This window comes from Ictalurus furcatus, chromosome 8 (assembly GCF_023375685.1).
Source record: "Ictalurus furcatus strain D&B chromosome 8, Billie_1.0, whole genome shotgun sequence".
Classification (NCBI taxonomy): Eukaryota; Metazoa; Chordata; class Actinopteri; order Siluriformes; family Ictaluridae; genus Ictalurus; species Ictalurus furcatus.
This window is the reverse complement of record NC_071262.1, coordinates 16,651,113-16,899,208: the sequence shown is the minus strand read 5'-3', so window position 1 is coordinate 16,899,208 and position 248,096 is coordinate 16,651,113. Positions and strand designations below refer to the sequence as shown.

The 248,096-nt window shown below is 38.5% G+C and overlaps 17 protein-coding genes across 22 annotated transcripts; 10 read left to right on the top strand and 7 right to left on the bottom strand.

Annotated features, from left to right (window-relative positions):
- Positions 1–721: 721 nt before the first annotated feature.
- On the bottom strand, positions 722–12,500 carry hapln3 (hyaluronan and proteoglycan link protein 3). Of its 2 annotated transcripts, XM_053631118.1 has the most exons (5): positions 9,340–12,500; positions 8,528–8,681; positions 6,394–6,765; positions 4,265–4,570; positions 722–2,188 (listed from the first exon to the last, which is right to left on the bottom strand). In XM_053631118.1, exons 2-5 carry the CDS (start codon positions 8,646–8,648, stop codon positions 1,902–1,904), a joined length of 1,086 nt encoding a protein of 361 aa, XP_053487093.1. In that variant the 5' UTR covers positions 8,649–8,681; positions 9,340–12,500; the 3' UTR covers positions 722–1,901. The 2 variants fall into 2 exon arrangements, with proteins under 2 accessions (XP_053487093.1, XP_053487094.1); XM_053631119.1 differs by lacking the exon at positions 9,340–12,500 and having other exon boundaries at positions 8,528–9,119.
- A 3,821-nt stretch (positions 12,501–16,321) lies between these two features.
- On the bottom strand, positions 16,322–36,795 carry mfge8b (milk fat globule EGF and factor V/VIII domain containing b). The gene is made up of 10 exons (XM_053631111.1): positions 36,669–36,795; positions 30,119–30,244; positions 29,884–30,003; positions 24,356–24,469; positions 23,858–24,039; positions 21,445–21,600; positions 21,201–21,345; positions 19,593–19,777; positions 18,421–18,576; positions 16,322–18,107 (listed from the first exon to the last, which is right to left on the bottom strand). Exons 1-10 carry the CDS (start codon positions 36,748–36,750, stop codon positions 17,964–17,966), a joined length of 1,410 nt encoding a protein of 469 aa, XP_053487086.1. The 5' UTR covers positions 36,751–36,795; the 3' UTR covers positions 16,322–17,963.
- A 5,898-nt stretch (positions 36,796–42,693) lies between these two features.
- Positions 42,694–43,747, top strand: abhd2b (abhydrolase domain containing 2, acylglycerol lipase b). Its single transcript, XM_053631907.1, has 3 exons — positions 42,694–42,910; positions 43,247–43,430; positions 43,558–43,747. Exons 1-3 carry the CDS (start codon positions 42,733–42,735, stop codon positions 43,652–43,654), a joined length of 459 nt encoding a protein of 152 aa, XP_053487882.1. The 5' UTR covers positions 42,694–42,732; the 3' UTR covers positions 43,655–43,747.
- A 4,363-nt stretch (positions 43,748–48,110) lies between these two features.
- rlbp1b (retinaldehyde binding protein 1b) lies at positions 48,111–52,021 on the bottom strand. The gene is made up of 7 exons (XM_053630679.1): positions 51,915–52,021; positions 50,706–50,865; positions 50,352–50,556; positions 49,994–50,172; positions 49,671–49,829; positions 48,665–48,775; positions 48,111–48,546 (listed from the first exon to the last, which is right to left on the bottom strand). The coding sequence occupies exons 1-7, from the start codon at positions 52,019–52,021 to the stop codon at positions 48,418–48,420; spliced, it is 1,050 nt and encodes a 349-aa protein (XP_053486654.1). The 3' UTR covers positions 48,111–48,417.
- A 2,498-nt stretch (positions 52,022–54,519) lies between these two features.
- Positions 54,520–59,405, bottom strand: isg20 (interferon stimulated exonuclease gene). The gene is made up of 4 exons (XM_053630544.1): positions 59,175–59,405; positions 58,162–58,757; positions 57,824–58,018; positions 54,520–56,786 (listed from the first exon to the last, which is right to left on the bottom strand). The coding sequence occupies exons 1-4, from the start codon at positions 59,227–59,229 to the stop codon at positions 56,589–56,591; spliced, it is 1,044 nt and encodes a 347-aa protein (XP_053486519.1). The 5' UTR covers positions 59,230–59,405; the 3' UTR covers positions 54,520–56,588.
- Positions 59,406–61,761: 2,356 nt separating this feature from the next.
- ckmt1 (creatine kinase, mitochondrial 1) lies at positions 61,762–70,660 on the top strand. The gene is made up of 10 exons (XM_053631330.1): positions 61,762–62,023; positions 63,072–63,270; positions 64,595–64,793; positions 65,994–66,089; positions 66,315–66,536; positions 66,805–66,890; positions 67,403–67,526; positions 69,283–69,417; positions 70,060–70,185; positions 70,299–70,660. Exons 2-10 carry the CDS (start codon positions 63,122–63,124, stop codon positions 70,410–70,412), a joined length of 1,251 nt encoding a protein of 416 aa, XP_053487305.1. The 5' UTR covers positions 61,762–62,023; positions 63,072–63,121; the 3' UTR covers positions 70,413–70,660.
- Positions 70,661–75,490: 4,830 nt separating this feature from the next.
- pdia3 (protein disulfide isomerase family A, member 3) lies at positions 75,491–81,284 on the top strand. The gene is made up of 13 exons (XM_053631107.1): positions 75,491–75,800; positions 76,856–76,934; positions 77,060–77,177; positions 77,547–77,654; positions 77,777–77,906; positions 78,131–78,247; positions 78,326–78,451; positions 78,692–78,874; positions 79,124–79,232; positions 79,328–79,456; positions 80,289–80,368; positions 80,594–80,651; positions 80,752–81,284. Exons 1-13 carry the CDS (start codon positions 75,664–75,666, stop codon positions 80,866–80,868), a joined length of 1,491 nt encoding a protein of 496 aa, XP_053487082.1. The 5' UTR covers positions 75,491–75,663; the 3' UTR covers positions 80,869–81,284.
- Positions 81,285–82,550: 1,266 nt separating this feature from the next.
- Positions 82,551–102,728, bottom strand: si:dkey-234i14.6 (uncharacterized). The gene is made up of 5 exons (XM_053631109.1): positions 101,749–102,728; positions 89,126–89,302; positions 87,162–87,380; positions 84,205–84,418; positions 82,551–83,094 (listed from the first exon to the last, which is right to left on the bottom strand). Exons 1-2 carry the CDS (start codon positions 102,220–102,222, stop codon positions 89,204–89,206), a joined length of 573 nt encoding a protein of 190 aa, XP_053487084.1. The 5' UTR covers positions 102,223–102,728; the 3' UTR covers positions 82,551–83,094; positions 84,205–84,418; positions 87,162–87,380; positions 89,126–89,203.
- A 10,534-nt stretch (positions 102,729–113,262) lies between these two features.
- On the bottom strand, positions 113,263–120,099 carry nudt7 (nudix (nucleoside diphosphate linked moiety X)-type motif 7). 2 transcript variants are annotated; one of them, XR_008386625.1, is made up of 4 exons: positions 119,856–120,099; positions 117,872–118,030; positions 115,803–116,784; positions 113,263–114,722 (listed from the first exon to the last, which is right to left on the bottom strand). XR_008386625.1 is itself a non-coding variant. In XM_053631614.1 (3 exons), exons 1-3 carry the CDS (start codon positions 120,006–120,008, stop codon positions 116,443–116,445), a joined length of 654 nt encoding a protein of 217 aa, XP_053487589.1. In that variant the 5' UTR covers positions 120,009–120,099; the 3' UTR covers positions 114,749–116,442. The 2 variants fall into 2 exon arrangements, 1 of the variants encoding a protein (XP_053487589.1); XM_053631614.1 differs by lacking the exon at positions 113,263–114,722 and having other exon boundaries at positions 114,749–116,784.
- A 1,529-nt stretch (positions 120,100–121,628) lies between these two features.
- On the top strand, positions 121,629–125,252 carry LOC128611804 (transmembrane emp24 domain-containing protein 6-like). The gene is made up of 4 exons (XM_053631601.1): positions 121,629–122,018; positions 123,824–123,950; positions 124,471–124,619; positions 124,853–125,252. Exons 1-4 carry the CDS (start codon positions 121,806–121,808, stop codon positions 125,084–125,086), a joined length of 723 nt encoding a protein of 240 aa, XP_053487576.1. The 5' UTR covers positions 121,629–121,805; the 3' UTR covers positions 125,087–125,252.
- Positions 125,253–126,706: 1,454 nt separating this feature from the next.
- LOC128611704 (transmembrane emp24 domain-containing protein 6) lies at positions 126,707–130,764 on the top strand. Its single transcript, XM_053631430.1, has 4 exons — positions 126,707–126,967; positions 127,478–127,604; positions 127,839–127,993; positions 129,124–130,764. Exons 1-4 carry the CDS (start codon positions 126,728–126,730, stop codon positions 129,343–129,345), a joined length of 744 nt encoding a protein of 247 aa, XP_053487405.1. The 5' UTR covers positions 126,707–126,727; the 3' UTR covers positions 129,346–130,764.
- Positions 130,765–131,073: 309 nt separating this feature from the next.
- LOC128611702 (mixed lineage kinase domain-like protein) lies at positions 131,074–143,357 on the top strand. The gene is made up of 11 exons (XM_053631429.1): positions 131,074–131,398; positions 136,151–136,603; positions 136,798–136,914; positions 137,023–137,200; positions 137,384–137,484; positions 140,359–140,494; positions 140,662–140,746; positions 141,149–141,288; positions 141,399–141,448; positions 141,596–141,739; positions 142,101–143,357. Exons 2-11 carry the CDS (start codon positions 136,156–136,158, stop codon positions 142,148–142,150), a joined length of 1,449 nt encoding a protein of 482 aa, XP_053487404.1. The 5' UTR covers positions 131,074–131,398; positions 136,151–136,155; the 3' UTR covers positions 142,151–143,357.
- A 788-nt stretch (positions 143,358–144,145) lies between these two features.
- LOC128611528 (FYVE, RhoGEF and PH domain-containing protein 6) lies at positions 144,146–161,003 on the top strand. Its single transcript, XM_053631102.1, has 21 exons — positions 144,146–144,698; positions 147,144–148,560; positions 149,044–149,161; positions 149,266–149,324; positions 149,412–149,442; positions 152,924–153,075; positions 153,292–153,448; positions 153,707–153,794; positions 154,759–154,809; positions 154,967–155,025; positions 155,143–155,214; positions 155,478–155,546; positions 157,414–157,497; positions 157,586–157,665; positions 157,876–157,981; positions 159,047–159,193; positions 159,344–159,452; positions 159,578–159,669; positions 159,862–159,990; positions 160,555–160,697; positions 160,801–161,003. The coding sequence occupies exons 1-21, from the start codon at positions 144,683–144,685 to the stop codon at positions 160,835–160,837; spliced, it is 3,216 nt and encodes a 1,071-aa protein (XP_053487077.1). The 5' UTR covers positions 144,146–144,682; the 3' UTR covers positions 160,838–161,003.
- A 24-nt stretch (positions 161,004–161,027) lies between these two features.
- On the top strand, positions 161,028–168,635 carry hic1l (hypermethylated in cancer 1 like). 4 transcript variants are annotated; one of them, XM_053631104.1, is made up of 3 exons: positions 161,028–163,144; positions 164,415–164,521; positions 164,738–168,635. In XM_053631104.1, the coding sequence occupies exons 2-3, from the start codon at positions 164,484–164,486 to the stop codon at positions 166,152–166,154; spliced, it is 1,455 nt and encodes a 484-aa protein (XP_053487079.1). In that variant the 5' UTR covers positions 161,028–163,144; positions 164,415–164,483; the 3' UTR covers positions 166,155–168,635. The 4 variants fall into 4 exon arrangements, with proteins under 4 accessions (XP_053487079.1, XP_053487080.1, XP_053487081.1 ...); XM_053631105.1 differs by lacking the exon at positions 164,415–164,521; XM_053631106.1 differs by lacking the exons at positions 161,028–163,144; positions 164,415–164,521 and adding an exon at positions 163,154–163,330.
- A 2,695-nt stretch (positions 168,636–171,330) lies between these two features.
- On the top strand, positions 171,331–203,960 carry adam19b (ADAM metallopeptidase domain 19b). Its single transcript, XM_053631101.1, has 23 exons — positions 171,331–171,632; positions 171,772–171,869; positions 172,548–172,618; positions 186,347–186,425; positions 187,601–187,677; positions 192,655–192,859; positions 193,106–193,171; positions 193,537–193,608; positions 194,357–194,523; positions 194,680–194,764; positions 194,860–194,999; positions 197,332–197,509; positions 197,595–197,684; positions 197,762–197,957; positions 199,188–199,296; positions 199,380–199,593; positions 199,715–199,792; positions 200,248–200,356; positions 201,305–201,443; positions 201,553–201,640; positions 201,724–201,960; positions 202,136–202,224; positions 202,316–203,960. The coding sequence occupies exons 1-23, from the start codon at positions 171,509–171,511 to the stop codon at positions 202,344–202,346; spliced, it is 2,742 nt and encodes a 913-aa protein (XP_053487076.1). The 5' UTR covers positions 171,331–171,508; the 3' UTR covers positions 202,347–203,960.
- Positions 203,961–205,923: 1,963 nt separating this feature from the next.
- On the top strand, positions 205,924–236,327 carry slc30a9 (solute carrier family 30 member 9). The gene is given in 33 exon segments (XM_053631100.1): positions 205,924–206,028; positions 206,324–206,438; positions 208,030–208,083; positions 208,369–208,481; positions 208,587–208,655; positions 209,448–209,503; positions 209,679–209,741; positions 209,894–210,089; positions 210,950–211,097; positions 211,178–211,366; positions 212,381–212,502; positions 212,636–212,746; positions 212,859–212,957; positions 213,095–213,146; positions 214,185–214,452; positions 218,544–218,674; positions 218,952–219,152; positions 219,254–219,301; positions 219,394–219,493; positions 219,694–219,786; positions 219,889–219,971; positions 220,203–220,261; positions 220,696–220,763; positions 221,162–221,264; positions 224,162–224,217; positions 224,352–224,487; positions 224,586–224,625; positions 224,773–224,844; positions 225,026–225,133; positions 226,518–226,683; positions 226,780–226,909; positions 227,029–227,142; positions 229,404–236,327. Coding segments are annotated over 33 exon segments (3,429 nt in total). The 5' UTR covers positions 205,924–206,007; the 3' UTR covers positions 229,449–236,327.
- A 1,322-nt stretch (positions 236,328–237,649) lies between these two features.
- Positions 237,650–246,719, bottom strand: grxcr1a (glutaredoxin and cysteine rich domain containing 1 a). The gene is made up of 4 exons (XM_053630710.1): positions 246,100–246,719; positions 241,564–241,803; positions 240,563–240,628; positions 237,650–237,949 (listed from the first exon to the last, which is right to left on the bottom strand). The coding sequence occupies exons 1-4, from the start codon at positions 246,505–246,507 to the stop codon at positions 237,695–237,697; spliced, it is 969 nt and encodes a 322-aa protein (XP_053486685.1). The 5' UTR covers positions 246,508–246,719; the 3' UTR covers positions 237,650–237,694.
- Between the last annotated feature and the right edge of the window lie 1,377 nt (positions 246,720–248,096).

Here is a 248,096-nt window from a genome sequence, read left to right as displayed (position 1 = left end):
GTGTAGTAGGAATGGTACACACTACACCATCATGCCATGTTATATATAACGAGTAAATGAATAAAATATGATTAACAATCAGCACTATAAAAGGGTTTTAAGGGAAAAAAAAACATTTATTATCTAAAATGATAGTTAATAAGACAATAAAACAACAGCATGTTGTTGTTGTTTTTAAACAAGATAGACTGTAAACATGCATGGACTATGGCATAAACACAATTAGTGAAATTAAACACTATATGTACGTAGGATACTACATATGCAAAGCTTTCAGTCATTTGAGCAAAAATATATCACAGAACTTTGGGGGGGAAAATTAACTTCCATTATAGTTTGCTTTGTTGCATCTATATGTATGTGAAATTTAATGTAAATAGTTTATATATGCACATATAGTACATGGCTGTAGTACATGTGATGGTAGAACACATTGTATGTATTATACAGTGAATGTCCATTGGTTTAGTTGATGTGAGAGAATTTACCAAGGGCAGTTTTTGCAGACCTATTCCCTGAGTGATACTTTAATGCTTAATTCTATATACTGGTGCAGCTAAAAAAAATGGAATATCGTGGAAAAGTTCTTTTTCCCCCATAATTTAATTCAAAAAGTGGAATGTTCATATATTCTAGATTCATTACACATGAAGTGAAATATTTCGAGCCTTTTTTTTTTTTGTTTTAATCTCGATGATTACGGCTTACAGCTCATGGAAATCAAAAATCCAGTATCTCAAAATATTTGAATAAAGAATTTATAATACAGAAATGTCGACCTGAGAAGAGCTCTAATCAGCTAATTAACTCAACACCTGCAAAGGTTTCCTTAGCCTTTAAAAAGAACTGGACCATTGCGCAGTGGTCCAAAGTCCTCTTTTCAGATGAAAGTAAATTTTGCATTTAATTTGGAAATCAAGGTCCCAGAGGCAGGAGGAAGAGTGGAGAGGCACAGAATCCAAGCTGCTTGAAGTCCAGTGTGAAGTTTCCACAGTCAGTGATGATTTGGGGTGCCATGTCATCTGCTGGTGTTGGTCCACTGTGTTTTCTCAAGTCGAGAGTCAATGCAGTGTCTACCAGGAGATTTTAGAGCACTTCATGCTTTCATCTGCTGACAAGCTTTATGAAGATGCTGATTTCCTTTTCCAGCAGGACTTGGCACTTTCCCACAGTGCTAAAACTACTAGTAACTGGTTTGCTGACCATGGTATTACTGTGCTTGATTGGCCAGCCAACTCACCTGACCTGAACCCCATAGAGAAGCAACCAATGAGAGACACCAGTCCCAACAATACAGACAAGCTGAAAGCCGCTATCAAAGAAATCTGGGATTCCTTAACACCTCAGCAGTGCTACAGGCTGATTGCCTCCATGCCACGCTACATTGATGCATTAATTTGTGCAAAAGGAGCTGAGTGCATGAATTACTGAGTACTGAGTGCATAAATTAACATACTTTTCAGAAGGTCGACATTTCTGTATTATAAATTCTTTATTCTAATATTTTGAGATGCTGGATTTTTGATTTCCATGAGCTGTACGCCATAATCATCAAGATTAAAACAAAAAAAAAGGCTTGAAATATTTTTCTTTATGTGTAATGAATCTAGAATACAGGAAAGTTATACTTTTTGAAATAATTATGGAAAAAAAGAACTTTTCCTCAATATTCTAATTTTTTTTGATGAACCTGTATATAAAATCAGAAAATGTAACAGTGGAATCCAAATCAGTCCATTTAATCAAAACTAAACTGCTTGCAGATTCACAGGAACAGCTCGGACACCCTTCATTTGTATTACAGAAATTAGAAGATGAATCATCAAACCATATATCATCTGCCAGAATTCACATTTGTGTTGACTGAATTTTAAATTGATGACCACAGTTGTGTCAGAATCTTACCATCTGACTTTGTGACAGTAAACTCCATATTTTAAATGCTGAGGCAGGAAGCCGAAGCTCCGTACACCAGGATCAGGTGGGCCGCAGTTGGCTCTGGGTTTGGTGATGGGATAACGCACACTGCCATCAGCCAACCACCCAGCATCACACTGATCTAACCCTGCAAACCTCCATGCTGCGTACAGCTGACCCACTTTAGCAATCTGAGCACCATCCTGTGCACACTCCTCCACTGCCTCAGAGAAGTTCAGCTTGAGCTGGTGCTGCAGGAAGTAAACCTCACCTGAAATCAGGAACAGAACAATCATTCAATTCCTTTTTTGTCAGTCATTAAAGCAAAGGTTGCACTGTTAACTTCTAATACAGCCATTCGGAGCAACTTCAAGAACTTCTCAGGTGAGTTGGTAATATTGTAACTTATTATAAGGTCTACCTTTATTATAATATATTACATGATTTTATTACATTATATTCTTTACATAATGGTAATAGTTAGATAAAAGTTAGGTATGTAGTTAGGTAATAGTATTAAGGTCTTGTTAACTTTTCTATAATCTATTAATTAATACAATAACTCACAGTATTAATAAAGATCATTTACATTATGAAGAGTCTGTCTGGAAAAAAGGTAGGTTAACCAAATTATAGGCTAGAATAATCACCCTCAATTCTCAACTTATCATGTTACAAATACAAATGAAATAGATATATAGCTGCATTTTTACCTGTGGTATAAAAACACAAGTTTTTAATGAATATATCGTATATGGTCTATAATGCATATAGTGTTCTTACATCAACTCTGCACACAACTTTAAGGGACAAATACCCTCATATCTTACTATTATAATAACCGTGTGCTGGAATGAATTTATTGAACCTCTAGTGAGATTGTCAGCACATCCACTTTAATAACCCCATGCCAATTAAGTGGCAACTTTTTAGTGGTGCTTTGAATTGTGAATTGTCCCAAGTAAATGATTTTTTATTAATACTAGTCACAATGCTCATTTACAGAAATCTGTTAATAATTGACTATTATCATTATTATGGGTATTCATATATGATTCACAGGTGTGTCTTAATGCCTGTGCTTCATTATTTCCATTATATGCTAAGGATTAGTGCATGTATTATTTCATCATTTTGACAGCATTAGTTAATTATAAATATATACTTATTTGTGTACCTTACATAGTAAAAATGTGCAGCTGTAGTCTATCAAAGACAAGAGAGTCAAGCCATCATTTGTAATAAAGTGAATTCTGTCCTTGACCATGTCCAAAACACACAACTCCTGAGCTTTAAAATGGATTGCTTGTCAAAGCTCTAATGATGTGTTAACATTAGACTAATCAGTTCAGGAAGAGCTACAAACCAGAGACAATTCCTTAGAGACAATCTGAGAATGCTTTTGTCTTTTAAGACTGAGACTCGTGAGAATTTTAGCGATCAAAACCAAGGCCAGTTGTATTTTTGTAATCACTGAAGGCCAGCGTGTATTTGGTATGCATGATCTGCTGGCTTCATCAGAACTGCATTTGACTCTCCAGTGCAGCCCTTATAACACAGTGGAGACATGTCATTTTGTCACAGCTGTAATGAATCAAATGCTCCCTTGGAATTTTGCAACACCCGTTGGTGTTTTTACAGTGTGGAAATCCTCCCAGCATTTTCTTTTCAAGCTTTTATTAGAATCCTTTTCCAAACTCAGTACTTATCTACTGCTCAGATGATTTTTGCAGGTAAAAGAAATATTAAAGTCAAGGTTTATAATTAGTATGTGTATTGGGTGATGAACAGTGTTTCCTTATCAGACAAAGTTCCAAGTAGAAGCTAAGAACACTTAATTATTGACTGAATCCTTAAGGAACCCTTGATGAACCCCATCTTTCTAAGAATGTATATTACATAATTATATACACTTACTGGCCACTTAATTGTAACAGCAGCGCAAATGTATAAAAACATGCAGGTCAAGAGCTTCAGTTAATGTTCATGTCAAGCATAAGAAATGGGAAAAAATGGCCACTATGAATTTGACCGTGGTTGTTGGTACCAGATGGGATAGTTTGAGTATTCCAGAATTGCTGATCTCCTGTCATTTTTGCACACAATAACCTTTGAGGTCAGATTGGTTTGAGGTGATGCTTTACCAATATTCAGCTGTCTACTTTCAGTGAACCTGTGCCCACCGTAGCCTCATATTCCTGTTCTTGGCTGATAGGAGTGGAACACACATGACTGGCTGATTGTATAATTGCATGAACAGGTGTACAGGTGTTCCTAATAAAGTAAATGGTGAGTGTGTAACATAATGCCATTTGTACAGTTGTAAGAGGTAAAGCAAAGTGATCACCTTTGATTGAAGAAGTGAAGCAGAATGTATCAAATCGGTCGATAGATTTGTGGCGTACGCCGTAACTCCTGACGCCCGGTGCCAGGTCTGTACCACCACAGGCATCTCGAGGCACTGATACAGGGTACTGTGCTGTCCCATCAGCCAGCCAGCCAGCATTGCACCAATCAAGCTTTTCTTCCTCCCAGGCTGCAAACAGCTGCTCAAAGGTGGCCAGACAAGCACCCTGCTCCTCACATGCCTCTTTAGCTTCCTGGAAGTTAAACTGGTAGCGACCCATGGGAGAGAAATATGGGAACACTATACCTGTGGGAGGCAACCAAACTGAGCTGAGTTCAGGTCATGTTAAAAACATTACAGTTACACAGGTACATACTAACATTTGTTGATACAAAATGATAGCTCAGAATTTTCCGATATTTTCAAGTCATGGATATATAGTGACATTGTGGAGAGGTGATGTATCTGTAGCAAAATGCAAATCAACTGTCCTAAAACAGTGTCTGTCACAAAACTACAAGCAGGTATTGTCTTTAGAATTTACAATATAAACACTTGAATATGTGACAAAATGGTACTTCAGCAAAGTCCAAATAAAAAACACACAGTGGCCACATCATTACATACACCTACCATGAGCAAACTTTTTTTTCAGTTAAACCTACCATGTAGGTGCAATTGTAGGTATATAATTACTGATTGTAGCCCATCTGTTCCTATGCACAGTCTGTCATCAATGGAAATGGAAAGGGACCACCATTTGTACCATGGACCACCACATTCCTGATACACTCATACCACCACAACACTCACTACCATGTCACTAAAATCAGCCTTGAGTATTGAATATTGATAAATATCCAGATTTATATCCAGTGTGTGATAGTTAGTGGAAAATATCAAATTAAAAGATTAAATAATGGAATTCTTTCAACATGTTGGTCTATTCTCACTTTTTGCTGCTCGATGAAAGTGGTGGAACTGGGTATTAGCCTTCTCTTCATCTCTACCTAAAGGGAGGGATACAGGACAGCTTTAGTCCTTTAATCTGTCTAACTCTCTCATCTTTACATCTGCAATCTCTGCTCAAACACAACTGGTTCCAAAGCTTTCATTCTAATACCGCCATCCTCAATCAATGCCATCATGCTTGTCATCTCCAAGATTGCTAGCTTTCAAGCCAAGCCTCCTCTTAACTTAAGGCAACTGCATCGAAGAGCTGCATTTTGGAATTCTTACTCCAATGTTTGCTGTCTCCATTAATTCTACAGTGGCTTTCTCACTAATATGACATAAGTGGAAAATGGTGAGTGAGAAAAGTAGCTTTTGTTCTGTGCCTTTAAAATATTACTGTTATCACTTAAGTTTGAGATCATTTAAACATGTTCTCCTATTGTGGCTCCCAAGTGGTGCAACAGAAAATCATTTGCCCTGTTATCCGGAGATCTAGAGCTCAGTTCCTAACAATGTCACTGTGGCTTGGAGTCCAACAAGAGCAAAACTGGCCCTGCTCTCTGGGTGGGAAGAATGGCACACTCTCTCCCTGTCAATCACAGCAACAATAGCTAATAGTGGGTGTCTGTGAGCTCGTGTATGCAGAAGTGAGTGGATAGCACTCTCTGAGAGTGTTACACTGCCCTGATGCACTGATACAACAGTTGGCTGGCTTCATGTGTCTTGGAGGAAGCAAGTATTAGCCTTCACCCACCCTAGCTGGTAGCTGTCGCATGATAGAGGAATGCTGACCGGTGTAAGAGAACTGGCCAAGGCCAATTTAGGGAGAAAATATTGTACACCATTGTAACTGCACTACAATGTCGCCCTGTGACATCAGTGCAGCCCAGAACCACCAACATCTCTCTGAAATAAAGAAAATACAGCACCAAAATCACTAAGCAAATCACAAATATTTGTGAAATAAATACATTTAATGTGTTTCAGGGTGAACATTTCCTTTAAGCATAACTACAAATGGTCTAGTCAGTAACTATATACCTACAAAGCGACCTATACGGTTGGTGCACCTTAAAAATGGTCAATAAGTGCAGATGCAATGAAGTATACCCAACGCCTAGAAAAATGGCCACATAGTTTATGTTCCAAATGTGTTTTACAGATGATTACGTCACCCCGAAACTGAAGCTCCACAGTGATGCTCTCGTCCTCCAGGCCGTCTATAATCTCACAGCGGTAGCGCCCAGTGTCGTCGCTCAGCAGCGGGTTGATGACCAGAGACGCATCGCCTGGAGCACTCCGGCGCAGACGCACGCGACCCCGGAAGTCACCGTAACTCCTGTGTCGGGACCCAAAAGCCACTATGACGTGCATCTCTTTGGTTTCACCTGTGTTCGGCTGCCAGAACCACTTCACCCTCGTCTTGCGAGGTGCACTGACCTCCGGCTCGTACCGGTACACACATGGAAGAGTCACGTTGCCTCCTTGTACAGCAGACACCAAAGTTTGAGGAGATTCCACGTGAAGACGCACACCACTGAAGTATACTAAGGAAGGTTGGGGAGTGTTAGTAAGGTCCAAAAAGCTATTATATAAGACAAAAGTGAATATCTGCAAGTAGTAAATACAGTGCATCCAGAAAGTATTCACAGCGGTTCACTTTTTCCACATTTTGTTATATTACAGCCTTATTACAAAATGGATTAAATTCATTATTTTCCTCAAAATTCTACAAACAATACCCCATAATGACAATGTGAAAGAAGATTGTTTGAAATCTTTGCAAATTTATTAAAAACAAAAAAAGCACATTTACATAAGTATTCACAGCCTTTGCTCAATACTTTGTTGAAGCACCTTTGGCACCAATTACAGCCTCAAGTCTTTTTGAGTATGATGCTACAAGTTTGGCACACCTATTTTTGGGCAGTTTCTCCCATTCTTCTTTGCAGGACCTCTCAAGCTCCATTAGGTTGGATGGGGAGCATCGGTGCACAGCCATTTTCAGATCTCTCCAGTAATGTTCAATCGGGTTCAAGTCTGGGCTCTGGCTGGGCCACTCAAGGACATTCACAGAGTTGTCCTGTAGGCACTCCTTCATTATCTTGGCTGTGTGCTTAGGGTCGTTGTCCTGTTGGAAGATGAACCTTTGCCCCAGTCTGAGGTCCAGAGCGCTCTGGAGCAGGTTTCCACCAAGGATGTCTCTGTACATTGCTGCATTCATCTTTCCCTCAATCCTAACTAGTCTCCCAGTTCCTGCCACTGAAAAACATCCCCACAGCATGATGCTGCCACCACCATGCTTCACTGTAGGGATGGTATTGGCCAGGTGATGAGTGGTGCCTGGTTTCCTCCAGACACGACGCTTGCCATTCAGGCCAAAGAGTTCAATCTTTGTCTTGGTCTTGGTCTGAGAGCCCTTCAAGTGCCTTTTGGCAAACTCCAGGCGGGCTGTCATGTGACTTTTACTGAGGAGTGGCTTCCGTCTGGCCACTCAACCATACAGGTCTGATTGGTGGAGTGCTGAAGAGATGGTTGTTCTTCTGGAAGGTTCTCCTCTCTCCACAGAGACACACTGGAGTTTTTGGTCACCTGGCTGACTAAGGCCCTTCTCCGATCGCTCAGTTTGGCCAGGTGGCCAGCCCTAGGAAGAGTCCTGGTGGTTCCAAACCTTCGATTTATGGATGATGGAGGCCACTGTGCTCATTGGGACCTTCAATGCTACATAAACGTTTCTGTACCTTTCCCCAGATCTGTGCCTCGATACAATTCTGTCTCGGAGGTCTACAGACAATTCCTTGGACTTCATGGCTTGGTTTGTGCTCTGACATGCATTGTTAACTGTGGGACCTTATATAGACAGGTGTGTGCCTTTCCAAATCATGTCCAATCAACTGAATTTACCACAGGTGGACTCCAATCAAGTTGTAGAAACATCTCAAGGATGATCTGTGGAAACAGGATGCACCTGACCTCAATTTTGAGTGTCATGGCAAAGACTGTGAATACTTATGTACGTGTGCTTTTTTTTTTTTTTTTTTTTTTTAAATAAATTTGCAAAGATTTCAAACAAACTTCTTTCACGTTGTCATTATGGGGTATTGTTTGTAGAATTTTGAGGAAAATAATGAATTTAATCCATTTTGGAATAAGGCTGTAACATAACAAAATGTGGAAAAAGTGAAGCGCTGTGAATACTCTCCGGATGCACTGTATAATTAATTTAAGTTGGAAGCTGCAAAAAAAACAAAAACTGAAATATTATTAATAGATACAAGTTTCATAATGTAAAATAACAAGCAGACATACTCTCTCCGTTTCCGTTGCCATCAGGTGATAAGTCCTGATAGTAGTAACTGTTGGAGTAACGCAGCGCCTGACTCTCCAGCATAAGGTGCAGCAGCAACAGTAGAGGGCGCTTCATCCTCATATTCACCAGACCGCTGCTTTCCAAAACAACATCCTACACAAGACAACGTGTAATTCTGCTTATTAGTAATATTTTACAGTCTGATTACAGTTTGCTGTATCATACCTTACTATCATACCTTGCACCTGCATTGCACTCATATCCTTACAGATATGATGTTTACATTCTGATATTTTGCACAGATTTATTTCTCAACATTAATTTGCTGCTATTGATGGCTACAATAGCCACTGTTTCCTTTTTTTCCCCCCAGAATGCTATAATGACAATAAAATCTACTTGACCTGAACTTATTCTAACCAAACCTAACTTATACTAAAGCTCTTAAAATCATGGCAAATAAAGTGTTTTTCATTTTGCAATCTGCTATGTGCAAAATGTTCCAAAAATAAAAGGAATTATTCATTACAGTTTGTATTTCAATGGATTTTTACGTTCTTCTGCACTGTGGATGCATACGCAAACAGTAACGTCGCCTTAAATGCAATATCTTTGATTTTATTATTATTATTATTATTATTATTATTATTATTATTATTATTATTATCTTTAGTTTTTATTATTATTATCTGTTTTACTCAAAACTGCATCCAAAAATAAACGCATATCGCAAGCGTACTCATGTCAATTTGCTAAATTGCCAAAACGTGCAACAAAGATGACCTCATTTGTTTATTTAAGAGCTGCTTACCGATTGAAGACGATGCTGTGCTCGGTGCGTTCTCTGCACAGTTTTCTCATGTGTTCACATGTTCACACTCCGCCCGGGTTTAATAGCCTACACTCGCTCCCCCTCTGCGTGTGGCTGGAGAACTGCGATGACGTCACGGAGGCATCCTCGCTGCTGAAGAGCACGAGCTTAACCTGTAACATCAGCACAGGAGCTTCACTAATTTTACAGAAATATTTCCCAAAATGTTTATTTTAAAAAAAAGAAAAAAAAACTTGGGGAGGGTGTTTAGAATACCCATAATGCAGCCTACTAAGCAATTCCAAAAAATTTTAATCACACACAAGTCAGTAGAGCAGAATCCTAAAATGTCTTTTCATCGTTTCATTCATTCTTTCAGCACTGGTTATGGCTTTATTCTGGTTAGGGTCACAGGGAATCTGGAGATTATTCAAAGAACACTGGGGCGAAAGGCAGGAATACACCCTGGATGGAACACCAATTCATTGCAGGACGCCACTCACACACATGTTACATACAAACACACACACACACACACACACACACACACACACACTTTGGGAGGTGGAGAAAACCAGACAACCCAGAGGAAACCCACATAGATAGATGGAGAACATGCACAGGAACAGGGACATGCAGACAGTTCCTCAGGGGCAGGGGCTCAAATGTATAAAAATTTTAAAAAATTCACAAAAAGGGCTACAGTGGGGGAAATAAGTATTGGACAAGTCAACATTTTTTTTAGTAAATATATTTCCAATGAGGCTATTAACATGAAATTTTCACCAGACAGCGGTATTAACTCAAGAAATCCGGAAATATAAAGAATTCACAACATTAAAGTCCATAAATAAAGTTAATAAAGTTGAATGACACAGCAAAACAAAGTATTGAACATGCTAACTGGAATTTATTGAATACTTAGTGGAGAAGCCTTTGTTTGTAATGACAGCTTCAAGATGTTTCCTGTATGAATAAATTAATCGGCCGCAGTATTCAGGTATTTTGTCCCATTCTTCTAAACATATTGTCTATAAATCTTGTTCAATTGGATTCAAGTCAGGTGATTGACTGGGCCATTCTAACGTCCTGATTTTTTTTCTCTGAAATCAATTGAGAGTTTCCTTTGCTGCATGTTTTGGATCATTGTTCTGTTTGAAGGTCCATGCACGTCTCATCTTCATCATTCTGGAGGATGGCAGCAGATTCTTCTCAGGAATCTCTCAGTAAAGGGCTCCATTCATTGTTCCTTCAATTATATGAAGTCTGGCAGTACCATGTGATTAAAAACAGCCCCACACCATGATGCTTCCACCTCCAAACTTCACTGTTGGTATAGTGTTTTTAGGGTGATATGCAGTGCCATTTCTTCTCCAAACATGATGTGTAGTATGACAGCCAAAAAGTTCAATTTTGCTCTCGTCCGACCAGACTACACTCTCCCAGTATTTAATAGGACTATCCAAATGAGTTGTAGCAAACTTTAAACGAGCTTCAAGGTGCCTTTTCTTTAGTAATGGAGTCTTGTGGTGTGAGCATGAGCAGTGGCGTGCACTGCCTATTGTTTTCTCTGTGACGAGGGCACCTGCTGCCTCCAAGTGTTTCTGGAGCACTTTCCTTGGCTCTTGGGCTACTCTTCTGACTATTCTTCTGAATCCCTGGTCAGAAATCTTGCGAGGAGCTTCTGTGCATGGCCGGTTGATGATGGAGTGATGTTGCTTCCACTTGCAGATAATGCCCCCAATGGTGCTTACTGGAAGATTCAGCAAATACGCCTGTATCCGATTCCATCAATGTTTCGCAACAATAAGGATCTGAAGGTCTTGGGAGAGCTCTTTGCTTTTACTCATTATGAGATGTTTCTGGTGTGATACATTGGTAATGAAAAGCCTTTTTATAGACCATCAATTTACTAATGCAACTGATATTAATTTGCACAGATAGGAGGGATAATTACTTAATGATCTCAGCTGGTTCCCTGCCTTACCTTGCCTTGGAGAACTGCTTTTCTTTTTTTCCTGTCGTTCCACTTTATTACACATAACTTCATTTATGGACTTTAATGTTGTGAATTCTTTAAATTTCCGGATTTCTTGAGTTAGTACCAATGTCTGGTGAAAATTTCATGTGAACAGCCTCATTGGAAATATATTTAGTGAAAAAAATGTTGACGCATTCAATACTTATTTCCCCAACTGTATATCACCAAAGAGCTAATTTAACTACTTTATTACTTTAACTACTTTAATGACTTTAATTTAACTACATATTATCACCTTGGTAGACATTGTAAACAGACTGTGTGTGGTCACAATAATGAATATGAGAATGACAGTACTAACATGGCCTAATGTTATTTTATATTTTCATTTATAGAAACAATTACAACAAAATGGCAACTTTTATTGGAGAGATGAATCCAAAGAATCTTTCAAAGAAAATGTAAATATTATTAAATAAATTCAGTAAAAAACTAAAGTTTTCCCATCCACAAATGTAGTGACATGCCCACTGTATGTGACTTACTGTAAAAGTCAGTAAAACTTAAGCATTTAATTTCACAATTAAATTTACATTTGGCAGCAGCACTCTGATTTCCATAAAACTGCATAAAATTCTCAGACTTTCTTGTGATTCATTTGCTGCTGTTTTGTGCACACTCTCGTGTTTATTTGAATTCAAATGCTTTTTACATAATATAATTGTTTATTAATTAATGTTGAGAGGGACACTTTTAAATAATGTAGAAAAAGAGTAGGGGCTCGAGCCCACAGAGCCCCACCTTCTGCACACCCCTGCACAGGAACTCCACACAGACAGTAACCCAAGCTCAGGATTAAACCAGGGACCCAGGAGTCAAGAGGCAGCAATGCAATCAGCCATTTATATTTTGCTTTTCATGTGTAAAAATCCTATTCATTGTGAGAAATCTGCTGCACTACTATAAGGGTAGACATTTAAAGGACTCTTAAAGCTTCTATATTGAACCCTACAACAGAGTGTTTCCTTATCAGAGTTTTTCAATTCAATTAAATTTTATTTGTATAGCGCTTTTAACAATGGACATTGTCTCAAAGCAGCTTTACAGAAACATATAAATACAGGATACAGATTTTAAGTGTGTGAATTTATCCCTACTGATCAAGCCGGTAGCGACAGTGGCAAGAAAAAACTCCCAAAGATGATATGAGGAAGAAACCTTGAGAGGAACCAGACTCAGAAGGGAACCCATCCTCATCTGGGTAACAACGGATAGTGTGAAATGTAAAAGAAAGTTCATTATGGTTTTAACATGAAGTCTGTTTGTTGAACTAGTCCACTGTTCACTAAAGGAGACCCGAGTGCAAAATTGTATGTGCTAATTGCAGTCCCAAGGCCATAGTAGCCCCAAGGCCATAGTATTAACCGTAGTCCAGGCAACCAAAGTGAGAATGTCCATGTGGAATTGAAGTCCAAAACCATTTCCATGGTACTTCAAGCAGTACCATCCTAAGAGAAGATTCTACTATCAAAATTCCCCTTAAAGAAACATGTTTATTCAAAGACTGCATTATTAACCTTGCTTTTAAAAGCCATTGTATTGAGTTGTAATGTTGTGAATTTATAAATAAGCAAAGATATCTGCTAAGCTATGGACTTCTGTATATTTTTGTCATTAAAGAATTATTTAACAAACTTTAGAGTTTATTTTGGTGTAATTTACATACTTTAAATAAAGTAAACACAGCACCATTTATCAAAAGGAAAAACAGAAATCTGATCCGAAGTTACAGGCCTATCCCCCAAACATCCTGAACTCTGACACTGCTCTCAAAAATACAGCTGGTTATGGAAAAAGCTGAAACCAGAATTCCACTTTTCCCGAAAGGCCTGTAAAGCTGTTTCATTTTCCAGAGTCAATATATCATGGCATAGGTATTATCAAAGAGATGGGATTTCCCCCAACCCCCACTCTGTCACATGCACATAGTCTCTGAAGATTTGATAGAATGTCCTTTCATGCCACTCAGTCGCTTGGATTCAGTAACCTTCGCCATCTCTTCTTCCTAAATGTAGACTTCCCTGCTTGATGAAGATATTGTTTATTATCAGTGATAACCATGTCAGCTCACCAGTAGCTGGGGAAAGGAAAGGGCTGTTCAGCGGCCTTTGGTGACAGCAGGATGTTGGGCTGACTCCTTCACTCAGCATTATGACAGAGCAAAACACAGCTCAAGCCCTCCTTTGCTTATGATCTCATGCTTTTCACACTCACACATAAAAGACAGGAGAGACACATTTACCTTGTTGCTTTCACATATACCAAGACCCATTATTGATGTGTTTGAAGATCCCAGACAGTTTATTCCCAAAGCTAAGATGAAAGCTCTTGCCTGGGGCAAGGAATGCCAACTGCCTCTGAATAGCAGGGGACAGAAGAGGAGGATAATTCTGGCTGTTGACACCCAGCGGAGATAGCATTGTGCGCTAATAGTTTAGTCAAAATGAAAAGATCCAGAGTACTCTGGATTTTCCCTAAGCATTTGTCAGTTTTCATTGCAAATCAAAAGGGAGGTCGAGCAGACAGACATAAAATACATTTTAAAAAATGACCATTTAATGGGAAAACTTTTCTTAAAAAGTACTGACATCACCAATATCTTAGAACCTCTTAAATGCTTGTTACTGAATACATCACAAAAATGTTTAAATACAGTTAAATTGGCCATGAAACTTCAGTGCATCTTGCATACTGTTCTTGTACAAGAAAAAGCATATAATTCATGTTGCCAAAAAATGATATGAAGTGGAGGAAGGCAGAAAAGGTAATTTATTCTCACAATAATTACACTTCTCAGAGAGACGTTTCCTGACTTGGATAAACGTCAGTGCTCATAGGTTTAGAAATTGGCCTTTGATGATAAGGTCAGACCTGCTTTCCCTACTGCAATCTTTCATTTACTCTGTAAAACATTTCCTTCTAAGTCTTGTTTGATTGCAGGTGGTAAGATTGCAGAGTCTTGCTGCCTGAATATTTGCTTGTGCTTATTACAGATTTTTCTGTTGTTTGGGAAGATGATGTGGTGTTTATGTAGTGTATGTAGGATTCTCAATGAACAAGTAAGGCTACAGTGAGCATGGACTCAAAAAAAAAAAAAAAAAAAAATGGACAGTTGAAAATGGGGGGGGGGGGTGATGGGGGGGACTAACAAGCAACATTTTTTAATCTTCAACTGGCCATTCTCCTATGAACGCGGTCATCAACAAGGCATTTTAGCATGAAAAACTGCCTCTCTGTGGATGTATTTTGCACCATCCTGTGTAAACTCTACAGACTGTTGTGTGTGAAAATCCCAGATCAACATTTGGTACTCAAACCAACCTGTCTGGCACCAGCAACCATGCGGCCATCAAAGTCATGATGAGGACATTTTTCCCTTTTCTGATGCTTGATTTGAACAATAATTGATGTTCTTGACCTGTATCTACATGATTTTATGCATTGTGTTGCTGCCACAAGAGTGCCACATTGTGTTGCTGCCACAAGTGTTAGCTGATTGGATAACTGCATGAATGTGAAGGTGCACAGCTACTCTTAATAAAGTGGTCAGTAAGTGTATATAAAATTATATATATATATATATATAAATAAATAAAATATTATATATAAAATATGATATATATATATATATATATAAAAAATATATATATAAAAATATATATAAATATATATATATATAAAAAATATATATATAATATATATAAAATATAATATATATATATATAAAATATAATATATATAATATATATATATTATATTTTATATATATATATAAAATATTATATATATATATATATATTTATATATATATATTATATTTTATTTATATATATTATATTTTATATTATATATATAAAATATAAAATATATATATATATATATATATATAATATTTTATTTATATATATTATATTTTATATTATATATATAAAATATAAAATATATATATATATATATATATATATATATATATATATATATATATATATATATATATATATATATATATATAAATAAAATATAATATATAAAATATATATATATTATATTTTATATATATATATATATTATATTTTATTTATATATATATTATATTTTATATCAGCTGTGGCCCAGGTGGTAGAGCGAGTTGTCCACTAATCGTAGGGTTGGCGGTTCGATTCCTGGCCCTACATGACTCCACATACCAAAGTGTCCTTGGGCAAGACACTGAACCCCAAGTTGCTCCCAATGGCAAGCTAGTGCCTTGCGTGGCAGCTCTGCTACCATTGGTGTGTGTGTGTGTGTGTGTGTGTGTGTGTGAATGGGTGAATGAGACAGTGTAAAGCGCTTTGGATAAAAGCGTTATAAGTGCAGACCATTTTACCATTTATATATAAAATCAAGAAAAATGGTCAGGTTCAAGGAGTAGAGCAACATGTATCAAAGTTGGTTTAGGTTTGTTTCAAAATACAGAACGAGTTGAGCAAGTTTCTCCATGAATTTAACAATGGATGACTTCCTCTATAGACACATTTAGTGGTTTTCCAGCTAAAATATTGCCTGATAGTTGGTTCAGCATAACTTTGTTATTCCAGGAATTAGTCCTTCCTGGAGGTGCCATGCTCAAATTGACATTTTCCTGCCATTCTTTGGTGCCCCATTCTTCCTGCTTCAACCTTGGAACAAGGCTTCTATATACTGCACCTAGTTAATCAACATGACAGACAATAGAACACTGGGTCTTTTGGAAACCATGCCAGACAGAGAGATCTTTATATCCTGTTTGGTTCAGGCTTCTCTATAACAAGCTAAGGCAGTTATAGAGCACAGACAGTGACTTGAGGGGGAGGGAAAAAGAAAAAAAAAAAGAATGGAAAAATGACATTCACAACATGGGACCAATTCAGCCTAGTCAATTACGTGCCAAGGTCAATGTATGGAAATTGAGGACTCAACGAATAGCATTATCTATTTTAGCTTTTTATTCCTTTTTTTTTTTAGTTATTAAGAACATGAAATACGTTAAGATACACTGAAGAATTTAATCAAATCTTAGCATGTTACTCAATAGGTTACAAAAAATAAGACAGAAAAAAAAGAACATACTGAATTGGGTTAAAGTTTTCATTGTGAAGTAGAAAACCACTGATAAAAGCTTACACTAACATTGATGAAATACTCTGGATTTTTTTAAAAAATACTTCCAACTTCCTAAATACACAACCATTTTAATTGTCCTAATATTGTTCATTATTTTTCATCACCTACTAGTATGTCCAAATCCTCATCTAAAATAATAATAATAATTTTCTTGGCATTTCCCATTAATATTAATGCTTGCATCATATTGCACAAACCCATAATTTATAATTCATAGGGGTTGTTGGGGAGGGTCACATCACAACACCATGAGAATATTATGTAGATTGGGGAGGGCAGCACTTCAGTGCAAACTGTAGAAGTCATTGCAAAATTAGATTTCCACCCCTTTACTGGGGTCTGATTTTAATAAGAAGCTTCAGTTTTGCTGCTGAGCCACTACAAATTCAAATATTACTGATGCATGACTGAATATATTAGATACATGTAATTTATCAGACTGAATGTATAAGAACATTCAAAGCAGCAAGAGGACACGCATTCCATTTCATGGAATTAACATGAAAAATTCAATCACTTTGGTATTATGCGATTATAATATTCAGAGGTGATAAAATCACTCTGAAATAAGCTATTTATTTAGTTTTAAATCAGTAGCACATTGCAATTGATTCAACTCTACCTGAGAAAGATCCATGGCAGTGTTGGGCCAAAGCATTAAGGTACAATAATACTGATCAATTGATTACACCTTACTTTTTTCAAATGATATTTTACAATATTAATGTAATAATACTTTGAAAAAAATGTTTTTGTTAGAAAATTTCAAGGAATAAAGCTTCCTTTTAAAAAAAAAAAAAAAAAAAACCCACAACAACAACAAAAAACAACCCACACACGTGAGTCATTAAACACAACACATTTTACAGTCATTTAAAAAAAAAAAAAAAATCTTGCTATGGGCTACTCACAAACTTGAACACTTACAAAATTAAAGAACTACAACTGGCAATTTATAACTAAATAACTGACACACACTGCTGAGACTATTTAATATGTGACCCATTTATTCTGTACAATAACGCATTTAATCAAATATATCTTCAATCTTCTTCAACATGGGCCACTGTCTATACATCAGCCTAGATAAAGGAACATGAACATTTAGTTTCTGCAAAATTTTATACCACAAAATGTATTAATGGATCTTTTTGGGATTTCAGTTTACACCATCAGTTGTATTGGTCATGCCAAAAAAAAAACAACAAAAAAACAACAATTTACTGCTTAGTGAGTTGAACAGAACTTACATGGCATGGTTTGTCTTTATAAGCAGGACATCCCTGAAGTGCTGGTAAGCTCAAGTCCCTGTTGTTGTCATTAGGGTTAGATTTCTTCTTGTGGTCTTAGCGCCCTCTGGTGCTGGTAGTGAGGCAGTGCATTAAGTGGCTCAGGAAGGAGGGATGGAGGGATTGAAAGGAGAGAGCAGGGAGGGGGTGATTTAATCCTCACAGCCCAGCAACTCCATTCGCAGCGTGATGCTCTCATGCCACTCCCACGGGAGCACACGGACAAATCGGGCGTAGAAAGGCGGGTCAAACACGTTCTTTTTGTGCACATTGTTATCGCTGTTGCCAGGGAAGATCTGCAGGTAGAATGAAGAAAAATTAAATGCAAAGGAAAAGAAACCTAGTAACTTTGCTTGAAAAGGCTGTGTGCATGCATCTGACCACTGGCTTTCTTAGTTTCTACAGAACAGGTGGTTATTCAGAACAGAGCCAAATGGCCTAGGCATCAAACATAACGGGTCACATTTGTCTTATTCCTCCGTACGCATTTTCACATGCATGGAAAAACAGCACTTATGCTTATAATCATTAATAATTTTCCAACAGCCACAGAAAAGCACAAAATCTTGAAAATGAAATGGCCTCATGTGTAACAGATGAGTGTCTGACCTTGTCAGTGTTTTTTTTGTCATCCTTTACCACAGTCCAGTTACGGCCGTTGTCACTGTAAGCCACTTTGTAGGCTGAAACAAACTGCACGTTTCCAAAGTCTTTAGCTCCCTGAGTGATGATTCCTGTGATCCGCTTAGGGGAGAGCAAGTCCACCTAATGAAATTACAAAACAGTTTAACAGGACAGCTACACAGATAAATATTTAACAATGCACTATTTAAAAAAAATAAATAAAAAAGAACACCACATAACAATACTGATTAAGCCTATAATAATAATAATAATAATAATAATAATAAGTTTAAAGTATACAGTCAGTGAAGGTGCATATTTGCTTCTTATGGCCAGAATTATATTTGGGGTCTGTAGGTAAATACTATTGCAAGCACAATCCTGGTGTACATCCTGCTGTTCAACTTGTGTTTTTACCCTACTTACGAACTTGGAAGCAACAAACCAACAGGCAACAATTAAATTTTTATGAACTTGTGTGAAATTAATTAATTAAAATTCTCGGTTCCATATTAATTAGTTATGATGCAGTAAAAGTGAAAAATCCACAGTAAAATGAAAAAGACCACAATAAACAACAACAAGGGAAGTCACACAAAAGACAAATGACTTGAGCTTGTGTGAGTGTAATGTGAATGTTATGATAACATGGCAGTTATAAGCCTCTGTACTCAAGGGGGCACTAAATACACAGTGTCAGTAAACCAGAAATTAGGCCTGCATCTCTCACATTTTACAGGTTAAATGAGGATCAACACTTAATATTGCTGGACGATGGCTGTGAACTGTGATGAGTTTCTTCGTCAGGTCTCATGTGTGAGAACCCACCTTTCTTGTGCTACAGCGGCTATTGCTGCAACACATGCGTTGCATTATGAATTGTATTTTGACAGTTAACAACACTACGGTAAGTGAAATCAGTGTAAAGCATTTATGCTTGGATACTTCCATGGAATATGTTTCTGGCCTTAATGTGGCTCTATGATAATGATAAAATAATGTCATTTGTTCCATATGAAAACTGGGACATACTTCAAGCTATTGAGTTGTATCTATATTCATCCATCCATCCATACTCTGTCACATTTTCTCCACTGAAAACATCTCAAGTGGTTGGTGGTATTTTTAGTTATGTATGTACAAAGTGCCACGTTCACCTGTAGCCACTCCGATCTGCTGTTGGTGGCTGCAGTCCAGGCGTTGGTCTTGCCCTGCTTGTCCAGGCGGGCATAGTGTGGATGCCAGGTGAAGGCCTCAATGCCCCACGTGCGGAATGAGCTGGAGCTCGAGAGCTGAGCGTCTCCAATCAGCCGTGACTTGAAACCCAGTGGCTCTGAGCAACCTATGACATTAAAATAGATTTGCCATGTTTACATGTAAAGATTTATCAATCTGAATGAATTCATTCTGATTGCAGACAGTGAATATACTGTCTACGTATCCTAAACTGGGTAGTCTGTATAAAATCTCTGTTTGTATGAATGTTATAATTAATCTGATCAAACGTTATGTGGATGCAGGGAATACGGTTGTCAATGTTACCATAACAACTACGACCATGCGAGTCCAATCTACATCCCATGTTCCATATTTCTGTTGAATGTCTGTGAAATTCCAATGATGTGCCGAATTTACTGAGGTCAGTTTGCACCCTGCAGCTCCTTCAAAATTTTAGTTTGATGCCATTTCAACTGCACAATTATTTTAACTATGTTCATACTGGACAGCTTGAAAAGGTGAACGTTGTGAAAGCACATACAAATTCCAATAGTGAAAGTAAATCAGATACAAAGGATTACATGACTATTATTCTTCTATTTAATGGATTACTAATATAATTACCTAGTCATTCTATCAGATAGGAATTTCATTTCGATTGGCCACAATCAGTTTACTCTATTCCAAAGTGAGGTGCACACATTGCACAATGTTTTTTAATTCCAAATGAGCAGTTAGGATAAAGTAAGAGATACAGGGAGGATGAGATTTAAAATAAAAAAATAAATAAAATAAAATAAACAACCCCACACACCACAATGTGAAGCATATCAGCCTTGCGAGGACAGATCAGAAGGACAACAGCTCCGGAAGTGTTTCAAGCCTTTATACAGATTTGCAGCGTTAGCCATATGGGTGTTGGGGTGTGTATGAATTGCATGCATGCGAGAGCAAGTATTCTTGTGTGATGCATGCAAATAAGCACATAACGAGACAAAACTGCTAAACGTATATAAATGTACTGGTGTCCTATAACAGTAATAACCATAATGATTATGTAGTGTTTGTGACCAGACATTAGCAATAAATGAGCAGCTCTGAATAACCATAATGGAATGTGCCTCACGTCATAAGATGCGATTTATTATACCCAGAGGTTAGGTTTGTTCCAATATTTCAGCCATGTTCTCTAAATAAATGTAATGCCTGACAATTTTTGTGCTCATAGAAATATTAGCTGGCTAGAGTCCCAGGCTGGGCAAAGTCTCTGCTTTTGAACTGGCTCCTCAGGCCAAAGAACCTCTTAACTTTAATCACACTGTCATGATGGCAAATGAGGAAGAGTTTCATGTCAGTTTGGATTTCACGTCGTATAATTTTGTTTTGGAAGTGGATTTAAAAAAAATATTTTTTTTTTTTTTTTTTTTTTTTTTTTAAATCACATTCCCTATGATTTAAACAACTTCCTAACATTTTCTTTGGGGAACTGTGCATTTGTAATGTTTACCGCATACAATGCATGGATAGAGTGTATTGTTTTAGTATACCGCTGAGTTCGCAGCCCACTAGCTCCATTCTCAGCGTGCAGGCTTTGCGGCACACGATGGGCAAAATGCGGATGTACTGAGCGATTATGGGTGGTTCGAATAGATTGGTTTTTGTGCTGTCATTGTCCACATTCCCCACAAAAATCTGCCAGGAGAAAACAGATTCGGGTTAGAGATATGCATATGTAGTTGATCTTCAGAGCACATCACGGACTAGAGAACTGTGGGTGAATGTTTAGCTCACCACGTCCTTCTTCTGACCATTGCCTCTGTACATACTGTACGTGTGTCCATCTGAACTGTAAGCCACCTTAAACTGTTTGATGAACTCCGCAGTGCCAACACGACTGGCACCCTGAGTGATGATACCAGTGAAACGCATCAACCTCTGCATGTTGAGCTACACAAACACACAACCAAGGATAACAGTCATTCATTGTAAAGTCAGGTAAACCCAAAGGGCCTCATTTACCAAGCTGGATATGAATTTATTTATTCAAAAGTCATTTAACAGGGACATGTACATAAATATACTATTACTGACAACCCAATTAGTTCAGAGAAATGTTCGTATACTTTGTGAGCTCCACAGTTTGTGTAAGCCTTGACTGACAGGCTATAAATCTTCTACTTGACAGAGTTAGTGTAAATTTCTATATAGTTTATGTTGACAAGTTTAATGAGCTTATTTTTTTCCAGTTACACAAACATAAGTCTAGCCATTCACTTAGGACAAACTAAACTATAAAAGGAGTCAGAGTTACAGCACTCTCCACTTATATTGGCACCCTTGGTAAATATGAGCAAAGGCAGCTGTGAAAAATAGTCTTCATCGTTTAACCTTTTGATTGCAAAAATAAATAAATAAACAAATATAAAAATTCACAAATATACTCTTCTCTCATGGATAAACAATTGCAAAAAAAAAAAAAAAAAAAAAAAAAAAAAACTTATCCAAAGATAAATAAATAAATGAATAAATAAATACATCTCTTTGTTGCACACTTATGTTTAACAATTATTGGCACCCTGTTATTCAAAACTTGCTGCTACCTTGGCAAAGGGAGGTAGCAAATTTTCTTCTCCTATAATGCCTGATGAGGTTGGAGAATACATGGCAAGAGATCAGAGACCATTCCTCCATACAGAATTTCTCCAGATTCTTCTAATCAAAAAAGTCCATGCTGGTGGACTCTCCTCTTCAATTCACCCCACAGGCTTTCTATGGGTTTCAAATCAGGGCACCGGGATGGCCATGGCAGGACCTTGATTTTGTGATCAGTAAACCATTTTTGTGTTGATTTTGATGTATGTTTTGGATCATTGTCCTGCTGGAAGATCCAACCATGGCCCATTATAATCCTTCTGGCAGAGGGAGTCAGGTTTTCATTTAATATCTGTTGATATTTGATAGAATCCATGATGCCATGTATCCTAATAAAAATTTCCAGGTCCTCTTTCAGAAAGACAGTCTCAAAACATTAAAGAGCCACCACCATATTTAACAGTGGGCATGAGGTACTTTTCCATATGGCTACCACTCTGTGTGCACCAAAACCACCTCTGGTGTTCCATCTTGGTTTCATCTGACCATAGAACACGATCCCATTTGAAGTTCCAGTAGTGTCTGATAAACTGAAGACGCTCGAGTTTGTTTTGGATGAGAGTAGAGCCTTTTTTCTTGAAACCCTTCCAAACAATTTGTGGTTATGCAGGCAACTTCGGATTGCAGATTTGGGTACTTTCTGACCCCTAGATGAAACTTCTCAAAGGATCACAGATTGCAAATTGCAGATTTTTTTTGGCCACTCAAACCATCCTCTTCACAGTGTGCTGAGACAATATAGACACACGTCCAATTCCAGGTTCATTCATTACATTTCCAGTAGACTGGAACTTCTTAATTATTGCCCTGATGGTAGAAAGGGTCATTTTCAATGCTTGTGTTATTTCCTTATAGCCACTTCCCATTTTGTGAAGCTCAACAACCTTTTGCTGCACATCACAGCTCTATTCCTTGATCTTACCCACTGTTATGAATGAATAAGGGAATTTGGCCTGTGTTACCTCATTTATACCCCTGTGAAACAGAAAGTTATGGTTGAATAATTTCCTGTTCCTAGTCACCCAGGTGTACAAACATTTTTTACATTTCAATGAGAATATACTTCAAATATATTTCTCTCATATGAATTAATAAGGGTGCCAATAATTGTTGCACACCTATATTTAACAAAGATTTTTTTTATTTTGATAAACCTATATATTGTTTGCAATTGTTTGATATCCATGAGAGCAGAGTATTTTTGTGCATTTTTTTAAACAAAAGATTAAAAAAACCCTGGACTTTTGGCTTCGCAGCAAGGGGTAATTCTGACATTTTTAACACTGAGCTTTGCCTTTTATGGAGTTCTGTGGAAATCACTAAATGTAAATCAGGTGTGCAGTAATGCACTTGGTAATTTACAGGCGATTGGTATTTAACAACATACAAATATGAAGAAAATTTGTGTTACCAAATCTTTTGTAAATCTGGTTGGACTTTAGTTCATTTGGTCTATGAAAACATTTAAACACACCTTAAGAATAAATGATAAATAAGGCCCAGGGTCCTGTTTACATATCCAAGTCTCATTTTAAAAGCCAGAATTCTGCACCTCAATCAAAGGGTTCCTGTCATGTGTCGCCGAGGTCCATGCATTCACCAGGCCTTTGTTGTTGAGACGGGCCAGCTCAGGCCCCCAGCGCTGTAATCCCAAAATGCCATAATACACAGAGGAGGCGGTGATCTGAGACTCCGCAATGCCACCACCCTCCAACCCCAACAGAGAGATACAGCCTGCAAAACAAAATGACACATTAACAACCTGTTCACACACATAGGAGACAGACAGTGAAGCAGACAGATGGACTAACAGTGTGAGGGTCACACTCATGGGGAGACATGCAGTCACATACAGTCACATGGATGGATGATGAGGTCATCAGAAACTGGAGATGAGAAGCTATACATTTTTATTTCAAAATTACCACAATATTGAAGAATATTTGGAAACAGGAAAACAACAAAATTCTTGATCTAACCCTAATAACAAACTTCACTGCAAGTGTCCTAATGGAACATATCAAATAAAGCAGTGCGGAAGTCCACTCACGCAGGTGGCAGTGTTTCCCAACATAAGGGGATGGGCATTTACAGTAGAAATCTCCATCAAGATCTAGACATGAACCCCCATTTTGGCATGGCTGAGCAGCACAGTCATTCACATCTGTGAAGAGGAGATCACACACACACACACACACACACGTCTCATGATAGCATCAACACTGATATTGACAGAATATTCAATATTCATTAACATTCTTGACATTTCATTAGGTGCTGTTCTCCAGCTGAGCTACAGATGGCACTCTTGTCATCAGTAACACGCGTGATCCATTCCAGAGACTGTAAAATCCATTTAGACTTGCAAAATGGTTTAAAAGAAAAAAAAATCTAATCAATATAGTTAGATTTTCTGTTCAAATTATGTACTTGGTCCTCTGAAATGCTCGGAGGATCAGATCTGGAGTGATCATACATCAAGATAATGAGCTTTTGTACCGATTATGAAGTGAAATTATGGAAATTCAAACCACTGTGGCATCTCAAACTTACACACAGTGCTATAAACTCAAGACTCCAGTCGTCCCACTGTGGAACTGGGAAAATTAAGACTAAACTGGACAGAAAACCAACTTCATAGAGCAACATTGTTCTCTGAGCTCTGAGGGATATTGAGGGGACAGTCCATGAAGTACCACAGGAGGAATAAAAGAAGAATATTACTAGCATTTTAGTCATTTGGGGAACATTCATAAATGTTGTGAATGTGGCGGTGGCTTAGTGGTTAGCACATTTGCCCCACACCTCTGGGGTTAGGGGTTCAAATCCTGCCTCTCCCGGTGTGTGCAGACTTTGCATTTTCTCCCAATGCGTCGAGGTACACCAGGCACTCCGGTTACCTACCACGGTCCAAAAACATGCGTTGTAGGCTGACTGGCATTTCCAAATTGTCCATAGTGTGTAAATGCGTGTGTGAATGTGTGTGCGATTGTGCCCTGAGATGGATGGGGCACACTCTGGACAGGGTGCAAAAGTTCCCTGGGATAGGTTCCAGGCTCCACCGCAATTCTATGCAGGATAAGCGGAATGGAAATATATGGCAAGATTTTCACTGATGGTAGAATGATGTTTTAAAATAATTAAATGACACTTTTTGAATACCACCACATCTTCTACTACTGTCTGGATCCACCCAAAACACATGAGCATCTAACTTTCCATTTTAATTATCCAGATAACATGTGACTATTTAGAAAATTTCCTCATTCCCTTGAAATTATTTCCTGGCTACATGACAGAGTATTTAGGGATAATTTTACACAAAAGCAGTACATCTCACCATAATTCATGCAACACAACCAGCTACAGTAAAAAACATGCACTATTAACAGCCTTATCGCTCTACTGTCAATCCAGCAAAAGCCCACAATGATGAAAAGGAAATCGAAGGATTATGTGACCAAGCGCACAGATGGAGTGTTTGACCAGTCAAGAGCCAAGACAGCACAAGCTGAAAGCCACTCAAACTCTGAGGTCAAAACTGAAACAGTTACAGTTTCTAAAAAGGTGCCAATAATCCACAGAGAACATGAAATGAAACCAAACTTTCATGTCCTACCTATATAACAAAACTCAGATCATTGCACGCACAGAGATGCAACACACACACACACACAACACTTCTGTTCCTCAGCACCATGGTTACAAGATTTTAAAAACACGCATTGTATTTCTTTAATAGTTCATTAAAATGAACAATATTGCAATAAGGAGAAAAAAAAAAAAAAAAAAAAAAAAAAAAAAAATCTTGGATTGTAGTCATTTCTATGTTCAAGTTTTACAAGTTTTCAATGACCTCTAATTTTCCTGCTTTCTCGCTCATCTGGTTTTGACCTCTGTTTTTGGATTATGAATTTATCGCTGCTGAATTTGACTACCTGCGTTTTGACCCCAGCTATGGATTTGGATCACGCTTCTTGGATGGTTACAAATAAGGAGACTCAGCACTTCCCTTCCTGCTGACTCAGGTTCCCGTTTGTTACAAGTTTTATTGCTTGTTAGATAATATTGCAGTATGTTTAAGTTTATCTAAGCAGTTGTGGCTCGGAAATTCAGCCACTTGAGAGACTGTGCTGTTTATCCAGCATGACACTCCTTACATGGGTTTTGCAAAACAGGAACTAGTACTTTCACCATCATAGAAATAAAGTGATAGAACACATACATCCTTACAGCTCAAACCTAAAGCTCACTTTGCAGATACAGAACAGCTGCTTCACTGAAGCAGGGAATTTAACACACTGGTGTGTGAAGTCATTGGAGTGAACATCAATAGGAAATGTTGGACGATACATAATGCATAAAATGAAAGCTGATCCTGAGCTCATAATGCACTTTGACCCCAATCGATAGGAGACGAGGCAAGCATGCTTCTGCACGTAACGGGGAAGAGCAACGTCTGAGGGAACAGTCCAGCTGAACAGGCATTTACTTACTGGTGACAAAAGAAGAGGTGTATGTGACACACACACACAAACACACACACACACACACACACGAGATGTGACTAAAGCACAGTCTGGTTGTCTATAGTAAAAGGTGCCCCCTTGGGGAAAAGCTAGGAACAATAGGTTAACAGAATGACGCACATCTGCAATAAAGCTTTGAATGCTGTTGCTGCAGCGCTCCATTTCTAAACCTGGCAACCGACCAAAATCAGATGTGTCGTAAATCATCACACAGAACTTCCTTCTCACCTATAAAAATTTAAGGCTGGCTGCTGCTTTGGCTCTAAAGATCTTGGCAGGGCATTTTGTGAAACAGAAGAGAAGAAGAGGCACAGAGAGAAACAGGAAAGACAGAGCAAAGACAAAATAAACATTCCAAGAGAATCGCAAAGACCAAGTTTCTCAAACAGAGCCGGAGCAGCAGAACACAAGATTAGCTCCGCCATGGAGTCCAGTCACGCAGCCACATAAACGTCCTGGTAAAGAACTCATAGATGCCAAATTATAGATTTCTATTTGCACTCCAAAAAAAGAAATACATCATTTCCACTATTCCTCCACACTTACTTACATGAACACAAACTGCTTCCAAAACTGTACTAATGCCGACACTCTACAACAGGTTCCATCCTATTTTAGGCGAGTTAATATGGCTAATACTTCACCATATAAAAGCTTTTGACACAGATTTCATGGTCTCTCACTGAGCTTTCAGGGTAATTTCACACCAGCAATATAACGTTCCCATCAGCCAAGAGGAAAGACTGTGACAGTGTCAGAGTTGACTTAATTCACTCTTCCGCCTCCAACTCCATTTTACCCCAGCAACAAGGCGAGTGTGTGATGGCGTGGGTGTGATACGCAGTAGGCCTTTCCCTGTTGGCTGGACAACCGTGTGTGTTTTTACAGTGTGGATGTGTGTGTGTGTGTGTGTGTCACAGACATGTGTGTTGGCTTTGTGCTGGGAATAAGTTTGTATTTAAAGTACAGAGAGGTTTTGTGTGTGCACTCAGGCACACATTAGCTTTTATTCTTCAGAAATACGTGCTACCAAAACTGAGCTTAACATAACTGTGTACAAATTTTATAAACAGTAAATAATGCAGTATGGGTAAATTGCCCCAGCTCAGTGACTCAATATCAAAGGACTTGGTCACTCCAAATTCCAGTTGACCATCAGGCATTTATGGTATTGTTCTATGATCTGATCACCCATGAAATGGGGGGGGGGGGGGGCTGAGAACTGATTTCCATGAGCTGTAAGCCATAATCAAGATTTACAGGGCAGCTGTGGCTCAGGTGGTAGAGCGGGTTGTCCACTAATTGTAGGGTTGGCAGTTCAATTCCTGGCCCACATGACTCCACATGATGAAGTGTTCTTGGGCAAGACAATGAACCCCAAGTTGCTCCCGATAGCAAGTTAGCACCTTGCATGGCAGCTCTGCTACCACTGGTGTGCGAGTGTGTGTGTGTGAATGGGTAAATGAGACACAGTGTAAAGTGCTTTGGAAAAAAAGTGCTATACAAGTATTACCATTTAAAAAAAAAAAAAAAACACAAAAAAACAAAACAAAAAAGGGGTGAAATATTTCACTTTATGTGTAATAAATCTAAAAAAAAATATGAAAGTTTCACTTTCTGACTTAAATAATGGGAAATTAACTTTTCCACAATATTAAAATATTTTGAGATGCACCTGTAGATAACCTTAAGGCTAACATAATACTATTAAAGCCAAAAAACTTAAAAATTGATTTGGGACTTTAACATTGCTTTATTATGTTCGACACAAATTTACCCCACATTAAGCATAACATTTCCCATTTAATTATCCTTCCCATTATCTGTATTATTAACAATATGTGTAAGAAGAAGAAGGAGAATAATAATAATAATTATAATAATAATAATAATAATAATACCAATTAAAATGTCCCATAAATGCTATGCATTTAATGGCTCAATTGGGGCTTTAATATAAATTGGAGTTTAATGCAGATAACATTTATGGTAAATCAAGTCATATGAATATCGTTAATAAATAAGGATCTGGCATGTTTCTTCATGGCTGAACCTGATCCACCAATTAGGAATCAGCTTAAAACTATGCTTTGTTTTCTGCCAAAGAACTCTTCATTCTTGTCTTATCTGAAGACAAACACAACAGATGCTTCTTCAGTTACTTCTAAATATTCACCATGAAAATCCACAGCCTTCTTGATCTTCAACTACAGACGGTAACTACAGTCTAAGGATGAGGCTTGTTGTTTATACACCCACACACATAACGAAGCTCAATCAAATCATTATAATTGACACAACCAGATGGAAACTGGAAACAAATTGACATGGAAGGTCATTGCTCTATCATCAGTGCTGGAGATTTTAGCAAGCTTATGCTGTTAACTTAATAAATCTTGACTTGTAAATATAAATGCAAATAAGACTTTAAATTAAGAGAGCATTTCTGCCCACATGGTTTCTTCTCAGGGATAATCTTTATCCAAAACATGAAATAATTTAAGCAAATACATACAATAAATAAGGAATAAAAACATGGCAGGTAAACAAGTTACTTCCTGTTGTCACTTAGTTGCAGCAGCTATAAACTTGAGAATTGGTCATTACATCACAAGACATTCTTTCCTCTCTTGAAGTCAATGAGACTGCGATTATTTTTGCTGATGGTAGCAGCTTGGTTTGCCTCTGTCCTGCCCCTACACCAGCAATAAAAACCAACAGTTACTTAAAGTGAGGACAGGGAAATACTACTGTACTGCTACAGCTGAGGATTTGCCATCTACCACCGGAATATCCTGAGGCCCACTGGGTCAAACACAGGCCTCAGTATCTCACTGTAATCAGTCAAAATCTCAGGACAGGAACAGCTGCATCTGATTCTAGGTCCTTGTTATTCTACAAATATTCGTTTATACTGATAAGAAGGCTGTGCTGTTTGCATCAAACCCACTATGCTTCTTGTTATCAGCACTGAATGTCAGACTGCATTACTATGTTATGGTTTTCCTTATGGTCTATAAAGATGTTTAGGCTGGAAAAGAATTCTTACTGTTTTCACACTGGGTGCCATCAAAGCCTTTCGGACACTTGCACAAATACCCCCCGAAGACATCTCCTCTCTGCGGCTCACAGATACCATCATTTTTGCATGGGTTAGGATGACAAGGCCCTGTGAACGAAGGTCAAAACATGTGGAAGAACAGATAATCTGATAAAGTGAACACACCAGTCTGCTGATCTACATCTACCATGATTTCACAGTATGTGACTGTTAAATGCATTACCAGGCTCTGTCTCATTGCAGGTTTCTCCCGTAAAGCCGTCTGAGCAGATACAGATAAAGGAATCTTTCCCTGCTGCAGTCACACACGTCCCGCCATTCTGACACACATTCACCTTACAGGAATCACCTGTGAAAGAGGAAATAAAAGATTTTCGGTTCAGTTTACTTATGTTCCCCAGGTGAATATTTTCAGTACATGACTGCGGTGATGTGTGATGTGAGCGCGTAGTGACCTGGGAAAACCCTTCAGGTGGTAATTTTGAAAAAAAACATGTTAATAGTTTCTACTACACGTAGTTCTGAAAAATACAGATTTTTCTGAACTTAAATGTTTCTCTTTATGTATCTCAACCAATGACTGTATATATTAGTATGCGTCATGTCAGGGATTCAAAAGTAAAGCAAAAATGTGTCCTCTAGTGGCTGGCTGCTGTCCAACTTTTAATCCAACCAATCCATGTTACTGAATGGAGAGCATAACTTTCATTTTAAGTTACAGCTCCACAAATTATTTACAGGAATAGTGGTCTTTTGTTTTAAAGGTCAAATTCAGTTGACCTTGATAATCACATTATCAATGATAATCACCCTCAAATTATTCCTTATAATAGATGTGTTTTATAGGAGGCACGGTGGGTTAGTGGTTAGCATGTTTGCCTTGCACCTACAGGGTTGCGGGTTCAAACCCTGCCTCTGTCCTGTGTGCATGGCTGCATATTCTCCCTGTGCTTCGGGGGTTTCCTCCGGGTACTCCAGTTTCCTCCCCAAGTCCAAGGACATGTGTCATAGCCTAAATGACATTTCCAAATTATGTGCAATTGTGCCCTGTGATGGGTTGTCACCCTGTCCAGGGTGTCCTGAGTTCCCTGGGATAAGCTCTAGGCTAAGTACTATGGATGGCTGATTAGTTGATGGACGGCTTCAGCGATTATCAGCTATATCTACTGAACATTCACTGGCTTCAAGTCTCTACTTCCATTTAGACCCCAAAAGGCTTCAAAAATTCACAATGGGAGTGAAATTGCCATGTTGTCCACACATATGCACAGTCACTGATCTCAACCACTACAGCATATGGAATAAGGTTAAGTTCTAGCATTTTAAATGAACACCTTAACACCAAAATCACATTTAAGGATTTCATACTAATTCCACTGAAAGAAGCCCTGCCTACCACTACATTTTTAACTTAAAATATTAATGAAAAAACAACAAATTTTAAAGAACTCCAAGTTAACAATGGAAAATTAGTTAGTATTTTAATTATCAGCAACATCCACATCAGTCTCATCACCCGATGTAAAAGTCACTCACGGTCACTCAGTCTCTTTAAACAACTGCTTTCTGTTAGAACTAATATCTGTGAGGAAATAATTCATGATTAATGCAGTGAATTAATTCAGTGATCATTTCCATATAATTTTGGTAAAATATATTAATGTTTGCTTAAACTACATTACTGGCATAAAACTAAATTTTTGGCCAAAATCTAATTTTCCACCTATTCCAGATTTCAGCCACAGTGACATCTGGACACACACACGCACACACACGCACGCACACGCACGCACACATGCACGCACGCACGCGCGGTGGTGGTGAGCAACCGTTTACGTCGTAATTAACACTAATCCAGGGCTGAGCACTTTCTGTTTACCGGGAAAAGAGAAGTAAAATCAACACTAGTCATCACAATACACTCCAATGTTTGGAACAAGCCTGATGCATATGTTGCCATGAGTGCGGAGTGCTGACCCGAGTGCTAGATGCTTCCACAAAGACCACAGTATTGTGGCCATTGGTCAGCTGGTTAGTCAAAGTGTAGGCATGTTTATTAGAGACAAACAAAATGTGTTTTCTCCACCAGAAAATAAGTTTCATTTTATATTCCTTGAATATCTTATGCTTTGAGAAAATCCAAAAGTGTGTGTGTGTGTGTGTGTGTGTGTGTGTGTGTGTGTGTGTTTGATATTGAAGTGAAAGCAGATCCACAGACACTCTGACTCTAAAAGGTTTTATCTTTTCAGTCAAGGATGGGTGGGTATATTTAGACACCTTAATGCAGAACCTACATTCCCACAAATCCACCATGAATCTGAAACATCTGTGAAGAACTTCCTGTCCTCCCTTGGCAGACTCCCAAAATACCAGCATTTTAAACACAGTTCTATTCAAGGTAACATCCATGCTAAATTGTCATAATCTGTAAATAATTTGAGGCTTAATTACAGCTGCTGTTAACAGTTGACTAATTTTTCATTGCATTGCAGGCTCACAGCATTCTTTGGAGGTTATTCACTCTGGAAGGATGATATGACCTTGGACATAGCCATCATTAATCAAATGTTTTGCTTATTTCTCTGAGTCATTAAATGCATTGCAACACCCACAAGTCAGGGATGCGTTCCCCCTGACTCTATGGACAAAACACTAATTCTTCTGAGGAATGACTTCAAACTTATTTTGTAATATAATCACAAAAAAAATCATATAGGATAGGCATGAAAACCTCCTCTGACTCTCAATACAGACTCTCTGATACTTAAAAACAATAGTCTTCACAGAATTGTTGCTGGAAGCACAAGAGGAAGTGTGCAACGCTGGTTTAAAACTGATCGGCTAAATGCGATTCCTCCTTTACTTAAAACCGTGAAACTGTTTAACTTGCTTTAGGCTCAACACATTTCATGTACATAGGGCATTCATTCATTAATTCCTTCCCTGCATTGATAATTAATGCTTTTACAGTTCACAACACAGAAAACTAGTGGACATGTTCAAGGTCTGAGAAAATAACAGACATCTGAGATAAAAGAAGCAGCTTAATAATGACAAGTGTTACATAAACACTTTAATTAGTAATTCTACATATTAACTTAATTGAGCATGTCTTTCTCCCCATTCATTCATGTTCCTCATAGGATTTAAAGTCATTTAAAGCTACAGGCACCAGCAGTGCATTACAGCAAAGGTATCGGCTGGAAAATTGGTTTGATCAGATGGAACATTTGGTCAGCATGTTATCATCTGGACTGATCAGTCAAGAGAGGGAAATTCTGGATAGTTCCCTTTTCACCTGAATTCCCCTTCACCATGTGTTTTACCACAACCCATGGTAAGACACTTTTGCTATGGGATACATGTAAAGGCAAGCTTGCACGCATGAATACAACAGGTGTGTTCATTTCTTTCTTGGATACAGAATGGGACAAAACGGGTTGTGGTGGAGATCAGCGACACAAGCCCAGATGATGAGTAATATGTTCTTACTGTGCTGAGGAACCATTATGGTATCAAACCCTCTCACGCTATATGACTCATAATATCACTACTCCAGATGGAAAAGCCACGAAAAATACAAGGAACAATTCAAAGTAAACAAAGAGCTACTTAATATTATGGCTCTGTAAAAGATCCCTTTTTGTATTTTTCCAGATATTTATACTGCCTGTGAGTAAGAATTGATAGGTAATCCTAGCACACCTGACAGAATTTGTATAGTTCTTTGCCTTAGATTATCCATGGACTGCTGTCCTACTACAATGCAGAACATGTCTAAAATGCTGTTTCATTGGAATTCAGAATTACAAAGTAGCCTTCAGTAGCATTCTTTCCAGCTGAGGGCATCACGCATTCTTTACCCAAGAGAAAACCTTCCACCGTCACATTAGAACAGGTAGAAAACAAAAACAAATTGTGGGGCGCAGTATAAACATTATACACATCGAGAATGAAAGAGGACGCCCTTCCAAACACACTGCCAACATGCCAAGAGTAGAGACAGGAAATAGGAAGGCATGCTACAGTGAAGTCTGTAGTGAAGCAACAAGTTACACTGGAATAATTTGTGGGGAAAGGGGAGGGGGGTGTCTGGCCCAAACAACTGCTCAGCCTTCAAGGACCCTTAAGATGGTTGAGTGGTGACTGGTGACCTTGTTTCCATCCTCAACCCTTGAGTTGCTTCTAGAATTGTTTTCACATTAGACGTTAAGAGCAATAACCAGAAATCAAAGAGTTTTATTAGCACAAACAGTTCAAGACACTACATTTGGCTTGAAGGGTTTGTTAAAATTTTAATTTGTCTTTATGCCTATATCAGTACACTGGGAACTAAGAATTCTGTTGAATTATTATGATCAGCTTTGGTGTTGAAAGAACTGTGTGCTGAACAGTACAGTAGCTTAGTTGCATATATAGACAACGTCCTGAAATGCCACAGCCTACTGCCCGAGCTCGATCGCCCATTACCTCACAGAGCAGCTTAAAGCACCGGAGCACATGGAAGCTGGCTTTAAGATTCAGTGCCACAACACGTCCCATAATGGCCCACATCCAACACACTAGAAGCCTGATGCGTGTATGTAGAAACAAGTGAACAAAGCACGGAAATAATAGAGAAAGGCTGTAGAACTACATCTTCAGCTACAACTTCTGAACAGCATATTTATCTGTTCTGACAAACAACAAACAGCCCCTGAAATTGACAGAGATACCAACTCTTCTTAATGCAGCATATAAGCAGTTCATATACCACCTTATCTAGGCCAAAATAACAGAAGACGCACGTTAGTACTGGATCAAAATAAGAACACTGTCAAAGTTTGTGAGGCATCTGGAACATGGGAATAATCATTTAAAAATTCAGTACAGCAGATTGGAAAGTGGGACAAGAGACATAGACAGAGGGGGCTCAAAAGAGAAATGCCATGTTGCTGAAGCTAAAAAGGGAACACTGATTAGACACTATAGAAAATTAATCAGAAAGGAAGAAAATGCTGATTGGACTTAGTGTTGGAAGTCAATTCATCAGAACAAATGAGGTCATCCCCTGAGGACAAGACCCCTTTGCCAGATGGCAAAGGCCATGCAATAGTTTTGAAATTGCTGCAAAAGAGAGGCGCGAAAGACTGTATGGTCACTAAGTCTATATTTAGACTTCACTGTCTTCACTGACTGGAGAGGTTTCTGTTTGTTTCACCTCCTTCAACTATGTGAACAAGACAGGAAAACACAGCACAGCAGCATGGAGGATAGTAGCACTTCTCTCACCACATGTGTGAAGAGTGATAGCTCACGGCTTAAGACATTGGACTTCTGTTTGGAAGTTTATGAGTTCAAATCCCAGCACTGCCAAGCTGCCAGCAATGGGACCTTGAGCAACTGCTTAACCCTCAATTGCTCAGTTGTATAAATGAGATAAATCCAAGCTGCTCTGGATAAGGGCATCTGCTAAATGCAACACAACTGGGGGGGGGGGAAATATTGCTAAAGAAATAAAGAAAACTCTAAGTGCATATCCAAAGCATCCACCGTGAAGACATCTGTCTAAGTCATGACACAGATGAAGCTGTAAGAGCCAGCACTTGCCAACAACTCCAAATCTGGAGGGCGAGTCAGCCCACGCAAGTAGGAAGGACACAAAGTACACACAAGCACTGCTGCACTGGTCATTAGTGGTAGGAAGTGTCCAGGCTTTGTTGAGCTCCACTACATGTTTTGATGACCACCGCCATTGGAAATGACTCAGTGTTTTGGTCTCTGTGCCACACCTACAAATCCAAAACCAAGCCATGGCCTCAGGCATAATGGCACTTCCACACAAAACACAAATGCCTTCCAAATGCATGACCTCAGTCAACGCTGATGAATATGGAAAACAAAAAAACTTACACAAACATTACAAGGTAATCCTAACAGGAAGTGAGAAAACATTATTTTAAAAGAAATCTGCATCTGCTTTAAATCATATTCAATCATTTCTACCATAATTTACAAAAACTAAACTGTATCACTATCTGAATCTGGTCAGCCCAAAACTGGATGTAAAAGAACCTACACAAACAAACACGTCTGCTACACATCAGCCCAAAGAGCTTGTGATGGTCCTCCATGCCTTCAGGTCATTTCAATCCCAATAAAAATCAGGACAGTAGATTCCTTAGTCTAAACCTTTGAAGACTACTTAGAACGTTCGCACACATGCAAAGCCCTGGGTCAGGAACACTATGTCCTTGTATGAGCTCACACAACAGAAGATACTTTTATCCCTGAGAGTCAGCTACTATACATGTACAGATACTGGAGTTCTGTAATCCTTAAAAAGGTAGAATCCTTTCTTATAAGTACATAGTGCAGACAAATACATGAAGCACCATTTTCCAGGGACAGGACTGATTGGTTATTAATAGCTGATTGATAGTATTCCTAATAAAATGACAGTTTGTTCAGCTTAGGTTATTAATATTTCAGTAAAGTGCCTGTACATCTTAAAATATTTCTTTGAATGTGTGCAATGAAATACACAAATGATACACGTATTGTAAAGATATGTTGGCCCAAAACAATTTGTTGATAAATTCATGCTTCCACGTGGTGACTGCCTCCCAAACACACTTAATGTTTTGACACACTGTTTAAAGCGGATTTTTCTCAACATACACATCGGCTCCTCACACCAAGCTGCATTGTGTTTCTAGCCTGTTCACACACTACACTTCTACTACACCTCTCACATTCTCTCTAATAATTCCAAACGGGGGAAAAGCACTTACCTCTCACCGCAGAGAAAGAAACAAAAACAAAGCAAGCGGCAAAAAGTGGTAAAGAAAGTGAGAAGGTTGAGTAAGTTCTCATGGTTCTGCTTGCAGTCCCGCTCAACTCTCTTGGGTGTTGTTTTGCGCGTCGAGGTGAGCCTGAATTGCGTTACGCCTGAGCTCCAGATTAAAAAGCGCGAGGGGGCAGGCCGCGATACTTGCGCTCCGCACGTGTGCTTGTCCTTTTAGCCAATCACGCCCTGTTCTAAAAGTATAACCACGCCCACGTGGGCGTGACCAGTCGAAAAATAGCTCTGCGGCGCTACAGCAGCAATATGCATACACTTAGACTGATATCATACTGTAAACAAAACACTCAGACTAATTGATATATGTAACAACAACAACAACAATAATAATAATGATAATAATACAATATATAGACTACCTAATCAGGAATCACTTCATTCACCATATAAATTAAAATGTATTAGGATATTTTCTTTGTGTTTGGTCCCATCACATAACATCAAACTCAGTAAACATACACATTCACATACTCATATACACAGCAGGATGAAAAAAGCAGCTGTAGTGTAACTATTCTGTGCAACTGTACATAACAAATGGATTATCAATACTGTTTAGTGAAAGTGGCTTGTGCAAGAACCTGAGGAGGACCATAATAACAGCAGTGCAATTCATTTGTACTCATTATCATTGTACAAATCATTTTGTAATCATTAATAATTTTTTTTGTGATAGTTAAGCTATATCAAACCAGTTTGAGAGCTGGATTTTCTTATCTATTAAGTTGGGAGTTTGGACCATTTTCCTAAACATTTGAGTGCCAAAACAGATTACAATTAAACTACACCTACAACTAGTTCTAAAGGTCTGGGTAAAATGAGTGTTGGGTGGGCAAAATACTGCATAAGTATGATCTTGCACAATGATGAATATGTCCATTAGACCATTTTCTGCACCTCTTATCTTACCCAGAACCCCAGGGGAGCCTGGAGCGTATCTCAGGCAACTCGGGGCACAAGGCCCTTGGACACCCTGGACTGGGTGCCAACCCATTGCAGGGCACAAATGCACACACACTCACACACCATGAACAATTTGGAAATGCCAATCAGCATACAGTGCATGTCTTTGGACTGGGGAGGAAATTGGACTACTTGGAGGAAATCCCCTAAGCACAGGGAGAACATGCAAACTCCACACACAGCGGGCTGAGGCAGAATTCAAACCCAGAACACTGGAGGTGCGAGGCAAACGTGCTAGCCAATATAAAAAGTATTAAAACATAGAAAAAGTTAATCTACTTTAATATTTGTGTGTCAATATCCTTGGTTTGTGTGCAACGGCTGCAATAGGCTATATATAGCATACTAAAGAAGTAGAATCAAATCAACTCTGCGCACAAGAACAATTCAAGACAAGGAAAGACATAACGTACATGCACACTGCACTACCATTTAGTGCATAATGAAATTTGGTCCGTAATAAAAAAAGGGGGGGTTATTAATGTCATTAAGGTCACTACAGACTCTCTGGCTGAGTCGTTTAAATGCTCGTCCTCATTCAATTTAGCCAATCTTACTTGATTTGGTTGAATGTAAAGTGAGACTGATTGTCCTCCAACGGACCTTCTTTATCTCTAATAATATAATGGATACTGGCTAGGAGAAAATCCTGGAGATGGATCTTTTGTCGTTAACCATCTAGGATTGCACTGATACGATTTTTCCAGGCAGGGGTGTCCTGGCAAGGGAAACTAGGAACTTGTGATGATACATAAGAAGTTGGGATGATTTTACACTTCAAATGAGATCAATTACAGATGACCTTCTAACGCATATCGGTAAGTGTTGAGTGTTGAGCACACATCATGCAGAACGTTTGTAGGTGGTTCAAAATAGTCGTGGAGCAATTTCAGCTCTTTGCCTCCACCTTGTGGTAGCTATCCTTTAACGCATGTCAGGGAATTTAATCAGCAATGGTCCCTTTTCATTGATAGAGGTAGGAAATACTGTGCGTAGCAACAAATGGGCTGCAGACAGTAATTGTAAACCCGCCAAGTGCATATATATGGTGGGTGTAGAATGTGAGTATAAGATGGATGAATGCATCTACACCTAATAAACTGCCCAATGAGAGTATAATGCCCTGGCTGGAACATATCATTTACCACCTGTAACCTGCAGTATCCTACTTACCTGGTAAGCAGGACGCCATTGTGGCTTCAGCCAATCACCTTTAAAGGCGTAGTACTTGCCCGGCTCCAACCTGAGACGCCAGGCAGTTGCTAGGCAACCGTAAGGATGCCTCTCTGCACCTGAGTAATGCGTTAGTATTAAGTTTGCGTCTTGTATTACTGGAGACGAAGCAGGCGTCCTGTGATTAACAAAAAAAAAGTTTGACTAGGACTGTGCTGGCTCAACAAGAGGCTCTGAGATCTCTAAACGGTGCGTATTGATTTCATTAATTTACTTTAACCCATGTTGTCTGTGAAGGTGTAGATCATTTTGCTTGTCTAGTACTCAAAATATCTAGACTTCTAGATTCTTATCATAAACATGAGTCATCATTGGGGCACTGTGTGAACTGTGTAACTACACGTCTACAAGACATTAATCCTTTTTTAGTATCAGTTATACAAACCATCTATTTATGCATGCATTTCGACATATCTCAAGCTCAACCAGCAGAGCCTGGAGACCCATGAAGAACAAACTTGAGTCAATAAAATGGGCTAAATAAAACAACTGCAGACTTACTCTTCACTTATAGCCTCGTTGCAGGATGATACGTGAGGGCGTAAGAGATCGATTTAATGAGATTACTTAAGAGATGGATCTAAATCGAATCACTTAATAAGTGTTGCAGAGGACCTGCAACCATCAGGCACATTTCCACGCTTTTTTAAAGCTTGAAATACCCTAAATGAGCATTCTTTAATAGCACTTGTCAGATCTAGCAAAGGAAAAATATGTAATGACTGAGAGAGTTACAAATGAGAGTTTGGAGAGTTCATGGAGAGTTTCACCATGAGTGCCTGTAAGGACACTTTGACAGGTCAGATGGGTTCAATAAATTTAATTGCAGACAAATAAGCCTTACTTTTCACCTATAAGCCTCATTACAGGATGAGAGTGAGGGCTTAAGAAACAGATTTAATGCAAGCAAGCAACTGATACAGTATTTCTTTGCAAGTGTTAAAGGATTTGGGCCACCATCAATACAATCTTTTTTTTTTCAGAACTAAATACTACCATTTAAGAAGTGTAGCAGAGGACTTGCAACATATTCATAACCAACAGGTACATTTCAAAACTTTTTAAACATTGCATAAATGTAAGTTCTTGAGTGGCAAATGTCTGCTCTAACAAAGAAAAAAAAATGTAATATGATTTACAGGGTTAGTGGTTTCATCATGAATGCCCATGTGGAACAAAATGCCCAGACCCTCAGACCAGAGATGCCAGCCGTCTTTGATGGCATGAAGCTGGCTGCAGTAGCCACTGTGCTGTACATCATAGTGCGCTGCCTCAACCTAACAAGTCCTTCAGCAGCCCCTAAAATCACCTGTCAGAATACACCTCTTAATCACTACCTGCTCAAGTCCTGCTCTATTCTAACCAAACAGTGAGTATTCACATGTATTGCATATATTTCTCCAATATGTAGTTGATCCTTTGATGTTTAGTTGGTTCTTTGGAGTTGATACTCTGACATTAAGGAAACAGCAACTTGGTTAAGAAATAGTAACTTGGTTAAGTTAGGTTAAGGAAAGGGTATCAGATGAAATCAAACCTATGATCTTTAGCCAACCTTTTGGCAGCTGGCCTACAATTTGCTACATCCTACATCTACAATAATATACAGTATGTCTGTGTTCTCAGGTACGTTCCACCATTACTGTGGGGTAAGAGTGGACATTTTCAAACTGCGCTCTATGGAAAGATGGGCAGAGTGTACTCTCCTGAGCCCTGCGGCATGCGTTTGTATCTTCCAATGCATGATGGTGCTACAGCCACGTTTGACCTTTTTGAGCCCCTTGGTGATCATATAACAGGTGGTAAGTTTATTTATATAAACAGTAACAAATGCATACCATACACTGTTCTGGTATTTTTAAGGATTGCTTTAACATTCTCAGAAATTCAGAGGGTATGTGAGGTACCAGCCTAATGCTGAGAATTTATGATGTCTGTATGATGTACACACTGGTTCTTGGCCTCATTTCAGACAAAAAGAACCTATGCAAGTATTACTAATATACAAAAAAAGAAAGCAATTCACTAGGTATGGCAATTGAATAGCGTGTTAAACCTCATTTGGCTTCAGAACAGCATAAATTCAGCAGGGATTCAAAAGATGTTGTTCATTTCACACTTCTGCAACTTAGAGAGTTGCACAATCTAGCTGTGAATAGACCTTTCTACCCCATTCTAAAGATGCATAATAGGCTAGAGATCCAGGGACTCTGGATGAAAACTCATTGTCATATCCCTGAAAACATTTTGTAAGAATACAAGTACCTCCCTTGTGACATGGTGTATTATTATGTGGGAAGTGTCCATTTAAATGTGAATAACCTGTAGCCATGAAAGGATTATAGTGTTTGATATTTTTTGTACGTGTTTCCAGCCTCAAGCTTCAGAATCTGATTGACTCTCCACCTTTCATGGGATGCACACTTTAATGCTGCACTTTTCCAGCATTATAAAAAAATTGAAGACCACAAAATACTTTCAGTGTAAGATGTAGTCACTGGGCTGAAAAAAGTTCATGATGTCTTTAAAAGTGATTAAATAGTTTTGTTTGAAGCAGTTAGTTATGAGTAAACTAGATTTGCAGTTAAACAAGATGTGTTCTTGTCACGGGGCTACGGGAAAAGTTCTGTGGTTGACTATGTGCCATGTTAGTCAAATTGCCTCTTTCTGTAAAAGTTGCCAGTTCTTGACTATGTTTCTATAGCAAATGATAGAAGTCTGACTGTGAAGGGTTGAACTTAGTCAGCAACAATTTCCAGATATGTTGTGGCATTCATATGCCTTTCATGGGTATCAGGGGGTGCTAATACATGCCAAGCAATCATTCTCCACACCATCACACTGCCACCACTGGTTTCCATCCCAAACAGAATGACTCTCAAACAGAATGAATTCTGATCTTTCAGTAATCATGATGTAGAAGGAACCTGGATTTAACTGACCAGGCACTCCTCAATGGTTTAATTACTCCTCAAAAAGTTCACTTGCTCATGTAGGCATGTTTTCCTCTTCTTCCTGCTAACCTAAATGGTCTTTGCCTGTTGTGTATCCCATTTAAAGCAAAGATAGATGCATTCTGAGATGATATTTTGCACGCTGATTTTACACAATTCTGCTCATTTTCCTATTTGCACCATTCTTTGGACTGGGGGCAGTGGTGGCTTGGCAGTTAAGGCTCTGGTTTACTGATCAGAAGGTTGGGGGTTCATGCCCCAGCACTGCCACGCTGCCTCTGTTGGGCCCTTGAACAAGGCCCTTAACCCTCTCTGCTACATGGGCACTGTATCATGGCTGACCCTGCACTCTGAATCCAGCTTCCTGACATGCTGGGGTATGCGAAGAAAAGAATTTCACTGTGCATATGTATATGTGAGCAATAAAGACTCATTATCATTATCATTATTGTTGAAGTGTGAAAAGCCAACGACTACTGAGGAGATACTAGGAGATGCTAGAACTGGCCTTCCTAGCACCAACAATGATTGCAATGCTCAAAATTACTGAGGTCATGTAAGGCTCAGTTGAACACTAAAAACAGTAAAACACTATGCATCTGATACATACCACACAACACAATTGCATGATGAATGATTTGTTGGATTGTACAATTTCTATGAAGATGGCAGTAAACCTAAAATCCTTCAACTGGGTATATTACACCTATATGAACTCAGTTAAACTGGTCCATGATTTTAAGGGCTATAAACTGCCAATCATCAAGTTCAGGTGTGTTAGGAGGGACAATAAGGAATATAATGGGGACCTATGCTGCACATGGCTAACTGCTTTTGTGGTGTATGCTCACAGATGACATAACCATGGTGATCTGCCCAGGGATCGGTAACCACAGTGAGAAGCATTATATCCGTACCTTTGTGGATTACTCCCAGAAGCAGGGCTACAGATGTGCTGTGCTTAACCACCTGGGGGCCTTGCCAAACATTGAACTCACATCCCCACGGATGTTCACCTATGGTAAGACCAGTGCTGGTGTAATGAAATGCCTTCCCATGGAAAACAACTCTTTGGCAAGCTTTTACACCTATTTCATCATTGCGTTGGTGGACTGGCATTCTTTTTTGTCTGGGTGTCTGGCTATTTGATATATGCAATTGCACTGTCCGAAATGTTTGGGGAGGTAGTGATGTAACACTCTAGTAATAGGACTAACAGTCTTTATTTATATTACCATATATAGTTATCACACAGAGAAGAAAATTCTTGCTATTAGGAACACTTGTTTTGGGTTTTTTTTATATACAGCTAGGTCATTTCCAATTTTGGATATATCAATCTATTTCTGTGCTACAGGCTGTACCTGGGAGTTTTCAGCCATGGTGAGCTACATCAAACGTACATTCCCTCAGACCTGGCTCATTGTGGTGGGCTTCAGTCTAGGTGGGAACATTGTGTGTAAGTTTCTGGGAGAGAACCAAGCCAATCAGGACAAGGTGCTATGCTGTGTCAGTGTTTGTCAGGGCTATTGTGCTCAGAGGTCAGTTTTAATTCTTATAGTGCATTCCACATTAATCTCTGTTTAAGCAAACAATATGACTCTTGTTTTCATCTGAGTTATTGTTTAGTTCATTTTATATTCTTGTTCTCTTTTTTTTTGGTTTCAGGGCCCATGAAACATTTATACAGTGGGACCAATGCAGGAGAATTTATGACTTCTTCATGGCTGACAATATGAAAAAAATCATCCTGTCCCACAAGTAATCACTGATAAATAAGGAATAAAATGCAAGATGGCATGTTATAGAAAAATAATCAACAGATGATGCAGCCTGATACAAAGTAGAGTTACTGTTATCACACTTAAGCTGATTATTTTGCTATGACAATACTTTCTAATGTGTTTTATTCCTTTTATCCCATAGCAAGTTGACAACATTTACTAGTTTTATTTAATAGACTGACATTTCATTCTTTTTTTTATCAGTTTACAGCTACATTTAATGTTGTCGAACATCCATGAAACAAGCTAGTTCCTGTTATCACTTAGGCCATAACAGTTATAAACATTCATTCCCTCATGACCCTCTCTTTTTTCCCTAACTTTAAGTTAATACGACAAAAACTACACACCTTGACATGTTACAGAGAAAAGGCAGATGGTAGATCCCTCTATTCTGAAGACTTGCGTTAAACAACTTAAAGTTAAAAGTAACTTTAAAGTTACCTCTGATGATTTCAAAGCACTGAGGCTGGAGACTTAAATAAATGTTTCCTTACAGAAATCTTTGCCATATCGACCATTATAAGTTTTCTTTGTTAAATAACAACAAATTTTAAAAATTTGTTTATTATTAGTTTTTGATTATGTTTAGCATCTGCCATACAAGTCCCTGTGAATTAGCTGATATTATGGAAACCATAGCATATTAGAACAAGCATATTAATTTATACCTTGCAGCTGGCAGTACTATTTGAGCTATTGTTATAGAAAATGAATCATATTCTGACAAATCAAATTTGGGAATTCAACAGTGCTGTAGTATAATGAAGTGTAGTAACTGAGAAATGTGTAACTGTTCTAGACACTGAATATGATTAGAAGCATTCACAGAAGTAATGTTAGTGTGTTCACTTGTAGAAAAAGCTTGTTTGGAGCACAGTCTGGCAAACTGGATGTTGAAGATTTAAGGTGTCTCTACATGGCCACATCTCTTACGCAGATTGATGACTGCATTATGAGGTACAATTTGATTAAAGCCAATTTAATTACAAATCTTTTTTTTCCAATATGTGTTTTGAATGCATCGGTGTCCTGTTTTGTTTTGTGTGTTCGTGTCAGTTGTAGCTGTACAGAATATTTGAAGTTAGTCTTCTGCAAGAACAGTTTTACAGTAAGGGGATGATTTATTAAAGCATTTGGAATAAGGAAAACTCCTTTGCTGAGATATTATTGGCATTATCATTATCCAGTCATGGCCATGTCATGTAAAGAGAATGTGCCAAAGGCTCTGATAGCTTTGCCCAAGCCATAATGTACCCTTTTTCAAGTTGTGTACGCTACTATCTGTCCACTTATTTTTCCTCAGAAAGTTCCATGGTCATAATTCTTTAAAAGAATTCTATGAGAAGGAAAGCTGTGTACATTATATTCACAATGTAAGTCAGATGTATTATTAAAAAGAGATCATAGTAGTTATACTTAACATTACTGCAAGTCATTTAAATTGCATAACAATAATGCTTGTGTAATTTATCTTGCACCTGTCAGGTTAATGTTCCTCTTCTCATGATTAATTCATCAGATGACCCGCTTGTCCATGAGTCTCTTCTGACTATACCTCATACCCTAGCAGGTAACACTTCCACAAACGTATTAATCAATAAGAAAAATGTTATATGTGTCATATTTAAAAAATAAACAATGTATAACTTTGAAACAAGCATTACATATATTCTGATGATATTCCAATCCACGAAAGCAGAAAGTAATCGGTGCTCTACTTGTTAAGGCTAATTCCGAAAGCACAAAATATTTATTTCAGTCAGCATTGTACCAGTATAAAAAGTATAAAGTGTATGGCAATCATTTTCACCCATACTCCATTGGAGAAACCCAGTCTCCAAACTCAGAATATAAACTGTATGTGTTTGCTTAAGCTCTGTACTCAGACGCTGGTGCTGAATTTTTCAAGGCCATGCGATCCATTTGCCCCTGTGTGATTATTTATTAGATGGTACACACCGTACGCACTTCACTTCTCCACAACAGATCTTATCAGTCAATGCAGACACAGTGTGCACCAAGATCAGATTATGTCCTGTCTGCATGTCCCACAGGAATGACTTAAAGTACAGACACCAAAACCTTTATATTGCGGGTGGTATGATTATCATTTCAATGGACACCATGTACTTTCTATTTCCTGAGAAGAGGCCAATTTTTGCAGACAGACCTCTTTATATGTAAAATAAAGTCCTCTGTGTCCTATTAAATGGAGTTCCTCTGATTACTTTTAGATCAGCACAGGTGATGATTTAGAGTTTAATTTACAAATAACTTAGGCTGGAGAATTCATGAAAACGTTCTACAAAAATTAGCTCTCCCACCCCAAGACTTTTATTATAAGTGAGTTTTGAGTATAAGTGAGTGTTTTCTTCTCTTTTTTTCATCAGTACTGGAAATGTAGTGCAATTATGGTTCGTTGGATGTGGTCGATAGATGTTAGGTTTAGAAATGACAGAGAAGAGAACCTAATTATTGAGTTGCAGGTGTTGATGCCCTCAAAGGATTCGCCTGAGTACCTTTTCTCCAGAGAGTTGCTTTTTAGATCAAATGCTTGGTGCAGACTGAGTGTGATGACTGAGATGACAGGAAGTTTCAGAGTGTGTGTTTTTCACCAGCGGGCCAACTGTCGTGATGCACCTCTCATCTCTCATTCAGCATGCCTTTTGTCAGAGGCTCCATATGGCCCTGTAATCACATGTTCACCTACTTCCATTCTGTATAGAGGATAGCTGTGACACTCTGGCGATCCTTGTTTTGGCTAGAAATAGATAGCTGCTCTCCAGATCATGTGGCTTGAATGGAGCATTGATGGGTCTCTATCAGCAAACTGAAAGGCAGGAAGAACTTTGGTATCTAAGATAAACTGTAAAGCCAGGACCTGTGATTATACCCTCTTTAATCAAAGACAACCTACAGTATTACAGTATTTTAAATGGCATATACATACTAATGCTAAACCACTTTTGATCCCCATAGAACACAAAGAGAATGTAATGTTTGTGCTGACACAGCACGGAGGGCACATGGGCTTCTTTGAGGGCACCATGCTCTTCCCTCAGCGTCTTACCTGGATGGACAAAGTCATAATCAGTTATGCTAATGCCATTTGCCAGAGGAAGAAGGAGCACCAGGCCATAGTGTATCACCAAGCCATGGATTGCACAGAACTCAAAGGCAAAGCTTAGCAAAGGTCAGCCATTTTCACTCATAAGTGTAACTCAAATGCATTCAATGGCTGACTTACTTGTCTGAGTGTATACTGAACACAAAACAAGAAACAGTCTCATGGAGACACATATCTCTGTAACCAACTGAATTTCTATACAATACTTGTTCCCTCACTGCAACTATATGATAGGCTTAGTAAGGGAGTATATGAGCTTACTACATCCAAGTCTGTAAATGATCAGAAATGGGAGTGCATTAAAAATAAATTGCATCCTTCACTTTTGTTAATAAGATGGAACATTTACACGTTGACTTGATGTTTAAAAAAATGGACACTTTCAGCAGAAGGATTTCTGTTTGCACTCTAACCACTAATTTATCATGCTGTCTTGCATAGTACTGAGATTGCTGCAGTCACTATTTGCTGGCTGATAATGAGAAACTGATTCTGATGTGGCAAGATGGATATCTGTGGGGATAAAATTCAGTTTACCTGCTTTCCTCTGTGGGACAGTGTCACCCTCTGGTGGCTGGCACTGAGTGTAAAGGATTTCACTTAAAATGCCACAGTGCTGTTGATGTTTTACTGTAACTTAATTTATAATAGAAACAAACTTATTTTGTGGACTTCCCACAACATTAAATGTAACTATAAATGGATAAAAATTATGTGTCATTCTTTAATAAATTAAAATATAGTTACTGTTGGCAAATTGCTGTGTTATAAGTGGAACTGCACTTCAGGACATGGTGTTATAGGAAAATAATTAACTTTGGGGTTGTAACAGTAACTCTATTTCATCACACCACCCCACTGTTGATTATTTTCCCATAACAGCACACCCTGTCATGTTTTATTCTTTGCATAGAGCAAGATGTAAATTATTAAATGGATTAATTTTTGACTCAGAACCTTAAGTGGATAACATGATAGGGTCAATATTTTGTGCTGATGTACATTTTGCTAATTACAATGGATTTAAGACCCAGAAAAGACAGTTCAATAAGTACCATATGACACTAAAGTTTTTTTTTTTTTTTCTTGAATGTGATTACAATCTACATCATTCAGCAATAAATCAAAGTGGATAGTGGAGAGTTAAATGCATCAAGCATCTTTGACCATCCCAAGTCATTTACACTGATACGGATATCTTGATGTAAATATGGCTACATATTCTTGTAGTGTGAACTGTTAATATATTATTGTGCTATGAAACAACCTTAATAATGGTGTGTACACCAGGTACACAAATATGTTGTTAAAAATGCTCATCCAAATTAAACTATTTTTAAATGATTTTTTTTTTGTCCTTACTTTTAAATGATGTCAATTCATCAGCACTGATATTACATAATTGCATGATTCCCTCAGGCCAATTATTTCAACATTCACGAACATAGGACATTTTATGTAATCAGATTATTTTTCTGCCACAACAATATGTCATTTTACACATAGTCCACATTGGATATGACTTACAAACAAATTTTCACATACTTATTCTCTATGCTATAATACTAAAACATACACAATGACTACAGAGGAATTTCATGACAGTTGTATTTTTCAGTCAAAAAGTTTTGCAGCTGTTGCCTTGCCATCATAGTTGGGACCCTTCCCTTCAAACTCTGCAGGCAGGATTTCAGGATCAAACTCCTTATAGTAGCTCTCCAGCTCCTCTCCATGGACAAACACCTTCAGACACATAAAACAGGCAAAATGCTCAGTCAGACTCAGGTGTCCTTTCCAATGTGATCCTAACAGTGTTATTATACTAAGATGAGCACTTTTGTTGAGATCCTCTGGTGCTTACCCTCTCCAGGAGTTTGCTCTTCAACAATGGTTTGACCACATTATAGGTGGTAGTGAAATACCAGGGCTGGTGGATGAAGTGCACTGCTTTAAAGCGAGCAGGAAAGGAGTCCTGGCCAAGAGAAGAGATGTAGCATTAGAGTTCTGAAATTTTGATGATCCTCCTAATCCAAACATAATCTCAGTCTTGATTTAATAGAAATCTCCACCCTGAAACACATTAAATATATTTATATTGAAATATTTTTTTATGTGATTAGTGTTTTCAGTGCTAATTTGTTGGTTAGTGCTCAATTATAGTTTTTCCCATGAGAAGATAGCAGTTATTTGCCACACTGGCATCACAAGGGGACATTTCTAGTCAGGTTTTGCTGTTAGCTGCAAAAAACACAAGAACAAGGCCTTTTCTCACTCACCATTTTCTATTGATGACCAACCTCATGTTAATGAGATATCCAACATAGAATTAAGTAGTGGAGACAGCAAACATTGGACTCAAAGTTCCAGAATCCAATGCAGCTATATGACAGCAGAGACTTTGCTAGTGATATTAACATGAAAGTTGAAGCTTTGGAACCTGATCTGTTTGAGAGGAGTGTACAGATGATGAGGTGAGAGAGCTAGTCAGAACTAAAGTGAGGAAGAACCAATGCATCACTCCCTTTAGGTAGAGATGAAGCAAGGTCTAAAACCCACTGGCGCCACCAACAGCAGGTATTTGAACAGCATTTTGGGTAATGTAGGAAACCATTAACCTAAGTGAAAGTACACCAACATGTCAATGAAAGAAGAACTAAAAAAGTACACTCAGAACTCCATTACAAATTAAGTCTTGGATGCTTTTGAAGATTAATATGCAAGTCCTTCAGGGTGGATATTTCCTTTAACAGAAAAAGGAAGAGCAATGAGGTATGTGCATATGATTTTGTAAAATGGATCTACAATATTTAAAGTACTTGATTCCTGAAGTTGTGTAAATACAATATGTGGCACGTTCTGGAAATTACCTGCAACATGTCTACCATTTTCTTCAGTTCTGAGGGCTTGATACTGGATGCCTGCTGCATGGTGAAGCCTTTAAAGTTCTCAATGATGCAGAAGCCATTGATCTGAGTCTCCTCATTCTCCAGCAACTTCTCCAGGATCACACAGTAAGCTCTGATGATCTACAGCAAAGGGCTGTAGTTTTATATGTCTTGAATGTCACTTTTATAACAATAATAAAGCTCGAACAAGATGACGGCAAATATACAACATTTAAGTTGAGTGATTTAATACTCACCCAATACCCAATTTCCTAAAAGTGGGAAACGTACAAGATAATTCTTACCTCATCAAAGGTGATCTCTTCATAGTCCCAGTTCTCAATGTTGAAGAGCAACACTACATGGCCATGTTTGTCTCTGCTAGAGAGGATCCCTGGGTATCCGGCTTCAATGGTGCTGCGTACAGCTTCTGGGCTTAAGTTCTCAAAGAGCTCGGGGTAATCTCGTCTGAAGCGCACGTAACCTAAAGCAAAGCAACAGTTCTATTTATCAGTGTGATCAGGAAGTACATTCAAGTAGTACAGTATGCTTTTGCTCCACCATTACTGACCATATGAACACCTAGACACTGTAAATTGCTGACTACAGAGAATTGTGAATGTTATATGGCCTTTACGTGAACGTTAAGGATTGCCTTCTCACCCTTCATGAGCTCAAAAGCCCTATTCACATCATACTTTCTGGCCCGAATGAACCTAATAATCACGGCATCAGGTTTCTCGATGAACGTTTCCTGCACCGCTTTGGCCAGGTCATCTCCGCTGTCTGCCTTCTCTTTAATGATGTCCTTCAGTTCCTTCACTGCTGACACTTTTTTCTCCTCTGTCTCATTCAGCTCATCTTTAGCCTACAATGACCAGTAAATATCACAAGCATATATAAAACAACAGCTGCAATGGAAATAGATCAAATGAATAAAATAGATGATGGATATAATATCTCTCATGTAGATACTGACAGCAGTGGTTTAATCACTGCCAGAGTCTGTAAACACACCTTCTGAATGGTGTGATCAGGGAGCTTGGCACAAGGTCCAAACACTGGCCCGTGGTCTTTGACGGTGAGACGCTCCAGTTTGGCCCTAAGCGTCTGCTCTTCCTCTGACACCATGCGGAACGTTCCACCCTGCACAAAGACACCGGCTCTGAAAAAAACACTAATGCAAAGCCCTTATTCTACTGAGGAGCAGGCCCAAATAATGAGTGCAACTATGAGGAAACACTAAGCTGGCTCACATGAATTCAGTAATGCCTGGTTAAAAAAAATGAAAACTATTCTTGGAGATCAGAGCTAGCAGTCTCAACCTGGTATTCAGAGCTTGGAATACTTGCTTACTATACTATACTGTACTATACTATACTATATATGCTATGTGAGTGGAGACTGTTGAGAATGAAAATATACAACTGATTGCATGAGGACAATGGAAATCCAAGAAGTCAATTTAGGTGGGATTAAACTAGAAAGTATTATTTAAGTCAAAAAGCTCACATTTAGTCTTTTTAGATCAATAATTCTATGTACATCATGATACGGTAAACTTATCCTGATGCTCAGCACCACTATTTTCAAAGGTTATTTGAACCTCCTGTCCCTAATCATGCAGTGTTTAGTATGCTGTATAAGGAGAGTGAAGAACAATAAAGAAAAATGTACTTACAACAATAGCCATTGATTCAGAAGATCAGTACAGTCTTCAGAAAACTGGAAGTATAGTACCAGGATAGTACCTTAAGAATGCTCTTATTGTACCTATTAACAAAATATTTTTCAGTATACAGTAAAATAAATAAATTTTTAAAAATCTATAAAGAGGTCCCTTTTATTCCTGTGCATTTATGAAATGAATGCAGACTGATTAACGTTTCTCACTGAGAACAAAGCCTTGATACATATCCACCCTTAGGCATCTCCATTATAAACTTCTTATTGATGCAATTCTCAAACTCTTCGGAATATTTGCAATGCTTAATAATTAATAATAAATTCTTACAACCAAACTGATCTTTCCAACCTGTTGGACCATTAACAGATATTGCTACACCCATCCAAGACTCACTCATCAGTGACAAACAACTTCTTATTCTAGTCATTAGAAGAAATCCCAATGCAATGTCCAGGCAGCAAAATCCAGCACACAAAACTTAAACACTTTATGATAGAAGCACAAAGATTATTCCAGGCCAAAGCTTTCTCATGACTTACCTCACACGTTGCCGTGCAGCTGAAGGGTCCGTCACCAACACTGTAGTGAGGAGAGATTTTGCTGTCTTCGACCATTTGTAGTGGTACCCCTCCCTCTGGCTTAACATGTCACACAGGATTACATGGAGCAGATTTTACGTTAATTAGAATAAAAATAATCGGAGGAAAGAGGAATGAGTGACCAAAAGTTATAGGTTTAAAGAATAAGTTGCACAATTACATTGACAACTACCAAAACCTGAAGCCTCAAGAAAAGAGGCTTGAGATGAATTTGCTAATATGGAACTCATTCATTCATCTTCAGAAAATATTTTATGCTGGTCAGGGTCACAAAGGTTCCCATGCTGAATGGGATGTTAGTCTATAGCAGGGCACTACAAACACATTCACATCTAGGGGCAAACTAAAGTAGCCAATCTATCTATCAGCATGGTGTTGTGAGGTTGGAGGAAACGGAATCACACAGATATAGGGATAAAACATGAAACTAAAGGATTAAATTCTGGATTTTGAAGCTGTGAGGTACCACTGAGGCTCAACTCTGTCTATTCAACTCCCTCAATTGAATTTTCTTAAATTATAATTCATAAAGGATAATTATCATTCCCTGTCAATGAGCATTATCAGTGGCCATCTACTACCCGATAATTATAAATTTAATTATAAATGGTTATCGTACTCTTGATTATATATGCATATCCATATACAGACCATGTAGTCTGTGTATGCTGGATATAGAGACCAGATCATAGAATAACTAACATCAGTAATAAATTCTAGTGAAAATTAATCGCCTTGTGTTTACCAAGGCCAAAACTACTCATTCCATTCTTTCTCATGTTACATCACTGCATGTTTCCCGCTGATGCAAGAGAGAATGGAGCTATAATCCTTTAAATCAGGATTTAGCCTATCAAAGAGGGGGTCTGTGTGCCTAAGGCCATGGTATTGGCAGGACAATGCTGGTCTCTGTGCTGCCCACAATTCTGGAGGACATGTGCAGGACACTTCAACACCAGGGTTGCTGGACTGGGCGTATAATAGCTGGAAATGTGTACTGTGCAGGTTCTAATGTACATTGGAACCTACACACAGCATTTAACCCTGTGAAATAAGTCGCTTCACTGAAACCCTTTTTAACAACATCATTAACCTATTTGCTGTTATGTCATACATGATGTGTCACAGGATGGGTACGAATATCCAACTTTAATTTAAGCTGCTAAAGCAGAGTTGCATTCTGCAACTATTGCAGCAGAGGCGTCAAAAAGATTTTGCACAAGTGTAACAATCAGGTGCTGTGTTGTAATTCCATTCCAGCTTAGATCAAGACTGCAAAATATCCAGCTTGTGGCTCAAAGGTGAATGAGAACCAACTTAGAATATTACATGGGTGATTAATCCTTAGGTGAAGTTACTATAACTACTACAGTGCACCTCTGATGTGTCCGGTCAATTCCATCTCACTTTTCCCGTGGTTTAGCGTTTGCTTGTTGTGTTTATATATGTTTACTCTTCTAGTTTTTTGCAGAGGGTCTGCAGGCTGAAACACCTTGTTGATGAGAGAGATCAGATGAGAATGACCAGACTGGTCTGAGCTGACAGGAAGTCTATAGTAACTCAAATAAGCACTCTTTACAACCGTGTGGAGCAAAAAAGCATCTCAGAACTCACATCAAAGCTTGAGGTGGATGAGCTACAACAGCAACCGCATCAGGTTCCACTGCTGTTAGCCAAGAACAGGAATCTGAGGCTATCATGGGCACAGACTTGCCCAAACTGGGCAGCTGAAGACTGGAAAAATACCAGGTGATCTTCATCTGTCCAGTTTCTGTGCTTCTGTGCCCATGATAGCCTCAGATTCCCGTTCCTGGCTGACAGCAGTGGAACCCAATGTGGTCTCCTTTTGTTGTATCACATCCACCTCAAGGTTTGATGTTTTGTGCATGCTGAGATGCTTTTCTCTTCACCACAGTTGTAGAGTGCTAATATGAGTTACTATATCGTTCCTGGCAGCTCAAACCAATCTGGCCATTTTAATCTGATCTCTCTCATCAACAAGGCATTTTCACCCATAGAACTGTCGCTCACTCAGTGTTTTTTGAACCATTCTGTGTAAACTCTAGAGACTGTGTGTGAAATTCCCTGGAGATCAGCAGTTTCTTAAAAAACTCAAACCAGCCCATCTGGCACCAACCACCATGCCACAAACACAGTCAGAGATCACACTTTTTCTTCATTCTGATGTTTGATGTGAACATTAACTGAAGCTCTTGATCTGTATCTGCATGATTTTTTGAATTGTGCTACTGCCATATGATTGGCTGATTAGATAACTGCATGAATGTGTAGGTGTTCCTAATAAAGTGGATAGTGTGTGTAATTGATTTATAATATTTGAAGTAATCAGCACCTATGAAATTTTGTTTTACAATGAAGCAAAATGATTAAGACAAAAAACAAAATCAAATAGGATGTAATGTAATTTTTAATAAACCACAATTTCTTTGCACAATAACCTCAGAATGTATATTATATATATATATATATATATATATATATATATATATATATATATATATATATATGTTGTATTTGTGAAATGTCCTTGCTTGGGTGTCATAAAAGGTGCTTTTTAAAAATAAAATGTATTATTATTATATATTTTACACACACACACTTAGCTATGTTGCAGTTACTCCCAGGAATCTTTACCAAGCTTGTGAGTTGCATCAAGTCTTAAGAAAAAAATTACAGTAACCCGTTACTTCATATGAGAACAAGTATACCCATTCTGTGTAATGTAGTTTGGAGGTAAGAACATTTGTCATTACTAAAGCAAATGTACAGTTGCAATCAAAATTATTCAATCTCCATTGTAAATCGGGTTTATTGTGAAAATTTAGACTTTCAGCTGTTTGCAATGAATAAATCAAACAAAAGCAATTGAAATAGTTCAACACAACAAATGCTTCAAGTGGTTTCCCCAAATTCAACTGAAAATGCCACTTATTATGATTTCTCCAGTTAAAAAATTATTCAACCCCCTGAATAGAATCCCTCACAACAGCACAAATATGCAAAACAGGTGTTGTCTCAAGCATGCAACTAATCAAGTGCTTCATTAGTTGCACCAGGTGTGCTTGAGCTGGAACACATGAGATACCTGAACTGTCTATGGGCAGAAAATACATTAAATACCTGGACGGGGCAGAAAAAGGAAGCCATCAACGGCTGCAACCAGATTTCTGAGAAAGCAGGTTGTGAAAAACCCTCAAGTGACTGCAAAAGACCTGCAGCAAGACTTGGTGGCAACAGACACTGAGGTTTCAGTGAGCACAGTAAGGCGCGTACTAAATGCAGAAAGTTTCCATGCCAGAACTCTAAGGCGTACACCACTACTGACCCAAAAGCACAAGAAAAGTCGGCTCAAAATCATATAAATAAGCCACAGGAGTTTTGGGATTCTGTTCTGTGGTGCGATGAAAAAAAACTGGAACTTTTCGGCACGATGGATCAGTGGTATGTCTAGAGGAAGAAGAATAAAGAAAGAACACTCTGTCCACAGTTAAGCATGGTGGTGGCTCGGTGATGCTCTTGGGCTGCTTTGCATCCTCTGGCACTGGAAACCTGCAGCATCTGGAAGGCAAGATGGATTCATTGAAGTATCAGGAAATCGTAGGAGAAAACGTGATGCCGCCTGTGAGGAAGCTGAAGCTTGGGCGTCACTGGACCTTCCAACAGGACAATGATCCCAAGCATACCTCAAGTTCCACCATGTCTTGGTTGTAGAAGTCATCCTGGAAGATTCCACAGGACCATCACAGTCACTTGACTTGAACCCCATAGAAAATCTCTGGTGGGATTTGAAGAAGGCGGTTGCAGAACACAAAACCAAGAATATTACTGAACTGGAGGCCATTGCTCATGAGGAATGGGTTAAGATTCTTCAGAAATGTTGCCAGAATCTGTGCATCTCATCTGCTACAGGTTATAACAGCAAAAAGCTGCTCTACAAAGTACTAAAGATGTTTGCCATGAAGGGGTTGAATAATTTTGAAACTGGAGAAGTCATAAGATGCATTTTCAGTTGAATTTGGGGAAACCACTTGAAGAATTCGTTGTGTTGAACTATTTCAATGGCTTTTGATTGATTTTTCATTGCAAACAGCTGAAATTCTGTAAATTTTGACAATAAACCTGTTGAATAAGTTTGCAACTGTAGCTATTTCTTGCTTTACCCACAGGAGTCCTAGTAACACCAGGTGCATTAAACCAGCCTAAAGATTCATGAGTTTGAAGGTGTGTATTGTGGTTACATAAAACAGGTGTGCAAAAAAAGGTTGGGAAACACAGTAAACAGCACACTGGTCTCTAATATTAACCAAAAAGTGTGACTGCCACCAAGAACTATGGTACCTGTCAAGCAAATTGTTTGTTTTGGAAATATATAATGGTTAAACGCCTCAAAATGTCATTAAAGTGTTTAATGTCTATAATATCTCCATGTCTGTGTTTACACCTGTAGTAAAGCTGGCCATAGTGCTAACACTCAAACATACCCAAGGTCTCCTATTGATTCTTCACAACTGGAAATTCTGCCACCAGCCCACACAGTGGACTGATGCAAGTTCAGTAAGGTTTCAGTCCAAGCTTCTATGCCATACAGGTCTCTCACTCACTGCAGTCGGTTAAACTATCAGGCCAGTATTCATCCTGCATGTAGTGCTTCAGAGAGGATGTCGAATCAGTGATTGGATCTGAATTTTGGACGTGGCGCTGTAGAGATTTTTCCCACTCCTCTTCCACCAACTTGTAGAGGTCCAGAGCCGCAAGAGCATCTTCCACAGAACAATGGCCAGTGCTGTCAACCTGTTTGAACAGGAAATACCATAGATTTAAGCATGTTTTAAAAGAACAGCCTCATGTTAATATTTTCATGTAGCAATTTGCATTCATGAATGACATTTTTCCCCCTGCATTGTCATGTAAGTGTATCATGAGTGAAAAGTATAATGGCCCTGAAGTGCAAAATACATTAACGAATCAAAAGCAACAGCAAAATCACTACAACAAATGTGAAAATGCAAGACCAAATTCAGAAAGGGAAATGGAAAGGGTCAATCCTTACTGAGCATAACAATTGTTGTTACAGTGTGTGCCAGTCTGAGAGGCCAAGGAAAATGAAGAGCTAGAGGATGTTTACAGTGGGAAATATGGAGCCTAAAAATGAATCTACTGATGCTTTTAAATTCAGGATTTCACTGAGTGTTTTTTTGTGATTGTTGTGGCCAAAAATGCTTGATTTTGCTACGGCTTTTTTTAAAATTTGTGATACAATTTGCAGATTTTGTGCTTTTTTTGTGGAAAACTACTTGAATTGGCGAAATTGCAGTTGCATGAAATTGTTTTGCACTGTTTTTTGCAGTGATGTTTGTTGGTAAATTAGACACTTTAGCTGTACTCATGTTCGACGCACGTGAATCAAAGAGGGCTTTGGATGAATACGCGTTGTGATCACATCACATGACACGTCTTGGCTCAAATCTGCAGTAATTTTTAAAAATGGCAAGCTCCTGTGAATATTGTGGAATTTCCTTGATTGCGTTAATCCTTGAGGGATTGTAAATTGTTTTTGCTAGACTAACTATACAACAGACTGAAAAAGTGAAAGAATTTTTCCTTGTGATGTCACACACAGTGTCTACTCAGCAACCGACATGTGACGCTCAATAAGCACCCACCCTTTCCATTTTTTAGTTCATTTTGATGCATTTTCACAATTGTGATGGTTTTGGTTTTGTTACATCATTTGAACTAGCATTCCACCATAGAACACTAAGACTTTTTTACCGTGGCATTTTTAAGAGTCTTTAGAAACATCTATAAAGATGATGAATAAATCATACCTGTATGCTCCTGTTGAGAAGAGTCCCGGTCAGTTTCTTTAGAGATATGCAACCCACAGAACCATGCATCTGTCGCAATAGATGCGAAGTGGAAGTGTCCCTAACCATTTCATGCGATATGCTAATTCCCAGGGCCGCAAAGTCGTTACGCAGAGCATGTCCGATTATTATCTTCCCTTTAATGATCTGTAAAATCTGAGACACAGAGTTAATAATTTAGTTAGTACTGCTAATTAAAAATTAACTACTGAATTAAAGACTAAACTAAATACATGTTATCACAATAATATTGTAATGCCCTGCAACATTAGTCATCTAAGCTACAATTAACTTTGTACCTCATTTCTCGCTTCTTCATAGGGCAAAGCCTTTATCAAGTGCTCCTTTTTAATGCCACTCCACTGTGTCCGGTAGTCCGTCACAGGCCGACAAGGGAGGACATACTTATCATAGATCACAGTTCCAGAGTAATTTACCAGACTACAGCGGGCCAGTTCACTAAACTGTCCATTCACGCCTGTCCCGACCATCTCACAGTCCATAGCCAGCAGCATGGAAGGCTGAACCTCAACGCAGGGGGAACTCCGGCCGCTGGCGGGGGGAGTGATCTCTGATGAGAAACCACTGTCTGCTTCCCAGGTCAGTGAATCTGCCCATTCGGACTCCTGTGTATTACCAAGTTTTCTGGTCCTTTTGTTCCTCCAAGGCTGTGTGCTTTCCAGTGGAGAGTCTAAGCACCATTGCTCCAGCACCTCACTCTGCTTTCGTTTAAGTCCCTGGCGGATTTTCTGGCAAACCTTTAAACATTTCTTGTTTTTCTGCTTCACTTTTCGTCGTCTGGAAGTTTTTGTTAATACAGAACAGATAGTAGAGGACTGGGTAGCCATGCTGTTACTGAGAGGTCCTAATGCTGACATTTCTAGCTTACCTACACCTGTGACGAAAATGAAGGAAAACAGGACAATGACAAGTTTTAACTTCTTCATGTGGCAGTGAATAATGAATAATTAAAATAGCTTGTAGCATTATATATAGAATGTTATCTAACACTGAGCTCAATAGTTTTAAGATCCCTCAGGTGACATTAGCTTAAGGGGCTACCAGTATGAAACATAACCATAAACATGTTAACAGTGTGGCTGTGCTACTCGTTGTTTCACATTTCTCATTGATTTGGACTTCAGAACAATCTATAATGGCTCGTTTTATAGCCGATGGCTGACCGTCATGACCGCACGCACATAGTTTTCTATGAAAATGAAGGATATACGTAAATACTTGGTAACCAACAATATATTTTAAACATATCGTATGTTGTAATTTTAAATGTATTTTGGAATAAAAAGCCTACCTCTATAGCAAACACGTGTACCCGGCAACGACGTGTAGAAACCACGGAGCAGCATCCGCTAACGCGATTGGTCGATTTTTTTTCTGAGCGCTGATTGGATGGCTAGGACTGACCAATCACATCCGAACGTAACGATTAAATTTATTTAACACAATGTATAGATGTATATAACACGATGTAAAGAATTACAGTATGTGTATAAAATGGGTGAATTTACATCAAGCGTGCAAAAAAAAAGGTAATAATACGTTTAATAAATATAAAAAATATTAAACATTGCAATTTATTATCGCCATTATTATTATTATTATTATTATTATTATTATTATTATTATTATCAAAGACATGATTTAAAAAACATAAAATTTGAATGTTGTTATGCACATATTTTACATAGATACTGTACAGACTTGTGGAATATTGTGCAAGATGCAATTAGTACAACATTGGAACAAAATAACAATATTGCATAAAAAATACTAATACAAACTGTGGTTCAGACATAAATAACAATTGTGGTTAAAAATGCAGCAAACAATAATTATGTAATTATGTAATTAAGAGCTCACGACCAGTATATTTATAGGTTATATATATATAAAGCTAAATTTTATAAAGAACACGGAGTACTGTGGATGTCCAGCAGGAGGTGCAACACAGTTATTCATTCATTCGTTCATTCATTTATCTTCAGTAAACATTTTATTCTGGCATGATGGTGGTAAATCAGGAGTTTACCCTGGTAACACTGGGTGTGAGGCAGGCAATACACCCTGGATGGGACACCAGTCCATCAGAGCGCACCATGCACACTCACATTCATACACTCATTCACATCTAGGGGCAATGTAGCATAGAAAATCCACCTACTGGCGTGTTTTTATGAAGAAAAAAAAACGTAAAACTTGGCAGAAACCCACATGGAAACAGGGAGAACATGCACAGAAACTCAACACAGTATCTTGGGCTCAGAATTGAGCTGGGGACCCTTTTATTGTATAAAATCCTAAGCAGTAGGGAGCATTTTGCTACCTGTTGTTTGGTCTTTACCTGTGACAGACCCACTTTTCTTTTTTCCCCACTTCACTTTTTTCTTCTCTTGTCTGTGTACACCAAATGTTTATACACAGTCCTTTGTGGTAAAGCTGGATTGTAAATTTGTTACACATATTGTTTATCCTGCTTGATTAATATATATATATATATATATATATATATATATATATATATATATATATATATATATATTTATGAAGTACATATGTAACTACATATTTACAAAGTTATATTTTAAATGCATTATTGCGTTATACAGGAAAAACTAAAATAAATTCATCCAGCTAATCAGTTTACTCAATAAAACGTTAACTATTAATTATTGCAGGTTACAGTATATACCACAGTGACTGTATACTTCCAGGTGCCTACGTGCAGCGTATCCTGTACTTAAAGTTACTTGTGAGCTGGAAAGGGTGTGCAGTGGCCTATTGGCCTTTGTTTTATTGCAGTTCTAATGTTGGTCTGTTTAGATAAGCCATCTAAGGTTTCTCAGTACGCTTATGCCATTCAGTAAATCATTATGGCGTCTATCATTACTTGCCACACTGTGACGTTTTTCTTCAGGACGTGGAGCTGCACTGAAGTATTAACCCATACGATACTAATACTATATGGGAAGACTGTAGTTCACTTTGCTCAATCTACAGCTGTGTTGGGAATACTTCTTAAAGCTACAACATTTTAAATGGCATATTTGGCTATAAAACCCATGCACATTTCTGTGGAAAATAAAGCATGCAAGTGTGCTCTCAAACAAACATGCATTTGAAAGCCTCATAAAATATAACATACAAAACGTGGCCAACTATGCACCAATTTTCATAATAAATAGACCACTATACAATATGAGATTAGTATTGCTTGTCAATAATCAATACAAATGATCATATCCTGTAATTACATAAATGCAATACTATTATATTATTTAACAGACGCTCCTATTCAGAGTGACTTACAGAAATGCTTTGTAGAACCTATTGACAAAACATATACTCACGCTGGTATAAGAATAGCATAAAGCTTATAACACAAATACCAGGTAATACATGGATATGTGTATTATTATTAATAAGTAAAACAGCATTTTCTATTTATATCAGAACATTCACAGGACTACAACTGAGAATACAGACTTTCAGCAGCTTTCTATGTAGAAACTGGAGAAAACTAAAAGTCCATCTATCAGATGAAACAGTTGGGAGTGAGTGTGGGTGATAAAAAGTACTTAAGACGGAGTCGGCTGAAGGCTTTCTTTGTCTTTAAGTTCAGAAGAAACACCCATGAAGATGGAAAAATAAAAGGATCACAGTGATCCAGTAGTTAAATTTCTGGAATTGCTATAAGTTGTAATAGTGTTTATCAAAAAAAATTATGTCCTTTTTAAACAGCCACCTTGTTAATAACTGGCTTTCACAAATTAAATATCATCATACACCTCTAAATAATCGTGCTTCAGTGGATAAGGGGTTATGCTAGTGATTAGAAGGGTGTAAGAAAGAAACGAGAGTTTCTGAGAAATGTCTTTTAAAAGAGTAAATGTCTTTTATTTGTTTAAATAAATTGTATATGGCTAAATCCTATTTATTGTTTTGTAAATTCTATAACAAGCAGATGATGCTTTATTAAGAGAGCTATTACTAAAGGCCCGACTTCAAAAACTGCTTTGGCATTTTAATGGTTAAAACGATACTGACTCTTTGTACTAGACCTACGTGATAAAGGAAACGTGTACACACCTGCACAGACTTTATCACTGGTACCTGCTGTATCAGATCGGATATCCTCGTACAGTAAGTTAATAGTTTCTATGAAATGGCTATCTTTACTGTTCTGTTTGAAAAAGGCCATTGCTATATGCTTGTGTCATTGATTCTTTTGTTCATTTCTGCTTAACAATTCTGATTATTTTCAGCCTTTTCCTAATGACGGTAGCTGCCTTACAGCTAAACAATGAACAGATATCTGTATATTCGATTCCTAAATTTTTCAAATTAACTTTGTTGCTTGTATTATCATTGAAATAGAAATAGACTGTTTCTGTATTGCATCACTGCATCAGTGTACTTGAACACTGTTCAACAAATTCACTTATTCATACTTCCTGTTTTAATCCAAGCAGAAAGTATGTAACCATATAAAACCTAAATATGGTTTAAGAGTGCAATGCTATCCATCACTTACATTGGTATTACATAAGAAAATTTGGAACAGCAAATTTCTTGGCAGATTAATTAATTTTAGAGTAAGTGGGATATGTGTGAACATTTTTCCACTAAATTATTTATTTTAATCGCCAAAAAGGAAGAGAGAAGTCAAGTGAAAGTCAAACCACCGGCGCTGACCACACTGCGCATGAGCATTCACGCCAGCAAGCAGAAGCCTTTACTCCCCCTTGTGCATATTTTCACAAGTGGGCCATTGATCATTGTATCATTACAGGCTACATTTGCAGTTTTAATAAACATTGAATTTTTCGTCGAACTGCATCATGTAACTATTTATGTATTCATTCATTAAATGAATAAATTCTTGGTCAAAGAAATGCAATCATTTGAGTACAACAGACTGAAGAAAGGAGAACTGCACGCACGCACGCACGCACGCGCCAAACCTCAGATGAACACGGAAATGATGCATTCAACATTTGAAGAGTTAATTCAGTCCTTTGTGCTCATTCAGCATGGAGGGAGGATTGTGCTCTTCAGTGTGATTTTTTCCCCCTCACATTGCTGTATTGCACATATTCCGGTAGGGGCGGGAGGCTGATCACGGTTGTAGATCAGAGTTCTGCATTCTCCTGCTGCATCTTCAACTCACCCATCACGTTTCACCCGACAGGTCCCATCCTCCTCCAAAAGGCTTTGCTTTGCACAGGCCACAGCATCATCATGGCAAGCAGCTTCGCAAGGATTTTATCCTCCAAAAGGAACGTGGGTTTGCTGTCTCTGGTCGGCGCTGGATCACTTAGTGCAGGATTTTATCTGAATAGAGAGCATGTGAGCGCAAAAGTGCAGGATCGGAGACGATACCCGGCCAGGTAAGCTTTAATAACAATATCTGTAGTAATATCTAAAAAAAAAAATAAAAAAATTGCATGCCATTTAGGTCGGCGCACTATGTTATATTGCTGCGCTTTTAAGTCGTGCACAATGCGCTTTGGTTGTTAGTGCACTGGACACTAATGTGTACGGCAGTATGTAGTTTGGGATGTACCCCATGTCTTGAGCAATGTCACCAGTCCTATATGCATGTAGCCTACCTATGTTGTCTTTCCACCTTAATAAATATCATGCATCTCATTCAGATAAACTGTGTACATGATTATCTGCATCGTATTTGTTTAGTCAGTCAGAGGAAGATGGAGAGCCAGGTTCAAGGTGCACACACTACTGATAATAAATGAGTTATTTATACTATGCACGTTACTCCTGCAGGAAAGGCTGTGCTACCGAGCAATCCAGGGTCTCTATATGACACATGCATGAACTGTAATTGCGCAGCATCGCCTAGATAGGTGTGTTGGAAAGAAATCGATTCGTTTGATTCATTAGGCAGTACGGAATAATCATCAAGCCCGCGATTCAGTGGAGATGCCTGATGCCTGTGGTGCTGAATTCTTGCATACTGCAGCATACGATCAGAATGGCGATAGGCTTACCTACTGTATATGTGGTTGAAGCGATTAGGGATGGAATGTAAAATCTGCATCTATTTGGCACATAAAGTCCATAATGCCTTTTAATACCACCGTGTATGCATTTTTCACTACTGGTATTTGCATATGTTTTTCAATACTAGTATTTACATGACATTGTGGTGTTGTAGTTTAGATTGGTCAGTTTTAATCATCTGTCCACACCTGGCTGTCATATATCTTTGTACTTGTGATTATGTGAATTATATTTGAATAAACATGTGAAGGTGCATTGCACCATGTTGTGCCCTGAAATTGTGCATGTGAAGTACACATGTGACATTGTGTAAACAATATCTGACCACATGTAGAAAAATGAATCATGTGAGAAAATCACTTGATAAAACCACATAACCTACAGGTGAAAAATGAACATGTGCTATGTTTTTTGGCGATGAGAGTTTACAGACAGTACACACCCAATAACCCCAGCTCAGAATCGAACTGGGAACCCTGGAACTCTGACGCAGAAACAGTATCTGCTGCACTATCATGCCATCCTTTTGTCATTCAAAGCAAGTGCACTACATTTGAAAAAAGTCCAAAACCCCCCACACATTTGTAAATTTCTCATGTGAATAATGTAATTTTTCGCGTGAGGTTTTCAGTAAGGGCTACACGCCCTTGTCCATGTCTTCATAAAACAACAGTCTCTGTCTCCAAACAGTGCGGATTACCCAGATTTACGAAAACACAACAACTGCATGTCCAGTCATCTGACACCTGCCTTATATGCCAAGCTGTGTGACAAAGCCACTCCAAATGGCTTCACACTGGATCAAGCCATTCAGACGGGCGTGGACAACCCCGGGCATCCCTTCATCAAGACTGTGGGAATGGTGGCTGGAGATGAGGAGTCCTATGAGGTCAGAGGCAGTTCAGATCACTACATAAAGCGTCAAACAACATGCTGTAATGAATGGATCAGAAGGACCATTTTATAATTGTATATGGTTCACATGGTTTAGACCAGTGGTCACCAACCCAATGTCCCTGGAGATCTGCCCTCCTAAAGACTTTGGAACTAAAGTCTTCAGGAAGGTCGCTCTCCAGGAACAGGGTTGGTAACCACTGGTTTAGACAAGACCTTAGCCTTTAATATTTGTTTGTTAGTTTTTTTGCAATATATATATTTTTTAGTTGTTGCACAGTATTCCAAAATGATCGTTTTTGTGAAAGATCCTAAAGTACTACAGCTAAAGTAGTACTGCAATATCTGTATCTGTATTTGGTGAGTAAGTGTTTTTTTTTTTATTAAATATGAATTGTACCACAATGTCCCCAGAAATATATAGAGATATCCTATATATTTATAATAGTTATAATATCACCTGAACCCTGACCAGACAGCTACTAAGGATAAATGAATGAAGATATGTGCATTGATGTGGTTTCTTAGTCCCACGAGATTTATATCTGACAGCTCACTCCTGCCCACGAGCTGTGTGACATTTTTTTGCTTTCCAACAAGCTTTCTAAAAAAAAAAAAAAAAAAAAAAAAGAGCAAAAAAAAACAAAACAAACCTGTGCATTTCCTAATTATATTATCTGTATTTATATCTGTTTAGAACACATTATCTGTTCAATACAAATAATATATTCATATTATGTTACATCTCTATTCTAAAGTACGATACACAATGTTTACTTCACAATCTTTTTTAGGGCATTCAATGAAACAGCTGTATAACACTCATGGGAAGTTCTTTACATCCGCATCTCTGTTTCTATATATAATTACTAAGTATGACCAGAATGCTTGCCAACAAATAGCCAACAAATAATGAAAATTGGAGCATATGATTAAATACTTATTTATAATTAACAAGGTTTGTAGTTGTACAAGGCAGTTTCTATGCAATTATATTCCCTGTGGAAGCTAATGCAAGAACTGAGGCATGCATTTATCAAATGATTTTAAAATATTGTGCAGTGTGTATGTATGTGTGTGTGTTTTTAAGAAAAATTTTTAAGGATATTTCCTGAAAGACAATATACGTGTGATTGTTGAAAGATGAAAATATGAGACCTATTCTTGTAAGTTAAGAAATGTTTGTTCCTGACAGGTGTTTGCTGATATTTTTGACCCTGTCATCACTGAGAGACACAATGGTTATGACCCACGCACTATGAAACATCCCACTGACCTGGATTCCAAGAAGGTACTTGGAACTGTACTATAAAAGAGTGTTAACATATTGCTTTTCCATTAATAACACAAATAATTGCATAAATAGCAGGATTTTGTTTAAGAAACTTCTGACACTGATCTTATATCTGGTGCACAACTCTGCATTACTTATACAACTTATAAGACTATTATTAAATGCATCACAATAATGCCCTCTGTAATATCGTGTTTTTTTAATGGAATGTTCACTTCTCAGATACGAGGCGGAATCTTTGATGAGAAGTATGTGCTGTCGTCGAGGGTGCGGACGGGCCGCAGTATTCGAGGTCTGAGCTTGCCTCCTGCCTGCACACGTGCTGAGCGCAGAGAGGTGGAGCGGGTGGTGGTGAACGCCCTCGCTGGCCTGCAGGATAACTTGACGGGCAGATACTACAGCCTGACTGAGATGACCGAACAGGAACAGCAGCAGCTCATCGATGTGTGTATCTGTCCTGCAAACCTTCACAAGCACCATGTTACTCTATGTTCAGGACAGTTATAAAATATCACACGACAAAACCTGCTGTAGATGTCTTTCTTTTAAAAGTCAAAATGACATTTTATGCTTTTGCATCGCAGGAAGCTAGGACACTTTGCCACTTTGCCACCTTTTCCTATCATATCATATAATATAATATAATATTGAATTATACTGTTATATGACATATATGACATCTATATATGTCCCATCTGTTTTGGTCCTGTAGGATCATTTCCTGTTTGATAAGCCAGTTTCACCCCTTCTGACATGCGCAGGAATGGCACGGGATTGGCCTGATGCCAGAGGCATCTGGTAAGAGGCATCTTAGCTGGAGGCTGAAGGACTGGAGTGAATAATACTTTAGCTGCTGAAGCTGCTCAGTCTTAGGATGAGTGTCAGGGCCCAGATATAGTATGATGCAGCCACTCACGTACTTGTCTGAGTACGATTCATGAGCTTTGGACTCCTTGTCCTCCAGCTCATAATTTAGTTCACTTATAATCTTGAACTTTGAGAAGACGATTACTTCAGCAGTGCTGTATGAGTGATTTGATGATTGGAATTATTGCGGAAAAGTGGTTTGGGAGAGACGCTGCTTTGCCTGTAGCACACATTAGCATAAGCATCTTAATCAGCTAGTCTGGTTAAAGGTCAACAGTCTCAGTAATACACTCAAATATTTTGCAATTTCACAAACTTTCTGGAAAAAGCTTCTTAATAAATGTTGATGTGAAATGGGCACTGTCAGGTTGAACCTAAACTTTTTTTTTTACATACACGTCTGTTATTAGCTGTAGGTTTTAATAGTGCGTTTTTTTTTACAGGCATAACAACGAGAAAACATTCTTGGTGTGGGTTAATGAGGAGGACCACACTCGGGTGATCTCCATGGAGAAAGGAGGCAATATGAAGAGGGTCTTTGAGCGTTTCTGTAGGGGCCTCAAAGAGGTGAGCTCACTCGTCTCTCTCTGGCCACATTAGCGTAACACAAGCTTCTGTTATTTATTCAACAGCTATCCGGGACATGTAGCACAGCTGTGTTTACAGCAGTATGGAGCAATACCCTTTTGTGAATAAACAACAGTAGGACAAACTGGATTGTTTTTTAGTCCGTATTAGACTACGTCTTCCAAAACTGTTTTATGCTGCTTTTGTGATACTTTAGAAACGTTATAGTTATATTTATCATAGAACTTAGCTTTTATCCCTAACATTATAACTGTATATCTCAGTAAATCATTAGAGAGATGCCACTTTATTAGGAATGCCTGTACACCTGCACATTCATGAAATTATACAACCAGTCAATCAGGTGGCAGCAGTGCAACTAAAAAATCATGCAGATACAGGTCAACAGCTTCAGTTAATATTCAGATCAAATATAAGAATGTAATCTTGCTGGCCTTGGGCAGATGGGCTGGTTTGAGTATTTCAGAAACTTCTGGGATTTTCACACACAACAGTCTCTAGCGTTTACACAAAATGATGCAAACAACAAAACACATCCAGTGAGCTACACTGGAGCTAGATAGGAAGGCCACAGTAACTCAAACTCACTGGTGAGAAGAAAAGCATCTAAAAACACAGAACATGTCAAACTTTGAGGCAGATGGGCTACAACAGCAGAAGACAACATCAGGCGCAACTCTTGTCAGGCAAGAACAGTGGGCACAAGCTGAAACTAGGCAGTTGATTGTTGGAAAAACATCACCTTGTAGTTTTCTATTCTTCAAAAGACCAGGGGGCTGTGAAGCATGGACAGGAGGCCTGTGATTTATTTTTAATTTTTGTTACAGGAAATCACAATCGACCATTATCAAGATTGAGTTTTTATTAATAACTCGACCATTTATTATTGAGTACTAATAGCTATTAGCATGTTTGACGGGTCATTTGAAATGAATGCGTTTATTCCAAACCAAAGTATGGTTTGTAATTTACTTGACTTTTATTTGATTTTTAGTTATTTCTACTCACATTTCAAAAGAAAAATCACAACATCTTACTCACTACACTTCTCTGTATTCATATATATATAAAGAATAATAAGGTGAATTTTTAGCATCAGACATCTAAATTCCTAACACATTTAAACTTGTGACCACCGCCTGAATGAGACTTTATACCCGTCTGTAATCTGTCTGCTGCTGTGTACAATTTGTACTTATCATGGCAGTTTCTACTGTGACAGTTAACTGTTAGCATTCAGCTAGTTTTATTAGCAGACTTATTGTCATGCAAGCTAACTTGAGAGATTAGCAATTGTTTCATATTTTATATACAGTTAATATTGTTCTACTTTCAACTTAAAGTGAAGAATCTGAAGTTGTACTTCAATGTTTACGAGAGTATTAACCCTAACCTTAACCTGATTCATTTAGTAATTGCACTTTTAGTTAAGTAAAGAATTTTTGTACTTTTAGTACCTTTCATTATTAATATCTGTTTTTAAAATAAATACATTTAGATTGAGAAATGAATGCATACATTAATGTCACTATTTACATTTGTTTTTAAATTATATGCTTTTATTAAATGTCTTAAGAGAATGAAAAATATTAATTCAATCTAGTGTGTGCAAACTTTTGACTGCCGGTGTATGTGAAAAGAATTTCTGCACAAATCTGCAGGACATTTGCTTCATCAAATGCATCCAACCATCCAGGTGATTGCATGCTTCTGAATGTCTGTCTGCTCTGCTCAGGTGGAAAGGCTGATTCAGGAGAAAGGCTGGGAGTTCATGTGGAATGAGCATCTAGGTTACATCCTCACCTGCCCTTCTAACCTGGGCACAGGCCTTCGCGCTGGCGTCCATATTAAACTGCCTCGCCTCAGCAAGGTGATTGTCCACCTAATGATAATAACATGATTATAACAACAACATCATCACGGCATCTCAGTCATTTAAACTTACTAGATATGATCAGGACTATAAGACATAATTAATACATATTAAATGAGAATTAATAATTCATCTAGGAATACTGATTGATACTTATTGCAGTAGGGCACATAGTGTAAATGAAAACATTTAAAAACATAAACTTAAAAAAAAAATTAACAATCATTTTTTCCATAATTTTCTTGACAATTCCTATCATATTACCGATCAGGGAGGTTGAAGGCTAACATGTGCTTTCTCCAAGACATGTGAAGTCAGCCTCTTAATTTTTTCAAACTGTTGTTCATGGTGTGTCACATGGCAGCGTAACACACTCAGAGGAAAGTGCTATCCACACTCATCGCCATACATGAACTCACATCTGGCTATTGTTGATTGACAGGGTGAGAGTAAATCCATCAAACCCAACCAGAGAGTATGGACAGTTTTGTTCTCTATTATTTATTCCACAGTCACGGAAGGCTGTGGAATTTCCATGATTCAAACTTGCTATCTAAGGCAAACACTTGTTCAGTTATTTATTTATTTATTTATTTATTTATTTATTTATTTTGAGTGCTGCTGCCTTTGTCTACACAGGACCCTCGTTTTCCCAAAATCCTTGATAACTTGCGGCTGCAGAAAAGAGGCACTGGAGGAGTGGACACGGCAGCTGTGGGAAGCACCTTTGATATTTCTAACCTGGACAGACTTGGCCAGTCAGAGGTCAGTCATGTATTCTGATCATTTTGGTATCAGTGATTTTCCACACAATAAAGACAGTGAAAATATATGTGCATGTGTGTGTTGTGTGTGTGTGTGTGTGTATGTGTGTTTAGGTCCAGCTGGTCCAGACAGTTATCGATGGCGTTAACTACCTGATTGATTGTGAGAAGAAGCTAGAAAAAGGCCAAGACATCAAGATTCCTGACCCTATTGGCCAGAGGAAGTAGACCTACACTAAACCTCATCCCTTCATTTCCCCATAATTATGGTACTCAAAACTCCATTTCAAACAGCATGCTTTTTTGTGTGTTGTGTCATCGCAGCTCCACTCCTCTATACAACAGGAGTGAATATGCTGTACACCATGATTGTGTTGATGTGTCATTGCTATTCTGTCACATATACCACTGTCTCTTATATTGATTGTGCTGCAATAAACAATAAACGTATTATAACCTTAGAATTGTTCACCTAAGCAACAGAGAATCATGTGAATGTTTTTGTGTGTAGGGGGGGGAGCTAAATTATGTAAAGCGCTTTATTGACAGATTAACATTGTTTTCGCGAGTACTTTCTATTTATCCGCAGCTACATGTGAGATAACCGGTATGTGGATTGGTAGGGTTTTGAAAATGAAGCTAAAACTCTAAGGTCTATGAGCCTAATTCAGGCACAAGCTGGTGCTGAACACATTAATTAGCACAGGATAAAGTTCGACTATCATGTGACCAAAAAGAGTCTTTATCTGCCTCCATTGTGTTACAGCTCCCCTGAGCTCTCCGTAACCTGTGCACTCAATTTCCAAGGTGACACTGAATAGACCTGTTCTGAGATTCACTTTCTTTTTTGAGAAGTCTTTTCTCTCAAGGTGGTATCAGTTACAACAGTTTTACAAAGGATAATGGGGCGAGGCACTGTGTGATGATAAGTCAGAGAAACCTTACAGGTACAGGATGGTAAATAGAATATATTCCATGAAGTGTAACTCTTAAAAAGAACAGTTATTTAATATCCTTCTTAGTATGAGCTTAATACTTAATTTCATGAATTCATGTAACCAAAAGCAAATACTGCAATACCTGTGATACTCTGGTGGGTGTAAGGGAATTAAGGAGATTTATAGCAGGCATGAGCAAAAAGCAGTGCTGTGCTCAGACAGGCTGCAATGAATCCTGTTTTTTCAGCTTGGGGACACACCTAAATTTGGCCCATGACCAAGCAGAAGCCCAGATACCATACTTCCACCCACCTAATTGCACACTTCTTTGGGTTTGCTGTAAGTCCTGCCAGTCTCAACAATCTCAGTACAGCCCTAGTATGTTCAATGTGCCACTGACAGTCATCACTATAAATAATAACACCATCCACATAGGCAGTGGCATATACAGGTAATAGGACGGATTCAGTGTGTTGTTAAAATGTGGCTGGGGCTCCTATCAAACTGAATGGAAGGGTGGCAATTTGGTGTAACCCAAATAGAGTGGAAAAGGTCATTGGAGTATAAGCAAGAATAAGCAGAATAAGCAAATATCCCTTTGTCAAATACCATGTCGAATAAAATCAAGCCGATTGAGCAGTTCATCCATGTGTGGCACTGGATAAGGATCAAATTTAGACACCACATTAACTTTTCTAAAGTTACAGAACCAGACAAAACCGACCTCCTTGGAAATTAGGATGAAGTGACTGGATCAGTTACAGCTGAATTCCTTAATTACCCTGATATTGAGCATGACCTGGAGCTCCTCCAGTACCACCTTAGCAAAAGTACTTGAATAGTGAGTCCATGGGCCAGACAACCAGCTCATACTCATTTTTGTTCCATATCCAATGCAGGTTCTTTTTCATATATGTCAGCCCAGGCTTGTATTGCATTTTTGTCACTTCCAGTGTCAGGTGGAAGCTTGTACCTCTTGGCTGGACAGGAAATCCTCTTTTTTTCTCTCAGGGTAATTCTGGACAAAGTGCAAATTTGAATGATGTCTCACACAAACTTTAAAACAAACAAACAAACACCTTGAGTGACACCTTGTACACAAGGGTAAGTGCAGTGCAGTATGCAGTTTTTGCTCAATTGTAATCGCTGCACCTCTTTGAAAAGTTTGCTTCTAATTTCTTTAAATTAACCCACTAAAAGAAAAACACAATACATCAGTATTTGAATTTGTTTCATCAAATGAAAAAGAAAGTGAATAATCAATGAGATCAAGATATTTAACGTAAGATTTTGGTGTTCATTAATGCCTGTAAAATGTTTTAAATAGAGATGCACCAATGTATTGTCCGATAATTCGTATCGACCGATAAAGACAGTTTTTTTTTGTTTAAAAACATCCAATGATCAGGGCCGATTATATCCTATCAATCAAAAGTGGGCGGGAAAACACATTGATTTCGTGCTGTGTCTCTTGTTTGGAATGATAATAAAACAGCAGTTTGAAATAAATGAACGAAACAAAAGATGGCATTTTCAGTTTCTCTCGCGACCCCAGTGGAAAACCCTGATTTACATGCTAAAACTGAAAAATATTTCCATTTGATCCTCTTAACACGTGTGTTTGTTTCCTTCCATTTTGCTGCGGGGAAACCTTGGTGAATTTTAATGCTTTAGCTCCACCTGCTGGTGTGGCGTTATTGCTAAAACAACAGAAACAACCCAGAGTTGCTTTATGCTATTCTGTGTGTTTATCCTACGACCGCTGGAGGTGCTGTTGCACTCGGTTTAAAATAATAATAATAATAATAATAATAATAATAATAATAATAATCTTTGAAACATGTGTTAACCGCAAATAAGAGATCTTATACTGATTTTTATTTTTATTTATTTTATTTTTTTACTTTGGAAGACCAGGGGACTTTTTGGATAAAATTGCCTGTAATTGCTTTCAAAATAATCACAAAAGCTGATACTTCGAAACTGAAGACTTGGCTATTTCACCGACCCTGTCAAACCTCTTAGGAAAGGACTTTTTTTTTTTAATTTAAGGTTTAAATTTAAAGGTGGGTGAGTAGCATAGTTTGTGCAACATAGCCTTTAGGTTGCTTTACAAAATGGTGGATGGAATCAACAGGTTCAACATCAGTTATAGGCCACCTGCAACCTCTACATCTTATATCAGCGATATAATAGAAATCATCACAAAAAGTCTAATGGTTTCCACTACAAATACCATTACAATCCATCAGCTAACAATTAAAACAATTACTATTATTGGTATTCACTAGACATAATGACATACTACTACTACTACTACTACTACTAATAATAATAATAATATTAATAATAATAATAATAATAATAGACTTTTATTTCCCATTTGTCTGACAAGAAAAAGGTCACAAAGGATTTAACTACCCTCTTAAAATGGTTATATCTGAACCCTTAAGGATGTTGAAGGGGAAGTAGAATCCTTCCTTAATTATCCAATGAATCTTCAAAAACTCTTGAAATATATACCCTTTACTATAATCATTGAGGAGCCCTGTTTCTTAAGAATGCACTGTTGGTTGTTGGCCTTGGGAATATTTCAATCTAATATACAGCATATTCATACACAGTCATTGGTCTATGTGCTCATGGAGTTATCATTTTAGACTGCAGCCACTAGGGAGATGTCTCCCTAATGAATAAGGGAACAACATTCAACACTAGTGAGCATTCACTAGACCTCTGTGTTCTAATGGGTGAACAATAGGTGACAGATTTACCTGCATTTTTCTGCAAAATTTCAATCTGAATTTTTAGCAGTTTCTAGTGTAATTACAATAAATGTGCAAATACATGATAAAATAAATGGTAAACTATAATCACCTCAAAAACTATTGGAACAGCAAGGCCAATTCATTTTTTGTGTGTATGCTTGAGATAAAAAGATGAGAGGAAAGTTTTGAATTTCAGCTTTTATTTCATGGTATTTACATCTACATGTGTTAAACAACATAAAACCTAGAATCTTTTGTACCTGACCACAGGTGAAACCAAAAGTATAGGAACAGATAAGACTTGAAGTAAAGGAAAGTAAATAACATTTCGCATTTGGTTGCATATCCCTTGCTTGCAATAACTGCATCAAGCTAGTGACTCACGGACATCACCAAACTGTTGCGTTCTTCTTTTGTGATGCTTTCTCAGGCTTTTACCACAGCCTCTTTCAGTTGTTATTTGTTTCTGGGGGTTTCTCCCTTCAGTCTCCTTCCACTTCTCCCTCCTGATAAAGTCCTGATAAGTGTAAAATAAACATACATTAATTTTATATACACTACCAGTCAAAAGTTTAGACGCATTCATTCTTCACCCCCCCCCCCCCCCCAATTTTAGAATAATAATAAAAAGTCATCAAAACTCTGAAATAACACAAGTGGAACTATGGGAATTATGTTGTGAAATCCAAAATAAATAAAAAATTATTTAATATTTTAACTTCTTCAAAGTACAAACACTTTTTGCCTAGAATTTCCAGAAATGTATTCTTGACATTTACCAAATTCTTGAGAAATCCCCCTGAGATGCTTTTTAAACAGTATTTTTTTTTACAAAAAAATATTTTTTGTAAATAAGTTATTTTTTATAAATTATATTTTTGACCACAACACCGATTTCAAACATTTAATCATACACCATCAGATCAAAAGGTGTTTGTCAAGAGAAATATTTCAGTCAAGTGTCTCCAAACTTTTCACCAGTAGAGTAAGTTGTCAGCTTTTCTTTTTAATTTATTTATTGTCACATTGAGACACATTGTAAATTTATTATCATGTAGGTAATGTAAATAATGATGTTTGTGTCTGTTTGAACTTGAAATTGAAACAAATGTTTTCGATCACCATGGCTTGTACACACTTTTTTTGCTATATCTCATAACATTAACAAAAATTTCACATTATAACCAAAAACAGCTATTAAATGCTCATAATGTTGTTAAAGCAATATTTATATTTTCAAAGGGGGGGGGGGGGTTCCATCATGTATATCCAGGAGGTTCCTGACTGTACTCACATGATGCTGGTGGAGATTATCAACTGTTATCAGGGTTGCTCCTTTACATTTTAGTGTTTTCTCTGTGCCAACAGGCCTACATCAACACAGGAAGGGCTGTTAATTAGCTGACTAGTTGAATCAGGTGTGTTAGAGCTAAGATGTGAGCAAAGATGTGCAAGGCAGTGGGTAGGTACTCCAGGATCAGGGTAGGAAACCTGTGCTTATATTATTGACAGAAGGAGGGACTCTTTAACAAGGAACATTGAAAGCGCTTCTCTGATTGGCTGATCGGGACAGTGTCACGTGGAAGACAGTCCAATAGTGATGTGCCACACTCTGGTTACTTTGAGGAGCTCCGGGTTTGTGCATTTCGTGTTGGTTGTGCTTCTTTCTCTCCTGTGTACGGCGCCTGTTTTACCGGGCTCCAACTCAGCTCTGAATTAATCAGCATTACATTTCCTCTCTTTTTCCTGAGGCGGACGTGCAGACGCTTTTCCATGATGTTGCCGTTATTGTTTTTCGCCGTGGTGGCCGGAGTGGCGCGGGCCAGTGATGTGCTCGAGTTCACAGATGACGATTTTGAGAGCAGGATTGGAGACCACGACTTAGTCCTGGTTGAATTTTTTGCCCCCTGGTAAGTGTGTGAAGTCTGTCTGTAGCTGCTGTAAACCGTCAAGCGTGTCCATATTCAAATGCTTTCATTTTAAAGTCAACTTTGGCGAATTAATTCATTGCAAACATGTAGTTCGTGTTAAGGCCTACAGTAATCTCCCCGACGCCTTTTGCTTTATAACTTTGGTTTCAGTTTCTATCCTGATACGCTTCATTTTTTCCCTCGCCTTATCATCTTCAGTTGTGTGCAATGGTTTGATAGCTTTAGCTGGCTTAGCCTTTGTTAGCCAGTTGTAACTTTTATGGTGATTATCTTTTCTTTAAACCTATTATTGACTTACTTAAAGGATGATCTTGCTTAACTGGATAATTAATCATAAGCCAAATCGGTATCTAGCTATAGTAAATAGGCTACTTCATCACAAGTTATCCCATTTTATCTAGCATGGCTAGCTCACGTTACTTCCTGTTAGCAGTGTGCTAACTAGTACACAGATTTACATCATAATTGCTCATTTCAGACCCGGTGTGCTGATAACTACTGTAAATATGGATTATTAGACTTTTTTCGAGTACAATGTAGATTTGTAATGCCAGTGTTCGCAGTATATACGTCTCTTCATGCTAGCTTGCTTCATAATTTGAGTGGTTGCTGTGTGTTGGTATGAATCTTTCTTTTTTTAGTGGAACATATTAGCAGTATAATCTTGCTAAGTTCAGCTATGTGCTATATAGCTAATAAGTGAGAGACTTGTAATTCTCTGCTTCATGGAGGACACGTTATTGCTGTTTGGAGGCGTGGCGTCCTCATGTTGTAACGCTGTGATTGGCTCGTGAAGTTTCGTTGGCCGTCTCTGATTGGCTCAGTCCGTAGTGCAGCAGTAGGACGATGGCGGAACTTATCGATGAGTTGGGAAGAGATTTGTAATTGTCTGCTTCACCAAACCACAGTACATGTACAGCTAATACGCCTACTGTGCCTGGGGGACTTTATGTAGGCTTACTGAAGCATTACTGTGTGACTTATAATGGTTGAATGCCACAAATCAAAAACTCCTGTATTATTTTCACTTTTAGGTGTGGTCACTGTAAGAGACTTGCTCCAGAGTATGAGGCAGCTGCTACTCGCTTGAAAGGCATTGTCCCACTTGCCAAGGTAACACCCCCCCCCCTATGATTTATCAGCCTGGTTTTGTGATCATGGACATTTTTAGTTCTACTGCTTTCAGTGTAAAGCCAGTTTTAACGTCAGTTTGGTGATGTTTTATCTGCTTTTATTAGGTGGACTGTACAGCCAACTCCAATGTGTGTGGGAAGTATGGTGTGAGTGGCTACCCAACCCTGAAGATTTTCAGAGATGGAGAGGAGTCTGGGGCATATGATGGTCCAAGAACTGCAGGTATGACTTTCACATTAAATGTTTTTTAATTAAATTTTTTTTTATTATTATTGCTATGGCCTTTTGTGTTTGGCATGCTATTCCAGTAGATTTCCTTTCAGTATTTTAAACATGCCTGAAGTAATAGCTTCTTATTTGCACCCAGTTTACAGGATGAGATAAGCTGTAATAAGTTGTTCCCTTTACATCCTGCTCTATACCCTGTGGAGAGGGGGGGAGTTGTCTTGCTAGATATGAAGCCACTCCCCTTCATTTTATTTGTGGCTAGGAGGAACAGGCTGGACAGACAGCCCTGCGACGTGAAGCCTGGGACCTAAACTAAATTCTGATTTTGAGTTCTTGTATGCCATTTCTTGATTCCTTTCTTAGATGGGATTGTTAGCCACCTTAAAAAGCAGGCAGGTCCAGCCTCAGTAGAGCTCAAATCTGAAGAGGAATTCAGGAAATTTATTGGAGACCGTGATGCCAGCGTCGTGGGTGAGCATATTGTGTTTTTTTTGCGGTGCTCTCTTCTGACCTAAATATGTCTATTTTGGTAGACAAACTATATATTGTGACGGTTGACGAGAAGTGGTGCTTAAACACTGTTATGTCTTCAGGATTCTTTGCTGATGCTGGAAGTGCTGCACAGGGCGAGTTCCTGAAATCAGCCAGTGCACTAAGGGAATCGTACCGCTTTGCTCACACAAACACAGAGGAACTTCTAAAGAAGCACAACATCGATGGGGAGTAAGTAGGCCTTGTTTTTCTGGCTTCAGTTTGCTTTCACTTTTGCTTTTTGTCCAGTCTTAATATATTCACACAGCCTGTTGGAGTTCAGGTTTTAAGCCAACATCTGCCATTCAGATTTTTATCAGTGACTTTTGTTTAGTTTATCAATGGCATGCTGGTATTTTGTTGTACGTCGCTTTGTTTCCTGATCAGTCTGTTTGTTTTTTTTCTTTTCCTTTCAGGGGTGTCATCCTGTTTCGGCCACCTCACCTCACCAACAAATTTGAAGACAGCAATGTTCAATTCGATGAGGAGAAATTCACTAATGCCAAGCTCAAGAAGTTCATTCAAGACAACATGTAAGTATAATTTTTGATGAACATTTTGTTTAATTCTAGCTGATTTCTGTTAAATTAACCAACATTTTTATGTGGCAGCTTTGGAATATGCCCTCACATGACTGATGACAACAAAGATCAGCTGAAAGGCAAAGACCTGTTGGTGGCCTATTATGATGTGGACTATGAGAAAAACCCCAAAGGTTCCAACTACTGGAGAAACAGGTACACCTGTCTGTTCACTTTAAAATCTCGTGTGATCATGAGGAGTAGACAGTCCCACATCTTGACTAAATGAACATATGTTTAGCTATTGATGCAAGATGCTACGTTAGTCTACATTGTTCATCTACTGTCATATAGTTAGACTTAAAATGCAATAAGAAGCCTAAAAATGCAACAAATGGCTTCTCTGTGCTATTTACATGGTAGGATCCTTATCTCAGATATTTACTCTGTATGCAGGGTCATGAAGGTGGCCAAGAGTTTTCTGGATCAGGGAAAGAAGCTGAACTTTGCAGTGGCCAATAAAAACCTCTTCAGCCATGACGTCTCTGAGCTCGGCCTGGACTCCGGCAGTGGAGAGCTGCCTGTCGTCGGCATCCGAACTGCCAATGGCGACAAATACGTCATGCAGGAGGAATTTACGTAAGTACTGCTAAATCCCGAATCTACGGTTATGATCTGTTAATTTCACCTTATCTAAACAATGCTAAGTCAGTCTTAAAAATTTCTCAATTCTACAATGACCAGCATCTTTTGTTTGTTCTTTCCGTCTGATGCTTTAAATTGGTGAAAGGACCCTGCTTCTCTTTTTTATATTTTTTTGTGTATATGAGTAAAGATCTTGCAAAATAAGGCAGAATATTAATTAGGCACTGTGAATGTTTAATGCAGCCGAGATGGGAAGGCCTTGGAGAAATTCCTTCAGGATTATTTTGATGGAAATCTGAAACGTTACCTGAAATCTGAGCCCATTCCTGAGGGCAACGATGGCCCAGTCAAAGTGAGTGTGCAAATGATTACGATATCTCCAACTTCGTTTTAGTGATTAAGTTTTCCTGTTTCTTCACTACTGCACTAACCTGGTTCATCGTTTAGGTTGTTGTGGCTGAGAACTTTGAGTCCATTGTGAACGATGAGGACAAGGATGTTCTCATTGAGTTCTACGCACCCTGGTGTGGCCACTGCAAGAGCCTTGAACCTAAATACAAAGAACTTGGTGAGAAGGTGAGTATTCAGCTGTCTGTTTTTGTTGTTGCTTGGAAACCTAATTGACTAGGCTAAAAATTGTTAGCTAATTTCAATGCAGTGACACATGGCTGGCTAGCTAGGTAAGTGTGTGAATACAGACACAAGTATATAATTTCCTATGTTGGGGATTACTTGGCCGTTATTTATTTATTTATTTATTTTTTAAAGAAATTGTCTGATGTAGCACAGTGTATTTTCCCCTCAGCAAGCTGTTTGGCAATGAGTGGTGCTATCTTTTCACATAAAACCTCAAATAAGTTTAACCCCCCCCCTCCCCGGTGTAGTGAGCAGAGAGTTATGATTGCTTTTTTTTTGCTCAGTTTGGTCAGTGTTTCCACATGGTAGCTCAATAGTTAAGGCTCTGGGTTATTGATCGGAAGGTTGGGGGTTCAAGCCCCAGCACTGCCAAGCTGAAACTGTTGGCCCCTTGTGCAAGGCTCTTCACTCTCTCTGCTCCAGGGACACTGTATCATGGCTGATCTTGTACTCTGACCCCAGCTTCACAATAAGCTGGGATATGCAAAAGAATCTCACTCTGTGACACAGGCTTCTTAACTGCAGGTTCCTGATACTGAAAACATTATGTACAGTGTTTTCAGAATTACTAGTGTATCATTAGTGCATACTGCTGTAATTAATCTGACTGTAGTGAGGGAAGGAAAAAAGTGATGGTGAATGATAGCCTGCTGAGGCTAATTGTCTGCCAACCAATGGTTGCAGAGATGTCTTGGGCTTCTGGTATAGCTGGTTGTCCTCCTCTGGGCACATAGTATTGTGACTCTAACCACCTTCTGTAATCACTTTGCAGCTCTCTGATGATCCCAACATTGTCATTGCCAAGATGGATGCCACAGCTAATGATGTACCCTCCCCATATGATGTCAGAGGGTATGTACAAATACAGTAGTCTTGGGGATGTCCCATGCTTGCCCTCCACAGTCTGTTCCACCTTTTCCTATTTTCAAACCCTTTAGCCCAGCTCATTAAGGACTTAATTAGTTGATCAGTTGCTTTTGGTGTGTCAGCAGTAGGGAAAACTAAAAGACCCATCTACTACTGAAACATTACAATCCATTCCACTCTTTTGACTGTTCGTGGTGTGCTCATTTTCAGATTCCCCACTATCTATTTCTCACCAGCTGGGCAGAAACAGAATCCAAAGAGATATGAGGTTTGTTCCTTGAGAGAGTACAGTATAAATTCGCCAGCAACAATGATTATTGTGGTAGGTGTGGTTAAAGCTAACCATGCTTGATTTCATTTGCTTTCAGGGGGGTCGTGAAGTCAGTGACTTCATTTCATATCTGAAGAAGGAGGCATCTAACCCACTGGTGGTAAAGGAGGACGAGGAGAAGAAGAAGTCAAAGAAGAAGAAGTCCGAGTTATAGGTCATCAAACGGCAAGAAATCTGACCGGAATCATGTTGGGGAGCTAAATTATATTCCACCTTTTAGTGAACAACCGAATGCTCTGAAGTAATGTCTGCTCTCTCTTGGGCCTGCTGCTCTGGGGACACTGTGGAAAATTGTTGTGGCCAGGCCTTTGTGTGATGATTTTTTTTAATTTTTTTTTTTTTTTAAATAATGTCAAACAGGTACAGTGTGGTCAAATTGAGATCTGTTCACTTTCCCTACACTGTACCTCCAGCAGATGCACTTTGGTTTTGAGACCAAGTCCAGTCATGTTTTCTTTCTCATGGAAAAGGGGAGGGGGTTTGGTGAGTGATTAGGACTTACTTTTTTTTGTACCATATCTTGTTTTTGTACATTTGGAGAGATTGTGAAATAAAGGCCTACTAAACCAGGAGCTGTTATGCTTTTTAAATCCCAGTGGAAACCATTCAGTGATATCAGTTCTGTATTTTAGTGGCTGCTATTTCATTTAATGCTTAAAACGGGGTGGGGGGAGAGAACTGTCATCTTATTTCAAAAGGAAGAAATTGGCTTATTAAGTTGGTACACAAGTGCACACTAAAACTCCTCTGTGGATGACTTCATGGTATTAAACCATGTGTGAAGTTCTGTAAATCATGTGCTTTAGCCAATCAGGAAAAGCCATAATCAAAATGAAATTAAAGCCTGAACAACCGGTCTGTTTTGGATATCCGTTACTGGGTATGCACTTAAATCCAAACTATGCACTTCAATGTAGTGATCAGCAGGTGGCAGTATAATCAATGGTATTGCTTAAACCCTTACTGGTCACTTTTTGTTAAAGGTGCCGTTTTCAGTATTTTTCATTTCTTGTACAAATAATATGGAAAATTTATGTAGGAATAAAAAAAATGGCTTAAGCCATTGTCTTAGAGCAACTGTATTCTGTAGGCTTAAAAAAAAATAGAAAATCTGCCTTCTGGTCTGGAAAGTTTGTTTGGGTTGGCCTTTTGTCAGACATTTTATAGAGGTGTCCATTTTTATGTCCTAATAATTTGTTGGGAGAATTTATATGCTTATAAAGTTGTAATCTGACCTTCATACAATTGAAAGTCAGTGCATTTGAAAGTGAATGGGCATGGTGGTGGGTTTAATGGGGGGTCATTCAAATGTTGTTCAACACCACCTATTTAACCATTAAAGATCTTTTTTTTTTTTTTCACAAATTTGAGCTAATGCACCTTTTAAGTGTTTTCAAATAATCACATCTCTTTAAATGTTACTGCTTACTGCTAACATAATTTTAATCTCCAATTTTCTCCAATCTCCATCTCCAACCAATAACACTGTACCCATGGAAAAAGATGCACGTTTCATTTTATTAACAAACATTACAAAACTGAGGACAACCCCATTTATACATACATAATATCCCAGGGAATGGAAATGTATGCATTTGTGGTTTATTGACTATCCGCCAGGCACTTCTGTACAGTATCAAGCCAACAAAATTTACATTACTAAATTTGATTAATGATCTAATTCATGTGAATGCTCAGTCATGTAAGAAAGCATAAAGCAGTGCTGAAATAGTGTAGATCTGAAAACATCCTGCCAGCTGCAGCTGATAAAATGTAAAATCTCAAACTATGAAATTGCAAGCATTAGTGCAATCAACAGCATGTTGATTTAAAAAAAAAAAAAAAAAAAAAAGAATAACCACGTTCATATGGTCAATTTGAGAAAAAGTGGTACAAAGTACGGTACTGTGTGTGAACGTAATCGTAAGTTTAAATGTAAGTTTTAGATCACATTATCCTCCACTTTAACACTACAGATGTTTTTCTGTTCCATACAACACACGTCATTGACTGCAAGGAAATTTCTTTTCACGCTTCACAGAGCTAAAGCTTATCCACAAACCCTGGTTCCTCTGACCACTTACATCAATTGACATTCTTAATATGATGAAAGCATGACAATACACTTCACTTTAACCATGACATTTATTATACTTTAGAGACAACAGCGTTTCCCCGTCATCTAACTCTCGCACATCCGTTCATTCAAACATGGCTACAGATAAACCAGTTTGTCTGAAGGTCTCAGCCACGTGTTTGGAGTGCTGGATTTTGGCTGAAAGGGCTTCGAACACATCATTCTGATCCTGAGCAGTGGCAGTTCTGTAGATAAACAGTCCCAAAGACTCCAAGCCCCTCATGCCAAGGTTCACACCGCAACCTTTCAGAAAATAACATCAGTTATAGGAACTGTCCTCACATAAGACAATTCAAAGCATAAAAAAATACTCACAGTGCTGTCCATAAGTTGAAAATCGTCACATTTTATTAATTTATTCATTATTTCATTAACAATACACTTGTATGCTCTAAATTTAAATAATATAATAATATTTTTTTTTTTGGGGGGGGGGGACTAGTTAATAAATGAAGATGAAGAAGATGACTGCTAAATGCTAAATGATGTAATTATGTACGCAAGGTCATTGCTCCTCAAAGTATCTACATCAAGATTTCACCAGAGCTTTCCAGATAACAGGCTGGATATTCATTTGATTCTAAAATGATTATCAGTATTACACAGCTTTCTCACTTGGGATCATCCACTGCACTGGACATGATACTGAACACATCTAGCAACTTAAATCCTAACTGCTTTCTTTAACTAAAATAAACCCTATAAGGCAAAGTGCTAGCATTATATATATTTTTGATATTCTTCTATACTGTATGTATGTGGCAGTATATCTGACAGTTAATAGTATAACTGACAGTATTACTCTATATCTCAAAGTTAGTAGTATATGTGACAGTATTCATATCTGACAGTAGTACATCTGACAGTGTATTTGACATTTAGTACTACATCTGAAAGTATATCTGGCAGTCAGCCAAGCTAGACAGTTGAAGATTGCTGTTGTAACCCAGCCACTTCAAGGTTTGGTGTTTTGTGCATGCTGAAATGTTTTTCTGCTCACCGCGGTTGTAAAAAGTGATTATATGAGTTACTATATCCTTCCTGGCAGCTTGAAACAATACGGCCCTTTTCCTCTGATCTTTCTTATCAACAAGGCTTTTCAACCCACAGAACTGTCGCTCACTCGATGGTTTTTATTATTCACACCATTCTGTATTAGGGTGTGTGTCCACAAACTTTTGGCCATATTGTATACGTATATCTGACAGGTAGAAGTAAATCTGCCAGTTAACACATCTGAAAGTTAGCAGTACTCTTGACAGTACAAGTGTATCTGGCAGTTAGAAGTATATCTTACAGTTAGAAGTTTACCTGAGTCACAGTCAAACAGTGGACAGATGAAAACAAACTTACCAGTATCAAAGTTTAGCATGCGGGCTGCCTCCCCCTCCACAGTGACGGCCACATTGTCGCCCTCAATGTAGGCTGCACTGATGCGCCGGTGAGACAGCATGATCTCGAAAAGCCTGCGGCTGCACTGCATGCGGTGCAGAGTCAGCTCACTCACCCGTGGCTCAATATCTGTCTTATATGCGTTAAAGGATTGGTGAAAGATGTTCTTCATTATCTGAGATGAAAGGGTTGGAGAGAAAAATCATTTAAGAGGTGTGTGAATGTATGTCTTGCAAACAAAAACCTCCAGGCTTCAGGGAATCTAATGACACCAATGTTCAGTAGAAAGCATACACATGTAAAATATGGAGATTTAGAGAAAAAAAAATAAAACTTAGATTGTGTTTATTGAGATATAAAACAAAATAAATCCTACATGTTCAAATGAGCCAACATAAAGATATGAGTTAATGACACTGCCTCACATCATTGCCCCCGTCATCCTTCTGTGGTGTCTTGGTAACGTCTCTCCTATCCTCTGCACCCATCTCACACACACACACATACACGCACTAATTCTCCCTTGCTGTAACCAGGTAACAGCATGTGTTTCTGTCAATGACGTGCTCTGTCACACTGTTGGTGCGCACTGTGACGCCACTGTCTTAATAAACCTCCTCACACTGTCTCACTCTCTCTTTCCTCCTCAGTTTGTGCCGCACTTTCACCATTTTATCTTAAGCTCTTTAGAGTGAAACAGCCCTGACCTTGCTTTCTTTTGTACCCTTCTCTTCTTCTTCTTTCTGTAGCCACACACACTCCATCCATTTACCATATCCTATGGACCTGAGAGTAGTCTCAGCAGGATGGAATGTTCTTGCATCTTGTCATCCACTGACTCACCCCCAAAGAAAGTAACTGAGCTGCACTTTAAATTCACATTTCTGTAGAGTACTTGTAGAGATACTAACTTGTGCAGTTTGCAACCTACATTTCAAGTAGACAGAGAAGTAGCAGGTTAATATCAAAATAACTGCAACCAAAGAGTTGCACAACTGGAGTCATTGCACTTCTATCTACTTTGGTGTGGTTATTTTTTTTTCAGTGCTTTTTTTTGAGGGATCAGGTGAACATGTGTGAGAGAACAGCAGAGATTTGTTTATTGAATACAAGGAAATCCCTACTGTACATTAGAGAGCACAGGGAAATTTGACATTTGGCAAATGAGGCCAATAATAATATAATTTATAAAGACCCACTCAGACTGTAACAGTTTCTCAGGGTTATATTCAGGAATATTGGCATATTATCTGGGCGCATGGTGGCTTAGCACATTCACCTCACACCTCTAGGATTGGGGGTTCGATTCCTGCCTCTGCCCTGTGTGTGCAGAGTACTGCAGGGTACTCCGGTTTCCTCCTCCAGTCCCAAGACATGAATGGTATGCTAATTGGCATGTCCAAAGTGTCCGTAGTGTATGAATGGGTGTGTAAATGTGTATGTGATTGTGCCCTGCAGTGGATTGACACCATAGATCGGTATACTCCTGGATTAAAAAAACAAAACAAAAAAACTTACTCTGGCTCTTACACCTCTACTCTGTGCACTTTGCTTTTCTAGAACTCTATTATAAATCTTGCATTGTAGCACTACTTGTATTGTTCTCCGCTTGATATATCGCTTTGCTTATATTTCCTCACTTGTAAGTCATTTTGGTACATTTACATTGTAAATGTACCCCGCCTTGTGCCTGATGGCACTGGTTATAGGCCCTGGGATGGGCTCCAGGTTCCCCGTGACCCAGTAGGATAAGCGGTATAGAAAATGGATGGATGGATGGAATATTATCCATTATCTTTTTCTAGCAGCCTTCTGTTCCTCTAAACCTAAGATTTTGTGTCTGACATGGTTTAATTACATTACAGTATTAGATCAGGAATTTATTAACACAAGACTACTACATATAAAAATATAAAATAAGACTTGTAATTATAATGACCAATCAGCCTGCAAAATCACTCTTTATTTGTATTCACTTTCTTTTTTTTTTCTTTTAGCTGCTTCTACATAGGCTGTATGGAGACAAAATTATATGATCCATCAATTTTTCTTTACCACTTATCATACACACGGTTGTGGGGAGCCTGGACTCGGGACTCAGGGCACAGGGTGGTGGACACCCTAGATGGGGTTCTAACCCATCGCAGAGCACAATCAAACACACCCACACACCCACTCACACACTACAGACAATTTAGATGGGGTTTCAACCCATCGAAGGGCACAATCAAACACACCCACACACACACCCACTACAGACAATTTGGATATGCCAATTAGCCTACAGCCTACAGCCTGGGGGTGGAAAAAGGAGTGCCTGTAGGAACCCCCAAAGCATGGAGAGAACTGCAGGGTGGAGGTAGGAATCAAACCCCCAACCCTGGAGGTGCAAGGCAAATGTGCTAACCACTAAGCCACCATGCCCCCCATGATATATGATAATTTTTCCAATTCCATCTTTTTAGGACTGCCAGCAGTATTTACTCTGGATGCATGGAGATCGGACCAGAATGATCAGACTGTTGAGTTCTTTGCACTGCCAATCCATCAAGACAGAAATAGAGTAGCCCCCTGTATGAATTCTCCTGGTCACCATGTAACACTAATACCATCCAAATATACAGTAGCTAAAGAGCTAAATATTAGAGCTAGAATAAGTGTGATTATAATATTCATGTGTAATGGATCTCACTAGTTTCTCACTAGTTGCTGTTAGCATATTTCTAGTCTGGAAATGTACACCACCCCCAGCTGATATAGCGCTCCTTAGTTTCAGTATGGATTTTTCCAGCTGAAGTTGTGATTTTGTTATCATGATAATGAACCATTGGAAAAACAGAAATGAACCCCTGTAGCATGTAAAAGATGATTTAAAAGACTGTGAAACTGATGCATGGTGTTATTCATAGGCTTATTACTGAGGAGTTTGCCGTGTGACGCAGGAAACGCAGCATTTTCGAGTCTGTAGACGTGCAGGCGAGGGCCATGTATCGGTTTCGAAATGTTCCGTAGATCTTCAGGTGAAAACCAGGCTTGGCTGAGGTTTGCGAGGAGTTGCGAGGTTCTTTAACAGCATCAATGCCGTATGCTGACAGGTCAAAGTACAGGCTGTGAGCCCTGATCTCTGGTGTGGGGACCTATAGAGAAGAGACAAAGTATACAGTACTATTTATGATTACAGCACATAAAAATGTACAACTTACCTACCAGCAGAACTAATACAACTATTAATAAATTATTAAAAATGTCTTGTCCTTCCTTGACATGCATTTTGTGAATTCAGAACAACAGAGATGGTCAGTCATTTTCCGTTGTACTTGGTTCTCCACACAGTTCATTCCAGTGTACCATAAGTCCAATTCAAATCAAATCACAAATGGCTTAATATATTTATTCACCAGAATTCATTCATCTGGAAAGGGAAATAGCACAGAATGTTTTTTTTTATTATGAATGAAAGGTCAGGTTTTGTCTGTTCTATTTCTAGCAGAGGCTGTGGGTAGTCTAAACAAGGGACCGATGCTCTTTCCTAACTTAATCACACCTTAATTGGTCTTGGTTTACACTGATGCAATAAGGCGTGGAAATTTGATTGCTGGATCACATTTTCTATTTAAGGCAGAATCCACTTGAGCAATTACTAATTCCAGAATCACAACACAGTATGACCCAGTGAGGTCACATAAGGAAATGATCTTGATTTCAGCTGGAATGAAGAATAGGAAATGAGAGATTTTATGAGTCTCTGGCCTCAGATAACTCTGATCTCCCTTCATGTGCGTGCACACACACACACACACACACACACACACACACACACACACACACACACACAAATCAATCTCTTGTCAAATCAAATGCAGTGTTGCTCACTGTTCAAACATATAATATGGAGACTGTGACCTTCAATAGCCTGAAAAGACATGCTCCAGCCAATTCCCAGAGATTCAGTGTGTATAGTTGTGTGGGAAGGCCAGTGCAGACCTTTCCTTGAACTTGTCTTCTTCCTATTTGTCACTGGAGCAGCTGGAGACTGTGCTATTTTTTTCTGGCTAAAAGCATTTGGGCATCTAATATTCAAGACCCAAAGAGCACGATGATCCAGTGCCACCAGTAATACCAGACTGATTTGATGTTATAAATAGCAGGATATCAAATGTGTTGTTGGTCTGTTGTCTCTGTGGCTCTGCTGGAAATGCAGAGCGATTGCTAAGATTTCAGGAATTAATAAACAAACTACAGGAAATGGCATCTACAATATTGTATATCTTATGTTCATTCACCTCATATCAGCTTGTTCCCTTTGCTGGACCATTGTTATTCATTATGTATAATAATGTCTCAGTAAAAGCTTTGATCTGGAAATTTCATTGGTAATATAATTTTTTTTTTTTTTTTTAAAAAGGCACATTTGTTACAATCCTAGTAGAATGCAGATACATGGCGAGATAAGCACAAGCTCCGGCACAGTATCCATATTTAAACAAATGAACCAGCAGAGCCAGAGAACAGCTGCAAAGCTAAACCAATGATAATAATGCACTAATGTTAAACTGATATAAGAGAAGGAGCTTTGTGAAAAAAACATTAGCTTGAAACAAACAACTAATCAGTTATTATTATAGGCTACATGAAAATACTTTGTCTAAATTATTATTGTTTTTGTTAGTAAAATTGGCAATAAAAAATAAAAGATATATAATGAAAAATGAAATGAAATGGAATAAATAAATAAATAAATAAATAAATAAATCAAATAAAAAAAGCACTGTGGTCTCTGTTGAAAAGCCAGGCTCTATCGGTCACATTTATATTTCCTATACCAGTGTATCTTTTCCCTGCATCCGACGTCATTAATGACTTAAGCATCTTTAAAACTGACCTGTCTCTGGTCCAGTCTCTCTATCGTGGCATTAGCTCCGTAGGCATGACAGGACTCTACGATGTACTCCGAACTGATTCACAATACGGAGCAGGAGTCACCGCAAGAGCCGTCAGCCACTACTATAACCCGGGGCCATTCACCACTGGGGATCTTCCTCAGATATTCATCTGTGAACTAGAGAGAGAGAGAGAGAGAGAGAGAGAGAGAGAATTTAAATACCCTGAAATGATGTGCTCATTTTAGTGTTTTAGTGGGGTTTGATGTGTGTGCACCTGCTGAGGGATTGTTAGTGCTCAAGCTGCTGTATAAGAAGCCTTTTTAAGTGCTTTATAAGCATTTCAGAACAATGAAGCATTTAGTGTTTCAACAGGTTATATGGCTGAGCTACTCCTCTCCACCTATCATATCAATACTGTAAGTAAGAATTTCTGAGTTTGATGAAATCCATGCATGTACACTTATCCTACACAGGGTCACAGGGAGCCTGGAGCCTATACCAGGGGGCTGACGGCACAAGGCAGGGGACACCCTGGACAAGGTGCCAACCCATCGCAGGGCACAATCTCACAAACACTCACACATGGACAATTTGGAAATGCCAATCAGCCTACAACCACGGGAGGAAACCACGAGGAAAACATGCAAACTCCACACACAGAGACAGGAATCAAATCCCCAACCCTGGAGGTGCAAGGCGAATGTGATAACCACTAAGCGATGCCCCTAATTTGATTGAATAAATAAGTAAATAAATAAATAATAACCAAGTAGTTCATGGGAAGTTTGTGTACAACAGATGTAAATTGGCCTGAATGATAATCCTATGCAAATAATTCTATTCAGTGAAGGAAATTGCATAAGCATGTCTACTTTGTTGTAACTTACTTAGTATAATTAATAATTGTACTTTTGTACTCCCCCTAATTTCATTAACACTGTAACAAGTACCCATTACATATCTCATAGATCAGGCTCAAATATTTTTCTTTTGCTAAGTTGCCAATTAAGTCCATCAGATTTCTGTGCATTTGAACTTTGTTATGAACAATATTAAGTTAAAACCATACAAACAAATACATATCAAATTTGTACAGATGCCGCAACCAAACCAACCATTGCACAAAGAATGCCTAATAGTCTGGCTTGCTGTTTATGTTACTTTGTTGCTTTGAAAATATGTTTGAATTTGTACGAACACAGACGACATGGTTAAACCTTGTTCACTTCATACAAATGACATTGTAAGAAAAAGTACAAATGCTAATCCCATCCCTAAACCTCAAACTTTGTTTTTGTTTTTTCAAACTGACTCACATGAATAGTTGCAAATTAACAAAGTAGTTAAAATCATTGATTTACTTTTAATTACTTGACTACAAAAGGGTGTGGACATTTTTTAACCTTCACTTATGCATTCTGAAGAGCTAACTCCACTGTTAATTGAGTACGATTTTGCAGCTGATCTTTTCTCTGCACTGTAGAACATCTCACTCACTGAACCAGATTGACATCCTGTCACCCCAAATGCCATAAAATTGAATCAGACTGAACTCTAATTTGTTTTATTGGATGTGAGATCCTCAGCACATCAGTGGGGGCCAGATAAAACCCCAGATAAGGCTGAATATACAAAGCAGACAGACAAAATGCAAACACTTCAGCTGCTTATCAATAAACCAACAGCTTTATGTTTAATAAACTGTGACCTTGGCATTAAGAGATGTTTGCATGAAAAAGGAAAAAGAGGCCAAGGAAACCCAAACAAAAGTCTGTCACGACTAAAAATAAAAGCTTTTTCATTTCCAGACAGAAACAAGCACTCCTACAGCAGGCAGTGAAAGCAACTGGCCCTTACAAAAGAACAAGATGGAGGAGAGGAAAGCAGCAGGTTATCTCTGAATCACAGCTCTGATCTGAAACCAACACAATCACACAGAGAGTGAGATAGAGAGAGAGAGATTAGGAGAGAGAAAAAAACTGGTATAAAGACCAAAGGGGAACAGTGAATCTATTAAAAGGCTTTATTGCTCTTGCTTGCCTTGTTCCTGCGTCAGAGTTGTTACCCAGCCTTTACTAAATACAGTCACCTGTATGACCTGTACATAGCGGCCATCCCAACCAGCTACATGCTAGCTGCTGCTTAGTGTGCTGCTAATGTTTTTATTCTGTTATTTTAAAGTGAATAAGACATTACAGTTGACTCAATAGCCATGTATGCTATGAACAAATTCTCTATATAACCGCATACATGAAACCAGTAATACAGCCGGCCTCTAGTATTCATCAGGTGTTCCTCTTGCAAGAGCAAGCAAGGAGCAATTTCCAGAGCACACTGTGGAATGCTTTAAGCATTCACTACTCCTGTGTTTTATATCTGCAAAATTTATCTTAAAGCATGTTATTTCTCTGCATCTCAAACATATGTGATGCTCAAGGCTCAAGTCTTCATTGATCTTGTGTAATTTTGTTCCTGGCACAACACTGTTTTCAATTGATAGCTCTGAAGTACGTCCCCAAAATAGCACAGAATATCCAAAAGCAATGTATAAGTATATTAACAGCTCTGCGTTTTAAGAATTGAATAGTTATAAGACAACATACAGAACATCCAATATTGTGAATGCTGAAAATATTACAAAACAAAATGTCACTGAAGTGTTACTGCATAGTGTATAGTCTGATCCTAACTTTAGTCCTATCCGTGCTCTAAGATGCAACGCAACCTAAACTTGTTTACTGAAGCATTGTAATCCAGTTTTGCAATCATCTCCTTTGGTAATTTTGGAAAACTCAACTTGACAAGCTGACTATTCTGCCAGGAATTTGCCAATCACTCTGTCCCGATTGCCAAATCCGCATTGAAAAAAAATCCTTTCACTTTCTCTCTTCTAACCTCATTTATCTCCTCTCTCAGTCATCCAGCTTTATTACTTGTTCTTATTCATCACAGCGGGAAAGCCAATTATCACCTTGAAGGTGGGCAAGTATCCAGAAATACAAAAACAGCACAAAGCACTATTTCATCTGAACTTATCCTGATCCCATGAAATGCTCTGAGAGTCATGCTGATGTGATTATTACTTCTTTAAAGAAATATGCCAAGAAGCATCAAAGCCATTTTAATCTTTCATCTCTTGTGGATCTAAGTTGGATCTAATTTGTCAGACACCATGCGATACGTTTTCCCCAGCTGAATTAGGGGCCTTATGGGGATGAGCAGAATATGGTCACTCAGGGGACGGGGCATAGCTAGAACCAGGGATGGGTTAATAAATCCACTAGGCAGGAACTTAATCAGGACCCACCTGCCCAACCCGACATGTATGAACCAATGCAAGGAGCCATGACCTCCCCACCCCACAACCCAACGCATGCAAAATAAAGAGCACACATTACACACCCATTTAATACATACTACACACATTACACACCCACTTTATCCATACTACACACATTACACACGCATTATACCTTGCAAACGCGTCCAGCTCTTTAACAAGATTCAAATCAATGACCAGCAGTGGCCACATGTTGAGGCTTCTTTGGTCCATTTTAGCTTTTAATCTGAGCTATTGGGAAATTTAACATTCTGTGGTTTCTCTTTCTTTTAAGTTTTCTTTTTTTGAACCAATGAACCTCTACTTTCAGTTCATTGATTTAAAAAAGAAAACTAAAAAAAGAAAGAGAAATCACAGAATGTGGTTATCTGTGCTTAATGGTTATCTTTTTTTATGCATTTGTTTATCTTGCTCCAGTTAGGACCTAACTGACCGATCATTGGTTACAAATTCAGACCCACACACCAATAACATTTCCATATTTATTTTAGATTCTGTGACTTTGCATTCATTAGCTTGTGTTCTATGTATCCTGTTGAGTGTGACATAACGATGACCTAATCATTCACTTCATACCTATGCTTGTTTTTCTATCTATGCCATTATTTTTTCAGCAGGTCATTGTTAGGAATAACACTGTTTTCATAAAAAGGTCAAGGTCAATTCTTAATTTGCATTAGCTTAGGGGGACAGTAGGACTTTTTGGCCCCCTGACCTGGACAGTGTTTGTTCCCCCAGGCCAAGCTTGGGCCCCTGTCTACTTTACTACCTGCCTTCCGCACTTTATATCACCTGTGGGTTAGTTGACTCTAATGTTAGCTAATGAAATGTAGATAGTTAGAATGCCTATTTATGTTCCCTTCTTCAGAAATGAGTAACACTATCAGACACTGCTTAACCAGTATTTACTCGCCTGTTTGTCATTTTTGACCATCTGGTCAAATATTAGCTTGCAGAACATTGTTTCATCTCCTACTTAATATCTGTCTCCATGTCTCCAAATTGCATTCCACACTCTCTCCAGGTTTACAGGATTTTATTTGTTCAAATAGTTCAAATAAATAAATGAAAATTCCTCCTCTAATCAGTGGATCAACAGGTTACTCTGTTTAAATTTCACTACTGCTGCATACATGTCTCCTCTAGACATGGATTAAATGGCAAAAGAAAATATACATACTAACAAACAGGTGATAATAAAACAGAACAACTATCAGTTTATTATCATGTCATACAGGAGCTGCAATGTCTAGGCATATTAGAGGTATCGTGTTAAAATGTAGGCTAATAAATAGCATGCACTGCAAGGATGGCAAGCCTATAGCCACCTGGATTCTGAGTTCACTTATTGCTTGTTAATTAGCTTGTTTTTGTTCTAGCCTACGGTTATTTTTTAAAATTATTTAATCACGTTAAAATGGGCAGGATAGCTCCATATGGTGTGCATGTGGTCTTACATGTGTACAAGGCACGAAGAAGAAAGAGAAAGATGGCTATGTGACAGTGGTATTTATTACTAATTCTGCATCATATGTCACTTTGAGATTTTCCTGAAGGTTTCAGCATACATGTGCACACGCATAAGATGGTATCCAGGTGATTCTCACCATCCCAGACAGTAAGGAAAAGTGAAATAGAACAGTAATTAAGCTAAAGTTATTTTTGCATTAATCTAGCAAAATAACTACTATAGCAATTTTCAATATTTTTATAACAAAATGAATGAAGTTGTTGAAAGTATCACATTCTGAAACAAAGTGAACACAAATATCAAAACTTAATTCCACTGTTTTCTGCTCCTTGATTGTTTTATTCCACGATCATTCCGTCAACACACTCAGAATAGATTATAATAACATGCTACAGCCGTGTGCCGCAGTAAAATATAATTACAGGTCAGGATCGGGACTTTGTTCAAATTCCTGTCGGGTGATGAAAGGTAGGCTCACATTACATAACATCTTGTATAACAAATCTCTAAAAAGGATAAGAGCAGGCCCAGACTGGCCATCAGGAGCACCTGGAGAATTCCCGGTGGCATGACAACTGATTTGGCCCGCTGCCCTGCTGTGTTTTTTTCTTTCATATTGAATAATTAATAATAAATGTATTATTTTATATTAATGATTGCGTGTCCTATGTACTCAAGTGATCCTTTCCGACTTCGACGTTTGATAATAAATGAATAATAAATCATGAACCTGTTAGTTTTGACTTGCAACGCTACCATTCTCCTCAGCTTCGGTGAACGGTCATCACACAGAGTGAGGATGGAGAGGAAATGGCCAGGTGGAACAGAAAGGGAAAGGGCATGCAAAAAGAAAGCCTTCCTCTAAAAAGAGGCAGCAAAAATGTAACAAAATTACAGATCAGTTCATGGCTTCAAGTGCAGATCAGTCTCATCTGTAAATACTGTAGCTTTGTGTTCGCTAACTAAGCTAAAGAAGTATTAACCAGAGTTTCACTACTAGCAAACGTTAGCACTATTACTATCATCCCTCAGAATATGCTAAAGGACAGCATTACCTTTCGTATACTTATAATACTACGTAAGTTAGCAGACAAATATCCAAATGAATTATTTTAAATGTTGAAATTACACATACAGCTAAGGCAAGCAACAACAACAACAACAACAAACACTTTTCCAAGCAATGAGTCATAAAAGGTACTATCATGTTCAATATTAGGATTTTTCTAAATAGATATTGTCATGATGTAGTTAGTATTGCGCTAACAGATATTTTGGTAATTTAGAAATTTATGTCTGCCTATATGTGAGGTTGAAAAAAAAAAATTCTCCTATTTTTGACAATAAGGTGGAGAGAGTCAACCTGGCACTAGCCATGTGCAGTGGTCACACTTCAGGATCAAGCTGAGATGACAGGTAGGTAGCGGTAAATTAAGAGAAATTAAATATACTTTCATCTATGTGTATGAAATATAGTATGGTTAAACCTTAGGTATTTTAAGCATTTTTAAGTCTAAAAAAAAAAACACTGCCCTAATGTGATACATTACTTTTAACTAAAAGAAATATAGATTCTGCGCTTACAAATTACAGTGAGGTTAAACACTTTTCATTTTCCAACAATGTGGAGACAGTTCTGTTCATAGCATACATGAAAAATGGCAAAAAAACAAAAACAAAAAAAAGTGTCTTTTGTTTACCTCTATTCTGCATTGAATGTACTTTTTTGAGTGAAAACTAGAGAGTTACTGGCAGCTTTGCACTTCTGGTGTTTGATAAATGCTTGGCATACCCATGTAAGCTGGTATAAATTAGGACTGCTTCACTACCTCTAGGTTTCTTGTTTATGTTTTTATGGGATGGCCATACTGTGTTTAATAAATTGAATTTAGGAAAGCAAAAATAGGGTTGTCAGTGGTTTCAAAATTTGTTGTGGGTGTATGGGGTGTGTATGGGATGAGTGTGAGACTCCCGGCCTGAAATTACGTCCCAGTCCGGCCCTAGAGAAGAGTAGTGTAATAATACAAACAACACCACCAAATTTATCAGTAATGAACATGTAAGCTAATTAAAAGTGAAGACAAATAAAAACTTAAATACATAAAAGCAATTAAAGACAATAAATAACATATTGCAGCAAAAACTGTTACAAAGAAAGCAGTATTCTGTGCTGACGTATTAAATCTTGTCATTTGTCAACATGTATTCTAATTCATAGACCATAGCCTTTGAGAATGATTAAAATATGGTGGTGAAGTAATTTCATTTTATTGAGAAACTAAGTGAGGAGAAATGCTATGTTTACCGATTACATGTAATATTTCTATAGAACCAGGATTGTGGAAGCTAATAGTTAATGCTGATCAGATCAAATAAGTGCAATTAGGTGATTATGTGATAACTGCTGTAAAACCTGTACAAGATTGACTTATGACAGATGTCTGATATGATTAGCTTGTGGGTCATTCCATCCTAAGTGGTCCAATAACTGTAAAGTTGGTTACTTGACTTTTTTTAATTTTTATTGATTTATTTTTTGACTGATTACCTCTATGCATTATCACTGCAAAACCATCACCTTTTTTCTTTGCTTGTTTTTTACTTGGTGTAACATTTTTCTTATATAGCTGTTCAAGCTCAGGATAGGTTCCTTGGAACAAGAACAATCTCTAGAGCACATTACAAGGTACATGATCATTTATAATCATGTGGCTGTGTCTCAGGTGGTAGAGTGGGTTGTCCACTAATCGTAGGGTTGGCGGTTCGATTCCTGGCCCACATGATTCCACATGTTGAAGTGTCCTTATGCAAGACACTGAACTCCAATTTGCTCCTGATGGCAAGTTAGCGCCTTGCACGGCAACTCTGCTACCATTAGTGTGTGTGTGTGTGTGTGTGAATGGGTGAATGAGAACCAGTGTAAAGCACTATATAAGTGAAGACCATTTACATTCTTGTTCCTTTGACGTAGAACTTAAGTCTAATTGTAAAGGTCCATTTAACGTACTATGTCTAAATCAATGGATGTCAATGGGAGTGTTCACACCCACGCATAAAACACGTGGCGTCAAGCGTCAAATTTTTTTTAACGTCAAGGGTTTTTTTCTGACGCAGCACATCAAAAATTGACCAACCAATGAGATTCGCACTTTTGTTCACTTGCAGCTGAAGTTACATAAAAAACATGACGTAGTGGTGCTCAAGTACAAAATTGGCTTGCCAACTAAGAAGAAGAAGCCGAAAACAAAGACAAAAAAGAAAGCGAAGAAGAAGATGCAAGCAAGTAGTAAGTTAAACGTTGAGCTGATGGTGTCTTTGGTATCTGAACGTCGATAGCTTTATGGTAAATGCCACAGCGACTACAAGAATGTTGATAAGAGGGAGTTGTTGTGGCAAGGAATTGCCGACCAAATAGGATTCAATGTGAGTTTCGTTTACTTATTTTTTTTTCCATGTACATAGGCTTGTAAATTTTTTTAGAAAACTTTTAACCATCTTCATCGTTTGTGTGCTGTGTAGTGGAAGAGGTTAAACTGAAGTGGAAAAGTTTACGTGATACATACAGGAGGATGATTTCCGGAGTGGACAGGCTGCTATATACAAGAAGCAGTGGAAGTATATAAAGGTGATGGAGTTCCTCGCAGCATCAAATGAATTTCGAAGGTATTAACAATAGAACATTACAACACATAGCAGTGTGAGCTATACAATATGTATTGCATTGACATTACACAGTGATTAACATGATATCATAGTATGTTCCCTGTACACCGTGATCATGCCTATAGTTCATTATATTAGTTTGTGCTATTCTGTGGATAGGTAGCCTCTGCTGAATTTGCATTTCCAGATGTATTGTACATTAAAATTACTGTGAATCTAAACTATTTTTTCAAACATTGACCTCAGGAGCATTAGTTTAAGATGTTTATGAATTGTGGCATGGCCCACACTGTGAATGATTGTTTCTGATACTGAATGTATCTTTGCAGTGTCCACAACAACATTTGATGAAGACACTGATGAAGACCAAAATGATGCAAGTGAAAGCAGCTGCAAAATGATGAAAAGAGAGAAAGAGGAGCGCAGAGAGCAACAAAGAGAGCAAAAGAAAGATGACATTTACGTTTTTGTTCATGGCTTGGTACCTGCACTAAAGAGATTGTGTTCGGTCAAACTCCAAATACAACAATTACTGCACGATGCTTCCCCAGTTTCCTCACCAATCGCCTTTGTCCTACCATATCAGGTCACCCCACAGACCCCTACAAACTATGAGCGCCACAACATTAGGTCTTGGCCACAACAGTAGATATATGTGTGTGTATGTATATTATCCATCCATCCATCTTCTATACCGCTCTATCCTTTTCAGGGTCGTGGGGGAACCTGTAGCCTATCCCAGGGAGCATCGGACACAAGGCGGGGTACACCCTGGACAGGGTGCCAGTCCATCGCAGGGCACACAATCACACACACATTCACACACCCATTCATACACTATGGACACTTTGGACATGCCAATCAACCTACCATGCATGTCTTTGGACTGGGGGAGGAAATCGGAGTACCTGGAAGAAACCCCCGCAGCACAGGGACAACATGCAAACTCCGCACACACAGGGCCACGGTGAGGGGAACGTGCTAATCACTAAGCCACCATGCGCCCTTCTATGTATATTATATACTATTTTATTTATCTGTATTACTCAGTAATTTTTATTTGGACTAATGTTCACTTCCACTATTGACACTTGTTTGCACCACAATTTCTGACTACCATTTCCTGATGTCATGCTTATTATTGTTATTGTTGCAAAACATTGTTCATTCATAACAATAAATGTTCAACTTTTCACTAAATGTTCAGCTGTAATATTACAGAACAATGCCATTCAACATGCAAACTTGAAACCTCTTTACTATCATCCACCATTTTAGTGAGAGTGCATACGTGACATACCTGAAATGAAATGCTCACTGCTAATAAATCCTTCTGCCTACACACATACACACGGTATCGTTTGAAAGCACCAGATTCAAAATTACCCACTAAATACTATATATATCCTGAACTTCATGACTCATTATGTTGTGGCTATTTTTTTGATGACACTGAAAAGCAAGCATATATTCTAAGTGATCAATTGAATTCTTTCAGTGTTGCTTTCTACACTAAATAGCATTGTTTGTTTCTTTGTCTCTTCCCTAGAAATATGCAAATGATAATCTGCTGATTGATAGTCCATTGTATTTATGATAGAAATATTCTTGACCTCTTATTCAAATAGTCAAGTGCCCCGTTACTGCATCATTGTATTATCATATTGACCACAATAAAGACTATTCATAGTCAACACTTCATCAGTTTGCAGGAACATTAACATTTTGGGGCACAACAATAGTTGCCTTATATCCACCCCCTCCCAAAACAATCTGGGTCTTCCCATAAGTATGTGAATGCTATTAGGGGGTACGTAGGTAAAGTATAGTGTGCATGCAGAAAATTTCAGGTTTGAGACTTCACTTTTTATGGGGCGAGAAACAATAATTAAAAGAAAACATTCCCTCACTTTCATGTTGAATATCTTTGGTAGGGGACCAGATATGGACCTGAAATTTTCACAGAAATGAGTCCTCTATAGTGGCATTCTTCTGTAAAAAATGGTGAGTTTGATCTTAGAGGTAAACTCTGCAGAACAGTGAACCTCAGGGTGCCAGATTTGAAGAACAGCCTGATCTATCATGTTGATGCAGGTGTACAGTTGGTATGCATGAATAGATTTTATCCAAATATGGAAGTACAGTGTTCAGTTGGGTGTTTTACAAATTAGCTATGTTGTTGTTGTTTCTCCTCTGACAAAAGCAGTAACTGACTACAGATTAGAAGTCACTTACTACTTTTATCACAGACCAAAATTGGTTGTGTGCCATGACACAAAGCTGGCTGTCATAGTTAAACCAAGTAAAATAATAATAATAAAAAAATTCTGCAATGCCGATACATAGAGGTAATCACTCAAAAAAAGGAAAATTAAAAACAGTCGAGCAACCTATATTGGACCACTTGAGTTGGAATTAACTGTGCAACACTATATGTGATTTGAGCAGCAGTACATGTGAATTCATTCCAAAGACCAATACTTTATTAAGACATTGTCTTGACCTATGTATGTGAAATCGGTGCTGATTGTGCTGATTGAGTAATGGCTACTGACAGTTTACTCAGTGTTTACATAAAGGAGTGGCCTTGGCCTCTGCCCTTTACTTAATCTGTCACTCTAAATAACCATGCCCTTTTGACAACTGCCTTTTGCTTCTTATTTTATTTTCCTTTTGTATGGTATTGTACAGTGATCTTGTATGTTGCACCAGGGACCTGCATGCATTTTGGGAAGCAAAGTTGATTAGATTTTTTTTGTGGGGGTTAAACCACATCTTTCACCACAGTTCTTTTTCCAGCATTACATTAAAATGTAGAGAGCCTAACAGCACAATGAGGCAAGATCTCACTCAGATGTGTAGCTATAGGACAGATAAGACTTGCATAGGGCCTGGAGCACTGACGGGGACGCCAAGGACTGGTCCACAAAATGTCAAATGTCCGAATGTTAGGTCTTTCCTAAAACCTCAGATGTTCAATGTATAACATGTCAAAAAGTAAAAAAAAATAATAATAAACCCCCCAAAGAGGCCTAGGTCACTAGTACTATACATGTAAAATGTGTGTGGAATGAATGTGCATGTCAAATGTAAATGTCGAAAGAAAGGAACTGTGTCTATTATGAAGTAAAAAGGGAAAGAAGAAGTAAAAGCAAGAGAAAAGGAAACAGTGGGAAGTGGTGGCCATGAATTGATTAATGATGACAGCTGCAAACCAAAAAGTATTGTTGCATTAAAATCGGCTTCACAGTTCCCAATATGCAAACAATTGCTTAAAATACCCTAATTACAGTGCTACAATGATTTAGATCAAGGGTGTTCAATCTTATCATCAAAAGGCTGGTGTGGGTGCAGTGGTTAAGACATTGGACTTCTGATCGGATTGTCATGAGTTCAAAATCCCGGCACCACCAAGCTGCCACTACTTGGCCCTTAAGCAAGGCCTTAACCCTCAACTGCTCAGTTGTATAAAGGAGATAAATGTAAGTTGCTCTGGATAAGAGTGTCTGCCAAATGCCATAAATGTAAATGCAACCAAACAGGAGCACCTGTTTAATCAGTTGATCTTGGCTTTCAATACACCCAGTGTGGCTTCTGTATGGTTGAAATGAAAACCTGCACCCACACCAGCCCTTTCTGGATAAGATTGGACACCCCTGATTTAGCTCAACCTTGGTTGGATAGGATTAAAATGTCTGTATGGTTTATGATCAGTTAACCTCTCAGAGGGGTTTTGGGGGCAATACTTGGGGTCACAAGACTTATTTCAAGGGTTAAATTATAATACAATTATAATAAATTATTGGGTGAATGAGGGTGTGGATGTTGGGTAGATCTACCTAGACCCTTACCAGGATGAAGTGGATACTGAAGATGAACGAATTAATGAATAAATACTACATTTTAGCATTTTTAGCTCTTCTAGGGACTCCAAATTGAATGCTGTCTGGGATGTACAGTGTGTGTAGTAATTACCGAGGATTTTCCTGGAAATGTTTGTTACGGAGGGTTCTCTTGCGCCCCGTATCTCCTGGCCCTTGGTGTCCCTCTATTTTGGCACACCTGCTCTGTATATTCGTGTTCAAATCTGGCCACGCCACCTATGTGACAAAGAATAATCTGTTTTGTGAGTGCACGACCTCACTGACCTTCGTGCCCAAGTGGACTCTCACGTCGACTTTCTGCTTCTTTTGCTCCAGCACGCTGAGCAGGTACTCCTGAAACACGCCGATCCGCGTAAAGAAGTGCTCGTTGTGCCAGCAGCCCTCCATGTTGTCGAAGTCCACGCCGAGACTGAGCAGAAAGCGCACGCTGCGGGGGTCCAGCGCAATCTGCTGCGGCCGGCAGAGCAGTGCGCTGCGTGTGCGCTCGTCCAGCACGGTGAGCTTCAGGACCTTACCGCTGCGGACAGCGACCAGCGCCGCCGTTAGTCCCACCGGCCCGGAGCCCACCACCAGCAGCGAGATGCGCGCCCGCCACTGCCGCAGCCCGTCCACGCTCCCCTTCACCACCACGTACACAGCCACGGCAAGCAGCGTGCTGAGCGCCGTGTCATACGCCACGCTGCCATAGCGCTCCTGCGCGCCGCCGCTATCCGCGTCTTCCCCCCGCACCCCGTTCATAACGCGCTCAGGCGGTACAGCGAGCCAACACCGAGCCGCGGACAGCTTTTCCCATCGCGCTCTGCAGCGCGTCCCAGAAACAAGTCGGACAAAATGGCAAGTAAAGGCACTCTCGCTCCGGCTACATTTTCTACAAATATGCTCCAAACGATAGGCTACAAAACATTTATACAACTTTAAATGCGTGCACTCGGCGCGTAAAGTCTGGAACGGAGTCAAGCAGCAAAGCGCTGCGGTGCTGAGCTGACTGAGCTGACTGCTGCGCGCGCGCGCGCGCGCGCGCGTGTGTGTGTGAGAGAGAGAGAGAGCGAGAGAGAGAGAGAATCTGTGTGTGTGTGTGTGTGTGTGAGAGAGAGAGAGAGAGAGAATCAGTGTGTGTGTGTGGGTGGGTGTGTGTGTGTGTTATGTGATTGGGTGTGTTCTTGCACTCTGTCTAGACACGCCTCTTTGAGAGCCTTTCGAAACTGGAACTCATCCAAACTTACAGCGTCGCATCAAAACAATAATTTCACCAATTCAGCAACTAAATAATTCTATATCAGACTTTAGTCTTGATATGATCTGTTTCTACAGATGCTGGACGGCGCACTGGGCGCGTAGGGATTTTGATAGCTACTGAAAATGATAAAGACTGGTGCGTGCGTATCTTACACGTTTCTTTAAGTCGCAGTGTTCACATATAAACGTCTCACTACAGAAAGAGTCCTACGGGCAGACTAGACAAAGTGAATCTGTCCATGAGTGAGTGAGACTCAGCTTTAAGAAAGACCGAGGAGAAAGGCTGTAAGTCTCAGACTGTAAATGAATTTGCTCCGAGTTCTCGGTTCTTTATGGACCGGTGTAAACGAGACTAAATGGGACCTTTCTCCTGTGTAGTGTGCTCAGCATTATTCAGCACAAAGATAAATGCTGCTCAAGCTGCACTGGCTGCTGCAACATGAACGGACAGTTTCTTTTTAGGTCTTATTGATCAAGGGAGCTAAAACAAGACCAGTCGATGCAGGAGATAACTCTCCGGGAGAACTGAAGCTTTATTCCATGACAGTGCACAAATCCAATTTAAGAAAGGAGTAGAGATGAAGTAGTTTTTGTCTGGACCTATATGATGACTTTTTGTAGAGTAAACAATCTTAGAAAAAAGGTTTAAATCTAGAACCTTTTGGCATGTTCCTCTGGCAAATCCCTAAATGTTCTATGTAGAACCCTACAACAGAGAGAGCGGTTAAACATCGAGTGAACCCTTTAAGAACACCTTTCTAACGAATAATCCATCCATCCATTCTTTGTACCACTTATCCTTCACTGGGTCACGGGAAGACTCAGGGCACAAGGCGGTGCCAACCCATCGCACACACGCACTCACACACTCATTCGCACACTATGGACAATTTAGAGATGCCAATCAGTTTACAATGCATGTCTTTGGATTGGGGGAGGAACCCGGAGTACCCAGAGAAAACCCCCAAGGCACCGGCCGAACATGTAAACTCCATGCACACAGGGCAGAGGTGGGAATCGGACCCCCAACCCAAGAAGTGTGAGGTAAGCATCCTAAACACTAAGACAAGTGTTGTATTCACCTTTAATTGCAGCAATTTCTCCAACAATCACCTATGTTAATTGATTGAGGATACAGCATGCTTTTAGCTGTTTCTAATTACATTTAATGCTTGGAACACTGATTCCTGCTATCACCTACTTTATAGCAGCTATAAAGTAGGTGGGGGCAGTGGTGGCTTGACAGTTAAGGCTCTGGGTTACTGATCAGAAGGTTGGGGGTTCAAGCCCCAGCACTGCCAGGCATCCACTGTTGGGACCTTGAGCAAGGCCCTTAACCCTCTCTGCTCCAGTGGTGCTGTATCATGGCTGACCCTGCACTCTGACCTCAACCTCCTAACATGTGAAGGGGTATGCGAAGAAAAGAATTTCACTGTGCTGTAATGTATATGTGATAAATAAAGACTCATTAAAAACAGTTGTTTCCTCACCAGTCTCTCTTTTTTCTCTCTCTTGAAAACAATCTTACCGAGAAACTGGAAAGTGCAATGTCTTCTGTCCTGAAGACTTACTGTCTGTTCTAACTCACTGATACTGGAGACTCATTCTACAAATGTTAAATAAACATCTCAATGATTACATCCATCCATTTTTTGGATCACTTATCCTACACAGGGTCACAGGGAGCCTATCCCAGGGGACTCTGGGCATGAGGCGGAGGACACACTGGGTCACCAGGCACAATCGTACACACACTCACACACACTACGGACAATCTAGAAATGCCTGTCAGCCTACAATGCATGTTATTGGACTGGGGAGGAAACCGGAGTACCCTGAGGAAACCCCGAAGCACGGGGAGAACATGCTAACTCCACTCACACAGGGCAGAGGCAGGAATAAAAGCCCCAACTATGGAGGTGCAAGGCAAACAGTCCCTGTGACTGAGTTGTTAATACAGAAATGATAGTATTTTAGAACAAGTGCGTAAACATAAACCTGTGATCCGGCATATTTGTTCGAGCTGCTGTTATTTAAAAAAAAACAAACACCTTCCACCTTCTGCTTCAATTTTCTGTCCGATTGGAGAATTGAACAGCACTATGGTATATTATGTTTAAAACAGACAAATAAATTATATCATGAGTAAAATAACCCAGTTGGCTTTTCTGTGTACATCTGTCTTCATTTTGCGCACTTGACTAATTTATCCATTAACCAGCAGCACTATCCTTCCTGTCTACACGGAGTAATGTGATTTTGAATAACCTAGCTCTGCTGTCTATGATTTTGAGATGACTGTCCATCTTAGGACTTCCTCTTAGCTACAGTTGCCATGGGCTCACTCTTTGACTTCAGTTGGAATGCTTTGCAGCAGCAGCGACAGAAAAGCTCACTCAAAAAATGAAATTGCTTTGAATAAAGGAATTGGGAGGTTGATGCACTCGGCTCTCAGCAACTATATTATAAAGAAGTGCACAGTGAGATAGCTATAAAATCAGTCCAGAAAATAACATCTACATTTACATTTAGAGTATGTACTCTTAACCAGACTTATAGAAATACAGAGGCGCTTTCCAAAAAGTCTGCTTGGAAAACAAATCCTTATGCTAGAACAGAATGGTAAAAGTCTGCAGTGCTTAAATACAAACTAGTTTTGTTTAGGTCTATAATTAGTATTAATTTATGTTCTTTCTTGAAGCAGTGGGTCTTCAGCCTTTATATGAAGGCAGCAAGGGACATGTTTTATTTTTTGCACATCTAGCAGTTATGAAAGTTCATTCCACCACCTCGAGCATTTGGGCAAAGAAGTTACAGCTTTGTGGCGTGAAATGTGGTGGATCTTGAGGGCTTGAGGTATAGTCTATTCTGCTTTTCTACATTTTGACTATGGATCAATGGAAATCACACTGTAGAGAATTGCACTGCACAAAGGAAGCTGTTTCAGCAAAAAACAATCTCACATAATCTCTCTCTCTCTCTCTCTCTCTCTCTCTCTCTCTCTCTCTCTCTCTCTCACACACACACACACACACACACACACAATATGCACTAAAAAAGGACATTTTCAGCCAATCCTCATTTAAGAAAGTATTTTATGACAACACTACACAGTAGTATATTGATTAAAATCTAAAGGGCAGTGCTACTTGAAATTAATTAGAGTGGTGGAGTATTTCTTTAAATAAGATGCTGAAGGAAGATGCTGTTTATAACACCTTGGTTTTGTAGTCATAGTATTACAGAAATTAGAAGTCATAGAAATCCTGGCAGTGACATTCACTGAAAACAGCAAAATAATTGGGCTGTAGCACAATCGATACAATTCTTTTCAAAATATAGACGTGCAAGAAAATAAATGATGTACCATAAGAGTACTGCTATTCACAGTCATTACAGTAAATAGTTGGTGTCTGCTATACATCTTAGTCACATGGAATCATGTAATTATTATATATGTAATTTAGCCTTGCTTACTTATTTCCACTTCAGGTTCTTCAAAAGTTTATTTCAAATGCATGGTGACATTGGCATATAACAGCTCAACATCTAACCATGTAAACATGTACAGGTAAGCTGAGTGAGCTAGACTAGCTAGGCAGATCTTTTGACTTGTTTTACAGTATGAAAGCTCTGTATTACTCTTCAGATATCACTTCAGTGTTCGGTAATGATAGCCTGTGTGGGTTAAACATATCTAAGCACTGATACAGCCTATAGCTCAGGATAATAACAGGATAAGGGGCATCTTTGCTAGACAGCTCTGTATTTACATGAGCTACTTAGCTATCTAACAAACAGAGCAGGCTACTTGTCAAATCTAAACAGCATTTGGCTAATTTAGCAGACAAGCTAACTTTACTTTTACCTTACTATTGATAATCGTAGCGGTATTCATGTCAGCATAGCTAACTTGGTTAATTGTGTCAATGGTAGACAAAGGCAGTTTTTCACCAGATGACATATTTACTCTTACTTGAGTAGTTTTCTTTATCACTACTTTTACTCAAGTGAATTATTATTATTAGAGCAGCAGTACTTTTACTCATCAGTGTATATAATGAGTAATAATTGTTAATGACAAATAGATATATACACCAATCAGCCATAATATTATAACCACCTGCCTAATACTGTGTACACCCCTCTTGTGCCACCAAAACAGCTCTGACCCAGTCGTCTATCTATCACAATTTGGCCCTTGTCAAAGTTGCTCAAATTCTTGCGCTTGCCCATTTTTCCTGCTTCATCACCTTTGAGAATTATATGTTCACTTCCTGCCTAATATATGCCACCAATTGACAGGTGCCATTGTAACAAGATAATCAATATTATTCACCTTACCTGTCAGTGGTTTAATGTTATGGCTGATGGGTGTACCTACTGCATTTCTCTGCTTACTCTCTCACTCCTCCACCTCACCCTTTCATTCACCGAACATTCTCTGATTCATTTTCTTATTCAGTGAAAGACCGAAAGCAAATCGAACGATTGAAGTGCTCTGAACAGTCGTGTCACCTGCAGAAAAGAAGCCATGTCTCTTTCAGTCTTACTGAAACAAACAGAGAAATAGCACACAGCAGAGAATCTGAATATAAATGCCTGAGTCTGCAGTGAACATCCTGTGCAACCTTTGCATACAAATTACTGTCGTTTTTTTTCAGAGGACAACAAGGTATTCAGGCTTTTGCATCTTAAGCCAACTGAACAAAGTCAGCCAATGTGAATTGAAAACAAAAGCATTGATTAGCACATATTGTTTTTGCTGAGACACACAAGATAATGAAGGTACATCAAAAATCACCATGCAGAGTTTTACAACTTTAGGCGAACAAATGGAGACTAATCGACATCAAATTACTTCAGGGTATATAACAGCTACCCACACACACACACACACACACACACACACACACACACACACACACACACACACACACACACACACACACACACACACACACACACACACACACACACACACACACACACACACAATCTCCCTCACTGTTAAATGCAGAATGCAGTGAAGTGAATAACAGGCCCAGACACCTGCAGTAATTGGTTTCCACTCTTATTCTGGCACCTGGCAACCACAAAGCTCCAAAATGGCTGCTTGGAGAAGTGAGAACTCAGGTGTTAATTAAAGATACCCAGCTCAGTGCAGGAAAACACAAGGGTAACAACAGACAGCTGTCAGGTCACCTAGAAACTCAGGATTATAACTGTGCCCTCAGATAACTTCAGTTGATGTTGAGTCATGTTTTTTGGCCTTTGTCATGTTGCGATGGTTACAGTCTTGTTTGCTCTTCAATGTTGTAATTAACTAAGGCATATACTGACAGAATGAGTAATGAGAGAAGCAGAGTACTCTTCCTCTCCTCTGTCATCAGTAAAATTTATGTGCCTTAATGAGTTTGCTCCTTTCATAAGTAACAATTAGTCCAGGAAGGAGAATTCAGTGTATTCTGTATGTATGGGTGTACACTGTGTTCTACTGATTGAGGTGTATCCAGTATGATGTGGTCTGTGAGAATAATGCAGTGCAGAATCATTATTTAGAGAAAAGTTCACAGAGCAGGTTGTGAAACACACCATCACGTATCAGCAGTATTTCACTGCACACTTCCAACAGTGGCTCACTCCTTAAAGATCAGAGGCGGCCAATTTGTTGAAATCTTTTACTCAAGTAAAAGTGCAATTACTTAAAAAATGAAAATCTTTTAAATCTAAAAAAATTAAAGTAAAATTTGATGTCCAGTTTAACAAATCCTCATGCAAGTGAGCAAAAAAAAAAAAAAAAATGGGCCAAGCCCAATATGGCAAAAATATTACACTTTTAGTGGTCTTAACAACTAATAATTGGTCAGAAAATTAGCCAGAATTAGACAAATGCACTCCAGAGACCTCCTGTGCCACCATTTACTCATTTACTTTTGCTGCTCATTTACTTTAAACGTTTAAACCACAATTTTACCCATAAGGTTTAAACATTTAAAGAAATCAAAGGGAAAAGCTATCCCATACTAAGTTACTTTATCTATTTGTTTAATTATTGCTGATTTCCTGACTAGTGATTTGTTGTTAAGACCATTACATAACATTAGCTTAATATTTTTGTCATTTTGAGCTTAACTCTTAAACTCTTTAAGTAAAAATTTACTTAAAGCATGAAGGTAAATGTACATTCAGAAAGGAAAAAGACATCTGCCTTAAATCACACACTGATTGGTGCCTCTTTCACCAAGGAACAAAAGAATGTCAGAAACCATTAGTACAGCTTTATTCCTAATTTCTCAAATGATTAGCGAGCATAATAGTAACCCTAATGATACAGACTAGTCGAATACTAATAGCTGTCTGTCACAATACAAACAGCATTAATAAAAAATTGTATGTAGTAGTAAAAAGTGGTGTTTTGTCTTTTGAAATGTAGAAAAGAAGTAAGAGAAGCGCACGGTGGCTTAGTGGTTAGCAGGTTCGCCTCATACCTCCAGGGTCTGGGGTTTGAGTCCTGCCGGGGCCATGTGTGTGCGGAGTTTGCATGTTCTCCCGGTGCTGCGAGGGTTTCCTCCGGGTACTCTGGTTTCCTCCCCCAGTCCAAAGACATGCATGGTAGGCTGATTGGCGTGTCCATAGTGTATGAATGAGTGTGTATGTGATTGTGCCCTGCGATGGGCTGGCACCCTGTCCAGGGTGTACCCCGCCTTGTGCCCGATGCTGCCTGGGATTGGATCCAGGTTCCCCCCGTGACCCTGAAGAAGGAGTAAGCAGTAGAAGATGGATGGATGGAAGTAAGAGAAAGAAAAACTCAAGTGCTGGCATATAACCCTAACAATGTCTTTAGATATCACTTTTAGTTTAAAACTTTGAGATTCTAGCAGATAACAAACCATAGAGGTGTGTAGGCCAAATTTTTTATGTAGACTACTTTTATGACTTTTTTGTAACAATTTTTATACAATATTTTGCATGTATTAAACCTATAGGTATAGCTTCCAAACATAGGAGAGTTTAAGTGAATTGAAGAGAATTTAATATGGAACTCAATTCAAGTACTTGAGATCGGCAAAAACATCTGAATCCTGTGGTTAACACAGATTGTACATGCAGTGATGTACTTGTGCACAGTGGCCTAGTGGTTATCACATTTGTCTCGCACCTCTGGGGCTTGGGGCTCAAATCTCACTTCCACCTCATGTGTGTGGAGTTTGCATGGTTTCCTTGTGCTTTGAAGGTTTCCTCTGGGTATTCCAGTTTCCTCCCCCAATCCAAAGACATGCGTTGTAGGCTGATTTCTAAATTGTCCGTAGTGTGTGAATGTGTGTGCGATTGTGCTCTATTTTGGGTTGGCACCCTATCCAGGGTGTCACCTGCCTTGTGGTCTGAGTTCCCTGGGATGGGCTCCAGGCTCCCCTGCAACCCTGTGTTGGATAAGCAGTATGGAAAATGGATGGATGGATGGATGGATGTCCTTGTGCATATCCTTAATCATTACTAAGGTAGAGTGTGTTGCACTGGTTTGAGTGTAACAGGCTTGGCAGCAGTGCTGGGATTTTATACACTTCAGTGTTACGACTGAGTGTATTACCCAGGACCTCTTAACTGCAGGACTTCTTAAAAGAAGTCCTGCAGTTAACACAGACTGTACATGTAAAAGTGCTCTAAATGTGCACCTACGAGGTGGAACACTAAGAGATGTTTGTCTAATAAAGTGAGCAATAAATGTACAAGTTTTTAAAAACCCAAATAATCAAAAGTAACTGTGCCTGCTTCACTCATACCAATATCATGCCCAGTGGTGTTTTCATTCCAGTGTTGGATGGGGTAGAGTGGGGCTGACAAATTATCTTTAGTAATCAGTAATTATATACATACAAACTGACAATGATTTGTCCTGAGATATAATTCAATGCAAAAAGCTACATGCAGTCTGAGACCCAATATCTCATATTAATAATAAGTAGGGTGAAATTGTAAAGATATACCCAAGCTGTTTAAAAAAAAAGAAGAAGAAGAAGAAGTGGAAGAATGAAAAACACCAAATGGCCAAATGGTACTGGGCTGTGCTTCCACCCACACATGCCAGCTGAACTTATAATCTATTTATGAAGCCAGTTTTATCATCACACTTGCACATTGCACTATGGATATAAATTCCTGTACCTGTGTGCTAAGGTCTCAAGCAGCCCTTATGGGAAAATCACATGCATTGCACATGTAATTAAAAGTGATTATGTATTTATATACAGTAATTGAGTCATACCCAAAAAAATTAAACCACATTCTTAAAATCATGTGAAAATGAAAATGTGCACGTTTGAATATAATCACTCACATGTGAAGTATATGTGACTTTTCTGTAAAAGTTTATTGTAGTTAAGTGTAACAGTGACCTGTAAAGAAGTCGAGTGCCACAAAATTCGTCAGCAATACAACAAAGTAAGTCCTTATTCCTATTCTCTCCTAATTATACAATCAATGTCTAGTGTCACTTTCTCTCATTATGTTAGATGAAAAGCATTTGCAGATTTTGCAACACAAAGCCTCTTCAGAAGCTGAATCTCATTATGCATACATTATCTGACAATTATGACAGTGTTTCTGAAGCTAGTCTTAAAGTGCATCTGCTGTCACGTCGGAAGGAATGAATTAGTAAATGAACATTCTTATCTGTGATGAATGCAAATTAGTCCAGTGGTGTCAAAGATTACATCACATCTGTTATGACTTTAATTGTGAAAGGTTTCCTTTTACCTCTAATAAGGTTTTGAATTTGGACACAGATTTGTGTGGTTTTACAGGTCTCATTCCTCCCTTACTCCATTCTCCTGCATTTGATGAACATTATTAAACTACATATTCTCTCATGCTGAGCACAATCTCCCCTGTGCGCTTTGCTTATTTTCTCATGGCGTCCTCAGGGAGTGCAGTGAAGGGTTTATAGCCACATTCACAATCTTACCCAAAATCCCTGCGTGGTACCACATTCCTCTTCTCCCTGTGCACAAAATTGACCTTGACACAAAGGGGAAAATCCTCCAGGCGGTTCTGACAAAGGAAACAATGGCTGGCTTTGTTGCACTAAAAATAGGTAACAGAAGTTTTCCAATGGAGATGCCATGAGACCTCATGTGTGAAATGGCCTCAGAGACAGTTGGCGATGAGGATGAGCTCTCTCCCTGCTGAGACTAGATAATGTGGTAAATCCTGGCAAGCTGTGCACTGGGCTTTGGGTGGATGCATATTTATAGGCCAGAACATGAGCAAAACTTTTGGTACATGATTGTGTGGTTCTGTTCTAGGTTAGTGCTATGGTTTAAGATCTTGCAGAACCAGGAGTGCTGTTTGACAACATAGTAAAATCCTCTGGTTTCAATATGATTTATAACCAAACAAACAAGGGCAAAGAGGTGATACAAAGTGGTTTTATCAGTGATTGTCATTGCTGCACATGATATACAGTTGGGCTGTAATGCAATAGCACTAACTTTACTTGTATCTGTTTAGTGCTTCAAATATTCATATCTGTATTTGGATTTAAACCCAATGTGGGTGTTGTGTAAACTGGTCTTAAAAAAAAATTAAATATGAACCCAGCTACTATGGAAACACTGGAAAACTGAAAGAAAAGACAGAGGTGCAATACCAGCACTGTCAGCAATATTTTCTAATGAATAGTTCTATTTCCAAAAATATAAACAAACTAGTAGCCTAATTGCGTGAAGTTGGCCCCCCACCCAACGCAAAATGTCGGCAAAACAGTCTCAATCGTTTGTGCTGGTTTATGCTGTAAAAAGTTCGTTTGTGCTGCTTCAGTTTTTTAGATATTGAAAAAATATTTATAGGTCATTCTGAGGTCAATCATTCCACACATCCTGTGATCTGCTGTGTCCATTAAAAGTTGAAAAACGTATAGTGGATAGGTAACAATTAAGTGAATGCGACTATTTAATGTGATTTGGTTTGCCATTTGGATCTTACCTTGTTACTTCAAATGTATTGTTAAAAAAAGACAATTGCAAAAAACTAAACTTGTATCAGCACAAACCAGCACAAATATATATATATATATATATATATATATATATATATATATATATACACACACACACACACAGTAGGAAAGATGCCATACTCCATACACCACAAAACCTATAACCTGTAGTTGAACCCTTAAGAGAAAGCTTTAGTACTACATCCAAGGTTTAGATTACTACCAGAGAATATGATCAAACACAACATGAAACTGACAAAAGGCAGGTAGGAAGGTAAAGCTAAAAACAGACACCTCTTAAACATCTCTCTGTAAAAAAGCCATGCAAGTCCATGGTGTCAAGAGTTAATTTATGACCTGCTATCTAGCAAGAGATATTATAAAAACAAATGAAATTGGCTGCGACCTCATAAAAAGGGAATATTGTAGAACGCCTTGGATACAGACACTCTTCTGTTTCCAATTATGAAAGAAAACCACAATAAGAGTCACACAATAAGCATACATGACAGATTTTCTATAGTAAAAGCTGATTTATGAACAGCTATTTGTTCTATTACACTTACCAATGTATGTATGCTCTAGGTGTGTATTGAAAGCCGCCAAAAGGAGAATTTTATTCCAACGTAAATGAAGAGCAGTTCCACATAACAGGAGTTGGTCAATATTTACTCAATGCTGAAATGGCTGTTAATGCATTTTTGTAAAACTAATAAAAACAAGCTGTAAAAAAACATAATGATAAGATTGCATGCACATATTTGCTGAAGCAACATGACCATGTAAAGGTGTGACTGCTAACACTACTTCTCTTTCTATGGTAACGTAAACCCAACTACATTACACACATTAAACACTGGACAACTAATATAGGTGTTACACTGAGGCTTATGCTTGTGCAAATTCAAAACACTGCCTCTGATAGCATTTTTTTTGTGCCTGTGGGTAGTTTTTTTTCACCCTCATGCAAAATTATTCTTAATGTCAGCCTTTTCATAGCTAGTTCTACAGCAGTTAAGGTCATCAAGCTGGCATTTAGCAAACACAGCCCACATGCATCTGAGCAGATTTAGCATACACATTCCCAGGTTACATAACAGTCCCTTACTTTAGCAAGAAAAAGAAAAGCACTAAAATGTAGATTTTTCTTGGTTGGGTCACTATAACCTCTCTTCAAGCAAACCAGCTGAGATATTCCCCTCAGCTTTCCACTTCTTGAATAGCCTGCAAATCACAGTAACCAGTAATTACATGTAATAAGTTGTATTCAGCTGTTTCTGCACCCTCTAGTGGTCAACAAAGCCACATATGCATTTACGTGCTGTAAGCTTACACCACGACAATTCACTGTGAACAGATTTACAATACCGGTGTTATATGTCTAAGAAAAATGGCCTGAATCAAAATTGATTCAGTGTGCGAAGTGCTGTGATGCCACAGAGAGTGATGAATAGTTGCTCATGCATTAAGCTGGAGCTGCTGAGACAGCTTTGCTCTCTAACGAAGCAGAAATGGGCTGGCTGGAGTCCACCTGCTCCCAGTGCTGCTGGAACAACACACCAAAACCGAAGAAAAAAAGCATGAGGAATGTGTAACACTTTCATTTCATTTAGTTTTTATAGAAGGAAACACAAACTCCCTCTAGAAGGGTGCTATAGATCTGTAGGAGAGACCTATTTAAAAACAAACAAGCAATAAAAATAGCTGACGTGGGGTAGCGCAGGTGGCTTAATGCTTAGCACTATTGTCTTTCATCTCCAGGGTTGGGGGACTCGAATCCCACCTGCACCCTATGTGTGAGGAGCTTGCATGTTCTCCACGTGCTTCAGGGGTTTCTGGGTATTCCGGTTTCCTCCCCCAATCCAAAGCATGCATTGTAGGCTGATTGGCATGTCCAAATTGTCTGTAATGTGTGAATAGGTGTGTGATTGTGCCGTGATGATGTCCCGTCCAGGGTGTCCCCCACCCTGCTCCTTGAGTTCCCTGGGATAGGCTCCAGACTCCCCTGTGAGCAGTACAGAAAACAGATGGATGGATGAAACAACTGATGAATTAGGGCAGGGGTTTTCAAAGTGGGGTCTGAGGTCTGTGATTGTTGTGCTTTGTGGACCCAAGCACAACAGCACCAGTAAGAAAAATACACTGAATACTATGAAGAAGCGAGGCTATATAAAATAGTTCTCCCCACATCATTCTTACTATGCAATTAATGAGACCTTGTGATTTACTGCATTGCTCAACCTGAACAGTTTTATTGTTGAGTTTTTGATAAATATTAGATTTTAGGTCTCCTAACTTATATCATGGCCAGTCAGCTCTGATGGATTTAATCCAGACTAAAAAACATTTACCTATAAAGAATGTCAGTTGTTCTGTACATGGAAATGTCAGGAATAAAACGCTCCAGTAAATAGGCAGAATATTATTGTACATTTAAATAATGATTTATGAACAATTCATTAATCACTGAATTTTGAATAGTTCATAAAATAACTGGCAGGGTCCATGGAACGTCTTATTTTGAGACGCTCTGGTTTAAGGCAAAAAAAATAAATAAAAATACACGGTCAGAATGAGATGTGAGATCACACTTTTTTTATTTCTGACACACAAAATTAGTTTAGCAGACACAGTCCACTATGAGAATATGATTCTACATGAGGGCTTGGCATGTCATTTTACTATCCTGATCAGGTAAGGTTTCAATGATAATAATAATAATAATAAAAGTGCAAAATATATAATGTTCCCTGATATTAGCAATAAAATGCTACTTTTTAACTTTTTAAGTTTTAGTCATACATTAGATATTGGGTTACAGTATTGAATCACCAGGCTCAGTTTTATACTTGTAAAATGTCTCTGTGATTTTTTGTTTTTCAGGATTTTCATGATCTATTCAGACATTTAGGTCCTGTGGGTTTTGCAGCCAAGGTGATGTGCAAATTAACAAAATGCAAATGAACATTTCAGTAAAGTTTATTCTAAATTAGTCTAGGCTAATTTGAATCTAGGGCTGATTTGAATTTATGTATCTGATTGTTGGATGTGGGGCGCGCAGTGGCTTAGTGGTTAGCATGTTTACCTTGCACCTGTGGGGTCGATTCCGGCCTCCACCCTGTGTGCGCAGAATTTGCATGTACTACCCGTACTTCAGGGGATTTCTTTGGGTATTCTGGTTTCCTTCCCCATTCCAAAGACATGAGCTGTAGGCTGATTGGCACCTCTAAATTGTCTGTAGTGTGCGATTATTCTCTGCTATGGGTTGACACCCCATCCAGGGTGACCCTGCATCGTGCAGCTAGTCCCCTGAGGCCCCAGGCTCCCCCGTGACCCTGTGTAGGATAAGCTTTAGAGAAAATGGATGGATGGATGGATTGTAAGGCGGCACTGTGGCACAGTGGGCAACATCATTGCCTCACAGTTCCAGGGTCCATGGTTTGATTGTGATTTCGGATTCTTATCTACTTTCGTGGTTCTATGGTTCCCTCTCACCTCCCAAAAACCTACATGTAGGTGAGTATGTTACACTGCCCTAGATGTGAAAGTGTGTGTGCGCATCATGTCCAAAGTCCTGGGACAGACTCTGGATCCACCACAACCCTGACCAGAATAAAGCAAGTACTGAAGGTGAATGAATGAAGTCATTAAAAAAAAAAATTATTTCCAGGAAAACATTTTAGGAATAAGCCACATGTTCCATCTCATTCTATGAATGAAATTAGTCATAACTTGCTTAAACTACGTTTAAGGTGTTGCTGAAATTGATTCTGAAAATCAAAGTCCACTTCAAACTCTGGCTTCTTTTTAAAAGTAAGAACAGCCAGAAGTATGAGCAGATAGGCTGTTAGTCCCCAGATCTGCTGGATCTTGTCAGTGACCGGGTCAGTGTAGATAAAACTGTGCGTATATCCAGCTATGTTGGGTACAGGGTAAGCCGAGTGATCAGTCTCCTTCAAGAAGAACTCCACAGGCACAGAGAACACCTCGCTCACTTCATCTGGGTTTGGGCTCGCTTGGAAGGAGTCGCTGATGAAAGCCACCACTGGGGTCACCAGAATGCCTCTCTGTGCAAAATATTGAGAGAAACAAGAAGCAAGGCCTTTTGATTAGCTTATGAGAACCAATGCCAACAAAATCCACATGAAGGTCATTTACTGAAATAATCCAATGAGGAAAACAAGGGGACATTTTAAACAGACACGGATTCTGAAGTGAGGCGTGGGGATGATGCTTAGATACTTCTTCACGTGCTGTGCATGTTTGCTGCTGTAGACCAAATCTACCACAAATAAATGCTGGATAATTTTTTTTGAACATGCGATCTTCAGTGCTGTCCAAGATTTATTTTGCAATGAAATTCTGAGGTTACAGGTTTCCTACATTATCCACAATGGCATAAGACTGCCTGCTGACAGTGTCACCATTTAGCCCTTTTCTCTTGCTCTACCTAAAGACAGTGATGCAGCAGCGCTTTAGTCATTTAGCCTGTCCAGCTCTCTCATCTCCTCATTCATGCACTCTGATCGAACAGATCAGCTTCCAAATTGTATAATTTCATGCTAATACTGCCGTCAATGCCCTCATGCTCATCATCTCAAAGATCATTAACTAGCTGAGCTGAGGCTTAACTCAGTCTTAACTCAGTGTAATAGTGTCGTGTAGTTGTACTACATTCTGAAGCATTAAGATAAATGTTTGCTGTTTCCTCTATTCTACGTTGGATTTCTCATTAATCGTTGGAAAATGGCATGTGACAAAAATAAGCTCTTCTTTAACAGTGAAAGCTGGCCTGTTATCCATGATGTTTGAGTTTTTTTCTCCTATTAAGCAGCATTAAAACTGTACCAGCAATATTGACCTGTGACGTCAGAGCAAAGTACAACCTCTAACTTCTCACGGGAATAATGAAGACACGGTATCAGTCAGAAAATTAGCATCAGAATCACTAAACACACAAACAATATTCCAGTATAAACATATGTATTGTGTTTTAGGGTGGAGCATTCCTTAAAGAAAAGAATTTCACTGTACTGTAATGTATGTGTGCCAAATAAAGGCTTCTTATTCTTCTTAAGTTAGCTAATTTTGTTCCTGTTATGCATGAGGCACATAATAATACACATCTATAATACATGTGATGATTCAATGTACCGCATTCAACACTGGGCAGAGTCTGCAAACCACTTCTACTCCATCAGGAGGAAGGCTGATCTCCTCCAATGCCTCCCTAAGCGCTGTTTCAATTTCATCCCGATCGTGTGGATCAGATTTCCCCCCCGGAAAGCACACCTCTCCGGGGTTGTGTTTGAGCTGAGAAGAGAAGCAGAACAGAGTTCACCTGTAAAATACCACTGCTGAAGCACTGTTCATAAAACAGTGACAAGTTTTTGAAGAAAAATGTACAATTATTTAAAATAAAGTGTAAAGACATGATGTTTGTCAATAAGAACACATGCTATAAGGATGTGGTGTGGGATTATTACGCAAGCTTAATTTGATATTTGGTAAGGATATAGTTAAACTGCAAGTGATAAAGACCACCAACACGTGAAAACATGCAGTATGTCCTAGTATATTTTTTGTAGACAGATCCAGAATTACAAATATATGTATAATTATAATTCACATATAATATTAATATGTAGAAATATGTCAAAATAACAAAATGTGTCAAAAAAGTAACAAAATAACTTGAAACAATAAAGTCATAGTGTGAAATTTAGTCAGCAGAAATAACAAAACATCTTGAAATTAGTTATGTCGAAATCACAAGTTACTAAGTCTAAAATAACAAGTCGAAATAACATAATATCTTTACAGTAATGACAACTAAAATAACGGCATAGTAGCTATCTTGAAATAATGCATTAGTAAGTCGAAATAATGAAATACTAAGTCACAATAGCAACATAATTGTCTGAAATAATAAGTTATTAAGTTGAAAAATCGACAACATATAATGAAATACCGTGGTGATTCAAAATAATAAAATTTACTTAAATAACGAGTTCATTCAAAGTAATAACAATACACTTAAATAACGAGTTAATTCAAAATAATGAGAAAATATAGGCTACTGAAATAATGAGTTAATTTGGAATAACGATATATAATAATATAACGCATTAGTAAGTCGAAATAATGAGTTATGAAGTCTCAGATATTAATCTCAAATAACGAGTTACTAAGTCGAAATAGAATCATATACTGAAATAACGAGTCGAATAATGACATTATATCCTGAAATAACGAGTCGAATAAGGACACTATATCCTGAAATAACGAGTCAAATAATGACATTATATCCTGAAATAACGAGTCGAATAATGACGTTATTTCCTGAAATAACGAGTCGAATAATGATATTATATCCTGAAATAACGAGTTGAATAATGACATTATTTCCTGAAATAACGAGTCGAATAATGACGTTATTTCCTGAAATAACGAGTCGAATAATGACATTATATCCTGAAATAACGAGTCGAATAATGACGTTATTTCCTGAAATAACAAGTCGAATAATGACGTTATTTCCTGAAATAACCAGTCGAATAATGACGTTATTTCCTGAAATAACGAGTCGAATAATTACATTATATCCTGAAATAACGAGTCGAATAATGACATTATATCCTGAAATAACGAGTCGAATAATGACATTATATCCTGAAATAACGAGTCGAATAAGGACGTTATTTCCTGAAATAACGAGTCGAATAATGACGTTATTTCCTGAAATAGCGAGTCAAATAAAGACGTTATTTCCTGAAATAACGAGTCGAATAATGACGTTATTTCCTGAAATAGCGAGTCGAATAAAGACGTTATTTCCTGAAATAACGAGTCGAATAATGACGTTATTTCCTGAAATAACGAGTCGAATAAGGACATTATATCCTGAAATAACGAGTCGAATAAGGATATTATATCCTGAAATAACGAGTCGAATAAGGACATTATATCCTGAAATAACGAGTCGAATAAGGACATTATATCCTGAAATAACGAGTTAAGTTGAAACAATGCTAATATCTTGAAATAACGACACAGCCCTTGAACATTGTGCGGTTCCGAGCACGGGTAGGATGCATTAGTGCAGTGAGAAGTGGAGATGAGATGAAAGTCCACTGACTTCAGTAGAGCGCACAGTTAGCAGCACATGAACCCGACCCTCTCTCAGGAAAAGGGGGATCAGTACTGACGCTTTCTTTACGGAGGATAAATTAAAATACTCGTCTCCAATGTCGTTTTTCAAAGACGCTATAACCTCTGCCTTAACGTCCATCGTATCTACTCAACCGGCTAATATCATCAAGCTAAACACATCCGCAAACACAGGTTGACCCGCATACACACTTCCGCAGGAAATAATGCCTGTACAGTGCATTATGGGAAGTGTAGTGTTGTTTTAGCTTCTTAACAGGAAGACTGCTAAAGGCCTTTACTCGGCAGAAAAAAATACTGCTGAAACGATATTTTAGTAACAGAAAAAAGATATGTCAAAGCATTGTGTTGCAGACAGGAACAGAATTATACAAATACATTTATAATTATAACGCATATAATATTATAGACTTACATATTATATACTATATATACTATATATTATAGACTTACAATATTATAGACTTATTATAGACACACACACACACACACACACACATATATATATATATATATATATATATATATATATATATATATATATACATACATACACACACACACACACACACACACACACATATATATATATATATATATATATATATATATATATATAGTACAATACATATAATATGTATAATTTCATAAGAACTACAATTGATGACTTTTAAGCCGCAAATGATTTATAATAATGAATAACTGCAGTTTTATTTATGCAAAGAAAATGAATTTACATACTACCTAGCAAAAATTTGCCTTAAAAAATACTTTTTTTGCAACCAATTAATGTGTAAATATTTAATTTTCTTTTTAATACTGAAATAAATCAGACATTTAGATTTATTAAACTGTAAGAAATAAATCTGTAATGTCTACAGTAAAATTATTGGGGTTCTCTGTCCTCGTGTCACAATCTCCCAGAATCCTCTGCACGCCACATCACCTGAGTAGTCACATGACCCCCAGCTCCATTCACATTGCCCTGAGTACTAATCTCATGCCTGTCTCCCATTTACAATAAAATCATTAATCATTGGGCAAATTATTAATGTAAACTGACAGGCCAGTTCCTACTATAGGAGAATTTTTCATCAGGGACAATGAAATTAAAAAAAAAACAAAAACAGAATACTAAAAATTATTTAAGGATTCTCTTCATGTGATTCTTTTTGTCTGCTAATCATTCATTCAGTAAAAAAGTTATGGAATACTAAGTCATCTTGTATTAAATATATTTATACTAATTTATGAAATGAACAGACAAGATAATTTCTCAGATGTTCGGGCTCAAGACTTCACTATCTATCAGAATTATAGTCATTACTGTATTTAAATAATGAATTAGAAGCAATAATGTATTAGAATGAGCGCATTAATATACAGTAAATCTGTATTTTGAATTACGGCCAGCACTACTGTCAAATCTGCCGTTCTAGAAATTTAATCAACACCTTCTGTCCAATCTGATTTGAGAAGCTGAATTAGCTCATTCGATGTGGACTTTATGAAATGAAACCTGACAGCCTTTTGGTGAGTGTTCAGTTTTTGGAGATTTCTAGGCAAAGCAGAATGTGGAGTTTACACCACACTAAATTTAATATATTAATACATCTTAATGTCAATGTGGTTTCTGGGTGGTTAAACACCAGGACATTTCTCAGCAGAATTGTGTATAAACAGTCAAAGTTAAAAGTGTGTACTAAAAAACTTTGTTTTTTAAAGTGCAGTTTGTGGCGAAGATGCCAGCAGCACCTGTGACCGGACATCCAGTTTCCCACTCAGAGACTGAAAACTCTGTAAGCCACATGTCAGGGTTAATAATCTGCTACTGTTTCAAAGAAGGCTTTGGCTCCTCAAAAGCTCAACTTCTTCATTGAAGAAACCAGTCAGTGGATACACTCTACATAACGTTATAATGTCAGGGAAGGATATTGGTGTCTTCCTTTTGCTACTGATATTAGGATGGGATTGTGGGAAAGCTATGAAAGACCTGCACCTTGAAGCAACTGACCAGGAGGTGTTCTGGGGAGCGGACCAATACGACTTTGCCATTGTGCTGCCTGCCTCGGGCCTCGAGTGCTTCTGGCATTTTGCACACCAAGGCGAACACTTTTATCTCAACTTCATGGTAATATGTGGCTGATTTTTTTTTCCTGCATTCTTACTAGTAGGAACATGCCCTGTGGCTACAATTGTAGCTGTAAGTTGTGGGATGGCTGATAGGTTGATATTTTTTTCTGAATTGTACAGTAGCTCATGCACAGCCAATAGTCTATGCAGTAGTTGGTACAAACATATGTTTTCGAAATGAAACATGAAAGATTTTACGAAAAGTGAAATTCATTTAAGACAAACTAGAGGAGCACAAGGAACTGTTTCAGCCACCATATGGCAATTCATATGGGTGAGAGAACAGAATATGTGCTGTGTATAGCCAAACAACTTAGACAGAGGAGTATGTTAGTGCTTTTTAACCTAATTTCTATCTATAATGTTTGTAACATATGTGTGATTTCAACAAATATGAATTACAACATGCTTCTAGAAAACCTTTTTACTTATAATAAAGGTTTGAGAGCAGTTGTTGGGATGTCAATCACAGTTTATGCAAAATGGCTGTTTTTATAGAACGCTTTCATAAATTCAGGTTATTTGATTGAAGGCACTACTTTTTGAGAGGGAAGAGTATGGGAATAGACTGTATGTTATGTGTTATGCACATAGCTGGGCAGTTCAGACTGTTCAGTACTGTACCATAAAACCATAGGACAAGCACAAGTAACTGGAATTACTGTCTGCTGTGTTGGGTAAATGTTAATAATTTTTTTTAAATAAGAGGGATCATAAAAATTATATTTAGTTATATATATATATATATATATATATATATATATATATATATATATATATATATATATATAATTTATTTAGTACTGCCCTGAATAAGCTATATCACATATCAGATGTTTAACATAAGAGCCAGGGGGGTGTAAACTTTTGAACTTTTAAAAAACTTTTTGAAAAAGGCAACACAGTACATTAAGAGGCAGGGGGGTGTAAACTTTTGAACAGGATGATCGGTGTAAATTGTTATAATTTTGTCTTCTGGGAAACATGTAAATATCTTATGTAGCTTCTGAAAGGCAGTACTAAATAATAAAAAAAAGATTTTATTATATATATATATATAAATATATATATATATATATATATATATATATATATATATATATATATACTTGACAACAACATACTTAATATAGTATGTTGCCTTTTCGAGAATCAGTGAATGTTTGCACCTTTTGTAATAGTTGTGCACGAGTCCCTCAGTTGTCCTCAGTTTGAAAAGATGGATCTCAACATCATATAGTCACTGTTGGAAAGGGATCAATTATGTAGAAGATGCTGGAAAAGCAAAGAATGTGCAGGACCTGGAGGATTTTTCTGAAGAGCAGTGGGCAGTTTAACTGCTCACGACAAACAAGGGACTCATGAACAACTATCACAAAACATAAACACAGACGCTGATCATCCAGGTAACGACACACAGTATTAATAATCAAGGGTATGTAAACTGGTTAATAAATTCAGTTATTATTGTGTCTTGTGGACTATATGTAAACATCTGTTGTGAGAAATAGCTTATTTAGGGCAGGACTAAATAAAAAACTAAATGCAATTTTCATGGTCCCTCTTTTTTTATTAGCATTTTGCAGATTCTGTGAGACGTATTTAAACTTATGACCTCAACTGTACAAATACACATTATGTGTTACCAACTTGATATGTATGAGTGTATAAGTATATATTTATAAGTATATGTATATAGAATGGTCATTTTTATCCTTCAGTGAAGTCTTTTTGTCCATTATCAAGATTCTCTTTAGTACATGTTGTCAGTAAGTAAGCCCTGTCTGTGACGTGTGTGACCAGGTTCAGTGGGCAACAGGGGTGGGTGTGAACAGACACCTGTCAGTCACTGTAAACGCTCCAGGTGGCCTTATCATGGGCTCAGTAGATGATGTCACAGGGGAGATTGCCTTTGATGCTAAAGAGACTGGTAAGTGAGACGTACCCGTTTTTAGCCCTGACTCTGCTTTACAGTTTACAGTTCTTATATCTTGGTGGTTTTGAGCTATAAATTGTGCTTAAAGTCCAGACTTAAAACATGTCACACTTCCCATGCCTTTGACTCAAGCATTATCTGCACTTCTTTTTAATTACTTTCTGTATATATCTAATGTATGTCTTTTGATTGCTCCTTATGTTCTTTTATTTTGCTTTTAGACAAGTAAAGCACTTTGAATGAAATGTGTTATATAAATAAACTTGCCTTGCCTTGTGCCATTTATTACACAGTTGTGTGACAGGTTACAGATATTATTATACAGTTATTATTATCAGTTTTTTTATTAAATAAATGTATAACTTACATTGCTTTATGAATACAAAAAATGCAGTATGGGTTCTATTTTAAAAAACGAGTTGTAATTTTTAATTTTTTTTAAAAAGCCAAAAAACGGCTGATACTATGAGTTTTTCTGCAGTGTGTATTCACAGCACATTAATATTTTCCCCAGGTTTTTATCAGATGTGCTTTAGCAACTTCCACAACCGATTTGGCAGCATGCAGGTCTTCATGAACTTTGGTGTGTACTACCAGGATTCAGGAGATTCCAAGAAGGATGACAATGCGAAACAGTTGAATAGCACGCTTGATACCATTGAGGTAAGATACATCATGAATCCACAACTGCAATATATAAATATTATATATATATATATATATATATATATATATATATATATATATATATATATATATAAAATATTTACTATATAAAATTAATTTGTTGTGTATGATTCTTAGATTTTGAGCAAATACTGAAACATGCAAATACATACTGTATATTATTTTTAAAGCATGCTTTTTTAATGAAAACCTGCTGAATGTCTGTGCAGGACAGCTCCACCCGGCTGCAGTCTTCTGTATTCCACATGTGGCGTTACTATAGCATTGAGCGCATGAGAAGAGCAACCGATTACTACCTGCTCCAATCCAACTCTAACTACATCAGCACTTGGTCGGCTGTGCTTAGCCTCGTCATCATCCTGTCTGGATACCTGCAGCTCTTCTTCCTCAAAAGGCTTTTCAAAACCAAGCAGACCACAGAGACTGAAAAGCCTCGCTGTTGAGGATCTGTTCTTTACAAATGATGGTGATCACATATCTGAGGACATAAAGGACATTATTAGGCTCATGAAATTCCATGGTTTTCCCCACTATCCCTCTTCCTGTGCTATTCTTTCATAGTTAGTAGAATGTCAATAGAAAATGTGAATAAAGCTCACTAAATCTCTCATCTCCTGGGTTTTCATTTTCTCTTTCTACAGTTGAAATCAAAGGAAAAATTGAAAAAGAAATGTAATTTATAACAACATGACATTGCATTAGATGTTGCATAGATGTCAAGACCTTGGCATTATACGGTTCTTTATCAGAGTTCTGTTATTTTAAAATATCTAGCCGAAAGTTTTCCCATCAATTAGTTGAAAGAAGATTCTTTCTAACTTCATATTCTTTTCATTTTAAATATACACAATATGGCCAAAGGTTTGTGGACACCTGAACATCACACCCATATGTACTTTTTGAACATCCCATTACAGATTTATTCCCCTTTTGTTGTTATAATAATCTCCACTCTTCTCTGAAGGCTTTCCACTAGTTTTTAGAGCATTAGTGAGGTCAGACACTGATGTTGGTGAGGAGGCCTGGAGGGCAGTCAGCATTCCAGTTTAATCCCAGTGGATCCAGAGCCTATGCCAGGAATGCTGGATGTAAGGCTGGATGGGATGCCAGTACATCACAGGGCACCTTGCATAATCATTTACACCTAGGAGCAATTAAAGTAGCACTTACTGGCATGTTTTTGGGAGGTGGGAGGAAACATGTAAAACTCAACAGGGACAGTAACCTGAGGTCAGGATTTAACTGGGGACTCTGGAGCTGTGAGGCAGCAACACTACCCGCTGCACCATACTGCCATCTCCATTAGGCTGATTTTGCTTTTTATGTTCTGGATTGTGGGCACGGTGGATTAGTGGTTAGCACATTTGCCTCACAGTTCCACAGTTGGGGGTTCGAATCCTGCCTCTCCCCTGTGTGCGTGGAGTTTGCATGTTTTCCCCGTGCTTCAGGGGTTTCCTGGGTACTCTGGTTTCCTCCCCCAGTCCAAAGACATGCATTGTAGGCTTATTGGCATTTCCAAAATTGTCCGTAGTGTGTGAATGTATGTGTGATTGTGCCCTGTGATGGGTTGGCACCCCGTCCAGGGTGTCCCCTGCCTTGTGGCCTGAGTTCCCTGGGATAGGCTCCAGGCTCCCGTGTGACCCTGTGTAGGATAAGTGGTATGGATGTTCTGGATTGTTGTCTTGTTGCAGGATAGACTCATACTTAATTTTTTTTCAGCTGCCTGTTTCTATTAAGATAAATTGAAGATAAATTGAAAAAGCTGTTCATTATCCTTTTTTTTCATTCAAAGACCTTGAGGGATGCAAACTTTTGCACTTATATATTGTAAATATAGTCCATTCGATCACTTACCTCCTGAATCTGTTTTAGAAACTAAGTTATGACAAACAGTATATAAATTCTGAAGACATTCTTAAGTAACTGCCCATTTTATATGCTTCTACATTTTCTTTTTTTTATCAGGTGCTGCCTTACGTGTCCTTGAACAGAAGCCAGGGCTGTGCGTGCGTGCGTGTGTGTGTGTGTGTGTGTGTGTGTGTGTGTGTGTGTGTGTGTGTGTGTGTGTGTGTGTGCATGTGTGCATGTGTGTGTGGTTAGTGGTAAGAGTCCGAGCCATGCGCTGCACGCTTTGCACTTTAGTCCTCCTCATCTTTCCTGTTTTGGGACAGTGGGGTGAAAGTGTCTCAGATCCAGAAGATGGAGGTCATGAGTTCTTTCATGCAGCAGATCATTATGACTTTGCTCTTCTGCTGTCTGGGACAGAGTCACAGTGTTTCTGGCACTTTGCTCGTCAGAACGGCCGCTTTTACCTGACTTACATGGTGAGTTTGGTCTCAGTCTAAGATTTTGCTTCTTCGTTATTGAGATTGGGTGGATTTGCCTTTGTCAATATGTATATAGACTGTATTTATAGCATAGTTGGGGTTTTTTTGAGTGAAAGAGAAATCTTGCAGGTTTTTGGGAAACTGAGGAACTGCAGTAAGTGAATTGTGTCGTGACCTTGCCTTGGTTCTCCTTCTGCTTATCAGTTATTGTACCATTGACTTATCTGATGTGTTTCTTTACCTTCTACAAAATAGTCAGCAATGTTTGGACTTATTTTCATTACGTTAAAGGAAAATATGTCAAATGCAATTATTTTTATGATCATGGGTTATACAAGTGCATTACGCATTCTATGTGTAATAGACATATTGAATGACCTACAGAACAAATAATGTCCATATGGATATTAATATTGGATTTAACGTAGAATTAGTAAATAATACGGTTTTGAAGCTCTTATATGACACAGTTATATTATAGTTATGTGGTGTATGACGTGTGTTCAGGTTCAGTGGGTGTCTGGGATGACTGCAGGCAGACACCTGGTAGTCTCTATTCTCTCTCCTAAGGGCATCCTCCTTTCTTACACTGATAACACTATGGGCCAGATGAACTTTCAAGTAAAGGAGACAGGTACAGCAAACCTCTCAGATAACGTGACTGTAGTTCATAGCTATCACAGCAGATGAACAGCGCATTTACTGTGAAAAGTTTGATAATATGAGCCAGTATGGTTCCTCTTAGTGAGAGAATAATGTATAAAGAAATAATAAAATAAGGAAATATTGTTTTACATCCATGCTTGTACACATGCACACACACACACACACACACACACACACACACACACACACACACACTTTTCAGGGTTTTACCAGATGTGTTTTGCCAACTATCACAACCATTTTGGTGACATGCGAGTCTTCCTGAACTTCGGGGTGTTCTACGAAGAGGAGGCTGAGGCCAAGAAGGAGAATGAAATGGATGAGGAGGTTCTAAACGGCACTCTTTCCAACATTAAGGTACCTAATTTGATAGTGACGTATTCCTAAATTAATGAATGTCATATCACTTACCACTTTAATAGGAACACCTGCATCCCTGCTCATTCATGCAATTATATAATCAGGCAGCAGCCCAATGCATAAAATCATGATACAGGGCAAGACCAGACAACATTTTTACAATCTTCAACTTCCCAGTTTTGATGAGTCTGTGTCCACTGTAGCCTCAGATTCCTGTTTGTGGCTGACAGAAGTGAAAACAGATGTAGTCTTCTGCTTTTGTAGCACAACTCCCTCAAGGCTCAGCATGTTGTGCATTTTAAAATGCTTTTCTGCTCACCACGGTTGTAAAGAGTGTTATTTGAGTTGCCTCTGCTCCAACCTGGCCATTCTGCTCTGACCTCCTTCATCAACAAGGCATTTCCACCTACAGAACTAGTGCTGACAGGATGTTTTTTGTTTGTTTGTTTGTTTTTCACACCATTCTGTGAAAACTCTAGAGAGTGGTGTCTGTGAAAATTACAGGAAATCAGTGATTTCTGAATTACTCAAACCCTGTCTGAAAATAACAGTGGTCAAAATCACTGAGATCACATTTTTCCCTATTCTGATGTTTGATGTGAAAATTAACTGAAGCTCTTGATTTGTATCTGCATTATTTTAAGCCTTGCGCTGCTGCAACTTGACTGGCTGGTTGGATAACTGCATGCTTGAGCAGGTGTACAGATGTTCATAAGACGTGATATACATAAAATCATTATAATTTATGAAAATCTAATCTTCTACTCAAGTCATGTCTAGCTCATCCTGGATAGGGTCTAAGAGGAGAGGGAAGGGTACCAGCTACCGTAATGAATTAATGTAGGCTGCAATGGTTTATGAGTCTGATTTGAGATTAGACATAGAATTAAAATGCTCAGACATTGAATTTTGACTTGCTTGTGAACATTTTTTACTGAAGGTTGCTTGTAAAATATGTTGGTGTAAAATAGTCAAGCTGGAAAAAATTATGACTCAAGTCAGGCTTAAGTCATTCCAAAACTGAGGTAATATACCACTTGATTAAGAATATACAATTAAGATCAGACATTTAATTCCTATTTCATACATATCTCCGGTATAGTATTTTGCTCTCTTTCTTTGCCCAGGATATTTCAAATAAGATACAGCTTCGAATCCAGCACATGTGGCGCTTCTATAACGTAGCACGAATGCGCAGAGGGGCTGATTACTTCCTGCTTCAGTCCAAGTCCTATTATGTGAATGCCTGGTCTGTCCTCCAAAGCTCTGTCATCATCATGGCTGGATATCTGCAGCTCTTCTTTCTCAAGAGGTTCTTCAGGGCAGAAGAAAACCGGCGTCGCTGCTGAGAGATAGCGAGAAAGTGCTGAAACCTCTAAACTGGCTGGTTTCCTTTTTGCTTGCTCTTTGAATCCTGATTTGACAGTAAAATAGGAAGGAAGAAAATAAAGAGAAAATGTGTGGTCAGAGGTTTTGGCTAAACCCTGTGATATTGTGAATCCTGAAAGCTGAGAGTGAACAGCTTGTAATATGAATGCAGATGTTTTTCATGTTAAATGAGACAAGTGATGAGTAATGAGATGTTGTTTTCTCATATGTTGCTACACACAGCTGGTTCAAATCTGATGTGCTTCAAATCAATGCTGGATACTTTAATATAAAATAAAATATATTCGGATACTGTGTTATGCATACCTAATCCTGTGTTCATTAATTCAGTGATTTGTTAAGTAAGAATTAATTAGTTTTGTTGTGATAAATCACGTGTTTTTCGTACAGATTTATAATCTAAAACAGTGGTTTTCAAAGTGGGGGCCGCCAGGGGGCGCCCGGGGGGCCTCAACAATTTGGTCGGAGCCACCAAGCCCATCACTCCCACTAGTATGTTTTCTTTCTCACTCTCAGACAACCACACACAAACACAAACACACAATCAATTCCTAATGTAATGTAATGTAAAGATGTAAGATGTAATTATTAATAAAAAAAAAGGGGGGTATATTCAGAAGTCTATATTTTTAATGTGTTTTAAAGACATCTTGCAAAAAGGGGGGCCTCGGTCAAATGTTAATGTCATTTTGGGGGGCCTTGCCCTGGAAAAGTTTGGGAACACCTGATCTAAAACAGTGGTTCTCAACCAGGGAGGCGTGCCCACCTCGGGGTGGGGTGGCGTGGAGAGCTCGGAAGGGGGCGCGAATTTTTTCAAGAAAAAAAACAGACAGTATAGCATTTGGGGGGGGGGGACATGTGTTCCCCCTCTCTCTGTATTTTCTTTTTGCTGGGGAGAGGCGGAGCTTAGCCGGCCTTTTCTCTAGCTGTCAGTGCAGACCAGTGTAGCCAACTTAGCGACTTCTCACACCCCTTTAGCGACTTTTTTTTTTTGCTTAAAAAACCCCCCACAACAAAACGCCTAGCGACAAATCTAGCGACTTTTTGGACAAACCTTAGCGACTTTCCAAATATCCCCAGTCCTGTCCTGCAAGCGCGAGGTCTTTCTCTCCCGCTGCACTCTCACCTCTCTCTGCGTCTGCTCTGTTCAGTGAGGGGCTGAGAACCGGAGATTTAACAATGTCATGGATAACGAGAGGCAGACCTTCCTCCCAATTTACATCATTCACAAGTGAATGTTTTTAAAACGCAAGACGAGTGTAATGCAACATGTTAAATAGTACATGTTATTACAGCCTAGTTCTCTTGTTCAAAGTAGTTATAGTGTTCAGAAACATTTATATCATTCATATCGTTATATAGGTTTATAAAAGTTATTTTAAAAATCACGTTATGAAAATTTTTTTTCTTAAAAAAGTTTTAAAAAAAACAACACAAAAGCAAAAAAAAAAATCTATCTATCTATCTATCTATCTATCTATCTATCTATCCATCTATCAAAAACAGATGGTAGATTAGGTATAGATAGATAGATAGATAGATAGATTTTATATAGAATAGATAATCATTATACCTGGTCTCCTCCAATAGGAGAGATAGGGAAAGCTTGGGTGGTTTTGTTGCAAAAGGTTGAGAATCTCTGATCTTTTACAAGGCTTTTCAAAGGCATTAGAAAATGACCTGGGGTTACAGACTGTGCAGAAATTGGCATGTTACCCCTGTGTCCGTGTGGGTTCACTCCGGGTTCTCTGGTTTCCTACCACCTCCCAAAAACATGCCAGCAGGTGACTTGGTTAAATAAATTGCCCCTAGGTGTGTATGTGTGCATGTAGTGCCTCGTGCCCAGGGTTTTTTACACTGAAGGTGAATATGGACCTTGCAGGCAGTGAGCTTTATACACCACTAAGAGGAGGAGGTGTACTTTAAAAAAGGCGGAACTTTGGCTCTTCTGAAAGCGGGGGATTCCTGCAGTGAGACTTCACTGAGACCAGAAGTAGTTTGCACTGGTACACGGTAAGTAATGTTCAACCTATTCTCATTTATTTCTGTGTGTGTGTGTGTGTACATGTATTCAGTACATTAAAGCTTTTTTTAGCCGTTATTGGTGAGGATGATTTAAACGGTTTAACGTGTTCTGGCATATTCCAGCTTGTTTTGCCTAAAGGTTAAGCTGAATAGACTATGGCAGAGTTGTAACTTTATAGCTTGTGACTTTATAACATCATAAGAAGAAACAAAAGAGAACATAATCCAAAAACCTTTTGATAATGACTTATTGTTGAACAGACATGGTGTAGGTTAGAGCTGTGACAGCTCAGTGTTTTTTCTGTGGATGTATGTAAGCTGTGTTTCTAAAAAAGGATTTCTGTTGTGAAATCGGGTGCTTTCCATTCAACTTCAGAGCTAAAAGTGCTTCTGAATGTTTATAGTCGAGTGACACCGATTCTTATTTTAGGAACAGTTTAGTGTGATTATTCCTCTGCTACAATTGTTAGTTTGTACTGTGTGTAGACAAACTCTTAACAACTGAGGATTAAAGATGCCATGACTAAATTACAAAAAAAAAAAAAAAGGATTCTACTGCTCTGTGAGTAGTTAACTAAGCATTATGTTGAAGACTGTGTGTGTGACTCAACATCTCCAAACAAGTTTCACTTCCATGCTTCTTTCTTTTTAATGTCACATACGTCAAAGTTTTCAGAATATTTAAGCAACCTCAGAGATTTGTGTTTTTCTCTGTATCTTTGGAAATGTGGAAATTGAAGGTAAATTCAGATATATTGAAATAGATTGTAAATTTCACACATTGCATAAGGTTTGTTTTGCTATTAATAAAACTAAACTCCCTAAAACATTATACATTTCTGACATTCTTAAGGTGTTAAATATAAAAAATATTATTGACATGTTTGGGAATTCTGGACACATGTCCTTGGTTTAAGCCTTTACTTTTAACATGAAAAACTTTATATATTTTATTTGTAGCATGACAAATCATGACATCATTATTCAAAATTCAATAACATCATTTGAAAAAAATTGGAAAAAATGATTATTTTTTATCTTATTCAAAATAATCATCAACATACTCTATTATTGTGTGAACACATTAGATTATGTAAAATGTAATACATAAGATATGTGGCCAAAGTAATTCTATAATTCAGTTCTTACCGCAATAGCAACTATAACAGGGCTTAGAACATCCGTAATGTTTTCCAAATTCATAACCAATCATTTGTAAAAGCCAATATGAAAAGATTAAGTAAAAGTCACAGTAGAAAACCATCACTAAAAGGTAAGTAACATTTTATAATTTATTTCTTGCTGTAGTAGTGTAACAGTGTTTGAATTTTTTTTTTTAAACAATCTCCATCAGGAGCGGACTGGCAACAAAGCAGCCCTGGAATTTGCTGTAAAGCGGCCCCAAATTGATGCACCAAATTCGAACCGACACAACATGTTTGTCGATCAACGAAAAATAAAAAAACAAAAAGCAATCTGTTCATTTGTATTGTTTGTGTTAAGCTAATATGTACAATTATGAAACAAATTTTTTCTAAAGGTTTTCCTTCCTGTGTTCATGTGTACAGAAAGCAAAAATGTAATATCTGTATATAGGCTATATAATGCCGGGGTTGGGAAAAAAAAGACCGGCCCTCACAAGACCGTCCCACCCGGGAAAACTCCCGAAATTCCCAACGGCCAGTCATGCACCTGATGCACCTGATCTCCATAATTATATGTACACAGTACACTCTCAGGAAATGGTAGTGGAAGCAGATGTAAATGCAGGCAGTTTATTGAGGAAAGCACAAACAAAACAAGCAAAGCAAGAAATGACAACAACAGCTAACAATTAGACACACAGAATCCGGAGCTTAAATAGTGAAACTAATTTAAACAGGAAATAGGTGCAAGTGATCAGTGAACATGTGGAAAGATCATGTGAGGGGCTGATGGTTATTGTAGTTCTGCACTATCCACTCTTCCATGACATACAGTGCTTTGAAAAAATATTTGACCCATCCTGATTTCTTCTGGTTTTGTGTATATCTCATATTGCACAGTTTTAGATCTTAACACCTATCACCAATGTGAAAAACTAACTTCCCCCTTAAACTTAAAATCTGGTTGTGCCACCTTTAGCAGCAATAACTGCAACCAAACACTACCGATAACTGGAGATCAGTCTTTCACAGCGCTGTGGTGGAATTTTGGCCAACTCTTCTTCACAGAACTGCTTTAGTTCAGCCACATTGGTTTTCGAGCATGAACTGCCCGTTTAAAGTTCTACCACAGTATCTCAATTGGTTCAAGTAAGGACTTTGACTAGGTCATTCCTAAACCTTAATTTAGCTTTTTTTGAGCCATTCATAAATGGATTTACTCCTATGCTTTGGATCATTGTCTGGCAGCATAATCCAGGTGCGCTTGAGTTTCAACTTACAGACTGAAGATCAGATATTCTTCTTTAGGATTTGCTGGTAGAGAGCAGAATTCATGTTTCCCTCAATCACTGCAAGTGTCTCAGGCCCTGAGAATTTTGGTTTAATTTCTGAAACAATTTAGTATGAGATATACACAAAGACAGAAGAAAATACTTTTTCACAGCACTGTACACTACAGGGTTAGTGTTTATATAGGTTTTTTTTTTGCAGCGTGCCATTCCACTTTTGCAGTAAATGTACAGGGTGTCCCAAAAGTCTCCACAGATCGGGGGAAAATAACACTTTTTAGCAAAATATACAGTAACTTTTTTTTAAGCCATTTCTTTGTAAACACACACGGAGTCATCTTTCTCAGTCATGATGAACTCGTCTTAACACATCTAGTGTTATGCATGTAATTGCATGCCTATTGCAATCTTGCCACAGTTTCCTGATCCAGCCATGACAATGATTTCTTCTTATGTCAGAGTTGTTGCATTCTTAAAGGCTATCTGAAAAAATATATATAAACCAAGTATTATGAACATTTTAGAAGACATTTTGCTTAAAAAAATAAATAAATAAATAAAAAGTGTATGGAGACTATGTACAGTATGGAGACTTTTTGGGACACCCTGTATTATAAATAGGGTTGGGCTATAAAGATGGCAAGAGTAGATTAGCTTCATGTTAGTGTGTTTTATTTAATTGGAAAACCTTTTAAGACTGTCCCAATTAATCTGAAAATTGCTGCCCCAAATTACTAGACCATCTTGTAGTTGAGCATCATAAATATGGGTCATCTATTAGTCATGATATAAAACATTGTGTTTCTCCAGGTAACACCGTGTGTCAAAACAATTATATCAACATAATTTACACAAATGCAGAGCAGTTACAAATGAACAGGTTTGTAAACTGCTGTAGCAAAACACCCACATCATAGACACAGGATAATTACTCAGATCACAACAAGCATCATACCTCTGAGGATGACGGGGCAGAGTAGAGCCGGTCTGAAACAGCTGTAAAGCAAGCAATCTATTTGGTAAACTGGAGCACACAGCATCACCAGTCACATAATTACAGTACTGTTCTGGTCATTAAAACTTTAGGCGCTGGTAATGTACTTATCTCATGATATCATAGGTGTGTACAGTAGCAGCGATTCCCAACCATCTATTAGAACAGATGAAGCCTCTTAACTTATTAGACGAACTGAATGCGAGCCCAGCTGCCTATACTTAGTGTTGTTTCCAGAGGTGTTTTGTAACTCAGTTGTAGTGGTTCCAACATCCAGCATATAAGACCAGGACTCTGTGGTCTTAGACTTCCACTTTTGTTTGTGTTTTACTTCACAATCCTGTGACTAACAGTTGAGGGGACCAATTCTAGCAGTACAGAAAGTATGAATTGGCTTGAGATGAGATGGCATTGTGATGAAAGTTAATCTTGTGACCTTCCAACTCTACTATTTTTCTAAGGAGATTATCATCATTATCAGGAGTTTATCATCTGCATCAGCAACAAATGTAACTTAAATAGCCAAAATTCCACTAGTTAGAAGTGGTGTCTGTAGCATTGGGCATATAGTGTACTTGAGATCAGACCAAGTAACCATTTTCCTTAAAAACACCTGATATTATTTTTCTAAGAGTTGTGGTTGGTTTGTCAAGAAAAATGCTCACTCACAGTCTCTTAAAGAAATTATAAATTCCTTCATTCTTTCATCTTCAGTAACTCTTTTAGCCTGGTCCGGGTCATGTTGGATCATCCTGGGATGGGATGCAAGTCCTTTGCAGGACACCATGTGCACACATTCATGCACTCATTCACATCTAGGGGTAATTTTGCATAGCCAATTCACCAGCTGGAATGTTTTTGGGAGTTGGTAAGAAAAAAACAGAGAATATATAGGAACCCCTCCCAGATACAGTGAGAACATGCAAAACTGTCTGTGAGATAGTAACGTAAGCTCAGGAACAAACCGGGGACATTGGAACTGTGTGGCAGCAGCACTACCCACTGTGCCAGATGTTGGAAAAATGCTGTAAATGTTCATTTTTTTTCTGACAATCATGTCTTTGATGTCTTTACTTGCTTGAAGCAAATGCATTTGATCTGAAGTGATTTAGAAGTCAGTCAGAATCCAATCAAACAAAGACATCTGAGCAGTTGAGCGCCTTGCTCCGAGGTGGCTCTCTGGAAGTCCTTGAATATGAACTCATAACGTTACGTTAACAGCATAAAAGCTTAATTCATCAGTTACCACTTCCTCTATTTCTTATTGCCTCTATCATAATACCTTATTTACCTTTGTGTTCCTTTCCTGTAGCAATCATGGATTTCGTAGACCCGATCCTGAGCATAGCAGAGAAATTGTATGAACTGTGTGGTGAGGCAAAAGCCAACAAGAAGCGCTGCAGGCGTCTGGCTGTGCGTGTGTCTGCACTGGTAGAGCTCGTCAAAGCCGTGAAGCTCAGTGGCTTGGGAAAAATGCCAGACCAAGTAAAGAGGGGCTTGCAAGAGCTTAAAGTGACTTTGGAGTCGGCTGAAGAAGTTGTGAAGAAATACGCCTCATCCAGTTGCCTGAAACGCATTGTGAAGGCATTTGACCTTGGCGAGGAGTTCGGGAGCTTGAACGAGCGTCTGAACGATGCGGCACAGCTGCTCTCGCTGAGCCTGCAGGTGGAACAGAGAGACAGGATGGATAAGGTGTTTAAAGAGAACAGGAGGAAGAAGGAGGATGAAGATGACAGAAGAGAGGACTGTGAGGAGCTCCAGAATTGTATGTATTTATCTGCCTAAAGTAAACATATGGACTTGATTCTTTGTAACCAGCTTAATTGTCTTAGAAGTTCAATTAAAGAATCCCAACTGCTGGTCAATGACCTGTTTTGCTAATTATTTTTGCATATTCAGTTTACTTGGTGCAATGTCCTGAATTTATTTATTTATTTATTTATTTATTTATTTTTACAGTGCTTCAGTCTTTGGCAGATGAGAAAGAACAGACTAGAGTGAGTGTGGATGCTGTGCAAGTGAAAGTCGAACAAACTCAGAAAGACGTTCAGGACATTAAAGGCATACTGGAATCGTGTAAGTAATTAATGTAGTGATGTACTTGAGGCTACCTAAGAAGGAGTGTAGAATGAAGTCACTGTTACAACAGTAAACTACACAATTTACCTTATATGTGCCTGACAGTGAGAAGACCCAGCATTCATTTGCAGGATATTAGAGAAATCAGACCTGAGGAGCTAACCTATGACGTTCCCATTGAGCCAATCATGAAGTCTGACAATTCTGAATTGTTCAAAGGAGAATATAACAAGTTCACTGTGGCCATCAAGAGATACACGTATCCAGTGAGCACCAGCCCAAAGTAGGTGATATAAAACTTTCTAAAAATCTTCTCTGATAGGGAAACCCTCTCTTGTGGGAGTCTTCATCAATCTAAGTCCAAACCTGTCTTAGTAAAGTTAAAAATTCTTTGTCATTTGCATTATACAACAAGGTTTCAATTCCAAAATCTGTCTGTCTGACTGTATTTCTTTGTTGTCCCCAGACAAGTGAGGAGCATATTTCATAAGGAAGTGGAGACTATGAAACGCTTTGAGTCACCCCACATCCTCAGGATGTTCGGGATCTGCGTTCAGAATGAGCACGGTAAGTTAACAACTGAATTTTATTCATCTTTAGTAACCAGTTTAACTCTTGAATGTATATATACACCCCAGAATGATTAGTGGATGGTGTCCCAGGTCACGAACAACACAAGGTATGTGTTTAAGGGTTAACCTAATCAGAGTTGCGGTGGATCCAGAGCCTATCCTGGGAACACTGGGAATGAGGCAGGAATACACCCTATATCACAGGCCACCACACACACACTTAGAGAAATTATAGTAGCCAATCCACTGACTAGCATGATTTTGGGAGCTGGGAGAAAGGGGCAGCAACACAACACAGCGCTCCATCATGCGAATGTGAAACTTGTTTTTATCATCAGTCGTATCTTTTCCTATGTTCGTAAGTACATTTTGTTGATTTCATTGCACTATAGTTGATATTCTGTCTGGTATAGCATTTTTGTTATTTGGAAAGTCAATAGGATTAGTCAACATAATAGGAAAGTCAACAGGATTCATTGAGAAATTCCTTGTCTCCCACAATAGCCACCAGTGATAATGAAAATATTTCAGTTTGAAGGTCATCACACAGCAGGTAGCCACCTCACAGCTCCAGTTTGATCCTGAGCTTACTGTCGGCTTACCTTTAGGTTACTGTCTGTATAGAGCAGGGGTGTTCAATCTGGAAATCCGGTGTTCAGTCCGGAAAGGGCCGGTGTGGGTGCAGGTTGTCACGAGTCGTGGTTGAGCCAGAAGCAGGTGCAGATAATGACTTTTATTGAAGCAACGTACTAAGAAACAAAGACACTAAGACAACTTGACAAAACACTGTGGCATGAAACAAAACACTGAGACATAAACATGAGTCTAAGACAACTTGGCATAATACTGTGGCAAAACTAAACATAAACTAACAAGATCAAGAAACATGGAACACAGTGGTCTAAGACAACGAAAGACAAGCAAACAGTGTAGACAAGGACTATATATACACGAGTGCTCATTAACAAAACGTGAATCAGGTGCAGGTGGTCATGTGACAGCTAGTGCAGTGGCTGATGGGAAGTGGAGTCCAGAGTTTCTTGATACGTGACAGAACCCTCCCCCCAAGGGCGCTACTCCCGGAGCGCCCAAAATTATACGTCCTCCATCGGGTGGTCCTGGCCCCATGGAAAACATGTCCCCAGCAAAACCAGGAGGCCGGGCGGCTTCCACAATGGCACAGGGAGGCTGAGATACTTCCTCAGCTGAACATGAAAGCGGGGCGACGTCCTCGGCAGAGCATGAAAGCGGGGCGACGTCCTCCACGGGACAGGAGAGGGGAGCGATGTTCTCCATGAGACTCAAGGGGGGAGCGAGGTTCTCCGCGAGGCCAGGAAGAGGAGCGAGGTTCTCCGCGAGGCCCGAGGGAGGAACAATGCTCTCCGCGGAGCATGAGGGGGGAACGATGTCCTCCGTGGAGCAGGAAGGGGGAGCGACATTCTGAGAGAAGCAAAGAAAAGGAGCGACGTCTTCAGCGGAACATGGAGGCAGAGCGACATCCTCCGCCGAGCAGGGAGGCCGAGCGACGACCTCCGCCGAGCAGGGAGGCCGAGCGACGACCTCCGCCGAGCAGGGAGGCCGAGCGACGACCTCCGCCGAGCAGGGAGGCCGAGCGGCGTCCTCCGCCGAGCAGGGAGGCCGAGCGGCGTCCTCCGCCGAGCAGGGAGGCCGAGCGGCGTCCACAGCCGAACAGGGAGGCGGAGCGACGTCCACAGCCGAACAGGGAGGCGGAGCGACATCCTCGGCGGGGCATGAAAGCGGAGCAACGACCTCGGTGGAAAGCGGAGCGAGATCCATAATAGTGGAGGGAGGGTGGGAGTTGGTCTCAGCCCCGACCAAAAATTCCCCCTCCTGTCGGCATGTCATGGCGTAGTCCCTTACAAACGCCGGGTGTGGCCTGGTGCATGGTCTGTCCAGCTGCAGCAGGCCTAGCATGCGGTTATTCTGAGCGAGTAGTTCATCTGTCCTTCTTCCCTGCTCCAGTAGTCCTAAATACCACTCCGCATATGCTGCAAACCAGGCGTCCATCGTGGTGATCTGCTGCTTCTGATAGTGGGTCTTTCGTTCTGTCACGAGTCATGGTTGAGCCAGAAGCAGGTGCAGATAATGACTTTTATTGAAGCAACGTACTAAGAAACAAAGACACTAAGACAACTTGACAAAACACTGTGGCATGAAACAAAACACTGAGACATAAACAACATGAGTCTAAGACAACTTGGCATAATACTGTGGCAAAACTAAACATAAACTAACAAGATCAAGAAACATGGAACACAGCAGTCTAAGACAACAAAAGACAAGCAAACAGTGCAGACAAGGACTATATATACACAAGTGCTCATTAACAAAACGTGAATCAGGTGCAGGTGGTCATGTGACAGCTAGTGCAGTGCAGTGGCTGATGGGAAGTGGAGTCCAGAGTTTCTTGATACGTGACACAGGTTTTCATTCCAACCAAGCAGAAGCCACACCTGAGTCTATTGAAAGCCAAGATCATCTGATTAAACAGGTTTAAATGAAAACCTGAACCCACACCGGTCCTTTGCAGATAAGATTGGACACCCCTGGTATAGAGTTTTGGATTTTCCCATTGGTTTTCCTCTGGGTTCTCCGGTGCCCTCTTACTGTCCAAAAACATGCAGGGTGGCAGATTGGTTATTCTAAATTGCCCCAGGTGTGTGTGAGTGAGTGTGTGCCTGGTGCGTCCCATCCAAGGTGAATTATCCCACCTTGTTCCCAGTGTTCCCAGTACACACTCCGGATCCACCACGACACTGACCAGGATAAAGTGCTTACTGAAGATGATGAATGATGATATTGGTTTGCTCTTTTAACAAACAACATTTTCAAACATTTGATCCTGTAGGACTAAATCCAACCTACCTCATAGTGATGGAGTTCTGTGAGAAGGGCAATCTAAGACATGTGCTGGACAGTCCCAGCAAACTACCCTGGGACAGAAAAACTCGCATGTGTCTAGATGCAGCGCAAGGACTATACAGGTATCAACCAGAAGTTAAGCATTTACACAGCCTTTCTGCTTTGTTGTTTTTAAGGTGGTGTCTTCAATTAGGTCCTGTTTTGATTCCAGCACGCCGGTTATTCCTGCAGTGCAAGATATGTTCTGTCTATCCGTATAAACTGCTCATGTCTGTTTCTCCCACTGCAGACTGCATCAGTCAGAAGAGAAGTTTAAGGTGCATGGTTGCATCACTAGCAGCAAGTTTCTAGTGGCAGCTGGCTACAGAGTAAAGGTATTGTCATCATGCCCTGTTATACTGGTAAACATTAAAAGCAAAGCAGCAATCATTTAAGCTTACACTTACATATCTCCTGAATTCAATAAAGAAGCTCTAAACTTTAATAAAGAAGCATTTTGGAAAAATTCCTTTAGATAAACATGACATTGTGTTTGAGTCTCAAACCACATCAATGGCACAGACCAAATGACCCTGCAAGGAAATGAATATCTGACAGTTTTGACCTTGTGAGGATATTTGGCTGGTCTCCATGCTCTCTCAAAAGAGCCAAAAGTGTTCCTTTTGGTTACTGAGTTTAAGTTTAGGGTTTGGATGAGGTATAGTATAACATTAGTTCATTATGTCAATTGATGAATAGTCAGACAAATGTGTGTGTGTGTCTGTGTGTCTTTCAAGCTTGGAGGATTTGAGTTGGCAAAGACTGAAACATCCCTAAAGAACAGTAAAGAGAATAAGAACAGCTCGATGATGTACATTTCTCCACAGCAGCTGAAAGACATAAACCATCCGTATGACAAAGCCTGTGAGATCTACAGGTAAAGAATCAGTTTGAAAAGTAAAATTCATCGAAAAAGCACACTGAGTCTTAGTATTTTATTGGACAGCACGATTCAGTAACCCAATCCATTGTACGTTGTCTTCACAGTTTTGGCATTGTTCTGTGGGAGATAGCAACACGTCAAGTCCCCTTTAAAGGCATGTAGCACTGATATTACTAATCATCATGACCTTTTATGATAACAAACTCATTCTCGGATCTCTATTGCTATCTATTTTTCAGGAATATTATGTTACTTTAGAGTTTTATTCACCCTGTCTTATTCATCCTGTTTTTATACCCAGATTGCTCCTCTTATAGTAAAATGTATAAGAAGGTCTGGGTGGAAAAGACGGTGGAACCGCTGTCACATGACTGTCCCAGTCAGCTCAAGGAGCTGATTAATGCCTGCCGTTCGTTTGAGCCGTTCCAGAGGCCTTCTGCTGGAGGTATAAGCAATTATAAACACTTACATAGTAATATTCTGTATTATTATTACACTCTGTTCATAGATCAGTGAGATTTTATTAAAGGATAAGTTAGTTACAGTGATGTAGTTATACTGATATCATGGTGTGCAATCATAAGAGTAGGATGTCATGTGTAGATAGTAGCTGAGAGTCTGTATTTCTGATCACAGGATCAGTTCCAACAATTACTTCAGTGCAACATCAATGCAAAATAACCATTTTATTAAATCAAACTGCATGCAAGTAGAGAATGGTGCATTCATTTCATAATTCATTAAGATAATAGAAGAATGTTTAGGCTCATTCATCCTAACTTTATTTGTGTTTTTCTAATTTCCAGTGTTGGTGGACAAGCTACGCAAACTAGCACAGCAGAATGATGAGGACTAAATCCAAAGCACATCCACACTTGACTACAACAGATGTTTTCACATGTGTACAGTTAGGATACAGAGAATCTGAGAAATTCATTGGGATTGTTTACTGGACTCAGCATTTAAACTTGCTGGACATAGCATATAAACTATACTGCCAATTACTGAAAAAATGTGACAATTATGCATAAAAAAAAAGTGCCTATGCGATCAATAGATTTTGAAAATTCCTAATCTGTGTCTGACAAGTTCTCTCTGTTTGTTAAAGGAGCCCCTTATTTCTTGTAGCCAACAGCATCTGAAGACAAACAAACTTTGACACTAAGTAAATGTAAAGTCTGATGGCATTTCTGACATTTGTGTGCGTGTTAATATATATTGTATAAATCTGCAGAATGAATTGAAATATATATAAACTCAGGTTTTGGTCTAGTAGGCTGTTGTGTGCTGTTACGACCCTGAAGTTGACTATTTTCTTAAAACAGCAGGGGGTTTTGTTAAATTACAGTAATTTACCAATTTTTGTATTAATTCAAGAATGACATACATTTTATCCATTTATAGTTACATTAAATGTTGTGGAACATCAGCTAAACAAGTTATCACTTACTTATTGCCCACTACAAAGCACTGACACCTGAGATTGGTTCCATAAATATAAAATAGATATGTTCTTACAGAAAACTTCACCATATCAAAAATGGTTTGCTTTTTTCTTTTTTTAATAACGTTTTTAATCGGCTTTCATTATTAAACCTAGATTACCTAAGCACATCCACCATACAAGTCCCTGTAAATTAGCTGTTACTTTATCATAGATAATGCATTAAAACATGATGGGGGCCAGCTGTTGTTGTTGTTGATATTGCTGTTGTTGAAAATAATCAACAATATGGTGGTGTTATGCGGCCTGATGCAAAGTCAATTCATTTCCAATCATGTCCCAAAAATGTTTGTACTAGGATCAGGGTGATCCAATCCAACCTTGCTGTGAAAAACCGACACAAAAGTAAAATGGATTACTTGATCTGAATAGCAAAACATGGGATTTTCCAAATCACGATCGTTCTGATCCAGATTAAACTCTCTGAACAACTGGATACAAGTATCAGCTTTTCTTCTCAAGGGACGTCGGCCATATTTAACAGGCGATTCACAGCCACGTGATCGGAAGGATGAGCTATTGCAGTGGTTCTCAACCAGCAGGAGGAGGAGGGGAGGGGCAAATTGTTTTCAAGAAAAAAAGAAAACAGACAGGGCATCATTTAGGTGATCTGTGTATTTTACTGCTGTTCAAATAGAATGAGCGTAAATGAAAAACGTGCTCTCTCCCTCTGTATTTTCTTTTTGCTGGGGAGAGGCGGAGCTTAGCTTTTTTTTATTTATTTAGCTGTCAGTGCAGTGTAACCAGTGTAGCCAACTTAGCGACTTAAAAAAATAAAAAACACGCCTAGCGACAAATCTAGCGCCTTTTTTGGACAAACCTTAGCCAATTTCCAAATACATTTCCATACATTTCCAGCGGGAAAGCGAGGTCTTTCTTTCCCGCTGCACTCTCACCTCTCTCTGCGTCTGCTCTGTTCAGTGAGGGGCTGAGAACCGGAGATTTAACAATGTCATGGATAACGAGACGCAGACCTTCCTCCCAATTTACATCATTCACATGTGAATTTTTTTAAAACGCAAGACGAGTGTAATGCAACATGTTAAATAGTACATGTTATTACAGCCTAGTTCTCTTGTTCAAAGTAGTTATAGTGTTCAGAAATATTTTATATCATTCATGTTCCATAACTGTCCGTTATATAGTTTTATAGAAGTCATAAAAGTTATTTTTTATAATCCTAACAGTTATGAAAAGTGATTTTAAAAAGTACAAAAGCAAAAATAAATAAATCTATCTATCTATCTAAAACGGATTATAGATCGGGTATTATATATAAAATAGATCATCATTATTTTCATTGCATTTCATTACTTCAGTGAGAGATAAGCAGAGGAAACTGTCAAAAGAAACAAAACAAGAGTAGTCAACAGGAGTAGTCCCAAATGTATTGGTGTTTATGAAATGAAAATCACGCGTGTTTCCAAGTCAGTCCAGCAGGAGGCAGTGATGAGTCTCTCTTCAGTGCACCTGCCCACAAGAGAAGTGTGATTAAGTGTAAAATCTTGTCATCGAAACTTAGTCTGTTATTGATGAACTTGTACATTGGAGTGAGTCAGTGGGAAATCGACTGACTGGATTACTATTTGAATATTTGCAGAATCGTCAGTGAAGGTCGGGGAAACCATCGGATTTCTGATCAGAACAGATCTGCGGCTGCGTAAAAAGTGCGCAATTTTCAACCGGATTGTTGTGATTGGGGAATTCACCACTGATCTCTGAAGACTGCGGGTTTGGAATGATTTATTTGGCTGGATTGAAGTGAAATATTGAGCTCAACAACGTAGTTCCTTTCGATCAAACAGGGGTTTGTCGTGTCAGGTGTAGGAGGAAAAACAAACACGACTGTAGTAATGAGAAGTAGGAAGAGAAGGTAGCGGAGCCATGGAGAGGCGGACAGGTGAGTGATGACCACAGCAGCACTTCCATAATCTCACCTGGCAGATTACAACCATGATCATTTAGACTGCTTACTGTAAATACATGTTTGATTAATAATAGTGGAAATCTCTGATTTATTTCCGTGTTTTGACGTAAGCGTCCCTGTGGGATAACCTGCTTTCCATAAACAGTCTTTGATGATTTGATTGAAGGAACAAAACAAAACAAACAGAAAAAAACAACACTACCTCATTACATCAGGACCGGAAGTGAAACAAAGAACACTGAAATAAAAAACACCACTGAATAAGAATTACAAGTTTTATTTGGAAACATTTTCTAATTAAATGAAAGTAGATGCGTTCATTAATTACCATGTAATCTGTCAGCATTAATCACAATCATGTGTAGCTTGATACTTTCTGAATATAGACTACAGTAGGATATGTCTGTATACTAAAGGTCATAAAACAATCATAAATCGATTAAAATGACATACAAGGTGTGTGTGTGTGTGTGTGTGTGTGTGTGTGTGTGTGTGTCAACAAGAAGTCACATTTTAAAACTTAAATAAATTAATAATCTCTCAAGGTGATTTTTTTTTTCTGTAACTCTGATACTTTGAAATCATTCCTTCTCATCTAATCTTCGTCATTCACAAATTAACAGCACCCCAAATTCTGAATAAACTTGGTCACATATCGATCGGAGGCTACTTAAATCAAACTGTATCGTATCGTTAATAATATCGAATCACTGCCCGGGGTTTACATCTCTACAAAACACCAGCTACATAGTGCATGTGTCTATGCATATACACTCACTGTCCAGTTTGTTTAGGAACAATTGTACACCTGCACATTCATGCATTTATGTTATCAGTTATCATGTGGCAACAGTGCAATGCAAAAAATCATGCAGATACAGGTCAAGCGCTTCAGTTAATGTTCACATCAAACATCAGAATGAAGAAAAAGTGTGATCTCTGTGACTTTAACCGTGGCATGGTGGTTGGTGCAAGATGGGCTGGTTTGAGTATTTCAGAAACTGCTGATCTCCTGGGATTTTCACACACATCAGCCTGTAGAGTTTATACAGAGGAAAATGGCCAGATTGGGTCAAGCTGCCAGGAAGGATATAGTAACTCATACAATCATTCTTTACAACTGCGGTGAGCAGAAAAACATCTCAGCATGCACAAAACATCAAACCTTGAGGTGGATGGGATACAGCAGCAGACCACATTGAGCTCCACTCCTGTCAGCCAAGAACGGGAATCTGAGGCTGTCATGGGCACAGACTCACCCAAACTGGACTGTTGTAGATCAGGGGAAAAATCTCTTTGTCTTTTTCCAGTCTTCAACTGTCCAGTTTGGGCGAGTCTGTGCCCTTGTTAGCCTCAAATTCTGGTTTTTACCTGATAGGAGTGGAACCCAATGTGGTCTTCTGCCGTTGTAGCTCATCCGCTTCAAGGTTTGATGTGTTGTGAGTTCTGAGATGCTTTTCTGCTCACTACGGTTGTAAAGAGTGATTATTTGAGTTACTATAGTCTTCCTGTCAGCTCAGACCAGTCTGCACATTCTCCTTTGATCTCGCTCATCAAAAAGGTGTTTCAGCCTGCAGACCCTCTGCACACATGATGGTTTTTGTTTTTCGCACCATTCTGTGTAAACTCTAGAGACTGATGTGTGTGAAATTTCCAGGAGATCAGCAGTTTCTGAAATACATAAAACAGCCCATCTTGCACCAACAACCATGCCATGGTTAAAGTCACAGAGATCACACTTTTTCCCTTCTTTGATGCTTGATGTGAACCTTAACTGAAACTCTTGATCTGTATCTACATGATTTTTTGCATTGTGCTGCTGCCACATAATTGGCTGATTAGATAAATGAATGACCGTACAGGTGTTTCTTAAAAAATGGACAGTGAGTGTACATGCCCTCTTTGTTTCCTCAGGGTTAATATGAATTGTTAATATTTCTAGATTTCTAATGTTTTTTTGTTTGTTAGTTTATTCCTTTCTTTCTTTCTTTTTTTTTTTAAAGGTAAACCATCTGATGTTGGGGTCAACATAGTATCATTAAGGTTTAGCCCCAGAGAGACAGACTGAATAATAGATTAAGGTGCTTGATTACAACTTACCCAAAGACTTTAACATATATAGTAGACTTATACAAGCTGTATTTGTTCTTCTGAGGTACATCCTGATTTCTGTCTTTGTATAATTTAGACAGAAAAAACTGCATGGAAAAAATGAACAGTTTTAAGCAGTTAATGATGATGTATCTTTAAAGATTTACTATAAAGGCTAGTTAAAGGTACAGTACATGCACCTTCCTAGGTAGAAGACACATACTAAAGGTAGAATGTTGTGGGTAATGGTGTTTGTTTTCTGCACTGTTCTTCTTGAGCTTCTAGTAGTCAGCTGCAGACTTATTATCTATTCATCTGTGTTCTTAGGGCCTGTAACGGGTGTGGAAAAGCCACCTTTAGCCCCTAAACCAAAGTTTGTTCCACTACAAAAAACAGTTCCCCAAGCACTTAACGTGGACTGTTCCCAACCACAAATAAACACTGAGAAATCAAAGCCATGTCTTTCTAGACTACCTACACCAGAATGGAAACCTGTTGCTATTTTCACCAGTGAGTATCAGTCAAATTTTCAAAAACAATTGGACAGCACCCAGGGTTTGCTGCATTCCCAAATTAAGTGCAAATCTGAGATCAATTCAGGTCAAGCATCAGCCAGCACTTCTCACAATATACGTGAGTTTTCAGGTGACCGACTGAAGCCAATGCAAGTAATCCATGGCCAGAGCCATGGGACTGTGAAAAACAATCTGAATCTTACAAATGGTTCAGTGGGTTCTGAAAGAAATGCAACCAGCATACCTCATGCTTCTCATGATTCTTCACCAACCAGATTGCAACCCAAATTCACAGAGTCTAACCAAGTCCTGTTAAACAACCGACAGCGTAGACACTCTGCTGATGAACAGAATGGCAATTTGTCCTCTGTTCTGCTTCCTCTTCAAAAGGCCTCACCAATCCCTGTGCAGAATAAACTAAAAAGCAGCCATGGTGGAGAACCAGAGAAGCCTGACATCACCTCACAGAAGTCAGGAGGACATGTTAAACGACAATATAAAGCTTTTACGGTGAAAGAGAATACACTAGCTGCATTTTACAAAGAAGAAAGAACTGTTACTCCCAGAAAACAGACTACACATGAGAAGAAATCCAGAAGTAGACTAGAAACCCCAAATGACAATGTGGAACTGCCGGGACATTATCCATACTGGAAAGCCCTTTCATCGCAACAAAATACAGGCCAGGCTGTGCCTAATAACACCACATCAGAAAGCACACCAAAGAAAAAATCTGGTACTACATTGAAGCCTAAAGTGAAGTCTCTGACCCACGCAGACCTGCATCAGTCAGATGGCCAGAGGAAGTCATCCTTCAAGAAGTTAAAGGAGTTTGAATTCTCAGTGAAAAAGTTGTTCTCCAAGGGAGGACAAGGTCCAGAGACAACCACAGGTAGAGATGAGCAATCTGTGGACGAGGACTGGCAGGCTACCAGGAACCAAAACAGAAGCCAAATTCAAATACCACAGTACAGAACACACCATGTCAATACCCAGTATGATCAATTTAGCATCGAGCATAGCGTGGATGGAGATGGTGTATATGAGCATTTATATGAAGACATGCCAGATAATATAAACGTTTGTATTCCAAAAAGCCCAGGAATACAGACACAACCAAAACCCCCAATTTGGCAGAGAAACTTCTACAATAAAGAAGAAAGAATGAGTGGAAAAACGCAATTTCTTGGAGAATTCAACACCAGAGTGAGACAGGACTATAATGAGAGGTGAGAAATATAAATAACAAATAAATGGAAATTCCACAGAATTACCAGTTATTCAAAAGGGTTTTACTTTAAATATTTTGTGAAAAGTCAATCTTTTTTTGCCCCCCAGGAAGGCAAATTGAAGAAACCATTTTAAGGTGGTAGATTTTATCTAGGTTTAAAATATTCCAGAAGATAGACTAGCCAAATAACTATTTAAATTTTGTATTTAACCTTTATTTCCCAAGTTTGTATTCAACAACCACCCTTGAGGATTTTGAAGAAGAAGAAATGGTTCCAACCACAACTGTCACCATACAAAGAACCCTTTTGAAACTTTTGTTTCCAAGAGTGTATAGAATCATCTCTTCTCTAATCCTGTCATTAATTCTTCTTTCAGCTAAGCTTGAACGTAAAAATAACATACACTGGTTTGATTGTGTTTTCGTTTTATTTGTGATCCTCACCACAAACCCAGTCTCTTATTGCTTGTATTTCCATAAGCCAAGTATATGATGAGATCATCTGCTCAGATGATGCATTTGAAAGGGAATTTGAAAGCAGCTCAGAAGAAGAAGACGAAGATGAAATAACAACCAGTCCAATCAAATGGAAGAATCAGGTATACGCTCTTTATATATAATTATATTGTTATACGCTCTTATTTGTAAATTTGCTAACAGTTGTTTTTATCTTGAAAAGTTCATTCTGACATTCTGTTTTTAGGACTCCAAGAGGACTAAGTTGTCTCACATCGCTAAAGAGATCGTGAGTTCGGAGAAAGTGTGAGTCTGCCTGCTTAATGGTCCTGCACCTCATTCACACGAATACGTTTATACTTTACTAATTTGTTTCATTATTTTTCTTGTCAGGTTTGTGGGTGTGTTGAAGCTTCTCCATATTGTGAGTGTCTGTCATACCCAGTCATGAATATATTCCTTGTGACATTCATGTGTATTTTTCTATATAACGTGTTGTGATTATTCTTAATCTAGTCATGGTTATGTAAGTCTAACACTATTCCACTTTATGGTAAATCTGAATACTTAATGATCACAGGGTCTGTAATCCTCTCTGTCAACTTGGTCAAAGCACAAAACACTTCACTCTGGGGGAAAACCTCTCTTATGAGCAAATATTTTGCCAGCAGATTATTACAGTCAGGAAAATACTACAAAAGCTATGTGTGAAATCTCTTTCACCAGTAAAGCTACAATTATGTATCTCTGGCACCAAGCCTGTCTTGAAACTACAGAAATGCCATCCACACCTACTTTAATACATACAGTAGAGGAAGAAATGGAAATACTTGACTTTAAGGGTATTCTTTTACAGGTTCAAAATCCTTTCCAATCCACAGAAACATAACTAAAAAATGCTTATTAAAAGCTATAAATCCCTGATTGATAATTCCCAGTATATAGCCCTTGGTGAGTTTACAGACGATCCAAATGAAGCTTTTCTAAGTTTCAAGAACTAAGGTTTTTTTTTCATGTATTAATTAGATTTATTAGATTAAGTGTTTATCTAATTATGTAAATATCCATTTGCCTGAATACCACACTCAGTAAAGCTGGCAGCAAAAAGCAATGATACAAACACATGCTGTGTTTAGCAATCACTGTTAAAAAATAACATTAAATAATATAAGCTCAATGTGAAAGCCCATCCAAATGTGGATAAAGTTCCACTTTATGATAGATTTTATTGGTGTATTTTTATTCTGTTTTATAACTCCATGTGGTAAAATTCTTGGATTGTAGACATAGCCTTTTAAAATCGTAATCATGAAATGAAACTAGCTATAGATAGGATGTATTTGGTACTTTCCACTACAACATGTTTTCCATTATCCATGTTGGTGAATTCAGAAATAGTCCTGTGGTCAGCATTGAAGATACTTTTATATTAGTTATAATATTTCGGAAGAATATGTGTGAACGACCTTTCACAAATTTTATCATTTTGAAATTGTCTACTACTTTTTTCAGTTCTGTAAAGCATATGTTTTTCTTTTGTGTGTATGTCAGTCACAAGTAAGGTTACAGTCCTTTAAAGTTACACCTTAAAAGTGAAAATCACATTTAAAGATTCCTCTCCAGCACATTTTGACAGCTATTATCTGATTACATACTAAACTGATGAGGTTAATATCATTTCACTTTGGCATGAACTCTCCACCAACATGCCTGACATTCAGTGTGGGGGGGAAAGACACACAGCAAGGTTTTAAACATCTTCAGGACTGATTGACTGCATTTTCCACCGCGTCTCTTATCTTTTTAGGATGATAACATAGACAAGATTAAAACGTAAATAATAATAGTTCCAGGTTATTGGGTTCAGGATGACTGACTGCATAAATTTGGTATGCCAATGTATGATATCGGCAGAAAATCCCATTTTTTTAGTTGTTTTGTTTGCCAGAATTCATCCACAGCAACAATTAATGGGTTTTCTTAGGCAACCATACATATAGAAGTATAAGAACAAATTGGAGCAGGACTTTGCAAATATGCAAAATAACACCAAACAGGCTTTTCAGCGAGTCAGGTCTCTTACTGTACAAGCCGTTAAACAGACTGTCTCTGTACCAGATCCCACCATCTTTGCTGCTAATCTTCAGAATTTCTATGCCCGTTTTGATACCTCTGATTTTTCAGCAGAGTGTGATAGCCTTTTGGATTCTTTGCCTTCTCAAGAGCTGGATTATGAGTCCCTTCTAACTAAGCAGGATGTCTATTTCCAGCTTATTAAGTGCAAACTGAATAAGGCTCCCGGGCCAGATGGAATTCCAGGTCGGGTTTTGAAAAACTGCGCTCTGGAATTAACCCCCATTCTTCATTCTCTTTTTCTTCCATCACTTTGTACTTCAACAATACCAGTCACATGGAAAACATCAGTTGTTATTCCTGTTCCCAAAAAACCTCATCCAACAGAGTTAAATCATTACAGGCCGGTATCATTAACTTCAATCATAATGAAATGCTTTTAGAAAATGGTTCAAAACATTATGCTTCCATATGTTTCACCCTTTTTGGATTGCCATCAAATTGCATATAAACAGAAGAGAGGTACAGAGGATGCAGTGGCTTGTCTCTTGCACTGTCTACTTCAGCACCTGGATATTCCTGGAAACTATGCCAGACTTTTTTTCATTGACTTTAGCTCCGCCTTTAACTCAATTCAGCGTCATCAGGTAATCAGGAAACTACAGTGTCTGCAAGTCCCATCACCACTAGTACACTGGATTTATAATTTCCTTTTTAATAGACCACAAGTGGTAAAGGTGGACAATGCATTATTGCCCATTATTGTTCTCAACACTTGTACCCCTCAGGGGTGTGTACTTAGTCCACTTCTTTATATTATCTATACAAATGACTGTCAGAGTCCAGTCACCACCACTCATTACTTTAAATATGCAGATGATACTGCCATTCTTGCATTGCTTAATAAGGACAGTGATTCTTTTTTGGACTATCAACGCTCCATAGCACATTTTAGTACATGATGTGATGATAACTTTCTCCACCTTAATATCGAAAAGACTAAGGAACTGGTTTTTAGCTCTTCCAAAACACTGACCCATCCTTCCAGTATTACCATTAACAGAGAGATGGTTGAAAGGGTGGAGCATTTCAGATATCTGGGCATTACATTGGATAAACATCTCAACTTCAATCAGCACACTCTAGGTATTTACAAGTGCTGTCAACAGAGACTCACAGTTATTCATAAACTTAAATATCTGTCTATTCAGCCTAGTTTGCTTCTTCTTCTGTATCGAAGTATTATTGAACTGGTTCTTATGTATGGTGCCATTTGTTTTTTCCATATGCTAACAGTAACCAATAAGAACAAACTCTTGAAAATAACTAATTTAGTGAGGAAAAATTATTGGTATTCCCACCCCCAATTTATCGGATTGTGTCAGTTCATATACGGTCCGGAAGGCACATAAAATTGTAAATGATCCAAACCACCCACTTTATCAATATTTCAACCCCCTTCCTTCTGGCCGCAGTTATAGACTACACATGTGCAGAAAGGCCAGCTATGGTAGGAGTTTTGTTCCTATGGCTATACGAGCGTTAAACACATAGGTACTCGGCCAGTGTGATGCCAGATGCATTTGTTGTATGATGATCCTGATGTTTTTCTTTTTGTCCCCTTCTCCCCTCTATGCCTGTGATTGTTTATGATGGTTTATATGTATGATGTTATGTTTTTGCTTTTCTACGCACCCATGGTGGAAACAAATTTCCTCTTTGAGGACCAATAAAGCTATCTATCTATCTATGTATATACTGTGTAAAAGCATTCACCTTCCTGTGTTGTTTTCCCATGTGTTGTTTTGGTTTAATGTGTGTCTGTTGTCCAGAATTTTCGGGATGCTGTGATGAAGGCCTCCTTGCAGGCTGGGAAGCCTGTGATTGATGAGAAGAACCTCAATCAGATCCTGTTTTCACTACCACAGCTCTATGAGCTCAACCAGGATTTACTGAGGGAGCTGGAGGAACGTATGGCACACTGGTATGAAAACTGACCCATCTTTTTTCTCAGATTCCAAACAATTACAATCTTCATTCTACTGGAATTAGATAAATTGGGTCTTATTGTGATATCACACTTTACTGTAATGATTAAATGATTACAGTGCAGTTAGTCATCATTATAGTCTTAACACAAAACAACAGCCACATTCTACGTGCTAAAACATTTCATTGACTTGCTTCCTTGATGAATCAGGAATGAGCATTCCGGCATAGCAGATATCTTTTTAAAGAAAGGGCCATACCTGAAAATGTACTCTAGCTACATCTACGAGTTTGACAAGAATGTGGCTCTACTGGAGGAGCAGTGCAAGAAGAGCCCGGCTTTTGCAAAGGTCGTTCAGGAATTTGAGGTAATGACACCAACACAACCTGTTCTCCCTCCTAACACACAAACCTCAGTTGCTAAATTACCATTTGTGTCTTTCGTTTTAAGTGTGAGTGTTGTTGAGTGTTCTACCATGCATGTGTGGGTGGGTGAATATTTCTCTTCGCTATGATATGTAGTGCACATGCTATTTATTAAAGAATGAAACGCCATAGAATGTCTGCATTCCGTGTGTGTGACTACTCCGTCTTTACTGCTGTCTGTCTGTCTCTTTCTAATACAGAGCAGTCCATGCTGTGCTAATCTCGCCCTGAAACACTACATGTTGAAGCCCATTCAGAGACTCCCCCAGTATCAGCTCCTTCTCACAGGTTAGAGATGCCATTTATTAATTCACTTCAAATTCAGTTAAGTAAGTATTGTGACTTCTGATTTCTACACTATGAATCCTGTCAGTAATCAATACATCCAGACAAACAACACGGATTCTTTTGAAAATCTAATATAAAAAATGATGGACGTGTTTCCCTCATAGCACCAACCTGCATATATACTGAGGTTTGTGTCCCTGATTCTTAGGTTTAAATCCTTTAGAGCAGAGGTGTCAAGCTCAAATTCAGACACATCAGCATGTTTGTAAGTTTTTGAAGGGCCATGATCTAAAGTATACATTTTGAGCATATTTTCTATTCTTCTGATACACCAGTACACCAGTAATCCCGTAGTCACCAGTAGTCCAATTCTGAAAGCAGAATTGGACATTACTAGGAAGAAGGCCTAACGGATACTATTCAACGGTATGCATTATTAGATCTAGGTCTGTTTTCCAAGTATTGAAAATACATTATGGTGAGAAAGTTTTAAGAAGAATTTACACATGTGGCCCTCTGCTAACAATATTTAATTCCTTAGTCTCCAAATTTCTCTTGTCCTCAACTTATTTTCAACATATTTGTATGTCTCAATACACTGTTTTACACATTTCAGGATTTGGAGTCAATCACTGAGCCACACTAAGGCCAACACCTGACATATTTCTGATTCATTTTTGTGAATATTGTGAAAATATTGTTGATACTATGAAAATGTTGAGTATTAAGTACTATGAGCTGTTTCAATATTATTTTTTGCAGGTTTGCATGGTTTGAATTAAATGAATCAGAGCTGTGTTTGGCCCACAGGGCCTTGAGTTTGACACTACCATGCATAAATACATGAATTTGTATAAATCTGTTGAAGATGGAAACATGCTTCTTGTGAGCTAATGATATGAGAAATACCACCCTTATTTTTTTTAATGACCATATTATAGTGTTATTTTAATTTTTTCCTTAGACTATTTTGAGAATCTTGATGAAGACTCTCCAGATTACAAAGATGCACAAGGTGAGAAATGTTTTCTATATTGCACCATGATGAAATCAATTAGTCTGGCACAAAAATGCTAGGATTAACATTCTCATGGGTCATATGACCAAAACTAAAATAAATCAGGTCACTAAGCTTGTTAGCTCTAGATAACAAATTTTCTACCTTCTTTCAGCTACACTCAGTATAGTAAAGGAAGTGGCAAACCATGCCAATGAAACCATGAAGCGAGGGGTAAGACTGTGATTACTACAAATTACTAAAATAATTTATTTGAAGTATTATGCCTCTCATTCTTTCATAATCAGTTGTAAGATGAGAGTATAAATAGGAAGTTCTTCTTTCTGACAGGATAACTTCCAGAAACTGATGCAAGTCCAGTGCAGCCTGATTGGATACCATGAAATTGTGAAGCCGGGCAGGGTAAATACCATCCTGTAGCTCTGTAGGGAAGTACTGCTTGCAGCCATTATCATGTAAATGAGTGCCAGAATCTGTATGTGTTTGTGTGCCTTTGTATAAAAAACAAAATTAAGGTTTGAAAATGCATGCTACAAAGCCTTGATTTGGCTGAAGTTTGAGATGACTATAAGGTTAAAGGGCTTTTGCAGTTACAGTATTTAATTATTAAAGCTTTAACAAATTCATTTTCTACAAAAAATGATGGTTGTTTTTATTCTTTTCAGGTCTTATTGAAAGAGGGTATCTTGCTGAAATTATCTAGGAAAGTTATGCAACCTCGAATGTTCTTCTTAGTAAGTGGCTTCTTAGTCATTTTAATTTTAAATAATTGAGTATTTTACTTATTCATCTAGAAGTTGTAGGGTTAAATCTATAGTAGTTTTTGTATTAAGTAGATTGTTTTGCATGTAATACAGTCAGCAACAGAATTATTGGCCCTTGGTAAAAATGAGTCTTGTAGATTATCTTGTGGACTTCTAAGTCTTGTTGACGCTCCTCTTCCGATAGTCATGTCAAAAGCCTGATTCTTTGGTCACTAAACCATTTTTGCATGGATTTTTACATGTTTTGGATCATTGTCCTGCTGGAACACCCAACCATGACACATTTGTAACGTCTTTGCACAGGCAACCAATGAAGTCCATGATACCATGTACTATGCTAACAAGGTTTCCACAGCCTTTTAAAGAAAAACAGTAAAATCAAGTGGCTTTATTGTCATTTCAACCATTTACAGCTAGTACAGTACATAGTAAATTAAAATGACATTCATCCAGGACCATGGTGCTACATAAAATGACACAGGACTACAAGAGACTACATTACATTACGTTTATTGCATTTTGGCAGACTCTCTTATCCAGAGCGACGTTCATTTATCTCATTTATACATCTGAGCAGTTGAGGGTTAAGGGCCTTGCTCAAGGGCCCAACAGTGGTAGCTTGGCAGTGCTGGGGTTTGAACTCACGGCCTTCTGAGCAGTAGACCAACGTCTTAAACCATGTAGCCCAGAACGAAATAAGACCTACACAATTCTACATAAAGTGTACTTGCAAAACATGTGCAAATAGCACAAGACAGTACAGTAACTACTAAACCAGGACAATCGGCACAGTAAGACACAGTGTAGCGCCAACCAGTACACCTTAATAGACCCACAATATCACAGATCCTCCAGCATTCTTAACAGTGGGGATTAAGTTCTCTTCTGTATAACCATCTTTATGTTTTACACCAAATCCACATTGAATATTTGTTGCCAGAAAACTCTATTTGTGTCTCATTTCACCTTACAGCCTGAGTCCAGTCATGTCTGGCAAACTCCAAGAGTTTACAATTGTTGTTAGATGAAAGCAAATGCTTTCTTCTGGCACTCCTTCCAAATATTTTGTTTGCATAGAGGCACTGTTTAATTGTAAATTTGGAGAATTGGTGACTCCAAAATGGTGCCATGTTCTAACTGTGAATCCTGGAGAAAATTCTGCGTCTTTAATCATTGTGCATTCCTCACTGTGCATGCAGGCAGATTACACTTTCATCTTCTTCCAATTAGATTCATTACAGCCAGTGTTTTAAACTTCTTAATTATTGCCATAATAGGGTATTTTTGGGTGTGTAGTTATTTTCTATAGTCATTTCCTGTTTTAGCAAGGTCAACCTACTTTTCTCTAATTTTCCCCATGTTGATGAATTACTAAGGGAATTAGGTCTCTGTATCACCTCATATTTATTCCTCAGTGAAACAGGAAGTTCTTAAGCGTTCCTTAACTCTGAGATGAACTAAAAAATGTAAAGTAAAAATGAGATCATTACATTTCATTTCTAGGAATGCTAATAATTGTGACATGACATTTAAAAAATATTTTAGCTTAATTAAAGGTTAGATGCAATATTTATAATATTTTCAGTGTGAGATTAAGCTATCAATCGCGTTATTCCATAACCTTTTTACTCATCTTTATCAAGGGTGGCAATAATTATACATCTGACTTTCTATGTGTAATTCATGTAATTATACATTTCTACATTAGTACCCATTTTTAATTTACGGCTCCTGCCAGAACTTTAAATGTCTTTATACTTTGGATTGCTGATGCTCAGTATGAAGTAGCTTTAAAATAACAGTTGTTAATGCTAATATTTTTCTTCTTTTTGGCCAGTTCAATGACGCACTGATGAACAGTACACCCCTCCAGTCAGGCCAATACAAGCTGAACAATGAGCTCTCTTTGTCTGGAATGAAGGTGAGCCATAGTCTTTTTCTATAGCACCTCCATCTGGTGCTTTCTTCTAGAGCTTGTATTTGAATTTGTTGTATGTTTGACTTTTTAGGTCAGTAAGCCAAGTCAAGAAGGATATCAGAATGAGCTGAACCTCGAAAGTGTCGAACGTTCTTTTATTCTGTCTGCCAGGTGAGTATTTAGGTTAACATTCAAACAGCTAGGACCACAGTGAATTTTTGTGAATAGTACTCTGTGGTGTTTATAAGGTCAGTTTAAGAGCACATTGCTGATGTGCAGTGGAGAACAAAGGCAAATTGGTGTGTGTTCTACATTTGCATTCCTGTAGAAGTGAGCGCCCTTGTTTGTCTATCTCTATCCCTGTTCTTCCCACCTTTTCAGTTCTCCTGCAAGTCGAGACGAGTGGCTTGAGGCAATTTCCAATGCTATTGAAGATTACACCAAGAAAATGACCACATTTCTCCCCTCAAGCAAAGGTCCTGAAGAGGTACTCACTGACTCATGGTATTTTAATCCCATGTCTTTTAAAGGTACACTCTGGCCAAAGTCAAAAGACGTAACCATCAATACGTCTGTCGCAAGTTTGCTGTCTCTGGTATTAGATTTCAATAGATTACAATAGCAGGTAATGTGATGCTGGTAGTGTTTTATGTTGATTGGCCAACATGGATAACTCAAAATGGGTTGTTTAAATAGCTCTCCACTCCAGGGAGGGATCAGTGGAGATTCCCTGATGACATCTCTTGATGGGGAAAAGAATTTGGAAGGACAATAACTGTTTTGGGGCTGAATTTTGGTGGTTCCACATCCACTGGAATAAAGGAAAGCACTACATTACTAAAGATAGTTGATGTATTTATTATCCCTTTGATCAGTAGCTAGCAGATCATGGTGAAGATACCCATTGGGTGTATGACATGTTTGCATAACGCATGCTGGTATTTTAGTGTCAACTGATTGATGGGCAAAACCATAACAATGATGCAAAGCTGTCAATTCTTTTGCATTATAAAATTACCTACAGCATAAGTGAGTGTGTGACATGAGACCCATTTAAATCAGTGGTTCTCAAACTGGGGGCCGCCACATGGTGCCAGGTGGTGCCGTGTAAGTAAGAGTAATGTGGGCATTACCTAAACCGGGAGTTTGTTTTGTTTTTCTTTTCTTTTTCTTAAATAGAGATGTGTGCAAGATGGGACTTTTTAATCCCGCCCATGCAGTTATTATTTTTGTTTGTACCCACAATATTATGGGTATAATATGGGAATAATATGTTCCCAAAATCATCATCAAAAGCAAGAGCTTGCTCGTATGAAACTCTCGCATGTGCGTTTGTTGCCCTAGTCTAAACCAGATGCCCTGTTAACACAGACAAACTAACTAAAGACAATAATGTGCCTCCTATTCGTATCTGTATTTTTTTCAATTTAGTACACATTGTCTGTTCACTCTGAATCATTATTAACACGCACTAATAATATCTTAACACATAGAATTAGGGTTTTCCTTGTTAATTATTTAAAACGCAGGATCCTTGATGTATTTCTTGCAGGGAGACAGAGACAGCTTGGACAGTGCAGCCCAGCTCGGAACCAAGGCCCCTATCTGGATCCCGGACCTGCGGGCCACCATGTGTATGATCTGCACCTGCGAGTTCACTCTGACCTGGAGGAGGCATCACTGCAGAGCCTGTGGAAGGGTGTGTCGATGCTTAACAAACTGGATTTACTGGATTTACAGGATTTCTGCTGATTTTGAACAAAGTAAAGGTGGATTTCTGGTGTGTGTGTGTGTGTGTGTGTGTGTGTGTGTGTGTGTGTGTGTGTGTGTGTGTGTGTGTGTTTACTAGGTGGTATGTCAGGCCTGCTCGGTCAATAAGCATCCTCTGGAGTATCTGAAGAATCGACCTGCACGTGTGTGTGATCAGTGCTTTGAGATTCTACAGCATAACAGCTCAGGTCTGACACCTGGCCGTCTATTTATAGTGCAAAAATAATAAGTATTCAGAAAATCTCTGCTTAACAACTGAATTCATTATTTCCTTTCACTGACGGTCTGTTTTTGTCACTTGTCCACTTAAAAGGTAACCAGGCACTAGGTAGTGCTTTTATTTCCCCAAATTCCAAATCGTTTCACTTTAGAAAGCAGAAGAAGATCCCAGCAGCCCTGAAAGAGGTATAAAAGCTGGGGAAGTGCATCCCAGCACCTTTTTTAATTTGTATGACTTATTTTAGTTTCCTCTTTTTAAATATTGTAACAATTTTAATATTGTAAGTCTTTAACTCATGATGTTATTCGTTGGAAGCACTTATTTGTTTACTTTTTTGTTTACATTTCTTCACTCACACATATGCAATCATTTTGCAGGTCTCAGCAAACACAGATGGCTCATCCATGAGCGGTTATCTGGACAGAATGAAGTCCAATAAGAGACAATGGAAGAGGCTCTGGTTTGTCATCAAGGATAAAGTGCTGTACACTTATGCTGCCAGTGAGGTAGGAGAAAAGCACCCAAGAGGATTCCAGATGTGTGTTTGTGACTGTCAAGAATATAATTTGTTGGATTCCAGTGTTTCTACAGTGCAGATTTCCACCATACGAATGTGCAGACAGCCATGGTCGGAAGGATTTAGACGTAGTTGTATTTCATGAAGATGCTGTGGATGGCTTTAAAGACTGAAATATTACTGAGGATCCAGTTTGCAATTGGTGATAAACAGATATGGGGGAAAAAAACATGCCAACTGCTAAAATCCATAAAAAAGTTGGAATCAATACCACAGCTATCTTTATTCATTCATCTTCAGTAACTGCTTTATTCTGGCCAGGGTTTCAATGGATCCAGGGCATTATTGCAACACTAGCTAATCAAGCATGTCTGTGAACTCATGTACAGTATAGGGCAGTTAGTGATTCCTTCAACTGCTATATAAGCAGCAGTTGAAAAGATGTGGCTTCAGCTGTTGTATGAGAAATAGCTACTGGGGCTAAAATAGCTTTGTTTTTTTTTTAAATATTATTTTTATCCATATTCATTATACTTGTCTTCTGCTCATGCAGGACGTAGCAGCTTTAGAAAGCCTGCCTCTCCTCGGCTTCTCTCTCACGGAAGACGATCCGGTATCAGCTCAGCAGTTTCAGCTTTACCACAAAGACAAGATCTTCTACATCTTTAGGACTGAGGACCCCCATATCTACAACAGGTCCATCTACATCCTGAATTGTTCCATGAAAATCACTAATTTATTTATATCAGACCTTTAATTACTACACAGTTTGTGACTTACATTTTTATTTATTTCACAGGTGGGTCAAAGCTTTCTGTGAAGCCATGGTTCTTTAGCCTCCACCACTGCTAACACTTACACGGATCCATCAAACTGTTCCAGTGGCAAATCACAGACATCACACTAAATATATATATGTATATATAAATGGTAAATGGTGCACTTATATAGCGCTTTTATCCAAAGCACTTTACACTGTGTCTCATTCACCCATTCACACACACTCACACACCAATGGTAGCAGAGCTGCCATGCAAGGCGCTAACTTGCCATCGGGATCAACTTGGGGTTCAGTGTCTTGCCCAAGGACACTTTGGCATGTGGTGTCATGTGGGCTGGGAATCGAACCGCCAACCCAACGATTAGTGGACAACCCACTGTACCGCCTGAGCCACAGCCGCATATATATATATATATATATACACACACACACACACACACACACACACACACACACACACACACACACACACACACACACACACACACACACACACACACACACACACACACTGCATTTGACAGCATCTGATGTGTTTTTATTGGTACAAATCCAATGTGTCTTAAAATAATCTTGTGAATTCTGTTTTTTTTTTTTTTTTTTATTCTGTCATGCATTACCATACTGTTTTAGGCCATAATATCAGAAGGTCTGTTTGGTTTAACTGTGACTATTTTTCAATGCAGACTTCTTTACAATGATGTTGTTTTAAGCCTACTGTCATATTTAAAGGTTTTATTATAGTTCAGAACCCCTTTGTTTTATTTGGATTTATAAGTCTTAGCCTCTTTCTGTTTTATGTATTGTCTGTGCCGTAGAATTGGTTGAGAACTATATAAATTCACATAAAGTCACAACTTCATGTACTGTGTGCTGAATAAATGTATATTTTCATAGAACTGGCCAGATGTTCTCTGCATATTTTTTGACATATTTGGATCACATAAGCCTATTCTGCATGACAGTGCCACTGGGACTCCACCCAGTCCAGGCAACTGTGATGGCGGGGCTGACTCTGGTGAAGGCCTATTATAATGCTACTTAATCACTGTGTAAACATGAGCCTATGTATTGAAATGAAACAGTGGTACCTACAAACGAAGGACAACCTAATGTACATGAACATTCTTCACAAATTAACATGCTGTTCAAATGTGTAAGGCTTAAGGGATGGACTGTGTGTGTGCAACGTTCTGTGTGTATATATACCGATCAACCATAACTTTAAAACCCAAGGAAGGACAACCGGCGAACTGGTGACAGGGTCATGGACACGCAAGGCTCAGTGATGAGCATGATGAGCGAAGGTCAGACCGTCTGGTCCGATCCCACAGAAGAACCACTGTGGCACAAATTGCTGAAAAAGTTAATGCTGGCTATGATAGAAAGGTGTCAGAACACAAAAAGCATCACAGCTTGCTGCGTAGGGGGCTGTGTGGCCGTCACACCCATATGTAGTTCTTCCCCAAACTGTTGTCACAAAGTTTCAAGAACACAATTGTCTTGAATGTCTTTGCAAGCTGTAACATTGCCATTTCCAATTATAACAGCAAAAGGTGGGGATTAAATCTGGAATGGCACATGTGTGTGTGATGATCAGGTGTCCACAAACTTTTAGCCATATAGTGTATGTGCCAAATATTTTAATTGTTAGATAATATCCATAATATAAATGTGTTCCAATGATAAGAATGTCTGTGATTCTTTTTTTTTTTTAATGAAATCAATTTCCACCAGGTGGAAAAGAAAAAAAGTTAAATATTATATTTGTTTGTTTGTTTATTGCCAGCAGCAAAATTCTTACTTATCCTAAAATTCTGACTTATACGAATATCTTGACCTGTGTTGAAATTTTGATTTTAATCTCAAAATAGTGACTTATTATCTCAAAATTCCCACATACTATCTTAAAAATGTGAATTATTACGTGTCCATTTCTTTAAAACTAGTTACCTACTTACGAAGCTAGCTAATTAAATTATCCTGCTAAACAGCTTTGAGCGCTGCACTGAATCCCTATCATCATATGTAAAATACAGAGATAGGAAGTTAGAATTTTTGACATCCTGCTGCTAAAAAATAAACAAAAATATGTTATGATTTTTTTCTTCCTTTTCTACCTGGCGGAAGTGGGTTTCCCTGGGGAAAGAGGTCTTTGCCCTGGTTTCGGGCGGGTCTTCATACCCCACCCCCTTCTCCGGCATTAGCCACGCCCTCGACAATGCCCCACCAGCCGCGCGCGTGCCACACGCAGGCTCGCCATCCAATCGGGTCAAGGGTTAGGAGGCGCTACGTCACACGCTGCTAAGATGGCGTTTTGATGACGACGCGAGAAACGAGGACCCCTGCCCTTGTTCGAAAGGTATTTAAAAATTGTGTTTGTATTTATGCGTCTTTCTAAAAGCTCGCTCTGAGTACGAGTTTGAAGTGTGTTTATGAATGAAGGGGAGTGAAATTAATTGGCCGGGAGGACGGGCGGCTTTCACACATTCAGCTCGGTGTAGGCGAGTAACCTCTCCTGCAGCAGCCACCTATATTCTCCAGCCTGGTAAGCTGGGAAGGCGGTTCCTTCATTCCATCAGCTAGGTCGGGTTTTTCCTCTCGCTTTTATCATTTGGCGTATAAAAGCGCAGTGCTGCGATTAGCGCCGCAGTGCTCATATCGTGAAGAATGTCGTAACTCGGTGGTAGAAGAGTGTGTTGCTGTTGCGGCTCTGTGCCTGTAGGCGATTAGTGTTTACAACCCGTAGTTCCGCATTCACTAAGCCTCGACACAGACGCATTTCCACTATAAAAGGCTGGTTTCGAGTTTCTTAAAGGTTTAATATCGTAACTTGTCAAATAACCCTTTAATTGCTTGTATTTAATACCTTATCATAAATATCATATCTTTTACATATTAAATCCCTTGAGGTTTTGGACTCAAAATGAAAACTGCTAGCCAATCTAAACAAATCACTAGATCTTAAAATGCTTTTTTAAGACTTTCTAACCAACCCCCCTGTGTTCCTCCATTGACATTCATTCATTAGCACTTTTATCCTTTTAAGGATACAATCCAAGCCATTGAGGATTCAGGGGCTTGATCTGTCCCAGTCCTAGGATTCAGACTCTCAATCTTTTGATCACTAACTCGGAGCCTTGATCATTGAGCTGCTGCCCGTTTAGACCCAGGTTGTTTCTTTTATCTGTATCGGGTCCTGATAAGATTTTGACCCCGTGTGTTGTTGCCTGAGTCTTTCGGTCAGCCGGACTGAACTCCAGTTGCTACCTCACATGTTAATGTGAAAATCAGTTTTGACCACTAACTTACCTGAGGCATACCTCGTTTTTGCTTGTTTTTATGTAAATGCGTTTTGACGACATATCTCAGGAGGGATATATGTATTTAAAATACATTTACAACCAATTTACATTTTTATGTGGATAATCATAATACTCAAGGCACTTAAAAAAAGCAAGTGTAAACGTATTGTCCTTATTTTTCTTTTTTTAGATAAGTGTAATATGCTCATATATTATTCAGGTCTGTTACAGGGCATCACCACAGCTGTTTTGAACTCAAGAATGCAAACATAGATCATTTTCAGTGTTTAAGGCTCAGGGCTACTCATCAGAAGGTTGTTGGTTTAGATTTCAGCACCGACAAGCTGTGGCTGTTGGGCCCTTGTGTGACGTTCTCTACTCCAGGAGCAGTGTATCATGTCTGACCCTGCACTCTGCCCCCAGCTTCCTAACAAGTTAAGATATGTGAAGAAAATAATTTAACTGTGATGTACTTTTTAAATGTGACAATAAAGCCTGTCGTCGTCCTTTTTTTTTTTTTTTTTTTTTTTTTTTTTTTTATAGATTATTTTCCTGCGACAGCACATTCCAGATGTAGCCACTTCACTGTGAATGTTTTGTTTAAAAAAAATGAATAATAATAACCTTGTACTTTTTGTCCTGCTGTGTAGTCACCTCAATGAAAAACATCAAGGGCAGGAGATGGAGCTCTCAAATTATGCCAGCCAACTGCTGCTGCAGCTCAACCAGCAACGCTCCAAGGGCTTCTTGTGCGACGTCGTCGTTATGGTGGATAACACACTCTTTCGAGCTCATAAAAGCGTCCTCGCCGCCGCCAGCAGCTACTTCAAGTCCCTCGTCCTGCATGATAACCTCATCCACCTCGATGCCGAGTTGGTGGAGCCAGCCGTGTTCCAGAAAATTCTGGACTTCATTTACACTGGCAAGCTATGTGAGGAGAGTCAGGGGACAGAGCATATGCAGAATCTGAGCGCCTTTCTCACTGTCGCTAACTACCTCCAGCTCCATGACCTGGCGAGTCTGTGTACCAGCAAACTCGAGTCTGGTAACATGTCCTGCAAGGGTTCTTTACGCACCCAGAATCTGCCTTTTTCACCTGCCTCGAAACACCTGATCAAGCGGGAGGCAGAAGACACTTCGTCTGACATCGAAGTATATGCAAACATGGTCCCTCCAAAGAAAAGACACAACGGCGAGAACAAACGCAGCTCAGGCGGCAAGCAAAGCTTTGGGCTGGATTTGACCAAGAAGTCAAACCGTGCTGTAAATAATGACATCAGCAGCATGCAGGAGTACTCGCAGTCCTCTGTTTCCAAGACCGCTGCTAATACTCTACGGTCAGGTATGGAGAGAAAAGGCTCCCTGGAGAAGACCAGGGGCCTGGATGCTTTTGATGGAACGCAGGAATGGAGAAAGACACCTTCTAGAGAGCGCTCCAGAAGGAAAGGCAACGTCAATGGTTATATGCCTGCGATCAAAGGTGGAAGCCAAAACCATGTCAGAGAAAATTCCCAAGAGCAGCCACAAGACGGCGGATCCAACGGTGCCAGTCCTAACTTTGTCTACAGACAGGAGTCCTACCTCGAACCATCTCAGGGGGACAACAGTTATGTCTGTATCCCATGTGGAAAAGGATTCCCGTCTTCAGAAAGCCTCAATTCCCATGTCGAATCACACACGGATGCGGACGTGAATCTCGGCCAGGACAAAGAGGAAGGGGACGAAGATCCTCCCACTGCTGGCACCCAAGAAGCCCTAGAGGTCATCGATAAAAGCCCGTCGAAGCCGTACAAAGAGCTGGACACTCTGCGACCGTTCCCTTGCAACATCTGCGGCAAAATGTTCACGCAGCGTGGCACCATGACCCGCCACATGCGCAGTCATCTGGGCCTGAAGCCATTTGCCTGCGATGAGTGCGGCATGCGCTTCACACGGCAGTACCGCCTCACCGAGCACATGCGTGTCCACTCGGGAGAGAAGCCCTACGAGTGTCATGTCTGCGGGGGCAAGTTTACACAACAAAGAAACCTCATCAGCCACATGCGCATGCATACTTCCCCAAATTAGACTTGGAGAGTTGCAGTAGGTTATACACAAAATATCAGTAAAGCTTCTCAAATAAGCCTGGTCTAATAAAACCATGTTACCTCATGCCATTACAGTAAAATATCTTCACTGAACAGGAACTATGGAATGTTTCTTGAGGTACCTACTATTTTGAAAGAATGAATGTTATAGCTGATTCGTACAGTTACAATGCAGAACGTATCGATTTATGCGCTTTATCCGGATAAAACAAAACCTCACGTTTACTTGAATACATGTGCAAACATCGCTACCTCAGCTTTTACCTCCCAAATTCTCAGATGCCCTTTGAGATTATATTCATCTCCACCATATTGAGTTTATTCCTCAAAAAAGAAACCGAACAACCCGTTTATAGTTTGCGCCAATACCTGACGGATATTATGGCATCTGAGATAAATCCAAAAATAAACTGTAATGATCGGTAGAGGAAAACACACTGCCTGTTTTACAGTAAGAGGACAGATTGAAAACCAGTATAGGGTCTGTGATAAGGATTAGCAGGAAAAGAGTTCTTCTCTGATTGTTCATGGAGCGTTTAGGCCTGTGTGATGTACAGTTCCAAAGAAATAATGAATGTTGAAAGATAAATAAAATACTGTATTACTGTAACCAAATCTATATTCTTACAATATACGTATTTAAGTGCAAGTCTAATTTATGTGTATGATCACAGGTGTCAGTCATTGTTAGTCACCCACCCTTTCCTCCCTGCGGGCTTCGTTAAATTTAAGATGCTCATGTAAGTCCTTTCCTTTAGATTTCCCCCCCGTAATAGCTTAAACCTTTTTACATTTATAAAACTATTCATGACCTGAGACCAAAAGGACTATGGATAAACTGTTGTAAATATCTTTTGAGTATCTTGAAGAAATTGTTTGGTTGCTCATTGATTGCAGGGTTTTGATAGTTATAGCATGGACTGTTTAATTCTGAATCCTTCGATCAGTTACAACACTGGGGGTTTTGCTTATGTGTAAAATCATTTGTGATAATGTCTTTATATTTTGAATGTGTTCCTCTACTATTATGTTGTTCCATTCCAACAAGCTGTGCTTATGTTACTTTTCATCTACCTCATGTTTTCAGAGTGTTTACCCACTCGCTGTGTTTCGAAACACATGCCTCTTTGTTGTTTACATACTTATTGGTTGCCATGTTCGAAGTGTTATACCAAATCTCATGTAAGAAAAACCTCACACTGTAACTCATATTTGCACACACTTTGGAAAAGAAAAAAAGCCACTACTGTTAAACTAGGTCAATAGCATACATGATTTTGTTTTTTTCTCCCTTTTCCCCCATCCTCTGCTCCAACCCCAGTACAAGTATACGCGTATGTTGCTGTTCGTGGCGCTGTCTACAAAAAATATGCAGGAACGTTTGTGTTTTATGATGGACCTGAAACCAAAACTGTGACAACACTTTGGACTTTTTTCTCAGGAAACCTCAGGGATTACTTTCAGGCACATCTGTATTTTATACCACCAAGTACCAGATACCGATATTTTTGCAGCTGCTTTGACACTACTGCCACATTGAAGCATTTCCAGCCAACATGATACGCCTTCGTAAGGCATGGCAGCTCAATTCTGTGGATTACTTTCCACTAATGGTATATTTTAATAATAAGTGATTGAATGACGTGAATTTCATATACATTTGGAAAGAACATTTGAATACCGTTGTTCACGGAGTACGAATTGTGACCTGTTGAATACCAAAGCACATTTTCACAAAATGGATGGATACATATGAATGACCATGTACTTGACATGATACTTAATTAAATGGTGATTTAAAAAAAAAAAAAAAAAAAAAAAAGTTTTCTGTATTTTATCTCTGGTTTCTGAAATTGAAAAAACTTATTGTAATGTATTTAGAGTTGGATTCGGAGTCCAACGTTCAAGTCTCTAGCATATGCATGGAACACACAAGAATATAAAATCCACTGCTTTTATATTACTATATTCTTGTTTAGCTTTTAGGGAGGCACTAGGTGCAGCAGGTAGAATTGCTGTCTCACAGATCCATGATCCCTGCTTTGATCCTGAGCTCTCTGTGTGGAGTTTCTGTGCATGTTCTCCTAGTGTCCATGTAGGATTCCTCTTTGTTCTCCAATTTCCTTCCACTTCCCAAAAACAGTCCAGTGCAGGGGTGTCCAATCTTATCCGGAAAGGGCCGGTGTGGTGCAAGTTTTCATTCCAACCAAGCAGTAGCCCCACCTGAGTCTATTGAAAGCGAAGATCAACTGATTAAACCAGTGGAATCGGGTGTGGCTCCTGCTTGGTTTGAATGAAAACCTGAACCCACACCGGCCCTTTCTGTATAAGATTGGACCGCCCTAGTCTAGTGCATGGATTGGCTATGTAACTTGTCCTTAGGTGTGAATAAGTAAGAGTGTGTGTATGTGTGTGTGTGTGTTACCCTGTAATTGACTGGTGTCCTATCCTGGTTGTATTCCTGCCTCATGCCCACTGTTCCTGGAATAAACTCCGGATTCTCTGTGACTCTGACAAGGATAAAAACCCTTACTAACGATGAATGAACAAATGTTTAGCTTTTGGAAAACACAAACAACACATTTAAATGCACACTCAAACACTGCAGTTTGTTGTTTCAACGCTAATAATAACTGCCCATTGAAAATATTATAATAATTTATGATTCTATTGATAGTTAAGGCACAGTATCATTATCTGTAACCTTTTCACATTCTGCATTGAATTAAGTTTTATCTGCATATGTATTAACGTCTATGCTGGGACAGAAAATTAAGTCGCATGCTGCTGGAGCATCGAGCAAAGCTGTGCTGATGTACTAAACTAAAGCACCATTTTGAATAGTACTGTACTGCAGTACCTGCTGTCTTAACTGACACAATTTTTAAATCTCCTCCAGTAGATGTCAGTAGTGAGCAGGTTTCTCTCTCTATCTATACTGAGGTTTCTGATCTGCATCTCCTTTACCTTACTCACAGACTGATGTATTGTGATTTTGTGTTTGGATTTGTAGGAGGTCTGCTATTTTTATGCTTACTGTAGGGTTGGGTGTCCCAGTCAATGTATTTAAAGATGCAATCAGCAAGTTTGCTAGAAGCTACCTTAAACACACCACTGAACAAATATAGATCATGAATTGTAATTTAAATCACCCTGAGACACACACATCTAAAATGACCTGTCAGCTTGTGGCTGAGTGTGCATTACACACACACACACACACACACACACACACAGTGCCGTTCATATGATAAAGATTAACCACCAACTATTGATCAGGGATCAGTCCATAGTTCAGTTTACTGTAGAGCATTGTGTCTTCATCGATAGTCTCTGCAGCCTCAGCAGCTCTGCTCGTCATGTGGATCTCATCTAGTGTCCACACACCGCTGGGAGCATCAGATATGGAATAATGAGGTTTTGTGTTGATCAGACTAGGCAGGATCTCAGTAGCCAAAAGTCAGTTTGCAGCTTCCTTGTAGCACTTGTTCCATCCATAACATGTGGACTCTCGGGTTTTCTTACACAGTGAACATCATTCACTATTCCTTCCAAATTTTTTTTTTTTTTTTTATAAAAAGGAAGTCAGTACTGTCAGCATTTACAGTTGGGGAAATCCCACTCAGGGTAGGCGGGTGATGCCAGTGGCCTTGTCCTACTTCCAAGGTGGAAATCTCTTGAAGTCATAAATGTGAGTATTATGTATCATGTAGACGTATAAACTGATTGAGCACAATGACCTCTAAACTGGCAATGTGTGGTTTCTAATGCAGTTTGCCATTCCAGTTGTTTACAATGTAATTCTTATTGCTACGTCTGTCATTCAGTTGTAAGGGATAAAGGGTCAGAGAAGGTTTTGTTGCAAATAATTCAGACAGTTGTCACAATAGTGGCACAGAGGCAAATATGGTTTGTAAAGCAAACCATATTGAATCTGTTAAATATAAAAGTCTAATTAACAAGGATAAAGCCCATATATTAATAAGAAACACTGAGAAGTACTTTTTTATCAATATCTTCATAACATGTATAATACTGTAAAACGTTGACATTGCAACATTTTTGTTTGTTTGTTTTTGTTTTGTTTTAGTTTTTTTGTTGTTGTTGTTTTTTTTTTGGGGGGGGGGATTTTTAGGCACAGGCCCATTTCAGATGAGCAGCTTAAAATAAAAATTGGTTGTTCATTACACATAAGGCAGGAATTTTGTTTTATAGCATTAAACGCTATCCAAATGTCATGGACTGGTAGTTCAATCATGGTTATGTTACAGTATATTCATATTACAGTGCCCAAGAGTGTTTAAGTGGCAGGTAGACCGAAAGGGTACTAAACTGTATCTTTCTTGTTGCTGGTGTAGTACTCTTAAGTGTACAACTTCTGTAACATTAGTTTGTATCTTTTGCCTAGAAGGGTGCATGTAATGCCCCTAGCTGGGGGACATCCTGTACAGGGTGGCAGCCCATTGCAGGGCACAATCACACACATACACACTTTATGGACAATTTGAAAATGCCAATCACCCTACAATGCATGTCTTTGGGTTGCGGGAGGAAACCAGGGTACCTGAAGAAGAACACGCAGAGCAGAGGCAGGATTCGAACCCTCAACCCCCTACTTGCAAGGCAAGTGTCCTAGCCACTGTGCCCCCCACTTCTCCTCCAATTATTATTATTATTATCATCCATCCAATTTCTATACCTACAGGGTCACGGGGAATCTAGAGCCTATACCAGGGAGCATCAGGCACAAGGCGTGGGACACCCTTGCACAATCACATACACATTCACACACCCTATGGACACGCCAATCATCCCACCATGCATGTCTTTGGACTGGGGAGGAAATCCAAAGAACCCAGAGGAAACCCCCATGGGGAGAACATGCAAACTCCACACACACACAGGGCAATGAACCTGAATCGAACCCCCAACCCTAGAGGTGTGAGTCGAACGTGCTAACCACCAAGCCACCTTCGTACATCATCATCATCATCATCATCATCACCATCATCATGATCATCATCATCAACAACAAGCAGCCAGTAGCTTTATGAATGGCACTGCACACGCGCCGTTTTGTGTGTGTGTGTGTGAGAGAGAGAGAGAGAGAGCGAGCGAGAGAGAGGGAGTGGGAGGGCGGGGGCGGCTCGCGCTGCCCTAAAAAGCTGAAGGAGATACGCTCTCTGCTTTTACCGGATTGCATATGAAACATATCCAATATAGCATGGCGCGGGTTATAAGCAGATAACTGTCGGTGTGTGTGTGTGTGTGTGTGTGTGTGTGTGTGTGTGTGGTAACTGCAGTCGTTGTGGATCTGCTGTAGTACAGGACAGGATGGCGAGGCGCGTGCGTGAGGAGCGTTGTGTGATCCGCGCGACATCACCGCTACACAGCGCGCGCTCTTACACCATTTATTTCATTGTCCTTTTAGAATGCACTGTCTCCTGCAGAAACACGGGTAAGTGTTCATTCCAGATTCAAATAGACTCTGCGCTGGTAATGCAAATGCCATGTTCCAGGATTTCACATGAAGTGTTCACTTTAAGAGATGCACCGCTGTGTATTGTGTGTATTGTGTGTGTGTTTTGGTTGATTAGAGCACGCTGGCGTGCTGAGCAATTTGGAGCGTTATGAGGTGACTTACCCTCAGTGGCTGAACCCCAGAAGCAAAAGAGCAGCTTATACACACACAAAGGTAAAATAAAGAAAAAAATAAAAACATAAATTGCAGTAGATATAACAGTAAGAGACAGAATAAATGCAGGCCAAAATCAAAAGAGTAACAATAACACTAACAAAGTAACAATAGCAATAACTCATTATTATTATTATTATTAGTAGTAGTAGTAGTAGTAGTAGTAGTAGTAGTAGTAGTACTATCTGCTCAAGCTCTAAATCCTAAGAGTAATTTAATTAATTAATATTAATAATTTTGATAGCATGTCAAAAAGTAGCATTACTCATCTGCCAGTTTAATCAAACTTTGCACCTTATTGTGCACAATTTCCACATGTGGTATAAATTGCAGTTTAAAAAAATCATGATCTTGACATTTTTAAAAAATAATGAACATATATAATTTAAGGCAATATTAAGACAAAAATATTTGTATGAATTAAACAAATGAAGGCAATGTGGTTTGATGTTATTCCATTTCATATGATTGCAAGAAGGGACACACAGGAACCCCGCCCCTATAACCTGAACTTTTCATACAGATTGTGTCCTTACAAATTTATGAGTAGCGAGACCAGGTTGACTTGTTTCCCATAGCCAGAAAAGTGAAGGTACACGTGATATTAAACAAATACTGTATGTAGATGTGTGTTTGATAGTCATGGTGAATAATACCAATACTTTCTTACATCATCAGCATCCTTCAGAGGCAGACGTGAAGATTACTGCAGAGGGAATGGAGCTGGTTCTCCAACTACAGAGAAATGAGTGAGTGACTACTCATTCACATACTTTTTGTACTTCATTATGGGATAGTACTATTATCACAGTCTACAAATACATGTCTTGGGGACGGATTAGACCTGAAATGTTGTCCATGTGTTGCTGGAGTGTTTACATTGTGCAGCCTTCACACTGAACCATAGGAGACTGACACCTGATCCTCCTGCTCAGCGACACAGGAAGTCAGGCATATGGTGTTACATAGTCTCATGTACCTCTGGTGAGAATATTGGCCATTAAGTCAAAGGCTGCCTGGAGCGCTTTGATGATCAGCAGGATACAGTGGAAGGAGAATAGGCTTCTTATTTTCCAGCTTTGTCAAAACCTTTTAATAGCTAAATGCTCCCATTGTTCTGGGTGGCGTGAGTGATCCATTGCTAAGTGTTGTATCTGTTGCCTCTGGTGATGCTGAAACCCCCTACAGCTTTATCTGATTAGTCTTAATCCCATCATGAAGCCCTCTTTAGCAGACGGCGATTGGAGGAGGAATGAAGCTCCAAGAGTGTGACTCCATAGCGTCTGACTGTGGATCCCTCAGGGGAAACACCAACCGCTGTGTCAATACAGGGAATAAACACCCATCCTGGAGCAATGCATATTCTTATAAGCATTTGAGCAAAAAAACAAGCCCAATAAACCACTGGTGGTCCAGATAAGGACCCAGAGAAGTATTTGAATGGATTGAACTGATTACTTGAGACAAAATATTGTAGAAAAGTGAAAGAGACTCTAGTCTTCTAAACATGGACCATCATGGCTACTGTAGATCTGAAGATCCAGTGTTGCTGCTTATCGAATCATGCAGTTATGTAAGTTATTTATTTGGAGGCAACTCATTGGACCAGAAGTACAGAACTAGAGACATTAGTTCAGAAATGGGAGTTTTCATAGATTTTCATTTTATTTACCGTCTCTCTAGTCTGACATGGCTTGTTTAAACAAAGAAACAAAAAAACTTGACAACGAAAACAGACTGTTTGAAGCGGAATGGACAAAGAGGTATGCATTTATTTTTCCTCATTTGTACTTCATCAGTTAAGAAGAGGTAAAAGTGTTTCAAACAATGGAAGCACCACTATGAAACAAGCCATAACCAAACTCTCTTATTTATAGCCATAAACTAATCAAGCTAATTAAAAAGTAAATGTTGTCACCATTCTGTCATGTTAGTTGCTTATCTGGGCCTTTGTAATCAAGGATTTTTATGTAACTCTACCTTTGCTAATAGTTGAATACCCCAGTAGTATGGCATCAGTACATTTTGTGAAACTGAAATTGCTGTGAGAATGAATGATGTGATACAACAGCAGTTTCCACATCTGGCACAAGATCCTTTGTGATAAACATCTATCTTGTTTTATTGCTATCCACACCCACATGTGTGTAAGTTTTATAGCTGTACTGTACAGAAACTATAGTGTGAGGCTTACTGTAGCATTGGACATGCTTTTCTATGTCTGTCTTTTTGGGAGAAATTGCTCTCATTCATTAATATTTATTAGCAGTGATGAAAAATTCATGCAGACATTATTTTGCTGTAAGGGAACCTGGGTTCCAGCACAACAGTGTTGCTGAAATGGAGGGAAATGACATAAATGTTTTTTTTCTTGGTTTCTAGTAATGGCATTTGGAAATGTTTTGTCCTGAGGTCCCCATCGTTCACGAATCATCAAAGGCGCTCCTGTGAACCGATAAAAAAAAGAGCTTCATGCTAACGTTCCTCTGATCCTTTAAATTATTAACTTCTCACTGCTACTGCTGTGTATATTTTAAATAAAGACACAAGGCCATGTGAAAGAGACGGTACTTTTAAACCATTGATTCACAGCTGACCGTTACCACTATCACTCTCTCTTTCATCTTTATTGTCTACATTTATCTTTCTCTGCTTTCTATCTCTCTCTGCCCTCCCACCTCTTCCTTTCCTCTCTCATGTCTCTGTGTAAGAGGGGGTTGTCTATAAGATAATCGAATTTCTTGCTTAATGCCCAGGAAGTTACCTCAGCAGACCAGACAACATCCATCTAATGTCAATGGCCCCTCCTCAGTCCTAGATGTAAAAAGTTAATATTACGTGTTAAATAAAGTGACTAGAGCACTAGTCCATCGTCTTATCGGGTAGTTTTGGAGGTTGTGTAATTTGTCGATTTCTTGCAAGACGGCTCATCTGTAACAAAACGACACAGAGTTTGAAAGCATTATGTTTGTCCAGGTTGCACAAGTGTTCTCTAACACTAGTCTACTTTTATACATTGACATTTTCCCCAACGCTTCAGTTCTCCTTGTCTGCAACAGGGTGCACTCATCTGGAATAGAAAGAAGCAGCAGTAAATATTCAGGCATCTGTAGTTAGTGGATGCTATCCAAGCAAGATCTATCTCAGTCAGAGTGTGTGTGTTTGTGTGTGTTTGTGTGTGTTTGTGTGTGTTTGTGTGTGTGTGTGTGTGTGTGTGTGTGTGTCGGTGTGTCGGTGTGTCTGTGTGCTGTCAGCGTCTCTAGGCTTTTAGCCTAATGAATGCCTGGCCGTTCAGTTCAGACAGGCTGCAGCTCACAGCAGCCCATTTGGTCGATTGCCAAGCCGGGCTGTGCTGACTCAGATCTTTGATGGAGAGGAAGGGGTGGGAACAGGACAGAAGGACATGCAGGTCTTCAGGACAGGGGATGGAAAACTTATGGAGATGATATATGAGATTTCACGGCATAACGGAAACCACTCCGTACAATCTACTCCCACTGATATACTCTATCCTATTGTGCTCAAATACCACATCAGGCATTGGGTTCACAGGTTAAAGCAGAACATCTAAACTCTTGGATTTACTGATAGTTATGAAAAAAACAGTACAAGAAAGTTCAAAAAAGAAAACGGAAGTAAATGTTTGTGTCTAGTGTATCAGAATTGTGTGAAGAAAATTGTAAAATGTGCATTTAGGTCACCGCGTGTGCTCTCGGTTAGAGTGTATCTCCGCTTTCACAGGTCTGCAGTGACTTTTTTAACATTTCAATCAGTTCAATTCCTGCCTCCACCTTGTCTGCGTGCAGTTTGCATGTTCTCTCTGTGCTTCGGGGGTTTCCTCTGGGTACTCCAGTTTCCTCCCCCAGTCCAAATACATGCGTTGTAGGCTGATTGGCATCTCTAAACTGTCCGTATTGTGAATGGGTGTGTGAATGTGTGTGCGATTGTGCCTTGCAATGGGTACAATTATACAATTGTGCCCTTGGGGCACAAGGTGGGGGGCACCTCATCCAGATTGTCGCCCTCCTTGTGCCCCAGGTTCCCTGGGGTAGGCTCCAGGCTCCTCGCGACCCTGTGTAGGATAAGTGGAAAAGAAAAGGGATGGATGGATAAACATATTAATTATTTTATCGCCATCTGTTATAACATTAGTCAGGACACTGTTGGGTTTCTGTGTGTAGAGTATTGTGATTTTGTGTTTAGCTGATGGTGAGCCAGGCGATGGGAAAGGGGAGGGGTGTGAGCCCCCTGCAAACAAGTCACACCTCTCCACAATAACACTGGTACTACTAAAACCATTGTGATAGTGAAACACCATGTACAACTGCCACATTAAAATAATAACAGTTAAACCAAGAAGGCTAAGTAAAAAAAAAAGAAGAAGAAAGAAATACTTATGAAAAACTGCAAATTAAAACTCTGAGTCTCTACTTTCATATGAGCCATTAAGCACTACTGTGGATTCTGACAACACAAATAGTCTCAATGCTGAACACGGGTACCCCCAAAACAAAGCCTCTGATAAAAACAGTTATAAATAAAATGTTTCTTCGCATTAGAATTCACAATATAGTTGCTTGATTGCACTATCACGTCCTATTTATATTGGTGGCTAATCTCATCTAAACCAAGTCAAATTTAAAACTAGCACAAAATTGAAACGATGAAATTTTAAAAATGAATAATTGAATTTTTTTTACTCTTTTCATTTTCATACAAATGTTAATAATGAACAGGGCCTATTATTAATACAGTAATGGTACACCAAACAGCAGCGAAATGTGATAATAAATTTAGGTGAGGCAGGACGACATCAGTAACAACATAACCTCAAACAAAATTAAGTTGAGAGGCTATCACACTTGACTTATGCTATAGGCTAATATCTAGTGAATTTTTAGAGTTACTGTGTTCAATACAGCAGATATGTTTCCCATCTCTGTTGTCACAGTGTGCAAGAAGAGCTAACATTAACAATCAGGGTTGCCAGGCTTCAGCATAATTTCTCAAAAAAACAAAAACACACATAAAAGACCAGACACTAGCCCAAATAATTAAGAGACTGGAAAAGGGAGACACATTTTTCTTCTTTTCTTTTTTCAACCATTGCGTAGGGAACACGGTCACTATAGTGCACATGCATTTCTGATATACAGACATTATCCACTTCATAATCCCCCTTTCCCTCTCCCAAACTTTGCAATATATCTTACAATAGAAATGGTTCTGTACATCATAGACACACTTACTATACAGTGGCAAGAAAAAGTATTTGAACCTTTTGGAATTTCATGGTTTTCTGAATAAATTTGTCATAAAATGTGATCTGATCTTCATTTAAGTCAAGGGTATTGACAAATATAATGTGTCTAAAATAATTACACAAAAAAAATTCTGATCTTTCATGTCTTTATTGAGAACAACCAAAAAAAACCTCATAGTGCTTGTGGAAAAAGTATGTGAACCCTTGAGTTAATGACCTCAAAAAAGCTAATTGGAGTCAGGTTTTAGCACACCTGGAGTCTCGTTAAGAAAATGAGTTTGGAGGTGTGGACTACAGATACTTTGACTGATAAAAACCCCTCAAACTTTTGGAGTTTGCTCTGCACAAGAAGCACACGCTTATGTGAGCCATGCCTCACCAAAAAGAGCTTTCAGAGGATCTATGATCAAGAATTGTTGATTTCAAAGACTTTAGAAATTCACCAGTCTACAGTTAGTGTTGCTACTCTACCAAGAAGTGGGCTCCCAGTCAAAATGACACCAAGAGCACAACGAAGACTCATCAATGAGGTAAAGAAACAACCCCAAATACCAGCCAAAGATTTGAAGGCATCATTGGAACTGGCTAACATCTCTGTTCATGAGTCTACAATACGTAAAACCTCGAACAAGCAGGGTATCTATGGCAGGACACCACAAAGGACATCACTGCTTACTAAAAAGAACATTGCTGCATGCCTAAAGTTTGCAAAAGAGCACATTGACACTCCACAGCGGTATTGGCAAAATGTTTTGTGGACTGATGAAACTAAGATTGAACTATTTGGAAAAACCACATAGCACTACATCTGGCGTAGAAAGGGCACGGCATATCATCTTGAAAACATCATCCCAAATGTAAAGTATGGTGGAGGAAACATCATGATTTGGGCCTGCTTTGCTGCATCACGGCCTGGCCAGCTTGTAATCATTGAGGGGAAGATGAATTCCCAAGTATATCAGACAATTCTTCAGGATAATGTGAGAATGTCTGTACGTCAGCTGAAACCGTGTAGAAGTTGTAGGAGCAAGTCCACAACAGAATGGTTTCAGAATCCGCCTTTTGGAGGGGCCAAGTCAGAGCCCAGACCTCAACCCAATAGAGATGCTATGGAATGACTTGAAGAGAGCCATACACATGAGACGTCCAAAGAATATGACAGAGCTAAAGCAGTTCTGCCGGGGGGTCAACCAGTTATTAATTCTAAGGGTTCACTTACTTTTTCCACTGTCATTTTGAATGTTGAATGAGTGTGTTCAATAAAGACATGAGGGATCAGAATTTATTTTGTGTTATTATTTTAGGCACATTATATTTGTCAATACCCTTGACTTAGATGAAGATCAGATAACATCCATCCATCCATCTTCTACCGCTTACTCCTTTTTTATGACAAATTTATTCAGAAAACCATGAAATTCCAAAATGTTCACATACTTTTTCCTGCCACTGTATATGGACTTACACTTTGCTTTTGTTAGTTTATTAGATTTCATTCTGATTATTTGCTGTTAATCTAGAGCGAGCATGATGAAACGTGATTTCTTCCCCATGGGCCTCTGTGAATGCTTGTTGTAGTTCTCACTTTTGACCACTATGCAATAATAATTCTGTTGAAGCTAAATTGGGGCATTGAGTTTGATGCCTCACAATTATGCAACATCTAGAAAGGCAACCAAATTATTGGACTGGGTTATATCTGTCAAATACCAAAGTTTAAAAAAAAAAAATCATTAGACTAATTAGTATTTCAAAGGAATTTAAAATGTATGGAGTTGTGACTATATTAAATGTGTGGAGTTGTGAAAGGGGACTTTATGATGGTTAACATTTGGCTCAGTGGCTCATATTTATTGAGTGACCACTGATATCAAAATAGTGCTAGTTAAGCAGTTTTGGATAAAGACATCAATACAGGAACAGACTTGGAGGTTGTGAGGTTATTTCTGGTCATATCTGTTGAAACTAGCCATTGTAAATAATCAGTTCATTGCTGTTAGGGACTCAGACTGGAGACATATGAGCAGGGTCTCTGCAAGGCTATTAATCCTTCTGCTGTGTGTTTGTTGTCTTCCACACCCACATGTAGGCAGTCCATCATATTCTGTCCTGTCTCTTTACCTCAGCTCTGTCTGTTCCTCCATCACTCTGCTGACTCAAAACTGTGTCTGTGTCTGAGTTCAGACATGGTGGCCTCACTAAGGGTATTGGGTTCCTTGCTATTGTAAATATTTGAATGTTTAGGAAATGATAATAAAGTGTGCTGGCTCTGGTAAAGCCAGTGGTGGAATAGTTTTACATTATTTATTTTATTTTGTTTGGTCTTCCTGGTAGGCTTGGAGATTGGTTTACATAACTTTTTCTGGTGACCCCACACACATTTAATCATCGGTAGAGTCTATCACCCAGGCAGTGCCCTCAACTCCATCATCACTCTTTTTGTCTTACCTCAGCTTTGTCAGACACTTTCTGAGCCAGCTCTGCTTTAAAGACATCTTTATCTCTTTAGCTTTCTCACCCCTCCTCCTCCTTCCCTTCACACTCAGCCTCCATGTTTTTATTCATCATTCAGGTTTTAATCTTTCTCTTATACCTCCCCTCCCTCTGTCACTCTTCCACTGTTTGGGGTGATGTCATTCAGCACTGAGAGAATGTTACCCCCTGACACCCCTCCAAAATGATGAACTGAGCTCTTTGTTTCAGCCATGTCCAGACAGCTATGTCTCAAACACACAGCACTAAATCCTTGTGTACATTTGGCTCTGCTCCCGCTGCTCAAACCTGCCAGGATGCAAAATCAGCTTAATTCATTTTGCAGTTTTGTGGGGTGACATATTAATGCATGAATTCCATAATGTCCTGCTTTAGTGATAAGGGAACAGAAGAGAAGGAAGGAAAAGTGAAGAAAAAAAAAAGAAAATAGAAAGGAAAGGGAAATAGACAAGAGAAAAGAAAAAGACAGCAAGGGAAAGTAACACAAAGATTTGGTGTTTATATATATATATATATATATATATATATATATATATATATTTTTTTTTTTTTTAACAAAGCAGAGCCACTATTGAATATATTGAGGCTGTGTGTTAATATTTTGATGCCAGACCTGAAGTATCTTTTAGCCACAAATTATTATGCTGTGGCCATGAATTTTCTAACTTGAGCCCATGACTTAATATGTTATTGGAGCATAATAATTTATATGTGGCTTCCAGTTATTTGGTGGAACGGGGCAGATTAGTGTTTTGGGAGTGCAAAGCCACTGCATTTGTATATATATATATATATATATATATATATATATATATATATATACACACACACACACACACACACACACACACACACACACAGTGATTGGTAGTTTAATTTGTCAGTACATTAACCTCCTTAAATCTTTACAGTGTATTGATCAGTGTATTTATGTTTCAAAAAATGTATGTCATAGATATCAGGAGTAAATACAAATGTACGCATAGTTGTCTTACACCTAAATCTGAACTTTGTCATACACATTCCTTGTACACACTGGCTCTTTAACCTTACAAAATAAAGTGAATTCATGTTAATGACAGGGTTTTACAGTAATGATGATTACTTAAAGTGAATATTGTCATTTGGGCTACATGGCTTCATAAATATCAGGAGTCTTAGGGTAAAAGTGCTGATCTAGGTTCAGCCCCTGCTGACCCTATCAACATACTCAGAGAAAGGTACACCAACCAGGGCTCTAATAGATAGTTTTGCTTCAGATACTACTTTATCCTGCTGCTAAATTGGTACATGGCAGAGTCTGGAGCTTGCAAAGCTTCTTAATCTGCTGTGATCAGCAACTGTAAATACATTTTAAGCTTACACAGCCTCCCATAATACAGTGGTCTATTTTTGATGACATGTGTTTTATGGTGTTCCTCTGTAGGAGAAGGTTAGTGGTTGCATGGAATCTCTGCCAGGGTACCACTTAAAAAGGCCAGCTCAGTAGTAGCACTTCTACTACATAGTTTGTAAGCCACTGAGACACACCCACTCTCTTTCTCTGTGCCTCTGAAGTGTTATGTCCCAGTTTCAGGGTATAGCAGAATGATTAAATGGGGAACAAAATCGGTTATGGGTATGTATGATTTTAAAAAAACAGAACACAGATGGAAAAACAAAATAGGAATTAATTGTGCATCAGGGTAGCGGGCAATGAACATAACAATCTCTTCAGGTATGAAGAGATTATACAGGCTAATTGTGAGACAGCAGTAGCTAACATTTACTTTTCAAAATCAAACACATCCAAAAAGACATACAATACATATAGATATACAAAGCAGACACATAAAGCAAATCCCCAAATAAAATGGCAGTCACACCCAGTGGAACTCATTATATCCTTGTATTTCAGTCACATGATTCTTTTGTTGTGGTCACCAGATTTTGGAGAGAATTTTTTCACATAACCTCACATATGGCTGGTAAATGATAAATAAGTAAGAGCAAGTCGATATCAGCTAACTAACTTTTGTTAATATCAAGGTTCAAAAACAAACACAGGGTTCACTAACAGTCAGACCCATCAGAACGAAGTAATGAGCACTGAGCAGTTGGGGTCCAATTTGACAATGATTCAAATAGCTATGCAGTGATGACTTCATTATAAGAGACTGCTGCGTCAGTTAATAGTCATGTACAATACTCTGTTTAACCTCAATATAGCTCCCGCCTCGGGTCATTTTGCTAACAGCTATGAGGTGGCGTTGTTTCTTCTTCATTTTTAAACTCACTATGTAATGATGACTTCAATAGATGGCCATTGTTCTAACTTTGCCTCTGGAAGAGTTCAGTTTAAAGCAGATCATGTGCACTCTGCACTCTGCACTCTATATTGACCTCAAATCATGTTCATGCCCTTTAGGAATAGAGAGTAAGGCCGTGCATAGCTCTGAACTAGGCACATAGCTTTGATGGCCAGAACTGACCTCAGTGACATGATGAGTATTAACAATTTTCTTCCTTTGAGTGGATTGATCCATGCTGAAATCCTGAGTTACTAGCATTAGAACCTATTTATTTCAGTGAAGTTTGTTCACTGAGACATTGTCCAAAAAGAAATTGCCATTTTCATTTAATTGGGTGTTACTTTCTGGAAAAATACTTTGAACCAATGACCAGATTCACAAATGCCACAGTGAAATAGGACATGCTCACATCACTGACTGGCTGATAGAACCATTTGTTGCTCTTTCACTCATGCATAATTTATGGTGCAAAACTATACTAGACAAAGAAATCTTTCATGAAAATAATTTTGTCTCATGGTTAAATGCTGCTTTTAGTGTATGTCTATGGGGAAATATGTTCTTTTGAAAATGTAATGTAATTCATACCTTTTGACAACAACTATTAGCCAGGTACTGTACATCTGACCAGCTGAACTCTGGCCATTTGGCTTAAGTGGTAACAAATGACAGCAGTGTATTATTATTATTAGTAGTAGTAGTAGTAGTAGTATTACTGTATTATTATTACTATACTCTTATCAAGATAAAAGCTAACTAGTCCAGGCTATTTCAATATTGTCTAAAATCACAGAGCCTGGAGTAGCAGCTGTGATTCCAAATGTGTAGGCTGCCAGTTGCTGCATTCATTTGCCTGCACACAGTGTCATCATCCCAGTTTATCCTTGAATCTGATGCCCTGTCAGACCATACTATTAATCATGAGGTTGCTAATGTTAGTGCACTGTGAAACTTTTTGCTGCTGTGGCTGGATATTTAGGTGCTGATGTAATCTGTAGTCTCAGACGTGCTTCTGAAAACCAGCTGAATTGAATTTCTGAAAGCTTATCTTAGTTCATGGGTTTCAAAAAAAAAAACTAGGAGACTGTAATAATTCTTACTGCAGGTTGTTCATCAAACATGGATGGTGGAGTCATGAGCAGGATGTAGTAATAGGTGAAATCAGCCATTTTGATGTTGTCTGTTCAAACAAACTGGTAGGAAGCTGGAAGCTGGAGTCAAGGGTGTGTCCCAGATTTGTGATCATGACAGGAGGAATCATATATAGTACAAATGCACCATCTCAGACAAAATAACCTCAAATGTACTATTAGCACTATTAGCCAATGGGTCCATTTCACCATAATACCTACACACAGACACAGGGTAAAATTACTTCTTGTAAGACCTACAGCCAATTGTTTATTGCATTACTGTCACCTTTGCTTGCAATGGAATGATTTTCGACTTCATCTTTGTCAACACTACCGAGACTAAGCTTCAAAGATGTGTCCAGAATTGTTTGAGAAAACTAACCAGCCAATGATTCCGAGCTAAATAAAGGATAGAAATTCATTCACAGCTTTCAGGTTCAGGTAACATTACCCGACGTTAGCATTGATGATGAGTAGCTTGATTTCTAGTTAATTTGTCCATATTATTTCATATATTCCCCCATTTGAGTTCATTTCCATTAATCATTTTACTAAATGATAGGTAAGAAAGTTAGTAAAAGGTTCATCACTGATAGCATACTTTTGCTAATGTTAGCTAACTTTATTTCAAGTTACTTGAGAACTGTGTTAATACTTGCAGTGAGAATGATGAGTGTTTTTGTTTGTTCAGTGACAAATGTAGTCAAAGGTGAGGTAGTAATTAAACGAAGAGCCAACTGAACTTATTCCCGTTGGTTTGAAGGGCTTTCAGATTGGCTTCACCCCATTTCTACTCACTGCTGTTGCAGTTTTTTACCCTCTAAACTCTACTTGTGCTAAGATTCCACTGCAGTTTACAGTTTTTCTATAACACCTCCATTCTTTCACTGCATTGTTGGTGTTGTAACAATGTTCTTCCTTTCATGAGAAGGAAGCAAAAACTTGCGAAAGTTGCGAAACACTTGTGAAAGTGAAAATGGCCCATCACTGTGTGAGATGTGTGGCATGTTTTGAAGTTTTTTGTTTCCAAGAGTACGTTTTAGATTTGCTTTTGAATAATAGTGTCTGGTCCTAATTAAAAAAAATGGGCCATGTTTGATGCTTTTTAATTCAGACAGAAATGACTTGAGTCAATATTCTGCCATGAGGCTGTGCAGGCAGTGCCACATTGTGGGTGGTTCTTGTCAGGTGGTCATGGGGTTGCAGCACAGGGGAACTGGACTGTCTCCAGCACATTGTTGGAGTTTCCAGTATAAACATTGAGAGGTAGTCATGCTCCTGATAGATCCAGGGTATGTCTGTGGGAGGTGGATGAGTGACGCAGTGAATGGTGGCGGTGTAAAGAGCCTCTCATCAAGCATGTCTAAAATTTATGTTTGGTGGGAAGGATCAATGTTTCAATGATGTAGGAAGAATTAAACCTGTATGGCAGATTAAACAGTCTGAACTTTATACACAGAAAAGCTAAATATCGATATATTTCTAGTACTGATATCTATATGTAAATAAATAAATCCCTATATATTTCTAATGTAATCTCATTTTAGATACAGCTTATGATTGTAGTTCATGCATGTGCTCTGTTGGAATAGATTCATGCTGTGCATTCCTACAGCCCCACCCCAGCAAGCGAAATCCTAAGTAGTTATTTTGGTCAGGACGAAGGTCACTAGTTATTCCTGACACCCCTCCTACAGTGAGAATTCCTGCCTGTTTGATCAGCTGGAAGTCTGTCCATTTATTCACAGTGTCTCTGTTAAATTATAGATGAATAAATATTACAAATGAAAAAAGGTTTTTTGCTTGCAAAAAAAGTTCTTCTAACTGATCACCTTTGTCCTATGATGAAACATTTCTGTCTTGATGGGATTTGGTCTCTTCTAGTATGACTCCGCCCCCACCTACAGAGAACAAGGGCTCACATGGAGGTTTGATGTTGATGTAAATAATTTGTAATGGCTTTCACAGTCACCAGATCTCAACCTAATGGAACACCTATGGGAGATTTTGGAGCGATAAGATAGCACTTTCCACCACCAGCCTTATCCCAACACCAACTGGTGGAAAATCTTTTGGAAGACTAGCATTCACCCTCCAGTACAGTTCCGGAGACTTGTACAATCTATATTAGGACACATTGAAGCTGTTCTGGGGCCTTGTGTTAGCCCAACACCTTCCAGACATGCTTTATGGTGTTTTTTTCCTTTAATTTGTCACCCATCTGTATTTTCTGTCTTGACAGAGAATATGTAAGCAGGAAAGAGATTTCTGCATTTTGAGGTTTTCAAATACTGGCTACATCTGATGTTATGATTCACTTACTGCATTTCAGTTCTTGTAACACAAACCAGGGAAACTAAAATGCAAAGTCATTTGTAGATGGTGTGTTTAGAAAAATGTATGCAATAATTTTGGTTTGCTGCCCAATGCAACTGTTGACAGTTTGAAGAACAATAGTGAAATAAAATTGTAATAGTTAAAACCTTTTCTACCTAAGATACTAATAAAGCTCTGGAATAAATTAGCTTATAGTAATTAAATGAAATGTGACTACTTTCATCCCTCCAGTATTGTTCAAAAGGGCCAACATTTGCCCTTTTTTTGTCATGATTACTTCATAAGCAATTAGTACATTAGTACAGGCATTAGTACAAACTTTGTTATAGATTTTTATGTTATGACTTCTACATTATCGAGTACAAAAACATTTTATATTTACAAACATTAGTTTTCCAGCACAAAATTGTACAGTACAATAACTACTAAAGCAGGACAATAGGCACAGTAAGTGACAGTGTGGCGCCGATCAGTACACAGTTTTGGTTCTGGTATAGGTGTCAAATATAACAGGTAGTGGAAAAGAATATAAATAATAAAAATGCAGTGAATGTAAACTTAACATACTATGACCTAGTATTCAGCATATATGGACCAAGTTTATACCATATATGGACATAGCAGTTATTTTGGTAGCAGCCAGATAGAGTATAATGGTGACAAGAAATTAAATATGATATTTTTATAAAGACTATGTATCAGTAACTCATTCTCAGCTCTAATATTTCCTTTATTACACATTAGATAGGTAACAAGGCCTTTAAATCATTTAGACCCAGGAAATTGGTGCATCAGATCAAAGAAGAAGAACTTGTTTTTATATTACATGCTAATAGCGCAAACAGGAGGAAAAATCTGTGGTTATATTATAAATACTAAGAGTTTGTATTAGGTCATTAGTCATTATTTTGAAACCATAGTATTCATCCAAATTTTCTGCTTTGTCTTTGTTTGTTCCAGAGAGCTCTTGGCCACCAACTATCAAGAGATATGGTACGGTCCAAATGGTTCACGCTTTTTCTCTAAGCCCTCCAACAAGGTGAGTCCATTCTACACACAGCATCAGCAGTTCACACACATCCGCTCAATATGGTCAATTGATGTTATTAAGGATTGTGGTGTTAATTTGTAGGTCTGTGTTATTTTGAGAAGTTAGCAGTTGTCTGCCACACTGATGTCACAGGGGGACATTGCTAGCACAGTTACAATGGTGTTTAATAGGAGAAATAATTTCACTGATCTCAGACATACTGTAAGTGATGTCGATGTTAGCTCCTAAAAACAAAAGAGTAAGAGCGTGTTTTCTCACTCGCCATTTTTCACCGCTGTTCAATATCATATTTATGAGAAATCCAATTTGACTTCCAACTTTGGATGTAATTTGAACGCGGCATAAATCCCACTGCACCGCTATCAGCAGATAGTCGATTGACATTGAGGGTAATGTAGGAAGTCGTTAACCAGAGTGAAAATATGTCAATGAAAGCTGACCTAAAAAAAACCCCCAACAACAAGAACAAAAAACAATTCAGAATTTAATTACAAAATATATGTAGGATACTAATGAAGATCACATATTAACTATAACGTGGTTAATATGCAAGCTATTCAGTGTGGCTCTTTTCTTTAAAATCACAGGTCAAGTGTAATGGACGAATCATAGTGGATGAATGACCTTTTCACTGGTGCAGCTATCAGTGACATGCCACAAACTATGACGCACTGCTAAGCTTTTTCAAAGAAGAAGAAGAAAAAGAAGTCATTACCATGTTAGCCTCATCCTGACAACTACAGATTATCACTAAATCTAAACAGCTCATTACTGGAAACAGAAAAGGAACAAGCGTTATTGGGTTAGTTTCCACATTGGGAATTTCCTAATGATGAATTAAACCAAAAACAAATCATTAATTACTTTAAGAACAGGAACAGGAGGCACCCACAGCTCTAACTAATAATAAAGCATGCAGCATATTTTGAATCACCCAAAACATTTTAACCCCTTAAAGCCCAGCTTGTTATTCAGTCATTCAACTTAAATGATCAGTAACTACTTAGAATTATACAGCAGCTGTAGTGAAACTAATAGGAAACGTTTATAGTCACAAAAGTTAGGAATGTTAGTCTGAACCCAGCATCTGGTCCTCTGAGTTTAAAGGGTTAAATCAGAGACTGAACTGACCCTATGGTACTGCTGTGTGTGTTTGTTTTCAGGATCACTGTTATTATCATGGCACAGTGAGAGGAGCGGAGGACTCCAGTGTTGTTCTCAGCACCTGTTCTGGACTCAAGTAAATACAAAAGCAACTGTCATGTCCTCACAAAACACTGATTCCACACTTAAATTCCTCCCTCCTGTATCTGCATGTATTTCTTATTCATTTCATTGCAGCTATTGAATAATTCATAGTAAGTATTGAATAATAAGTGTTAATATGTATAACTAAACAATGCAGTGGGGTTTTCAGGTGTTGAATTTATCATAAATACAAGAAAATGGAGTGGGAGCCACCCACATATATACTGATGCAACCATCTGAACTGATCTGTAGAGATCTGATCTCTCTGTATGTAGCACAGTGGGGTTAACCACGCCAGCATGCAGTTTGAAGACACAAAAATCCCCATGCTATTTATTAAACTGTTAATGAATCATTCCTCATTTTAAGAATGGAGTGGGAGCCACCCACATATATACTGATGCAAGCATTACGATGAATGGTTATGCATTTTCTCAGAAGATCTGATCTCTCAGCACAGCTGGGTTAACCACGCTAGCACACAATTTGAAGACACAAATATCACCATGCTATTTTTGTAAAAAAAAAAATCCAGGGAGATGGTGGGGTCAGTTCCAGGTGCACAAAAAAACAAACTAGCTAAACCAGCACGCCAGCTTAATAATGTTACAGCAGTTAATGTGTTATGATAAAGGAATGAATCAATATTAATACTCAGGTTTTCCTTCTCATTAATTCATATTCGAAAGTCCACTTCTTTTAGCTCCATAATATTGTTATTTCTAATTTTGCTGGTAGAAACTACAGCATCAAAATGTTCCACGATACTACTTGGTGCGTAAATGTCACAACATACAATGCCTCATAAGTGATATAATGATGAATATCGAGGAGTAAAAAATCTTGTGGTGCAACTATCCTGATGCATTGCTAAGCTTTTTCAAAGAAGAAGAAGGCTTTTCCATGTTAGTCACCTAGAAATCTTCACTAGACCTAAAAACGATTCATTTACTGGAAACCAAAAAGGAAGTGGGATTGTTGTGTTATTTTAAAACCCTGAACGTTTACAGAGGCAGAAATTTCAAGAGCTACAGATAAATAATAGTATCTTTGGAAAGGAACACTTAAAGGAAGAAAATGGAATGTTGTACAACATTTGATAGATTGATTAACAGTTATTTGGGTATATTCAATAGCACCTTTGGAGTACGTCATAGTTTATTATTGTAATAATCATAGACAATAATTGCAACACATTTGCCTGCTACTCTAAGTTCACACTAATGAGTTACAAGTAGTACTTGTGTTGCTTGTGGATGTGTAGTGATCAATACTGTTTTCCTTGTCCAGTGTTGTTGTTTTTTTCATTCTGGTAAGAAATGATAGGAGCCAACATGTATAGCATACAAGCCCACTATACGATTTATACACACCACTTTTGTTTAAAATGTACTTATGTTTGATTTACATATGTGCTAGGCATGGTAGTTCCCTCATTGCCAGATCAGCAAAACAAACTGTTCTAGTTACACGCACTCACTAGATGCATCAGTTATTTCTTCAACTTCCCTCCTAACATTATTTTTCTTTGGAAGGTTGACTGAAACCATTGTTCTAGGTTTTTCTTCCATTTTTGTGAACCAAACAGTAAATTGGAACTAAATGCCAGTAGAAACTGAAGTGGAAGTAAAGAAACGTCGGATCACACATAACAGTTTGGTCCGAGGTATCGTTTGAGCCAATCGTTTGTACTTTTCTCCACTGTGTTATACAAAATTTGCACAGAATTCACAAAATCGCCATTCGCCGCTATCTCTGAAATCAGGATTCTGTGTCATGTACATACTCTACATAGAAAATTAATGATTGCCTGTTGCTTTGTTGCTCGTAAGTGTGAACGTAGCTTTAGGGTTGCCAACAAATATGTTTATGTGTTAATGCATTTCTTACTTTGTTTGCTTTAACTATTTGTATTTCTTCCATGGGCTGTTTTTTGTATGCGTGTTGGAAATGTTTAGTCATTTTGGGCGTTTTGCATAAATTAGAATAATTATATGTAGCTGCAAATTTGAATTTATGCCTATTCAAGCAAAATAAATAATTTTTGCCCAAATCTTATACTGAACTGACCCCATGAAAGTGCCAACCTCCTCTTTGTCAGTCCCTGAATTGTCAGAAATGAATGCATAATCAAGGAAACTCCGCTATATTTGCAGATTTGGGCGTGTCATGTGACGTCATCACAACGCACATTCATGCCCTCTTCGATTCACGTGCGACAAACATGAGTAGAGCTAAAAGGTCTCATTTACCAACAAACATCACTGCGAAAGACAATTGCGTGCAATACAATTTGTGCAATTGCGATTTCGCCAATTCAAGTAGTTTTTCCGCAAAAATAGCACAAAATACTCTGCAAGGTGCATCGCAAATTCTGGGGGGAAAAAGCAGCAGCAGAATCAAGCGTTTTTGCCTGCAACAGTCACAGTTTGGTTTACTTTTTCCTATAGTCATATTTAGTTTATACCTACACACACACACAAACACAAATAAGGCCATTTTAGGAGCTGGGTGAAAGAATCTTGTTAACTTGTTTTCCATAAATGTTACTTAAAAGTTGGCTTTGAGTAAACAGGCTTCCTGTTTATGTTGAAATGAATGTTAGTGGTGTTCACTCATAAGCTACTGTCTCTCTAATGTGATGGATAGGGATTAGCCTGAAAAGACACTGGGGTGTCACTTTATTATAATTCTAGTGCATATTCAGTGCATGACTGAATGGTCATGTTACTTGTTATGAATGAGCCAAAAATAAAATGAAAGCATTGCAGTAAATCTTCCAGGGCTGCAGTATCAGCACTATGGAGCGTTTCTGGGTCATCCCAGTTCTTAGTTCACTGAGTTCAGTGAAGGCAAACATAGCTGGGTCTCTGGGCTCTGAGTGGGATGACACGGCATGTATGGAGTGTTGTTTCGTACTGTGTGTGATGTGGAGAGTCGGCTTCCTGCCTGCGTTAGTCAGAGGAGACAAACAGGCCTGCATTGAGTGACGCTAGAGTCTCAGTACCATTTCGGACAGTGCGGGTTGAATACATTTACAAATTAATGGGCAACTTCTGGAACACAGTCGATGTCATTGCCCTTGACATTTCCTCCAGAATCTCTAGTTACTAATTCTTATGCACGCATGGACAGATGTGCAGACATACAAACACACACAGACACAAACACACACACATGCACATCCCTCCTCCTCCAGAATGCCTTTTGCAGCTGCAAACTATACCTCAACTTAAAAAAAAGGAAGTTGTGTATGTACATATGTCTGCAATCTGTAATTGTGCATGCATTCTAGAGTTTTTTTCCATCATTTATAACTTTCACGTCACTTCCTTGCTATGTGAGAATGTAACTTTTTTCTTGCTGGATAGCATACAGTTAGCAGTATTTTGTTTGTGTGTGTGTGTGTGTGTGTGCGTGTGCATGTGTGTGTGTGTGTGTGTGCGTGCACCGTCCAAGGATTGGACATCTGCAAGTTTTTCCTTTTTCCAGTTTGTATTATTCCTTGTTTTGGATTGTGTATGTGTTTGTGTGTGTGTATGCACATCTGTTCGTACATGTGTGTATGTTGGGAACTGCGAAAGCTGCGCACTCCTAGATATTGGATATTGGAAATCTTTTTTTGTTCCAAGTGACCCTGGCAGCTGTATGTGCTGTAAACCTTTGTTGGCCATTGAATGAATTTAATCCTCCTGCTGCTCCCATTCATCTGGGACTATGTAAAAAAAAAAAAAAAATTGTGATTCATTTATTAATTGATTTTTTTCATAATGTACCTTATGTTAAACTAAGTAAGCAACAACTTGCTTTAAGAGCTCTTTATCTTATGGAGTTGTAATGAATCTAGGACTGAAATCACTGAGTGTCAGCAAAGACCTGGCTTACATCCAGACCTTTCATTATTTATAGTCTTCATAATCTTCAGTAACCACTTTATGCTATTCAGAGTCAGAGTGGATCCGGGGCCTATCCTGGGTTCAAGGCAGCAATACACCCTGGAATGGAAACCAGTGCACAATGCACACAGATATGTACATACACTGTCATACCTAGGAGCAATTCTTTGAGTCGCCAATGGAGTAACAAATAATAGAGGCATGTTTTTGTGATGCGGGAGGTAACCAGAGGACCCAGAGGAAACCCATGTGGACATGGAGAGAGCTTTAAAGTGGCAACGCTACCCACTATGCCAGTGTGCTTATTATGTATAGTAGCATATTTCATAAAGACACACTACCGTAATCTCTGTGATGAAATGCTGTGTAACACAAACATGTTGAGTTATTAGTAGATATACTTATGTGCTGACACTGACACGCAGTTATTATAATAACGGTAGAAGGAAGATTGTGTAAATTAAATTTTTGGCTGAACTACTCCTGATGCATAACCCTTATCAGGATGTCTCTTCTAATTTACATTTATTTGCTTTGATCGTTTGTGTATGAAATGCATGCATGTATGTGGATCTAATATAGCTACAGCATCTGTATATCGAAAGCCAATGTGCAACTATTCTCACAAGCCAGATTGCAAGCTTTTTCTACAGAGTCTGGTACTTTCTGTCAGTGAACATGGCCATGAACAGGCTGCTTTCACAGGAAGAGGCTATTTGACTGACATTACAATGGACCAACCATAGACTTTTCTCATAGCTCATAGCTCATAGCTTCAAACAAAACTCTTGACTAACATTAAAAGTCGTTACGCTGTGAATATTTTTTTTCTCAATCCATTTATTACATCTTGATTACATCTCTCTGAAAACCTCCATGAATCACAGTGTTTAAAAACATTTAATTTCCTTTTTGTGCTTATACATGGATGTGTGAATAGTGAATCAGATTCTGAAGCTTGTGACCAGAAAGGTGCACAAAACGTAAGAGATGCTCTGTGTGCTGTAGGCAGAGAATCTGAGGTTGAGACTAGTGCTACTGTCAGACACTTTGTGTTTCGTTCCATCTCCAGGGGCATGATTGCCTTGAACCGCAGTGCAACATACGTGATCGAGCCTCTGGTCAATCACAGCGTCTCTCAGGGCCATGCAGTGTTCCGTGCTGAGAGCCTGAAAATACCCATGAGCACCTGCCACCAACATCATGGAGGAGAGAACCAGACAGACAAGCTGGCCGAGCTAATTGGTGGGATTGCACAGGCCAGTCATTCCAGCAGGGTGAATATATGTCAAATCAGTCATTATCAGCGATTCAGGAAACTTGGTATTTATCTTTGTCACTGATACAGAAATAAATAAATAAATAGTTGTATTAGTGATACTGAACAAAACTAGAGTAATTAAAGTGGGCGTTAATCTCATATAGGAAGGGACATCTTACATAATGTCAAGTCAGTTATATTTGGAACATGACATTTGGTCATCATGTTAGAAGCACCGTAGCACATGTGGTTTTGTCCACAGGAAAAGAGAGACGTCAGCCGCAATATGAAGTATGTGGAGCTGATGATGGTGGCTGATCACGCTGAGGTAAAAGCACAACCAAGAGCAAATTGTAAAATACTCTGGACTGAAACTTAATATTTGATGCACTCTAGTCACAATAGTATTGAAATTGCATGCACAAAAAAAGAAAGATGACATAGGTGGCTAAATCCTTTGATTAATCTATTGCTCTAGAAATGCAGTATGAGTTGGATTTGCTCTTGTTTCAGTAAGGCTGATAAGCACTCTGGTGGCGCCAGAGATAATAACCTTACTTCCTTTCATCATTGATCTGCCTCTGCACTAATGGAGTGCATCCTAGTGATGCGTTTGTATAATGTGTGCACGTGTGCCTGGGAGACCATACAGGTCAGAATGACATCATGACCACTGTTCTGCTTCTGCTGCAGTTCGTGAAACATGGCAGTGACCTGGAGAAGACCAAGACAAAGCTACTTGAAGCTGCCAACTATGTGGACAAGGTAGTAACAGAGAAATCCAAATGGAATGTCTTTTGTTACATAGGTCAAAAATGAAATGTGTTTACTGTACTTATAAAATAAAATAAAATAAAAAACATCAAACAAATGATATCTTAGCAAGTGAAAATATCTTGAATATGGGCAAATGTATCCAGTATTTTTATTAGATTGTTAAAATAACAAATATAATATTATTCAACCTGTTTGAAATGCATTTACTCATTTCAAGCTGTTAATTTATTTTACTTCTTTAATTACTTAAATTATCTGCCAGAAGTACAAAACGTTTTCAAGCAGTAAAAAATCTCTACAAATAAGTTTAATCATATGCTTGTTTTTTTTTTTTCATTTTTTTTATAAATGAATAAATAAATAATATGAACTACTAGATACATTTTACTATATTCAGTATATTTTCACTTGCTAGGATCATTGTAATACTGAATATACTATATTCATTAGAAAAATAATGAATATACTGTACAAGCAGAATGCAAGCTTCATCCACATCAGTCTCTCTAGTCTTATCACTTTTGTTCCTGTCGCACTGGCACATATACAAAGCATATGAAAAGATACACTTAGCTAGCAATTAAAACTTCTTCAGACAGACTAAGCTCAACTTTTAAAACTTGACTTTTCATGATTTTTGGCTGTTTGCCAGAATTCAAGTGCAGTGACATTTGACATTATATCTTAGCCCTTATGTTGTCCAATTTGACCACATTGCATCTCTTTATCCTATCAGTATTACAAAGCGCTGAACATCCGTGTAGCCCTGATACTGCTGGAGATTTGGAATGACAGGGATAAGATCAGTGTAACGAGCAACCCTTATAGCACACTGGAGGCCTTCCTGACCTGGAGGAGGAAACAGTTGCGACAGCTGCCCAATGACAACGCACAGCTCATCACGTCAGTCCATCAGCCAATAGCATCATCTGTTAAAGCAAAACCGCTTATCACAGACCAGCTTTATGGCACAAGTTCAAATGTGAATGTAGATTAGTGCATTTAGTGTAATCAAAAGCATGAGGAGGATCTGAGCAAGTCTTTTGCTGGCTCTTTTAGGGGTGTGGCGTTCCAGGGGACTACTATAGGGCTGGCTCCTCTAAAAGCTATGTGCTCTGAATACCAGTCAGGAGGAGTTAACTCGGTAAAACAAACTGCAGTATTATTCAACATCTCTATCTCTTTCCCATATGTACATGCCTCATCTTTCTCTCGTTCTCGTTCTCTCTCAATTTCAAGGACCACTCTGAAATTGCATTTGGGGTCGCTGCCACCATGGCTCATGAGATGGGGCATAATTTTGGGATGAACCATGACAGTGAGGGCTGCTGCCAGGCCCTGCCTGAGGATGGAGGATGCATCATGGCTGCAGCTACCGGGTGAGACTCCAGCTACTAACACAAACAGCTGTAAACACCTGGTCATTCATTTCCTTCATCTAGCTCATGAGTATGAGAAGGGCATCTTGAGATCTTAGGGGTGATTTATCTAACAAGATTTAGTATTTAGCTTAATCCTTTACTGCATTATGTTGCCATAGGGCAACAATTAAGTATCTCCAATTTATTGATAATAAGACAAAACTAGTATTTTCCCATGTAACTGGAAAAGGGGGCTTTCATTTTGACTGTTTTTGCTCTTCCTTTTCTGCAGTCACATGGCATGGTGAAGGTCATCATTGGAGGACTCTCAAAATGTGATTAATTTTTCAATATTTAGGCAAAACTACTTAAGTAAAGAACTGAAACACTACTATTTTGTATGTGTTTTGAATGAGTAAATCCAGCCACATATATTTTACAACTGTAATTCCTTTCTAGAAGATTTTTTAGGCACACAGTGGTTTAGTGCTTAGCATGTTCGCCTCACAACTCCAGGGTCGGGGGTTCGATTCCCGCTGCTGCCCTGTGTGTGTGGAGTTTGCATGTTCTCCCCGTGCTGCGGGGGTTTCCTCGCGGTTCTCCGGTTTCCTTCCCCAGTCCAAAGGCATGCATGGTAGGCTGATAGGCATGTCTAAAGTGTATGTAGTGTATGAATGGGTGTGTGAATGTGTATGTGATTGTGCCCTGCGATGGATTGGCACCCCGTCCAGGGTGGCTCCCGCCTTGTGCCCTCTGGTCCCCAGGGTAGGCTCCAGGTTCACCGCAACCCTGAAGGATCAGCGGTATAGAAGATGGATGGATAGAAGATATAACTTGTACATGCTTACTAGGTGGCAAAAAAATTCTGTAACTTATAGTCTGTTAATTCAAGTAAGTGGAATTGTAATCTCATACATTTTGTGCTATTTTTGACAACATCATTGCGCGTTGTTGCAACAATTCACCCCCCCCCCCCCAATTTAATTGAATGTTTTTTTGTTTTTTTAAAAATATATTTTTATTACTAATTGAAGTAATAGAAATCCAGTAATAATTTATGAAGTAGACAGTTAAAACAAAAACAAAAATCCTAACGTTTTATCTTGACTTTTACATCTGTGAAGTGTTACTTTGTAAAACACTCTTAGCTAAGATGTAAGGGCAAAATTTTTTCCCCTTCATTTCAAGCTCTGGCATAAAAAGTCCTATCCCATTTTTTTACGACTTAGTTTTGGGGATGTGCACAATTTATGTCACTACACTTAATAAATACATGCAACATGAATTATTTTAGCTATTTATGTATTTATCTACATGTCATTACATTCATCTTCAGTAAGTGCTTTATCCTGGTCAGGAACACAGTGGACCCAGAGCCTGGAGTAGTCAAGGAATACAGGCCATGATGCATGAATACACTCTCAATTACAATTATTACATGCCTCCACTGTCTAGGGTCAGGGAGACGGTAACAAGGAAACTTATGGAGCAACAAGAATTTTTAAAAAGTCACACAGCTTTTTGTAACACTGAAGAGTAATATTTACTTGGTAAGTTCAAATACAAAAAGAAAAGCTTCAAAAAGATTTCAGGAGGGGACCAGGCCAAAATAACAAACATAAAAGTTCTGCCTTTGAGGGGAGTATTTTCTAAACTTTTAAAAGTAAAATTCAAAATGAACAACAAAATTCTTACCTTCCTCCCTTTCTAACCAAACACAGGAGAAAACATGGGCAGTAGTAACAAAAATAGCATCCACCTCTCTACTGCTTCCAAAATAACAATTCAATTATAAACATGATAATTGTTACACTCTACACCCTGACTATGTTTTTGGGAGGTGGGAGGAAACCAGAGAACCCAGAGCAACCCACACAGACACTAGGAGAACATGTAAAACTCTACATAGACAGTAGCCCTAGCTCAGGATCGTACAAGGCATCCTGGAGTTGTGAGGCTGCAGTGCTACCTGCTGCATCACCATGCCATATTTCATGAGCACAGAACATTTAATAGAGTCAATTACCCCATCAAATTTATTGCTTTCATAGACAAGACAGAGAATGTCATGCGAGCCTGCAGGTTATTTGTACTCGTCAGCATGATCTCTCACTTCTATCTGTGCATTACACTTCCTGTAATGACTTCTCAGATCTACATTTTGTGTCTGCCAGTGCATATCTTGTTTTAAAGAAATAAAAGGAGCTAATTTAATTACAGCAAAATACCAAAAATATCTAATATCTTGTGGTTTTGTGCATCGATTTTGCACAACATGATTAGCATTAAAAAAAATGCTTTTGAATCTTAACTCTCTTCTGATTGTTGTTTTCTTTCCACCTGTCTACAGACACCCATTCCCTCGTGTGTTTAATCAGTGTAACCAGGCAGAGCTGAAGCGCTATCTGAGCTCAGGGGGTGGGAAATGTCTGTTTAATCTACCAAACACCCGGGTCATGTACGGAGGCCAGCGCTGTGGCAACGGCTACCTTGAGGAGGGGGAGGAGTGTGACTGTGGAGAGGTGGAGGTGAGAGCATTACCTGCACTCTTTCACCTCTGTCTCTAATTTTTTCTGTCTCTCTTTTCTATTTTCTCGTTATCTTGTGTTATAGGAATGTTCCAGTCCATGCTGTAATGCCAATAACTGCACACTAAAAGCGGGTGCTGAGTGTGCCCATGGAGTTTGCTGTGAGAACTGCAAGGTAATTTAATCGTCCATAACTCTATTTAGTAATACATTCTGAAAGGTCAGCTTTATTCTTGACTTATTTCCTCTTAGTTGAAGAGTCCAGGTGCGCTTTGCCGCGCTCCCTCGGGTTCCTGTGACCTGCCTGAGTACTGCGATGGTAAATCAGAGTCCTGCCCTGCTAATTTCTACCTGATGGATGGCAGCTCCTGTGCACATGGCCAAGCTTACTGTTACACAGGCATGTGCTTGACCCTGGAGCAGCAGTGCCTCTCTCTCTGGGGGAAAGGTAAAACTGGTCAGCTTAGACAAATCTATCAAGTATATTAGCTTCAGCTGATTGATGAGTCAAGCCGAGTCATGTAATTCTAGGAATATACATTTGAGGTCTTAAGTTTACGTACGCCTTGGAGAATCTGCAAAATGATAATAATAATAATAAAAGAGGGATCATGAAAATTGCATTTAGTTTTTTTATTTAGTCCTGCCCTGAATAAGCTATTTCACACAACAGATGTTTACATATAGTCCACAAGACACAATAATAACTGAATTTACACAAATGAACCAGGTCAAAAGTTTACATCCGCTTGATTATTAATACTGTGTTGTTACCTGGATGATCAGAGACTGTGTTTATGTTTTGTGAGAGTTGTCCCTTGTTTGTCGTGAGCAGTTAAACTGCCCACTGTTCTTCAGAAAAATCCTCCAGGTCCTGCACATTCTTTGCTTTTCCAGCATGTTCTGCAAATTTGACTCCTTTCCAACACAGGCTATATGATGTTGAGATCGTTCTTTTCACACTGAAGACAATTTGGGGACTCGTACACAACTATTACAAAAGCTACAAACATTCACTGACGCTCAAGAAGGTAACACGCTACATTAAGAGCCAGGGGGGTGTAAACTTTTGAACAGGATGATCGGTGTAAATTGTTATTATTTTGTTTAATTTTTTTTTTTCATTCAATACTGCCCTTCAGAAACTACATAAGATATTTACATGCTTCCCAGAAGACAAAATAATAACAATTACACATTCAAATAGATGGAAATCCGGCACAAAAAATGACTTTGGTTTGGCAAGGTGACAATGCCATCTGTGGGTCCCTAAGTAAGGCTGTAAGGTGTAAACATTTTATCGTATATAATGCAAAATATTATCCTATAAATCATATACTGTGCTTTATTCCTTATGTATTACACTCGAGGTAAGGAGCCAAGAGAAGAAAGATTATGAGATCATGTGTAGATCAAGAATCCTCTCAAGCTCATTAATCAGAGAACACTTATAGGAATAATATTGCTTTTTCATGACCAAGACCAAAATGAAAATTATACACTTTTTATTTGTGCTCCAACACTTGCAATGTGCACTAATGCTACCTGGGTAAAGTTTAACATAGCCCTGTTAATGGTGCCAGTGAGCAATTTTCCTAATTCATTTTGGTAATAGCTGAAGGTTTTAACATCTGTATAGCACATGAGAAAGCACATGGTTCTCTGTGTCCCTTCACAGATGGCCGACCCGCTCCGGATCTGTGCTTCACAGAGGTAAACAGGGCTGGAGATACCTATGGAAACTGTGGCAAAAACCTCATGGGTGAATACAGGAAGTGCACTGAGCGGTAAGCATCATTCACAGAAAACAAAACTGAAAACTCCAAATAAAATGGAAAGACACACATTTACGGAGATTTTTTTGTCTAAGGGATGCTAAATGCGGAAAGATACAATGTCAGAGTGCTGCTACCAAGCCCATTGAAACCAACGCAGTCTCCATCGACACCACCATCCGGCAAGACCAGCATCAGATCCTGTGTCGAGGTACACATATCTACCGGCCTGGCAAGGGAGACGAGGGTCTGGGAGACACGCTCGACCCTGGGCTGGTTATGACCGGAACCAAGTGTGGGGACAATGCAGTGAGTAATGAGTACATGTAGTCATGTGTAACTGTTGTAATGAGAACCATTGCCATTGACCATATATCATAATGCTGTCTTTTATCATTTGCTCTCTCTCTCTCTCTCTCTCTCTGAGCAGATTTGTTTTGCTGGGGAGTGTCGCAACGCATCCTTCCTGCAAGCGGATGAGTGCAATGCCAAGTGTCATGGCCGTGGGGTAGGTGCTCACTTTGGTGCACTGCCAGCATTGATCTGCCAGAACTTTAGCCCATGTGGGTGGCTTCGCTTCATAGAGCAACTTCCTGTCCTCCCATCACCCTGTTAGCTCACAGCTTCTCCATCAGTCATGCAATAGATTACATGCAGTATATGTGAAAAGGAACTTTTATTACATAATAATAATAAGGAACTGGCTATTACATCCTCACTGCTGTAGTAGGTCATGTATTCACACTCTTTTCAATGTTAAAATGTCCCACTTTATCTTTAAGTTTTTTAAGCACTTTAGCAGTGTGTTGACTATGTTCAACAAGATTAAAAAGAGATATTAGATGAGAGGAGATGAGTTGATAAGATAAGAAAAGGCATGCCGAATAAGTTAGTAGATTTTGAAACACAGATGTGGTCGTGATGACAGGACTGTTGATTAAACCTGCATGTTTTCTTTTATAGATGTGTAACAACAATCATAACTGCCACTGTGACACAGGCTGGGCACCGCCTTACTGTGAGGAAGAGGGAAATGGCGGCAGCATGGACAGTGGCCCCGTGACTACAAAAAGTGAGTCAGACACCTACATACATACATACGTACGTACGTACGTACGTATGTACGTATGTACACACCTCCAGTACACCCAAGTACCTAATAATGTTCAGCAGGTCATCAGTATTATTCTCAGTAAGCACTCTACTTTTTTTTGTGTTTTTTTTTTTGGAGAAATTTAGTTAATTTTATAATCACACCACTGAAAATAAAGGTGTCAAAATATTATGGAACAATATCTTAAAACCACACCATTGTCAGATGAAACCTTATTCCAAGGTCTGGATTTATATTTCCTAAATGTTTTTGCTTTAAAATGTATTTGAATACCTTGCAATCTTAGGCAAATATCTTTTAAATGCACAAACACCTTAATTACAGTATTTCAGACAAAACAGTGCCACTCAGGTGGATTATAGTTATTCATCAGATGTTCATATGTCAATGGTAAACATCCGCTTCAGTGCATTAACTATTGCAAATACTTCTTGGAAGCAGAGGTGAATCAATTGTTCAAAATAAATTAAACAAATATTTACACATATCTCATATTGGTCACAGAAGTATAATGGGGGAAAATTGTGTTTTAAAAAAAAAAAAAATTATGAATATATTTAAACATCTATAATGAATGAATGAATGTACCTAATCAGGGCGTATAATATGTACCTTATCAGGGCATATAATATTGAACATATTAAATATTATTATATTATTTCCTGCTTGTAAAATGTAAAATATAAATAGTATAATTTATTTGGAAGAATTGTTTTCCTGGAAGTATTTGTTGCGTATTTTTATTCCATGAAACAAGTTAAATCCTTCTATGTCTGTAATCCTTCTGCATACTTCATACAGTTGTGTTCTTTGATCTGGTATTGACTATAAGAAGGGTATAAGAGGGGTATGGACTATGGCAGCTTCAGTTGAGTGTGGGTTTAAATGGTTTGTTTGATGTTGCAGGCAACTTACTTGCTCTCCTGGTGCTCCTCCCTGTGGTTGTCTCCTTGGGATTGGGAATTCTGCTCCTCTACTGGTGCTACAAGCGAAAACTCCATGCTTTGAAAGACGTGGCTCATGCCCCTCGTCAGATATCTATTAAGTAATACTGAAATTTGCAGCTTGGTGATATTCATGTGCTTATAACTTGGTATAGTTTCTTCTACGTATCATGAGTGTTTCAAATGTGTTCACTTTGATTTAACTTTCAGTGTCCCAGTTTCAACAGACTCCAAAACTTTTGCTAGTGGTCACGCCAACCCAACATTCCAGCTACAGAAACCTAACATGGACAAAGCGGTAATATGTCACCTTCTGTATCGGTAAACTGCATTGAAGGTTTTAATACTGCATAATGCCAAATTGTTGTGATTTTTCCACAGGACACTAGCCAGCAGCCAACTCCTACTGGTACACCAAGATCGAGACATTCCACTGTCAAGCCAGTGGTCAAACCACCGCCGGTCCCAGCATATTTGCTACAGCAGAAGAGTCCTCCACTCTCAGAGACCAGCTCAAGCTCTTACCCATCTCCATCCGTGGCACCAAAACCTAGACCAAACCCTCCAAGCAGACCTCCTCCACCTCGTCCTGCTACCAAAACCACTCAGATCAAAAAGGTGTGTTTCACTGATCTGCTTTTGACTGTCCTGAAGCAATAACCTGAAAGCCATTCACCTCACTCATAGAAAAAGAAACAGCAAAACAGGTCACTGGTCAAGGTTATTTAGGTTAAAGTTGAAATGTTTCAGATTACATTAGTAATCCACAACTGGGTGTGTTTTCTTTATCAAGGAGAACTCATTTAGAAAAGGCCACCAAGTATCACCAGCATTGTTGCAGAAAGGAAGGGCCAATCTGATGCGCTCTGGTGGAAATCTCAGGTAATCCACCTATAAAATACACTGCTCAGTTTCAGCTTTAATGATCCAAAGAAAAAAATAATAATAGTTCATCGGATGTTTTATTCTTCAGAACTCAGACTGAAACCAGTGGAAAAAGCTGAGGCTTCATCAGACTTGTGGAGAGAATGGGCATTACTCTTCTATACAGAGGACTCTTAAAATGGCATACTGGAACACCATGCAAACTTCAGGCATGTTTACATCTTCAGCAGTGGCTGTGTAGGCTGTGGTCTACGTCCAACACCATGTTTGCCTAATACACTTGAAACCTAAAGTGTAATTTACTTGTTGCGTTTAACTTTGTTTTGGTACTCTTCCAATGTTCATGTGCCATATTTCTAGTTTATTTTATACCTATTATTACAAAGGCTATACCGAAAAGAAACAATGGACAGTGTCTAGATGTTGTCTTTCAGTATAAGCATTCAGAATATTCAGAATATGTCATGGTTAAAGTGGATTGCATGCAGTATTGAAAACAGTGAAAACACGTTATGTGAGAAACAAGCATTTAACTGGAATATCGGACATGAGTTTTGCACTCTGTATATGAAAAAAGGAAAGGTATAGCAATAATAATCAGGAAATACTGATTCAGTGTACAGTGTTTTTGCAGTAGCCTGTTTTGTTCTTGTGTTTTTCTCTACTGCATTTTCTGTCTCTCTTTTATTTTACTGCTAAAATTATCAGGAGAATCATTGCAAAATGCTGGACACTGTATATGTACAGTATGCAATGCATCAAATCAGTTATGGCTATCCTGTAACAATCCAGTGAGACGAGGCTACTTTTTATTCTCTTTACTTGCTCCACTTGGGAGAACTTGACAAAATGCACCTTATGCTGTTTACAGGGCATCAGGGAATGTATAGTAAAGACATATTGTACAGTAAAGTTAACAGTTTTAGCATTTAAAATGTTTGTTTGCTCTAGTAAGCAATTGAAGCTGTCTAAAAGATATGTGATCTTAATGCCACCACAGTCCATATAGCTTTTTCACAAATATACTATGTTGCAGAGTTCATCTAAGTCAACCACCAGAACTTTCTTCTGTGGAAGTGCTAGATTTGAAGGCATGTTTCTTCAATCTGTTCATCATAGTAATATTAACATTTGTAAATGCTCAAAATTTAGCCCAGTGTATAAGGTTTAATTAGCAAATGTCCCAGCATTAACAGCTGAATGGATTCAGTAATAACCTTAAATAGATTTTGTATTTTGTATTTCTGCATTGAATTGAAAGATTGGAAATAATCTTTCTTTTTTTGGTATCTTTTACACTTTAATGGTATGATAATCGTGCATTAAAAGAATGCTGTTGACTGGAATGATTGTGTCAACGGCCACGCATAGTGATGCTGTAAAATAGGGACCATGTAAAATGAGAAAAAACACTGTGAACCTCATGATTATGACGATTAGAATTAAACCTATAACAGAATTTAAATATAACTGGAAGGGTCATTTCAAATGCTGCCTATGCTAATGTAGTGCTATGGACTATTTACAACCAATTGTCCTCTGTTCTTTGGTTTACTTGCACCGTGTGATACACGCACTTTCTTTTATTAAAGGAACAAGAAATTAAAGTGCTATTGTAAATTAGTCCTGGAACTGGATTGAGCTAATGCCATGGATCACAGATTGACTTTGAGTTGCAAAAGCAGATCAAATAAAAATTGATTAATTGAAATGAATTTTGTCATTATTATTTTTTCACAATTTGGGGTTTGATTAGAATTTTATTTCATTATCATTTGCCAAAACTGGCTGTAGCAACACAATGATTTTCATGTAATAGTTTGTTTTTATCTGTGCCTGTAAGAAACTGATGGAATAACAACAACAGTAATAAACTTACTACAGTTTGTCATGTCACAGCAAACCAGCGACTCCATTTCCCAGAACGCACCGCAAACTACAAACATGGTCGACGACGACTACAACTCCCAAACAAACACAGACAAGTTCACCTTCTCCAGAATACTAATCTGACAGGACCTGTTCCCAGTCACACTCACACCATCCTTTATAAGAGATTGCTCATTCACGATACCATTGTGAAGTACACACTCAGTTGCTTTAGTCTATTGTTACCAAGCCTTCCTCTAGTGATGTTTATTCTGTTTTTGATTCTGTTTTATCCTGGACTCTGATTATCTGCCTTATCTGCTCTAGTCATTTTGCCTGATGGCCTGACCTTTGCCTGTTTTATATTTTTTGATTTTTCCCTGGATTATATTCTCTCATTACAGCAGCAATACCTGTATTTGCTTTCATCTCCGCCTCCATTAGATGATAGTTACTAGTAGTAATAGTACTAATACTAATTGGTATTAATTTGCCTTATTAATACTACTACTACTACTACTAGTACCACTATTATTATTATTATTATTAAGTACTTTATTTATCTACTTTATGATTAATAAATAAATCTATCTACAGCTCTGAGACTACTGCAAAATTATCAGTGTCTCTAGTTTTACTATTTATAGGTATGTATTTGGGTAAAATTAACATTATTGTTTTATTCTATAAGCTACTGACATTTTCCAGAAATTCCAAATAAAAATATTGTCATTTAGAGCATTTATTTGCAGAAAATGACAACTGGTCAAAATAAGAAAAATAGATGCGGTGTTGTCAGACCTTGAATAATGCAAAGAAAATAAGTTCATATTCATTTTTAAACAACACAATACTAATGTTTTAACTTAGGAAGAGTTCAAAAATCAATATTTGGTTGAATAAATCTCTACTAGCCTTTCACAATAATGTTGGGTGACTCCTGGTGCAAAAATTTAAGCAGCTCATCTTTGTTTTATGGCTTGTGACCATCCATCATCCTCTTGATCACATTCCAGAGGTTTTCAGGTCTGGGGATTGGGCTGGCCACGACAGGATCTTGATCTGGTGGTCCTCCAATCACACCTTGATTGGCCTGGCTGTGTGGCATGTAGCATTGTCCTGTTGGAAAAACCAAACTTCAGAGTTGGGGCACATTGTCAGAGCAGAAGGAAGCAAGTTTTCTTTTAGGACAACCTTGCACATGGCTTGATTCATGCGTCCTTCACAAAGACAAATTCAGCCTTGCTGAAGCACCCCCAGATCATCACTGATCCTCCACCAAATATCACAGTGGGTGGCTTGTAGGCCTGCCCAGCTTGATGATCTTGATGTCATCCTATGATTAATGAGTGACATTCAAATGAGTTGACGTTCATCCTGGTCAGTGGAGAGTTGTTTTTGTGCTCTGTTGGTCTGTAGTGTTGTTGTCCCTAATGTGTGCTGTTTGACCATCTTTGAAATTTTAAGGATGGAAGCAACCTGACACTCACTGTATCCCTCTGCCAGTAAAGCCAGAATTAAACCCTTCTTTTCCTCACTCAAAACTTTACTTTTCAACTCTTTTGGCATGGTCAATAGTTATTTTATTTTTACTCCATTTACTTTTGAGGTACTACTAGCACTGTCTTTACCATCCAGCTGGTCCTATTGCAAGAGGATAGTAATGACCACAGCAGTGTTAAAAAAAAAAAATCCTCGTTAAATAAGATTTGGTTCAGGTGATCACCTAATCAGTACCTCATTCACTAGAATAAGGTGTGCCTGTGTTGGAATTCAACAGACATTGTTATGGACTGGCTGCCATACATGTAGAGATGCTGATTTAAGAAAAAAATTGAATGTTTTACAGCTGGAGCTTCCTCCTCCTCCTCCTCCTCCTATCGGTCTCTGATCGAGCCAGAGCTTCAGAAAATGGAAACTAAACTGAAACAGGTAACGTTAGCTAACTACCACAAAATAAAACAGACATCGTCATTAAATATTTAATAAAATATTCTTATGATAAAGTAGATGTAAGCTAACATGGTGAGCTGTCGAGGCTGTGGTGAAGAAAGTTTGTTCTTTTGGACTAACGCTTGTTAGCTAAGTTTATTTTGGCCAAGGTTAGCCACCTTTGAGGCAGCGGTGGTATTTATGAAGTAGTTTAAACTTTGAACTGTAATTAATTACAGTTATTATTGCAAGCTGGTATGTAAATAAGCTTATTTCGAGTTTATTTGTGTTTCAGGTGATTAGGTTGCTGATGGTTCTGATCCGCAGTAACCGCGGGAAGTCGCGCGCTGTCGGTAAAGGCGGGTTATTGGTGCTGCTGTCCACACAGCTCACACCGCCGACATACACCGGTATGGGGAAACGGTAGTGTGTGTGTGTTATGGAAGCCCGTTTCCGCCGCGGAGGAAATGTTTTTAAGGTAATTGCGACTCGCAGTTTAGACACGCGCTTGATGTAGTACCGGAAATGTGACTAACTTCAAGTAACGAGCGCGCTCTGGTGTCTGGTTTTTCCTGTGTCCTGACTAGCTGAGTGCAGTTCTTACTGTATATAACCTAGTTATAGAGAATGATTGATGTCGGGGCATTCTTTGTAGCTTACTAAATGTCAAGTGGACGTGAATTGTCAGAAGTCAGAACTGTGAGATGTAAGCTCGTGATTGCGAGAAATAAAGTCAAAACTGTGCGATATGAACTCAAAATTGCAAGAAAAAGTCAGAATAACTAGAACAAACGTCAGAATTCTGAGATGTAAACTTGAAATTGTGAAAAATAGTCAGTATTGCAAGATCTAGACAAAAAATTGCGAGAAAAGTCAGAATTGCAAGCTATAAACTCGTAATTAGGAGAATTGTGAGATGCGAAAAAAGTAGAGATGCACCGATACAAAATTTCTCAACCGAAATCTATAACCGATCATTCAGAGTGATATCGGCCGATACCGATAGTTCTGCCTTTTATGCCTTCTTTTAAATTAATAATGATTCATTCCACAATTCCGAAAGAAATCAAACTAAAACTTTATTCTCTCCATTTCAGCAAGTTATTTCACAGTAACTGGTCTCATAAACAGAAAACACATTACTCACATTAACATTAACACATGAACTAAATTCTGAAGATTAAAGTAATATTTCTTAACTTATTGAATGTTATTAATTCAGATTAACATTGACTGAGTTCTAAAAAACCTCCTGTTAGTCTCACATTCACTCTCCACAAACAAAAGCATTTCTACTTTCTCATTAAACATCAAACTGGTAATATATAGGCTAATATAAACTTTTTTTGATGATATTAACTCATATTAACATTAACTGGATATGAAATATACTACTCTACAAATATATTTTTCTGTGAAATATATATATTTTTGTCAATTCATCTATATTTAAATCTTTCAATGGTGTACTTGCCCTTTAATTCAGTGCGAGCAGCTCAGCAAAAATAATTAATTAGACTCGACACCGAAACTCCCGCTTCACTGCTGCAGCGTCCGGTGTAAAATTTTATCAGTGCAGAGATTACAGAGTTTACAAACTGCAATTTTGTCATCATTCCACACAAGCGACATCATCTTTACACACAGCACGAAATTGATGTGTTTTCCTGCCCTCTATTGATTGACAGGATTTAATCGGCCCTGATCATCGGATGTTTTTAAACTATCGGCAGATAGCGGGAAAAATAGTCTTTATCGGTCAGTACCGATTATCGGCCGATATTGGTGCATCTTTAGAAAAAAGTCAGTACTGCGAGATGTAAACACAACATTGCGAGAAAAAAGTCAGAATTGCGAGATATAAACTCGAAATTGCGAGAAAAAAGTCTCAGTGCTGAGATATAAAGTCGCTATTACCTTTTTTATTTTTTTCTCCATGGCGGAAACAGGCTTCCATAGTGTTTTATGCCAAAATCATGACCAAATCTTGTCCGTTTGCAGTTGCAGCTGCCGGTCCCTGGTGTTCCAAAGTGGCTAAGAAAAACATTAAGAAAGGTAGGTGTTAATTCATTTTACATGAATATCTGAGTTGACTGAAATAGACTTATAGTGGTACATCCACAATTTAGCTGCATTCTCTGGCAGTGTTATCAGTTTATCAATTAATTTAGTAGCTATACAAATTGGTCACTCTCTTTACCTCATCCATCAGTGTGCATTAGCAACAGAAGCGTTTCTATTTATATACATACCACCCGAATCTATATTGTGGGTAAAACTGATTAAATGGCCAGTTGGTGAAGGTACATGAATATAACTTGTGTGTTGTTTTTTTTTTAGAGGCTGCAGACAGACTGTCCTCCTTTGTCTCTCTTTGTATCTGCCCTTACCCTGAAGAGCTCTGCAGGTTTTCAGATAACTTTGGGCCTTTACGCTTTGCGCATTCATTCCAGGTGTGTATGTTTTGTTGGCTGATCAGGATGAAATGCAGTTCACACCATTACGGGTTTTATTCTAAATAAATCTAACCTGTAAGAGCATCACTTCGTCTCTTATAGGTAGAACAGAACTGCCAAGAATTGGAGATTGAGAGATTTCTTCATAGATTCAGTCTGGTTCATGCTCAGGTAATCCCTGAGATCCTTTATTCTACATATACACGGCTTACATTGCACCAAACTCAAGTTCATATCATATTGCGATACATTTTCATGATATAAGATGTGTTATGATGTAAATTTGTACGTGTAATATGTGGAAAAATTCATCCACTTGTTTTTGTATTCACTGTTTATAAAAGAAATTTAAAATGGAAGGCAAAAAATAAAATAAAGATCAGATTTTGCTGTCCAGTCGGCTACACTTGAAAAAGCAACACAGTTAAATAAAGTCTTGAGAATACACATACAGTTCTCAGAAAAGTGTATTGTATGCCACTTTTTTATTTATTTGTTTGTTTGTTAATTTTTTTATATCATATTATCACAAAGTCTGCAGGTAAAAATAAATGTTAAACCTTTTTTCTTTTTTAGATGGTAGGACATCTATAAAAGATCTTATATTTATGTATTTTGTGTTGAACAAATGCAAATCGGCTTTATTTATGTTATCTTGAAGCATTCTTATATATTTTGTTTGTATCATCACTGTAAATTATGTTTTAAATTACATTTAAAGTGTTACTAAAAAAGTCATAAAAAGTATTAGATTTAACTGTAGGATGTCTGTCGTCATATCACCCACCCACATAGGTGAAGAAAATAATTTCACTGTGCTGTCAAGTACTGTATGTGACAAATAAAGGCTTTTGCTTCTGCTAAACACTTTAGCTTGGGATTAAGTTTACACTGATCTTAGTGTTGTGTGTCATCTCTTATGTGACCTACTGTTAGTTTTTTCTATTTGTTTATGTGATGCAGATTACAGTTATCTTCAAAGTAAGGAATAAAGAACAAACAAACCAGCAAGTATTCAGGTAAAATTAAATGGAAATAGGAATCATTTAAAACCTGTTATTGTGTCATTGTGTGTTGATGTTTCTGCTGATGCAAGGAACCCACAATTATTCACCATATGTGAAAAATATATGGTATATGTGAAGAATTTATGCATTTTTTCACTTTTGGAAATGTTCCTATGTTTTCTTGTAGTGTCAAGAGTACATATTCCATGGTGGGTCGCTCCATTGCCATGGACAGTACCGCATTCGGACAGTTAGCTTTTTCTTTCTTATGAAAAATATAGTTTGGAATTTTTGTCTCTAATTCAGAAGTCAAAATTTTATTTTGCACCTGCTTTAAGTTAAGGTAATCGTACAGTGTCTAATAAAAAGGTACAAATCTGGTGTCTTTGTTTTATTCTGAAGGACTCCGTTCTCTGTGAGGTCTCTCCCTTCATGTAGCCGGATGCACCCAGTTTTAGGGGAGACACTCCCTCTCTTACTTTCTTCTGAAGCCGTGGAGGCCGAGTTGTGTGGGGAGGTGAGCATCGCTACCATGGCTGTGCTCGGACCCTGCATGAAGCAGTACCCCAACTGGCCAACTCGCATCTCACACATATGCATATCCTTTACATTACATTACAAAGAGGATGCGTGCTGCTTGCATACCTTTGTCTCACAGTTTACAGTATTTCATATGTATGTTAAAAACAAACTATTTACCCAAAAATGCCATTTGTTTACTGATAATTGCAATCCTACGTTTGAACAAAGTGAGCTCTTTTATAGAAGTGCACGATAAATAGCTAACATACACCGCCTGATAAGACGAGATTTTGACTTACAGAAGATAGTACGATAATAATGAAAAATGTGTGGAATATTGTGATATATCCTGCAACTGATTATCTACAACCATTTTTTTTAAGGTTTAGAGGAACCTAAAGGGAATACAGTAATATAAAAAGACTTCAGAAATTCAAATGGTTTTATAGTGTTTTTTGTCAAATGTTTGGTACAAAATATGGCATAAAATTTACTTTAATAAAGTACTGTTATCTAAAGTACTGTTAATCTATGTGTTTAATTGATTTGAATATTGTGGTGATTATGTATTTCTGTTTGTAGCTGGCAAAAAAAGCACCCAGTGTTGAACAAAATGTTTCTGAGTTGGTGTTTTAATATAATAATGCTTAAGAGCATATATTAGGTAATTATATTTATTCAATAGCAGTGTGCTATCTTGTTATCTTGGTATGTATTAAGTGTGATTTTGGGACCCTGTGACTTGCAGTTCCTAATAGAATCACATGGGAGCATATTAAAGCAACTCCATTACCTCAGATTTTCTGGTGTCGGGGATTATGATTATGATTATGAAGTAAGCTAAGCACAGAATGAGTGTGTGTATGCTTCCTTAATGAACACATGACTTTGCTTGCATTGATTTATGAGCAGTTTTTTCCTTAACATCTAATCTACTTGTTAGTGTATAGTCCCAGCGGCGTTCCTCTAATGCGAGGAGAGAGTGAGCTGCAGCTGAGCTTCCTCCAGAGCCTGGCTGACTCTCTGCCCTGGGGAGAGCTGGGCCTGACTCAAGTCCGCTGTAGTCAAACACACACTGCTCATGGTAAAGTGCATACAGCTGATAATTTATATTCTACCTAAGCAGGACACACAATAAAAGCACACCCCCTTTTCTATTTCTAGGCAGTCTGTGCGCTGAAGTGGAGTTCTCAATAAACAACGATCACAGTGAGGAACCTAAGCCTGAATGCAGCCGGGCAGTGAGTCAGGATGTGAAGCTGGAACAGAGTCGTCCTGTGGAGCAAACACTCACCATGTTCCTTTTCATCCAGCATAATGACCCCTTTAACCCCCAGCTATCTGACTTGATCAGTAAGAATCATCATTCCACTATTGCTTAATGACGCTCTGCATTATTATTGAATCTCAGGCTACAAGACCCTTTGGAAATAAATAATTAGTTATTTACCTCGATTATTTACCTACTTTAATTTCTCAAACTCAAACCCCTTTAACTGTAAAATAAATTCCACAGACTCACTATTTAAAATATTTTGTAGGGGGGCACCATTTGCCTGACACCTCCAGGGTTGGGGGTTCGATACCTGCCTCCACCCTGTGTGCATTGAGTTTGGATGTTCTCCCCATGCTTCAGGGGTTTCCACTGGGTAATCCGGTTTCCTCCCGCAGTCCAAAGACATGCCTTGTAGGCTGATTGGTATCTCTAAATTGTCTGTAGTGTGTGATTGTGCCCTGCAGTTGGTTGGCACCCCATCCAGGGTGTGTCCTACCTTGTGTCCCCCGAGTCCCCTGGGATAGGCTCCAGGCTCCCTACGACCCTGTGTAGGATAAGCGATACAGAAAATGGATGGTTAGATGAACCCTAACAATATGCACAGTATGGCCAGTTCCTTCACCTCAGCTACATTACTGCACAGTATGGATGGTTATTTTGTGTATTTATTAGAGTTACAGAGCTTATTCCTGAACGTTCCATCAACATAAATCATTAGCAACCATTGGCATTATTTATAGGCTGCTATAAATGTATTGATGTTTGGATTAAACTCATTCAATTCAATTGTCCGACCAAAACTGATTGCCAAACTAATAACTATATGAACTCAATAATAAATACTGTATAATACCGTCCAGAATGGTTTCCATTGCTTTAACTAAACTAAAAAAAAATCATGCAACCATGGGGTTCTGTGGATCTCACTTTGAGAACCACTGACCTAGAATATATGTGTTAGGAAGAAAATAATGTGTGTAAGACAATTGGGAACAGTTTCCAAACAGATAACACTTTAGCCTGGACTGTGGGGAATATTTCGATTCAGTAGTTATTTTGGTTGTCTGATTTGCCTTTTTAAATGTATTAAGCAAGTGAAGAGACTTTAGAGACGCACTTGGACATGGTGCTGTGGTACAATGGAGAGAAAGTGAGGTCAGCACTGCAGTCTCTACTGGAAAATACCGTCAAGAAATACCTTAAAAGAAATAAGGCAAGTTAAAACTAATTAAAAACCCTCTCCAACGCTACACTTTATGTATTTCTATTTGCACTCAACTACTAGTCAGCTATTTTGTGACTTTCCTTTGTATTTGTGTGTATGCATATTTTTTTTGATGCTGTAGTCCAGTGAGACGTTTCAGTCGGCCATGTCGGTGATCTTGAGCTCTGTGAACAGTATTGTGAGCAGCAGTAGCAGCATGGAGTTTCGCTCTGCCTGTCTAAATAGCATGAAGGTATTTCACATGACCATCTCAGTGAAACCCATTAGACTGTGTTTGGTCAGTTTTCTTTTGTATGTTAGTTGGCTGCACTCCTAAATATCGTGCATGTATCTTTGTGTGTTAGGTACAGAACACCCACGATATGTCTATATCCTTGCATCAAACTCTCCAGAGAGTCATTAATGGCCGTTTTACTTCCCGTCCCAGGTGCACAGCTGAAAAGGTTTTGGTCATTTGCTGTTAAAAATTTATAAATTACTCATTATGCTTGACTGTTATTGTATTAAGAAAACCCAAGGGGTTGATGATACAGGTCAACAAGCTGTGCGCAGAGCCTCAATTTTTCATTTGTTTTTCCAGGCTGAAGAAGAAGCTGTTTCTGAACAGAATAGCACTGAGACTTGTGTAGAGGGTGAGCTGCACTGTCCATTACTACTACTACTACTACTATTACTACTTCTACTACTGCTAATAATAATAATAATAATAATGATGATTATGTTAGGGGGGCACGGGAGCTAGACCCTTTGGAAATAAATAATTAGTTCTTTACCTAGATTACTTACCTACTTTAGTTTCTCAAACCCGTTTAACTGTAAAATAAATTCCACAGACTCCCTATTTAAAATATTTTGTAGGGGGTGCACCGTTTGCCTCACACCTCCAGGGTTGAGGGTTCAAATCCCGCCTCCACCCTGTGTGCATGGAGTTTGCATGTTCTAGCCGTGCTTCAGGGGTTTCCTCTGGGTAATTTGGTTTCCTCCTCCAGTCCAAAGACGTGTTGTAGGTTGATTGGCATTTCCAAATTGTCTGTAGTGTGTAAATGAATGTGTGTGTGATTGTGCCCTCCAATGGGTTGATACCCCGTCCAGTGTCCTCCCCCACCTCGTGCCCCGAGTCCCCTGGGATAGGCTCCAGGCTCCCCTGCAACCCTGTGAAGGGTAAACGGTACAGAAGACGAATGCATAAGAACATTAGAGATGGGATCTGATTGACAGAGAGCATGAGATGGATGACAAATGAACGAATGCATGCATTTTTGCTCATTTTTATGAAGGGCGTAGATAATTCTGGAGGGCAGTGTATGTGCGAGAAACACTGGAATGGAAACGTATATGTAATTTTTTATGAATAAGTAATGCTTTTGTGTAAGATTTTCATGTTTCCCTGTTTTAAAATGCAGTAAAACTACAGACTTGGAAAATAATTTTCACACTTTGACCATCCTACACAAAGTAATTTAAACTGAAGATAGTTGTTGGTAAAAATAATAATAATAATAATAATAATAATAATAATAACATTATTGTAAAGAATGTAGTGACTTTAGTTTATTACATATTTTATCCAACCCTAGAAATGTTACAGTAGAGGTGCGTGTTTGGTGTTGGCCCATTGTAAACCTTTAGGAAGTTTGTCACTGCTTATTACTTTTCGTGTCACATTTCAGGACTGCCTGGCAAGAGGGCTCACAGAGATCAGGAGCAGTCTCCATTACTCTCAAAGAGACAGTGTCCAGAGACCAGTGTGGGGGATTCAGAAGCCTCTGCGAGCAGTTTGTGGGAGACTCTGCCGAGTCCGATGACGTCCCTGTTCTGTGCACCGCTATCTGAGGGACTGGGTGAAGAAAAGGGTTTAGCAGGATCTTCGTCTGGCTCCCTATACACTACTGAAATAAAAAACCAAGAGGTGAAGAGCAAGTTAGGATTAAGGATTGTGTGTTAAAGTCTTCCTTAATATTTTTAATATTTATAGTTAATATTTTATAAGCATTTTATTATTAAATTTTTTTTTGTTTCAGCTGATCCGTATTTTGCTTTTTTATGTTCAGGTTGAGAGGGAATGGCTTCAAGAACTTGAAAATCTGACAGAGTGGGATTAAAGCAAGGAGATCTGAAGACCTATCAGCTACATTTAATATTAACTTAATACACTGCTGTTTGACCTGTTTACTATGTTACTGTTCATAGTATTTTTTTTTCTTCCAATTTCAAGGTATTATGTTGGTTAATGTGTTTTTACAGAAAAAGGTACAGGGTAGAGCATATAATTGTAAAACATGGTGTTCAACATCTAGTACTGAAATATTTCCATAATTAATCTGTACCTTAAATGTGTAGTCACCAGATCCCCCATGGCCCTGACCAGGACAAATTGATTACTGAAGATAGAGTAGTGAATGACTCAATTACTACCTGTAGTTTAAGTGTTAACCACATGATGGTGCCAAAATATCAGCACCTACAGTAGGTTTCATAGTGGCTAGCATGTTTGCCTCGCACCTCCAGGGATGGGGGTTTGATTCCCTCCTGCACCCTGTCTGCTCGGAGTTTACATGTTCTCCCCGTGCTTCAGGGGTTTTCTCCGGGTTCTCTGATTTCCTCCCCCAGTGAATTGTCCAGAGTGTTCGAATGCTCGTGTGAGTGTGTGTGCCATTGTGCCCTGTGATGGGTGTCCCCCACCTTGTGCCCCAAGTTCCCTGGAATAGGCTCCAGACTCCCCCTGTGTAGGAGAAGCGGTACAGACAATGGATGGATGGATTATTACACTGGATGTTTATGTGTATGTAACAGTATCGTTTGTAATATGAATAATATAATAAAAGTCATCCTGAATAATAAGGAACTATACTGATCTAAATAATCATATATTTCATAATAATGTAATTATTATCAGTATTATTTGTGGTAGTATCAGTAATATGCATAAAATAAATTTATAATAGTATACTATATTAGTAGAATTTTTTTTCTTTTCTTTTTACTACCATAATGTAGCTTGGCCACAAACACTAGTTTTCTTTCTGTTTGCAATTTCTTTGTTCTTTGTTTTTGTTTTTTTTGTTTTTTTTGTAATGGTTGTTTTTCAGTGAGTTTTATTTTAAATAATAATGATTATTATGCAGGCAATTTCTATATATAAAAAATAAAGTATAATTATTAAAATTAATATTGTGAGTAATAAGGAACTAATAAAATAATAGTAGAAGTTGTGTCAATAAAATTTATATATATATATATATATATATATATATATATATATATATATATATATATATATATATATACAATGCTAAAGTGATCTGTAATTGTAGTAGTAGTGGACTTTTTCGTTCTTTTTTTTACTTCCAACTTTCCTACATAGCAGGTTTTATCATTTTGTCCTAGACTACATGATTACACTAAACTACATTAACTAATAACTACCTGCACTGAGGAAAATTCAGTTTCGAGTTCGTTTATTAAATATATTTAGCTATTTTTATTTATTATTATCTTTTTTAAAAAGAGGTCACATCTGCGAAGGCTTCCTGCTCCCTACATCAGTGCTCTACATAGCGTATAAAACGCATTAGCTTTAACTAACACTATCACACTAACATGTAGTGTACAGCGTTGTAATTGGACGCAGCCGCAGATCTGACTCCGCCCACTGAGCCGCTTCAATTATCCAGTGTCTCGCGTGAACACGCTGACGTCACTTGTACCTTGTCTGTTTTCATGGAGTTAGCTGATTGAGAATGGGCGAAATGTGAGCGAGGTGATTGCGACATACAGCACATGGAATAAGATATGTGGAGGACTGATTGCTGCATAAAGGTACAGGCTGCGAAAATATGATATTAGTGTGTAACTTTGCTGAGTAATTGTGCGAGTGTGTGTTGTTTCTGTTAGCCGGCTAGCTAGCTAACGTTACCGGTCAAAGTTGGTCCACCATGACTCTAGCATCATAGCCGCACAGTCACTAACACACAACACGCAAGATAAATATATCGTGTATTTAATTTCGCACGGTTTAATTTCATCTCCTGCTCCTCTAAAAAGCTGTCAGGTTAGTAATGGACGTTTGGGACAGTTGTCACTTGCTAAACTAGCCATTTTGCTAGTTGTTCCAGCTAGCTGCCACACTGGTTTTGCAAACCACACGGACAGGAATACACACGAGCTTTATTAATGACTATTTAACTACCTAATAACTATTTAAATACTCAATTTATCCATCATTAACCTGCAGGACCTTTTGAGAAAAGCATTCGTGTTTGTTTTCTTTGTCAAATACTTATGTTCATAAAGATGGCTAGTTACCACTGGTTATAATATAGCTGCAAATATAATTAGTATATCTTCCAGAAATTTCCATTCACCCATAGTTATTTGAGTGCATTTACAACTCTACAAGTATTGTCTATCTATCTATCTATCTATCTATCTATCTAATCTAATCAACTCTACAAGTATTGATTATCTATCTAATCAACTCTACAAGTATTGTCTATCTATCTATCTATCTAATCAACTCTACAAGTATTGTCTATCTATCTATCTAATAGACTCTACAGCTATTGGCATCCTGTCTGTCTTATTTTCTTAAAACTGCACATTATCTTCAGATTTTAAACTTTAAGACTGGCTTTTTCAAGCCAACATCAAAGTTTGTCATGGCACCCATCTAGATAGATACAGTAGTTTCTTTAATAACTATTTAAATACTCCGTTTAGCTATCATTAACCTGCTGGACCTTTTGAGAAAAGCATTCGTGTCTGTTTTCTCTCCGTCAAGTAGTTATGTTTGTAAAGATGGCTAGTTACCACTGGTTATATATCTACAAATAAAATTAAACTCTGAGAAGCTTCCTTCCATTTAAGCCCTATTTTCCCCCACACAGTTTATTTGAGTACATGAATGTTCAGCCCCATAACCCAAATGCATTTATTTATTTATTTAGTTAGTTAGTTAGTTAGTTAGTTATTTATTTATTTATTTATTTATTAAATATTTGGAGAATTTTATTCTGTGTCATAAATGTGAGCTGTGGGGAAACAACCGGTTGATTTAGACTCTATTTAAACCGTTTAAACCCATACAGTAGCTTGTATCGAAATTCATTGTGTCAAGCAAATAATATAAGTTCAGTATTTGCTTCTTTCCCTTTAGTTGTACTTAAAGTACCGATCCTTTAACAAGTAGTGCAGTATATCGATCGTTGTCATATACACCAGCTTTTAAATGCATTTACACTGAGCCATTTGTTATGAACATGAACTAGTTGGGACCGTTTGCATGTTTACATCTCCTATGCGAATGATATAAATGTGGCAGTCCCCGTTCATTAAAATGTCAATTAGAGAGCTTTTACAGTTCGTATGTAACAAATATAGTTGTTTTTTGCTATAACATGTTTTTCTTATTTACTCTTTCAAAGGTCCAATTCATTCATCCTAATGAATTAAATCGCTCTGGATCAATGCAACCAATTTCACCACTGCCGAAATGTTCATATGAAAGCAATCAGCATAATTTATTCCTTAATGTTTGTTAAAAACTTAGCAACAATAATAGAGATAACCCGTTGTAACATGGCTGAAGTGCGTTACAGTACGTTAGCCAACTTAACAATGAACTGGGATTTCCAGGGTTCAGTATCTTGGAATAAATTGTTTTTCTAAATGCTTTTAAAGCTATAATTCTTGTGTAATATACAGGTTTTTGGTGTATAATAATGAGCCTGCTAGTAAATAGTGAGCATGTATCGACTATAGTATTTTATATTGTCACGTGTATTATGTTTGCATTATGAAGGTTTACAATTAGTCATGAGTAGCAGGTTTTCATAGAGAAGGTGCATGACATTCTCCACCTGTATTACTCTGTGTCCACAGTGTTGTCCCACTGACCTGTGATGCACCGCACATTTTTTACTGTGTAGTCATTGCAATATTTTGATCAGTACATTGCAACTACTATTTTTGATGCAAGTATTCACTCGGTCTTCATCATGCATTGCGCCTTCTGCTTTGTGAATCTCCAGCAGGTTCCAGCGGTGTTCTTAAAGACTCGCCACAGCGAGGATGTTCTCCTGCCTGGCACATCGGCCATGGCGGACTTTGTGCAGGATTTACCTGAACCAGCAAGCTCACCTGAGCTCACGGCCATGTTATGGTAAACTGCTCGCATTCAGTAGCACTCAAACTACGCATTACTTAACATATAAACTATGTTGGACTGTCATCTGTATGTATTTTTATTATTTTATTATTATTACCTACAATCTTACCTAATTAGAAAACTTTGAAGTAGGATATATAACCAGGGTCGAGTTTTGAATCTGAATACACTCACTCTGTAGTGGTGTTTGCAGAATATTTGGAAGATTCAGCACTTCTGTTTTCATCATGAACTTTTGAATATGTGACATTTTAATACTCTTTTTGTGCAGGCTGGCAAAGCAGATGTAAAGGCCACAGTCTGTGGTTTAGCTTCCCTGACCCCAGAGGAGCTTCTATAGCCTGGGCACAGGTTCAGTACTTTTCTACTGCGGGCAGCAGTAAAGATGGACCACCAACAGAATCGGGACAAACTGGGACAAAACAGAGCACAGACGAAGTGCTCGCTGCTCAGCCCTCCAAAGAGACGGCTGGTAATTATTATATTTCTTAGTTTATATTTCTGACATGGAAGCAACAAACTTCATTGTTCTTAACCATTAATCCACTTTCTTCTTCATTTTTTTTTTCAAAGGATCTAAACCTCTGAGTCTGTCAAAAGCAGAGAGTATTCAAGTAAAAGGTAACGCCATAAACGGCATTGTGAGTCTACAGTCTCCTACTTCCTCTTATTGTGGCTTGCTATGTGACCTGCGTTCCTCCTGATGTTTGCAGTGCGAGCGGTGCTGAAGAAGCGGGAATACGGTACCAAATACACTCAGAACAATTTCATCACTGCTGTCAGGGCCATGAACGAGTTCTGCCTCAAACCAACGTAAATATGGTCGTTCTTTAGCTGGTACAGACATCAGAGAATAGTACTCGCGTCACTTTGTGAAGGTCGTCCTTCACTTTTGCCTTGTTTCATTTGTCAGGATGGTAATAATGAAAGCATTTTTATGATCAGTTCTGTGGCTGCATACAGTCTTTCCTGATGACTCTACATGTCTCTGCTTTCTGTTTGTGTGTTTTCAGTGACCTGGAGCAACTGAGGAAGATCCGTCGACGGAGTCCTCACGATGACACAGAGGCGTTCACAGTCTTCTTACGCTCAGACGTTGAGACCAAGTATGTACTTTTATAACTGCTAATCCATAACTGTCGTGCTTTAGTCTGTACATTCTGTAGAGTTCAGTTTCTTCTTCATGCTGATTGTTCTGTGGGTTGTAGGGCTCTGGAAGTTTGGGGCAGTATGGAGGCCCTTGCTCGAGAGAGGAATCTCAGGAAAGAGGTGGAGCAACTGTACCAAGAGAGTATGCGCTCACTACAGCTTTTAATAGAATTGCAGAATAAACGCTTTCTTAGTTCTTTAATATTCTGAACTATTTATGATTCCAAAATATTTGTGTTTACTTGGAATGTAGCATGATGTCAAAGTAAATCTGAGCTTTCAGACTCATGGAGGCATTTGGCCTAAGATTCTCTGTTGTGTTTTTTTTGTTTGTTTGTTTTTTTGTTTTTTAAATCTCTCACCATATCCTTAGATATATTCCGCAATCAGCAGTTGTTAAAGGAGTACAAGGATTTCTGGGGAAACACAAAAGTGAGTATTTATGTCTGGACAATTTGCCACCCAAAAAGGCTTATTCTCCTCCAGCATCAGCTTCAGAAAACACTATCTGTAGTAAAAGAAGGAAAATGCTGCAGCCCTGAAAAATAATTTTGCAATAAATAGTTGATACAGAATATCTATGTGCTCTCTAGTACTGCACTGAACTTTTAATTAATCCTGCCTGGTTCATTCTTGTGAAGAAAAAGTGGAAGCAATGTTCTTCTTTTAGCATTTGTCCACCGTCTCTAACATTTCCTGTACTATTTCTGATACGATCCATAATCTTTAATAGACATGCATGACCTACCTTGTTGAACCACATGAATGGGGCACTGCTGGCACGATCATCACAGTTATGCACCTTTATTGTTAAGTTCATTCATCATTTAAATAGTTTGTTTTAACATTAAAACCTCTTTCCACAGCCTCGATCAGGCAAAAGGGCTACTTTCCTCCAGGGGCCAGGAAAGGTGGTGATGGTAGCTATATGCATGTAAGTTTTCCAAATATGCTTAAGTCCTTCAGTAACTTTGTAAAGAGCCAGTAAGCTATCACGTGCAGTTAATACTGAAAATTCAGTTGCGTGCCATAGAAATCACTTAATGAGAGCAGTTTGAGTTCGGCAGGCAGGACAGAAATGGCCATATGATTATTTTATTAGATTAAAGAGATTGAGTTAAAACATGTGCGCTCACATGAGGGATCCACCAGGTCCCTGTCAAATGCATCTGTTTATCTTCCCCAAACAGCCAGAAGTTCTCCATTAATAGCCTAGGTTGTGTTCGTCTAAAGCTGTAATTTCTTGCCTTGTCACTGTTGCTGATGTAAGAATTGAAGGTTTTTTTTTTTAGTGTTTTGTTTTTTGTTTTTCATTTTGTTTTTGTTTCTCAGAAACGGACTGAATTTCTTTTTCAAACTTCTGGCGTGGGTTTATACTGGATCAGCCAGCATGTTCTCAGAGGCCATCCATTCCCTGGCAGATACCTGTAACCAGGTCATACATTCTCACTCTTTTTGTTTTCAGTTGCTGTGCTAGTGATATTGGGTTTAATATACAGAGGTGCCAACATCTATAGTTTAGCCACAGCGATACAGGAGACACCTGAACATTTTCTGAACATAAAGCAGACCAGAAAGAATACGGTGTATATAAAAAAACTACATAACCCTGTTAATTTGTCAGGTTCTCGTGATGTAAAAAAAAATGTAATTAAGATAAATCATGTCAGATCCTTTTGTACCTTTTGTTGTGTAATTTTATCCTATTAATTAAAGTGAAAAAGAATAATTTTAGGGGAGAATTTTATTTATTTATTTATTTATAAACAATAACCTGGTTGCATACAGTGTTGGGAAAAGGTATTTTTCCCATCCTGAGCTCGTACTAATTAATTTTAGAAGGCAACTTGAGTAAACAGACAATACAGTTTATTTTACTTTATTTTATTTATTGATGCAAAAAAGTTATTCAACACCAATCACCCATGTGAAAAACTAATTGCCCCTTAAATTTAAAATCTGGTTGTGCCACCTTTAGCAGCAATAACAACAAAAAAAACGCTTCCAATAACTGGAGATCAGTCTTTCACTTACTTCTAGGACTAGGTCTTATTCCTTGGGATCATTGTCTTGCTGCATAATCCAGTTGCGCTTAAGTTTGAACTTACAGACTGAAGACCAGACATTCTCCTTTAGGATTTTCTGGCCCTGAAGCAGCAAAGCATCTCCACACATCACACTTCCACCACCATGCTTGACCATGGGTATGATGTCCTTTTTGTGGAATTCTCTGTCGCCAGATGTAATGTCCCGGGACCCCTGCCCTCCAAACATTTCCACTTTCGACTCCTCATTCCACAGAACATCCTCACAAAAGGTTTGAGGATCATTAAGGTGTGTTTTGACAAAATTCAGACGAGCCTTAATGTTCTTCTGGGTTAGCAGTGGTTTTCACCTCATCACTCTTCCATGGATGCCATTTTTGCCCAGTGTCTTTCTGATAGTGGAGTCATGAACAGTGACCTTTATTGATGTAAGAGAGGCCTGTAGGTCCTTTGATGTTGTCCTTGGCTCTTTTTTGTGACTTGTGGATAAGTAGTTGCTGTGCTCTTGGAGGAATTGTGGAAGGTCAGTGTTCAGAAACCAGTTACATTCAAACTCCTGTTAAATACTAATTAGTATACACCTGCCAGCAATTAAAGTGACTGATTAATCAAAGTAAAGTACAACTGTTCTATTAGATTTTTCTGATATCTTCTTGGTAACATCCAATTGGAAAAGACATGTCCGCAAAGAGCTTACAAAGCAGGTACGGGATCTCATTGTTGAAAAATATCAATCAGAAGAAGGTTACAAAAAAATATCCAAGGCATTGGATATACCATGGAACACTGTAAAGACAATAATCAACAAGTGGAGAAAATATGGCACAATAGTAACATTATTAAGAACAGGACATCCCTCTATAATTGATGAGAAGACCAGGAGAAAACTGGTCAGGGAGGCGGCCAAGAGGCATACAGCAACATTAAGGGAATTGCAGCAATTTCTGGCAAGTGCTGGTTGCTCCCTCCATTTGACAGTTTCCTGAATTCTTCATATCTCTGGGCTATGAGGTAAGGTGGCAAGACTGAAGTCTTTTTAAACCAATAAATAAATAAAAAACTATATCCAATCCCCCAAAACCATATGGAATAACATGTGGTCTGATGAGACCAAAGTTTCATTTTGGCCATAATGCCAAAAGATATGTTTGACACAAAAAACACAGCACATCAACAAAAGAACACCATCCACAAAGGGAAGCATGGAGGTGGCAGCATCATACTTTGGGCCTGCTTTTTTTCAGCTGGAATCGGGGCTTTAATCAGGGTGGAGGCAAGAACGAACAGCTCCAAACACCAGTCAATTTTGGTGCAAAACCTTAAGGCTTCCGCTGCAACACTTAAGATGAAGAGGAATTTCAACTTTCAGCATGGCAATGACCCAACGCAAACCTCCAGATCAACAAAGGAATGGCTTCACCAAAATAAGTTCAAGGTTTTGGAATGGACCAGCCAGACCTAAATCCAATCAAAAATCTGTGGGGTGACCTGTAGAGGGCTGTGGACAGGGCTGATGCCCAGCCAATCTGACAGAGTAAGAGTTCTTTTGCAAGGACGAATGGCAAAATATCGCTAAGTCAAGATGTGCCAAAAAGATTGACTCTTAACCAAAAAACTGAATGCTGTGATAAAATCTAAAGGTGCTTCAACTATTAGTTTATTAATTAATTTAGGGGTGTGCAAACTTATGTAACCAGGTTATTGTCACCCCCCCCACCCCAAACCCCTCCATTTTCCCCCCTAAAATGATTTTTATTGTTTTTTCACTTTAATTCATGGGTTACAATTACACAATAGGTAGAAAAGGTTCTGCCTTTTCACAGAAATCTGCCATTTTAACAGGGGTGTGTAGACTTTTAACATCCAGTGTAAAATTTGAGTGACTGAAAAGCTGATCCACAGAAGGGGAAAGGACACGGCACAAGTGAGATGCAGATCTCTTTATGGTGGTGGTTCCTTTTGTTTCATGTCAGTTTAATTTAGGTGAAATTTGACCTGTGACTTCATGCACCTTGGTCTTGTGAGCCAATAGAAAACAGGATGGCAGTAACAATAAAAGGTGCTTAATTAGTGGTCATTGCAGACTTTTTGCCTCTCTGATTTCTTATTGTTGCTTGGTTTACATGTGGGAAATTGCCCTCTTGTGCACTGCTGTATGTTAGGTAACAACATGTGTGCCTGCTACAGTTTTCTTTTTAGCAATGTTGGTGTCTCTGAATACAGTATTTTCCTGATTTCATGTTTTACTCTAGGTTTTTATTTCTCTTATCTTTTACTTCTCCTTCAGGCTCTTCTTGCACTGGGAATAAGTCAGTCTGTGCGTAACCCTGACCCTGGCCACCCGTAAGTACAAGCAACCAGGTAACTTTACTTACAAACACTACGCAAAGTATTTGAGTCTGAAGAACCCATAGCAGATTTTGTTAATAGTCAGAGATCAGACATTTAGGTGTTCCTTATTTTCTTCTGTTTAAAAGGTACGGCTTTTCCAACATGCGCTACATCGCCTCCCTCATCAGCGGAGTGGGCATTTTCATGATGGGTGCCGGCCTGTCCTGGTACCACGGCATTATGGGACTTATGCACCCTCACCCAATAGATTCGCTGCTCTGGGTTAGTGACTGTTCATTTAGATTTTTAGAAGAGTGCAGTTAGAAGAATTATAACATGTTTTAATATTAATACCATTAATATCTGTATTTTTGACGCAGGCATACTGTATTTTAGCTGGATCTCTAGTTTCAGAAGGAGGTAATAGTTTATCCTGTTAAATATCATACATTTGCAGTTATTTTTGGTACAACACATAAGGAAATAATTACAATTGTAAACTGTTCCTTTAAATGTAGATGTAAAGATTATTAATCATAGCCAAGTTCTTATGTTTCCCTCACACAGCAACACTCCTGGTGGCCATTAATGAAATCAAGAAGAGTTCTCATAAGCAAGGACTCTCGTTCTATGAATATGGTATGATACACCTTTAAACAGTTCAATTAAATGTTTCAAAGGTTTGCTTTAAACTTTTTATTTTTATTTGTATGGTGTTTTTGCATTTATGCCAGCCCATATATGGTTGGTTCCTTTTAAAGGCTTTTATTTCCTGTCTTTGAGCAATACAAGAGGGTGTTGCTGTTCGTGTATGTTTCAGTAATGCAAAGTCGTGACCCCAGTACGAATGTGGTCCTGCTGGAGGATGCTGCAGCTGTTCTGGGTGTGGTGATTGCTGCAGGCTGTATGGGTCTGACCTCACTGACAGGTGAATGCACACATAATGAATCTGTTACCATAAACTTTTTCTTCGGAGTTACCATATATACTATGTCAGTACTCACTCATTTGTCATACTATATCATTTACTTGCATATACATTTACTTCATTCATTGTACTGATATCACAAGTTTATATTAGGTAATATAATAATTTTCAATTTAATGAACATTCAGCTTGTTTTGTATACTAGCGATTCTTTAGTTTATTTGGCTCTGCATTGCCTTCCGCATCCTCACACTTCAATATTCTGTATGGTCTAACAGAGTTTACACCACATAATTTCTCTCTTAAGTAGTTGTTTGGATGACTACCTTTACTTGGTTCATTTAGAAAAACTGTGATTTGAATTCAATTCAGTTTTATTTGTATAGTGCTTTTAACAATGGGCATTATCACAAAGCAGCTTTACAGAAATATATAAATTCAGGATATAAATTTATTCATAATGAGCAAAGCAATTATAAATAATTCCTTTCTATACTTGTGTACTACATGGTCAAAGGTGCAACCGTGTAAACAGGAAATTCATTATAGTTTTCACATGAAGTCTGTTTTATTGAAGTTATTAACTGTTCACTGATGGAGAATTGAGTGCAAAACTGTTTGTGACTATTGTAGTCCTATGCCATTGAACAGGGTGGTGAGGAAACGACTGTTTAGCAGCAATGTCATATTGGGAATGAACTTGTTTTGCAGATGATTTTGCACAACATTAAAGATATATAACTATATACTGATAAAAAACATGACATTTTGTTCTTAAATTTTTTATTTTATTTTATTGTAATCATTGGCAAGGTAAAAGAGGAATAAAACACCACCAGGGTGTGCTGCTATAGGAAAATAATGCAGAATCATGTTGAGCCACATCACACCACCTGAAGTTATTGATTATCCTATAACATGTCCCACTTGTTTTATTCCTGTAATACCACGGCAATTTGGAGACTAAAACACGAGACTAAATGTTAAATAAATGTCTCCTCAGAAAAACCTTCACCATATCAACTATTGCATGCATTTTTAATCTGTTTAAGTGGAGCATCCACCATGGAAGTCCCTGTGTAAGTTGTTACTATAGAAAACAGTGTGTTAGAATGTGTGCATTAATATATAAATCTGTAATTTGCCTTACAGTTAGCGCTACTGTCAGGGTTGCTGTTATAGAAAATTAGTTAACATCTGTGAACCAATCAAATTTGAGAATTAAACAGCACTGTGGTTTAATATATATTAATAACTGGACTGAAGAAGTTCCTTGGTTGACCATAACTTACTGCTGTCATGTCTTACTACTTCTGTGACTGTTACTATGACTAAACATAGACTGAGAGCTGCTAGGTATTGATGTACTTTCCGTGTCTTTTAGGTAACCCTTATTATGACAGTCTTGGTTCCCTGGGTGTAGGCACTTTGCTGGGAACTGTCTCAGCCTTCCTCATCTACACCAATACGGAGGCTCTGTTGGGTCGTTCCATCCAGGCCGAGCATGTGCAGAAGCTCACAGAGTTCCTGGAGAACGACCCTGCTGTCAGGTAAATCTGTGGTACACGGATCAACAGAGCAGGGCTAAGTCTGTGGAGGATGAGTGCATACAGACTAGAATTTGTTCTGTTCTGTTATTTCCTCAGAGCGATTCATGACGTGAAGGCCACCGATATAGGACTGAGTAAAGTGCGCTTCAAGGCTGAGGTGGACTTTGATGGACGGGTAGTTACACGGTCCTATTTGGAAAAGCAGGACATTGATCAGATCCTAAACGTACGTACAGAACGATCACACTGTGGACTAGTGCACACTAGTGTACCAGTGTATCTTTTGTGTAACAGAAAGTGAGTGGTGTTTTGTTTTGTTTTTTGTTTGTTTTTTTCTGGTTGTAGGACATTCAGCAGGTGAAAACTCCTGAGGAGTTGGAGGCCTTTATGTTGAAGCATGGGGAGAACATTATCGACACCCTGGGGGCAGAGGTGGACCGTCTGGAGAAAGAGCTCAAGGTGCATCAGTCTTGTTGAAATACACAAATACACTAACATTGTCAGTTCTGTTTTATGTGGATTCTTTGTTATGTTTCTACATTTGTGCTAAAAGAATATGAACACAAGCTGCATGATATGTCCTTTTTCTTTTTTCCCTCCTCCCTCAGCCTACCATGAGAGTGATTTATTTTGGACCACCATGTCCCTTTATTTACAGACATTATATCAACGGACAATGTGTCCTTTCACATACGGAAGCTGACCCTGTACTGTCAGCCTAGATTTACTACTACCGTAATTTTCGGACTATTGAGCGCACCTGAATATAAGCCGCACCCACTAACTTTAAAAAGAAAAAAATTTTTGTACATATATAGGCCGCACTTGTCTATAAGCCGCAGGTGTCCACGTTGTAACATGAGATATTTACACAGAAAGATGTTACACAAAGATTTTTTTTTAACTTTTAATTAAATACGTACCGTAAATGCTTTTTTCCGAACAGTGCCTGTAACATGGCTGGTTAAAAAAATAAAAAATACAGTTGCCTACCAGGAAAAGTCATTGATCGCTATCTTCATCTTCCTCCTGCGCACTAAAACCACTAAAGTCGTCTTCTTCAGTGTCAGAATTGAACAGCCTCAGAATTACCGGTACTTCGTCACACACTTCCTCAGTCTCTCTTTCGTTGTCGCTCTCAATGTCACTTACGTCTCGAGGCAAATTCGCCCTTGAGCTCGTGCTGTCCTCTTCATCACGCAGCAGTCCAGCCTTTCGAAACCCGTTGGTGATAGTAGATTTTTTGACACTGCTCCACGCTGTTAGGATCCACTGGCAGACTTGAGCAAAAGTTGCTCTTTGCATGCTATTTCCTTCTTCGACAGCCAGATCGATCGCCTTTAACTTGAAAGCTGCATCATATGCATTTCTTCGTGTGTTTTCCATGATGAGGGTGTGTGCATGAAGCGCAAAATGACTGATCTGAAGAATTTAGTGTGAGTGCGTTTGATTTAATTCGAACAGTTTCATTGGTCCACTGTGACCTGTTCGGTAATTTCATTGGTCCGATGTGACGAGGCTAAATGTTTTGGCGGCATGAAGCTCGTTAGCCCATAAAAATCCATAAATTAGCCGCATCATTGTTTAAGCCGCAGTGTTCAAAGCGTGTGAAAAAAGTAGCGGCTTATAGTCCGGAAATTACGGTACACACATGCAAACTGAGCCCACTTTGTCATTTCTCCTCTTCAAATAAACGACAAATTCCTCCCTTACTCAATATTTTATGTTCCCTCAGGGGAATCAAGCATAATGCTACATAGTGTTTATCAGTCAGAAATAATAGATCTGTGAAAGTATGTGGAAAATGAACATACTTTTCAGAAGGTCGACATTTCTGTATTATAAATTCTTTATTTGAATATTTTGAGATACTTGATTTTTGATTTCCATGAGCTGTAAGCTGTAATTATCAAGATTAAAACAACAAAATGGCTTGAAATACTTCACTTTATGTGTAATGAATCTAGAATATATGAAAGGCCACTTTTTGAATTAAATTACAGGGAAATAAAAGGCAGGGCAAGGTAGGGGAGGAAGAGGATTAGGGTGTTGTCATGAGAAGACGCTGTCTCTTAATTATTCATAGGATAAGAACACGCAGTCTCATGAATAATTATGAGACACGGATGCGTCATCGAAGTACTATAGTACATTGCCACATCAGTGCCTGTGATGCCGACATGACGAAAATATTTTAAACTATAAAAATAGTGGGGAAAAAAGCTCAAAATTAACCAGTTTAATTAAAATTTACGGATGCAAACATTATGATCTCTTATGATATGCTATACAATCACCTCTGTTAAAATCTCAGAAAATGTAGTTTAGTGTTTAATGACTCTTTCACAGTGATCTTTGTTGATAAATGAGACCTTTTAGCTGTACTCATGTTTGGCACACGTGAATCGAAGAGGGCTTTGACTGAGTGCACGTTGTGATTACGTTACATGACACGTTTTGACCCAAAGCTGCAGAAAGTCTGACGTAATTTTGAAAAATTGCAAGCTCCTCCGAATATTGCAGAGTTTGCTTGATTTTGCGATAATTTCAGCAATTGCAAAATTGTGTAATCCTGGAGGATTATTGTCTAATAACCAAGGTGGCTGGAGTATACCAAATCCTGCAGCTGGTTAAAACCTGTGTCTTGACTGTTTCCTCTTCAAGGTCATCTTTCACACTGAAATTGACAGCATTCTCTTTTTTTCCCCCCCAAAAAACAGCAACGCAATCCGGAAGTGCGGCACGTTGATCTGGAGATCCTGTGAGGCCGGAGAGGAGCACAGCGTCTGTGCGGCAGAGAAGAAGCCGGCCAAGTTGAAGGAGGTTTAGTTGGTTCTTCACCTCTACTGAACCAGCTCTAACCAACCATCCAGATGAAGTCTTACTTTCCATCAGTACCCCGTCATTGTAGCGCTCGCTCAATCCCCATGTCTGATACTTCTGTAAGCTAATAATGCAGAAGGTGTTCCGTTAGGTCCAAAAGAGTTTATACACTAGACCCAGTAAGCTTACACTCCTGAAGTCGACTCGTGTTTTAATGTAGTAATGCTGATGTAGGAACGCTTTCATATCTTTACAAATTGTGTTAAGTTGGAAATGAAAACCATGAGCTGCTCCTTAAACAGCATTCTGAGCTGATGCATAGATATACGACAAAGGAGATTAAGCAGGTTTTTGGTTTAAGCTCACCAGGTGTCTGATGAATCTCATTTGTAGACCAAGTTAACTCCTTTCAACAGGTCAGGTAACCTTCAGGGGGGGAAAAATTCTGCTTATTCCACAAGTGTTTTAATCCCTGTACAAGTAAGTATAGAATACAAGGATGAGTGATACTATATAGGTTGGGATACTCTCAGAAATGTTTTTGACAAAAATCCCTTAGGCTTTTTTTTTTGACGATTATAATAATATAGATTATATAATATAGAAAATAAATTTTCCCCTCAAGTTATGAGTAACTGAAGGTGCTTAATTGTATTTTGTCATCTCACTGAATGAAATGTATGGGTTAATTTAATAATGATAATATATTAAGTCATATATTGTGACAGTATATTGAGATGATATGCTTGATTCTAAAATAGTCAAGTTTATGGGAAGGTTTTTTTTTTTAAAACTCTGACAGGTATTCACTGTAAGTCTTTCTTGAGTTCATTGTATGATGAATGAGATTAAGCGTATGGAAGTAACAGTGTCAACCTTGACAGTAAGAGAGCTAATATAAGTTGAACCCATCTCTCATCCTATGCCATTCATCACAAAGATGACCGCCCAAGCTGTCGTGGCTGACCTTTTAGTGTAAACTACCTTATAATGCAAACTGCCACATAGCAAAAGTTCATGAAGTTAGATCCCAACACAGGACATCCCTAAGGATTCACTGTTATATATTTGATTACCCCTTCTTATAACACTGATTGAGAAATGTCTGGTAAAGAATCAGAGTCCTGTGATTACTTTGACTGTTCTCTTTAGTTCTGTACAGAACAGGTTTTGCTCTTCATCTACATCCTCATCCTCTGCTAACAACACTAGCACACAGCTAACACAGTATCAGTCTAAACAGCTTAGTGGTTAGAATTTAATGTTATGAACAGGGAGGCGAAAAAGGTTTGGGTTTACCAACATCAAGTAAAAATGAACAATCACAGATTGGTGAGAGAAGTGACATCTCGGCAGTTAAGATTCTGAGCTAATAATAAGAAGGGCATGGGTTCAAATCCCAGGGCTGCTAGAGGTGCTCGGCTTTATGCTTGGACTGTATCCTGTCTCACTGATAAGTGACTGGATAAAATTCTGCTTCTGCAAAGTGAATAAATGTCATTGTTTAAATAAACCATCCTTTGTTACTTACTACTAATACAGAGGTTCTTTGAAATAGTATCTCTACACCATGTCTATAGCGGATATGAGATTACAACAGACATGTTTCTGTGTCTTGAGAAATAAACAGAAAGCCATTTAATTGAAACTCACAATGGAAGCAATTTTTTTTAATTCTGTGAATAAATATTTATAATGCAGGACTATATAATTCAATTCTACCACCGTGGTTTAGTGGTTAGCACATTTCACATTCACAATTACCTCTGTGGTTGGGGGTTTGAATCCTTCCTCCGCCCTGTGTGCAGGGAGCTTGTATGTTCTCCCATTGGGGGCTTTCTGTGGGTACTCCAGTTTCCTCTCCCAGACCAAAGTCATGCGTAGTAGCTTGATTGGCATCTCTTTTAAAAAAAAAAAAAAAAAAATTTGTTCGTAGTGCGGTTGTGCCCTGCAATGGGTTGGTACCCTGTCCCTGTGCCTGTGTCCCCTGGGATAGGCTCCAGACTCCCCCATGACCCTGTGCAGGATAAGTGGTACAGAAAATGGATGGATGGATTTTACATGTTTTTAATACAGAATATCTTTCCATCTGAAAAAGCATCTCTGAAAGAATGTACAGTGCTTCCGGAAAGTATTCACAGCGCTTCACTTTTTCCACATTTTGTTATGTTACAGCCTTATTCCAAAATGGATTAAATTCATTATTTTCTTCAAAATTCTACAAACAATACCCCATAATGACAACGTGAAAGAAGTTTGTTTGAAATCTTTGCAAATTTATTAAAAATAAAAAACAAAAAAGCAAATGTACATAAGTATTACAGCCTTTGCTCAATACTTTGTTGAAGCATCTTTGGCATCAATTACAGCCTCAAGTCTTTTTGAGTATGATGCTACAAGCTTGGCACACCTATTTTTGGGCAGTTTCTCCCATTCTTCTTTGCAGGACCTCTCAAACTCCATTAGGTTGGATGGGGAGCATCGGTGCACAGCCATTTTCAGATCTCTCCAGAGATGTTCAATTGGGTTCAAGTCTGGGCTCTGGCTGGGCCACTCAAGGACATTCACAGAGTTGTCCTGTAGGCACTCCTTCATTATCTTGGCTGTGTGCTTAGGGTCATTGTCCTGTTGGAAGATGAACCTTTGCCCCAGTCTGAGGTCCAGAGCGCTCTGGAGCAGGTTTTCATCAAGGATGTCTCTGTACATTGCTGCATTCATCTTTCCCTTGATCCTGACTAGTCTCACAGTTCCTGCTGCTGAAAAACATCCCCACAGCATGATGCTGCCACCACCATGCTTCACTGTAGGGATGGTATTAGCCAGGTGATGAGTGGTGCCTGGTTTCCTCCAGACATGACGCTTGCCATTCAGGCCAAAGAATTCAATCTTTCATTTCTCATGGTCTGAGAGTCCTTCAGGTGCCTTTTGGCAAACTCCAGGTGGGCTGCATTGTGCCTTTTTACTGAGGAGTGGCTTCCATTTGGCCACTCTACCATACAGGCCTGATTGGTGGAGTGCTGCAGAGATGGTTGTTCTTCTGGAAGGTTCTCCTGTCTCCACAGGGACACGCTGGAGCTCTGTTAGAGTGACCATCGGGTTTTTGGTCACCTCCCTGACTAAGGCCCTTCTCCCCTGATCGCTCAGTTTGGCCAGGCAGCCAGCTCTAGGAAGAGTCCTGCTGGTTCCAGACCTCTTCCATTTACGGATGATGGAGGCCACTGTGCTCAGTGGGACCTTCAATGCTGCAGAAATGTTTCTGTACCCTTCCCCAGATCTGTGCCTCGATACAATTCTGTCTCGGAGGTCTACAGACAATTCCTTGGACTTCATGGCTTGGTTTGTGCTCTGACTTGCATTGTTAACTGTGGGACCTTATATAGACAGGTGTGTGCCTTTCCAAATCATGTCCAATCAACTGAATTTACCACAGGTGGACTCCAATCAAGTTGTAGAAACATCTCAAGGATGATCTGTGGAAACAGGATGCACTTGAGCTCAATTTTCAGTGTCATGGCAAAGGCTGTGAATACTTATGTACGTGTGCTTTTTTTTTGTTTTTTTATTTTTAATAAATTTGCAAAGATTTCAAACAAACATCTTTCACGTTGTCATTATGGGGTATTGTTTGTAGAATTTTGAGGAAAATAATGATTTTAATCCATTTTGGAATAAGGCTGTAACATAACATAAAATGTGGAAAAAGGGAAGCGCTGTGAATACTCGCCGGATGCACTGTAATGTACTGATTCATTTACAAATACCTTTGGCTAAAAATTCATGAACTCATTACTCCTTTATAGGTGAACTTAAGTAAACTTTTCTGTTCATTTGTCAGCACAAAGAAATGTGTGGTAATCGCCCATACGCTACACTCAGAATTAAAGGTACCAGGTTGTACTTTTCCTTGTCACTGGGGTGGTGTCTTTTGTACTTTTAGCATGTATCCTTTACTTGGAAAGGTGCATGTGGTGTACCTTTAATTAGCTTTAGAGTAAAGTTTTAAAAGTACATCAGTACTCCTCAAGGTCCAAGTATATACCGTAATTCTTTTTTAAAGATACACTACCTTACTATTCACCTTACCAGGTAACGGATACATGCTAAACATACAAAAGATGTACCCTTGATGGTACCATGCCCCCGACAAGGAAAATGACAGTTTCTGAGAGGGAAGAATCTAATATTTGTTTGTGATGTTTTCTTACAAATATAGTTGTTTCGTTTTCTCATAATATAAACAAGCTAGTCAGTTAATTTATACCACCTTTGAACATGTCCAGGCAGGTACTAAGGATGTGGTAAATTCTGTAATGCACTAAGGTGCTGTAAATGTGTTGTTCATCTTAATGAACAAATAGATCTACTTGTCCTGTGAGTTACATACCTGACCGCTTGCTTGCATCTGCATTAAGATGAAAACCTGCTTGTGAGAATTTTTTTGGTGCATCCTGCAGGATAGCAAAATTCTAATCCTGATGCCTACAGTAGGTCTAGTCTCAACCAGATGAACCTTCCAGCTTTCAGTCTGAACTAAATAATATGTTTGTATTCTGTTACATCCTTACTGTCTAAGCTATTTTAAGTGTTTATGCATTTCAGATGCATTTTGTTAAACCTTTTAAAGAATTGTTTGAATAAATTCATTAATTTATGAAACTGAATTAAGCCGATTTGTGGTGTTTTGAGGTTTTTTGACCGTTCTTTTGTTTAATATTTACGCTTATATAGGCTAGCTACATACAGAGTGCGCGGTTTATTTCTTCTTTATTCACTTTATTTATTTCTTAATTCTTCTTTTTTTTAACTTCTTCATTTAAATTCCTTTCAGAGTTTTATGTTTAAATGCTCGTGTTGTTGTCTGAGAGTTGCCAAACTAAATGTCGTTGTATTGTATACAATGACAATAAAGCACCTTACCTATTTGTCCACTCAAACCTCCTTGTGTGAAATAGACGAGCCTGAAATGCGCTAACACCATTGGTCAGCCGAGTGATCCCCGAGACCCGTCTTGCATTCTGATTGGTTGAGGCCGCCTTCCATTAAGAAAGCCCACGGGAACTCCAGCAGTCCATCAAGCGCTTCACGAGCTCCTCACACGGTGTGACGGATTTCAGCAGCGTCAGAGAGCCGACATGGACCGAGTGGAATTTCTCGAAAAGAGGATTTTAGCGTTAAATTGTTGTTTTAATTGTTGTATATTTTTCCGCAGTGTGTATTCATTTACGACTGATTTAATTAGTGCTTACAGAGGAATATCCTAATTATAAGAGAAGCGAGTCGATCAGTAATATATATATTTATATAATATATCTGTGGCGCTCAGCGTGAAGAAAGAGAAAGGTAGATGTACACCGACTGAATCTGCTGCTGCATGTCCTCCCTCCATCACCGACTTAAAGTAAAAACCGTCAAGCATTTGTCTTTTTTGTTTGTTTGTTTTCGAAACATGATGTCTATATGCAGTTTCCAAAGATTACCTAGATCATGTTTGTCCTTGTATCTGAATAAATAATAATTATAATAATAATAATAATAATAATAATAAGGCTCGCGCTGGATCCTGCTGATCGATTTGATCTAAATGTCGATGTGTTGTTTTATGGTACATTTTGGTTGTTGGTGTGTTTTTTTTGTTGTTGTTGTTTTTTTGTTTTTTTTTTTAATAATCTGTGATCCATCCATCTTTTTTTGTATGCATGCATGCATGTCCAGGTTCATTGATATTATAGCCTATACACCTGATATTCGTGTGAATGTTTCTTAGTATGCTGTTAACCTTTCCTTTGCATTTCCTCTGTAGGCGCACCAGTGGGGGCGCAGCTGACCATGACTTCATTTTTGCTTTCTCTGTTGTTATTCATGGCTGTATGTTTTAAGAAGAAGAAAGAAAAAACCTGGAAATAACAGCAGTATCTTCATTATTTCCTGGCCCTCCTCTTCTGTCATGTGGATAAATAATTTCTGGTGCTGTTCTGCTCTGCGCTTTGAGCCTCTTTACAATGCTGCCTTGTGGCATCAGTATCAAGCAGCATTGTACAGGGCTATGAGAGCACAGAGACCAAATACACCACCATATTCCATCCTCCGTCCTCCGTCCTCACAGTATCAATGTGGTACATTCTGCTGAGAGATCAACCATCGGCTCTGGGATCCATCCTGAACTGTGCAGCCAACAAGGAAAGACACCTTCTAATTTGGGATATTTTATGTACGTGTGTATGTATGTATGTATGTATGTGTGTGTGTGTGATTTTGAGCTTTGATGTCACTTTGCAATGTAATCTATAGGCTATTTGATGCATCAACATCCAGTGTGGTTTGTAATCATCTGAACATGGATCCAGTTCTCAGCTTTGTGCTCCATCTTGTTGGATTTTGACTGGTTCTATATACAGGCTATATAAAGACTATATATAGCCTTTTAATATACAGCATCCTCGTTTTTTTTATGTAAAAGGACTAATTAACATCAAAATGTTATTCTTGATTGCAAATTACAATCAAAAGTCAGTGACCTATCGACATGACCAGATCCTTGTTTTAGTCTGTAATGCAGCCATGTTCCAATTTCTTGCTTTTAGTCTTGACTCCAGATATTAAAATATATGTCTACTCACTGAAATTCAGGTTGCATCATGTTGTTGGTTACTGTTCTTTCATAGACTCCTAGCTTGCTTGGTGTTGCTAAATTCATTAGTGTGTTCACTACCCACTCAACACTTTACTCAATGATTGATTTAGGCACACCCATTATTTGCTGTTGATGTCTCTGATAATCGTGGCATGTGCACTATCAGAAAGAACAGTACTCTACAGGTACACTTTTTTCCCCAATGTCCAAATATTGAATGTTTAAAGGTCCTTAAAGTCAAATTTTATGTATTTAAGTATGTTTTAAAGATACACTACTTCAACATAGGTCCTCTAACTAAGGTATGGAAGTAACAAAGGTTTTCTAATAACAATTGCTTGTAACTGGAATAGTAGAAATGTGTAGCTTTATTTTGTAGAGTTTGTTTTTCTTGCTGAAAGACAGCAACAGCAGGTGTAAAGGCTACACATAGAGCCATTTTGTTGGTGCTTTTCTGCATGACACAACTGAGCAGCCACTTAATGGTTGCTTTCATGGTTACTCCCTCATAGTTACTACATAGTTTGATTTCAAACCCATGTTCTAAAATGCACAGTTAAATTAAGAAAACGAAATCAACAAACATGCAGATTATACATCTGATAGTTATAGAGAGTCGTATGTGTGTAATGTACATGTCTATGCCTAATCTAGATCCTCTCTGCTAAACATAATCAGTTCAATTTCAAGGTAAGTGGTTCTGTACTATATAAAAATGTGCAAAAATCTGTAAGTAGAAATGCTTCTAAAATGGGATCCGGGGACCCCAAGGGGTCATAAAGTATAGCCAGGGGTCTGCAATTCCTTAAATTTAGTTTAAATTTAATGACTTGATTTAAATATGTTAAATTAAACCCCCAATAACTCAAAAACAAGTCACCTATAAATAATGTCATGTTCAACCTAATTAATGTGGAAGGTTCAGGAATAAAAACTTTATAGCTCCAATATATATATATGTATGTATGTATGTATGTATTTATATATATATATATATATATATATATATATATATATATATATATATATATATTCAGAATATTAATGCAACATTTAAATAATGAGATTAATCTTTGAGTAGTTGGATGAAGGTGGCTACAAAGTGTAAGAGAAATGTATTTTAATGTTAGAGGTCCCTGGTTGCAAAAGAAATCGAGAGTCTCTGGGTTAGTGGATGTATCCTGGGATCTCACCCAGCAGACTGAACTGTAAAAGTTCATTCAAATCTTTATCATTCATCGTATCTCTCAATCAGTTGAATTTTGGCTCGTGATGTTCTGGGGTCATAGAAGGCATGAGCTGTATCTCTGATTTCCTGGCAATGTTTTTTGTTACTCGATTACAGCATTATAGTGTAATAGGACACAGGCAATCTGACTGCAGACTGGAAATGACTGTTGTTGTGGAGTATTAAATGACCCGATAGGCGAATCTTCACAGACACACAGTGACATGAAAGTAAAAGTGAATGAAGAATCAAATGCTTTTACAGGCTTTCTTAAAAACATCATTTATTAACAATCCCACCAGACTGGGGGGGGGGGGACAGTTGTCTTTTTATGTTTTTTTCTGGTACAGTTCTTTACATGGCGAGAAGAAGGTGGGTGGATACTGAGAGAGGTGTGCAGGCACTTCATGGGAGCAGCTGGGACACGGTTGAAGGCCGTTCTCGTTGCATGCTGTGCACTTGAGGGCTTTGAATGAGTCCGTGAAGCAGTTCCTGAACACAGACATCTTGCTGCCATGGCACATAGAGCAGGGCATGAAGGCAAAGCCGCCGCACGTCTGGCATGTGTGGGGGTGCTGTACCCTCTGTGGAACAACACACACACACACACACACACACTTGAGAGAAAGGCAGCTGTGGAAGTGGAGTACTTTTATGGGGGAACTGGTGCAGGTTTTTTCTGTGAGAGCCTGAGTCACAGTAATGCAGCACATGACTCATGAATGATGAATGGGTGTGTGGGGGGGGGGGGGGGGGGGGGGCATGTTTTTATATCTTGGTGGGGACCAGATGACCCCACAAGGATAGGAATAACTGACATTTTTTGACCTTGTGGAGACATTTGGCTTGTCCCCATGAAGAAAAATGACAAAGGCTTGTATTTAAAAAAAAAAACCTAAAAGAACTAAAAGGCTTCATTTTGGTTGCCAAGGTTAGGGTTAGATTTGGGTGTAGGTTTCTTTAATAATTATGTCAGTGGAAGGTCCTCACAAGGATTGTAAGACAAATGCGTGTGTGTGCACACAAATGCTATTTCATTTGCTGAAGCAATATTGACATTATCCATTATTCACATGGCATTTACTGATGCCAATCCATAATTTCTGACAGTTTACTGATGTGTCTGTACTTAATCATGTCATAACTCAGACCTCAGTGCTCTTTAACATTTGTCTCGCATCCTGACTTGATTTCTTTTTTGCAAAGATCAATTGTCAGCTCCTGTAACAGCTCTGTTCCGGCATTGGATTCCGCCACTTGTAATCCACTTGGGATAAATGTGCCTGCCAAATTACTGCATTAATTAATACATGACACTTTTAGGTGGAGGGAAAAAGACTTCCTTAAGGATTCTTTGGATAATTAAGGTTTTTTAGCTTCTACTTGAAACCATCTTTGTAATGATCTACATAGAACTACATAGAGGCTCCCGATGCTAAAGGGTAACCCAAAGCTAATTAGGGTTCTATATTCTTTTGTTTATTCATCTTCAGAAAATGCTTTATGCTGGTCAGGATGGTGGTGAATCCAGAGTTAATACCAGAAACACTGGCACAAGGAGGGAATAAACACTGGATAGAATGCCAATCCATCACATGGCACAAAGCACACACACATTTACACACTCATTTACACCTAGTTCCAATCTAGAGTCAGCAGTGCCATTGGTGGGAAGTGGGAGGAAACTGGAGAACCAGGAGGAAACCCAGGTGAACATGCAAAACTCACACATGGGCAGTTACCAGAGCTTAAAGCTGCAGTATTGACCTTTTTTTGGTTAAAAATAAAAATATTAATTTGCATGTCCTTTGTTGTCACCACGCCTTTGCGTGGTTACGTCACGTCCGTAAACAGAAAGAAGAAGATCCAGCTACTATATCACGTGTGTGTGGGGGCTGAGGATGGTGGAGTGTTTGTAGCTTGTCATTAAAAGACTCGCTTAGAATTTAAACTTGTCATCTAGATGGTATAGAGGTTCTAAACACAATTATTGTTGACATCTGGGAAATCAGCTGTTGTCAAAACCAAGAAACCTCGACTGAGGAGAGCCTGCAGTATAAAAGGAAAAGGGACAGAACCCGTGCTAAAACGAGAATAAATATCAGCATGGTTTTTGAGAGGTGACGACATCTGAGAGAGATCTGAAGGGATTGAAGTCTGACACAGAGATGTCTTTTTTCTGCTGAACAGGTAAGACATTTCAGTGGTTCAGTAGGTAGCTAGCTACCATTAGCACATTTGTTCAGTGCTGCAGCTTTAAGGTCACTGAGGACCAAATGAGAGATCCTGGAACTGTGAGATGGTTACGTTACCCATTGCACCACCATGAAGCCCAGAGTTCTAACCTTTTTAACATTTAACATTTGTGTAGTAATTCTCAAGATCTAGTGAATGCAATTCTCACTGAGATCTAGTGAATACTCCATACCTCTACCAAGTACAATTGGCAATATTTTTCACCCCATAGACAATATATAAATCTTACTGGCCATATACTATATGAGAAGTCAACAGTTTTTGCACACATTCTACTAACATTTCATGATTAAACCTCAACCAAAAATGATAGAAATCAAGGAATAAATATAAGTGACCTGAGAACTGTTTGAAACGTTTCATCTTGATAGAAACAATCTGAAACTAACTCGAGGAAAAGGTCTTTATCTTGACCTTGACACTCTTTAGGCATCTGTGGAAGCATATATTTGTTTTTGCAATTGATTCTTACACTATCTGAGTGTTTTCTTTTCAGGCTTTATTTGTTTAATGTGTGTGCCTTTGATAAAGCACAAATGTAAAGCCTCATTAGCATCTAAGAGCAGCCAGTAAAGATTTAAGAATTTGATATATCAGTTGTTTAATCTTCAGCTTCTTTAATTGCCATTCAGAGCATTTTTGTTTTGTCTGTGGCACTAACAGCCATAAACATAAGAAATTCAGAAAGAACGTGTTTTGACTGGCAGTGCATGCTATGCAAGCAAATTGTAAGCAAAGTGTGTGTGTGTGTGTCTGTGTGTGTGTGTATGTGTGTGTGGTATTAGTTTGAAATTCTGACACAGGTCACAAAACTCACTGAGAATTATATTAGGTAGTCTACCGGTCTATCATTAGCTGATCGAAATAGCAGTAGAAGTTTAAGTTTTCTGCTTATTATCACATGCATTTGTCCAAAAAGTGCTTTTTCATGTTCATTTTACCTCAATTTTGGTCAGGAGATCTTGCAGTTCCCCTGATTCATTCATACTCAATATTTTCTCTGCACCCTGTAAAAAAAAATAAGCAAAGCTTTAAATATATGTATAAAAATGTATGGGTTTTTTTATATACTTTTCCTAATATACATTTAATTTATACCATCATGGCAAGGCTTACACCAACTTTTAATTAATACTAATAAAGGGAAAATTATATACATACTACATACTATGATGCCAGGTAAAAGTTTTTGAACACCTGGAGTTTCTTATGTTTTATTACAGTTTACTCACTATTATCACTACAGACAAAGCTAAATGATACAGTATAGCAGTCAAAGAAGAGAACCTAAATCTATCTGGCGCTTTTTAACTGCTCACTCTCAGATCCTAATGGGACTCTAAATGAGTATTTTAGTAAGAGCAGGTATATTTGGAGAGTAAACCTGTCAAACTCATAGATAAAACACTCATAGCAAGTGTTTGACTGTAAAACATAAATATGTGATGTGTTGCTAGAAACTAATAAGAGTCATAAAGGTCTAGATCAGTGATCACCAACCCTCTTCCTTGAGATCTTTTAGTTGATCAAGAACTTCTTAAGAAATTCTAATGATTAGATGGTCAGGTAGACACGATTATGGTTGGAGCTAAAGTTCTCAGGACGGTAGATCTCCAGGAACAGGGTTGATGGCCACTCGTCTAGATTGTTCCAAACTACAGTAGCTGTAGGTATTTCTAACATTTCTCAATTCACTAAACCTTCGATATTAAACATTTCTCAATTCAGCTATATTCACTTTTCATTAAAATGAGATCATTTAAACAAAAATGCACAAATTTTGGCCGCTCAAAAACTTTTGACTGACAACTATAGTCATATCTTCTTGTAATAAATATATTTGTACGATCTTATAGTTCTTTATTATGTAAACACAACCATAGAATGAAAAAAGCTTATGAATAAAAGCAGAAGTCTCACAGTTTGTAGAGAGAGCACTGACCCCCAGGTAGTGTCCATCGATGAAGACTACAGGGAGGGGTGGGGGCTCTCCTACCCGTCTGCAGCGTGCCTCCAGCTCCTTGCCATACTCGCTGTCCAGAGCAATGTTCTTCTCCATGAACTTCACCCTGTGGTTCTGGAAAATCTTGCGCACCAGCTCGCAGCGTTCAAACGTCGTCCTGACCACACGGAAACTGGTGGTGTAGATCACGATCCGGCCAAACTCCAGAGTCAGCTCAGGCTACAGTGCAGAGAAAAGAACAGATACCACATGAATTCAGCACATTTAATCAAGTGAGCTTATCTTTCTGTCCATTTCTAAAATGTATCATATGTATTCACACGCATTCAAGAGCCTGTTCTGTAAAACCAGTCTTGGTGATTCCATGATTGGGGTGCCATGATATAAAATGTACAAATATGCATGTAATCTAAAGATAGAAGACATATTAAACATGGGTAAGGTGTCCATCATAACTAGCTATATGCATAATTCAAATAATTAACCTACAAAATTTACAGCAGTTGTACAAAAAACAATATATAATAATATATGGCATAGTCACCGTAACTAAATTTTCCAAAATTGTATTAAAAATATTGGCATTAATGTGTGAATCTGCTTAATGCTAGAAACATCATTTTCCACGAGTCATCCATTATAGGTGATGAAAAATCTACAATTCATTTTGTCCCACAACATTCACCCAACCCTGTTACCTAAACACTCTATACCACAAGTCACATGTTCAACAGGAAATTGCATCATATGAATTTCCTGAAGCTCAAGGGAAGAAGAAAAATAAATTCTCTAATTTTTTGTTTCTTGACTTTCAGTGATATTGTGATATTGACTGACAAGGTCTATTAGAAAGTGCCACCATGTTACCTTAATTATACTGTAAGTCATAATTAAGTTATTAGAACAACTTTATTGTCCAAAATTAGTAAAATACAACAAATCAGCAAAGAAACCTTGTAAACAATCTTTAAACATGTTGTCACCTGAAATGTGTTTGATGCAAGCAAATGGTTAAATGCATATTTTAGATTCAGTGCTGCAAAAAAGTTTCATGTTTAAGCGTTAAAAAGGCGAAATACTTTGACAATCATGGCATCACTCTTCTATAGTTAAAAACTCTACACAAACATTTGAATTGGAGTTAATTGAATGGTGTCCTGTGACACAGGGTGTATTCCCACTTCATGTTCAGTGTTTCCGGGATAGACTCTGGATTCACTACAACTCTGACTAGGACAAAATGCTTACTGACGATGAATGAATGAATAAAGTAAATTGAAACATTGATCAGTGACTAAAAATCACAATCACAATCAAAATACATATAGAAATATTGTTTAACTCTATTTCCTCATATTTTCAAGAAATTCTTTCATTTAGGAGTTGCAAGCCTTCGTGGGATTTTGTGAGCCACTGTGGCTGTGATTACATTTGTACTTCTAGCACATCAAGTCATGTGTTAAAGTGTGAATCAGATCTTCACACTTCACACTCTGTAGTGTGTGAGATGCTTAAAAGGTGCATATGCCAAAATGTGACTGTGCAAGGCAAATGGTGATGAGGAATTTTACGGTAGGAATGCTGTAGGAAAGAGTCTATAACCTTTTAATCTTTTCATAAACAGCAATGAGCAGTGTTTCAGCATTTCTGCACTGATCTAAAGTGTTTAAATCCATCCATCCATTTTCTGTACTGCTTATCCTACACAGGGTTGCAGGGAGCCTAGACCCTATCCCAGGGAACTTGGGGTATGAGGAGGGGGACACCAGCCCACTGCAGGCCACAATCTCTACAGACAATTTAGAAATGCCAATCAGCCTACAATGCATGTCTTTGGACTGGGGGAGGAACCTGGGGTACCTGGAGGAAACCCCCAAAAGCAGAGGGAGAACATGCAAACTCTGTGCATATGGGGTGGAGACAGGAGTTGAACCCCCAGTGCTGGAGGTGCAAGGCAAATGTGCCAACCACTAAGCCACCATGCCCCCTAAGTGTTTAAATCATAATTAGGAATTTAAAAACAGTGTCAGCTCCAACCTAAAACCAATAAAGGAGAAAAATCAGTATGAATTCTGTTCTGAATGCAAAAGCCAACAGGATATATCATAGTTCATTCACTCATTCATCTTAGCAAATGACAATATCCTGAATATAGTTACGTTTATCTAGTGTTTTACAATAATATCCATTTTATGATTGCAATAAACTCAATATATAACGCAATGCTTAAACCTATTTCTAGACATGTTTTACTCATTTCAAGCTTGAAAGCATCTTGTTCTTTTTACAGATCATTTTAAAAGAAGCAAAATTAATTGCCAATAAAATAAGAAAATGTAAAGATTGAAATGAATAAATGCATCTAAAACAAGCTGAATAATCTTATATGTGATTTATAATAATCTCATAATAAGAAATATTAACACCAATATTAAAGATATTTTTACTTATTAAGATGTCATTTTTTGCAGCATTTATTCATTCATTCATCTTCAGTAACCTTTATCCTGGTCCGAGTCAAAGTCCGGAGTCTATCCCAAGAACAATGGGTTTGAAGCAATTCATCACAATTTCATCACCGTGCACACACATTCACATACTCACTCACACCTTGGGCATGTTTTTGGGATGTGGGAGGAACCCAGAGAACCTGGATGAAACTTGCATGAACATGGGGAAAACATGTACAGAATCTCCACACAGACAGTAACCCAAGTTCAGAATCAAACTGTGGACCCTGTAGTTGTGAGATGTGAAAAATAAAACCTTGACTGTGAGGTCATGGGGTCATATCAAATTGGATTATTTTAAACAGAGTGGAAAGTGTAAAAAAAAAAAAACAGAAAGGGTGAACTGAATCACTGAACAAATGTATGACAAGTGATCTTCAGGGGATGTTTAGAGGAGTGAAATCACTAAACTGTGCTGGTCTCTGAGACTACATCACTGGTTAATCACATCACACAAGTACAGTGTGATCTCTGTGAATAACAGAAAGCTGTACTCAGACATCAGTGTGCTTCTCACCAGCGTTTCTTCTGAAATATTGCTATGAATAAACATTTATGAATAAAAATGTCAAGTTTGGACTCATTGTACCGTCGGAAATTCATTGTACCATATGGAAGCATCACGTTTACGTTTACGTTTGCAATCGGGCACATGGTTGCTTAGTTGCTTAGTGGTTAGCGCGTTCTCCTCACACCTCCAGGGTTGGGGGTTCGATTCCTACCGTGTGTGTGAGGAGTTTGCATGTTCTGCTTGTATCTTTCTCATTTGTAAGTCACTTTGGATAAAAGCATCTGCTAAGTGAATAAATGTAAAATGTAAATGTTCTGCAGGGGTTTCCACCGGGTACTCCGGTTTCCTCCCCCAGTCCAAAAACATGCATGGTAGCCTGATTGGCATGCCCATAGTGACTGTGATAAAGTGGATAATGAGGATGTTCATATGTTGAGAGTCCGGTTTGGTGGACTGTGCATTGACAGTACTCCTTTTGACACAATGACACGTCTATCAATGTGCCAGAATGAAAGCTGAATTATAATCCTTTACACATGTGTATTTCAACAACTGGCACATCAGGTTTGTCAGATTAATATCTAGTGAAGTTTACACGGATGTGGTGGTGAAATTTAATCAGAACATGGAACAGCTGGGGTGCCTCATGGAGAAGTTTGAGAAATGCACCTGTGTTGTTCAAACTTGCAAAATATCAGGAACTTTTTTGGAAAATCCAAGTATTTTTCAGTACATTTAGTATATTATTGGTAACATGAATTTATTTTAATGCTATACACCAAATATACCAAGTAACCCTTTACTGCCCAGATAAATCATTTAAAAAAAAAAAACATTTTCATGAGACTTGTGCTTGGACTTTGTGGACTTTGTGACTAAGACTACAATCTACAGTGGTAGACCTGCAGTTTTACTTCATCACGGAAAACGATTAAATTAACTTACTTTTGTATTCTGCATCATACATCACTAACTTAAACAAGTTAGACTCAATACTCCAGAAAATATTTGATCCTAACTCCACAAATTCAACTGCACAAATAGTACAAGTGCATTGAACTTGATATCCAATGAAAGCCATTGAGAGAGTGAGCAGAAAGTGGAAGTCTGGGAAATTCATTAAGCTGATTAATTTAACTGAAACACTTAAAGAAATCTCTCATTAATCTTTCATTGTACAGTGACCTTGGCCTCTGAGAAAGCTCGTTTGCCCAGCCAGAGCATAAGAGAGTCAGAGAGAATGTGTAACCAATCACTGATCAGGAAGGAGACCCTGACCCCCCTGAGGACATCTGGGACAGATAATTCTGTTTAAAAAAGGTTTTTTTTTTAATTGAGGCCCCAACACATTATTAGGACAAATCTAATTCAAATTCTGTTTGCATTGGGATGAGAAAGGCAAGAAGAGCTTGAAAAAGAGCAGGTGGTTCAGCATGTCCCTTTGGGTACTCTGCTGTAGAGCAGTCTTTAAATTTTTGTGCTTAAATTACTTACCTCAGTGACTTTGGTCAGGTTGTCGAATACTATTTGACCAGCACTGACTTTGTGCTTGACTCCCCGCACTGTCCCATTCTTGCTCAGGATGTTGACCCGTTTGGTGCTGAACACTCTGTCCTTGTCCTTGGCTCCAGCATACAGGAGCAAATCATCTGGTTCGGTCTCACTGTCGTCCAACTCAGAGCCCAAGTACACTGCAATGTGACCATTGGGCTCTCCACTGGTGGATGGTGTGCTGGCTCGCTCCACTTCTGAGCTACTGGTGCAGTCCGAGTCCAGAGAGTCAGACGGCCCGTCATCTTTAAACATCTCCTTCAGAACCCGGCCACTGCTCCCTGAAGCCACCCTGAACCTCACCCGCTTCTGGGGCTTTTCACCCTCCACTGTTAACAAAGTCCGCTCCATTGCGTCTCCAAAACAGCTTACATCTTCCACAGAATGTTGCTTTAATCCACCGGTTTCTTGAACAGGTAAGCTTTATTTCCTTTATTTCTCCATATTTTCCAGCAGTGTTTAGTGGTACAAAATCCTCAGGAAAAGGCTGAGCTCTGAGGCAGACTTCAGCAGCCTCATTGCCAGTGTTACTGAGCAAGTTAATAATGCATGCATGTGTGCCATGGTTACTGAGAAAGCAAGCCATGACGAAACCGATAGTGCTCTTTAAATTTTCATCACACTTTGAATTTTTTTTCTTTCTCAGTAGTGTTGAGACAGTTGTATGTACAGTGGGAAGGTGATTTAAAAATGATCATCTCCCTTTTAATAAACAGTTTATGTGCAAAAGATTTTTGGATTATGATGGACAATTTACGCTAAGAGACTAGCAGCTTTATTTATAATTCTTTCACGTTAGGCTATATGTGCATGTTTTGAGTGATGCATTGATTTGTATTTCATGGACTTAGCCTTATTTATATACAGTATACCACATGATTAAGCCTCATGATTCTTGGCAAGTAAATCAGAAAGGAAAGGTTTTATATTTTCATAAATTGTTCTTTTATATCTGCAGCATCAGAGCAGGCTTTTATGTACATGTACCACTTACTGAAATTAAACTGGGTCTACACCCACACACCTGCTGCACAACGACAAATGACTGCCATATGGAGAAACTGAGCTGTTCTCTTATTGGCTGCTATTTACCTTCATGAGCCTTCTTGTGCAACTGCTGGCTGACGAACTCCACTCAGCAGACCCCTAGCAGGCCACTTAATACTAACACCTGGGTTGGATCACAGGTGGTGATATGGCCGTCTAGCCATGTGATATATCAGGTGTAAATGAAACAAAGTCGTTTCAATGGAGTATGTCATTATAGGAGTTTCCACCAAAGCCAATGGAAGAATCAGGCATTCAGTGAAAGATCATCAGACATCTACAGTATTTCACTGTATTTCTTTCAGATTTTTTGAACTGCTATTTGTTGTTTATCTCATGTCCTACTTAATAAAAATTCTGGTCGCTGAAAACATTTGAGAAAACAAATGATGTGAACTACCAACATTCAACCATGTTCTCTGTCAATTTAGAAACCTCCGATCTCAATATTCAGGGTTTTTTAACACTGCTTTCGATTTACCTTTATTCAGAACTCAGAATCATGTCGTATTTGACCTACGTTCAAGCCACAAAAGTAAGGAAAAAAACATGGATACCTCCATGTTCATCTTTTGTTAGCCAGAGTCTAGCTAGCTAACCGTGATGAATGATGTATATTTACCTTCACAAAACAGTGAACCATGTAGACAATGTTATAGCATTAACAACACAATATCATTCCCTACAGGATTGTTGCAGTCAAAAATGCTTGCTTTTGCTGCAGCTTTTTTTCAAAATTTCTGATGCAGTATTTTTTTATCGGAAAACTACTTGAACTGGCAAAATTCCAATTGCACGAAATAGTTTTGCTCCTAATGTTGCAGAGTATTAATATTAGTAAATTATTAGTAATAACTAATAAACTCACAATATTCTGAGGAACTCATTTACCA

Bases quoted from the DNA above. Each gene is read 5' to 3' on its own strand.
- hapln3 (XM_053631118.1), bottom strand. From the start codon at position 8,648: ATGAGGATGAAGCGCCCTCTACTGTTGCTGCTGCACCTTATGCTGGAG. The intron at 4,571-6,393 runs GTGACGTAATCA...TGCCTCCCACAG, and splicing joins TGTGGAGCTTCAGTTTCGGG to GTATAGTGTTCCCATATTTC. The intron at 2,189-4,264 runs GTGATCACTTTG...TCCTGATTTCAG, and splicing joins CTTCACTTCTTCAATCAAAG to GTGAGGTTTACTTCCTGCAG.
- mfge8b (XM_053631111.1), bottom strand. From the start codon at position 36,750: ATGAGAACTTACTCAACCTTCTCACTTTCTTTACCACTTTTTGCCGCT. The intron at 30,245-36,668 runs GTAAGTGCTTTT...CCTCTTTCACAG, and splicing joins TTCTTTCTCTGCGGTGAGAG to GTGATTCCTGTAAGGTGAAT. The intron at 21,601-23,857 runs GTGCAGAATTCT...GTGTTTGTGTAG, and splicing joins ACAGGAACCCTTTGATTGAG to CTCAACATGCAGAGGTTGAT.
- abhd2b (XM_053631907.1), top strand. From the start codon at position 42,733: ATGCTCACAGATGACATAACCATGGTGATCTGCCCAGGGATCGGTAAC. The intron at 42,911-43,246 runs GTAAGACCAGTG...TCTGTGCTACAG, and splicing joins CCCACGGATGTTCACCTATG to GCTGTACCTGGGAGTTTTCA. The intron at 43,431-43,557 runs GTCAGTTTTAAT...TTTTGGTTTCAG, and splicing joins CAGGGCTATTGTGCTCAGAG to GGCCCATGAAACATTTATAC.
- rlbp1b (XM_053630679.1), bottom strand. From the start codon at position 52,021: ATGTTAAGCCAGAGGGAGGGGTACCACTACAAATGGTCGAAGACAGCA. The intron at 50,173-50,351 runs GTGAGAAGGCAA...GCTTTGCTTTAG, and splicing joins GGCTTTTGAGCTCATGAAGG to GTTACGTGCGCTTCAGACGA. The intron at 49,830-49,993 runs GTAAGAATTATC...CCTTTGCTGTAG, and splicing joins AAGAGATCACCTTTGATGAG to ATCATCAGAGCTTACTGTGT.
- isg20 (XM_053630544.1), bottom strand. From the start codon at position 59,229: ATGCTGCTCCGTGGTTTCTACACGTCGTTGCCGGGTACACGTGTTTGC. The intron at 58,758-59,174 runs GTAGGCTTTTTA...TTTTCGTCACAG, and splicing joins TACACGTGTTTGCTATAGAG to GTGTAGGTAAGCTAGAAATG. The intron at 58,019-58,161 runs GTACAAAGTTAA...TCTGTGTCTCAG, and splicing joins ATGAAGAAGCGAGAAATGAG to ATTTTACAGATCATTAAAGG.
- ckmt1 (XM_053631330.1), top strand. From the start codon at position 63,122: ATGGCAAGCAGCTTCGCAAGGATTTTATCCTCCAAAAGGAACGTGGGT. The intron at 64,794-65,993 runs GTCAGAGGCAGT...TGTTCCTGACAG, and splicing joins GAGATGAGGAGTCCTATGAG to GTGTTTGCTGATATTTTTGA. The intron at 66,891-67,402 runs GTAAGAGGCATC...TTTTTTTTACAG, and splicing joins CCTGATGCCAGAGGCATCTG to GCATAACAACGAGAAAACAT.
- pdia3 (XM_053631107.1), top strand. From the start codon at position 75,664: ATGATGTTGCCGTTATTGTTTTTCGCCGTGGTGGCCGGAGTGGCGCGG. The intron at 76,935-77,059 runs GTAACACCCCCC...TGCTTTTATTAG, and splicing joins GCATTGTCCCACTTGCCAAG to GTGGACTGTACAGCCAACTC. The intron at 78,875-79,123 runs GTAAGTACTGCT...TGTTTAATGCAG, and splicing joins GTCATGCAGGAGGAATTTAC to CCGAGATGGGAAGGCCTTGG.
- si:dkey-234i14.6 (XM_053631109.1), bottom strand. From the start codon at position 102,222: ATGAACGGGGTGCGGGGGGAAGACGCGGATAGCGGCGGCGCGCAGGAG. The intron at 89,303-101,748 runs GTCAGTGAGGTC...CTCTCTCTCTAG, and splicing joins GAGTCCACTTGGGCACGAAG to TTCACAGATGAATATCTGAG.
- nudt7 (XM_053631614.1), bottom strand. From the start codon at position 120,008: ATGGACGTTAAGGCAGAGGTTATAGCGTCTTTGAAAAACGACATTGGA. The intron at 118,031-119,855 runs GTCAGTGGACTT...TTCTCTTCTCAG, and splicing joins TAACTGTGCGCTCTACTGAA to CTCAAACACAACCCCGGAGA. The intron at 116,785-117,871 runs GTACATTGAATC...TATTTTGCACAG, and splicing joins TCTGCCCAGTGTTGAATGCG to AGAGGCATTCTGGTGACCCC.
- LOC128611804 (XM_053631601.1), top strand. From the start codon at position 121,806: ATGTCAGGGAAGGATATTGGTGTCTTCCTTTTGCTACTGATATTAGGA. The intron at 122,019-123,823 runs GTAATATGTGGC...GTGTGTGACCAG, and splicing joins ACTTTTATCTCAACTTCATG to GTTCAGTGGGCAACAGGGGT. The intron at 124,620-124,852 runs GTAAGATACATC...ATGTCTGTGCAG, and splicing joins GCACGCTTGATACCATTGAG to GACAGCTCCACCCGGCTGCA.
- LOC128611704 (XM_053631430.1), top strand. From the start codon at position 126,728: ATGTGTGTGTGGTTAGTGGTAAGAGTCCGAGCCATGCGCTGCACGCTT. The intron at 126,968-127,477 runs GTGAGTTTGGTC...ACGTGTGTTCAG, and splicing joins GCTTTTACCTGACTTACATG to GTTCAGTGGGTGTCTGGGAT. The intron at 127,605-127,838 runs GTACAGCAAACC...CACACTTTTCAG, and splicing joins CTTTCAAGTAAAGGAGACAG to GGTTTTACCAGATGTGTTTT.
- LOC128611702 (XM_053631429.1), top strand. From the start codon at position 136,156: ATGGATTTCGTAGACCCGATCCTGAGCATAGCAGAGAAATTGTATGAA. The intron at 141,449-141,595 runs GCATGTAGCACT...TTTTATACCCAG, and splicing joins ACGTCAAGTCCCCTTTAAAG to ATTGCTCCTCTTATAGTAAA. The intron at 141,740-142,100 runs GTATAAGCAATT...TCTAATTTCCAG, and splicing joins CCAGAGGCCTTCTGCTGGAG to TGTTGGTGGACAAGCTACGC.
- LOC128611528 (XM_053631102.1), top strand. The intron at 155,215-155,477 runs GTAAATACCATC...TATTCTTTTCAG, and splicing joins AAATTGTGAAGCCGGGCAGG to GTCTTATTGAAAGAGGGTAT. The intron at 157,498-157,585 runs GTGAGCCATAGT...TTGACTTTTTAG, and splicing joins TCTCTTTGTCTGGAATGAAG to GTCAGTAAGCCAAGTCAAGA.
- hic1l (XM_053631103.1), top strand. From the start codon at position 164,679: ATGTTTTGTTTAAAAAAAATGAATAATAATAACCTTGTACTTTTTGTC.
- adam19b (XM_053631101.1), top strand. From the start codon at position 171,509: ATGGCGAGGCGCGTGCGTGAGGAGCGTTGTGTGATCCGCGCGACATCA. The intron at 193,172-193,536 runs GTAAAAGCACAA...CTTCTGCTGCAG, and splicing joins TGGTGGCTGATCACGCTGAG to TTCGTGAAACATGGCAGTGA. The intron at 194,524-194,679 runs GTCAGTCCATCA...TGGCTCTTTTAG, and splicing joins GACAACGCACAGCTCATCAC to GGGTGTGGCGTTCCAGGGGA.
- grxcr1a (XM_053630710.1), bottom strand. From the start codon at position 246,507: ATGGAGCGGACTTTGTTAACAGTGGAGGGTGAAAAGCCCCAGAAGCGG. The intron at 241,804-246,099 runs GTAAGTAATTTA...TCTGCACTGTAG, and splicing joins ACCTGACCAAAGTCACTGAG to CCTGAGCTGACTCTGGAGTT. The intron at 237,950-240,562 runs GTAAAATGAACA...GTTGTTCCACAG, and splicing joins ATCTCCTGACCAAAATTGAG to AGGGTACAGCACCCCCACAC.